This window comes from Phaethon aethereus (assembly GCF_964289735.1).
Source record: "Phaethon aethereus genome assembly, chromosome: 1".
Lineage (NCBI taxonomy): Eukaryota > Metazoa > Chordata > Aves > Phaethontiformes > Phaethontidae > Phaethon > Phaethon aethereus.
The window spans coordinates 188,335,622-188,623,979 of record NC_138575.1 but is presented as its reverse complement, the minus strand read 5'-3'; the positions used below and the strand labels follow the sequence as shown (position 1 = coordinate 188,623,979).

General features: G+C 41.3%; 1 protein-coding gene across 1 annotated transcript; it reads left to right on the top strand.

The window, feature by feature from the left end:
- Positions 1–121,526: 121,526 nt before the first annotated feature.
- Positions 121,527–265,362, top strand: ENOX1 (ecto-NOX disulfide-thiol exchanger 1). Its single transcript, XM_082013807.1, has 13 exons — positions 121,527–121,632; positions 155,563–155,736; positions 157,482–157,688; positions 165,385–165,618; positions 177,338–177,550; positions 193,514–193,620; positions 197,009–197,126; positions 220,216–220,400; positions 236,045–236,152; positions 240,901–240,957; positions 257,993–258,095; positions 261,406–261,491; positions 264,711–265,362. Exons 1-13 carry the CDS (start codon positions 121,542–121,544, stop codon positions 264,840–264,842), a joined length of 1,815 nt encoding a protein of 604 aa, XP_081869933.1. The 5' UTR covers positions 121,527–121,541; the 3' UTR covers positions 264,843–265,362.
- Positions 265,363–288,358: the final 22,996 nt, after the last annotated feature.

Genomic DNA, 288,358 nt, shown 5'->3' with positions numbered 1-288,358 from the left:
ACATATTTACAACTGCCTGGGAGCAATGTGTCAACCGTGTGTCCTAGGCCCCTCATATACCAACTCTTGACATTGCTTCTAAGAGAAACTGCACAAATCTGTGGTGGTCTGCTAGAGGTCTGCAAATGGTACTGGGTGCCCCAAAAGTGGCATCTGTTTGGGGACTGGTTTGCAAAGACTCCAAGAGGGTTTTCAAGTTTGGTCCCCAGGTGGGATCAAATCTGTCACCAGGCATCCTGTTGTGCCCTGTGGGAGAGACCCACAGCGTCCTCCGTCTGGCAGCAGCCCAGTGGGCCCTGGGTACGTGGCCAAGCTGCTAAGCCACAGAATTCATAAGCGTATTTCCTAAGCAATGCCCTATAGCTAAATTAAAGGTGAACTCTTCGTTTGGATGAGGCAACTGTGTGTTAGGTAGGATGAAGCTGTTGCAACAGAACATCTTCCTTCCAAGAAAATCCCTTCCTGTAGGCGAGTCTTTCATCTTCTTTGTAACCTTTGTCATCCTCTCCTCTCTGGGGAGTCTTCTCTGTGACCTTTGCTATTCTACCAAGGCGTCTCATAAATTATTATTCTTTTAAATGGCACTTAGGCTGTCGTAGTGGCTGCTAGCCTTGAAGATTTGCAGTCTACCCTGTAATTTTGAGAGGAAAAGAAAAAGGTTAAGTGACAGAAGAAATATTGTAGTTCACGATAAAACTACTTTTGTGTTTTGTTTTCTGCTCAAGTCATTCATATCCCTGTCACTAACCTCATTCAGGTCAAGGGCTTGAGGCAGAGAACGGGCATAATATTTTTGGTCAGACTGATGCATCTGAGTATTACAAACATCTGTAATTTTGAAATTGAAATGAGCCTTGTGTTAAATCCTCAGGCAAGTAATATTAAGGTGTAATAGATTACTGAAATTTACATTTCTTTTGGCAATGCAGACCAAGGCTCTTTTGGCTGGTTATTCCAGACATTAATGAACCTGCTCACACAAAGGGAGCTGCTCCTTATGGCTGCAGATTGGATCCTGGATTCTGAGAACTTCATAGGAAATTCTGCAGGCCAAGTAGTTGAAATAATAAAGAAAAAATTAATCAGGCACACATTAAATGTGGAGCATGGAAGAAAACATCTGCAGCACTCAGTGGACGTCTGGGTAACATACTTGCAGTGCTGTTTTGCCAGCTTACATCTGGAGTGGTTCATCAGAAGAGAACAGATGCTAGTGTGAAATAGGTCATCATAGCAGCAGGGCATCAGAACAGAGACATTTCTTTTTTTTTCTTGCAGTAACAGCTATTTCTTTTTATTCACACCAATTATGAAAATGTTAGCCAAGTCTGAAATGTGAATGCATGTATTGTGACAAGCCAATACTCTTAAAAGGCATCAAGGTGAAAACTAAACTAACGAGGAGGCTTCAGAGAAGCAGTCCTTTTGCAGTACATACACACCGAGTATCCTTTAACAGACACAGTGGCTGTTTTTTGTTAAGATTATGATTCCTTTTTCCCCTTGCCTTATTTTTGTGTTTTAGTAGAGATGTTACTGAATGCTTTCCTGGTGGCAAATGCCCAGAAGCGGAGATGCTAATTCATGGGAGTTTCATCAGTCATTTCAGAAGAGAGGTCACACAGATAAGAAAAATGAACAGTACGCAGTGTGTGAAGCAGTGACATTCAATGAGTCCTTGTCACCGCAGCCATTAGCATGCAAGCCTGCTGTTATGTTTCAGTGCTTTATGTGCTTTTCTTGACCAGGCAGGGAGCCTTCGGAGCACTGTAGCAGTTAATACAATGCAAGTTATTGTTTCTTTCTTGAATGCCTTATATTTCTAGTACCATTTAGATGCTTTTCTGGCCCCTTGTGCATCTAAAATTTTAAAGAGAATCAAAGAATGCATAATTTATATCTGCCCCAGAGGTAATGGAGTGACTCAATGATATCTGTGAAGGAGACGATTTTAAATTTCATGCCTTATACAAGAGGTGATTTTTATATGAAAACTGCAAAAATTTGCCTCGGGGATACCCAGATAATTATCCTTACAACAACAGGTGTGGATTCCAGGGGGATTATAGCAGAAAGCTATAGTGTGTGTATCATAGTTGTGAAAATCGAAAACATAGCAACTGATAGATCTCAGGGAACATCACTTGTATTTTGACTTGGAATAGCACATGCAGGAGGTGTGAAAAGACAGGTTTCCTTTGATTCTGTTGAAGACTTCGTGCAAGACGTGAGGCATTTGTTTACTGCAGAAATTCCTTCGGTTAGAGGAAAAAACCAATTGTTTACTGATGTTGGGCAGAACCCATCAGTACATGCTTTATCACACAACACAGTTCTGCTAGACTATTTCTGGTTTCATTTACCAAAAGCCTAGAAGTGCCATGGCTAGAAATAAATGTCTGTTTCTTTGATATGCTGTATGTTTGAAAATGCACTTTAAGGTCTGTATTACAGACAGTTCAAAGGGAATATAAATTGGTGCAGTATTCTCTCTTTTTTGATATTCTTTCCAATGCCGTCCCACATATTCATTGCATTTTTAGCAAGACTGTTTTCAATAACATGTCTTTAAAAACAACTTACCCTTTTGTATTTTATTTAACTTGGACTTAGTTATATTTAAATAATTGTTATGATCTTGCTGCTTCCACAGTTTAAAACGTTTAACATCCTCTAAACCAATTCTACACTGACTTTTAGCATTGTGTATCCAAGGAGACAGCTGTTCTTATTTGCTTTTCCTTTGGAAACTCTCTAGTTTTAACTATTCTTTCAGCTTCTTGTAGGATTGGCCATGAGAATTTGTAACGTTCCTTTGGAAATACCGTGATGGGGAAGCTGAGAAGTTACCTTCCTTTGTACAGGTCTGTAAACTTTATTGCAATCTCACTATTTCAGCATGTAGACTCCTGTGCTGATTTGTTACCTTTTTTATCTCCAATGCACGTGGACCAAATTATAATCAAATTTTCTTCTGGAACAAGTCTGAAAAATGATTTTTTTTTTTTTTCTTGCAAAGTGTTTAGGACATAACTCTGTTCTGTTACCATTGTGTAAACGTAGAGTAACCCATTCGTCTTTCCTTTGAAGTGAATTATTGCAGTTTATAGAGTTGAACTGCAGAAAGGAATTGGTCCTGTAAGTCATTTTCACCTCACCACTATGTCTTTCAGCATGTGTTGAAACTGCATTACCCTAAAAGGTCCTGCGATCGATTGCTCCCACCCAAGTTGCTAATATGTGAGTGGCTGTCCCACAGCTACAGCTGTAGATGTTTCAAGAAACACACTTAGCAAAGGGTCAGCAGAATTACTGGGGCTTTCAGGTCAGGATGAGCTCTGGTTCATGGAAAGTTTAGGAAAATAATTATAAAAAAAAAGTTGATATTTAAGAGAGACTGTAAAAAGAGCAGAATAATAGTAATGGCTTGACTCCTGTAGTGTCAGCATGGCAAGGAGTGGTGAGGAGCCTGTAGCTAATGCTATGTCCTTGTCTGCCAGAATGGTAGTGTTATAAGCACTGTGGCCCGTGAACACAATGATTTAGCGGGTAGAAAACACTCCCCTGCATTTCAATATGTTTTCCTATGTGCTATATAAGAGAGAAAAATTTGATTTCTTACTGCTTTCAAAGGTAGTACCGAACAGCACTTTTATAGAAATTTGGTTGGAGAAACCAATGGGAATCAACTTTTCCATCTAGGTGGTCATACCCCGCTATTACAGCACACTCAGGGTCTGTGGGAGTTGTATCTGGCCCTAAATAATAATTTTCAAAAACACTGATGTTTGGCATATGCTCTATTTCATTCACTTGGTTTTCCTGAGAGCACTTTGGGTATTATCGCTTTCCTTGTTGCCTGTGTAGTTACTTACTATGCCATTAGCCTGTATGAATTCTGTTGGGAAAATGGCTTGTAAACCTTAAACAAAAACAAAACCAGGTGGATTTAGGAGATGAGAGGTATCCAAAACAACTTTTAATTCATTCTTGGAAATTATTATGATTTGGTAATAATAAAGCCACTCCAGCTCCAAAATGCTATAGAAACTATTTGAACCTAGATGTAAACCTCACACATGGCTACAGCTTCCATAATGAGCAAAAAGCCCAAGATCGGACTGGTTGAGATACTGTGGATACAGATCTGATGGTGATGCCTCGGGCCTGTATTGAGTGAAAGCTCTGTGTTCAAAAATAAGTAGCTTCTCAGCGTAATTGCACAACTGTTGAATGATCTGTGTCATGCTAAAGCTTTCTGACTGCACTGTTTCTTTCTTTAATGATGACATCCCTTAGGGCAAAACTTGTGTTTTTCTCTGAGGGACGGGGAGTGGAGAAAGAAGTGCAAACACTGAAATGCGTTTAGGATAAAGGGAGAAAACTTGTTGCATGTGTTGGCATTTGGATTGTAAATACTTTACTAGCAGCAGCAGCTTTATAAAAGCTTCCTTTCCAGACCTGCCTATGAGTGTTGTTTGAATCACAGCTCACCAAAGACTTCCAAGATCTGCTGCTAAATTTGCCAAATCAAAGTGTAGTTGGGCCTGTGTGCTAATGAATTTGATACAAATGCAGTCAACAGCTGCTATGCAGAGAAAGCTGAGGCAAGTCATTTGTCTAAACCATGTTTTAAAAGTTTCCTTGTTCACAAATCTGATTCTGAAAAATAATGGCTTTGTGATGTACATACAAATTACTATTGCATCCTTTAAAAAGAGGACAAATATGATATTAATTTGATATATGTATATATTTTTTATATATATATACACACTAAGTGGCATAAAGTAGTTTGAGTATGGCTGTGCTGCACCTCCGTTATAATGCAGAAGAAAAGGAGAACCAATTAAATTGAAAGGCAAGATATTTCTACTGAAAAGGAGATACAAGGTGTAATTTCCCCTTGGAAAGTATTGCCCCAAGGTATTATCAAAAGGTATTGCATTGAACCTTTGCAAGAAATAGATATTTATGTCAATAAGGATGACATCACAGATATATTTTTCGTATTACACAGTTATAAAGCAATTACACAGCAGTTGCCTGACTGAAGGCTGAACTCACCGATCCTCAGCTTGGGGTTTGGGTGAAGCTTCTTCTGCAGCTGTGTAGGCATCTCTTTTGTACCAATTCTCTGTAGCATCTGCTATTGACATTGAAGGAAAACAGGATACTTGTCTAGCCAAATAATTCGTTTAATCCAGGTCAGCTTTTCCCACTTATTCCATTCCTTTTGCTGCAAATTTAATGTATTTTTTTCTCGTATCTCCTCCTCTTGTACAGTTGTTGTTTTCTTAATCTCTCTTTTATTTCCTGCCTGTGATCCCTCATCCATTCTCCAGAGAAGCCTCCTTTTCCCTGACATCTTTTTTACTTGTCCTTGCTTTGTTGGAGTTTTATTCATTTACTGCTGGAGTTTCTTAAATTTTTCTGTTGGGGTCACTAAATGATGCATCGCTCCAAACGCCTCTCAGGGTCTCCTCAAACCTTTGCCCTTGGCATCCCTACGGTGAAACAAGTGTCTTGGTTTTTGGGGGAGCAGAGGAAAACAAAGGCTGTGAAAACACTTCAGAGCACTGAAAGGAAATAGGCTGCCATGGGATGGGAAGACCCCGTCTCCCGGGACTGTGCTCCTCTGCCCTGTCCTCCTGTTAGAGCCTCCTGGGCACTCGGTTTGCCAGGGCTGGCTTCTGGGAGGGTTTCGGTGGAGGGACTGCTACTCCATTGTTTTCCTGCTCCTTGAGTAGGGAAGACACAATTGGGAAAATCCGGAGCTGTCAAAAGTCATGGAGGGGAGGAAGAAAGGGGGAGAAGAGCCGAGGGAGAACACTTTTCTACGTGAGCATGTAAGCATGGCAACCATACCTTTGATCTCCGTACCAGTGCTGCATGTGGACCTGGAGAGCCCTGCTGCCTCTGTGTTAGATTAGATACACTTGCCTGCCTTAAAGCCGTGCTGCCAGAGAGCCCAAACTCTCGATGTCATCGGGCTTTGCTCATGGCTCAGCTCTCCCACCAGCGGCTGCTCGCGTGCAACGCACGGAGGTCTGCAAAGAGGAACCGGGGGAAGCCGTCACACAAACCAAGACCGTGGAGGCAAACAGGAACATGTTATCTTTGCGCACCTTGTATGCAGATTACCTGGCTACGAGAAGGCAGAAAGGGAAAGGGATGTTACTGCCTGGAAATGTGTCATGTCTGCATTTGATGCGTATATTTGAATTATTGAACAGATGGAAGCCAAATAGCTTGGTAGCTGGAGAAAATCTATAAGCTAGATGCTCGAAGGAAATGTGGCAGAACAGAATGGGAGGGTGGGGGAAGTATATCTCACGAAGCTGCCATGGAGGGACAGTTGCATTTTATTAGAACAGAGAAAACAGTAAACCAAGACTGTGAGTTTGTAAAGACTACTGTGTCCAAATCATGGAGTGTATGTGCAAGCTGATATAAACACATATATGCTTTTTTCTACTTACTTGAATGATGGTTCAGAGGGTCTGTGACCATCTGACTCTGTTCTTTTATTGCCAACAGCAAGACAAAGAACAAGTGATTATTAGAAAAAATAAAATTACAATTTGCTCACCTGACTAAAAGGTGGTGGCCAGAGCTGGAGGTCTGCAAGAGACTGAAGTTAATATGGATACAGGGAAAACAAACCAACCAACCCAGACATCAGAACCACTTTCCACTGGGTTTTATGTTTTGAAGTGTATCCAAGGGATTCCTAGTAATGGTAGCGAGTGCTTTCTCTGCTGGAGGAACAGCCCAGAAGCATCCTGAAATACCTCCCTGTTTTTTAATCATAGCTACTTCCCAGAAGAATGCAAACTACACAAAGTGTCCATAGACTCAGATCAGGAGTAAGGCTCTTCACCGTTCTCACCGCAGTGCCCATCATCTTCTGTTTCAAAATGTCAGTTAAATTATGATCGTTGCTGATCTTAACTCCCGGGGTGTTACACAAAAAGAAGGGAGATCTTTAGTGTCAACAACCAAGAACACCTTAGGGACACCAAAGATCATTTGGCTCATTTGCCTGGGTTACCAATGAGAGTACAGATGTCTAGATAATCTGAGAAAGATGTTTATCTAATCTATTCATAAAAAAATCCTCGGTGAGGAAGATTTCAGTGCCACCCCGTGTAGTCTTTTCCACAGCTACACAACTCTTCAGGGGTATTTCTAAAATCCAAGCTATGCTCTATTTGCTCCATAGGAAGCAATTTGTTGTCTTATTTACAGTGAAGACAGAGAACAGTTGAACATAACTGTCTTTATAGTAATCTGTCAAATATTAGAAGGAAAAATGACCTTACATTGTACTTGATTTCATTTGTTTATCTATTTTTCAGAATAAGCATTTGCAGATCCTATAGGTCCCGTTCCAAAGCCTTTTTTTTCTGTCTTCCTTCCATGTAACTGCCTCCCTCCATCCAGTTAACATGCTTCAAGTACTAATGTTAAAAAGCTGAATATAGTCAATATGACTTTCAGATGGAAACAAATTATGTAAAATAAGCCCAGAATTTAGAAGTTCAACAATTAATTATGGAGGTTTACCCTCAATTAAAATGACTCCAATCCATATCTTACCTCAGCTTTGTCTAGGTGACATCACTGCTAGTGTCTTCTCTCTCTTCTATCCTTTAAACTCTTCTCAGTATGATACTAGATAATGAATGGCATTGTTGGAGAGACAGTAAGTGTGCAACTGATAGCTCTCAGCATATGGATAATGACATATCTTGCACCTTTTCATTGCCCACGTTCTGGCTGCACAGAGGTATCTGAACAACAGATAAGGTGAAATGGTGGCTGTAGCACATTTCTGAAACAATAATTGTCTATTCAGGTCCCTTTAAAAGAAAAACAGCAAAGAACTGCTAAGTTTTCTAGCACTAAGGCCCTCAGAAGAATCAATCACCTGTCATGAATAATAATAATAGGAGAGAGAGGACAGCTGCTCAGCTGAGCATCATCAGTATTGACACCTTCCAGGAGGAGTAATCAGTAATCCCCTTGACCAAAGCAGGTGTCACAACAAGATAAAAGTCATAAGCTACAGCTCCAGTAAGAGTCTGTTGCTACAGACAGAAATATGAATTGATTTCACTTCTGAAAAACAGTTAAAACACCTTCTCTAGTTGAGAGAAGAAATCCACTGTCACTGCTACTGTCCAAGTTTTAGAAACAGCAGTGAAACTTGTGGAGCTTGTTGCTTAAAAAAACAAGGAGTGTTCAGATGGCCAAGTGCCAGCTAAAATGAACAATTACCAAAAAATCCTTTCTTTTTTCCACCACAACCCAGCATAATGGTTTGGTTTATGTCCTTTCTCTCCTGTTTTCTAGCTAAAATATGCAGAAAGACTGCCAGTTCAAATAGTAAACATTAAAGGATTTTTTTTTGGATTTATGTACATGAAAGAGAATGATGGTGAGTTTGATCCTGCAATGAATGTATTTGCAATGCTATCACCATTAGAACCTGTCTGTGATGATTATTCAGATCCTTGTTGCCAGCCTCGAAAAAATCTTTGACACCAGCTTAATTCAGGAGCAACCTTTGTTCATCTTCAGAACTCAAAACCCAGCAAATTTCAGTCAACATCATAGTCATAGAATCACAAAATCATAGAATTGTTTAGGTTGGAAAAGACCTTCAAGATCATCAAGTCCAGCCATAAACCTAACACTGACAACGCTACCACTAAACCATGTCCCTAAGCACCACATCTACACATCTTTTAAATACCCCCAGGAATGGTGACTCAACCATCTCCTTGGGCAGTCTGTTCCAATGCTTGACAACCCTTTTGGTGAAGAAATTTTTCCTAATATCCAATCTAAACCTCCTCTGGCACAACTTGAGACCATTTCCACTTGTCCTATTGTTTCTTACTTGGGAGAAGAGACCGACACCCACCTCGCTACAACCCCGTTTCAGGTAATTGTAGAGAGCGATAAGGTCTCCCCTCAGCCTTCTTTTCTCCAGGCTAAACAACCCCAGTTCCCTTAACTGCTCCTCATTAGACTCGTGTTCTAGACCCTTCACCAGCTTTCTTGCTCTTCTTTGGACACGCAAAGTAATAGTAAGGCAAAACCTTGAATTTGATAAAGTTTCAGCTTGCTTTCTAGGCTGAAGTGTCACACACAGAGCACTTTAGGACTGAGAGTCCTAAGATACACTGCTGCAGATGGACTCAGATTTCTAGGGTCAATTATCACGTCAGAAAAAGGCAAATGTAGAGCAATTGATTTTTAGATGACACAGGTGAAAAAACAAAAAGCAAAACTTAAAGGAATCCACATCAACATTAATATGAGTTGGTTGACTCGATAGGAGAAATGATCCAATAATGACTGTAGGCAACTATTCAGGAAACAATGTGTTTCTACTTAATTTGGAAAAAAAGAGAAAACAGACCACTGAATATTGTGTTCAAGAGGCTTTATAAGAATCAGAGGAAAACAGGACAAGGCAAGTTTGCTCAAACAGCAAAAATTAAAGTAGAAAGATGAAAGAATGTCTTGGGTTAGGCCATTTTTTAACTATGAGCTTTCAGAACACTATTAAAAATTAACTAAGGAAAAGGTTAATACATACTATTGCCCAAAATATCCTAGAACTCAAAAAATTATTCTCCTGCTAACTAGCCACAACTGTTTTTTTCCTAGAATCATAAAAATTAGCAAGTAGCTTGAGGGCCCTGCAGCTACATCAGCTGTGCTGACACTCCCCATCAGAGCTGTGGCTGACCTGTTTCTGAGGGCCTCCACTGATGGAGATTCTCTGTGCAATTCATTCAAAGGCCTAATTTTCCTTGCCATTAGAAAATATTTTTTTTTCTTTTCCTAACCTGCAAGATACTTTTGTCCTACCTGCAGCAAAGAAGAATGGGTTATTCCCTTTTCCTTGCAACCATCTTTAATATTTTCAGGGTCTTCTGTCATGTTTCCCCTAAGTCTTGTCATCTTTGCATTAAACAACAACTTATTCCTTCAATTTTTTGTCAGGTTTTGTGGAGTATTCACTGTCAATCAGTTGTCATTTTCCTAAAATGTGCCATCCAACACTGGACCTAAGGTTATGATTGAAGTCTATCCAAAATGAAGTAATAAAGGAGAATTCCCTCATGTGTCTTGTAGATAACACTTTCCTTTATATTTCCAATCTGATGTTCATACATATGTAACAGTGACTCTGTTTAAACTCCACTGTGGATCTGTTTAAGATCCACTGGATAACTTCAGATCCTTCTCAGCAAGACTAAACCTATTTGGTTATTTCCCACTGAGTGTTTGCTGAGTTGACTCTTTCTGACCTCATCTCTCAAAGATAGGTGAGGTCTAAGATAAGCAGCTCTAAGATACCCTCAGTCAGTTATTTACATATTCTACGATGAAACTCATAAGGCTCAGCCAATGTGAAAAATTTTAACTTATCTTAGTTCTCTCTAATCTACTTTTTCGTACTATGACCTGATTTTCTACTCCTTTGTTTTCAGTGTTAACTGTTGTGGCTTTCTGATCAAGCTGATGAAGCTTCAAACAGCTTTTCCTCCCACTGAGTAGCAAACCAACTCTTTCTTCTTGCTATTGTTAATAGTGGTATTCTTACTATTGTGCTTAGTGGTTTTCTTAGGAAGGTTTTCTACTTTTACATCCCCCTACCAAAAGTACATTGCAATGCTACACAGACTAGAGGAAGGGCTTTGAAAGTGTACAATTTTCATAATATGGGATTCCACAGATGCACCAGACTTATAAGAGCAATTGAAGAAAGTTATAGCAGTACTTGAAAGGTAACACACAGATGTCCCTATTCTTACAGTCTCAGTGGAAACCTGACTTGATCTAATTAATAACAAGGAACCAGCACCAAAGAAAATAAAGAAAAATGTTTCAGAGGGACCAACGAACTTGAAAGCAAAGGTCATATGTTAAATCCAGGAGAGGGCTGAGTCTGAAGTATGGCAACTTGTTCACAAAATTGACTGATGTGTTTTGCTTAGAGGAGGCTTAATTTCTTCATAATGCTGTCCTTTTCATGTTTGAAGGCCACCAATTCACTTATGTAGTTAATCACTACAGCCTTTTTACTGTTTTAAGATGGCAGAGAAACAAGGACAGAAGGGAAAGGAGATGATTACAGAGTAACGGGTTAAAGACATAACATCTTCTGCAATGAGCCTCAAATATTCTTTCTTTTTTTTTTTTTTTTTTTGGTGTGTGTGAGCTATTCAGCAATGTCTCTGAAATCCTGGCCAAAGTTCTGCAGACCAGTTGCTGTCAGGTTCTTATGTCAGTAACACATGAGTGTGATCAATCAAATGCATTATCTGGTCCCAATGAGGTGTAGATCATAGAACCATAGAATAGTTTGGGTTGGAAGGGACCTTTAAAGGTCATCTAGTCTAAGCTCCCTCCAATGAGCAGGGACATCTTCAAAGAGGTCAGGTTGCTTAGAGCCCCATCCAACCTCACCTTGAACATTTCCAGCGATGGGGCATCTACCACCTCTCTGGGCAATCTGTGCCAGATACACAAAGTGAGCTGGTTGTCCTCTTGTTCTGAGCCTCTCGTCTTTCTATAATCCCTCCAGGAGCATTCCCCTTTAATACTGGAGACAGTATTTTATATTTATTGCCTCCAGATTTTATAATGGTCAGTCCTGTAATCCTTCCTCCATTAATGCATCTTTGATTTTTCCACCTCTGTAGCTCCTTCTGTAGGTTCAAGTGAGTTGAGATTTCTGTTAGGATGTTTGTTTCTGTCAAAAGCCATACAGCCAGCAGGCACCTTGCAGTGCCATATGGGACAGTCTTTCGGAAAAAAGACAGTGTTTGATAGCCAAATGCAACATGCTTTTTAAAGGTCTTTAAGTTATAATAAAAAACCCACAAAGCTACATGGGTGTCCAAGCATTTTTGTTTGCTTATTTGAAGAGATCTCACTGCACATGCTGAGCATTCACTGAACTGCTGACAGTCTCACCACTGAATTCATAAGGTGCTTAAGACTATGAAGCCTAGATCAAACCTAGACTCTGCTCTGCAATCCCAGGCCCTCCAGGCATATGCTCAGGCTACAGGCATTTTGCCTGACACTCCCAGTAGAGAGCTGTAACTCAGCAGCCTATGGCCTTGGTCCAGAGTCCATTCCTCACTCCCCTAGTTCTTCTGTACTCCCTCCTGCCATATTTCCCCAAAAGTTTGAAATGCTTGCCTTATGCTTCAGTTTACCAGGATTCAAGTGGTCAGTGAGAGTCCACAGACCTACAAGTAAGGGTTTACATCTACACAGCTCTCTACTGGTAGATAGGAGTTCCCTCTGACCATTTTCCAAGAAGCTGTGTAGCACAGTTAGCATGATGCTCAATATAAACTAATAAATTGCTGTGATTGGCAGTGTTTATTATCTCTGACTCAGTGCAGTTAACTTGGCTGCAGCACCGCTAGTAAGTTTATGTGGCTTCTAGTTGCCTCTGACCCTGAGCAGAACAATCCTGAATTTGCTCAGAATGTGGTTGGCCCAGCGAGCTGGTGTCAACACCCAGACCGTGCAGGCATGTGCTGCAGTAAGCTTTGCCCAACGCTTAAAACAGAACTGATCTCTGGAAACAAATTGCTCTGTGAGCAGCGGATAAGCCTGTCTTAACGGATTAATGTCCCCTGACCCCTACAATTCCCACCTCAGTTTCCCATCTCGCCCTCATATCCCTGCAGGCAACGGTCAACCCATGTTTTGGAGGCACATCCATGCCAGCCAGCAGCTCTGCTCATACCTGTCCGTTGGCTTTACCCAGGCAGAGTTCATGGTGGCCTCTTTGCCTGCCTTCCTCTCCGTAGGCACGAATTTGAGTGCTGCTTCACCATCCAGCTGCTGGTTTTCGTTAAACTTCTGGTAATGAAATTACCTTCTGTGACTTCTCTCCAACTTTTACGCTGGCTTGAAAGTGGGTTCAAATTTGCTACTGTCCCAGCTCTGCCAGTAAAGGTGTAATAGATGGACAGGCAGAGGTTCAGTTAAAAATAACCAGAGAGAATGGAAATCATACCTGCTCTTTGCTCTTAGGCTGCAGTTTTATATTATTTTGTTCCTATGTTATACAGATACAATCTCAGAGCATACTGCCTTCAAGGTTTCATTTCCACACTCATCACTGGAGGTTAACCATCACCCTTCGGCTGCACTTAGTGGCTCAGCAGATTCTTTCTAAATTGGGTCTGAGGAATGATTCATGTTAAAAGAACTATTTTTTTGAATTATTTTTTTAATGACCCCAGTATGATTTTGGGCATGGCCAGGCAAACAGTCAGGAAGCTGAAGGGATGTGGTGGAAGGGAGAATGGGTCAGGAACAAGCCCCTGGTCTACTCACCAACATCTAGGGCTTTATATCCCTCACTGCAGTGCTGTTATCACAGAGGCAAATCCCTGCTCCCTAGTCCTCTTATTTCTACATGTTTTATCTCTACAGTTTGCTAGTTTACAGGAGCCTGTCCCAGGAGAGAAACTGTTCTATCAGCCCAAAATTGAACAATAAAAAATGAATGTGTAAAATATAGGAAACATTTTATTAAAAAAATCAGGAATTTTGCATGTTCTCCTGGGTATCCAGTGACAGGACGCATGGGAATGGCTCAAAGCTGTGCCAGGGGAAGTTCAGACTGTATATTAGGAAGCATTTCTTTATGGAGAAGGTGGTTAAACACTGGAACAGGCTTCCTAGAGAGGTGGTCAATGACCCAAGCCTGTCAGTGTTTGAGAGGCTTTTGGACAATGACCTTAACATGCTTTAACTTTTGGTCAGCCCTGAGTTGGTCAGGCAGTTGGACTAGATGATCATTGTAAGTCCCTTCCAACTGAAATAGTCTATTCTAGGCTAGACTAGTCTAGTCTAGAAGTCATTCTGTATTTGTGGCAATGTGGTTTTCATGGTTGCATGATCTCCCTAGCACTTTGGTGTTCATATTCCTTAGGCAGTATGAGAAATGGCCAAAAGCTTACCTTTTAGGTCTTTCAAGAGGTGAAGTAAAGAACAAAACAATTTGATCTCACTAAGAAGTAACTGTGCTATGGTCTGTAGCTGAGTCAATTACTTTGATTATCAATAAAATATTCAAGGACATCTGGGTTTGGCTCTAGGAAATTATTAATATAACGAGGAACATAATCCCATTGCCTTCATGTTTGTTTTGTTTTCCTTGGTGGAAGGAGTTGACTGATGCAACTAGAGCACTTTGTACCTGGACTTATTACCAGCTTCTTAATCAAGGAAGTCTTGAGTACTTTGGCTACGTTGTCACACTCTAACTCTTCCCTGCTCCCCACTCCAACTGAGACAGATTATAGATTGGACAAGGTTTGAAATGACTCTCATTTCCAAAGCATGGTTTTGTGAAGAAGCAAAGAGCAGTTACTGCTTTAAGGGAATCTGTCACCTTGTCCTGTAGAAGAAAGGCAACAACAATCTTTTCCAATAATGGACCCATTATCTCCCTCCTGGAATATATCAGGCAAGAAACATATTGATCCAATTTGCAGGTTGCAGCCTGTACTTCCCTAAACATGTCCAAACTCTTAGCACATGATGATGGCCAGAACTTAGTCTGCATTTAGTTTGCAGACATGTACCTTCCTCTCCCTTCTCCCTTGTGGGCTGCTGTTCTCTTTCTAATCCAAGCAACCGAAAGTGGATGAAAAATTCCTCCATTTCAACTAATTCATTTTACCTCTGTTCTTTAAGAATTTCTCTTACAGTGTTTTTCCTTCTTGGTCTCTCACCAGCTGTGAATTTTGAGCAAAAACTAACTCATAGAAGTATTTATATCCAAGCAAAATATGCTTAAGTGGAGTTTTAAAAAAATCTAGAAACTTTTTTCTGTTTATTATTTATAAATTGTTGTAATTTTTTAATATTCCTTTTGGAGCCAGTGTTTTTGTTGGCGTGGAAGTGGCACTTTCTTTTTAATCTTTGTGTCTGCTTTTTAAGATTGCTTTTTAAGATAACTGACACCTTATCCTTCTCAGAAGACCCTGTTGTAGTGATTCATTGTGCTTTACCTGTCATAATGAAACAAAAATGAATGTGAAATAATTCATTTTCTGATCGATTTAGAGTGAGAAAGATAAATCTTCCTTGTTTGTTAGAAACCATTTATAGAGGCTACTATGGCAACAAAATTAACGACAAACAAGGAGGCTGTTAATTAATTGTTCAGGCTGACTAGAATAAGAAAATCTTGAGTGTTTACTAAATCCATTTACTACCATCCCAATAGCTCTTGGTTATTTGTTTGAAGAGCTAGTGCATCTTTTTACTGCACTGGAAAAAAGAGGTTTATGGTAATAGAATAGAAAGGACGCAGGTACTCCATTAGCCTTCCCCCTGTGATCCCGTTGGACATGATTGCTGAAGTTTGGGTCATGCTCACAATGAATCCCTTCTGCTGCTGATAATTTGACGAATAAAGCTGATAATGCCTTTAGGCCACTAAGGACATAAACAAATAGGAGTAGTCCCTGCCTTGAGTGGTATGCAGCCTACAAAGCTGATACCTGCCAAGCAAAAATCATACTTCGGGATACCGGCAAAAGGGTATTTCCAATTGCTTTTTAAAATAGTCCTGGGATGCTAGCAGAGATATCACGATGTGTGTTAGTGGGCATGAGATGAGGGGAAGAATACATAATCTCCCCGGGAAGAGAGGAAGAACCCTTGGGAGGCCTATAGACAGTTAAGTATATAAACTACAGCAGTTTCCTTACTACTAACGTTGGCATATTATGCTCTGTAAAGCAGGATTGATATGTTTTCTACAAAAGAAAGATCAGCCAACAAACTGATTCAAGGTGTAACTTATGGAGAAACTGATCCACTTTACTTTTTTGAATAAATTACAGTTTGAGAAAATAAACACATCTATATAGAGAGTCGAGAGCATGAAACATTTGGGCATTGTTCATTTTTATGTATGCATTTAACTCAAAGATCTGGACATTTCGTGGAAATGCATATGGCCAGCACCCTGTATGGTCAATTGTCTTATGGCCAAAACTCTACCTTTCCAGCAAATTTTGATAGATGGGTAACATCTCTGCCATCTTGGAATGGGGAGAGGAGCTATAGCAACAGGATGCTCCTTCTCCCCTCCTCTTCAGGCATTTTTTACTTTCTTGAGATGTCAGCTTTCTAGCCATATGGCAGTCGACCTTCTAAAGTGTTGGCTATATGGAATTAGAAGTGTTATAAAATACGAACTAGAGAACCAAAGAGTACCCACTTTGACTTCCACAATGCAATTCCTTCAACAACTGACTTCCCTTCACAAATTCAACAATTCTTGCCTCTGAATAAATTAGGAACAAGCTTCCAAGGCTGTGACAGGGATCAAAGGTAGTGACTGAACAACTGAGAAGCCTCTGCTTTTGCTTCAGTAAAGAGCTAAACCCAGACTATTCAAACAAAAGAATAAACCCAAATACTGGTGGGAACTCATGTGATTATTACTATAGTGACTCTTTCCCCACTCGGTTTCAGCATTTCTCTATTAGATTGAAAGGTAATACCATAAATCAAAAGTGCTATGAGTTGGTATTTCCAAAAAAAGTAGTGGTGGCTGCTCACAAGCTGTGCACTAGTGTGCTCCATAGCAACGTGTAGGTTTGCAACACCATATGAAGTGGTTTGGCATGCCTTATCTTCTTCTCACAGCCATATATGCATACTAGGAGGGTTACCTACTGTGCAGGATGTGTATGTGATCGTGGTCCCTCAATCCTTACTTGGACAGAACACCAGTTAGCTCTACTTAGTTTCCTTCTTAGTTTTGTGGCCAAGAGAGCTATATGGCTACGTGTGCTAATAGCTGCATTGGGTAAGCAGTGAGAAGAAGTTCCCTTACTTGAAAGCAGCCATTAGAATATTTCTTCCCTTCCCTTACTCTTAGTTTTCAAATCTTAGCTTTTTCTTAGCTAGCTAAGGAGGAGAGGAGGAAAAAGCCCCAGTGCAAATAACAGCAAAGGGCTTCTTTTCAGTACAATAGTAAAGATAGCAAAGGCAAATCCTGTTTTCCAGGTGCTCTTCTGGTTCTGCCACCTATGATATCTGTACCAAACAAGGTGTCATCAGTCAGCTACAGCGTGGTGGGTTCATGCATATTTACCAATTCGCAAATTATGCATGTGGAGCTCTTAGCATAGCTATTTCTTTGTCTTTCTGTTTTTCTTTCTTTGCTAATGATTCAAAATGCTTACATGTCTAGCATCAGAGGGCTGTGTTCTGTGCTCGCCGTTTGCCTTTGTACACCAATTAGGTCTTTGTAATTTAAATGATGTTTTATTTGCTGGTTTGGAAGCAGCCTCGTTGATAGAATGAGGTTTTCTTCATCCTGCAACTGTTCTTTGATATAATGATTTATTAAGGTACTAGCAGAAATATTGATCCTGCTAATAGCTTCTGCCTTGCCACAGAATGCCTTACATTTTACTCACTGGAAGAGCCATATTCCTTTTCTCATCATCTGATTGACCATAAATGCTTTGGCCTTTCCCCAGCAATTATCACACTTACCAAAGCAATGGGTAGAAGTCAAGTATTTATAGACTAATTAGAGAAGTCAACATGTCCAAATAGTGTACTTTACGTAGTACAAAGAGTCATTGGACAGCGCTTTGAAATTAGGGAGTTGTTCCATATTGTTCAAAACAAATTAGCAAATTCAGAGGACTTATGTATACATTATCGATTAGGACTGTCTTTTTTGGGAATTACTATGTGGAGTTATGTGCTGGGCCTGTGATTTATTAATGGCATTTATGCTTACATTTCATTGGTATTTTCCATTGTGTTCTATCCAAACCTCCTCTTTTTTGAGAAAGCTTTCTAATGTTAATGCCTGCAAGGTGGTGGTGAAGGCATCAATTTCAGAATCCATCTGGAGCTGATTCCTTTTGTAGTTTTTATTATCCACCTTGGAAGGTGCATTATTCCTATGGTAACCACAAATGCTGAAAGGGAATAAGGAACAGCTGCATGGAAAATATGGGACAGGGCTTGTAAGGGACACAGTATTGCTCAGCAAAATGAAACCAAATGGAGATGGAGATGACCTGATCACCTGCAGACCAGGTCACTGGTGTCTCCAATGGGCTGCTTAAGGTTGTGGACACAGCATTACAGAAAACAGTTTCCTCTATTTCATCCTGTCTTCTTTTCCCTTCCTGTAATTCAGACACAAAGACTCGGTCTGGGATATGGCAAACCTCAGTCATTTACTTAATGCTAATTTCAAGGAAATTCTTCATGAGAAGAAGGATGGACTCATTGCTTGGAAGTATTGTTTAGTCAATATCTCGACTGTCTAGATTCAGATAAGGTTGGGGTTTCCATGGATTTGTGTTCCAGAGTTATAACAGTTAGTGAAAAGACATTAGTAGAGGTACGTTAATTTTATGCTTCGCAGCTGGAGATAATTTCTGTCTGCTTAGGGGTCCAAAAGACTTTGCCTGTAGGGGGGAAGATTATCAGAAATTGTTTTTTTTGAAGTTCTCTGAAAAATTTCCTCCAGCAGAGACTGTTGAAGGCAGGACACAGAACAAGTTTTGATGCTGTTCAAAAATGTCCCTTGCTCCTGTGCAATCACATACCCCCAAAACTCTGTCCAGAAAGCACAGAGGAGGAGAGTATTAATGTTGCCTTGCATTGAGATCTGTATCTCTTATCATGCAAATATTGGTCTGTTCAAAATTTGGTTTTAGTTAACATTTGGCACTTGTGTTTTATATTGCTCAGTGTAAGCACTGTTGCTAATGAAGCTGTCACATACATAGGTGAGGTGACTTTCATGACCCACATGTGGGCTAGTCACTCTGCATAGTCAACGGAGACAAGCAGGCATTTCTAGGACAGAAATCATCTCAGCTTTAAATAGACATGCAAAATAAATCAGATTCATCGCACCCTAAAAGTGTTTCACACAGTTAAGAGTGAAGGGAGCTAGGAGCGACTAGCTCAGAGGGAGGTGTCCACCATTCAGCGAGATGAACCCATGATGATGTGGTACGTGGGATGAATTCCCCCCTCTAAGTCCCCAAAAGAGAAAAGATGCTGCTGAGAAAGCCTAGATAGCGTGCTCAAATTCAATCCCAATTGTTAGATTATCTAAGTCAGCTGAGCGTAGGTCTGCCCTACATGTCCAATGTAGGAGTTATTATGGGTTAGTGCTGGTCTGGATCTGGTTGGAGCGTAGGAGATGGGGCTTTCATGGATGTGAATCTGTGCGACTCCATTAATGCCAGCGGAGCTCTGCTGACTGCATCAGCGCAGGATCTGATCGTCGGAAAGGTAATTCTCTACCCGAATTATTGTAGCGGTCAGGGGATGAGATAGTATCTTCCTTTAAACAAGCCAACGTGACGCATGCGTTTGCTTTGCTCCAGCCACACTAACTTGCGGTAACAGTGATGGGGTGACAAGGGGAAAGGGGGTCCCCTTTGCAGTAACTGCAAATGACTAGGTCGTGCGCAGGGCATGGCGGTTCCTGGGGTGCTGTATGTATATCACAGCGGCCCATATGGAGCGAACAGAAAGGACCCCACCCCGTGGCCAGAGTTATCAATAAAGGCCCTTAAATAATTTCTTTACGGCAACATGTCTTCATCTCTGTTAATTAATAATTTATCTTGTTATGTATGTAGAGGACTCTCTATAATTCAGTTCTCTATATTTATGTCTCATAAATGACTCTGCCTTGTCAGATTTTATGGTGAAGTAGTAGATCCAAAATTAGCATAATGTAACAACCAAATCGCATATATAGCCTTGATCTGCAAACACTTTTGCCCATGAATAATTTTAGTTATTATAACTCAACTCACTGGGACTCACATATGCTTTTGCGGGATGAGCGCCACAATGTTTATTGAATTAATTTCTTTCATACACTGCATGTGTTCAAATGAAACTAATTTATCTGTCACATATCTGGGCATTTCTCAGCATATATTATATAATTAATTTTTTTAAAGTGTCATTCTAGTGAATTAGAGGCCTAGCTAGTGTTTCCAGTAGATATTTAGGTATAACTAAATCTGAATTCATGTTATAAGATGAATTTTACTTTATATGTGTGTATGTGCTAATATATGTATGATAGTATTTAACATACCATTTATACAAATGGTATGTTTTTTATATATATATACATTTAACATAACTATGTATAAGCAGTTATAGATATCTATACATAGATAGGCATATACAGGTAGATATGTGTGTGTGTATATATATATATGTAAATGCGTGTAAGACTCACTCTCTCCATATAAATATATGTTGCATATATAACTATATACATGTTTATGCACTTGAAAATACAGAAAATTGCTCTATTACTAAATATATATGTAAGCCCAGGTATACCCACACTAGTCTAACTCAAACCCATCTATCTTCACTTTCAAATAAACAATCTGATTCTATTTCTGGAGTTTAAAATAGATCATTCCCCTCATGGGGACCAGCATGCTGTGTAGCTCTGTGAAGAAGAAAATTCATAAGTTTCAGTTTTAATGCTCATCCGATGTCTCAGTGCGGACAAATGTCATCTGCTTTGTGCCTGTGTGTTATGACACTGAAGAAATGTTGCACTTGGTAATGACACCGTGCTTATATATTGCTTTGCTGAGAAGAGAGAATGAAACAAAGGTAAGAACCTTGCTGGTATCCTGTAAATTTAAAAATATAAAATCAAAAGTTATCTGATATTTTTGGTTTTAAATGAAACAATAGGGAAATATACTGAGCTTGCTCTGAGGATGTTGCTTAATGATATACAAATAATCACTCCGATTGCAGTGTTCGAAATGAGTGTGGTTTATGATCTAATGTCTAAAGATCATTAACCAACATCTGTTATTTTCTGGAAACAGTGCTGAAAAAAGCCCCAAATATAAACTCCTTCGGTTAAATTGCCCTTTTTATACGCTGTAAGTAATGGGGAGAGAACTGTAGGGAAGTCTGGAGGTGCTGCTCGCATTCTGGTAAAATGAGGTTGTTCTCTGTCGTTCAGAACTGACGTGGAGAGATTACTTGGTTTCCCTTGTAAAGAAAAAGTGGTTGTTACATTTACTTCTTTTATTTGAAAGGGACTCAGGCAGCCATCTTCATGGCTGGACATAGGATATTTGGCCCGGGGGGCTGGCAGTGCTGGCTTTAATGCTCGCTGGCCCTAATCCCTGATCGTGTGGATCTCAGTTAGGGTGCTCAGTGCTCCCACGTGGGGCCGAGTTCCGAATAGCTGTGCTGACACGGTGGTGTGCCTCGAGTCACAATTCCTGTTTGCGTTGGTGCAAATACCGCTGGATGCAAATAAAGCTGTTCGGGGGTGACCCATGCGGGAGGAACTCTGGACTTGAGATGAGCTGGTGTGTGAGTGTCAATCCCCTCACTTACCCGGTTGTGTTATTTGGCTGGTATTAGTGCAGGAGTTAAGACAAATCAGATGGGTACTGGTGTGCCTCTAGACCGAGCTTGTAATATATAAACACCCTCTCCCAACTTCTGCTCATAAGGTATCTTTATATTCACGGGCCTGTCCCATGAGCTTGTCAGGCTGCTTGTAAGAGGAAGGCTTTTTAAGACTGGATCCCTTAAAAAGGATGACTGTAGATAAAAGTGCCTCAGTGCACATTAGGGATGAAATTTTCAAAGCAAGGACATCCCGTTGAGCTCTGTTTTGCCATTATTGGCTTACATGTTCCTTCCTTTGTGTGAAACGCAGTACAAACATCTCTGCCAGAGGCTTTTTATTTTGGGATTGATCTGAATTTAAGGTCAACTGCTTAAAAATTAGATTAAACAAAGGTGATGAAATTATACTCAGTTAGCTTTTTCTATTAAATTTATTTTTTTAAAAGGAAACAACCTAGAAGGTGGCACTTAGATTGTTACGGTGGCAAGCAGCTACTCTGCTGTTGTATTTCAACAAACACACATCTATAAGGCAACATAGGATCCCATTACTCCCCCAAAATGAAAGTGGATTGGGATAGTTGATTCCTCAGTGAAACAGCAAAATGCTTTGGGTTTTCTTTACTGTGGGGCAAGAGCATCCTTTGGGCTGGTACCACAGCATCTGATTCTCAACCTGACTTTCCCTAATGAGGTTTATTTATGTCCCCATTCTCTGCATGATCACCACTCGTTTAATACTATCATTCAGGAGTATGTGTGTTTAGGTTTTTTGCAGAGATACTGATAACTTGTAAAAAAGGCGTGAGTGGAGCTCAGCAGCATTTGGTTGTATTTTTCAGTTTGTTGTTTTGACATGTGTTCCCTTGCAAGTGCTTTAACCCCTGATGTACTCCTATTCTGTAAAACGAGGCAAAACAATTACTGTCCACCAAACAGACTTAACCCAGGCATGAATTTATTGGCGTTAGGGAGCTCCTTAAGAGCCAGGGACAATGACACCATAGATGCGGAAAACAGTCTAAATGTTACTAATACTTATTTAGAAGAGAAACTTTTTCCAAGCCTTTTATTTTGAGAAGAGTATAGGTAAAAGCAATGTTTTAGTTTTATTAAGCTAAACTTGTAATTTGTCATTCCTCAGAATAAAATACTTTCCTTTGGATATAATAGAAGATGTCCCTGCCTATATCAGGCTGCCCTCAGGTGTCATTTTCTTATAGGCAATTGAGAGATCTGCCTTCTTTCCCTGTGATTCAGGATCCTGCAATCTGAGGAGAAAAAGGGGTTTCAGAAAGACAAATGGCAGTTCCTTTAAGTTTATGTTAATATTATCACACCGACTGAAAAGGTCAGGGAATTCGAAATTGTCTGTAATGTTACAGGCTGTAATGTTGGCTCAGGTGAGTAAACCTATGGAAGGCGATGGACTTGTGCTGACTTAGCACGTACAGCCTTGGAGCTACGTATTTAACCATTCTCGGTTAGTTAATACACTAAAATTTTATTTTTATATATCTTTGGACATGTACTGCTGAACAAATGCCAACTTGCGCATAGAGGGAGACTGGATTCTTCCTAGTAACTTGAAAAGTCGGGTATGAGCTGAGCTGCTCTGCCTGCCCGCTTTAAGTGGACAGGCAGGGCCAATTAGACATGCCCAGACCACATACCTGGACCAACCTTTGTCTCCATAAATCTCTTGTCCTTCCCAAAGAGTTCCGTCTTTAATTGGCCATTGTCCTTCTAGCCGAGCAGGACTAGATGAATTTCTCCATTAGAGGACTACAGAGGTATGTGCTATGTGCTGTAATGTGAAAAATGTACTGTGTGGGAACAGAAAAAAAAAAAAAAAGTGCTAAATTAAAGATGCTTCCAACCCAACATAAATAACCTCTGTTGCCAGTCACCACACCATATTATGGATCAAAGTTGTTTTTTACTAACAAACATTTGGATAAGCAGTTTTGAATTTGTAGATGACATTGGAAACCACCCCTGTGTGGTTTGTTGTGGTTTTTTCTTTCTTTCTGAGGCTTTTATTTTGAATCCACTTAGAAGTCACGAATGTCATAAGCAAAATATTTCATTATTACATTAAAGGAAGAAAAATGCCCTTGGCCTGTGGTCACATTGACCAAGATTTTATGGTGGGATTTTAAATCCCCTAACTATAGGGATTTGTAAATTGAAGTATAGATGTAACCTTGAAATGTACAGTTTCAGCATTGTTGGCTGTGATAAATATGAGCCATAAAGTAAACCTATGCTCTGAACCAGATTGGATCAAGCATCGTTGCTGAAGTTCCTTTGCCATTTTCCTGTGTTTCTCTTCTCAGCATCTGGTTCTACAGATCACTTTTCTCCATTTCAAGGTTGTATTTTTTTCTGAGGCTGGGTTTAAGGAATTGTCACATCCCAAGGGGAATCTTTGTTTTATTTTTTAATCTATCTTGCTGTAGCTTTATTTCTGCAGCAAGTGGTTTCAGTAATCCATACTGATGAGTTGTCCGCTCTCCAGGTAGGGTTGACAGGTAGATTTATGAACCAGGAGAAGATAATCTGCTTCCACAAGGGGTCATTGGTACCAGTGCACATAGCAACTAGTTTCTGCCATGCTTCTGTAAAGGGCAGGTTTAGACAATCCTCTCATCAAAGGGAGTGAAAAAGGAAAAGGAGCTCTTACTCTTTAGAAGATACCTACAAAGAAAAGGGGCAAAACAGATAAATGAGAACACTTTTGAGAACTTGTTTCCTTTCAGTAGTCAGGTAGCCAGATATCAGAAGTCCTTTGTGCCATTCCTGTCTGAGTTGCGACTTCACCGTCCTCTGCTGATGTGGGATGCTTGGCTGCCGTCGCTTCAGAGTCTGCATTTTAGCGGCCATGGGGATTGCTAGAGCTACAGATAGCATAACAGGAAGCCGTTAATTCATCTGTAAAATAGAATCTGTACAGGTAATTAAGATAATTACTCCTGAAATCCATATGCCTGCCTGCCTATTGTTAAAGGAGGTTGCCATAGGGTGTAATTTTAGGACAATACTCTCCTGGTTTCTGTGTGTGCAGGCAGCAAAGGTTCCTGGTGTCAGGGGACAAGTCTCCCTTTTAATTTTTCAGTCTGCCTGAAAATCACCTTTAGAGAGAGGCAGCACCATTAACAGGAATTAATGGAGCCCTTTCTGTAGGCAGGGGTCTGCCCAGAGTGCTGGTGTTTGTAATAATCAGGACATTTCACGAGCGTGTTGTTTCTGTGTTCCTAGAACTGTATTTCGAAGCTGATCATCTCAGGGTGCATGTAGCTCCCCAGCACACTAAAAGATACCACAAGGTTTTTGTCTTGCTTTGGCATCCTGTCTGTGTGCAGCTCCTAATCCCCCAAGGATAAACAGGGGAAAGCTTTTCTCTGCTATCTGGTGATAATTTTCTAAAGGTCAATGTTGTCATCCCTTTTACAGGAAATTTTACCTGTCAACTGCTGCCCAAAATGGCTAGAAGACATGTCTTTGCATTTCACTTGCCAGTGGGGCTTTTCATGTGCAGCACCAGCTAAGCCTTTTTGCATTCAGATGTACTTTGTGCTAATTTATTTTTTTTTAAATAGTGTTCTGCCTTTAAAATCATCACCTCTCTCATTCCTTCCCTGCCACTCACACCAGTTCCAAAATCCCTGGAATGTATGGCACGGATTCCCAAGGTAATGCTTTAATTGCCGATACAGATTTTTTCCCCTCTCTTTTCTTTCTCCTGGAAGAAGAACAAATTTAAAATTCATGCAAGGTGACGAGACTGTGACTCTCAACGGCATTGTTTTATCTCAACATTTAGAGGTGAGTTTTAGAGCTGGCCAGTGTGAGGAATGAGTTTCTAGTCAGAGAAAATATTTGGTGCCACCAGTTCTGACATACGTTTACCAGGTATTTACCATATATTTACCTTCCAGAAGGGCTTTGTCTCCTCCTGCATCCCCATTCAGCACCGGCCGGTGAGGGGAAGGTCTCGTACCGCCTGACATAATCACAGCTGCCCAGTCCCCTTGGCCAGATGGGAGCTGCATTCACCTCTCGATGTGTTAGAAACAGATGTTTTCCTCAGAGGAAAGGAAAAGGAGCCGGAAAAACATAGCAGCTGCCATGAAATTTCCATTGTGGGAAGATCTCTCTAATCCAGGGTGGAATTTCTGGTCACAGCCTGTCTGGCCTGGGAACTCCAGCTAATGTGTACTTAGGTGCTCACCATTCACCTCAGATGTGTGATGGCAAGTGGCAGGTTGCAGACGTCAACTAAAAGCTTCTTCACACAAATCTTCAACAAATGAAATCAGTAATTTCACCCCACTGCACATTCCTTTGGTTCTCTTCTAATTAGCAGGCTTTTGTGGGATACGAATACTGCCTCTTGCCCAGCTGTAATCATATGCCAGTGTTTGGGCTAGAAGAAGGAACAAAATAAAAAAGGAACATTTTAATTTGGATTAAATAAACATTTATACCCTTGAACCGGGCAGAGAGAAATTAATTGCTTTATTCTTCTGATCTACTAATTACATGTGCAGGCAAGCCCATGTAAGCTTTTCCTGCATGCTCCATCATTAAAGAATGGATTACATCTGAATTAAATTACTGTATTTCCATCAAAGGTCTCAGTGGTCAGGGTAGTTGGCAAGATTTATAGGCTAAAAAGAAGGAGGTCAATGGGTGTCAGTGGTTAAGAAATATATTGTTCCACTGGGGGAGTTATCCTCTCCTGAGAGTCTGAATTGCTCTTTTTCTCATTCTTAGCATCTCTTCACACCCTTGCACTGCATGGACATTAATTCTAAACTCCTGTAGTTCCTTGTCAGTTCTTACCCTTTCAACCACCAAGAAACATCGTGTCAAGTGCATGCTTTCCAAGTCCCTGCCTCAGACAGGGAAGCGTAAGAGATCATGATGGCAATGCTTAATTTTCCAGCATGAGATCTATTCTTAGTCCTGTTTTGTCTACAGAGGTGGGGCTTTGTGTTTACTGGCGGTGACTACAGACACAAGTGCTTTCTCACTGCTATAACTATAATAACTGTCTTCTGCCTCTTCCTCTGGCTTCGTAGAAAAGCAGACGAGAGTGGAAAAGTGAGAAAAAACTTGACAAAAAAATTGTTTCTTGAAGGTGAGATCTGCGGGCAGAAAAGGCAGTAGATGTTACCTTCGGGTCAGCAGCACAGACGAGGGATTTAAGAAAGAGGGAACAACAACTCTATTATTGTTTTAAAAGTGACAGACAACTTTGGATGTTCGGTTGTTTTTCTACCCTATCATAAGAGTTTTTTTCCCAAATTTTGATTTCATAGTTAGGAGATATATGTAATTATGACATGGTCTGAAAAGCTTCAGTAAACACAGAAAGTTGCAGCTGTCAGGTTACCTTATCCCCTTTTCCAGTTCAAGAAAGCGGATTTGTGCAAGCAAGAAAAAATTGCAGACACGTGAAACGTAGATGGCCGCTTAACAAAAATTAAATACATAAATACCTAAATTTCTGCTGATTTCTAATCAACCGCCTGTTTAGGCAGCATACAAAGGAAAAGCAGGAAATCATAAGCACCGTTTGAGACTCGCTTCTGTAAGCCATATTAGTTGTGTTATTACCGTAATTAACACATACTCTGATACAAACGAATACACCAGGGATTGCCTCAGGTTCTGGGCTTTAGGAAAAATGACTCCTCTGTATGAAAGCCAGGAAAAAGGCAGAGGTTTCTCTTGCAGTCTCGGGGGCATCAGCATTCCCGGCGATTGGGCAAAGAGCTCTTGCAGGTCTGGAGCAGAGCCAAGGTTTTACAAGAGGAGCCACACATCCCTCCCTTGGTGCAGTCCTGACCTGTTCTTCTACTGCACAGTGGTCCAGGAGATGCAGAGCTGGTTTCTATGTCAGCAACGCAGATGCACTAGTCACCTAAAGGAACATAATAATAATAATAATAATAATAATAATAATAATAATAATAATCATCATCATCATCATCATCATCATCATCATCATCATCATAACAACAACAACAACAACTACAAAGCACATGCACCAAACAAATAAACAAATTTTACTTGACCAAAACTCAGCAGACCTTTAGGAGGACCCACCAGCTGCTCCCATCCTGTGCGCAGTTCGCCCTTGAGACTCACCGATTTTCCAGCCTGGCAGCTGTGTGCAGAAAATCCCAGTGAGACTTTGGTGACTTGCGGAGTTCCATCAGATTTTACTGAATAGTTATTTACAGAGAGGGTGAATGAGTGAATAGCTGCCAGACAATTTGTAGTGTGTGTTGCTGTAAAGCAGAAGATAAGACGGCATTTCCTATCATAATCTACTAACTCAGGCATGTGCAATCTTGCCATGTTTTTTCCCGCTGCATGAAGCACTTCGTGGGAGAGGACAGAGCGATGGCTGAGAACACTGTTCTGACCTTGAATTTGCAGCTATATGTTTATTTGAACTTACGTTCTTCTCTGAATGCTGTTTTTCTGTGGGAACAGTTGCTGTGGCAAGGATGGGAGAGGCAGAAAGCTGCATCACTCTGAACAGATGATGAAAGGTTCTCCGTTATTTTGTTGTCCACATCTTTGGGAATCCTGCTCGTGGGAAATCTCTCTGGATCCCAGATGTCTGCCTGCCCAGACTGAAGCTCATACAACTATCTGGAGAGGGGAAAGGGAAAGGATTTTTGTAGAATCAGGAACTGACACGTAATTTGAGTGTCCTTGAGTTCCGTCCTGACTGTAAAAGTGGCTGAGAAAAAGGGTGAAGCAAGTCAGAAAGGAACTAAGAAATTTCCCGTTAGATATCATCACAAACCCTGGAAGCATGAGGTTTTTCATATTCCCATTTCAAAATTTGTTGTAATCATATAATCTTCACAGTGTCATTCTCTAATATATGCAAAAACATGAAATCACAGAATCACAGAAGAGTGGAAGCTGGAAGCACCTCTGGAGATCATTTAATCCAACCCCCTCTACTCAAAGCAAGGGCTGCGTCCAGTCAGGTTTTTAAGTGTCTCCAAGGATGGAGACTCCATAACTTCTCTGGGCAACTTGTACCAGTGTTCCACCACCCACATAGTAAAAAAGGGTTTTTTGTTCAGGTGGCATTTTGTGTACTTCAGCCACTGAGAAGAGCCTGGCTCCATTTTCTTTGCCTGCCTCAGATATTTGTCCACATGGATAAGATCCCCCTGAGCTTTCTCTTCTCCAGGCTGAAAAGTCCCAGCTCTCTCAGCCTCTCCTCACAAGCTAGATGGTCTAGTCCCTTCATCATCTTTGTGGCCCTTCTCTGGACTCACTACAGTAAGTCCATGCCTCTTTTCCATGAGGAAGCACAGAACCGGACATAGAATCACAGAATCATTAAGGTTGGAGAAGACCTTTGAGATCATCAAGTCCAACTGTCAACCCAACACCACCATGTCCACTAAACCGTGTCCTGAAGTGCCACATCTACACATTCTCTGAACACTTCCAGTGATGGTGACTCCACCACCTCCCTGGGCAGCCTGTTCCAATGTTTGACCACTCTCTCAGTAAAGAAATTTTTCCTAACATCTAGTCTAAACCTCCCCTGGTGCAACTTGAAGCCATTTCCTCTCATTCTATCACTAGTTACTTGGGAGAAGAGACCAACACCCACCTCCCCACAACCCCCTTTCAGGTAGTTGTAGAGAGCAATAAAGTCTCCCCTTAACCTCCTCTTCTCAAGGCTGAACAACCCCAGTTCCCTCAGCCGCTCCTCATAAGACTTGTGCTCCAAATCCCTCACCAGCTTCGTTGCCCTTCTTTGGACATGCTCCAGCACCTCAGCATCCTTCTTGTAGTGAGGGGCCCAAAACTGAACACAGGATTCAAGGTGTGGCCTCACCAGTGCCGAGTACAGGGGCACAATCACTTCCCTACTCCTGCTGGCCATACTATTTCTGATACAAGCCAGGACGCTGTTGGCCTTCTTGGCAACTGCTGGCTCTTGTTCAGCCGGCTGTCAACCAGCACCCCCAGGTCCTTTTCTGCTGTGCAGCTCTCCAGCCACTCCTCCCCAAGCCTGTAGCGTTGCATGGGGTTGTTGTGACCGAAGTGCAGGACCTGGCACTTGGCCTTGTTAAACGTCATACAGTTGACCTCAGCACATCTATCCAGTCTGTCCAGATCCTTATGCAGAGCCTTCCTGCCCTTGAGCAGATCAACACTCCTGCCCAACTTGGTGTCACCTTCAAACTTACTGAGGGAGCACTCGATCTCCTCATCCAGGTCATGGATAAAGATATTAAACAAGACCGGCCCCAAAACTGAGCCCTAGGGAACACCGCTTGTAACTGGCTGCCAACTGGATTTAACGCCATTCACCACAACTGTCTGAGCACAGCTGTCCAGCCAGTTCTTTACACAGCAAAGAGTCCACCTGTCTAAGCCACGAGCCACCAGTTTCTCCAGGAGAATGCTGTGGGAGACGCCATCAAAGGCTTTATTAAAGTCCAGGTAGACAACATCCACAGACTTTCCCTCATCCACTAGGTGGGTCACGTGGTCGTAGAAGGAGATCAGGTTGGTCAAGCAGGACCTGCCATTCATGAACCCGTGCTGGCTGGGCCTGATGCCTTTGTTGTCCTGCACATGCCCTGTAACTGCCCTCAAGATGAACCTCTCCATGATCTTCCTTGGTACCGAGGTCAGGCTGACAGGTCTGTAGTTCCCGAAATCCTCCTTCCTGCCCTTCTTGTAGATGGGTGTCACATTGACAAGCCTCCAGTCATCTGGGACCTCCTCTGTTAACTGATAAATGGTGGAGAGTGGCTTGGCAAGCTCCTCTGCTAGCTCTCTCAGTACTCTTGGGTGGATCCCATCCAGCCCCATAGACATGCGAGTGTCCGGGTGGCGTAGCAGGTTGTTAACTGCTGCCTCCTGGATTATGGGGAGTTTATTCTGCTCTCCATCCCTGTCTTCCAGCTCAGGGAGCTGAATACCCTGAGGATACCTGGTTTGGCTACTAAAGACCGGGGCAAAGAAGGCATTAAGTACCTCAGCCTTTTCCTCATCCTTGGTGACAGTGTTCCCCCCAGCATCCAACAAAGGACAGGGTTTGTCCTTGGCTCTCTTCTTGTTGTTAATGGTCAGATACACTAGACACATTTGGATGCTTCAGACTTATCTATCTAAAGGATTTTTTAAACTTTTCATCTTAATTCTATATAATGGAGGTTTACATTGACCTGTCCAGACTGGTACGGAGAGCTCAAAGATTAATAATAATTGTTGTGGTAGAGGACCTCTTGAGGAGCTACTCCAATGCCTCAATCAAAGGAAGGCCAGCCTCTCAGTTCAGGTCCCTCAGGGCAATGTCCCATTCAATTCTGAAACTCTTCAAGGATCATGATGCCACAGCCCTCTGGGCCCTTGCGCCAGTGCTGCATCACTCTCATCAGAGAGAAAATTTTTTGTATGTCCAGCTGGAATTTCCCTTGGTACAACTTGTGACTGATGGCTTTTGTCCTTTTACTGTGGACCCCAACAAGGGTCTGGCTTCACCCTTGCTCTAATCCAGCTCATTCAACCTCTCCTCATGTGCCATGTGCTCCACCTCTTTCTGTCATAGTTGCTTTCCACTGGAGTCACTCCAGTTTACCAATATCTTTCTTGTGCTGGGAGGCTCAAAGCTGGACACATCATCCCACATGTGGCCTCATGAGAGCTGAGTAGAGGAGAACAACCACTTTCCTTTATCTGGGAGCCGACCCACTTAGTGCTGAGCCACGTGTTGGCAGTTCCACTATGTCCTCCAGTACGTATAGCTTGGAATTTACTAGCATTGATATTTCTTTTTTATTACATTGCCTTAGTTTAGGTCTCTCTAATGTTTCTCACAAACCTCTCAGATGTTAAATATATCTGCAACATTTATTATCTTGCAGCCCTCACCATACATATGCTTTCCTGTTCTGTCATATATTTATGGAATGTCATAAGGCAGGAGAAAAAACTCAAAAAAACTTACCTTTTTTTTTCTAAGATGGAAGCTAGCAATTAAACATTATTCTTTTTTCTGTCTCCTGCCGATTTTTCATCTATGACATTATGCTTCACTCATCCATGGCTGATTAGTTTTTCTATTAGCTTCTTGTATGACAACTCATCAGAGACCTGTTGGAGGTTGTCTGCCATGTTATTATAGGATCTCAGGCAAAGTCAAGGAAAAGATGCTGATAGATACTGCATAAACAGAGAATGAAATGTTGGTAACCTCCTGAAAGACCTCCCAGAGAGCTTCATTTTGAGACTAAACGTTGTGGGTCAGCATACCTTCTTGGTTGCTTTGGGAACAGACTTCACATGGTGTTTCTGGAGGTTTCTGATGTTATGGCATCTTTTTTCTTGTAAAATTAGCCTTAACAGTAGGATGTCACAGACAGCTACTTGAGCCCACCTGCAGCATAACTGTTCGCAAGACTTTTTTTGGCCAGAAGGTACTTCTGAAGAGAGGTTGAGGGGCTGCAAGAAAGTAGTATTACAGTTTTACAGAGACTTTCTCACAAACGCGGCAAAGAGCCTCAAGAGACACTACAAAGACACCTAACTGCAAAGCTGGCAAGTGATGTGTGGAAGCAGGGACTATGGACTGTTCGGGTGTGCAAGTTGACCTTTTGATGCTGAATAAAATGAGCAAGAAGGTGGAAGAGTCCTTGAAAATGAAGGCAAGTTGATTGCTTGATATGACAGGAAAAAGGAGCTAGGAAGATGAGCAAAAAGAAAGCCAAGCGTGAGGCCAGGGAATGATCTCTGCAGCAGCACTGTGGATCAATACACCATCAGGGCATGACTGAGCTTGTCAGTGACCAGGAAAAGGTTGTTGCAGTAATTGAGACATGAGGTGATGAGAGCCTAGATAAGAATTTAACAGCATGGCTAGGAGTGAGAGGTGCACCTGAGAGATGTTAATTGGAAGGAATCTGCAAAGTCCTGGGTACGACCACAGAGCAGGCAGGGCTCTGAGTGCAGCTTGCGGGGACCAGCCTGCAGAAGGCTCACTCCAGACAGGTCAGCAACCAGAAGCAGTGAAGATGTGGTGATGTGGGATTTGATGTGGACTAGCTGTACTCAGATGAGTTCAGATGCTGCCGCCACTGGATTTCACTACTCCTTTGCTACTGTGCTCCACATTTCTTTGGGGAAAAAAAATTGCTTCTAAAAGTCTAAGAAATTGTCCCTTTCTATTTTTTTTTTTTTCCTTCGGGCTATTTGTCCCATGTGCACATGAATAGATGGGTTTCCAATTTCTAGGATTTGGCAGCTTCTCAGATCTCATTGTTTCCGGCAGATTCCCTTTCTTTTGATACTGAAGTCACTAGCATGGCACTGGTAGATAGTGAAGAAAACTGAAAAATTAGGGATGTTTTCCAATTCTGGAAGAAAACACGATTTGGCCAGTTGAATAATTGTGTGCAGGAAATTAAAAAACAAAACCCAAACAACGTAATCTCCCCAAGGCAAACAACGGAATCAGCCAAAAATACTGCCAAAGGTGGAAAAATTGATCACAGTCCTGTAGGATGTTAGACTGGGAGGTGGGGGGGGAAGCAGCACAGTCTAACGTAGTCACTATTTCCCAGTAGCTTCAAGTCTTGTTTGCTAGTCACTTATCTCATTAAAATTTGTCACATGCCCTTTCCTGAGGCCCAGTCGTTGCATTTTCGTATGTGCTTTGCAGGGAGGCACAAGCCTACTCGTGTTGGAAGCAGGAGTTCTGCAAATGACTTTAAGTCATTTGGCTTCAAGGTGCATAAGGGCTGAGCTCTACCCACCGTGCCAGCTGAAATCATGATCCTCCTCTAGCAGGGAAAAGCACGTCTGTTAGGGAACAAGTGCTGCCTTACAACAGATCATAAATATGGCCATAGGGTTAGTATTTGTTTTTAATTACAGTGGCATAGGAATGCGTTGGTTTTACATTTGTGACACGCATATGTAAACAAAGGTAGAAACTTTAGAAATGTGAGTAAGACAGTGGATTGCTCATAGGGAAAAATCACCATTTAGAAATTCTTTGTTACATCTGCCGTGGATTATTTTTCAAAGAAGTCTGAAAACTTTGAATTAACCTTGGTACTTTAAGTACAGTTTCTAGGGAGCTGTAATAAAGCTTGTGCTCTTAATAACTTTCAAAGTGAGCAAGTAGAAAAAAATCAGTGGGAGCAGAGGGATGCAGCAGTGTGTGAAATGTCGCCCGTGACATTTAAACTCAAATCAATCTGCTGTGACACTAGTAACATTTGTTGGTGACTTAGGGAGAGGGTGTTTGCAGTGACTTAGGGAGAGGGTGTTTGCAGTGGTGAGTGGGATCACAGATATCATCTGGTTATAAGGCCTTGTATTAACCAGTTTCCCTGTTTTCATGATGCTGACAGGGAGCTTTTTACTGTAGCAGAGAAATCCTGGTAATAGATAGTTTGTCAGGCTGTATGCTTTAGTCCACTGTGGGTGACGTGGTTCATATTTTGCATTACTGCTCAGCAAAGTGTTAAAATATTGTGCAGGGAAATTGCCGCTAATAGGAGATGATAACCGGATCCCTTGGCTGTTCAGTTCTTCAGCCATGATCTGTTTCTGTGGTGCAAATACATGTGAGTGAAAACCAGACGGAGACCACCAAATAACCATCAAATAATTTTCCTCATTAATACTTGCCAGAGTGTTTGTCTTATAAAAATCACACAATTAAAGCCATTTCTAATCCCTGAGCTATGCATTCCTCAGGGGTGATGCAATTTCAGCTGATAACATAAGTGGATTATAATGAGCTTTGCATGTAGTCAATGCAGGGCTTTCTGCTTTAAAAGCAAAGAGACTCCAGCTCTTTTTGGGGGTAGTGTTTTAGGGGCAAAGTGTTTGGTGTGTCTGCTTCAGGATATTGTTTCTACATTTGTTTTTTACATTTCTTTTTTTTGCCCTGCAGTTGTGAAAATTTGGCAGTAGGTGTGGACTTCACTCCCATCCTTGACATTTTCATTTTTTCCAGCTAGGACTCAGCAGCATTTGGTTTTGCCCTAAGTCTTAAAGAAAAAAAAAAGAAAACAAGGAAACCCAACCCAAATATAGGATGAAGTCTGATAAATTCTTTGCAGTGTATCATTCTGAATATGTCAGATGTCACCAAGTGCGATTATTTGTCTTAAACTCTGGCAGCTTTACATATCAGGGAAAAATTAAATTTCATGCTGTTAGACTTGTCCTATGCTGTTTCATTTAGCAAGCTAGCAAGGACAAGCGTACATGGTTGGCCTACACACGCACACATTTCGAAGACTGGATTATGTAATTTATTTGCTATGTTACTCTTGGTAAAATGTGTATTTTTTGTACTGCTTTTGATATTTTGATTGGATTTGATACTTTGTTAGCAGGACAGAATGGAAAGAGTGGGTAAAGCCCTTAGGTAAAGCACAGCATCATCAGCCCATTTGGGAAGTGATAGGCCGTCTCAGTTTTGAGTTGCTCTGGTGGAATTAATTGGCATCTGCTAGAACCGAACCTGAAAGTATCTTTTAAATTACACCAGTGCATTGCCTGTCCTCTGCTAGCTGGAATCCCAGCAGGACTCGGCATGGTAGGTCCATCCTGCTGTACCTCAAACACCAGCGCTGTGGGAATCTTCCCCAATGCCTCGGGGCAGGGCAGTCCCTCCTAAAGATATCTCGACCCTCCTGCCTTTAGTTAGTGTAAAGAAGCCAGAAACGGAGTAGGAATCTGATGTAGGTCTCTACTGAGAAACACAAATAGCTTTTTGCACCTCTTCCCCCTCTGTCCACCTCTCTCTTGCGATCCGCCATAAGGATAGAAAGCTGACTTCTCAGAGGAGTTGAACTCTCTTTAAAAAAGTTAACCCAGTGCAGATATTGTGTATAAAGGTGCTAGTATGTCCCTAGCTGAGGGCCATCTTCCAAGCTGAAGGAAATATGTATAAACATTAAAAGCCAAGCATGACTTAAAACAAAACAAAACAAAGAACACCTGCAAAATGCGGAGGACTGCCAGATTCCAGAGTCCTTATCTTACGAGTCCATGCTCGAGACCCAGCAAAATATGATAAACTATATTGAAGAGTATAGAGCCCAGAAACGTCTCATTAATAATAACCCTGGGCTTGTATGTATTTACTTAAAATCTACTGGAATAGGTAGAAGCATCACAGATTTCCTAAATATCCAGATCTTCAAGTGGTTTAATGCTTTGGTAAGCAAAGGCTGAGCCTGTACTCTATACTTACTTACAAAACAGAGTTGAAATTAATGGGCACAACTGTAACTAGGTTAACAAGGGCTCTAAATTGTGTTAACAAGGGCCATCTAGTCCCAGGCAGACGCATTAAAACCCTGCAGTTCAAGGGAATGGGGCTGGCAGAGTGGGACCCTTCCTGTGTGTTTAGAAACCTGTTGTATTTTGATGAGATTTTTTTGAATGAATGAAAAGGTCAAGGATAATTGCTGCAGAAAAAGCCATTTATCGTCATACCTGGGCAATACAGGCGGTACCCTAAGGGGCCAGGTTTGCAGAATTGCAGCTCCTACGTGCCAGACCCCTCCAGGGTCTGGTCGCTGCGTGCTTGGAGCCAGGACCATGCTGCTGTGCTCTAGTTCTTGTAGTGGCTTTAAAAATTGCATTCAGCAAGTTCTGCTCCCCGCTGCCGTCTCCTCTCCCAACAAAGTCTTGTCGGCTTGGTCCCAGATAATAGATCAATCAGTGAGACTTTCAAAGCAGGAATTGGCCATTATACAACTGATTGCTTAGAGCCTGAACGTGAAGGCAGACACGGATCCTGCTGACAAGCTTGAATAACACAAGATAAGCCTTAGCAAAGCCTGGATCCTTGTTGTGTTACTGCCCGGTTTCCCCCAAAATGCTGAGAGCAGGTGTGTGTGATTGAAGGTACACGACCTCGTGTAGCCAGTACAGCGGTCCTGCTCTCCCGAAATGACTGGCGGCTGGGGAGGAAAACCAACGAAGAGCTGCATTTACCTCCTTGGTCACGCGGCAGAGCGTAGACGGGAGAGGAGGTGAGCGTGACAGGACTGCGAGGAGCGACCCGCCATCCCTGCCCGAAAGTGCCCCAGCCTGCGTCAACGGTTGCGCTTCCCTCTCCAGCACGTCCCCGGGCAGAGGCGTCACCGCTGCTGGTGCAAGGCAGGTGACAGCAGGGATTGAGCTCATCCGAACTTCTCTCCCGCCTCTGCTCTTCCTCCTCAGTCAGGTTTCATCTGTGCTTCCCCACATGCCCGAGCAGAGCCGAGGAGCTGCCCACAAACCCCCAGCTCTGCTTGTGGTCTTGCATCTTCTAGGAATCTAACCACAATCCAAAATGTCGCCGAGACGTGGTTGGAGAAGGTGGTACAGTTTTGTTCCCTTCGCAGGCGGTTTGTATTTTTGGTAAGAATCCTTTTCTTTTAGGGTTTTGGTTTGGTTTGGGTTTTTTTTCTTTTTTTTCCTCTCTCTTCTGTCTCCCTCATTCCTGCCTAAGCTGAAAGAAGCCCAATTATATCTGAGTTCTACTCTGCAAAGCACGGATTTGAAATTAGCAGAATGAGTTAGTCCATTCCCAGTTTATTAAAAACTGTTTTTCTGGGACTGATAAGGAAACCAATTAAAAGCCATGAAGTCTATTTTAATAATAATGCTAAATGGGGCACTTCATAAATTGAAGATTCACCATGCAAAGAAAAAATGATTTATTGTAGTTTATTAAAATGAGTACAGACTTCTTTAAGAGGGGAGTACTTACTTTTTTTCCTCTTGTTTTGAAATTTGTCCCTAATTCTTGTTCCTCATTCAAGCAAACTTCTTGCAAACAGCCAGAAGGCAGTTCAACATCTGTTCCATGGACTGAAAGCGGTGGGATATTTGCTTGAGGACACGGCAGAAGCAGTTGAATTATATGCAATGAACAAATAATTTATTAGGTTGGCCCCGTTTCTTCTTTGTCATTTATCTGGGAACAGACTGCAATTGCAGCAGTGCTGTTTGTTTTTCAGAATTTGACACAGGAAAGCATAAATAAACAAATGTGACTGTTGAATTTCTCAGGAACTTTAATCACTTACACAACCAGATATTCAAAGTGTATTGGTTTTGCTCTTTTAATTGGATATGTGGTACTGGTTTCAATCTCCTAGCTGAATAGGATTTAGTGACCTCTGGTATAAATTAACGTGCAAATATCAAAATGTATTTTCTATAAGACTTACGAAGAATCATTTTAGAATTCCAGCCACAGAATTATTTTTTGAAGACTTGGGGAATGGGAAGCAGACTGGAAAGGAATTAGCAAAACGGTCAAAATAAATTCATTTCTCAGACAAATGTGTAGAGAAGGTTGGTAATTGTGACAATTTCTATTAGGGATTTAGCCATCTTAGCAGACATGATCGTGAGTGTAATGATCGTGCTTTACAGCAGTTTTAAAGTTAAAACCAAGAGGGTTTTATTGATATCGACTGTAAACAGTGTTATACTTTTCACTCATGCCTAAATGCCATGTGCATATTAAAAGCCTGTTCTCCTTGCAATAAACATAGTTTAGTAAAATTTATATTTTGATGTGCATGGAAGTAAATCAGCAGAAGATTGGGTGAACTGAAATGTGTAAACTTTTCTAGCTGAAGGAGCCATATTACTGAAATGCAAAACTAGTTACCTGCTTCATTAAGAAGCATGAGTATGGACGATTTTTATGAAAAAAATGATGGGAAGCAATTGGATAGAGAGTGATTGCAGGAGATAGTCTCTGTACTAATTGACTTGTTCAGGTTGTACACAAAATCCGGTTCCCCAATCATTTGTAGTTTTTGTAAATGATAATATTATGGCAATTAAAGGATGAATCGTTTTTCCATGATGTTGCTATATTAACTTAAAGTGATCATCTTGGTTTAATTCGGATCTAACAAGAAACAATTTATTTTAAAATGTTACTTTTCAGGTCTCATTTCTTCGTCTGCGCTCCGAGTGCCTACCCTTTTGTCTGCTCTGTGTTGTGGGTTCTCATGCTCAGGCTGCGGATCCTAAGGGTGTTCATATAAACAGATGTTCCTCATATCCTGTCTGGGTTATTTTTTTTCCTTTCTTTATAGAGGTCATAATTCCACTGTAGGTAGTGCTGTGGACATTTTCATGGTAGAAAGCCACAGTGTCTTTCATAAATGCCATTTCCCATGATGGACCAAAGAGCGTGTGGATCCCACGGTGATAGATGTTCATTTGAGACAGCCTGGGCAGCAACAGGAGGAAGTGAATATGTGAGATGCTGAGGTATTGCCTCATGTGGGAAGGACATAGTTAACCTTGGGGGGAAACAGGCTAAAATATAAAACCAAACTTTTATTAAGAGATATTTCACCCAGTAGGTTGGAGAGAAAAGTGGAATTCTCTTCTGTAAAGGTCTTTTTTTCCCCCCTGTGCTTCATCTATTTCACTTTCAATTTGGTGAGATTTCCTCTGCACACAGAGCAATTATTTCTCTCACGTCTACATGACTGACCGGGTGGGGCTTAGCTAAAAAGGAGTCTTCTCCTTGGCTTCAGACCCCGAGGGTCTGCCGTGCATTGAAAAGCTCTGTTTGTTAGCTGGGGGAAGAAGGGGTCTGCAAGCTCCAAATCAAGAGATCACTCATACTGAAGAGGTATCACAGAACTCTCTCCTTGGAAATGGGCTGAGGATTGATGGATTTTTGGAGGTTTTTTTTTCCTTTACTCTTGCAGCAGGTGGAGGAATGATGGATTTTGTTTTAATCCAGCCCTGTAGGATGAGAGAAAACGAAGCGATGTTGAACTGGCTACAGAAAAAAAGCCTCTGAGTTTGCTACAAATAGATAAAATGTTTCTCACAGTTTGTAAAAATTGCAGTAAAAAATGAACTGAGACATGGAGACAGCATGACTTTTGTTTACAAATATTTGTATTTCATGCTGAGAATTCCTTCAGCTGTGTACGTGCTTTTAAAAATATTGGAAGATTAGAAATTCTTACTCCTACAAAGTAAATTCCATGAATTAAATGTTACCAGAATTTAATTCTTCTTGACGCAGGACAGGGTGGAAGTACCCACTGGGCAGCTGTTCACAGACGGTGTCCGTGTTGTTCTTGAGCCTGATTCCCTCTGACCCTGTGCTCACAAGTCGACGCTGCGTTTTGCAAACCGCTCGTTAACACTTGCCGTTGTGGCCCTGGATGGGTGAGCCATACGATGATCTAAACTGGCTGCAGTCTGAACAAGTGGTTTTACACACCTATTTATTTTAGTAATTCAAGGTTCTCGAAAATAGCAGGGGAAAAAAAAAAAAGGGCTTTAGCACTATATAATTTTTCTGAACTATTGACCAAAACCCATGTTCTGATCTTCAGTCATGTGTCTTCTGCCACTTTCATGCATCCTCTCTCTTTCCGTCGTCCTTCTCCCCTTTCCCTGCCAAGCCACCCCCAAGCACAGAGGGTCTTCTTCCTCCCCCATTCTCCTCCGAGCTGGTGTCCATTTTGCATATTGTCCTTCCAGTGTTCTCTTCCTAAAGCTTAATTAAATGCTCAAGTTCTATATATGTTTCTAGGACACTACAGATACTAAGCAGTATAGACTATAATATATCCAGTGCTTTTACACTGTAGGTCAGAAGGGTTGCAGGTAGCCGTTAAAATTCTACAATTATCTGCTAACACCAAACTCTCTGGAAAGTAGAATTATTTTTTTTCCCATCCCAAACCCTCATTGCTTTCCGCATCTTACCTCCACTGAAATAGATGGCAGTGCTTTCACTGGCTTGGGTGGGGAGATGTCTGATTCCTTGTCTGTTTTCAAATGTGCCCGGAGGTCACAGCAGGAGCCATTTTTCAGGAAGATTCGGATTCCAGCCTGAACCCTGAGCGCACACCCGGGGGTTTCAGAAGGATGCGGCGGCGAAGGTTAAGCTATCCGGAAATCTCCTCTATAAATATTGATGAGGGAGCTGTGGGGAGCTCCGCTGTGTTGAAAGATGCTACTTTCATTTGGAAAACACAACGAGGAAGGAACTGAGCTCTTTTGAAAACCCACGTTTGTGGGTGCTGAGCACCTGAGAACATGATGCTGAGTAGTGAAACGCTTTATCAATATTGGGATGGGGATGAAGCCGCCGTGGAAGGGGATGACTATACAGGGGAGGTACATTTTTACCTATGTGGTTTATTTTGGAGGATTTCCAGTCGTTCTAGCAAGCTGACCACGTCCCGGCATCTCTCGGTGCGCACTGATCATGTCCGTGCTTCAGCAGGATGAAGCCACGGGGGCCGTGGCTGATCAGTAGCATGGGCAGCGCTCCGGCCAAAGGGAACCTGGTGAGGATCCTCTCCAGCTCTCTCAAGGCAGAGTGAGTTCAGGACCCACCAGGAGCATTCCCTACAGTTGAATATTAAAATATTTGTGTCCGTGCGAAAGTGTATCTTAACACTGTTGAATTATTTCTTCAGCCTGAACTAGAAACATCTACTGCACTGAATATAAGGCCCTTGACTGTCTCGAGTAGCTTATCCGTGTTTGTTCTTTTTGAAAATGCTTTGTTAGTGGAGTCACTTACTTCTCAGAGCTGAGCAATACCAGACAAACAAACTGGTGTGCACATTTCTGGAGGAACACTTCTTATACCTAATGGATTTGATGGCCACTAACAAATTTCAGCAGCAGCCTTCTGGAACGGGCAGCTGCGGTTATCCCTGTTCCTTGAGTAATGAACCAGGAAAAGTTTGAATTGCAAGGGACTTTCCAAGGCACAGACTTTCCAGGGCACTCTTTTGTGTGCCCTGTAATGTCTGGCTCACCCTTTGAACTAAGGTGTTCAGGCTGGCATGCCAAAGCTGCAGGAACAACTGGGGCCTTCCAGAGCCGAGAAAATTACATAGGTTCATAATATATTTCATTTACAATTAACACATGAAAACAATGTATATACTCCTAATACTTGACACAGATGTGATGTCATGTGGAGGAAATAAAACTCTCAGAAGATTACACTTTTTTTTTTTTTTTAATTTGGGATTTTCATTTCAGAAGACGCTTTTCCTTTAAGGTTACAATACAAATTTTATTTTCAGGTGTATCTTTGGGTTCAATCACTATTTTCCTTTTTAACACACTTTCCCCGTTGCCCTCTCTCAATGATACCACGGAATTTGTCTTACGAAGCGTGTCCGCAATGCATGATTTTTTTTTTTATGTCTTTATGTATATAATGGATTTTAAACTCTCTCTCTTTGAAACTGTGCTGCTCCTGACAGGTAGAGCAGCACTGCAGAGGAGGTGGAGATGGAAAACGCAGTGCTAATGGTCTCCCTCCTCACTAAGCACCATGTCTGTAAGTGACCCTCTCCATCCCTACCCTGCCTGGGAGCAGATGGTGCCAGCACAGGGGCTGGACCTGTCCAGGAAAAGGACAACAGTCCAGCACAGCTCTGGTGAGGAAGAGGAGGTCAGGGACACATTCCCACAGGTTTTAGTAAGGAGAAAAAATTATTGTTATGTATGGCCTTCTCCACTTCTGGCTACCATGCTGTTGCAGCAGTTTCATCTCAAATGTATTGGGTGTTCTTCTGGGTTTTTTTGACATCTCCAAAGTGTAAACTGTCTTTTCTCTTTTCTCCATTTTAGAGAAAAATTCAGAAAATACCCCACAGAAATAAATGTCAAAGATTAGACTCTTTTGAATAATCTGTGTGAATAATTTTCAGTAATCTGCAGATTTGTGTCACTCAGTGCATGTTAAACATTTATACAGAGAACACTCTCAGGTTGTGATACAGTTAAATACTAACTACAAATTAAGACCATTTTGAATATCTGCTTCAGAAATTTAATTACGACATGATTCAAAATTCATAAGCTTCACTATCTGTAAGAAAGCGACTTAATTTCCTGCAAATGCTATTGGACTTATGGTCCAATCAGCTGGACTATTTTATGCATAATCATGTGGTGCTCAGTGCCCATAATTAACAATTGTGTGTCAATTTGTCAGGCACCATAAAAGACAAATGGGAACGCAAACTGTACTCTCATTTTTGTATGGGTCAGCAAATATTTTTCATTTTAAATCCCATTTTCCAGAGGACTTCCTGAGATTACTTGGGTATTTTAGTAATTTAAAACCAAACAGTAGCCAGTTTGCAATTACTGACTGGAAACTCTTCTGGATACAGTATTGCAGTTTAATTTATGGTTTGTAAATAAGGGAGAGCAATGTTCCTTCTGTAGGCTGTCAGAAATATCTGGCAGGTGGCTAAATTGTCCTTTTTTGGGTAGATGCTGATCTGGTGAGCTGCCTCTGCTCCCAGTTTGCCATGCGGGGAGTTGCAAGGAGCATCAGGACCTGCTCCGTTTCTCTCATTGCAGCTGCTCTTTCTTTTCCCCTTTTCTCTTTCATTTCTCAATTCATTCCCACTGCGGGTAACTATGTAAGTGAGGGTAGGACATGATCATCATATTCATTTCTGAGTACCTTGACATTAACTCACAATCAGGCATCCGAAGGAGGATAATTAAAACAAACAAACACACACGATCAATCGGTGGTTCCAGCAATCAGTCGCGCATCCTCTGCTACTGGCATAGAGCCGTTGTCATCACATCAGTTTTCTTCACAAGGTGAAAAACCCTTCCTAACCCCATTCTGTGTAGGAAGAAATCAGACTTCAACAGAGGCAAGTATTGAAAGGGATAAGACATTTAGTCTAATACACTTCGCTAGACGGTCGTATGTAGGTACGATTGATACGAAGGCTCCACAGGCGGCTGGATTTCCATCCTGCCTGCTGCATCTGCCCATCTCAATACACAGCTGTGGTTTCTGTGGGGAACAGGTTCGTAAGCAGAGTTTAGCAACTTGCTGCATGCATTTTTGTATACCCATCACCTTTTTGGGTCAGAAAATCCAGTACAGAAATGCTGGTTTAGAAGCAGCGGTTAGTTTTTCCTTATTTATAGTGGGTAAAACTCCTATAGGACCTATACACAGAAAAAAGTAACCCCCCCAAAACCTTGAAAAATATGAAACTGGAATAGTTTGTGCTTTTTCTCCCATTGTGGGTTTTTGGTTTTCTTTTTTTCAATTCTTTTTTCTTACCTAGTGTTCATTGGTTATCCCATAAAACTTCCAGTTACAGCTGTTGAAATCGCTGGACTCCAGGCACAGTAGCAGAAGATGGAGAGACTGATAGTTCAGCTCCCACAGACAAGACTAATATCTTGCTAATCCAGGCTGGTGACCCTGTATAACTACTTTTATATGCCTGTAGAGTAAAGAAAATAGGGAAGAACCTATGTAATGGGAAAAAATGTGGAAAGTCTTTTGGCTACTCAACTGCCTTGAAAGTAGGATGCCTGAACTGAATTTAAGTCATAACAACTGGGAAGCTGGGGTTTGTTTGTGGAGTTTCTGTAGTATATTTAAATTTTAGGTACGATTTGTAGTCACTTGATGAAAGAGAAAGCAAATACAAACGAAGGGGAGGGAGGATGTGAACAAATTATTCTTGACTGCAGAATGGTGCACCTCAACCCTGTTTTGAAAGAACCACTTGCTGGGGTTGGAGTAGCTGCAATTGCAAGTCGCTCTCTGAGTATATGAGCCTTTTGATAATGCTGTCACATAAATGCCACATATTGGCTCATTCTGTGGATTCTTTTCGCACTGTGAACTGTACTAAAACTTCTGAGAGGTTTATGAAACTGCTATTAGACAGAAATATTTTTTTCTAAATGGGATTAAGTCCAAGATTCTGTCTTTAAGGTTTCCCTATGCTCCTTAAGCTATCACAGGCCACTTCCCAATTGTCTATACGCACATTTATTTTCTTAACACTCTTCTTTAAATTTATTGGTGAAAACTTGACTTTTCTTTTTCATCTCTTTTTTATCTTTCTGGTGTACTTCCCCCTTCTATTCCGAATGGCTTTGACTTCTCTACTCTCTCTTACTTCTCACACAGAAATTAAATACTATTTCAACAGAGCACATCAGAAGTAAAAACTGTATATTTTGATGTTATTATATACCCATTGCATTTGACCCAACATTCAGAATAAATCCTTACTTCATGCTGGATGACTTGTATCAGGAAACAACTTTTTGTAATGTATATGTTTTTGTGTAAGTATTAAATGTCACCTCTGTATTATAGATCTCAACTGCGTGTTTATGACAGAGCACGGACCACAATATCATTCAATAGGCAAAGTTGTCAGTGTAGTACTACAGTTGAGAATGAAACAATTTCTTCTTGAAAGCTTCAACTGGAGCATCGCCCACTGCCATTTTAATCACATCTCTCTCTTTATGCATCTGGTGATGGATCCATATATTTGAGGTGGATCTTAGGAGAACTGTGCAGTTGCAGAGATTGAAAATAAGCTTCAGAGTTTACTAGTTCGAAGTCAGGCCAGCGTGGTAGCTGTGAAGCGCCACAAACATCTGACAGATGACCACGTAGATGTCTCGTTCCAGCTCATACTGAAAGTGGACTTCGTTGTATAAAGCACAAATAGCAGTTGTCAAAATCCTCGGAGACTATGTTTTTTTCTCCCTGTATTTAGAAAAGGAAATGCTCTGACTTTGTCTTTACCCATGATTTAGGAAAGGACATTAGAACTAGGGCTTAGCATTTTCCCTTAGCAGGGAGGTGAAAGAACAGATTTGGGATATAAGGCTTGAACCACCTCTTGGTGCATGGAGTTCAGGGACATACAATCTCTTCATACAGGCTTCATTTTAGAAGTGTTTCACAGAATCACAGAATCACTAGGTTGGAAAGGACCTTCAAGATCATCAAGTCCAACCATTAATCCAGCGCCACCATGTTCCCTAAACCATGTCCTGAAGCGCCACATCCAAACGTTTTTTGAACACTTCCAGAGATGGCGACTCCACCACCTCCCTGGGCAGCCTGTTCCAATGCCTGACCACCCTCTCAGTAAAGAAATTTTTCCTAATATCCAATCTAAACCTTCCCTGGCGCAACTTGAGGCCATTTCCTCTTGTCCTATCGCTAGTTACTTGAGTTCTTTTCCTTCCACTTTTCCGATTAGAAGGCTGATTGCAAACCAAGTTAATGGCTAGGAACTTTATTTGCGTTCCTAGCCTAAATATATTCATGAACCACCTTTATCCATTTGTTTTGTGACACCATTACCTTTTATCTTGAATAGTTCTTTATTAATAATTAATAGAGTATTAATCAATATTTAATAGAGAGCAAACATCTGCTCCCTTACCTTTCCCCTTATCTGTTCCTCTTCATTTTGCTAGGCAAAACAATCTAAGCTCCTCTAATCTTCCTTCAAGAAATAAAAGCTCTCTCCTAACTGATTTTTGCAGCCTTTTTCTATACCCGGTCCATTTTCATCTTACGATGATGATGGCCAAACTCCAGCTTGCAAAATGCATGTGGCTCATAAGCTCTTGCCATGTGTCTCTTTTGCTGATTATCCAGTGTTAGTGCTGCTGCCCAAAATGCAAGAGAAGTGTCTTGCCAGCACTACAAGGTGAGAAAGTAGAATAAATAGGCACAGGATCAATGTACTCCGATATGTGTGATGCTTCTGGTATGAAGCAGCAGCTTCCAGCTCTGCTGTGTACTCCACTATACCGGCAGGAGTTCTGGACTGAGGATGCAGGAACGAGGTAGGACATGATATTTCAGCAGGAAGACGTGCAATAGGAGGGAAAGGGTGGAGGTTGATAAGGTTGAAGTAATATTTTGGAGAGGTGCAGGGCACAAAATGTGAAGGCAAGGGGGACGCATCCTTTGGGCTGTGAACATTTTGCAATGGGCTTATAAGACCGTTGCTCAGATGAAATGTTAATATAGATAGTCTGGAGGACAGCTTGCTTTAGCACCCTAGGATATGTCTATATGGCAGACTGCAGTAACCCCTGAGCTGTGTGAACACACTAGCCGTGGCGCTGGGAGGCTGTTGTAGCGTGATATTCCACCTGGGCTGGTTAGCCCTTCGCATGTAGCCAGGCTGCTCCCAGTGCCAAGGCTGGCTGCTGTGGTCAGCCTGGGCTTGGATATCACGACCAAGCGTTGTAGGCTTAGACCATGGGCATATAAAGAGCAGAAAAATCTCCCGGAGTCTTGAATGTTTGTCAGGTACGTAAATATCTCAGATTATTTTCCTTAAATTATCCCTGTGGGGATCATTTTATGCAGCAGTTTTGGAACTAGTTTCTGCATAAAATATAGTCCTGGTACTCAGGTTATCTTTTATGTAGTCAAACATTTTCTTGTTTGCATGCTAATCTAGCAGGCCTAGTGTGGTTTTCTTATGGTGCTTTGCGTTGGAAAAGAAAATGAATGTGTCTGCTTTTCTTAATCATAAATTCAGTCTCCTGTTTCTTTGTTATAATTCTTTTGATGTGAACAAAACTCCAAATCCGTTTTTTGTGAAATTTAAGTACCAAGTATATTTAAGAACTGCGTATGTGTTAACAATGAATCCTCTGCAACGGGTTGCTTAGTAAAAGCTGGGGCAACATCTGTGTTTGAAGAGTTCTTTCATTTTTCATACTTTACATTTGATTGTGCTTGAGGTATCTTTTCCAGCTTCAAAATAAGTGCAGGATTTGCTGTTCCATAGTGGTAAAGTGATCAATTCAGACTCCACGTTTACTTTCTTCCGAGACCTCTTTTTTAATGCCTCATGGAAAAGTATAACGCTGGCGAAGGAGCCTGGATGACATGGGGAGCCTGGATGACACAGTTTGCTGGAGTATGTCGGGTTGTGCCAAAGCGTAGGATTTAAGTCTGTCTCGCTGAAGAGCACATCAGGTCATGGCAACGAAGAGTAACGCTTCTTGTATAAGGTGCTCCCATCGTATACCGTGAGGGCTGCAGCACATCTCTAACCACTTAGCACGCAGCAACCATTGTATCTGCATCTATATATGTGCTATATATACAGCACTGCACATTCCTGAGGCTTTGTCAGCCCAGATTTCCAAACTCTCGATCGCAACCTGCTAGCATGTGATTACAGCTTCTAAACTAACCTGTGTTTAATTTACCACCGTTTAAACCTTTTATGCTATGATGGCTGCCCTCAGAGTTACGAGTGGCCAGCTGCTTCTCGGCCAGAGAGCAGGGAGACATTTGCAGCTATAGGATGAGTATAGAAGCGTTACTATGCCTCAGCTCTCATTTTGGGGTGCAAAGCAATTAGGTCACTGACACAGTATCATTGCGAGCATTTGTTTGGACCCAAACCATTCCTTTTCACCTAGTCAGTGGCAGGAGGGATGCTGAAGGAAAAATAATGGTAATTTTCTTACGCAGGCTACAACGAGCAGGGCAGGTGCCTTCCCCTGCAGAGGCTGTGCCCAAGGAATGTCCTGGGGAGTAAGAAGGAGACTCCACGAGACATCTTTGGGGTCCAAACCTGCTGCCACAGGAGCGTTTATAACCCAGTAGTAGTCCAAGACCCAGGTCAGGACAGGGTATCGACTGAGTGAGGGATTTGGGTATCCCAGAGGTGCATATAAAACCTGTCCTTAGGAACTGGCAAGGCTGAGTCTCATGCAGGGCATGACTTGGTCTTTTCTGTGCTTGTGGTTGAGCAGGATCTAAGCTCTAGTTGTTAATGTCTCTTGTTTGATGGTAATGCATGTCTTAGCTGAAAAAGCCTCTGAGACAGAGTATTTTGTGGCACCCTTAATGTCACTTCAGAGTTACTTTCTATAATCTAACTGCAACTCTGGTTTGTTTTTTTCCATCTCTTCCTCTTTTTTTTTTTTTCCTTCCTTCTAAAGCTTTGAATTCCAGGTTGAAAAAAAATTTAAAGTCTCTCCTGTAGCAATACCTGGAATGATAATTGGATCAAATGAATAATGCACATTTATACTCATAGTCTGAAGTGTCCTAGTTTATGTGATGGATTAATCACCTTTTCCTTATGAGTTATGTCATCGCTTCCAAAATAATAGCTTAGTTTACATAGAACGGTGAAGCCATAGACAGCTGCCTTATTAACTGCTTCTTCATAGTAACTCTACGAAACCAGAATTTTACTTAGTGATAATGGTAAAAGAAGGTAGAAAAAAAACCCCAGGAAGCCCCAGTTCATTCGAAATAACTGCTTTCATCAAGACACAGTCTTCATTTTTTAATTATGTTTTGCTGGTTTGTGTATAGGACTTGTTGAATAAAGTAATCATGTTCAGAGTTAATCAGAACATACATGATTCGCTCTCAAAAGAAGGGAAGCCAAATGGTGGCAGATGCAGATCTTATTTCAGCTGTGTCCTGTATTTAAAGAAAAAACAGCTGGGAGCAATAGTTATTCTCATTAGTGACACCCAGCCAACATATGCAGTCTTTTGTAGTCCATAATAAATATGAAAAAATCACAGTTCACAAAATACACGGACCAAATGTTTTTTTGTAATAACTCATCCCTGGCACCAAATATCAATATTTTATTTGAAGCTGTAAATGAGCACATTACAAAACTGGGTAATTTTAGATTAGGGTAATTACCTTGTGGGTTTCAAGGGGTGGGGGAAAAACAGGACTTCTGCAAACTGTTCCCAAATTCACCTTTGATAGGAGAAGGGAGTAGGGGAAGACCCAAAACAGGGAAACGTTTGTAAAGGGGAAAAAAAAAAAAAAGGAAAAAAGAAAAGAAATAACTACTATTAAATGATTGTTTTTGTAAAATTATTTGGTTTTGCTCTCTGAGGTATAATAAATATTGTCCAAAAGGCAAAATGTGCAATTCTGTAAGACAGACTCAAAACACTGCAATCAAATCCTCCAGTCTGCTGTGAATGTTCAGCCTACCATAATTTAGAGTTTGTCATTAATAAGTGACATGCTTTACTGACATATTTCTTTTTCCATCATGTATATGAAATTTTAATCAGATTGATCTTGGCATACTAAAAGCACGATCATTTGCTAGGAAATTTCATTGGGAAGGAATAAATACATTGAAAAATTACAATTCTGAATGCTGAAAGACAACTTTAGACTTCCAGAAATGTATTTTCTGTGACATTTACAGTTTTCCATCATCTTCATGCAGAACTGTGATGTGTAAACTCTTTTCCCAGCACAAATTTGGGTTATAAATCTAAGTCTCCGATATCATGTTCCAGAGTAAATAAAAAGAAATCAAATTTCTCTTAAGTCAACCTCTTTTTTTCTGTTCAGAGCCAACTTCTGATTTTTTATTTAGTGGACTAGTCCCATTGACTAGTGACTGAAAGGCTAATACAAATGTAGGAACAGCCACACTGGGTCAGATCAAAAGTTGGTCTAACCCGATACTTGGTCTTCAGCTCTGAAATTAATGCCTGGGAAAGAGTACAAGAAGAGGGCAGGCACGTATGGTTATTTCCAAAAAATACTTTGTATTGAGGGACTTTGTTGCTCAAAGACTAGCTGAGCCAGAGGTGATAGCCCTTGACAGGTTATCATTCCTATGAATTGGTCCAGTCAGGTTTCAGCACAAGTAAACCTCCAGCAGTTACAGCTTCCCGTGGCAAGGACTTGCACACAATTTAACAATGTGCTATATGAAGAACCACATCTTTTTGCTAGCTCTGAATCCATCATATGCTAGTTTCATGTGATATGCCCCAGTTCTTCTCTGTATCTTCAGGTAGACTGAACAGTTAGTTGTTCCTTTCCACCCTCTTTATTCCTGTAATGATTCTGTGAATGTCTGTCACATCCCATCCTCAGCCATCTCTTTCCCAGGCTGAAAAACCCCTCTCTGTGTAGTTATTTTTTGCCTGGAAGCTGGTCCATGCCATTGAGTGTACTTGCCACTCTCCTCTCAGTTTATTCAATTTTACCATGTCTTTTTTTGGGTGGAGAGAGGAGGAGATAAGGCTGAGTTTATTTTCATGAGCACTGAGCTGAGCTGTTTGTAGGGCTGACCGTTGTGACTCTGAGATCTCATTTGTGCTTGATAATAGGCTACTCAGACTTCATCACCCTGTGTACAAAGCCATGATTGTTGGCTTTCTCCACATGTCCAGCACTCTAAATTTAACTGTCTTCATTTTTACCTGCTATTTTATTGCTTGGTCCCTGAGCCTCACAGAGTGCACCTGTATCAGTGGTGTAGGAGCAAGAGAGTACTTTTGAAGGAAATCTCCTGGTCATCTCCACTTACTGTGCATTTGTACACCCTGAAGATAATCTGGGAGCCCATGGGCTGGCCTCCTTTCAGATGTAATTAAACCAAAAGATAAGCTCCAGAAGTGCAACTTGAGGGCCCTGTCTGCAGAAGTTCAATTGATAAGAATAGACTGGAACTAGTGCAAATTAAATAACAAAAAAACCCACAAAACCCACAAAACAATCCTGAAAAGTATATCATATGTGGTCTTCAGCAGCAACTGTTTCACTGTACAGATGTGCTCCTGTTGATCCTAATTTCTTCCTAGTTTTGACATGGCTTCAAGTCCTGTTGCAGTACTTCTCCGGTTGCCCTCATCTTTACTATCCAGAGCAAATTAATGTCATGTACTGGTTACTGCTCTTCAACTGCATTAATAAGTATGTTCAACACCTGGGGTCACCACAATACTTCCCTTCAAACATCATTGGTGACCTTTCTTCATTGTGAAAATTGATATGTACCTTCTATCTCCTTCCTTTAAATCCAACTTGCATCCTTTTGAGGACTTAACTCTTATCCTATATGTGTTTGGATTTTTGAGACCCTTTGGATGTTAAATTTTGCTGAATTCCTGAGTATGTTAGCCAAAATTGCACAATTGTTCCTTCAAGGGCTGCCAGTGTGATAGTGAGGTATGACTTAATCTTTACAGAAACTGTATTGACTCTCTTAATTTTTGTCCACGTGCCCACTAGGTCAATACTTTGTAATAGTCTTTACCAATTTGTCTCTTTTAGACATTAGGCTCTCTGGTCCATAGTTCCCAAGATCCCTTTCTCAAGTCCTTGAAAAAAAAAATTTGCCTTACTTTTTGCACAGTTCAGTTCTCTGGTACCGGAGTGGTCTTTAGCAAAGATGTATATGCTGCAATTAATAGTTGTGCTACTTTATCTTTCATTTCCTTTTGAACTCACTGTTGAGTACCACCTTCCAGTTACTGATCTGTCTATTTGCTCCATAATGTCTTTTACTGGCATGTCATTTGGAGACAGATCCTTTGAGTGTGGCCTTTCAAAATTTCCATGATGAGAGCTTCTTGAAATTCCTCTACAGTGAGTGTAGATGAATAAAATTATGTTAGTTTTCTGCTTTTCTGAACATTTCTTTTACACCCTATTTGCCTGTTGGCCTGTCACCTGGGAATTATTTTATTTTCACAGGTTTCCAGTTCTCTGGCAATTAGACCAAGCCATTTTAATTGTTATCAAAGCAAATGGTGGAACACCATTTCAGTTGCTAATTTCTGGGAGATGTGTTCAGCAGGCTGGATGTGTTCCTCAGCTTCAGCCATGGTGCACAGTGCAGCAGAAAATACCTGATAGAAAAGTGTGACTTTGTTCCCCATATCCCGTTGTGTGGCAGCATTCACCTTCTGGCTCACATTAGAACATCATGAAGGTTGTTACCGTTTGTGCTAGGCATCAGTGGTCCCCATGAGCCTTTGAAGCAGCTGAGACTACAACGAAGACAGGGAAATGGGTCTCCCTCTTCCTTGAAGCATGTTAGTAACGTGCAGTAGGAAAGAGGGTTTTAAAAAAAATATCTACTGCTTTTTAATAGCAAATATTTTCTAGTTTTGGGGTCAAAATATTAGACTCAACATCACTGAATAGAGGTGTATTTTCACTGTAGATCTTCATATGTGTATCATTCTTACCAGCTCTCTTCTATTGCTGTGATTGATTCTTTCAGTCTTTCTTAAAAAAAACAACAAAAAAATAACAATAAAGAAAAAACTTGGCTGTTTCCTGTAGTTGTTCTGTGAATTTGAATACATGTGAAAAAGTATATTCAGGGTGAATGTTTCAGTGTCTACTTTCTATTATTCTTTTTCAATGAAAGAGAAGTTGCCAAAAGTAAGGAAGGGAAGTACATGAGTTTAAGGAAACGGTATATCCTTGAAAATTGGCATAATCGATGACTGATCTTCGACATTTGATTTAGTGGGAAAGAAAAACATGGACTAGTCTTGAATGAATGAAATGTTGAGGAGTGATGAACAAGGTGGTGTAGTTAATATAAATTGTCTCACTAACCTTGTGGTGACTGCAGTGCTTATGATATAAAACCTTTTAACTTGCAGGATTATCACATTTCTCAGTACTTTGTTTTTCCGTTTCAATAGGCAAAATTTCACTTATTGGCGCATTTGATTGGGGATCTGAAGAAACCAATTTTCTGCTCTTTTTGAGATGGAAACTAATATTGCTGGACTTCTATTTAAGAACTCTTGACAATGCTTGTATTTTATTTTAGGAAATTGTTTTCATTACTTCAGTCTGCTGAACCAAAAACCTTCAGGAATTTTATTCAACTTTAGATACGTGGAGTAGGATAAATACATAAATCATTGGTGTGCAATGATTTATGATTAATTTAACCTTTTGTTGTTTTGATGTCTTGTTTTTCCTGTCTGTCATACTTAGGATAGAAGTAGCCACAGTGAAGGAGTTAAAAAAATAGTTAAAACAGTAAAAGTTAAAAATAAAGTTCCTTAGTCATCCTTCTATCAAACAGGGGTCCCAGAACTCCTCCTTCTTCCATGAAACATCTGATTACTGCGAAGCCATAACTGGCCTCATAAATATAACAGGGCCTGTGATGCAGTGCTCCTTGGTGTCTGATCGGTTAAAATCTTTTAACTAACGATGTGAAATCCACCTCGAGATTAGAGACAAGCATTCTAATCTGGAGAATCTTTCAGGCAGATATTTTCAGAACACTTAAAAGAAAATAAACCTAGTATTGTTACTATATTGAGTAACAGCCTCTCCTTTGTCAAATGACAAACGTGCTTCACAACCGCAATTTTCTTTGCAGTTGTTCTGCCAAAACTGCTAATAAATTAAATCCTTATTGTTAGGCGTATTTATGACACATTTTGCTTCATTACTGAGCTACGTGCCTTTGTTTTTTAGTACAGTTATGGAATTAACGTACTTCTGTTACATATTTACAAATCTTAAATATTATTAACTTCCAATCACAGAATTAAGTGCTAACTCTGATTATTCTTTTATTATGAGAAGGGAATAAGCATTTGTGCGTTTAGTTTACGAGATGACATCTGGTGCGGAGGGTGCCAACCAACCAGCTATTCTGCTGATGGAGTGCCAGAAGATGACTTTTAAACCGAAGCCTGTGCTGCAAAGGCAACGCTGCAATGCTTGGGCAGAGTTCAGAAAATGTGCGGGGGACGGCAGCCGTGCCGTCCGCAGGCGGGAGGCTCGCTCCCCCCGCCTCGCTCTTGCCCTACAAACAGGGTTAGCAGGTTCTCTCTGCTCTTCTTGCAGATGTCCATCGAGTGGTTGAGACAGGACTCCACTGAGTCTTTGACCCCTTCAAGGAACCACCATGCTAGCGATGCCGACGGGAGAGACCTTGCCTGCTTACTCCCCGCTTGCGTGAGGGGTAGCTCTAGCTCAGTGTAGGTCGGGGAAATGGACTCTTTGTGTCTGATGTTCTCCCCTCTCAGTTCACCAGGAGGTGTTCAAGCACAGCCTTCAAGGCACACTGGTCCCATCCGCTGCGAGCATGGGGCAGGATCTGTCCATTGCTTTAGTGGTTCCTGGCACAGATGCCCCGGAGCAGTCTGGAGACATCTGCACTTCAAAATCCATTTGCAGACTGGTGGTTACTTTTCTCTGTTAGCATTCAGGAGACCACAGTGCCTTCTGAGACAGCAGTTGTTAAAACACAAGTACTATTCGCTAGACGCTGTCCTGAGATTAAATATCCATGTTTTTCCTGTTCTTTTAAGAAGGCAAGACTCTGGGAGTGTTGCTTAACCTGAATGCAGCTGATGCTGTTTTTCTGTGGAAACGAGCCTGGAATGACAGAGACTCTCGGTCTGCCACTGCCCAAAGCTATACAGCAGAGAAAGGTTAAGAACCAGCAAACTGGTAAAACTCCAGATGTGAAATCAAGATTTTGGAGGTACAAAAGTCTCTAAATGAGTTCATATGTTTTTTTAGACATTAGCAACTTTCCATTCTTTCCAAGAAAGCTTTATCCTCAGCCTGTGGATTCCCTTGGCACAGCAGCTGATGTTTTCTGTGATCAGACTGAATCTAAAGTTACTCTTTTTAGCAGCTTGCAAGGATCTGAGCGTGTCCTATCTGAACAGTTCTACTGCCATAGAGCAGCGTACATCATTTAAATGTTCTTCTGTTATTATTGAAAAAGAACATATGTGGTCAAATAACAAATTCACATGATCTGCCGATGAGGAGTTTGCTTATAGTTGTGAGTACTATGTACTGAAAAGCTTGTAAGAATTGAAGCAACAGTAAATCAAAGAGCGTTTACATGCAATCAGGCAAGGGGCCAGTTAAAAGCTTACAGACATGGGGACTTTGTAATCCCAGACCCTCCAGACAGGACAGTGCAGACCTGCTTTTAGCCATATCACAGCCCCACAAATACTAATATAAAATTTGTTTTATTCTTTCTTTTTTTTTTCCTAAATCGTTTGAAGATTTTTTTTCTTTCCCCAAATATTTCCCACTCTCCTGCTGTCTCATTTCTCTCTACCTAGTGAAGCTATTCAGAAAAAAACTCCCACAACCAGCTTTTTGTTTTTATTTCTTTTAATGATCTGGAGCAGAATTCTTCAGTTCATACTGCTCATTCTTCAAGCACTCTGTTCTGGCCCAGGGAGGGTTAGTGTAATTCATGTTACCACAGTTTTGGAAAACATTATTGGGAAGGGAAAGAGAAGTTTCATTTCTATTAGAGTATTATAACATTGCCTTCACACTGCATCTTTGGAAAAATAATATGTCTCTAACAATGCTGCATGGAATCTCAGCTGGAGTTGACTATATAGCAGTATGTACCTCATGTTAGATCTAAATTTAATCTCACTGTAGTCAACCAAAAGCAGATGCAGCATTAGCCAGGTAAGTGGGATATAAATAATAAAGGCAGCCACTTTCCTGGGACAGTTCTTTAAGAAACACTTCTTTCCTATTCAGTTTTCAGAATGTTATGTTGTTCTAAGGGACTGATGGCAAATGATCAGGCCATTTTGATGAGGATTTCTGATTGACATCAGATTTCATTAGAGTTATTAGTATTGAAGGGAAAGGTAACAGGTTGGTCATGGTTCATTCTACCTGCCTATCTCACTCAGCAACAACCAGGAAATGTCCAGTAATTTTCTGGTTTTATGCTCCTTTTAACATTTTAATATTTCAGATGGGTAAAGTGCAAGTTAATCATGTTTATGCATTAATAAAAGATACATAAAGTGTTTCAGTTATTCAGCTGAATGAAATTATTTCAGAGATGTGGTAATAACCTTAAGTGATGTTTTGAATACACTTCATATAAATTAGATCCATTAAGCAGGACAAAAGTGATGTTTTGTAGGCATCTACTACTAATTGGCATGTTCACTAGTTCCTGCAGCCACTCTGAGTGCATGCTGGTAGCTATCCGTCATTTTCCAAATTTTTCCATATTGTATACCTTGTATTGCGAATAGCACACCTATCCCAATTTTCCCTTTCCAGGCAAAGCCTCCATAGATTGGAAAAATGTATTTTCAAAGCCTCAAGGATCGTTCCGTTTCTTTCTGAGGTTTTATTGCCTGTATGGATTTCCGACTGGAGTCCATCAGGTGCCCAGAGATGAGAGGAATCTCCTCCCATTGCAGTTCCTACTTGCTCCATCTCTATGCAGAGTGGTTTTCAGGCTTTTAGGTGGTAGGGGCAATGAATCTGAATATAGTGATTCTTCCTGCCCTTTTGGCATGCCTCTGCTGGTACAGTAGAGGAAATAATACATTAACCTGTCTTTTGTCATTTGGATCAGAATGACACGTTGAACAGTGGACCATTCACTCAAGCGTTGTATCCAGAAATAAAACAAGCAGAAGAAGAACAAAAAGGAAAGGGCACGCTCAGAGGAAGAGCTGTCTAATTCTATGATGTATTTTGAAATGTACATTTGTGGGAAATTAAAGGCATGATCAGTTCGAATTATGTAAACTGATCTTTATCTGACATAACATTCTTCCCCTAAATTAATGCTAAACCGCATCTACTATAGTAAATAATACTATAATCTGTAGTAAATATTTGAACTCTTATTCTTCATCTTCTTCTTCCTCAATAAATGATGATTGCATTAAGTAAATATTTAGCAATTAGATACCATATCTATTTTGGTTTTTTCCCCACTTGTGGCTTTGAGCACACTACAAAAAGACTCAAAGCTTGTGTTTGGCTCTCCCATGCTTTCCACTTTTTCCTATGTAAATATGCAGTTGAAATTTCCTGTTGTATATTTCTGAACTTGGCAGTGAAAAGGTAGTTTAAAAGCTGCAGCTTACCAGAGGATAAAGGAAATGAGGAACAAGAACAGTCTATAGCTCCAGTATAGATGTGGTTACACAGCAGAACAGGATATTGCACTTTGAAAGTCAGATTTTCTGCACTTCTATAAGCAAACCTAGGGGGAAAAAATAATATTCTAGTGACCAGAGATCTTAATATGCTGGAATTTTAGATGTCCGTTAAAGACTCCAGCATCTGTTTTGAGAGGTGAAAAATGGTTTGGCTGTCATTGATTAAGTTCTTTGGTGCAGAACTCCTTGCAGATTTGAACAAACAAATAAAAACATTCTGTTTGGCATGTACATCCTTAGTGTGCTCATTCTTGTAGGCAGAAAAAAAGGCCCACCTTCCTGCATTTTATAAGCTTCAGGCATAGGGGGAATAAGTATGTCCTTGAAAGCACAGTACAAAAGATCAGAAATTTGGTTTTAAATAAAAAAAAGATATTCCCCTTTGTCAGCTGAAGGTAACAAAGCTTACATACATAGTCATTGTTTTCTCTAATTCTAGACTAGCTGCAGCAACGTACTATTTTAGCCTCCACCCTCAACAATATATCTTGTTCTCTAAAAGGTGTTTTCTCTCTCTAGTGAGAACTCTTTTTGTTCCTAAACAAAACCCTGAAAAGGTCACATTGGAAATTTGAGTTCCAGGTAATTCAAACATAAGCCTAAGTTAAAAAATGATGTGTCTGCAGCTTGCCAAGTGCTATTAGAATCTACAGTGTTAGTTTAGATTCTAGTCGAGTCGAGCGGTATCCATTGGGAAATTATGCTTTCCTGAGAAACACATATGGATTTTTTTCTTCCTGTATATCTTTCCAATAAATATTATGATAGCAAGATTCTGTTTCCCATAAATTCTTTATTTAGGTTAAGCATTAGGTCTGAACTCTGATTTCATGGTTTAATCTTGATCAGAGTAGTTGATTTTTTAGTTTATCTGGTAGACAATTGTATTAAAACACACAGCAGATTCACATGACAGCCCTAATAAACATGGTTTGTAATAAAACAGGTCTGGTTATATGGTAAGGAATAAAAAATGAAAATATTTGAAACTTCAATGTAGGAAGAATTTTGATTTTACTATTTAGATCCATGATGGTCTCTGCCACTATGTGTGTAGACCAGCCTCTGAACACAGGAGAAGGCTTTCTTTTCTTCTACTTCTCTGATTCCTTTCCATTATACTTCTAATATCTGATACAAACATAAATATTCAGTACCTACATTTAAATCAGGAGAGTTGTAGGTAAAAATAGAGAGGGATAAGAATTTTGGCCACTCATGTTCCATAGACGAGATCCAGAATAAGAACAATGACTCTCTCTTTGCTATGTTACTTACTAATGGCCCAAATCTACTTTATTCTAAGCTACCTTTTGAGGTACAGAGCTCCTTCCATTTCTAGGTACAAGTGCATTAGCTGAAAGTGTTTATCTTTTGCAAGATTAAGCCTCATGTTCTTTGTTGGGCTTCTGAAGTCCAAAGAGTACAAATTCAGTCCTAAGAGGCTTTGATCGGCACAGCGTGCTCTTATTTCTGTGGGATACGTGGATGCCTGACATCTCATAGGCTGTGGTTCATTCTGGTCTTTGGAAGCCGGTTCTCCATCCTGCAGTCCTACAGCCACCTCTTTCTGGACAAAGTGTAAGCTAACTAATAGCACTGAACAGCACGTCCATATGTGATGACTGACACCAGTTGTGGGGTTGTGAGGCTTTGAGTTTTGGTGCGGACAGACTTTGAACGCAATGTCACAATTGCAGAAGGGCTTCCTGTGCTTACTGCCGTACACCTGATCATGCTGGCATTCAGAGTATGAATGAAATTCTTCTCCTGTGTATTTTGCACTCCAAACGAAAGGTAAACGTGAAAAGTGTTAAAACTAATAGAGTGGAATAGAGGATGCGTGTTGCTAAGCATCAGTTAAAAGGCCATTCTCCTCTGAAAAGTGTTGGTAAATACAGTGCTGTTTGACTCAGGAGATCTAATCCCAGCGCGTATTCAGTATGCTATCTTCAAATACTAACAGTAAAAATAAAGGGTTTTTTCCCCCCTTGTATTTTATTTGTGTTAGCACATCACTAAACGTGAGCTCTCTCTTCCTTTTCACCTGTCACTGGGGTAGTTCTGCATGTTCTGTTTGCAAAGTCAAAATCACCCTCAGCAGTGTGTGCCAGTGCCCTGGCTGTTGCACAACTGAGGCAAGGTGAGGACAAGAGGCTGGAAAGTCCAAGAGCAGACAAATCAGACTCACGGCGTTACCGTTTACTAACAGAACTAGGCAGAAGCTTTTCAACCAATCTAGAAAATGCCGGTTTGATTGAACTGGAAGTATTTCACCTGGAACATCATCTTTAGGAGAAACAATCCTCAGTCCAACTGAGAACATCACGGTTCGTGGCTGTGGTGCCATAAGCTATAGGAGGATTTCCACGTTTCCTGGCCAAGAAGCGCAGAATCAAGGAACTCAGAAATGTGTCATGGTTTCTAACTTCATTACAGAGACATGAGGGCCAAGCAAACCCCACCCTGTTCCAAAGCTTTTAAGCTCAGCCTTGGCCATGCGTGTGACCTGGAGTCAGGAGTATGTTTAATGGCGTGTTACACAATGAATATGTCTGAAAGCAATACACAGAAATAATCCACTAAATTAAGCATCGTTCTAGAAATTTTACTAGTCTGTCCTGGTTTCAGCCAGGAGAGTTGGTTTTCTTCACAGAAGCTGGTGTGAGGCTGTGTTTTGGATTTGGGATGAGAAAATGTTGATAATATGCTGATGCTTTGAGCTGTTGCTAAGTAGTCAAGGACAGTCCAGCTTTTCGTGCTGGCCTGCTGGCAAGAAGGCTGGGGGTGCACGGGGAGCTGGGAGGGGACACAGCCGGGACAGCTGACCCAGGCTGGCCAAAGAGATATTCCCTACCATATGACGTCATGGTCAGTATATATGGTACAGTAGAGGTATATAAAGTATATAAAGCTGGGACAAAGAAGAAGGAAGGGCTGGAGGGACGTTCGGAGTTATGGCATCTGTCTCCCCAAAAAAAAGGTTACACGTGATGGAGCCCGGCTTCCCTGGAGATGGCTGAACTCCTGCCTGCCCATGGGAAGCAGTGAATGAATTCCTTGTTTTGCTTTGCTTGCGTGCGCGGCTTTTGCTTTACCTATTGAACTGTCTTTATCTCAAACTATGAATTTCCTCACTTTTACTCTTCCGATTCTTTCCCCTGGGGGAGTGAGTGAGCGGCTGCGTGGGGCTTAGTTACCGGCTGCGGCTAAACCACGACATAGTCCCATTGCCTTGGACTTATCTGGGAGTTGAACAACAAAGATGCAGAACTTGGCATGAAGCATCCTATCCCTGTGAAATGGGAAAATGAGGAAGGTTTTTGTGGTATTTCCTAAGCTGCTGAACTGACACGTTCAGTTGAAGTCCACACAAGGTAATCATATCGATAGTATTTAAAGAATGTTTTTGTACTATCGCATAAGGAAACGAAGGTGTCCAGCAACATGTTCATGCTGCTTCTTCCTCTCCTGATAAGGCTCCCAGGCAACTGAAGAAGATTTCTAGGGGCAGGCAAAGAGAGAGGAAATCCATTTTCAAGATGCAGCTACACAAAATCCTGGTTTGTCCTGGGATGTTGTCCTAACAAAAACATGCTACCACTAGTACCAGAAGCATAAAAGATTTTGAACCCAGCCTGCATTAATGAGGGTGAATAAAGGCATTCTTCAAGAGGAAGAAAGATCAATAGAAAAAATAAAGAGACGTCTGAACTGAAGCCCATTGGCAGGAAGAAACAATTCCACTGGAATCTGCAAATAAAGATATTGAACCAGCCTTAATGGTGAAATATGATTTTATTAATTGGGACTCCCTGTCAAAACCCACTGAAAAATTGCCAGACTACTCGAGAGAAGAGTTCATGTCCATTGTCGCCAAGGTCGCTCTGTAGCTTGAACATCCCTGCAGGCATCCTGGAATGCAGCAGCACAGCCCCAGGCATAAGCGAGATCCATTGCACCCCACAGATCATCTTGGCTTTACTTCTCTGAAACCCCTAAAGAAATACAACTGGCAATTTTTGGCTTTCTGGATTTTTCAGCGGTAATCCGAGTGACTGAAATGCATCTCGCTCCTCTCAGTGCAGCCTTCAGGGTTTTGGGGGTGTGTATATACCTGCTCTCTTACGGAGACGATATACGCCAGAACCTCATCAAGGGCAAAAACCTCAGTCATTTTTACAGGGCAGCAGACCTCATGTTGTCATCTGTCTGCTATGGCTTCAAGGCGTCAGATTTGACTGCTCATCTAAATGCAAAGATGAGCTGTGCCATTTTATATTTATCCCTTTCCCAACCTGTGCTGCTCTTTTACTCCATATGTCAAGTCATTAATGAAAATACATCTGTCATCATGTGTTGGTGCTTCTTGTTCTTAGGCTTTCCAGGCAGCTAGATGTTTTGCAATATGTCCCAAACATTTTTTTAAAGGGTGGGTAAAGATTGCAACTGAAAAACATAACACAAAGTATGCTGTGAGCTGGCTGGTCAGATCCCAACGTCGAGGAGAAAGTTTGATAAGGATTCAGACTGCTTAAGTAGCTTCCCCCAGAAATGTGCCGCTCGCTAAAAAATTTATTGAAGTCATGAAGTTCTTCCACTTACCTGGGTTACTGCATCAAGGACAGAAGTGAAGTGAGGCCCAGCTGCAGTGCCAACACCATCTAAGTAGTGTTTTTAGCCAGGATTTACTGCTGGGAAGCTACACGCTCTAGTGTGTGTATGCGTATATGCACGTGTATACACGCACAGACGCACAGAAGACTGGCTTGTTTGCAGAGCAGGCGCAGTTCTTTGACCCATGCTGGACACATAGGTCTTCTGCGGCCTCTTAGTCCGATCCTGCACTACGCCAAAGCTGGATGACATTAGGATTTTGCCTCGATGGCTAGGTTAGACCAGCCTTGTGCACCACCGGTTTAGAAACACAAGAGCACAAAGGACACCACCGCAGTGGTGAGTGCTCGTCCCAGGCTTTGTGCTGAGAGGTCCAGCGCGGTGACCGAGGCGTTACTCACACTATATTTCTTTAGAAACTGCAGCGGCTGCACAAGGAAGTGACTACCTTTTACTGTCAGCTGTGTTACGGAAATTCATTTTAAGTCTTGCCTCCGTGCTTTTCCATTACTGCTTCGAAGAACTGCCATCCTCTTCAATCGTTGTAGCCTGACCAGGTATTTATTAGCAAAAGGGCAAATACTGAACACAATGCTGTGATTAATTTTATGTTTCAGCTGTTTTTCAGAAGGAACCTGTAAACCAGATAAATTCAGTCTGCAAAGAAACTATAAAGCAGTCACAGATGCTGTTTCTTTTTAAGCACAGTGTAAATAAGAGTATTCGTAAAACTTTTGTGGATTGTGTCTGTACCTTTTTTCTGCAGTGTTATAGAAAAAAATTAATAACCCCCTTCCACCATCAAATAAAATACAGATTTTGCCCTGCTTTCATGACGAAAGAAATAAATTCTGAGTGTATCTCTTACGTTCCTTGTATGTGCATCAGTATAGGACTCCTGGTAGCCTGTAAAAATAAATGTTGACTTTTGCATCACCTGTGATTAGTTAGACTAGTCCCACAGAAAATATTAAAATCTTGACCAGTCACATCACATGCGTAGTGACTGCAGTCACATGTGTTCAGGGATAACAGAAGATCCTCCCTTTTCTGTTTTAAGCTTCTTTTATGTAGGTGCATCATGTTTGCATAGCCATAAATTAGCATAATGAAGCCTTATGGTACTCGGTAAGATTTATCTTTCACCCCAGGGACTAACATTTTCGAGTTTTTGAAGGATTTCAGCTTCTATTACAAAAGATTTTACATATTCTCATTGAGTATCTTGCAGTTACGACACTGACAGTGGTTAGATTAGAAATTTGACATTGCAAATTTGTAACAATAATTTATATCCATGCAACAGCGCATCAATTACTTGAAGTTACTGCTTCAAATGCTGCATGTCTTGCACAGAAGTGAGAGCAGTTTCTAAGAGAATACAAGTTAAATACTTCTACCAGAATTAATAAATAAAACCAAACTGGATAAAGTTATTTTCTGCAGTCTGACGAGGGTACCTTTAGAAAATAAAAATCCTCAGTGTTCACAAGCAGTTTCTGGGCATGTAGTTGTGTTTAGTACCTGATTCTTCTTCTTCAGGTGAGCAGCAGATCTGCTGTGGACTAAAATGAAAGATAGTACTTCAGAAAATTTAGAGTAGCTCCAGTTTGCTAGACTTCTTTCACTTCTTGTCTGAGCAAGGACTTCTACCATAAAGAGAACTTAAAAAAATGCAAAGAATACACTGAAATAAAGTTTCAGTCAGTCATGCAAGCACTCTCCAAACATATTCATGTTGTGGGTGGGTAAGTCATGCATGTTTCCCAGGCTGGCCTTTATGGCAGATGTTTGCAGAGGTTATGCAGCAGGACAAGCCACGAGGGTCCTGTTCAGCAGAAACGAAGGAACGTCTCTTTTCAGCTTTGCGTCGTACAGTGTTCCCCGTTCGAAATGATAAGGCTCAGTAAAAAGGAAAGAAATGAAAAAGTAAAACGCACTAAAAGAGTAAAAAGCACTAGATGCTGTATGAAAAACTGCTTCATGAGTCTGGCCCTCAGCGGCCCACCCGTTAGCTCTCTCAGAAGGTAACAGTGACCGAGTAGAGGGTGAGACACCTTCTCCATGCAGAGGGTAAAGGGAAATGATGAGAATATTTAGAGTTTGTGTGTCCTTGGAAGTTTAATAAAATTCAGATGTTGCAAAATCAGAACAGCGTAGTCCTTACAAAAAGAAATAGTATTTGTCTACAAAGCTCTACCTCACTTTTAGGCTTTTTTTTTTTTTTTTTTTTTGTGTAATATGCAGTCCTGGCTGGGTTTTCTGGAGAGAAGAAGGTTAAGGGTTTTTTTGTGTGTGGACAGCTTAATTGCCACTGAGTACTGAAAACGTATTGTTTCTTTAAAGTTGTTTCTGAAAAACATCTCAAGATCCCAAATCTTTTCTAATATAGCAGTTGTGATAACCTGATCACTCAATTAGGATGCTGGGGCAAAAAAATGAACTATTTCTCAACATTTCATTCTCTAGGTTACACAAACCTCTTCACGGTATACAGAAAATAAGAGAAAGTTCAAGGGATTATGTTTAAGAAGGAACATAAGAAAATATATTGTAATAGAAAAAATTATGATTATAGAAATTATAGATGCCTATTAATAATAATTACACTGGAAATTTTCTGGGCATACTCCCATGCTTCTTTTCTCATTTTTGGCATGAGTTTTTATATTTATGTCCCCTTTCATTCTTCCTTTCTTCCTTCCTTTCTTCTCCACCCCAGGCCCCCATTAAGAAGCAGAAAAAACTATAAATGCTTTAATGATGCCTTTGTGGTACTAAACCACTTTCAAAGCACCTTTAAAGCTGTTCCTAAATACCTCAACCTTGCTAAATCACTTTAACAGTACATTCTTATCTGTGTATCTGTCAAAGTAGGTAGTCATGGAGGCTTATCTGTGCATGTTCAATATCCTAAATCTGTCTAAGATAAGGACAACAAGGAAAGAGGAGTAGAAAATTGTAAGGTGTATGAAAATGTTAAAAATACTGAGACAAATTTACTTCTGTCTAAAACCATTTAATTTGAATTTAGGCTCTCTGTTTGAAAGGGTAAGTGACAGGTGGGTTTCATTTTGCCCAGATTTGTACTTGCCTGAAGCACCTTGCCTCTAGCGTAGCTAGAGAGAAATGGGCACATCTGAAATAGGTCAGATGAATTGACTGCCAAAACTCACTTACTTCTCTCTTGCATCTGCAAAAAGAGCCTCAGACAAGTACCTCAGATATAAATATCTGCTTTGCAAATGTCCAGTATTCAGCAAGATGAACCACACTCATACTGTCTCACAGATATTGATCAGCAAGGCATATTAAGCAATAGGAGCGTTGTTAAGTTCTGCTCAGATAAAAAGTTCCTGCTTTAAAAAAAATCACTGTCAGATCAGACATGGCAGAAAAAGAGTGGAACAAAGGCAAGATTTTATCTGCCTTTTGCAGATGGGAAATAGAGGCGTGGTTAAGAGAGGTTAAATCGGTTTCAGTCATCTGGAAATGAACCATCTCTGAGGCTAATGGGAGGGCTGAAAGACTGAAATTCCCAGCGCATGTCTGTCCCAGCTGAGCTTTACCAAATACGTTGACCTATTTTTGGTGTCCAGGCTGGGATATTGATTTTTCAGGGTATTTTTGATGTTTTAGAGTACAGCACGTTTTCATAGCATTTTATATGTTCCAAGCACAATGATTTCAATCTACAATTGTGCTCCTGCCATGTCGCCCTCAACTCAAAATGAAATCGTCTGATTTGTGTAGCTCATCCAACACCCCAGAGAGAACTTATAACTGCCACATGAAGAAACTGGTTCTCCCTGCTGAAATCTTGCTGCCTTTAAACACGGTCTTTATGTTGTAGTTCCACCTCCTATCCCCAAAATACCTTTGGTCTTCTGCAGCTAACTAGCTGTGAGTCCTGCAGGAAATAAAGTCGTCTTCACTTTGCAGCCTAAACCTAGTCAATAAAAAAACCCCTATACTGAACTGCTGAATGCAGCAGGTATTGACATACAGTCCCATACATTAATCCATATAAAAATTATGGGGGATCTAATGAAAAAATGCCTACGTTGGGGTATTGCTTACCTCCTGGGAGCTTGGATTAAGACTCCTTTCATGTATCTTCTTTTAAAATACAAACTCAGAAAAGGTATTATACGTACTACCGCTCGTAGGTTGAAATGTCTGGATTCACAGTTCGTACCTCTCCCGTTTAAGTTAGTGGAGCAACTGATGGTAATAATAAGCTGTCTGCCCTCCATGGACACCAGACATTAAAGGAGGACGAAGACAGTAATTTTCTGTGTGAATTTCAGAGGTGTTTTGTAAAAACAGAGGAATGTGAGAACTCAGACTCTCTAGGATCAATTCCAGGCTCCAAAGAGAGACATGTAACCATTACTTTCAGACTCACTTGTTTTTATACCTTCCAAGCTGATGGTTATTCTGCCACTCAAACATTTCCTCTCTCCCTGCCCCCCCCCCCTTTTTTTTTGTCCTTTCTGCACCTGGCCTCTTCTTAAAACTTATGTTCACCTTAGTCCCTCTTCCACCTGCTATTTACTTTTTTTGCATACAGTCAGGATGAGTAGGTTTAGTCTACCCCATTTGAGTCATCTGAAACGAGGACACTGACATTTGAGCTAGCCTCTCAGACCTTTCTCTGTATTATCTGAAGAGAAATAAGCCTTTCCAGGGTCAACTCATACCATCAGCAAATAGACAGCTAAGATCAGATAGATCTAAAATATGTATTTAAGATCAGATAGCCCTCAAGAAGAACTGCTTTTTTCCATTGACTGTAAAGAGTCTATTCCAGATCTGAGTATCTCCTTTTTCCAGGAAGCAAAAGGTAGGGCACGAGAATCTAGAGCTTCCTTTTCTCCTACAGGAACTGGTCATTCGTGCAGGACACAAAGAAAAAGATTCTTTGTGATCTCAGAGTTAGTGCCCATGATCAATGGGAACGGTCCTGGAATAAGGTTAGTTTAATACATGAAGACACAGTTGGAGGACTGGACCTTCATGGGCTGGGGCACACTCAAGTGCATAGATCATCTATGGAGAATTTAGTGCTACCAAAAGCCTTTATGAATATGTATTCATTCTCTGCCAAGAACAGGCAAAGAACATTTCTCAGACCTCAGCTCTATGCAGACAAATTTGAATAGACTCTCACAAACATAGCAAACACAGCCTGGCTTGACCCTGCTCAATTTGCATTTTTTTCTGGAGACAGTGGAACACATTAATAAAATAAAATATATGTAAAAAAATATCTCTGTCAGCCTTGTTCTTAGAAACAACCCAATTGTTTAGATGAACTAGCACAAGTTGATTTTAATTTTTGATCTGCTGGGAGCAGGGTGACAGGAGAGCATAGGTGAGGAAGAACAGCCCAAGGCAGACACCTCACATGGCAACCTTCAGCCTTCATAGCTGGTGAAGTTCTAAACTACAATTACAGTTCTACAGCATTATTCAGTCTTAAATACACATGTCACTAGAGTGGTTTACGTAGAATATTTAATGTATAGTTTTCTTTCACTGCAATTCAAGATGTGAGAATAGAATCCATATTTCCAAATGGGATTGTTTTTATCTGTTTCACCAGCCCACTGTCATAAGTCCCTTTCCCCGTGTTTTTCGTATCTCGATGTATTGGAAGTTGTTTCTAAGGGGAGGCAAGCAGAAATGTCAGACATTTCAACCTGCTTCCATTTTCAATCCAGACTGCTTTGCTCCTACAATATCAAACCTTCTGGGAGTCTCTCTACATGACATGGACTATAAAAGGTATCAATAACAACAGGAGTTCCTGCTGTGGAAGGGTACTGTAATTGCAATTGCCTAGGATCTGGAGATTCATTATGGAGAAGGCGAATGTTCTGTGCTTTGGTTCTCTTGGGTATATTCTGTCTCTCTCTAACAAATCACCACTTCTAGAGTGAGCTTTCTTTTTATTTATTTGCTTATTTGTTTATTTTAAAAGAATAACTGAGCACAAACCAGTGCAGCTTCACAAGTGGCAGAATATCAGAAGCGAAAAAAAAAATGCTACTGGCAAATAATTTAAGAAATAATAATAATAGAAGAGTAAATGTTTTACATACATCCTCTGTTAGTCTCTGATTTAAAGCCTGATGACCGCACACTTGGACTGCATTCCCAGCAAGTATCAATAAGACATATTTCTCCTTGTGTACGTGAAATAAGATGTGTTTGTATAGCTGTTAGTCCTGGTTTTGCAGTGTAGCTTGCTACTCATAATAGAGGAATAAATATTAGTTTTATGCTAGTTAATTTTAACAGCATTTGAAAAATAGGACATAATAAAATATAAACATAATATTTAAAAATATAGGCATGTATTTTTTTCACTTGCAGGTATATATTTCACCTCTGTACACAGTGGCAGCTTGCTAAGGAAAAGCATATTTGCAACATAACTTGCCTGCAATCATTAATTCTTTTCTACTTTTTAAACTGTTGCTTTTAAATGACTGTAAAGTAATCTCACCAGAAAAATGTTTCTGTCTCATTGTTTTTGGCACTGTGCCGTATTAAGGTATTTTTAGTTGTCTATTCTCATTTTGCAGTTCATATGGATATATGAACACCAAAACTAACTGCCCAAAGCACTATTCCCTGCCTTCTGCGGGTGTTTAACTTCCACATCTCAACTCTGAAGTTTATGACAGTTGCAAGTAATGGGCATCCATTTGAAGATCATGCTACAAACCTATTATTCTAAAAATTTAGATCAATTATTCCCACTAATTAATGCATCTGTAGATATCCTGCACCAATTCACGCACCAATGGTATAAGCATTATGTTAGTATGAAATAATTTTTTGAAAAAACAGAGTAACTGTAAAAATAGTTGTAGTCTCAGAAGACTGTGAAGAGTCCCTGTATGACTCTTCAGGTGTAGATCTCTGTAATTCCATGAACTGCATGTGATTCCTTGTATGTTTGTAGCACTTATCGTAATGAAATAACACATCCCTAAATGAGCCCTTTTTGTTGCAATACAAGTATTAAATAAAGCTCAATACAGCCTAGAGATAAAATGTAACATTTAAATGCTGTTATTTTACATACATTAAGAAAGATCCATTCTCAAAGCTGTTTCTCTTAATGCTTGGAAAAATTGTTACTGAAGTAATTTTTGTGATAACACAGACCCCAAAAGGCTGTGCAAGCTCCTGAATATCTGGGCATTTTAATTCATTTCAGTATAGCTGCTCTCAAATTTATTCCAGCCTTGACATTGGTTTGAAAACACTCCTGCCAACCCTGAACAAACCACCTAATCCAGTCCAACCTCACCAGAAAGATTAATCCTTCACATGACACTGAAAAGCAGTCAGCCACAGCCACCCCCTCAGAAGCTTGGGTTTTTCAAAGGGCATGACCACCAGCTCGTCAGAAATACTCCGAGACCCCTTTTCCAGTAGTCTTAAAAATTCTTTCTTCTTACAGGCATCAACTAAATATTCTACTACCAGCCACCAGAGAATCCATGCAGAGCTGCTAACACCTTTTTGTGCAACCTCCTTTAACCACATGCATCTGTCCTTCTAGCCATCAGAGCTGTCCCAGAATCCCAGAGCGGTCCCAGGATCTCACAAAACTCTTCTGTCCATCTGTCTGTCTGTCCATCCATTCATCCATCCATCCATTCAACAACTGCGCTATGAAATCAAACAAATAGACAGATCTTTAGGACTGCAGGTGTCTAGTGGTGGTTGTGGGTCCTCCAAGCTTCTAGAACCCTCTCCGGTATCACATTTTCCTCTTGATGACAACCAGTTTGGCACATGCCCATCCATCTACTTAAATGCAAACACAGCTGCTCCTGGATACTCTTTCCATAGCTGCAGGCTCTCTCCATCACAGCAGAATTACTATACTTTCTTAAAAGGTGTCCTTACAAAAGACTCCAGAGTTCAGGCCTTGCAGACAGATGAGCTCTGGTGGTCTAATTTGCAGCAGTTTAAGACCTTGCAATATTGAATTATTGCTTGGTAATTCAATAACCATTCTCTGAGGTCACTGCCCTTGAAGTGAAGAGTAGCAGAAGAGGGATCATGTGCTTATACCTGATTAGCCCCAGCACAGAGGTTGCCATTTTAGCTTATACCAGTAGAAGAGGTGCTTATGTGATACTGTGGGTAGGAGGGATATTGAGTAAATGGGTTATAGGCACATGTCCCCTTCTGCTACCTCTGCTACAGAGCCAGGCAGGAAAAAAGGACACTTAACAGCAGTAATATATGGAATTGACCTACCTTTCGCATGCAGGAGCTGGAGGTCTGGATATCTGTGTTTTATATGCCAACCAGTAAAATGGCATAGCTTCTGAGAGGTCCTTTCCCTGTTTCTGTAGAGTCACATCCACTCCACTTCAGTGTCTACACTAAATTCAGGCTTTGCATTCGTACTGAGGCCGTAGGAGGAGTGCAACAACGGGAGCGGAATTCTTCTTCCTTTTCTGCAATAGCAACAAAGCCATTTATTGCATTTAAATCATTGTCACCCGTGCAAATGTGCTGAAGGCAGAAAGCCTGCACAGCTGCTGGAGAGACTACAGGTTTTGAAATCAGCAGGGTAGCAGAAGTATAAATAGTGGCCTGATTTTATTTGCCAGTCCTTTCGATACTAGTAAAGATGCAGGTAGAGAAATGTCCCGTCTCCTTTTCAGATCCCAGTCTGATTACTCAGAGCTGGGAATTAATCCTGTCACCATTTTTTTGCATTTAACATGAGACAATTCATGTGAAGCCACTGGTGGACAGCAGAGGTGGGCCTAAACACAGACAATAAAGTGTGCATTTCTTAATACTAAAAATGTGTTGGAACTGGGTCTGTCGATGCAGATTAGCAAAGCAATGGACTGAGATGTTGACAGTCATTTTTCTCTGGTGTCATCATTCCAATGCACCTTTACAACCTCTGCATTGCTAACGGACTATATGCTAAACAGTGTGCTAAAGCATGCTTTAAAGCTCTTTTGGAGAACGGGGATAACTTTGGAAAGCCTCGCATATAAAATAAACTGTAAATATTGCTTAAAAACAAAAGCAGCTAAGTCAAACTCCTTGTTTATTTTGAACTGAATTTGCCTTCAGAATACCCCAGATGATTTGGCTGCACAGTCCTATGGATTTATCACTTACCAATTTTCATATTTTTTAAATCAAAGCCCTTTTTTGAAGATTACTAAGAAGCATAGGAAATGTCCTTTGCACTGTTAACCACATAAAAATGACCCAGATTTACTTTGTTTTGAAAATTTATTTGTGGCAAGAAAATACTCCCAGGCTGAAGTGTTCTTTACCAAATGTAGACTACAGTGAGAGTCTGTGAGACAAATCCTGAAACCGGTGAAAAACAGGGCTTGTTAGGGGAAATCTTGGCATTACATTTGCCTACCTATATGTTCATGGGCATTGTAGTGATGTTCACTGTTTCACTGCATTCAAAATCAATGTATTTGCTTAGTAGATCAGTTACTTTATGAGAATTTTAAAAATTCTTCATTAAACTCACTTTATGCCTCCCCAAATCCATATTTTTTATTGATAGTGAAAATAAGACAGAGTCATTGGAAGCAGACAATAAAACCTGTATGCATACAGCAGTTTACTTACTGTTTATGCTAAGAGAATGTATGATAGTTATAGTTTTGATGAACTGTCCAGGCCCTGTTTATATAGTGGATTTTTTATCCTGCAGTGTTCATACAGTATTTCACTGAATGCTTCTTATCTGAACCCTGGGGTACTCTATAATTCTTGAATCTAAGGGTAGAGGCATGTCAGACATAAATAGGAAATGTGGAATGTGAGGTTTTGAGGAGTATTTCAGGTGATTTTGAAAAATATATCATAGTTAATAACAAGAAATGCTCCTCTAGGGTAAAGAAAAAATTTAAGGAGTGAGAAGTGAAGATATTCTTTAAAAGAGGTTTTAGCTAGGATAGGAGAAACAGAACATGTGCAAAATGAAGTCAGGGATATGCTTGTGAATAATGAGGGAGTTACATTTGGGGAATAGATGTTAAGAAATTTACGTTTCAGTGAGGATGGATGGAGAGAGGTGACAGGAATCAAACTATTTCAGATGGAAATCAGACTATTGCATTTGCAATGTCTGTGTGAGAGAAGAATGTCTTCCTGTAAGTCTTGTCCTGTGACTAAGGATGGGAAGAGAGCAGTGGGAGTGCAGCAAAATAATGGAAAATGAGGATATCAAGTGCATATTCAGAGCTTTTTAATCTATTACTTGTTATTCAACTCTGAGTAGGACATTAGAGCTGTAGAGATGATGGGATGTGAGCTTCATGATGAATTTTGGGGGATGAGGTTTTCCTTTTCTATGGTGAAGTTTTTATTCATATGCTACTTAATAAAAACCACATAGCAATTATGGCTGGGAGGTTGTGTCTGTGTACTTGTGAAAGTGCCCTTTTTTACAGAGCTTTAAAAAATGAACAACCTATGGTTTAAACTTTGTATATCATGATTTTGAGAATCTCGAACATTTGATAGACCTTATGAAATTGCAGGTCAGAATACCTAACTCTTTGGAATGTGAATGTTCTAGAAAAGAGTGTGATAAAAGCCAACCAGCCTTTCCTTAATTTATGTTTTCCTTGAAGCGTAAGAGATGCCAGAATGCATATTTTACCTTTGAGTGCGCTTTTTTCATATTGTTCCATCCACTCCTACCTTCCCTGTGTCCTTCTTTTTGAGTTTTACTCCTCTTCTGTCACATAGTTTTCTCCTTTCCCCAGCTGACTCAATCTTGGTTTTTGCTTTTTGCATCTATATTATGTATATATATTACATTTGTAAATGTCTGCACAAAATGGATGAGGGAGATCTCTGCTCACTGCTCTCTGCTCACTGCTTTCACTTTCTGTACTGTGCAGAGGGGAAAGCCTTGTGGCTTCTCTTTTGTATTCCCAGTCAGAAGAGATTCACAACTTAAACCAGTTAAGCAATAAAAATCACTAGTTTCCTTGCTCCCAAGTCATCAGGGCAAAGGAGGAAGCTAGGGTTTTTTCCTGTCATGTAAAGAAAAAAAGTGTTATGGTACCTCTCCAACTACCCCAAGACTGCAAGGGAAACAAGAGGGGACATCTTGTGGACCAGAAGACCAATATCTCCCAAAAGATGGGACATCCTCTGCCGTTTTTAGTTCTCTGCAAAGAAAAGTTGTAAACCAAGGTAAAGACAGCAATGAAGGGTGGGGAGAGAATGTATGTAAGTACAAACTGTGTCATCTCTTGTGGCCTCGTGGGAACAGTCAAGTTTGCTAAGTTAGGGTACATCCATTTTCAGTACTTCAAACTGGAATCACTTAGACCTCTTTTCCAGAAATGATGGCCTCACAGAAAAGGTGAGGTTGGCAAGCATCTCTGGAGACCATCTAGTACCAATCCCTTGCTCAGAGTAGGGTCAGCTACAGCAGGTTGCCCAGGACCATGTCCCCTTGAATGTTAAATATCTCCAAGGATGGAGATGCCACAACCTCTCAGAGCAACTTGTGCCAGTGTTTGACCATGCTACCATTCTCACAATAAAAATAAGTTTTTCTTACATTTAAGAGGAATTTTCTGTATTTCACTTTGTGCCTTCTCTGTCTTGTACTGTCACTGGGCACCACTGAAAAGAGTCTTCTTTACTCCCCCCATCAGGTATTTACATACATTGGCAAGATCACACCAAGCCTTCTCTTCTCCAGACTGAACAGTCACAGCTCCCTTGGCCCATACCTTCATCATCTTCATGGCATTTTGCTAGACTCACTCCAGTATGTCCATGTCTGTTTTGTGCAGGGGAGCCCAATACTGCACCTAGTACTCCAGATGTGCCTCATCAGTGCTAAACAGAGGGGAAGGATCACCTCCATTGACCTGCTGGTGACTCCCTGGCTAATGCAGCCCAAGAGGCTGTTGGCCTTTGCTACAAGGGGGCATTGCTGCCTCACAGTCAACCTGTCCCCCAGATCCCCCGGGTCCTTTTCTGCAAAGCTGCTTTTCAGCCATGTGCCACTCAGCATGTACTGGTGCCTGGGGTCATTCCTCCTCAGGGGCAGGATTTGTCATCTTCCTTTGTTGAGCTCCACAAGGTTCCTGTCGGCCCAATTCTCCAGCCTGTCCAGGTCCCTCTGGATGGCAGACCAGCCCTCTGGTGTACCAGCCACTCCCCTCAGTTTTGCGTCCTGTGTAAACTCGCTGAGAGTGCAGCCTGCACCATCACCCAGGGCACTAATGAAGATGCCGAACAGTACTGGCCCCAGTATTGACCCCGGGGGTACACCACAAGTGACCAGCCTCCAGCTGGACTTTGTGCCACTGATCCCACACCCCTGGGCCCAGCTGTTCGGCCAGCTTTCAGTCCACCAAATCTTTTGGTTCTGATTGCCTAGAGCTTAATGATGGTGACGATAGGATTGAATGTTTATAGATAAGAATCAGGGGGAAGGCCAACAAGACAGATATCATGATGAGAGTCTGTTATAGACCACCCAACTGTGATGAAGAGGCAGATGAAACATTCTACAAGTAGCTGGCAGAAGTCTCACAATCGCCAGCCCTTGTTCTCATGGGGAAATTCAACTTGCCAGGGGTCTACTGGAAATACAATACAGTGGAGAGGAAACAGTCTAGGAGGCTCCTGGAGTGTGTGTAAGATAACTTCCTGACACAGCTGGTGAGTATGTAGGGAAGGTGCCCACTGGACCTGTTGTTTGTGAACAGAGAAGGACTTGAGGCTGATGTGATGGCCAGAGGCCATCTTAGGCATAGTAATCATGAAACGAGACAGTTTCTGATTCTTGGATAAGTAAGGAGCGGGGTCAGCAGAACTGAAATCTTGGATGTCTGGAGGGCAGACTTCAGCCTGTTTAGGAGACTGGTTGACAGAGTCCCTTGGAGGGCAGTCCTGAAGGGCAAAGGAGTCCAGGAAGGCTGGACATTGTTTGAGAAGGAAGTATTAAAGGTGCAGGAGCAGGCCATCCCTATCTGCCAAAACATGGGCCGGTGCGGAAAAAGACTGGCCTGGCTGAACTGAAAGGTTTTGCTAGAACTCGGGGAAAAAAAGCAGTTTATGGCCTTTGGAAGAAGGGGCAGGCAACTCGGGAGGACTACAAAGATGTTGTGAAGTTACACACAGTGAAAATTAGAAGGGCCAAACCCCAACTAGAGCTGAATCTGGTTACTGCTGTAAAAGACAATAAAAATGTTTCTATAAATACATTAGCAACAAAAGCAGGGCTGAGAAGAATGTCCATCCTTTGTTGGATGCAGGGGGAACCATAGTGACAAAGGATGAGGACAGGCTGAGGACTGAGGACTTAATGCCTTCTTTGCCTCAGCCTTTAATAGTAAGACCAGTTGTTCTCTGGGTTCCTGGGCTGGAAGGCAGGGACAGGGAGCAGAATGAATCCCCCATAATCTAAAGGGAAAGGGCTAGCAACCGGCCACACCACTTAAACACACAGAAATCTATGGGGCCAGATGGGATCCACCCAAGGGTACTGAGGGAGCTGGCAGAAGTGCGCACCAAGCCACTTTCCATCATTTATCAGCAGTTCCGGCTAATTGGAGAGATCCCAGTTGACGAAGTTAGCAAATGTGATGCCCATCTACAAGAAGGCTGGAGGAGGATCTGGGGAACTACAGGCCTTTCGGTCTGACCTCAGTGCCACAGAAGTTTATGGAGTAGATCATCTTGAGAGCCATAATGCTGCACATACAGGACAATCGGGTGATCAGGCCCAGTCAGCATGGATTTATGAACGGCAAGTCCTGCTTGACCGACCTGATCTCTTTCTATGACAAGGTGACCAGCCGAGTGGATGAGGGAAAGTCTGTGGATGTTGTCTACCTAGACGTTAGTAAAACCTTTGACACCATTCCCCAAAGCATTTTCCTGGAGGAACTGGCTGGCTGTGGCTTGGATGCGCGTACTCTTTGCTGGGTCAAAAACTGGCTGGATGGTCAGGCCCAAAAAGTTGTGATGAATGGAGTTAAATCCAGTTGGCAGCTGGTCACAAGTGCTGTTCCCCAGGGCTCAGTACTGGGGCCAGTTCAATCTGGATGAGGGGATCGAGTACACCCTCAGTGAGTTTACAGATGACACCAAGTTGGGTGGGAGTGCTGATCTGCTGGAGGATAAGAAGGTTCGACAGAGGGGTCTGGAAAGGCTGAATCGATGGGCCAAGGACAATTTTATGGGGTTCAACAAGGACAAGTACCAGGTCCTGCACTTGGGTCACAACAACCACATGCAATGCTTGGGGCTACAGGCTTGGGGAAGAGTAGCTGGAAAGCTGCCTGGTGGAAAAGAATCTAGAGGTGGAGGTTGGCAGCTGGCTGAACATGAGCCAGCAGTATGCCCAGGTGGCCAAGGTGGCTGACAGCATCCTGGCCTGTATCAGAAATAGTGTGGCCAGCAGGAGTAGGGAGGTGATCGTGCCCCTGTACTCGGCACTGGTGAGGCCACACCTTGAATCCTGTGTTCAGTTTTGGGCCCCTCACTACAAGAAGGATGTTGAGTTGCTGGAGTGTGTCCAGAGAAGGGCAACGAAGCTGGTGAGGGGTCTGGAGCACAAGTCTTATGAGGAGCGGCTGAGGGAACTGGGATTGTTCAGTCTGGAGAAGAGGAGGCTGAGGGGAGACCTTATCGCTCTCTACAACTACCTGAAAGGGGGTTGTGGTGAGGTGGGTGTTGGTCTCTTCTCCCAAGTAACCAGTGATAGGACAAGAGGAAATGGCCTCAAGTTGTGCCAGAGGAGGTTTAGATTGGATATTAGGAAAAATTTCTTCACTGAAAGGGTTGTAAAGCATTGGAACAGGCTGCCCAGGGAAGTGGTTGAGTGACAATTGCTGGAGGTATTTAAAAGACGTGTAGATGTGGTGCTTAGGGATGTGGTTTAGTGGTGGACTTGACAATGCTAGATTAATAGTTGGACCTGATGATCTCAAACATCTTTTCCAACATAAATGATTCCATAACTCCTAAGCTCTATTCTCAGCATCCTTGGAAATCCTGTGCAAAGTTTTTCACAGTGTCTCAAGCTATGCCCCCATATGTGATAACACTGAAAATCACAAGGGAGGTTTGTCTGATTTACCTCAGAGATTGTCCAAGGTCATGTGAGAAATTCCTGTACAGCTACAGAATAAAACCAGATTTCCTGTATTTTAGATGTTAAATTAAACTTCCCATCTCTGTCTCCTTTACTGGCCAGAATTATAATGTAGACCTGTATCTTCACAGAGACATTTCTTTGTCATAGTCTCTTTTTCCCAACCGTGTTTCAAATATGTGTACGATTTTTTAATAATCCTTTGTATTTTTGCATTGTGGGTAACTGAAAAGGACAGAAAATGTAATGTGTGAGAACATCCTGCTTTCAGACAGCTGCATCATCACAAGTGTGTTTTCATCCAAAATACCACTTCTAATGGAAATAGCAATAGAAATAGAAATAAACAAACGTGAGAAAATTCTGCTTCTCTGCTGCAAACCATTCTTACTGGTTTTGTTAAAAGCCTCACCTGAGGGGGCCTTGGCTGAAACAGATTGAGCACAACCTTGCTCAGAAAAGGCAGTGGGAAGTGTGTGGGGAGAGAGTATAGATGCGGACACAGCTCCATGGGTTGTACAACTGCACACGTTCGTGCCCAATAAAGGCACAGTGATTATTTGCATTTCCTAGTTTTTGAATATAGGTATAATTGCATAATCATAACGTACTTTGAATACAGGACCAGTCATTTGTATTTTAGGTTGCCTTTCTTCTTCTCCAAACCCAACTGATACTCCTTGCCTGTAGCACTAATTTTCTTTCCAATGTGACTGCCAAGCATGTGACGTGCTTTGACCTAAGAGATGCTGTGAAAATCCTGCTTGACTTGGGAGTCAGGATTCTCTCAATAAGATTCAATAAGTTCCCTTTAAAAAGAGATACTGTTTGATCTTTTCTGCTTGGGACTCAATTCTGATGTCCCAGAGGACTCGAAGAATTTCTTTTTATCAGTACTTTAAAGGAGGGAGGGGAAACCCTGAAAAATTTATGTTGTTTTTTTTTGTTACAGATATATGTGTGTATTTGTATAGACACACCATTTACTCTTTAAGGGAGTTTATTTAATCCCGCTCCATCCCTCGCACCCAAGAAGTGGAGCCCCCCCATCTCGTGTGGTTCAGGGCCGCTGCAGTAGCTGCAGTAGCCCCGTCCATGATGGTGCACGTTAGGACAGCCTGCTCAAGTGAACTGACCTCGTCACTGATGGATGCGGTGGGAGCACTAGAGAAGAAAGATATGTTTTTAAACAATATTGCCACGAATTACTTAAAAGAGGTCCGTTGAGCGTTGCCGTCACATATTAGTTGAGTCACTTTGCTTTTACAGGTCACCTTAGCATTTTCAGGTGAAGGGCCTGATGTTGAATGCCTCTGTCGTGACTGATGTCCTCCAGCTGGCACAGGCGATGGCTACTGTGGGTGCAGCAAAAAACCTATCTGTTCCACATCCCTGAATTAAAGGAGCTTCTAGCTGAAACTCTTTTTAACCAGTGAGTGCTTACAGGTTTCCTAACAGGAGATCCTTGGAAGGGATGAGTGTTAGAGGAAAATAAATGAGAACTACAGTGTTATTCTTTTAGTCTGCAGCTGTCTGAAGTTGTTGTCAATAGAAATAGTTGCATACATTTGTCTTCATTAATCATTTCAACGTGTTGCTTTTTGATGCAGCCAGCCCTAGCAGTTCACGGGCACTTTAATTTTCCAATTATTGTACCTGTGGCTCAGAACAGATACCGATTAGTTTCACATTTTGCTCTGTGGGCAGCTTAATGTTCTTGTCACCTTACGTTGAGTTTTAAATGTGCAGAGTGCAAAAAAAATGTCAGATGTGCTCCCAAGACTTCTGGGTCAGGCTCAGCAAGTGATGATGTTTCCCAGTACTGTACTGACAGGTTTCTGAAAGATGGATGAAAGAACAAGTTATGGTTTTAGGATCCTATCACGAAACTAATGATTCCTCTTGTAAAGCGCGTGTGAGTGATTTTGTGTTGTAGTCTTTTTCACACAGATTTTTAGCTGGAGATGAAGGTGATGCTGCTGGCTGCTATAACAGCAGTACAAAAGGAAGTTATGATAGCAGCAAGGCAAAAGCAATGCTTTTCAATATTTGCACACAATTACAAGACCTTTTCAAATTGTAGTAGGGGAAGTGAAGGAGAAAATAAATTTTGAAAAGCCCTAAACACAAAGATTAATTTTATAACAAATAGAAATGTTGCCTGTCTCCTCTTTATCAATTGCGTACCAGCTATGACTCATTTGTGCATGCTTTTTTCTTTCTGAAAATTGCCATGGAAGAAATCCCCTCCAAAACACAAAACCACGCTGAACATCTGCTGTCTAGGTATTCATTAGTTCTGTCTGCTCTGCTTTTGGCTAATTGCCTGGGAGTGAAGTTGAATCATTTATAGGGACTTAACCTGGTGCCAGTTATAGTAGTAAAGATCGTGTAACATTTTGATAAAACCCAGGAAATATGTCAAACGTGTAGCCTCCCAAACATAAAGTTTATTTACTGGTTTCTTGTGCAGTTTGTTTGCCTACAATATTGCCTGCACAACTGATAACAGAAAATGTATTTAATAACTACTCAGTGCTAATATGCTGTAGTATGCATGACTGACTAATTTAATTTATCTCTGATTAAGCCTATTATGTTTGAGATCACTTTACAGAAGAGACTTTTTTTTGCCAGCTGTAAGCTTATTTGAATTGTAATATAAGTTAATAATGTGTGAAATAACTACTGGTGCCTGCTTCTAAATGTTAATTTTACCAAACGACTTCCTGAGTTAGTGCGTACACAGCTCATCCATTGCAGCGTAGTTAGTATGGTGTTCGGACGTAAGGCTGCGTAGGTGAAAAGGCAGGTGCGTGGCACGGAGATAAATGGCTCTTGTTTCTGCTGAAAGGGAATACAATCATAGCCCAGTCAGGGGTGGCACACAGTCTATACATCGACAGCGTCAGCTGAGAAGAAGCCCTCGTCATGTTCTCGCATCTTGAAGTATCTGTTTCCTACACGGTGCAAAGGTGCAAATGGACTCCTTGGGAAAAACATAGAGAGGCATACATGAAACAAAAAGTTGTGTATGTTTAAACATACTCGGCAATCCCGAGTATGTTTAAACTGGAAGATAGACATTTGGGTAGAATTTGAATTTTTCTCAGGCTGAGGCTGGAGCTGGAAAAGAAGTGAGGGAAAAGAAAAAACACCACCACAAAAACAAACCCCAAACAATTGAAACCTGATGAATGTAGGGAAAAAGAAAAAAAAGAATTATTTAACTCTGCCAAGAAAAGCTAAACTTTTTTTCCCTGGGGAAAAGGAAGACTGTTTCTTGTTAACCTCCTCTGTTTTCTGTGATCTAATTGTTAGAGTAGGCAAGCCCCAAATGGAGAGGGGAGCAAAGCTTTTTCTGAGCTGTATCCCAGGGCTATTGATCACCGGCAAATGAGACTTTGCAATGTTTGTGCATTAGCCACTTTGTTTCTCTGAGAGGCTGCAAAGTGCTATCAATTATTGGTTTGGAAAAAGCTCGGTGTTTATCAATGGATGTTTTTATGAAAAAAAAGTAAATATACATGTTCTTGCTTTAATACATGTTTATTTTAATTCTGCTGGGAAAATTTAGGTGGAGGGAATGAAGACTTCTACCTTGTTTAAAGAAACGAGTGATAGTCTGGGGATTAGCCTAGGAGATTATTGATAAGCAAAGACACCTAAATTATGTGTACTTTGCATTTAAATATATGCAGCTCCAACTGAAATAAAGGGAAGTCAATATTTTTCTCCGTCAGATTGGTGTATCTCTTCAAATTAGAAAATACATAGGATACTGTACTTACTGTGTCAGGATGAGCTGCCAAAACAATGCCACTTGCCTAGCATGGAAAGAAAAGTATTCTCCACATAATTTCTTTTCATGTCATTCTGTTCCACCCTCTGAACATACCTGGCGTGCGATAACGTGTGGGATGTCAAGCACTGGTGTTCACAGTTTGTCATGCTATCTCACAGAGATCGCCATCAGCGAGCTGAGCCGCACAGCAGCCCTGATTTCGGGGTCTCTCTTCGCAGCGTGTCAAATGCTAGCTGGCAGGGCAGCGCGTTGGCAGGTCCACCACCGCCTGTCGGGATGCACGTACATCCGCAACTAAACGCGCGGTGGTTGTGCTGTTTCGAGTAAGTTGCCAGTGGCACATGATTGCCAAAACAGTGTATTTCTATAAAAACTTCGGGGATGGTGGCATCAGGATTTGTAACCTTGTCCTGGCATTACTAAGACTTTTCCTCTTGGTGTTTGCCTGGAATAGCTGATCAATAAGCGTTAGGAGGGAATGGCATGTCTCTTTTTCACGTCAGAGGTGGGACTGTTGTTCTCACAAACAGCTGGGAAAGCTGAGTGTTCGGGTAGTATCGCCTGGAGGGAATGCAGTGCCTCGGCTTCCCACGCTCTGTACGGTCCTCCAGGTGTAATTCAGGGCTGGATGTGACACAGAGAGATCTGAAAATGTGGTGCTGTAGCCGGCGTTCAGAGACGGCCGCTCTCGCCCCGCGTGCGAGCGCGGACCCCGGCGCCGCTAAGCGCGCTCGCGCTGGTCCTAGGTCTGCACGGCTGGAGCGCCTGGAGACAGGGAGTTACTGGGGAGGACTTTCTGCTTTCGGCGTCACGTCTTCGCCGGCCTGAGAGAGCCCAGGTTTGTCCCAGGCGTGAAGGTTCTTCTATATCCCCTACCTTTTGCTTGGGGGGCTACGAGTAGGGACGCCATTTATTTCATCTTATTTTCTTCCGTATGGAGCAGGATTTGTTCAAAAATGATAAACTAACCTTTTTTCTTTTTTTTTAATATCTTGCTAAGAGTAGCAGCCTGAGCTTCTTCACCTGACAGAGAGACTGACTGTAATTCAATTTACAGACCAGTCAATGCTGAAAATTTTTACTATTTCTACAAATCCTGTGTACTTAGTGACAGGCACGTCGAATTTGATGCTTCGTATTTCCTTTCTGTAAGGAGAGGAATTTTGAAGAATACTTAAAGAAAAAATATAAAATATTTTATTGTAAATAATTTAAATTTTCAGTGGCTTTCACAGTTATGGGGCAGTCTCCTAGATGGTTTGAAGTGTATAAATTATGAATGTATTATGCTATATCCCCAAGAGTAATTTTTCTGTCCAAGTTCTTCTCATGCAAGGCTCTTGAACTTTTCTGCAGCCCAGTTCCTCACAGAGACTGTCAGTAAGCGAGGAAGTTGTTGTGATTTACAGAGAATCGAGAGACGACTAGGGCTGCCTTCGCCCTGTCCTTTTTTGTCTTTCTTTTTCCCCCAATACCTAAATTGAGATTGATCATTTAGCAGAAAAAATACCACTATGAGCAGTGGAGCGTGACTCAATACAATACTGAAAGCTGCTTAGCTGTCGTATCAGACTCAACCTACTCTTAAGCAAAGATTAGCGAGGATAACTTATATACAAGGGTGTAAATCTGCTTAGCAGTCTGTGACTCTTATGGGCAAATACTGCTTCCTAAAGCATAGCCTTTGAACATGTCAAGAGACACCTTTTCAAATGACTGATAAATAGGAGCCAGATGGTTTTAACTGGGAAAGAAAATAATCTTCAGCATAGGTAACTCATCTTGTACATTAGTAAACCATGTTATGGTCTATCTTAACACAGATATATGTTGCAAAAGTTCATTATAATTATGAGTAAAACTCCATGAAGTATTTGTTGTTGTGAAGCTTCCTTTCTTGCAACAGTGATTGTTTTGCCCTTTGCTAAAAAAACTCACCGAACAAATGACACTGTAGACCCAAATATCCCCACAAAACATACTTTTTGAAAGTTTCCCATTTTTGTTTGCGTTCATTACTGTAGTTTCTTAGATAAATATGAAATACGTACAACAAATACATAAAAGCAATCCGTGAGAAAACATGCAACATGCCCTTTTTCTCCCCACACCTAAAAGCTCTGGACTTCATGAAAAACTAAGGTTGAATAAAAACCGTGATGTTTTCTTCCATTCAGTTTTTAAATTTTATTTGTTGATCCGAAAAAAAAAAAGGCAAACCAAAGGTGTACAGAGGATCCAGTGTATATAGAAATGTTTTAAACATAGTGTGCTAGAAGACATCCTAATACATCAAATGGATTTTTTTTGGTCATTTTTTGCCATAACGGGGATAATTATTCAGTTAAACCTCTTTATTGTTTTAGTCTGCTTAAATCTACATGAAAAGGGCACTGTAACGTTCGGGGAGGGGGGAAACAGAAAGCAATTGGTAAGGTCAAGACCACGGGGTGGGGGGTGGGGGGATTTAAATTATTTTTAAACATCTGATGGATGTTTTCTCCCTTTTTTCAAATTGGTCCAAGTTCCCCGATGTTTTTTGCTTCGACCAAATCTATTAGAATTTTTCTGTGGTCCTGCTCAGGTCCTGTCATCAGTGAAGCTTGTTTGGGCAAGACTAACAATAGCTTTACGGCACGAAATCTGAAACATGCACTCTGGTTTTTTATTTGGGATTGATGATGGGCTGATAGGCCTGTGCAGATCTCAGTCACTCTATTTACCTTTTACAAAAAGCTATCTTCCACTGCTCTAGAATTTCTCTGGTAGTCTAGGATTAATTGAAAATCAATGTTGGTGGTTCAAAACCTCCTAAGCCAGCTTTTTATACAAAAGTGCTGATATAGCTGCTCTTTAATATGCTTCCAAGCTACCGACAGCAAAGAAAGTATTTATCTGAGCTGAGCGTGAATTAAAACATCAAAGACACTAAGTAAACTGCACCTATGTATCATAGCAGGGTGGGTTGAGGACAACGATGGAGGGATTTTGGGCGTCTCCTAAGAATGCCACCAACATGGCCTCTCTACTGTAGAGTCATTTCAGGTTCACTTATCAAATGGTAACACAGAGAAGAAAAGCTCAGTCTAAGGAAGTACTGGACAATAAAGAAAGAAATGCTGACCATCAAAACAACGCTTGAAAATCCAAATGGACCAGCACAAAACTAGAATAAAGAAATACATTTGGTAGAGAGACATATTTGATGTGGAAGGTTAAACTTCAGAAGAGTTTCTTCTCACCCCCAAAGGCAGAACTGATCTATTTATTGAATATGTTTAGCTTTCCTGCATCTTTATTGGCATTTCTATCGTTTCTGTCCACAGAAGGACCAATGTCATTGCTGAGATTCCTCTTCAGCTTACCATGCTTAGAAAATTGTTACTGTCCTTTAGTCCTTTTCCCGTTTTTTTTCCTAATCATCTAATGTATATTAATTGCAGTCCATTTCCCTTTGTTCCTTGATGTAGATTATTTTTTATTGCTATTTTTACTTCAGTGAGCCAGTGTAATGATTCAGGCAAGTATTCCTTTTTTCTCATTGTTAATGTTTTTTTAAGTCTCCGGTAAAATGTTCTTAAGCAGGTCCCAGGTTTCATCTTTTTTCCAAACAAGCTGTTTCTCCCAGCTGAATTTGCTCCTAATTGTTCTCAGGATTGAAAATGAATCTTTTTGAAGCACCAGGTATATTTGTTTTCATGTTATCCTATTTGTGAATAAGAAACATAATGAGCAAATGGTGTCATTCATAAAGAAGCAACTGCTAATTTTTAGCTCTGTGGTAAATTTTATGTTATCTTTCAAGATTAGGTATAATATAAAATTCCTGCAAGCTAAGTGCAATTCTTACCGAGTTGAAAAAAATGTCTTTATGTAGATTTTTTTTTTAATATTTTATTTTATTTCAAGGCAGCACAAAGCCGCCAGCGTATGCTATTGCAATTGAAGTCCTCCATGGTAATTCAGATTTCTCTCCTGCACAGTATAAACAGATGCTTAAGGAATTTCTCATCAGCATTTTCCTCAGTGCGTTTGTGGTCTGGAACAGATATCACCCTGTTTATGGCGCACACCCTTACTTCCAAAATGACCCAGGCTCTGCCCTCCTCCTTCCGTCGCACCAGGACGGGCTGTAGGAAGACTCGGCCATTTCTGGCAAGGAAACGTTTCTCCATCCTGAGGGCCACGGCCGCAGCCTGGCTGTATTGCTCGGTCAGCCTGGGGTCTCGAACATTTCACCGGATCGTGGTCAGCGTGTAAAACCACTTAATCCAAGAGACAAATACATTTGGTATTTTTCAGCCCAGCCTTCCAGAAAGCGTTAGGCTGATAAAGTGCTGACCTTTACCGAGGGAAAAAAAGGGATGAGTGTAGAGCCTTTCTAAGACGTTACAGACATACGGGTTATTATGGGATGTCTCCACACACCCCCGTGCCAGGGCGGCTCCGCAGGGGAAGGGGAGCCGGGGGGCGGTGAGGCAGCCAGGGGCAGTGTCCTCCCCGCCAGGGCTGGCACCGGCCATGTCCCGGTCCAGGCGCAGGACGGCCGCGGTGCGTAATGCCGGCGGGGAGCTCCGTCTCACACCGCAGCTGATCTGCGCCAAGTTCAGCTGGCATTGATCAAGCAGGGCTGAAACGACTGCTGATCATTCTCAAAGGGCCATTGCTTCTCATTACCTCGATAAAATAAAAGCAAGGCTCCAGGTTACGCAGGCAGTGCTTGCTGATATGAAACGCGGCATCAACTTTCCCTGCCCATGGTAAGTTTAAAAAGACTATAATCTGAATTTAGTGTGCTTTTCACTTGGATTTCACACTAGGCCTAAACGCAGATTGTGTAAGAATGACTTTTAATGTAATTTCTAAGATGGTAAAAGACCCTCAGTACAGCCCTCCAGATCCCAAAGTAGAGAAAGCTATTAAGTATGTTATTATTTTAAATTTTAATCTGTTCTGATGTTCCTGAAATGCTCTCTCTGTAATGCCTTTTGTATTAATCATAATAAATATTTTATCCTTTCTGTAGAGGGAATGCTGACGTAATGTCTAAGAGAAAGAGGCGACTTGTCTCAGCTACTTTATGATACTTGCTAGACTTAAAATGAATATCAAGAAGTTCCAACAGAGATGCTGTGCAGATAATAAAGATAAAAAAATGGATAAAGATAGAAAATAATAACCACATGCAGCTATTTGCTTGCTTGATGCTTTCTAACTTACGGAAAACAGAGCTCACTTGTAGTGCATCCGTACAAATTCAGTAGGTGCAGCAGGACCTGTTACAAAAGTAGTGGGGTGGAGGCAAGAAAAAGCAAGAGCCAGAAAAGTGTGATGTTTCAAAAGCAGACACTTGTTGACTTCTTGTATTTTTATTTTTATTTTCTATGCTGCTCTGTAAAGAACGGTCAGCCTTAACAGGACTAAGTCAGTAGCTCCGTGCCTGTGCCTAGCCTCTGAAAAAAAGGCAAGCAGATGTGCTACAGAAGTTGAAGCACTGGCCTGAGGGATGTGAACATCTCCTGTCTCACCACTGCTCATCTGATGGCGGGTATGAGCTTGGGTGTATGGCTCATTCCTAGTTTCCACATGCAACCAAGTGTATTTCAACAGAGTCTGTCTCAGGGTTTGTCAAGATGCTCACATTGCAATGAGGAGAAATATCTTGGCTAAAATTGTGCGATGATGATGCATCTTGTCAATGGTAGGTGACCTGTGGGGCGATGCATCTCATTTATCTACTACCCTCCAAAATACCCAAATCAAGCTTTCACGCTATAGCACAGATCTGCCTGTGTTCAAAGTTTGACAAAGACTTTGGTGTAGCCTTCAATATTGATATTTAAGGCTTTTGCATGCATCATCCTTCTGTAAAATTACTGAGTGCTTCCCATTTAGAGCAGTGTCCAGAATACGTGCCCTGGCTCCCCTTTCAGAGCTGGGCAGACTGGGACTGGCATTCACGCCTAAATAATTAATGTCTGTTTATCCAGGTACTAACAATGCTGTGTGCTTTATTTTTTGATTGCAGCCTGCAAAGAGTGTTTCTTGGCTTCTTGGCTGAGAGTAGAGTGTGGTCAGAACAAGACAGCCAGAGAAGTGCATGTTTTAGAGTGCCAAATAGATGAAAACAAAGTGGTGCTCTTCCTTCTGACAGCTAAAAGCCACTCCTGTCCACAAACTGTGGGCTTGCTTGCTTCTTGTTATTAGTTGTCATTTGAAGGAGAGAATGAACAAGAGAACTAAACATTTGGGGAGAGGTTGCTGAATGCCCAACAGATAAACCCTACTAGAGTTCTTGGGTAGGAAAGTGTGGATTTAATGTGTGATGCTGGTTGTAGGAGGGTTTTGCATATCTGGTTCAGCTCATGGGCTTAATCCAATTCTGGAGGGGAGCCTTGGCTATTACTTTTTGGTCCCTCTGTCTTATTTTAGCTTCACATTACTCAATGTCTGATTATGTTGGACAAGATTCACTGTTGCTGTTAAGACCATTTTGGACAGCAGTGAAAAAATGCTGAGGATTATGTCCATATCTTTCTATCACCGCTTAGGAAACCTGTGAGGGTGAGCCAAGGCAGGCAACTGGATGCTTTGCAGAAGGAGCAGTGCAGAATAAATAAATAAATAAATAAATAAATAAATAAATAAATAAATAAAGAAAGAAAGAAAGAAAGAAAGAAAGAAAGAAAGAAAGAAAGAAAATTCATCTCTCCTCTCTTCTCCCACCCTGACTGCCTATATAACAAACAAATGAACTAGGAGTCCTCAAACCCCTTGAGTGATAGCCTAGAGTCTGAAACATTAGAAGAGGGGAAAAAAAACCCCTATTTTGTTGCTCTACTCAGATGGAGGCTATGGAGGTGTCAAATTTGCGGACAGCTTAATAAATGTACAGAAGATTACTCCCACTAGCAGAGTTCGGGTGTGACAAGAACTCCTCTGGCTGGTGGTGGTGGTGGTGATGGGGTGGGAATTTTGCAGAACCTGTGAATTTTGGCATCATATGTTAGAGCTGAGAGCGTTACTGGGCATGCTGTTCAGCAAAGCAGGATTTTTGGCCATGTTTTCTTTTCAAGTTTATCCAGCCTGTTTTACAGCCATGATAACTTGCGGCACAGCTCAGTCCAAAGCCTGGTGTGGCAATATCTATGTATGTATAACATCAGTTATTCATGCTCACTATCTGAAATTGTGAGGTGCTGTGAGAAGAATGGCTACTTGAATTTTGGGTTGTTATGTGAACCAAACAAAACCAGGCAGACTATTTGGCATGTGAGGAAGTATTCTATTTCATTTTATTGTAATGTTTTCAGTGGATCAAAAATTCTGTAACTGTCCCAAATTCATACAATGTCTTCATTTCTGCATATATCTTTTTATCTTATGTTTATCTGGAAAAAGTGTCGCCATTAAGCAAACTGGAGGTGATTCAGGAATACTGATTATTTCACCAAGGTTAATGTTACCGTATAATAAAACCTGTTCTTTATGGATTCACTTACTTAGGGCGATAGTGCTCACATATAGTAGATGATATTAGAATCTTTACAAATGTTTTTGTAAGTAACTAAAATTACTGTGACATTGATGGTATTCCCTTTCCTTAGATTAGGGAGTAAAGCAGTTACTCAAATTACCTTCAAAGCAAAACTACACAGATTGCCATTCAGGATTTACATTGAAAAAATGAAAACATGAAGTGCCATTTCGGGTGGTATGACTGTATTTTAATATCTCCCATGCCCAATGCCACATCACTGCACAGGTCTGCAAACCGAATGCGGAGAACACATCGCCTTTTCTCTGTCTCGTGCCTCTTCGCCCAGCTGAAAGAGGTGTGCTGACCACACCAGGACCACCTGTGCCATTCAGATGTCCAACGCTATGAGGGACCAGTGCGAGGTTTCCTGGTCTTGTAGACAGAGCTCAGGGCTCTGTGGTAGCAGCGTGGGCTCCAGATGCGGAGAAGGAGGGAGAGGAGTTTAAGGTGACAGTGGTGCTCCAGGAAATGCCTTAGACTGACAAGAGGTCACCTCTGGGTTGAGAAGGAATGGATGGGGAAAGGTGGGTAAGAGCAGCTGGGGAAAAGGAGAGAGGAGCTTTGCAGAACCAGTGGGACTGGGGGATAAGTGCAGGAGCCTGTAATGGGCTATTATGAGGGACTTGAGGCTTTTCCTCTCTTTTCCCCCTAGAAAATCCCCCTCCCTCCGCATCCTCCTCTCTTTGGGATATCAGTCTCTGAGCTTACATCTCCTGGGACTCACAGACCTGTCTTGTCACCATCCAGCATCTTATTTTCTCTCCAGCTCATAAAATGCAGCCCATCCTCCCCATTCACGTCCAGTGATGCCTCCTCACCTTCTTGGTCTTCCCAAAGAGGAGGAGAAAAAAACGTTTAGAAAAAAGGAAATACAGAGGGACCTCCTAGAGAAGGAACTGCAGTTGTTGCCAGAATTGGGTGTGAAGGTGGTAGCTACTGAAAGGCAAGGACATGCCCACCCTTCTCCACCAGCTTTGCAGCGCCAAGGCATAGGGTGAGATTACTCAGGTCAGAGTGTCCCATCCCCATCTTTTCAGGCATTGACAACACTTATCAGGCACTGATAAAGTAGGCAGGGGCCATTCTTGGGCAATGCCTACCTGCCTGTGTCTGGAGCTCTACCTTAATGATGCTACCTGGATCTCAGGAAAGAGTTTGGTTCATGGTAGTCCCATTGACTCTATTTTGGTTCTTTCAATCTTTTTTCTGTTAGCCTCATGGAGTTATGAGGAGTTTTAATAAAATGAAAGAAAGAAAACTTATCTCTGGTACTTAACACAGTAGCTGAACAAAAGTACTGCAAAATTACTGGAACAAGTGTTGAGTAAAAATGTCCACTGTGGTAACTGTTCTGAGTATAGCTGCTCTTTCGTGACAACTCCTTTGAATTATTTCCATGTGGAACAGAGCAGGTCTGACAGCAGCTCTTTTTTAGAGGGAGGTAATTTCCCTCATATATGACTTGCCAGCTGCTAACTGTGCGTCTGTAAATATAGCTGAAGTTTGGATAATGCCGATCTGGCAGAGCTTTGGGCAGTTGTTATTTATGGCTGAATGGATGAGATTTACCAAGCTCAGTTTGATGGTAAACGTTGCAGGGCAGGTACATTACCCAAGCTTGTGTTTGTGAAGCACCTCGACAGTTTTATATTGATTTCAATAATGCAGTTGTTCTTGAAACAGCTCTGTAAGCGGTGAATAAAGTATGTCATTTATATAATAACCATAACAACACTCAGAAGAACCTCACTTTAATTTTACTCCAGTCTCATTGACCCTTTCTCCTCCCTTTGCTTTTATGGCTGTGTCCTCCCTCTCTAATCATTCTTACAATCTCATTTGAGATTTCTCCTCCTCCCACACTATCTTTCAGCTGAAATCCCACAGGACATGGGATCCTCCCTCCGTATCCCTGGCATGGGTGACCTCATTTGTCTGGAGAGCCTCTGCTCTAATCTCTGCACTTTTCACTCACAAATTTATTTCTTCTTCCTGTTTTTGTCTTACATCATCCAGTGCCATGGTTCTGGTTGGGAAGTCATTTTTCGGCGCATGCTTCCTTCTCTGACTTACCTTGGCACGCTCGCTGTGTTAGCTTGCAATTTCCCACGTCAGCTTTTCCATAAAGCCAGTTGTTCAAAATAAAATTTAAGTTCGTGGAGCCATAACTAAGAAAGGTCTTAAGAGCTTTTAGAGGGCTAAGGATATGTCTGTCTTTGCAAGCCTACCAAAGATGCAACTACTATAACTGCATTTCTCAGCCTTCTGAGACTTTCCTCTTTGACTGGAAATCCTTTTCCTGAGAAATCACATGAAGATTTTTCTTCCTTACTTTCAAGGTTTTATCTCGCTTTTGATCTGGATGTTTATGAGATCTTCTCATCCACATAATCCAGAAAGAGTGCTAGAGAGCATAATGCAGCTTCTCCATCGTAATTTCCATGCCTCAAGTGCCAGAACGCCTATTTCCTAAAATTCAAATAAATTCACTTTTTATCCTTCATTTTGTCTAAATGTATCAAAATTACCTACAGAAGAGCCCCTTCCTTCTTACAGGAGACCTTCAAATCCTTTTATTAGTCAAATTTTCACTCCATCACAATATTGCAGAAGTTACAGCAAACTCAGGGAATAATCAGTAAAAGAAGTGGAGAAATCAGCAGAAGAGAATTTCCTACTTCAACCGTACCTTGTTTTAATTGTGTCTAATATGATCTCTAGGACTTGAGAGGATTGCCTTTATTTTTGCTGTGTCTTTGCTGCGTACAGCAGCAAGCTTATATTGAAACGTGAAGTTAGTAATTTAGCTTGAGTTGTCTGAAAGCTGGAATTTTGTATGTGTTCGCATTTCTTACAGATGTCTGTCACACAGCAAATGTTGCTGGCTGACTGCCCTCAAAATACTGGGGAAAAAAAAGGTCCTTGAAAAAGTGAAATACTAATGACACAGAGCCACTTCATATCTAATAGCTAGTGAGTGCACTTGCTTCAAGGGAATGGGAACAGTGAAACATGGAGTTTGCTTGATGGTGGAAGGATTTGTGTTGTTTTTTGAAGAAATACTTGCAAATTTCCTATTTGGTGGCTGACTTTTTAAAAAGCAGTCAAATCACTACATGATGATGGCAGAGGGGATCACATTATTCTGTTTGACTCAAAACATATATTGCGTTGGACAAAAAATAAAAAATTATTAGAAAATATGCTTCAATATGCTTTGCTGGGTTTCAGTGTCTCCAGGGAGCTTCGTTTTATGACTTTATCAGCTTGCCTTAAAGCCACAGTATATGTGATTCACAATTTCACCGTCCTATTAGTTCATGCTTCTGTTGGGAATGTGAATCAATTTCTGGATCTGATGTGTGTATAAACAGCTTCTTTTTCCTTACAGTCTCAAGGGAAATAATGAAATGTCCAAAGAATAAAGGTACACAGAGGTATAGATGAATTCCAGTGCTGAAAGCTGAAAGTTAAGACATATCTAAACATTAGAACTTTAATAAAGAATTCAGTGATCAGTGTTTTGCCAGCAACGTGGCAATGTGCTCTCTCCCACTTACAAGGTATTTGTACACAGTGTGCTTTGGTCACTGGGTGCAGTAACCAGGAAAGAACAAAAGACTTAGCAAATTAAATCTAAAGATTTCCACTCCTCCTGTAGAACAGATAGGCGTAATGTACCATTTCGGTTTAAACCAAATAAATTATGTATCAGCACATTCAGATACTTATTTCTAAAGCCATCAGTGTATAACCTCTGAAATAATAAGAACTTAGATGCTTAAGTTCCAATTGTGAATTTTGATGAAAAATCTTTCAACAGAAAACAGAAATACCCAAACTAAACAACCATGTGATATAATTAATCTTTCTCCTCCTCCTGCCTTTCTTATTGTTCATTCAAGTGTACATGTAAAATAAGGACTTGATCAAATGTCATTTGACATAAATGATAATCTGTCAGCTGGCTTGGCTAGTGTTTGGACCTGATCTGTTGTCGTGGTTTAGCCCCAGCTGGCAACTGAGCACCATGCAGCCGCTCACTCACTCCCTCCTCCCCCAGCTGGACAGGAGAGAGAACTGGGAAAAAACTCATAAGTTGAGATAAAAACAGTTTAATAGGACAGCAAGAGAGAAGGAAACAACAATGATAACAACAATAATAATACCAACAAAGGAATGTACAAGAACAAGTGATGCCCAATACAGCAATTGCTCACCACCCAGTGATTGATGGCCCGTCCCTGAGCAGCGATTTCCACCCCCCGGCCAACTCCAGTTATGTACTGGGCATGATGTCATATGGTAGGGAATATCCCTTTGGCCAGCCTGGGTCAGCTGTCCTGGCTGTGTCCCCTCTCAGCCTCCTGCGCACCCCCAGCCTTCTTGCTAGCAGGCCAGCAGGAGAAGCTGGACTGTCCTTGACTGCTCGGCAACAACTCAAAACATCAGCACGTTATCAACAATTTCTCATCCCAAGTCCAAAACACAGCCTCACACCAGCTTCTGTGAAGAAAACCAACTCTATCCTGGCTGAAACCAGGACACCTGTATGCTTTGTCTTTGTAAAAAACACTTAAGATGTTTCCTGAGTGTTGATGGAGCACGTGATATGCAAGATGAAACTAAGACAACTGAGTCTGTTTGGCCTTAGGAAAAGAATTTTGAGGAAACATCTGAATGTTATCTTCACCTGTGTAATGGGGATATAAGGAAGATGAAACCAGACATTTCTTGTAAGGGGAAAACGATGGGAGAGGGAATGGACACAAGTTGCAACATGGGAGATCCCAGCTGGATATTAGGACAATAAAAAAAATCAGAGTAATGTAGGGAAGCGTTGGAGCAGGTTGCACAGAGGGGCTGTGAACTCTCCATTCTTGGAGGTATTCAAACCTGACAGGCTTGAGCAATCAGATCTAAGTTGGCCATGCTTAGAGCAAGGGATTGTACCACACAACTGCCAAAGGTGCCTTCCAGCATGTGTTGTTATGTGGTTCTGTGCTTCTATAAATTCTGTTCTTTTTATGTAGTTTCATCTGTTTTCATCTAACTCCTAAAGAAAGTTGAAACGTTCCATGTGTTTTCAGAAACTGCTGGGTTTGTTCTCATTTGCTTACACAGATGAGAAATGGAAAGGTTTTTAAAGAAAGGATTCAGTGAACTGCAAAATCATGTACTTTTCTCTGGAACCATGCATTTTATACATTTGGTTTATAATACCAGGTAGAAAATATGTGCTGAGAGCTCACTGCTTTTATGAGCTGAGATACCTGTATCCATGAATAATATATATTTGCAATGTTTTCTTCTCTTTTTTTTTTTTTTTAATGAACAAAGCAAATAAAAGCATTCTGTGATTGTTTGGAATATTAAAACATGCCTGCATTCACGGTGAAGTAAGTCTAGTCTAATAAATATTATTGCCACAGATAGATCTGCTTTTCCATATAAATATAGACATTTCTTCTTGCTTGTTCTATTAATCTGCATCTTAGTGGAAGTCTGTCTTTTTCACAGCGTGCCTTTGCAATACCTTTTGCCACAGAGGTTTTTCTTCGACAATTTATTAAAGTCAGGACTTAAAAAAACTCTTCTGTCAAAACCAGACAATTAAAACTGATGCTGTTTGAAATATGACAGTTATAACAATTTTTTCCAATGAAATATCCCAGATGTGCTTTTGCACATTAAGAAGTTATACATTTCTGTTAGAAATATTTCTTTAAACTTTAAGCTAGAGAATTTACAAACTTTTTAAACAACTTCAACATGAAACGTCTTATGAACTGAAATTGTCTTTGCAGTTCAACAAAACGTTTAATGTTATGGTCAATAAATTTGGCCCTATTTAGGCTGATTAAACAAACTTTGCATGTCAGAAATCCTTATAGCATGGGAGAACAATCACTTATTGAACACACAATATGTTTTATAGCTGAATATGAATACGGAATATGTACACATGGAATATGGACACTAGGTTTTATATGGATGTTGTGTTTTACCTCCGGCTGTCAGCTGAGCCCCACACCGCTGCTCACGCACTCCCTCACTGGTAGGACAGGGGAGAGAATCAGAAGAGTAAAAGTGAGAAAACTCGTGGGTTGAGATAAAGACAGTTTAATAGGTAAAGCAAAAGCCGCGCACACAAGCAGAGCAAAACAAGGAATTAATCCACTGCTTCCCATGGGCAGGCAGGTGTTCAGCCATCTCCAGGGAAGCAGGGCTCCATCACACGTAATGACTTCTTGGGAAGACAAATGCCATCACTCCAAACGTCCCCCTCCTTCCTTTGTCTTCCCCCAGCCTTATATGCTGAGCATGACGTCATATGGTAGGGAATATCCCTTTGGTCAGTTGGGGTCAGCTGTCCCGGCTGTGTCCCCTCCCAGCTTCTTCTGCACACCCAACCTACTCACTGGTGGGGTGGGGTGAGAAACAGAAGAGGCCTTGACGCTGTGCAAGCACTGCTCAGCAATAACTAAAACACCCCTATGTTATCAACAGTGTTTGGATCACAAATCCAAAACACAGCACCATATGAGCTACTATGTAGAAAATCAACTCCATCCCAGCCAAAACCAGCACAGTGGACTTCGATAGATATATTCTATAGTAAAAGTCTGGAAATAGGACTAACATGTCTGATCAAGAAAAAAAAGAAGAAGCTGAAACTTCCTTAATTCTGTAGATGCAACTGGATTGCAGTCATGAGAGAGACTCCAGTAATACTGCTTTTAGATATAAAACAACCTGGGAAGCCAATGATGATCAAAAACATTAAACCACAAAGGAAGTCTACATTTTTTCTAAGCCTAGTTGCATCTGAATAAATGTTTGTGTCCTTCTCTGAAAACCTAGCAGAGAACCAGAATAGTTTAACAGAAATACTGTACAAAAAAATGTACATGGTTATTTCTGCCTACCGCATCATCCTGTGATTATTGTTGAAACATCTGTTTTTATAACTAGAATTTTTTTTTTTTTTCATTTGGGACAGGTCTTGCACAGTTCCGCCTTCCTGGGGAGAAGGAAAAAATCCTGTGAAAACTGATGTTTCTTGCAAGAAACTTGTACAGGAAAGGCCAAATGGATTTCATCAGTATTACTGACTTAGCTAGCAAGGGCTATTTATCAGTACCACGTACAGATCATTCTAAGCTTATAAAAGACAATGAAATAATTGTGAGCAGATTGGTTAAGTTTCAGTCTTACTTTCTGAACGTTGGCTTTCCTGGCTACTGAATAAAGCTTTTGAGGAATAAAGCACTGGCTTCACGAAACAAAATGTTTTGTATAGTTAAACTGTAAGCAGCCAAGATTGTAATTTTGGAGAGACTGGGACAATTTATCTTCTTCCATGAAGCCTTTCTGAAGCATTTTCATTACAATAATGTTGGATGTTTTACACACACAGTTTACTCTTGGACAAGAACTGCTTTAAATCGTATTTCATTTTCAACAGCTTTTCCTCTCAAGCAAAAATAAGCGCCATTAATTATTTTGTTTAGAAATGTCTAATACACTAAGTATCGATATGTTTTAATCTCTAAGTAACCATTGCACGGAATTACAATATTCTCAGGATCTTGCAGGTTATGACAGATGACTATTGGCACTTATTCCTCATTAGGATGTAAGGGATCTCCAAAAGCAGGGGGTTTAGATCCCCTTTGAAAGTTTTTTCCCCATATTATTGAATAGCAAACTGCAGAAGATGTGCACCCACGCATGCTTTTGCTTACATACAAGCATATACTGTGTTTGTTTAAATAATGCTTATATATATGTATGCCTTCCAAAGAGGCTAGGATTATCCAAAAGTCAGCGGAGAGAAAGTTTTGTGAAGTGCAAACACAAATCAATACCTTTCAAAAAAAGGCCTAATTTAAGACGCGGGACAGAGAACATAGGAGCACCTCAGCCAGCAGTAGAAGTCTTACTGTGTGTCTGGGAAGTTACTGCTGCCCGGAGTGTCGAGTAAGCTCGTAATGCAGAGCTAAGCCTTACAGTAATGTGTGAGGAGAACCCAGATACAAAATCAAGATAAATATCTCACTTCTATCCGTGGCTTCCTTGTCAGGCTGTCCTCCTTTCCCTTTTCTTTCCATTATTTTACCAGAAACGCCTGCTTTCTAGAGAAGGGGGGAGGTTCAGCTATAATGAGTGTGGGTTTTTTCGCCTTTTTTCTATTTGCTAATTCTGTGGATCCGATAATTATCTCTCTATTGTCTGGCCATTTCCTTTCTGTATAGTTAAATTGTTTCCACTGCTTGTTGGCCGGCTGCGTTGCAGGATGGCAGTGTGTCCTCAGCACACACCTCCTCAGCACGCGTGGGCTTTAGGAATACCCTTCCGAGACTGTATGTATATAATATATTAATATGACTTCCATCACATGCCATGGGATTCCTTCTGGGGTCCAACACCATGGCTTTCAGGAGGAAGACAGCTACTGATTCTTCATTCTAGGGCCACGGTTTTACCGAAGTGACTGGCCACTGTAGCGTTAGAAGCACTTGGCACACCTTGGCTTGTTAAAGATTAATGCTTTCTAATGAGAAATTACGCTGCCAGACAGCAAATTAGCGATTGATGTAAGATGGAGAGTTATAGATTGCAATTGTACTAGCAAGATACGAGATGATTCTTAAAGCACAATTTTAACAGTATTTAATTAAGCGGGACAGTAGATTAGCCACCACTATCCTAACTAAACACATACAGAAGAACTGCAAAATATAAATGCTCATTATTGCTAAACGTAGCCTCTGCTGTCAGTGACTGACTTGGAGATGGGGTGATTGACTTGGAGCTAATTTAAAATTGCTCGGTTTACGAACAGAATTTTAAATCTTTTCCAGTTTTCTCCTTTAATGCAGGCAGGGGAAGGTGACTCATCTGTTCAGTGCTGCATGGTTCACTGGGTGGGGAGAAGATGACGATATTTTATCTGGTCACTGAGATATCACTGTGTCATTTCACTTTGTGTGTAACAATTAAAGCAAAGTGAATCATTTAGTCAACAAATTCAGCCTCTTGTTCTTCCAATGGAAGTATTATTGTCTCTAGTTTATTTTTTGTTTGAATTGCCTGATGGCAGATTTCTCTCATCACCTCAGTTGCTGACAAACTGTAATTAGGTATCCTCGCGCACGGTACTAGCTAAAGAAGGTGCAGGGAGCCACTTCCTCCAGCGGTTTGTTTAATTACCTTTGTGTGCTGGCTCCAGAGGATTTTGGGAGCCCAGCCTCCCTTGCTTTGTCAAGCTATGTAAATCCCATATCAATTATACCTCCTGTTCTGGAAGCAAATCATGGAGTGTACAAGCTTCGAATTTGCTTTGCGTGACTATTTGTAGGAGGCAAACATGAAAGGAGCTTCAGCCACAATAAATTCGTTGTTAATTTGAAGTGAATATTTATAACTTTCTTTTTACTCTTTGCCTGACACTATGAGTAATTAATTTGGTATTCAGCTAATTCTGCCCAGCCTATGCCTGGTCAGAATTTTCTGTCCTTGCATTTCCAATACATTTCCTACACACTATTTTGTCCTTTAATGCTTTTATATCTTGTTTATTGGAAACAGGTTTTTAATGATTTTTCAACAGAATTGGAGACCTGATCTAATGAGCAATTGTTAGATATACTAGGGAGACACATTCACCTGATTAATGTGATAGTTAACTGAGCAACAAAATTGCCTCATGAAGAAGCAGCTGTACACGGAGTTGAAGCACTAAGAAAGTATGAGGGAATGTAAATAAAATATTTGAAGAAAGATAATTTAAAATAAGGTACTGAGCAAGCTGAAAGCTAAGTAGAAATGCACAGTGTTAGCTTGCTGGTTAGTTGGTTGGTTGGTCTGTTTGTTTTGTGCATATGCGCACGCACATGCCTGTATTTATTAGGAGACATTTTATATAGGCTTGACTGAAAGATACTGCATTGGAGTGACGGGATAGTCAAGGACTGTAGAAAAAGATTAGGAGGATGGGTCCTTCAGACGTGTGTTGGAGATGAAATTGTGCTGCAGCCAGTGCTTTAATTGCATGCAGTGTTGGTGTCCAGCTTCAGTGCTAATGTGTGCTTTTGGAAACAGATCCATCCCTTGGGAAATAGGTCTTTTCTCAGAGAGAGGAAGGGAGGAGAGAAGTTTGACACTCTGTAGTTGGCAGAGCTCAAATTGGGATATTTCTTGTGTCACTGACTTGCTCCTATAAGCAGCACTTACGTTCTCAGTTTGCAGGCTTGCGGTCAGCCTGAAGGATCAGACTTTAGCATGATCACCACAGAATTTTAGTAAAAGATACTTCCACTCATGCATTTGGATGGCATCTTCCCTCCTCTTTGCAAGCAGTGTTTGCAAAGGGAGATGTCGCAGTGGAGACCCAGCAGAAACTCATGACTAGATCACCAGGTTTCATTCCTGCAGGGGGTTGTGGCATCTATGAAGAACCACAAGGAGATTAGTGGAGACATGGTGCACTGAGGCCAAAAAGTGGCACGGCAGCAGACGCAGCTAGAAGAGGAGAGTTGAAGCACGTATGCTAGAGGAAACACAACTCAGATGGTTTGTCCCATGTCATTTCCAGTGGTGCTTATGTGATGGATATCTCCTCACAAGAATGAAAATACAGAATGTTTCAAAATCATGGCATGATGTAAACCATCCTACTCGCAAACTCACTGGACCACCTATAGCCCAACACAACCCTTCTGTTTTCAAGTCAGGGCTGGTGGCTTTGTGTTCCTGCTCACTCATACATCAGCGAGGACAGGAGCTTTTCTTTCCAAAAGGAAAGGTGAGCTGTCTTTTTGTATGGGATGTTGTATTCTTGTTCACATGCTTTTAACCAGATGAGAGCTTGTACAGATTACAAAGAACTCAGCCTGAGAAAATGAACTGGCTTTCCGTGCAACGCAATCATTTTGGGAACATAAAGTAGGGAGAAGACTGATAAGATACTTTGCCAAGGTCAAAACTAAGTGAAAACAGCCTGGAGACATTACTGGAATAAGAGACTGGAAAAAGAGACTTTGAAGAAAATAGAGAAAAATGAGAAGGCAATTAACTTACACCTATTTGGAAGAGGAAAATGCTCTTGTGAGTGACGAGCACCCTGCACCACCTTCACTTGTTCAGCTCGTCTCCATTGTGACAAGTAACTTGGACAAATCTTTGCAAAGTGTTTTTAATTCCTTGCCTGGCTAACATGATGGACATACAAATTACTTTAATTATGCTCTAAATGCTTATTTCAAAACCAGGAGGGATGCTGATCTGATGGTTTGAGAATCAGCAGATCTGGATTCATTTCAAATTCCTGTCATAGCTTTGCTTTAACAGGTCTTTAGCAGGTAACTTTTTTTTGTCTGTGCCTCATTTGATTGTCTGTAAAAAGGAAATAATGATCATTATGTTCCGCGCATGCTGTCCTGCCTTGCCAGTTTATTTGGTAGGTTTTTTGGGGCTGTGTATGATTGTACCTTGGGTCAGCAGTGCTCCAGCCCTCCTGGGCTGTATCAGCCCTCCGTTTCAAAAGCTTTTGCCTTGACTGCCTTGGAGGGAAAGTTCCCAGTGATGTTTGGATTTGGGCTGTACTTGCCTTTGTACTTGACTTATCTTTCATATAGAGCCTGCCTTAGACCTCTGTTGTGGAGCACCCAGGGTGCTGGAGCCAGCTCGGTGGCTGTGCAGGACAGCTCTGAGCGTTTCGGATCACCCTTGTGGAAGCCTAAGACAGTTCAACAGACCGACTGTGCACACGCTTAATCTCTGCCTATTCGACAAATACTTTAAACATAAACATGTTCCAAAGTGTTTTGCTATAGATGGGTGAGCTCCAAAATGTGCTGCTGTGCTTTGCTAGATAAGGATCGGTATTTCTCTCCAAAAGCACTCTTTATAGGACAGATGCATTAGTGCTGCCTGCATTTTTAGGGAAGAGACTTGACACTTTGCTATCTATGAGGCAGCCAAGGTAGACAAAACCAGAAATTTTTTTTTTTAATTGCTTCCTGACATGTAAATACAGATTATTTAGTGTGATAATATCACACGTATTATAGATTAATGCTATCAAGCTGAACTATGTGGTTTAGCAACCACTGATGCTAATCTTGTGTTCTTTATTCTTCAAAACCAACAAAACTCATCTGCTGAAGGATATACTGAATTGTTGAATCCAAGTTTTTTTATTTTCCTTACGCACAATTTAAAAAGCACATCAAGATAAGAGAGTTGAAGTGGTATAGGTTATGTGTTCCAATGCAGACAGTGCTCCTGTTTTTTAAGAAGAGCCTGAAATGATTTAAGAAATTGCTGATTTAAAATATAGCAAATAATATATTGCACTGTCACCTTTGAAAACTTTGGGAGTTTACTGCAATTTAACAGCTGGCCATTTATATGTGATTGCAACTTGTCATAAACCTAATGCTGTGCAGATGATAAACGGCGACAGAAAAAGTGGGTGTTCTGAAGTACACGCAGTCAAAGCATCCTGGCCTGCATGTATCAACTCCTGTATAAATCACATATGAAAAACTATCAAGCCTGGTCTTTTAAAATGCCTGAGACAGGATGGCGTATGAAGCAAATGCAGCAGCCAAAGTTTGTAAAAGCAGCTAATGCACATATATTTATGCATACCCGTGTATATACATATATGCATACTTACATATATCTATTTATACACTGTACAGTATGTATTCAGACCTCATACAGAAGCATGAGTGGCAAAAGTGCTGTACACTTGCCTTCTGAAAACTGTTGAGCCCTCTTCACTCACCCCTGTCCTCAGACTTACCAGTCACATTTGCAAAGCTCAGCCCTTTGCTTAGAATCGTGCTGAAAGGAAAATTTGGCATGATTTTCGTCTTTGTAGCTGGGGCCCTTTCTCTTATTTTCTTGAAAGAGATACGGACCCCAGCAGTCCTTGAAAGGGATTCATATCCCACCCCTACCATCTTCATCCCTTGTATTTTTTCCAGGTGAACACTCTGCAGCTCTCTCAACAAAGTGGAATTATTTTTTTTCTTTCCAGAACCCGCCTCTGAATGTCTGTGGGAGGAGGCACGCAGCAGAAACACGTTTCCCAAATGCTGCTGCCTCTTTCCATGGATGTGGGAAAGCATTTTGTTGAAATGGGAAAACCAAACGAAGAGAGGCCGCCAGTCCCACACGCCTCCCGTCTGCTTGCGTCCCCACCCTGGGGACGTGGGCTGTGTTACCCACTCGGGGGAATGGGTTTGGAGGAGCCCTTTGTTGAAACCTTGGCAGCACATCACTGGACTCCCTGCCGTTGCAGATGGAGCGCTTTGCGGAGCAGATGGATTCTCAGCTTTCTGAAAGAAAGGGAAGGTACTTGGTGTACCACGGTGGGAAAGGAGGGGGGGTATTTCCAGGCATATGGAAAGGCAGGAAAGAAGGCACGTTCTGTGCTTTTTGGTGCGCCTGGAGCCTGGCAACCTCGCTCTGGCAAACTTGGGGAAAGCGTAAGCACGGCGTTCTCGGAGAAGGCGAAGGGACTGTAACAGACGTGGCGGAAGTAATTTGCACAGAAGCAATAAAAATGAAGGCAGAGCCTAGAAAAGCCTGCTCCCCCGAGTAATAGGAGTATTACATGTAGCTAAGTTTTACATGCCGGGAATGGGGAAACGCTCCCGCCTGGGATCAGAGGTGCACTCTGTTAAGACACAGGACTAGTGCCAGAACAGCATAACTGGAACAGAGAACCGGTTAATATTTTAAGGTCCATTGTGCTGTGAAAGAGACTAGAGATGAATGTTCCCTGCCACTGTGAAGCCACTTTCCTGCCACTTCCAGCTGTGTATGCATCGGTTTCGAACCGTGGTGGTGCGACTGTACAGTGGCATCGTTCAGATACCGTATTGCCTCTTGTTGTGTGCTCTTCTTCCTCCCCTCCTCATCTCCCCGTCTTGTTCGTACCTCACTTCCATCTTAATTCCTAGGGCAGGATCAGTGCAGCAGCCAAAACCCTGCAATCCTGACTCAAAATTATGTTGTATCTGGTCCAATATTGAATGCTAAAACCTTCATGCAATTGCCAAGTTGAGTGTGGTAAGGAAGCAGCATGAATTGAAAGGAGGGATCATATTTTGGTGTTGTGTGTTAACTCTCTACAACTTTTCAATCGCTTCACACACACATACAGACTTAGCAGAAGTCTTACTTCATTGTGGTACAATTTAATATATGATGGCAATGGACTTTAATCTTTATTTTTACCTCTTAGCTTAATTAAACAATTTCAACACCTCTTGAATGCAGACATTAAAGCTGTTCAGTTATAGTAAGGATGTCAAAGGCCTTGGAGATCCAGATTTTCTCAGAAAAAATGAATGTGATAAAGGGCAAATAGGTCAAGGTTCTTTCAAAGTGTCATTTGCTACTGAAAGCAGCTATGCAAAAATATCACTTTCTTAAATAATGGCTCTGGCTTTTGTTCATACTCAGGGTTGCGTGTGCAGCAACAGAAATGTCTGAAGTCTTTTCCTGAAAATAAAGCGAATGGTGCATCAACTGTGCTCCATTTTGCAGGACTGAATTCTCTGGGAGGCTCTGAGATAAAATAAACAAGGGATCCCATCACTGAATTTTAGTATGAACATTTTTCAGATCGTTGTGTCTGGACCTCTGCCAAGTTTCAGCCCTATAATAAATTAATTCCAACCCACACAAAAGAAAAGGGAAAAAACCAAACCCCAACAACTTCTACAAGGCAAAAACAGTGGGCAATTTTTATGGGGAAACAAGTGGCCAAGAATAATTTATTGGAAAAATAATTATCTAAAGAGAGAGTGGGCTCTCCTCTCTGGTTGGAAACGGTAACATTTTCCAGCCTTACTAAACACTAGTATAGAAGGAGCTTCAGCATTTTGCTTCACCAACCTGGTTAAATCGAATATAAAGTTAAGATGTTGCTTTCCTCTTCTTTTATTTCTCCTTACACCCGATACTGCAATTGAGCCCAAAACCTAATCTGGCTGCCGCAGGACCTGTGAAATTCATGGAGGTGATGAGCCAGGGTCTGCTTTCTGCATTGTATGTCTGGCTTTATTGAATCTCTAGTCACCCTCAGATAATAAATATTTCATATGCTGGACAGGTGAAAGGTTTCATTCAGCTGCAGATCTGCTTCCAAGGCAACCGATTCCTGTCATCTGAACAGTTTAAACATGTTGAAAACAAAGCTTGCTTTCTGGTTTTCTCCTCTACGATCTTGTGTGTAAAGCATTATCTGCCTCCCTCCTGTCCCTCCTACAAGCAGATACAGAAAAGCCAATAGCATTAACAAGTAATTCTAAACAATCTATAGCCTAAACATATTCTCTCTTCCAGTCAAGACGGGATGAAAAATGACGTTTCATTTTACAAGCATAGAATAAATACCTAGAGATATGAAATTGCCCGAGTTAGCATCTATAAATACTCTGTACACAAAAAATGTATGCAACCACAGTACTACATTAACTTTACAGTATGTTTCTCCATTACAATGGGTGTTTCCTCAATACCATTGTCTAGTAATACTGTTGTAGAGTTGGGGATTTTTTTGGACAAGAGGCAATACCCCAGGTCTTCTTTTGAGAAAAGTTACCGGGAATATTGTTAGCAGAACGTCCTCAACTGCATCTGATTTCTGCCAATATCAGTGCTTGTGACAGATCTTCTAGAACATATCCGATGTATCCTTTACATCTGAACAAGTTCTTCTAAAGCATAGCTCTACTCGTTCTTCCTCTGCACATTGCCGAATGTAATGGGCAGCTGCCCTCCCTCCTCCTCTCAAGCCCTCCTCACATCTGGACTTCCTGACTCGTGCTGTACTCCGTGTCCAACTCCAGACCAATGCCTGCATCCACTGCTGATGACTTCAACAAGCGCTTCTCTTCCCTGCCTGCTGCGTCAGTTGTGACGAAAAGGAGAAATCTGTTGAAGCGGTGGTGAAATTTTGGTAGGCAGACTCCAAGTAAAGGGATTTTCTACTATCTCTTATCAGGCTCAGAGACACTTTTACTTGCATCTGACCTTCTGCATTGATGTTCCCTTAATGCAATTATGGCAGAACGGTAACATTTCTCCAGGCGGCACACAGCTGTTTTAGGAAACAAGATGGAGAATACATCTTGGGGTGAGACTGACAGATTTTAGGTATTCTGATGGAGATCCATGCATAGGTGGCTTATTTAATCTCTCTGTCCTCTCTTTCTTCTTACTGTACAGGTGCTTTGCAGTGATGCTCTATTTGGGGACTGGGCGGACATTCTAGATCTATTCAGAAAGACTGACGTGACATGTACAACTGCTGGTTTGGGTGTAGGGGGGAGGTGGAAAGCGGTCACAGTTTGTGCTAGGTGTCTTTGTGCTTGCTAGCTCGGTGGCTGATGCCCCTGTTAGAAGCAATTAAACTATATCTGACCTTGCAGCTCTCTTTCTCCTGTTTCCAGGCATATAGATTTTTAGCCAGCAGGTCTCTGGTTAACCCCTCCTCGCTGTTGTTTATTTCCTGCCACTCCGCAGACACACCACTGAGCGTTAAGTATGTGAACTCAAAGACGCTCCCTCTCTGCTGTACAGTCTTAATAGCGAACAGTCACGAGCCGGGCTTCTCCAGGCAGAATTATTTCTACCTAAGAAATATAGGCTTGGGGAGTATGCCCTTTCTCTCACCCTTTTCAGATTGCATTAAAAGCATCCACTTCAAGAAACTACAACTGTGTTTATTCGAGTGTTGAATTTGGAAGTAGTGCCGGGATCCCTGCCACGGCACCCTTGAACCGTGAAACCCAGGTCAGTTCCATTTTTTGGTTTTTTTGTACTGGCACAGCGCTGCAGCGGTTTGAGCTTCCAGGTCTCTGTGGGAGCAATACTTCTTTTAACATGCAGAAAACATCAGATTTGATTTTATAACCTTACCTCTTGTTTTTTTTCTTTGTACTACTAAACCAAAATGTCAGGGTGGCATGTCAGTAAACATAATGCGTTCAAAAAGGATCATGCTGACAGGCTCAAAACCGAAATGCTCTCTTTTAAACAGGCGGGAACAGCTCGGATTTTCCTTCCTGCCCACCAGGCTATCCCTGGACCTGAGGGGACAGCTGTGCTTAATCTGCCATTTGCTCTTGTCACTGGCTATTGCACTATATAACGCGCTCTCGGACTATGGGAGGATAACAAGATTCAATCACTGTTCACTGAGGTTAATCTTGTGGCTCAAAGGCTACTGACTCAATGGCCCCTTAGTTTTGTTACTGAATCAACCCCTTCTCTGTCTTCCTGCCTTCCATGGTATTAGGGATTTTGTGGGTTTGTCATATGGCTAGAGAAAATGGTGCTGGGGCAGCTATTGCACTATCTGCAACTGATGGGTGGTGTTACCAGAGTTGCCTGGGGTACTTTCTAAGGAGGGTGGTTTTGTTAATAAGTCTACTCTAGATATCAGACTGCAAATTTCACCCAAACTGAGTTTGTATTTCTGAAATTTCATGTGCGTGGTCTTTCTCTGCAAGGTGAATTTACACAGGGACAATCAAAAGCAGCAGGATTTGGTACCTGCAAGGTTTGTTCCACCCAAATATATGTTGGACTACTCTATTTGAAGGTACAGGACTGTTTGCTTCTTGGGAAAACATCTGGAGGCAGCAATGCTTTGTGCAAGGAAATTTGTTGGCGTTTTACTGTGGTGTGAATGGGGTTTCCCTTTAACTTCTGTCCCCTGATCCCCAGCGGTCGTACACTTTGATTAGAGTGCGCTGGGAGTAGATATTCCTCTCAGTGAAAGTTATGCTGCTGTCATTTTTTTGTTTCACACAATGGGTGAAGAATAATCTAGAATACACCCAAACATGGGCTTTTCATCACCAAGAAACCTGCAGTTAAAGCCATTGTCCCCTTCCATCACCAGATACAAGTCCAGAGAGCAAATGCTGTCTCCAGCCCCAAGTGTTCTGCAGCTCTTCTGTGGTACAATGAGTTACTCTGCTTCTAAGCGTGTTTCCCTTCTTTCCAACTTTTCTTTCTTTGTGCGTTTGTTCCTTGTCTAACTATTTTAGGTCAAGTCTGCAACAGCTGAACAGAATACAGTAAAGGTAATGCTCTGTGTTCTGCCCGCAGCACGAAAATTTGTATGAAAAGATAAATATCTTTTTTAGGTATTATATTTATCAAAGACAATGGGGAGATAAGTTTTGAGTGACTGAAAATTTTGTAACTGCACCATTAATGTTTAATTACTATTGGCAGCCAAGAAGTGCCTTTCTGGATTAACCAGACACTCTGCTTCAGGGATATGCATAGGTGGCAGAAAGTGATAAAGCTGGTGAAACCGCACCACTGGGAACATGTAATGGGATCTTTCCTGTGATATGCAAATTACACTGCCAAGTTGCTGTATAAACAATTCATGGGAGAAGTGGTGAGAAGTAGTTAAATAGCTGGATCACATATCAAAGATAAAATCCATCACTGGAAATGGAAAAATGCGTCAAAAGAGTGGTTTGACTTTTAAAAAGAAATAAATAATTAAATATCTTTGCCCAAAGCATGTAGCTGCTCTGAAGAGTAAATAGCAAATGATTTATCACAATTGTTGCAGTTCAGAGTAAATGAGCATTTAGGAAACCAGTGTGCATAGAGTTTGTGAAAAACAAGACTTTTTCTAGTACAAGTACTCTGGCCAGTAATGCTACTTTTTTTTTTTTTTTTTTTACTGAGAAAAAAGATGACTCCACAAATGTTAATTTGGTAACTTTTCAGGCAGAAGACATGCACTGCTTACTTTTCAATGATAGAACCAATCCTGCCACTTCTATTCTAAGCATAAGCAGTGATCTCAGGCAGCCCAGCAAAACATATTTCAGGGTTGTATAGAGTCATAGATCAACGAGTGTGCACAAACCTTATTGACACTAGCAGAAGCTGAACTCATGGCTTCGGTTTGGGTTTCCACTTTTTGTATTTTATACTGTATGAGGAAAGGATTCCAGCTAATCACACTCCTCTGATAAATCAAAGATTACTGTCTCACAAATGGCATCAAAGCCCTCATTGACATTGTGTCCAACTGGATTGTTTTTCCACAGAGGTCAATCCCTGTAAGCATTTGTTTTCCCTCAGCCCTTTCCTCTATCTGCTGTTCATTTAGGATCTGATGTGGCTCAGCTGAAGCCAACTGAGAAGCCCCTGATTAACTTCAGTGGGAGCTGGATCATGTGCTAGAGTCCTAAGGGGCCAGCAGTAGAAAATTTAAGAAGGCAGCAGGGAATACTAAAGCATCATGAGGCAAGGGAAATATTTTTGGCCTGTGACTTTCTTTTGTTTTGCTGTGTAATGGGAATGATACTCTAGATAGAGTTGTACAGTCATAATAAACAGATCCCCCATTCAACAAATGCATTGGATTCTGTTCCATGTTTAATCACCCACAAAAGCTGTGTCAGATGCTCTTCCACCAGGAACAATATCTCCTAATTAACCATAATTAAAGTATATTATAACAACCGGATGTGAAACTAGATGGATCTGTCTCTTGACATTTCACATTTGGAATTTTTTTTTCTGCCAAGTGTCTTAATATGCTTCAATTAATGATAACAGAGGCCAGGCCATTCTTAGTGATGGATCTGTATATGTGAATGTTAGTCCCACTGAGATGAGATGGAGAATTAATCTTTCCACCATTAAAGCCCCCTTAGGAACATGCATGGACCTCAATTAAACTGGATTTACTGGCCCAGTTGTTGATTACTAAGAAACCGAGGGTCTAAGCTTGATTTCCTTATCCTGGAAAGTACAAAAACTATGCCAGAGATGACAGGAAAATCTGTTACCTTATTTGAATGTTCTTCGGAGGGTCTTCAAACGTTCATAGCAGGCATGGCATCTCTTTTCATTCACTGAGAAACCATACTAAGCCATTTTATTCATGCACCATTTGAACAAGAAAATTTTTAATTTGAGTGTCTAACGAAGGGGTTTGATTATCATCTAGAAGATGCTTATCCTCTGAGCTGTGGCAGACATCAAGTCTTTACCAACTGGTAGCAACTGGAGAGCCAATCAATAGTAAAGCTTAGGTATAGTCTTTGTATGGATAGCTTAACAATTAAGACTTTTTAAACTACTGCTGAATGAAAGGAAATTGCCAACTTAAAAGAGAGAATTTCCTAGCTCAGCCATTTCTGGCCATGTAATTAAACTGAATATGCTGCTCCCTTGCCCCTAGCCACAGTTGTCCTAAAGAAGATTAACAACACGGAATTTCTACCAAGGCTGAAATAGTGTTTGTACCCTGAAATGTGGACTAACACAACAATGTGCTACAACTCCATCTGGCGACTCCTCCTGAACTTGGTGATGTTTCACTGTGTGCCAGTGATGCACTTCGCAGTGTCACCAACCCATGGGACTTGGGGAGGAGTTCACTGTTTCAAAGACGAGCATAGATGAGACTGGGTTTCTGCAATGTTTATTATAGTTTATAGAAATTTGCCTAAAGTAAGCTATTAGATGTTATAAAGCATATGCAATTAGAAGGTCTTGTGTAAAACACTGGGGAAAAAAAGATGAAAAGTATATCATCTCCCATGATATTCCACTGAGCAGCTCTATTATGATCAGGACTTAATTTAAGTGATCTACTATATCTGTGACTGCACAATATAATCGTGTTCCTGGGATTTTTTTTTTTGTCATTTATTTTTAGCTACCTCAGTTCCCTGTAACTTCCTAAAGAAAACATTTGATAGATTTATTTGAATTGTGTTCTTGGGAACAGTTATATTCCCAAGTAAATCAGTTATCTGATTGAGAAATGACATGATTACAAACTTGTAGTTTTCTTTTAATATACCAGTAAACAATTTTTTTAGTGTCTCATATTTTGTTTGCATCTTATGTGCCTATATTCACTTGATCACACGCAGGAAATATTTTTGTACACTGCTGCTATGCATGACTAAGAAAGGATCTGTAGGTAGAGCAAGATGAGATACAGGCTGTAATTTGCACCTGACAGAGTGTGAATTTCATTGTGACTCCTATTTTCTCCACATTCAGATAGACAGCAATTCCATAAGAAGTTATGTTCATTGTCTTTTTTTGTTTGTCCCATTCTGCTTTGGTTTTGATTTTTACTAGGAAAAAAAATACTCCTTGACCTAATGTGATCCTATGTTATCTGCAGGCTCAGATCATGGTCCTCTGATGCTGGACATACCCTCTAAGCAGAGAACAGCCTGACCAGGCAAGATTAATAAAATGTGGGATAAAGAAAGTATTATCACAGTATTTCATGGATGGGGGTTCAAGGCACAGACAGTTTAAATTACATGACTAAGGTCTATTGCAGAGCTACGTGAGGAACAGGAATCTCCTGGATCCCCATCCAGTTACTTTTCCATTTCTAGAGAACTGAAGACTCCTTATTTGTTTTGGCTGAACTGCAAATTTGGATAGTTTGGAAGACATTTGGAGATAGAAGGGGTCTATTAGTCTTTCCTACTGAAAGAAATATTAGTAGGCAATTAAAAGAATAATACATGGGACTCATTCAGACTGCTCCACTTGCTCTTGCTCTGAGCTTCAGGCAAGGTGGTAGATATAGGTCATTTAACCTGACCACTTATATATCACAGGCTGCTAGTGTCACCAGGGCACTCCTAAATTAAACCATATATTTTAGACATAAATACACCAGTCTCACAAAACATTTTCTATTCAGACTGTAAATTCAAAAGACAGGGCCTTGTTCTCCACATGTATCTGCTTTGCACCTCCTGTAGTATCACCTGGATAAACAAGGGCAGCTCATACTCCTGCCGGTTTAATCCCTTGCATCATCACAATTATTTTGATTCATTTGATACCTTGGAGCTTAAAAGAACAAACCAACCGTTAACAACATGAGCAGAGATGGTGCCCAAAGAGGTACAGATGTTGACCCTGGCACCCCATTCTCCCTCCTGCGTGCTAGAAGAGCTCTGTGCTGCTGTAGGGAGGGCATCGAGGGGTGGCCATCGAGCTACGCGGGAGGAAGATGAGGGAAACTGCCACACCCCAGTGCCCTCTACACAGGCTCTGTCCTCCGCACACTCAAGCGGTGAAGTCAAGATTTAGTCCTGGAAGACCATGGTACAGAAGTTTCCTGGATGACAATCTAAACAAACAAGTCAAAAGCCATCACTTACCGTATTCGTACCTGCAGGCCAAATGCTTTATTCATAACGTTGCAGTGAAAGTATTAACATTGCATTTGTTTAAAAAGTAACTAGAAGGCTATTTGTGGCTCTTATAATACACCCGTGAAGCAGTGCTCTGCTGGTTTACACTGGTTACATTCTGCTTTACATTTTCCAGAGGGTCAATTTGCAAGAATTTTTACTGCAGTAACAACTGCCATTTATGAATATAAGTAACTAATTTACCAAAGTTTCACACAGTGACTTCATGGCTTCCACTTCACAATTAAAGGTTCTGCAAATCTTTTGGTCTTCTTGTTGACTTTGGGTTGTTTCTGGTTGCGTCTTGAATCCTGGAAATACTGTATTACAGTAAAGTAAATACATTATTCTTGTTATTGTCCTTGTTATTAGAAAATATTTATATAGTGCAGTAAATTTACATTGTACTTTACCAACACAGATAAAGGCAAATTCTCTGCCCTGACAAGCTTATAATTCAAATATGACAAGACAAACAAACCTACAGCACTTCAGAAGAGGGTGGGTGAAAGGATGATTAACTACATGAACGGGGTGGAGGGCCTGTATGAGGAGAGAGGGGGATACTATCATCATCAGTGTTCCTAATTTTACATTACAGTAGCATCTGAAAAGTCTCAAAAGGGGCAAAAGCCTGGCTGCATGAGGTGCTATGCAGAAGCTTGGCGGAGGGTGGCCTTGCCCCTGGAGCTCAGCGCGTCGCTGGCTCCTTGGCATCCCTGCCCAGGAGACTCCTGGCTAATGCCAGCATCAGCCCAATTACAGCATGAGGAGCAACGGGTCTCTGGTAGGTTTTAGCCCTGCCTGAGCGAAAATCTGTATGATTTCCTGCCCTGAAGAGTCATAACTGAAATTGGAGAAAGCAAATGCGCATACAAGAAAGCCCTTCAGGGAAAGGGGAGTCGAAGGGTTGTTAGCTGGGTAACGGTACAGCAGGACCACCTGCAGGGAGGGCTTTTAGCATCATTATATTCACCATGATCTGCAACTCAAGCCTCCTCTGCCTGACCCCCTGACAGCTAGTTACAGGGGAGAAGACTCGAAATAATTTTTTGTTGCCCAATCACAGCTGATGCACAATAACTGCTACTGTCCTGATCTGACCTTGTGTAAAATATGGGATTGATTCTCCCTCAGTGGAAGAAAAAGAAGATGTCCAGGTGTCCCATAAAGAAGAGCACACCCGCAGAGTATGTGGTATTCCTAAGTCTGCAGCCCTACAGTAACGTGTTCATGATCCCGTGCACCGTTGTTCAGAAATCAGACTAAATTCCTGGCTCCACTTAGCAACTTAATTCAACCTCTGCTGAAAGCTAATGGATATGAGTGGGCACAAAGAGCCTGGAAGCCCTGCTCCATCCTGTGGGAGGTGGGAAATTTGCTTTGTTCCCCTCATTTACCCACAGCAACCAGCCTGGGAAATGGGAAAGGAAGGAGGGAAACTCCCTGTAGTTGTCCTCACTTCTTAATCAGAGTAAGGTGCTGCCCCCAAGCACGGCATGAAGGATAAAGAAAGCCAGTAGCGGTCTGTGCAAGGCTGGTGGGCAGAAATAGGGGACCATGGTAGCTAAGAGGGGGTGTTGTCTACACTGATCTTTAAAATGGGACCTGCAAGGGACAAGAGAGTTAAAAGCCTGGTAAAGAAATGGGGCTGAGGAGAGATGGGATTCATTTGCAAGGAGGAAGAAAAGGGCCAGGATGAGTTCTTTCTCTGGAGAAGAGGCAGATGTAGGGCATCACAGCTGTAGGAAATGTGTTTGAGTAGGCAGCTCCCATTGTCAAACATTAATAGTCATATGTTGGCATATTCACTGGGGATGGGCAGGAAAAAAATTAGAAAGCAAACCATCTCTCTCTAAATATCCGTATGTTTCTATATTTGGGGACATTCTCATGAGTTATTGCAATCTGACTCATGATTTCTGTTCTCCTGAGGCTTGCTGTGCTGGAGTTATCAGGCAGGCAAAGGACAGGAGTGAGAGCTGTGTCCCTCAGGACTGAGTGTCTTGTTGGGATTCATGTGGCATGCAGGTGGCTGAGCGGTGGTTGGGCTCCCACGTGCAATTCGCTCAGCCCAGCTCATCTTGTCCCACGGGTGTCTGACAAAGCACATGTTCATGTCCAAAACTGCAGCGTAGACTTCTAGCCAGAGAAGTGAGACATGCACCTCCAAGCCGCGTTTCATTGCCTAGCACGGTAGGTGTCTATGATGTATGTGGTTCTCTCCATCGGCAATGAGGGCATCAGGAAAGCTCAAGCACAGATGTCTGCATTGGCTGAAGTGAGGTGAGATGAAACCCTCCCCAACCCTAATAAAACAGCACAGTATAACAGACGACACTGTCTTGGCTGTGAAGAGATATTTGGATGGGGGAATGGCCCGTGGCAGACTTAAGGCAAGAAATGTGCCTCTGTTGTAAGGGGAAGTGCGAAGTCAATGGATGGAAACGAAAAAAAACCCCACACACCAAAGAAAAGCAAGAAAGAGTATTGTCAAGTAAATGGAGAAGAACAGGCGATATGAGGAATGGGAGGAATGCAAGATAAATGAGACCAGGGAGCACACTACCAATTCAGAGCTTGTAGTCGGAGAAAAGATCGTGAGTGTGATGTGCTAAGAGGGGAAGGCAGCTTTTGAAGCAAGGGCAGATGTAAGTTGATAGAAGAGATAGAGAGTTTTTCTCTTAAGCAGAATTTATCACCAGAAACCTTGAATTAAAACAAACAAAACAAGCTTAAACCTCTTTTCCAGAGTTTCACTTAGCAGCCATCACTGAGAGAATACTTGATGGTCTTGCATAAAATTTTGATCAATATGACTTCAGATCGCTTCAGTACTCTGCAAAAAAGTGCTCTGCAGATCACCCAGGCACTTAACCAAGGACAGTTAGATGTCACCTCTTGTCACAATTTGGTCCAACGATAAAAGTGTATTTTTAAAATATGAAAATAATTTGACAAGGATTTTTTTTCCCCGTGAATCTCTGTCTGAAAAGACAGGCTGCTTTAACTCCAGGAGTTCAATTATACAGGCTTCGAAGGAGAAAAAAAATGATAATGAATGCATTTTAGAAACTTCTAAAAAGTTACTTAAAATAGATTCTCCATACGTAATGCTGCCATGTGAAACTCAGCTGTCTCCTGGTCTTCTGGGGCTAGAAGAGAGCAGTCTGTGTTCGTTTGGAAATTCAGTAACGAGGCTCCCCTGCCTCTGACGGACTGTATGACACAGTCCCCGGGGCTCTGCCACAGACAGGGCTTACCTGTCAAGCTGTTCATTTTTTTCAGGAGGTGACATGGTAGTGATTTCACTTTAGCTAGGAAGCGAAAATGTTCTTTCTAGAAATGTGTCCCAGCTTGCTTTGTTCTATTTTTCTTTCTTTTTCTTTGTCTGTTTTTCTTAAAAAAAACCCGCAACCAAACAACCCTTTGTATTGCAGCTGCTTGAAGTAGCTCTAGGAAACGTGAGGTAAGGACATTGCACAGCAGAGTGGGAGAAGGTATGTGGTAAGTGCAGTGCATTTATATAGGTGTTCCCTCAAGCCCAGATACTTAAGAAATAGCTTGTATAGCCCACATATTATGACTGTCCCAGGTACCGTATGGCATCAAGGAGGCATTCCAGCACCTCCCATGGCAGTATTTCAGTGTTCAGCATTCCAGTGAAGCTGCTGAAGTGTGTTTGCCTAAAACCTGTTTTGGGTGCTTCCTCTGTTGTCTGAAACACAGTGGTGTGGGACGTCATGTTTCTAAAGCGGTCAGTGGCCTTTAATAGAAAACAGTGTGACACGAGGCCTGCTCTTAAAATAATGCTGTAAGTAATTAAAAAATTTCAGAATAAAATGTTTTGTTGTTAAATATAAATTCTTAAAACGCAGAAATTTAAAGGAAGGATGTGCCTAATTTAGTCAGTAAGCCACTGCCCTCTTAAATGGGAAGCAAGTGACTCACAATTGCAAGGCATCTTGGCAGAGTGAAAAAGGGAGATGCAATCATCAATTCACAACAGCGTTTTGTGTTCAAGGAATAATCAGACCTGTTTTTATCAAGGCTGCATTGGATTGCTAGCCTGCAAAGTTTCCTTTTTTTTTACCTTCCAGATGATTTTGGAACTGCATACGCTTTTTCAATCACTAAGCTGGACTTCTATAATGCGTCGCTTAATGTGCATCCAGATTCTGTTATTTATAGACTTCAAGCATATTCAGACTGCAGCTGCTAAAATACACACAAAAGAAAAAGCGCATTTGTAACCTGTTAAGACTTTTCTCTGCGATGCCAGTGAAATTCAGGATTTAGCATGAAATATTACTGGGTGACCTTTCATAGAGCATCGCAAGAGAACACCTGTTTATCTTGAAGACCTTTGTTGTTGGGTTTTTTTTTTTATTTCACTGTTGAAATCTTCCAGTGTTCTGCTTTCCGAGGGAAATCTGGCCTTTGTGTGTACCATGTGTTATCTTCAGGAAGAGCTGGGGCAGAGGATTTAGGTAATGCAGCATCTCAAATGAGCAGTTCTTCCAGAAAATGTGTTTTGTGCAAATTGGTTTTGTTAAATTTAACAGGAAACTGTAAATATATTGTGATTTTCTCTAAGTTGTGTTAGTCCTATCAGTATGGCTGTGATTTACTTGTTAACTGTTTTTCAGTGAAAATTGGTGGGAAGGGTCCTTTGTAACTACGTAAAAACCTACATATTGAGTGTACATAGTGGAAAGTGGAATCTCTTAATGCTGCAGCATATGTTTTATAAGTTTATAAGATGACAATGTACTTTTGTAATGGCACCATCTAGAATGAGCAAAGGTGCTATGATTCATTCATAAAACAAAAAGTCAGAAGAATTACGTAAGTGAACACATAACTAGAGCTCCCATTTAGGGTCTAAGGGTAGGGCCCTGCTTATCTTCACTGGCTTGTGCCTAATGAAGCTGTTTTCTTAAGGAAAGTGCCAGTTCCTGCAGAATCAGTCTTTGCTTTCAAAGGCCTCCTGTAAGAGGGAGAAATGACAGAAAAAAACAGGTAAACAGAGTGACCCTCTGGAGACCCTGGAAAGCAACTGGCTTCTCTTCAGTAGAGCTGCAAGGTGGTGAAGCATACGTTAGATACCTAAGTTAGGGTCCAATTCCAGAAAATAAGACACTTTTTCAAAAATGCTCTGGTACCTCATGTATTTTTTAAATTGAATTAGTAAACTATTTTTTGCAAGTTGTTGCAAGAAATGTGTTTTCCTTCAAATCCTTTTGAATTTCAGATATTAAGTGAGGTTTTCTAGGTGTTAGCATACCACTAACCGTGCAAAAATATGAGACACTGCCTTCTCGTGAAACATTGCACAGGCAATATTATTAATAAAAGCCATCTTTAGAGTCACATTGGAGATGTTCTTTTTTTCATGTGCTCCAGGTAGGATGGCAGTGGCACAAAAGTATCATGTTCATTGTTGCTGCTCCCAGCTTTCTTCTTCAGCCTAAGATGGTCAGGAAGAAATGGATAGTGACTGACAGCAAATCCTTGTCTATCTTTTCTTTCTTTTTCTTCCTTCTTTACTGGGAGTCCTGTCTGCAGCTGGAGAAATAAATACACTGGGAAGAACCAGTACAAAAGACTTGATGTATTTTAGAAGACAGACGGAGCTAGCCTGGTAAATGACCTGTATTTTAGCAGGTCGGGTGGAGTGTGACCAACCTAATGACCACTGTCCTATGAATCATAGTGAACTGTAACAAAAGCTTCACACATGCTGTTCTTGTAAGAACTGAAAAACTCACCTAGATGTAAAAGTTCACAAGATACCACATTGCTCCTGCCCATCTGCATTGCCTTGAGAACTGGTACCAATAACACTTAATGTATTCCCGACTTGTACTCCCGGGTTTCAAAAGGTTGATGGCATCAGTCTTTTCCTTGAAGGATTTAGTGGTCACTAAAATTAGACAAAGAGGTGAAATGACTGAAGGTCACCCAGCAGGTCAATGTCAGAGCTGGGCAGAGAACCTCCTTCTTGCATCCTGGGGCCGGCTGCTGACCCAGGCACTCCACAGAGCCTCGTTACGGTGGTATATTTAATCAGCTTCGCTCTGTGTCATAATTCATTGTCTGTGGTGTTATAGATATCTAAAGGGTAGGATTTTAACTTAACAATCTGCTGTGTTATTGAATTAGTTTTATGTTGTGTTAATTTCTTTGTCTCATGGCTTTCATTGCCTGTGATAATTGATGCACAATATATAACCGACTTCTGTATTCATTTGGGTAACTGCATTTAATTGCCTGGTATAAAATATGCACACTAAGTACAATCTGCTATGACTGCTATGACTGAGAAGTGCTCATTGGTATGGACTTGAGGGTGCTTTATCTTCCTAACAACCTGTCTGAGGAAAGTCTAAATGTCTCCCACAATCCACCATCCACTTGCTTTGTGTCTGCAAAAAGAGAGACCACAAAAAGTGTCCTGTGGAATTGCCTTACGGTGTTTGTCATTAAAACTTTGTTAGTTAGAAGCTCTCAAATAGGGAATTTTGTATTAACAACCCTACTCCCCGCCCCAAACCTCGAGGAACAGCGGTGCCCAGAAGACTACACATTTTCTCCCGTACATCAGGATTACGTCTTTATTTGCTTCTGTAGTTACACCCCCAGAGTAAAGCTACTCCCATGCACAAGTGTTTATAAACACAGATTTCTTTTACATATATCTTCAGGTCATTAATGCCCAGAGGAGTACTAATGAGTTATAAATCAGGAATGCTTTTGAAAGGTGCCACGTGAGTGAGATGGTGTTGATGAATGTCTTCTCAGGATACACAGGATCCCTGCATAAGCTTACACTTTTTTGCATGTTTAACCAATATCACAGTGTTTCCTTTCATTTTTAAGAAAGCAAGTATCCTTGCAAGTAGATGTACTTCTCATCGGACAAAGCAATTTGCTTTTTATATGACCTAGTGAGTGGGTTTATTTGTTTCCCTGGCTGTTTTTTTTTTTTTTTCCAGTGTCATGGAGGGTATAATAGTGCAGTGTCTGAGCTATACAAAGAAATGCTGAAATTTGCCCAAAGCTGATTTTACTTTAAACATTAATGAAACCTTCCCCCATCTGAATTTTCAAAAGTTTTTAAACAAAAGCTAACGGTTGAGTCTAAATCAGGTGTGAATTGCCTGTGACATTATTTTAGCCATATTATGTTGTTCTGTGTTAATGTAACCAGTGAATTGTCAGTAAAAGGGATGTTCACAATTAGCATTTTTCTTTTTAAGAGAGCTAGTTCCTACAGGCTGTGTCCTTGAGGATGTAGTGTTAGTTCTGCCCACAGCTTGCTGCAAATTATTCAGTGTTCATAGGTGCATTTATGCTTGTTATTCAACTCTCTTCCACTGACAAAATAGCCTGCAGCAGTTCTTGGTTAGATAGGACTGGTTCTACTTTAGGGTCCTCACGTGCTCTTTTGTGGTTTTTCCCCTGGTTCAGCCTGCACTGCATCCAGGTCCTGCTGATAAAACAGTAGACTTGATGGCCAGAGAGAAAGCAAAGCTGCCCAGAGCCAGCATGGGCTATGAGTATGTTTCAAGCAAAGGTTTCCATGGCACATTGGGCAGAGCTGGTGGCATAGTACGACAGGAGTTTCACCAATCAACCCACTGATTCTGCTTTATTGCATATTCATGGTGTTATGTTCTTCCTCCTCTGCAAGGAGGTTAACAAATACTTGTGGCTAATTCATGAAAATATACCAAAACCTGAAATATGTGGACAACCTGGTAGAAGGCAAACACCAAAAAAAGTCACCTATTGAATCCCACTGGGCTGAGGTGCATTTGTCTAGTCCAGTGTCTGATTCTTTATGGACTGGTTCTCATTTCTGGCAGAGTTGGTACAGCTGCAATGTGGGTTTGTAGGGATGAGAGTGTAGAGTTTGGCAGCAGACTTCTTAATATCATCCAGCACACACTTCACAAGGCAGTAAAAGAGTGGAAGAGGGGATGGCAGAGAGAGTCCGACACCCATTTTCTGCCCCTTATTCCAATAATCCATACCCTTGCAGGTCGTCTTCCAAAACCATGGGGCAGCACTTCCTTCCTCCCCATTGGTCGGGGTGATGCCTTATGGGGACAAGCCACTAGCACGCAGCAAGATATGAAGAGGCGTTTCATCGCTGTTGGTTTTCAGATGTGCCTTCCTACATCAAGGCAACAAGGCTGCTGGTCATTGGAAGAAGGGAACCACTCTCATCTGGGCTATTCAGCATACATTTGTAAATCAGGATTGATTTGGCATTGATTCATAAACAGTGAGGGGGCTGTACTGTGCGAGAAATAACTTATTGACAAGGAATAATTCAGCCTTTGCGGCTGTTTGTGGTCGGAAGTTTATAGCCTGAGTGGAAAGAGCTAAGTAGAAGCTTAAGGAGCTGAACAGCAGACACCCAGTTTTTAAAAACTTGACGTAAATCTCTGGTGGCTTGCCTTATGTTAGTCACATTCCCTGTGGAGGACTTTAGTTCCATGTTTGTTTGGTGTTTATAGATGTTATTTAAAAGCTAATTTTATCATAAAATTATTTTATGTTATGTATAATGAATAGTGGAGATCAAATAAGAATTGGAATTGCAAATTCAAATATTAAGAGTTGATAAATATTGACTTTTAAGTAGACCCACTGTAGATTTGAACAAAATGCTTTTTAGCCTAGTATACTTGTTCTTTGAAAATTACAACATACTAAAAAATGTACAGCATTGTCTGATCTTGACTCTTTCTTCACTTTTACAGCTACTGATGTGGTCATGTTCCTATGAATTGATCTGTACAGTGTTAGGGGAACTATAATATGAAACTTTCTAGCTTGTGCTTTATGCATATCACATGAAAAAAGAACAGTGTGGGAGGTACTAAGCTAAAATATAGTGTAATCACGTTAATTATGTCTTTTCTAAAGATGAATTCTTCGGGTTTGCATGTTGGAAACCTCTTAATTAAGGTCTCTCAAGTACTTTTTTAAAGACAGCACAAATATCTTAGGGCTGAACAAGTCACCATCACACACCTGCATAGCATTAATGATGCCCCCAAACACTTGGAAGCACTTGGTCAGTTGTTTGTCCACTAGTATCAAAGACTATGGGTCAGACTCCTTAGGCTGCTGGCCAGCCAAAAAAATAATGTAGCCCTGCCTTTGCCGATAGTCACGTGTAACTAATGGACAGAGACTAACATGGGCATGTATCTGTGATTATCTTCACCCCAACGTTTGCTCCCTTTGCTGTGATTACTGGGAGCTTACAGCCTTTGGTCACACCTCTCACCTCTTTGCTCATTCAGCCTTCTTTCTGACCAGCAATGCGCTGATGTGGTGAGCTTCACAAACAGCAGTAACAACAGCAAGAAGTTACCCTTGTGTAAAATTCATGATCTGACAGATACCTGATGAAAGAAATGTGGTTTAGCAAGAAGCAGATACTCCACCTTTGCTTCAAGCTGACCAACCTTTGTGAGCCAAAGATACAATGTTAGTTAAGGAGCAGGCATCATCCTCAGCTTTGTTAGGATTTCTTATTTTTCCATGTCTCTGTGGGCTCCATTCCGTCAGTCATTGAAGAGTAACTTTTTATTTTTCTTCCTTCATCTCGGAACAGGAGACTATTTCCTTGAAAGTTGCAACATCAGTTAATTGTTAAAAGTTTCAAAAAGAAAATCATATTCATCCCTTCATATGTTCTTTCAGCTGATGCCTTCATGCCGAGGAGGCTGTGTAGCTACTGATAAGACCTAATTTGTGACGGGCTTTTCAGCGGCCTGACAGGTTCATACGTGGCACTCTTTGTTCAGCAGGCAAGGATGAGCGTTCGCTGAAACGCCTCTACAGCGGCCGCTAAATGCGTGCAAGGAGGCTGGGGCTGGCGATCCAGCAGGAGCGGGCAGGAGCTTCGAGTGGATTCCCAAAGCGGTCTGTTGTTTTGCAGCTATGTTCTGACTGCGGCACTTGATAGCTGATTTCGTCTTTTCTGTTTCAGAGCCTAATGAGCCGTGTGTGGGCCCTGCATTCGGTGACATCCCATCTCAAGATGCTGCTAATACAGTAGTTAATTATTCCTAGCTGAAGAAGTCTAACAGGAGCAAAAGGAACTGGGGAAAAGCAATGGCTGCCGGTAAATATCTCAGGTCTGCAAAGGCTGTAAGAAAATAGCTGGAAAGAGCTGATTTCAGCTGTGACTGGAGAGGAGGGAAGCACAAACGTGTGATAACACCTTGTGTTTGGAGGTTCGGTATCAGAAAGGTACAACCCTTAGCTATCTGACCCACTCTTCCTTCCCCAATCCAGGAAAATCCATACCTGGGCTCAGCTTATTTTGACCATATTCATGATAATTCTTTTTTTGGTTTTAGAACAAAACTTTATATTTCTCATAGTGAATCAATTTGGTTTGACCTCTTTTTAGTTAGGGACTGATATATTCTTAAATCTTTTACCAAAAAAAATTGCAACTCATGGAAAACAGATCTTTCATTGGAGGGTGTTTGGTTCTCATAGCTTTCTGAGAAGTTGCCAGAGATTATAGAAAATTAAATTATATCAGAGGATTGCAGGACGATTCATTCAGGTTGGCAGGAGCCTCAGGAGGTCTCCAGTCCAACCTCCTGCTGAAAGCAAGGCCAGCCATAGGGTCAGACCGATTGCTGAGGGCTTTATCAAGTTGAGTCTTGAAAGCTGCCAAGGATGGCAACTGCACAGCCTGTTCCGCCGCTTGACTGTCCTCATGGTGAAAAAGTTTTCTGTATAACCAGCCTGAACCACTCTTGTTTCATTTTATGTCTGTTGAATGTTTCCAATGTCTTTATGTTTTGCTATACAATACCAAGCACTATTATCAATGGTCTAAAAGGTGAATCATAATTCTGAAACAAAACAAACCCAAAATATGCAGTGGTTGTGATATCTCATTTTCACTGAAGATTTTGATTAAAAATCCTGGCACGCTGACTTTTCTCCTTACAATGTGTTTCTTTTCTTGCAGCAGCTGATGGTTTGGGAAGTATAGCTATAGATACCACACAAATTAACATGTCAGTCACTGATCCAACGGCTTGGGCTACAGCTATGAATAACCTGGGGATGGTTCCAGTAGGACTAGCTGGACAACAGCTTGTGACAGGTAAGGTTTAAAAATTTAAGAGATCTCTCATACCATTCATGAATTCTTCGGGTCTTTAAAAATACATGGAATGACTTCTGAGGATATTATATTTTTATATTCTGAAAACATCACCTATGATTAATATCGCGTACTGTGTATTAGCCTCTTCTTGCAGTAGGTATATAATCCATATTATATTTTAACTTTTAATTTTTTTTATTTTGGAAAAGCCAAAACTCTTTGGGGAAATTAAACAACTAAACTGTCGATCCTTATGCTGGCTCAAGACCAGGAGGCAGGTCATGTATAAGAAACATTTGTTTCTGTCTCTGTTGAAGCAGGATGTCTTGAGGTTCTGCCAAGGAATAACCTAGGCTGGGAACTCTTGACCAGAGAAAGATTTTGAAGTTGTGTTAATTGGGCAGAAAATCATGAAGTCCGTTCAATTCTTATGCTCAGTTTATATTAGTGAAGTGAAGCTTTCCTATCAGGTTTGTACTTACTTACTTTCTGCCTGACTCCACAAATTGAATTTCAAGAGGTTATTCTTGTTTGATTTTGTTATTTCACTCATAGTTTGGGAGAGTGTTGCAGGGGATCGCTCATTCTAACAATAATAAAAATAATATTTTGAAACCAGCAATGTTCCACAGACAAGCCTGGACATATCAGACTTCATTGTCAACAGTAGAGGACTTAATAAAACTTCATTGCTCCTGTGAGGTAAAGAAAAATTATTTTTATGTGGATGGGTGCCCTATAGACACAAGCCACATGCCAAGCATATGACAGATCCCCTCCGGAAGCTGCATTGCCACTTCGGCTTAAGAAGAGCTGGGCAACATCTGGATCAGAGCAGCGTCCTGTCATGTCTGCGCCTGTCCATGTAGGCATGGCTGTGATGAGCCAGGTCATGATGTAAATCACTCTGCCTGCCTCACCGGGGATGCATGATTCTTAATTTTGGCCAAATATGTCCCCTTCTGAGACTGGGAACTGAGTGGAGCTGTGCCAGTTCACAGCTGATCGTCTGGCTCGGAATTACCTGGCTTACAGGCGGGTAAACTAAGCTGCAGGAAAGCTGGTTTATAATGAATCAGTCTCAAGCAGAGAGTTGAGCTGGTGGAGGCCATGAACTGATTCTCGGTCTTTGGCTTTAACCCCACGCTCCCAATTAAAAGAAACAAGCAAAGCCATCCGCTCCTGGAGAGTCAGTTCTCCTCGATGTTTTTATCAATGAACTGGACACAGGAGTTGAGTCCACATGAAGTTTGCTGATAATGCTAATTAGGAGGAGCTGTTGATTCCCGCGAGGGCAGGGAGGCCTAACACAGAGATCTGGGTAGATTGGAGCTCTAGGCAATCACCATCCGTATGACATTTAACCGGGACAAATGCAGGATTCTGCACCTTGGGACGATGTAATCCTGGATGTATGTGTGGATTGGAGGACAAGGGGCTGGAGTGCAGCCCTGCAGAAAGGGATCTGGGGTTTTGGGTTGATGGGAAGCTCTATGTGTCTCAACAATGTGCCCTGGCAGCCAAAAGGGCCAACCTGGGGTACATTAAGTGCAGTGCAGCTAACTGGTCAAAAAGAAGTGATTGTCCTGCTTTACTCAGCACTGGTGCAGCCCCACCTTGATTGCTGTGTGCAGTTTGGGGCTCCACAAGGTGAGAAGGATATAAAAATATTAGAGTGTGTCCAAAGGGAGGCAACACAGATGGTGAAAGGACTAGAGGGAAAGGCTGTAGAGGAGCAGCTGAGGATACTAGGTTTGTTCAGCTTAGAGAAAAGGCTGAGGGGAGACCTCATTGCTGTCTACAACTTCCTCATGAGGGGGAGCCAAGAGGGCGGTGCTGATCTCTTCTCTCTGGTGTCCGCTTTTAGGATGCAAGGAAATGCCTTAAGGCTGCATCAGGGGATGTTCAGATTGGTTATTAGGAAAAAGTTCTTCATCGTGAAGGTGATCAAGCACTGGAACAAGCTCCTCAGGGAAGTGGTCATGGCCCAAAGCCTGTTGGTGTTCAAGAAGTGTTTGGACAATGCTTTTCGGTATATGGTTTAACTTGTCCTGTGTGGAGTCAGGAGTTGGACTCGATGATTGTTGTGGATTCCTTCTAAATCAGGACATTTTATGTTTCTACGTGCTGGTGGGAAAACAGCTTATTCCATTTTCTGTTGAGGCTTTGCCTGCAGGTGCTGCACTCAACTTGAATGCAATTACCTCCAAACGTGAAAATACCCATATGTCAAAATCAGCTTCTGCTGCTTTCATTTATAAGCATCTCGGTTGCATATCCTGTGGAGGTTTGCCCACCTTTTTGTCTTCCCCTCTTCCTCTGTCTCTCCACTTTCGGTGTAAATTGTGTCCTCAGGTGTGCTATGCAATCCCTACATGGCAGCCTCACCTCATGTGCAATGCTTTTGCCCACAAGGGAGGATCTCCAGGACTTTATTTCATTGCCATCTCCCTACAGTAATTTCCAAAATTATGTGTATCACGTATTGTAGGAGTGTTGTACAGGTCAGTTGGTATTTGTTCAGCATTTTCAATGTGTGAAAGGTGCCATAAGTAATAAATATTAATTACTGAAGCGCTGCCTGATTTCTCTACGGGTGCAGAATAACTTCTTTGCTTTCCTTTTGCTTTCCTTTGTTTAAGACTCTCTTGTATTTTAAAGGTAAATAGGTGCTTTGACACTTCATTATATTTCCTTATGATTCATAAGTTTTTGACACATTTTCTTCATGGCAAATCCATAATGGCAAAACTACAATTTACCATGAAATGACTTATAGACTTATTTGCTATATTTACTGTGTCTGTATTCAATAAGAGTTTGCATCACCATGTTCTACTAAATATATAACTAGTCCTTAGCCCTTTCTGACTTTTTAATTTTTTTTGCTATTAATCCTAGTAACGAACTCATCTTTGTCAGCAGTCACATACTGCTTTTGCTACTGTCATCTGTGACATTTCTTGGAGATGAAAATGACACACCCATGTCCCAGTGTTAACTTTTTGTCTGTCTTTAAAAATTTATTTTGTTCTTTTTTTTTTTTTTTTTCCCCTGCCTTGATGACTGCTAGGAAAGCAGTAAGTAGTTTAGATTAATCTTGGAGAGAGCGTGATCTTTCCTGGATATCTTTACATAACCTGCCATAGTTTGAAATTTGGTGTATGGTACTCATCTATATCCTGACATCTCTCTTGGTTCTCTGATCTTTTAGTTTCCAAAGGACTTATCCGTTCACAGCCTTTCCTTCCCCAAACCAACCGGTTCCTAATTCCGAAATTGCACGGTGCTTTTGTTCCCTTAGGTATGGAGCCGGTATCATCTACTAAGTCTTTTTAAAGGTTTTTGATGTTTTTTTTCCCAACTGTTGTTAACTTCGCTGTTGTGTAACATGCTGGGATGCCTGCCTTGTAACAGTTATTCTCCCCACTTTGCAATCTGTGAAGCTCTTGCCTAGCCAGAGAGTTTGTTAAAATGACAACTAAAGCTTCTGCAACATCTGTCCAATACTCTTCTCACAGCCTGGGATGTAGGCTGTCTGGTCTTGGTAACTAATCAATTTTAAGCACTGCTAACCTTTTAATACCAGTTTAGATGATATCTGCACTCTATTTAATTCCTTATCTCCCAGTGCTGTAAAATTGGATTTTTGATCTGGGCAAATGTCAGAGTCTTTCATTTGTAAAGATGGATTCTTGTAAAATAGTTGTATAGTATCTCTTCTGTTTCTACATATGTTTTGCTTACACTTATTGTTATTCAGAAGCTTACCCTTTTCCATAATGTTTGGCTACTGCATTACATATACACTAACACATGCATTTATACATTATATATACATAATTCATACCATAAACTGTAGTTTAATAATGCATTCGTTAAAGTGTTAAAAATTGATGGGGAATAGTTATGGCTGAAAAATATTTTCATTCTAAACCTCCCCTTTCAGCAGGTTATAATTTTTTCCAAAAAATTGCCTTTTGGGCTGAAATTGCTCACAGCTGGTCTCAGCCCAGAGGAAAAAAGAATTCTGGAAAGGTTGGAGAAAATCTGCTAAACTGCTTTTGAATTATCCAAGCCTTAAAATTGCTGTTTTCTACACTTTGAGACTTTGAGAAAAATGGTCAGGTGAGAGGGGAAGGATAGTTTGTACTCCACCTTTTTGAGATCTGAATCCTCTTTGTGCACTCAGCAGCTCTGATTCAAGCACATCTTTCAAGTACATTCAAGTCTGCTGTTCTGTTACCTTTTAGGACCAGCAGAAAAATTCAGTGACCTTAGACCAGCTGAGAACGTTTTGTTATGCTTTTGCACTGGTACTTTTTAAAGGCAATTTTGGCATTGTTGAGTTCAGTGTTCTTATGCTTTCATTTGTTTGAGCAAATGGCATCAGATCACCTGTTTTCTAAAGGAAGACATCCTGCCAGGAGAATTATTTACTTCTCTGGTTTGGTTTGATTATTCTTTCACTAATGAACCATTGCCCTGAAAAACATGAAGCAATTTTGAGATGCTTTCCTCCAGAATGACTTAGATGACCTAAACATATGTTAGTCAAAAATGGTGTATGTCAAAAAGTTCCCTAATACAAATGAACATGAGGAGTGATACGTAAGTGGTAATTCTTTCAGACTTAGTCAAGCTCGTGCCCTGTGCCACATATTTGTGCTCTTACAGAGAAAAATAACAAAACACAGGGGCAGACATCCAAAATTAAAGTTATAGATCTGCCTAGAAGTCAATGATATGCCTGAAAACTGATGCCTTCTACTTATTCATGGGATAATTATCAAAGCCCACTTTTCCATGTAAGTCTGGCCAACATGCTTCAGCCTCAAGTTATTAAAATTTGCAATGGCCTCCAGTCCTATTTTTGCTAAAGTCAGACTTTGACCACTTGTACAAAATCGTAGTGAAATCAGAGACTAGGAAGCTTTGAAGCCTAACATCTTGCTTACCAAAAGGTATAGAAAAAATATACACCATTTTTGTGGCCTCGGGCATGTATTTTTTAGACACTGGAGGTTGTGAAATATTAGACACATCAACCTTTCTGTTTGTCCATTTGTCTTTGCTTTCCCCACACACATGTCTTTTGACCTGATTTCAGTGGAACATAGGATCTGCCAGTTCCAATCAGGTCGTCTCGCTCAGGATTGTGCTTTTGACAGTGTTGAGTATCAGATACTTCACAGGGAGAGATGTATGTGGCAAATCAGTGCTGAAGTGATTCTCCCTCTGATGGGCTCTCCTCTTGATGATTAATATATAGAATGGGGTTCCCCAAACTAGAGGTTATATTTCCAAATCAAGCCATAACTCCGCAAAACTTCACTTTCGGAAGCAGCACCTGTGACAATGAGGGGTTGCGAACCTGAAACTGCAACCCCAGAATTACTTTTTGCTAATAGAATAATTTGGGAAATTTCGATCTAGAGACTCCTAAATCCCAAGACACGAGGTTAAATATCACTCCTAGAATTTTATTAGCTCAAGACTTCCAAGTTTTTGGAGACATAATATTCAGACTCTTTCTTTTTTCAGAATGATGATTGTAACTAAAGGCAATCACTATATTCAGATTCCAGTTAGTGTCAAGCATTTTTCCATGTGATGGCCATATCAGGGGGACATCTAGCATGATGGCTTTTCCTTCTGCTACTACTCACTCAAGTATCTCAAGAGGTCACTGATTCCTATGCAAAGGAGAAGACCTAGGGATTATTCGAGAAAAATCAAGGGTGGGCTGAGACTTAAGAATTCTCTCACCAGTCTGCCTTGGCTATGGAAAAGTCCTTTAAGCTTCAGTGTCTTTCTACTGTGAAATAGAGGAGGTATGATTTATGAATTATTGTCAACTGCAGATCATCATATGCTGATTAAATTGTAGACATATCCCTCATTGTTCTGGTTGTGTACTATTTTTGTAACGTTAATGAAGAAAAATCAAATAAAGTAGGAAATCAAGGTATATTTGATTATATTCAGCAGTTCCCCAAAGAAAGACTGTACATTAAGCAGTGCTGAAGGCTCTAAGAAGTCAGCTGGCCAGAAGATTCCACCAACTCTTGTGTATATACTTGTTCTTCTGTGGCCTCTCCATTACTGAAGGCGTGGAGCCACTGATAATCATCTGGCAGTCTCATTTTGTTTTACCTGTGCTATCCCGTTACCTATTAAAGCTCTCTTTTTCTACGCTTCATTGCTTAGCCACTGAACCAATGTGCCAATGAGCACATAACTTGAATCATCCAAGACATGCCTAACAAAACACAGCTTCCTTTTATGTAATTAATACTTAGCTCCTATTAATAGATTACAGGTCCTATCCACAAAAGTTTTAAGGTGAGCCACTTGTATTATGACCTGAAGATAGTAACTTTTTTTTGGAAAAAATGCTTGAGCATCTGTAATTTGTGACTAAAGTTCAGCATGCTCCAGATGCAAGCTTTGAAGTGCACAGGCAGCTGGCGAAGGCGCTCCATGCACTCTTGTTCCCCTGCCCCTGTAAGCTGCAGACCAAAAGTAGCTGCTGGAAGAGTTCAGCAGCCTGGTGGCACGGCAGTGTGCAGCATACAGCATGTTTACCCTTGTTCTGAACGCTGCTCTGGCTTGACATCTGGCAGTAAAAGAAGATATAAAAAGACTTAATAAAATCTGCAGAGTTTTCCATAGATTTTGCAAAACCCTTGAGGTGACAAGGTATCTTCGGAAGGCATCTCTTCGGCTGTTATGGCTTCCCAACCTGTTTTATGCATTGTGTTTCATTAACAAGCCTGCCTATGGAGCAAGAGAAATCTAGTAAGGCATACTCTGAAGAAAATCTTACAATTCTCCAAATTTTATTCTAGTTCCTTCCTGCTTTTATTTTTATAGTCTTCACTACAGAAACATTGCATTTTTGTCAAGGGGAAAAGATTTACCATTTAAGTTATCTGAATGGCAAATCAGAATAATTAGAGAGGTGTGAAACATACTCTGAAGGATTAGAGTGAAGCTTGTACCCAGATAAAACTATGTATTTTTATTATCGAGACACAGGAGAGCAGCAAGAGTGAAAGAGAATAGGTACTGTGGGAATCCCAATATGCAGAGCCACTGGGAACATCTCTAAAGAAGTATTATATATTAGTGTAACAAGTAGTTTTTTTCATTGACCTGAAAAGTGCCTGCAGAGTTAATCACACTTTCTATCATGTGATTGTTACTCAAGGAGAATTCACACCAGGGGACATTAAAGTGCTAGGAACAAACACAGTCAGGTTACAACAGAAAAAAAAGAGAGAGATTTGACGGCCAGAGGAAATACGGCAGAAATTCTAAGTGTCTTTGACACTCTATTCAGGGTTAAGTGTGCCTCTTAGGTCATTCAAGTGCCTCCTCCATATTAGACCTTAATTGAGGCCAAAGATGAAGATAATGATTAAAATCTGTTCAACACTTGAAGATAAATAGTGCTTTTTAACATGGTATGAGGAGATGAATGTCCCAAATAAACACGACTCAGAGGTGAGCAGGGGTACATAAAGGGAATTACTAAGTGCAAAACTTGTGCTGTATGTGGAGTGGAAGGTTTTTCAGGAATATGGCATCTCTCTCTGTTGTTATACTTTTGTCCAGGCCAGTTAACCGTTTAGGAAAACAGACGGATTACTGTTTGGCATAACTCTTCTTAACTGTCTCAAAATACCAGAATAAATTCATGATGCAAGCCATATTGTTTGCATGTTTTGGCATTTTTTCTTTTTTTTTTTTTTAATTCCTGTTTGTTGGTAATTATAGCACCAGAAATCTGTTTGACATGTTTTTGTTTGAAGTTACAGTAAAGTAACATAAGGAAATATTTTTTTTTTGCAAAAGTTTTCCCCATCTTTTATCTCACTTTGGAAAGCCTCCATTCCCACTATTTTCCATGTGTTTGTTTATTCTAGACAAGAAAGGCCGTAAGTAATTATGAGCATCCCACTGCATAAAGTAAGAGAAGAGGCTGTTGGGAACCATTTGCTACTGGCTTTTCACTTCTGCTGGAGCACAGCTTTTCTTCAGCACTTTGCTTTCACACACCACTCCCCATGCAAGGATCCCAGGTTCCTGGGCTGACATGGGGAATCCAGTGTAACCCCTGTGTGTTATACAGTTTTCTGATGGGAAATTTGAGTTACTGTGGATAGAAATCAGCAGAAATAGCAAATTGACCACTTTAAATAATCAAAGTCAAGGTATGAATACCAGATCATGTATTTTCATGGGAAAAAAAGGCTTGTTTTATGGCAGAGTGTTTGAAGGCGACCTGCTGAGCGCAGTCATGGTCTGCAGGAGGCAAGGTGAAGACGATGCTACCTGAAGCCCTTAAGTCAAAGCTGTTTGCGGGTCGTGTAGATGGTCTGCAGATGGTCACAGCAGTCCTGAGAGGACTGTTAACTTGGTCCTTGTAGAGTGTTCTCAGGATGGCACAGACAGCAACACCTGGGGAAGTTGCAGAGCAAGACTTCCTTGGGAGGGGAAGACCTGAATATGAATGAATCCCCAAGCAGCCACCCCAAATCGAGGGCTATAAAATCTTTTGTTCTTCCCTAGACAGCCTCTCTCTTTGCCAGCATGGGCTAGGTTGACGCATAGAGCTTGGCTTCTGAAGAGCAAGCAAGAAAACTTGCTTTCTACATTTCACCTTGGGATGAAGGGCAAAAGCATGGGGTTTTTTCCTTTCTGCCACCTGTCCTTCAAATGCCCTTTGCTTATTACATGAGAATTAGGTCTCTCAAAGTGCATAAAGATGCACATCCCGTTCGCCGCAGGAGTCTGTGAAATATCAGCAGAGACAATCGGTGTGGAAAAATGTCTTTTGATGGTCGGCATTGAAGAAGAAAGTTGGGCTTCAGCGAGCCTAATCCCTGGGCGTGCGAGGGAGCTTGTAACATAGTACTTTGCTGATGTTGACTTTGGTCAGATAAACAGTGGATTTACCACACCTTCACATGCTCAGGTGGGGACAAATGATGTGCGTGACATCACCAGCTCTGAGTAATGTCTCTGTAATGGGAAGCAGCTGGTCGCTGGAGTAGTTCTGTTAGTGGACGTGGAGGTGAAAGATAATTAAACTTAATACCTACAATATGCTCTAATACTCTGCAGCATGTGTTTAGATTGTGTTCTTCCCAAATATTAAAGATATGCCATTACTGTGGCCTCATAAATTTAATAGGTCTGTTTGTATAACAAGGACAAATTTATCTGCATTTCCTGTATGTGCACATTTCTTATTCAGATTTTTTTTCTCCTAAAAAATGGTTCTCTTGACCCCAGCTGATTTTCCTTTATAAATAATCTTCTCCTCCTGACCACAATGCCTACATTATTTAGTAATTATTTGTTATTTCTGTTCAGGAAAGGCTTAGAGATAGAGAGCTCCAGTAAGTTAAACACTGCCTGAACACTTAAGAGTCAATCCCGGCCCAAATTGCACATGGTCTGTTTTCTTTCACTTAGATAAACGAGGTAGGTAAGGGACCACATGGAAACAGTGGGATAATACTGATTGGCATAAAAAGCAGCAGTGAATACGGAGCTGCCTGCCTATTGTGTAGATTTTTTTATAGGTATCTTGACACAGCAGTAATATGGTGGTAAGTGAAAAAGCGGTTTAACACTCTTTATCTGATATTCTGAGTCAGGCACTGAGAAACAGGCAAACTATTGTGCACATTAGAAACAGGCAGAGAATTCCTACCTGCTCTTCCTCTCTGACTGTGCTACTGTGATTTTTAGAGAAGGGTTGGGAAAAGGGACGTGAAAGAGCTTTGCTAGCATTTAGAGGAGACAGCACCGTGGGAGAAGGTGCAGATGTGCTTATTGACACTTTTTTGTAAAGATCTGGCAGCACGAGCTGTGTTTGAGAAGACACGTGTCCAGCCTGAAGTGGGTAGAGATGGCAAGTTATATGCTTCTCCAACTCTTTTTCTTCTTTCTGATATAACTGTGTTTCAAATTATTCATTTCACTAGAAATAAATGTTGAATATTATAACCAACCGCAGTGTTGAAGTTTTACCTTATTATTTTGAGCTGCATCTGTCAAATCTGTTTAACCCTTCTATTGGAAACCTCCTGTTTGGGACTTGATCTGTACTTGGACTTGCATGACTGAGCACTTTGCAGGAATAATCACTGAAACCTTCTTTTCTGGGGCCTTTTGATACCAATTTTGGCACCTCAAGCATACTTTGTAGAAGTATTTTTGAGACATCGCAGAATGCCCTACAACTTTACCTGCTGGAATAGCCGATATCATAAATAAATTAAATATTCTTTAAAATAAACTCACCAAAATTGAGAGGACAGGAAAGAGAGAAGTGACTGGGTATTATTTTCTTTTATTCCCTGATATTTAGTGTGTTTATACCCAAACACAATGCTGCTGTCCTTTAATGTAATAAACATCATAGTGTGCTTTTAATGCTTTTTGTAACCCCCTAGGGACTTAGAGAAGAGTCATGAGTTGTGAGAGGAGAGAGCTCGGATGCTGCACCTGGATTTTAGGACTGTGTGCAAATAGCAGGGAATGGGAATCTGCAGCTGAGCCACTCCAAGAGTAGCTGATCTAATAAATTGCCTATTGTAAATATTGCAGGGACCCTTTATGTTATTAGCCAGAATTCAGTATATGAAAATATCTCAAGTACCAGTACAAGTTCATTCTTGCTATTCACCATCCTCTGTAAAGTAAAATATCTTTTCCAGTTCTTCCTACATATGTTGCCTTTTAACTTTGTGTCCTTTTGTTCTGGTCTGTCTAATTACCTCAAGTAGATAATCACGCTTGATTTTATAATAAACCATGGCTGGTTCAGGCTTGTCATGACTGATTTATCGACTCCCAAGACTAAGGACTTTCAGCCTCAAGACTAAGATCATTTCTGGCTGCAATTCAAGGTGTTAATTCTGAACTTTAAAGTCTAAATGTGTTTTGGAAAGTGTCCTGTGTTTTCCCTTCAAAAAGAGCAAACATCCCGCATTTCTGTTGGTTTTTGTTGTTGTTGTCCGAGTGGAATTTAAGCTGGAAGTAAGAGAAAACAAATGCAAACCATCCAATTTGGCAGAAACAGTCTTGCATGCAATCATCATGACAATGATTGTCCTTTTGAAGGCAAGGGGGTTATTATGTATGAATGGAAGTTTCTGGCAGTGGGCCTTGAGAGGGAACATATAGCTCCTTGAAGGGTCCCAGCATATATTTCCCTATAACAAACTGCTTCAGCACTGCCTGATGGGGTGGCATGTGTCTCTACACACGTGCACGCCTTAGAAATGTAAAGGTGCAGCGCTAAGAAAACAAAATGATGATAGATAATGACTCAGATACACCATTTGGTGTCCCTTAAGGACTGCCTCTCTTCCAGTGTTTTACCTCAGCAGTTAAGCTCATAGGGGACATGAGAGCTAACCATCCTTCCAACTATTTATCCAGGGATTTGAGGACCCGAGTTCTCAGCGGAGGGATTTTTTTACCGCAGCTCTTTTAACAGACAGTTGTGTTCCTACCTCCCAGTTTCCTCTGTTCCCTGATCTCTAGTTTTCCATCAACAAAGTATTGGCATAGATTTGAATGCAATCTCTACAATGCAACAGACACCTACTAATGGGCATTGAAGTCTCTTAGCTACCTCAAGTCGTAACAGAGGGATCCCATTATTCTAAGGATCATGTAACAGAAACATTATCACACGTCTGCATATTCTAGCCACTCTTACTGTATACTGTAATTCTCCCTTCTTATTGCTAACAGGCATCAGGTTGTGGATCTAGTGGTATTTTCTTAGTGTTTTCTTGCTAGAATTCAAAGACAGTTTAGGTTTTCACTCATTTCCTAGGTTGTTCGCCTTATCCTAGCTCAATTACTTCACATTTTCCGATGCAGAATGGCATCTGGCCTCTGTGGGCCACGTTGCATGAGAGCCACCTCTCACTAGACCTGATTACATGACCTGTTATTTGTTGTGCTTCCAAGATTTGTTTCATCTGTTGCCTTGAGATACTGTATTTAATACCTCATCCACATATGTATATAGTAAGGATGAACTAAAAAAGTCCCCCAGAGGACTTTTTTTATCGCTCAACATGCTTTTATGACCGAAAGATGACAACCTGTCATAGTTTTCTTTTACGGTTCTGTTATAGATTGAAAATATCAGGAAAGTCCATGTTACTTGGCGGCTGCATATAAATAGAGTTTACAGGTTTGCAAGTACTGGCCGCTGTGCAAACTCGTTTGGGGATTTAAAGGGTAACAAACCTGTTTTCACTCTGGCATCAGTAAAATCCAGTAGTAAAAATGTTGCTGGCCAAATATTGTGTTTGGAGCCTTGATTGTCTCTCCTGGAGTTCCGGAGATGAACATAAGAGGAGAGAGTGATCTCAGGGTTAGACAGAGAGAGCCCCTCCATCAATAACACAGACCAGAATAGGACCCAGTTTCCCTCTTCCACTTGTAACAAGTCTGCAGAGCCAGCAGGAATAAAAAGTTATAATTTTTTTTGCTTGTGTTAGTAAAATAAAGAAAAATGAATCTGATCATAAAAGGCCAGGCTTCATCTGTCTTTTAGATTAGAAAACCCAGAAAACAAGCAAAAAAACCCATTATTTTCCATCACATATAATTAACCCCCTCATTTAATGCCCAGGCCCACTTGCAGCCAGTGCTGCCCTGACCTCGGAGACTGCGTGCCGATAGCAAATCAAGCCTTGCGAGTGCGAAGGGGAGGAGAAGCAGCAGGGTCACAGCGGGCTCCGCCAACGTACCTTTGCTCACGGAGCAAGGAAGCGAGTGCCGCACGTTTCCAGGAGCAGGCTGGACCCCTGCGAGCCTTCTGCAGGAGGGAAGATTCCTGGGTAAAAGTTACATTGCTTCTTGGATCAACTCATGTAGCTGGAAAAATACGCACCAGCCCTCTGGTGGTCTGAGGCAACCAGGAGACTAAAACTTTGTAGCAGACTGTAAAAAAGGTGAATTCAAACTTTTGCAGCACATTATAATTTCCCTGCCTTTATTATTCTTTTAATCTGCTCTAGGCATACTTATCTATTCCTTTACAGAATAACCACCGTGTCACCACTTCCTTTTTAATATTCCCTTCTCTTTTACAGGTGCCAACCAGCTTTTTTGTCTACCTGACTTAACATACCGAATTAAACTCAAAAGATATGCTCCCTACTTATATTTAGCTTGGAAGTTCACTGCTGCTGTCTCAGACCTGAACATGGGTTTTTCTTTTTTTTTCTGACTATACGGGCCTGTAAACATTGTCTTTCTTGTGACTTTCGACCATCACAGCTACAGCAATACTATTACAAATGTGTGACATTATTCTTAAAGTAGCCCAAATCCAGACCCACAGGATAATGTTCGATTTATGGCTGTAAGGAAAAGACCTCTTGTGTAAGATGAGTAGTCTTCTTCTACGGGAAAGACAACAATTTGAGCTAGTTTTTATATACAGAAGACTTTTTTATTTCTTTATTCTTTTTCTGTGCCTCTTAGTCATTAATCTCTCCTATGGAAACTTGTCAAATACTTTTGGAAATGGAAACAAATATGCTGCTTCCATACTTATTTTTCTTATCATTTATAACCACAATGTCTTAAAAAAAAGCTCCAGCTTCTCTTCCTGTGCTCCCTATCGCCTAAATCCCTTTTGCCTCATTCAAAATGGACTACCATTCCACTTCGGTCTGACACATTTTTCATCTTGTCCCTTTTGCAAGAGTTTTCTAGTCAATGGCTTTGGTGAAGTTTTCATGTGGTAAAACTCTTCAACGTTTTAAGCATGTCTAAACATCCCATCCTTGTCGGTAAATGTATTTGCTGTTGCTTGTATGCGTAGCCACTCGAGAACAGTTTATTTCTAATGTGATGACTTAACCAAAACAAGACTGTTAAGTTGCTTCTACAGTTCACAGTAAGTTTTCCACTAAGGCTGAGTTCAAAATTTAATTCCTTTTTATTGTTGATTTAATGAGGTACACCAGTAACTTCCCAGTAGTTGCTTTATAGCAAGGAAGTATGTTCAAGGTTACTGGGTGTGCAACAGCAGTGCCAAAGAAAAGAGTGTGATGACAGTAGGTTTCTGTCATAGCTTCTGGAAAGAAATAGGAATCTTCTTTGGGGGATGCAGAGATTACTGTGGGTGGGCTGAATCACTCTATACAATCTTCCTCCTTTTCCATGGGCCGTACGAGGAGGTAAAACAGCTCCTGTGTGAGGTGCTATGGTTAGATGTTTTGGGGCAGGTGATATGAACCTCTCTGAATCTATAGTGAGGTCCCGGGTTGGCATTATCTGCATTTCAGCTGAAAGTGAATTTCTACAATAAAGCTGCTGCTTTGTTTCTCAGTGAACAAAGAAATTCCTCACAAAAAGCTTCCTTATTCCCCGATATTAAATTAGACCCGGGATGAAAGTAGATTTCTGCTTCAGAACTAGAATTAAATTACAGAAAGCGTTCCTGGATTGTGTCATCTCAGAGTTGTCATGTTGTTGCAAAACAGGGGAAGAAGGAGAGAAAATTTCCATTTTCCTGAGCTCAGCCTTGCTTTGTAGATTTTAGATAATATCAGCCTTTGAATTAGGAATGTTGCTGTGGCATTTAGGCCCTTGCAAGATGTTGTGCTCATGGGAAGCTGCAGAAACTGTGCTCAGAAACAGATGGAGGTGGGCAGAGGACAGGTGAGGTTCTTCTCTCCCAGGAGCTACTGCTGGACCTATGTGACAAAGCTAGAGGGAACAGCTATGGGGGTGTGGGCGAAAGCTGGGCTACCAAATCCAGGCCACAGTGGTTGCTGAGAAGTTGTCAGGGAGGTGCATGAGCTGTTGAAGGGCTGTGAGAGACAGCCTTGTGCTTGCCGGCACAGCTTGTAGGGAAACCAACTTTCAGGTTCCAAACCCAGTATTTTGTGTATTTTGTTAATTAAGAAGTTGCGAATGATTACACATTACACGTTAGCAGTGCTGTAAAATGAATGTTTTGTGTGCATGGATAAGCTGAACGTGACTTTAGACATACACTCCGATGCCATTTCTCCACTAATTACATTTACAGTTTATAGCTGTCTGTAAGTAGAAGAGCTTACTATGCTGATATTTACTGATAGAAAAACTTTTCAAATCACCTTCCCAGCCAGATGTTCATAAACCAGCGTTTGACAGTTGCTCCATAAATCAAGTCAAGCATTTCATCATTGTTCTCTTAGGTGGCTCTTGCGTTTAAGCCTGTTTAGCTAAACACATACATTTACTTAAGATGAAGTGCAAAAATAACATCTGGAGATCTTCTTGCTGAAAGAAAATGCCAAAGGGTCTTACACAAGGATCAAGTAAATTTTATAAACTGTGGCTCAGGTTTTGGAATTTGAGCTGAATAAACGTGCTCTCAGCTTTTGAGAGGATCAAGGGCCAGTACTATTTAAATGTTCTTTTCACTTGCGTTGCACTCTGCAGGGAATGCGCTCTCACCAAAGCGTTCTTACATTTCTCATTCCATAATGAGTTTCTGTTTTCATCCTTGCCACCTGGGACCCTGGCACAGTCCTGCTAGTAGCAGTGGAGTCACACTGGTGGAACTGGATGCAAAGCTCAGTCCAAAATATTTATTTTAGAATATTCTGCTCTGCAGTAGACTGCGTTCAAAGGGGAATGTCAAAGAAGGAGTTGCTAGGTGTTTTACATTTTAATCTTTGCTTGTATCAGTCATCTCTCTTTTATCTCTCTTCTTCCTTTTCAAGGTAGATGAGATTCTTTCTCTCTCTCCTGGAGAGACTTTTTCTTTTTTTCCCCTACTCTTTTTCTTAGAATATCATGCTAATAAGCTGTGGTTTGCTCACCTTTCAAATCAGTGTTACTATGCATTTTAGCTTTGCTGAATATCAGTTTGGTTGCTTTGCTTTTTCATATTCAGTTCACAACGTGAAGGAGAATTCTGCTGAAATTTAACAAGCCTTAGGGAAAAAGATTCAGACAAGTGCAGTCAGATTTATAAAGTGGCAGATAAAGTGGGAAAGGCTTTGCATTACTTCTGCCACGTTGGGTGTTTTTTTGATGGATGGGCTATATCTCATCTGTGATTCAGAATGACGTCGATTCATGTTTTGAGGGGTACCATGACCATGGCTGTTCATGATAACATAAAACCTATAATCTGGAAATGCTGGTAAAGGTGGGTACAAAATAATAGACATGAATTCCTGGCCTAGGACCATACTTATTTTGTGATTTAATTCTCAGGAACACATCCTGCTTCATAATGTGAGACTGGCATTTAATCTGAGAAACCTGACTGTTTTGAGAATTATAGAAGGCAGCATGGAGCTGTTTAATGCTTAAATGACAACACAACACAGAGATGCTGGCCATAATTCTATCCGAAGTAGTATACTTTACTGTGAAGCTTGGACGAGTATGTTCTTGATTTAAATATCTGGAACTACAGTACCTGGTGAGAAAAATGAATCCTCTCAGTGCTGGAAGTCAGAGACCAAAGGAGCCAGTCGGAAACCTCTCCGAACTGCGTATTTATCGTTTGGATTTAAAGTGCGTGTGCTAGACTTAGAAAGGACCTTTCCTAACCCGGTCCTTCTGTCCCATTTCAGCAGTGCAAAGAAGTTATAAAGCTGCCTAAAGTGTGAAAGGCTGAAAATTCACCGGCGTGGCGAGGGTGATTGAGAGCCGGCATTATGCAGACCTGGGCAGCAGGGCACGTGGCCCATTAGCAGCCTTCGTTAAGTGCTGCAGCCCCACAAAACTCAAAACTGTCCTGAGGCCACTTCAGCACAAATGGAAGGACAAAGCAGTCACTGGCAGTCCCAGGTGCTAAAAGCCTCTTCTCTAAGCTCCCCTGAATACAGCTGTAGTACAGCTGAGAACATGACCCGCCGAGCTAAACAGTTCAGCTGGTGTGAAAAAAAAAACCCAAAAAAGCACTAATCTACTGACTCTAGTGAATCCAGCCAGCCCAGCTGCATGGGCTACATCCAGATTTTATGCCATCCACCCCATGCCAACTGATGCCAGCTGATGGCACTGCCAGTCACAGTCCCTTCTCTCCCACAAGCAGCCCCTCAAAGGCCCTTTCCTGTGCCCATCACCGAAGAACACGGTGAGCTGAGCTGCTCCTGATGGAGAGGAGGGCAAGGGAGGGTACGGGTAATATGATCATCTCGGACCTGCTCTCTCTTTGGCCCTGGGGTACCTGCAAGAATCTTCCATCAGTTGCCTGGTCCTCACATACTGGTTGCAAAAGCTGGTTTCTGCCTCCCTGGTTAAACCGGTGTTGTAGGTGAGCCAGCAGCTGGTTCAGAGTGGTTTGATACATTCCTGGTCATAAAATCATAGGATCATAGAGTCTTTGGTTTGGAAGGGACCTTTAAAGGCCATCTAGTCCAACCCGCCTGCAAGGAGCAGGGACAGCTTCAACTAGACTGTGTTGCTCAGAGCCCCGTCCAACCTGGCCTTGAATGTTGCCAGGGATGGGGCATCTACCACCTCTCTGGGCAATCTGTGCCAGGGTTTCACCACCCTCATTGGGAAAAATTTCTTCCTTATTGCTAATCTAATTCCACACTCTTTTAGTTTAAAACCATTATCCCTTGTCCTTTTGCAACAGGCTCTGCTAAAAAGTCTGTCCCCATCTTTCTTAGAAGCCCCCTTTAACTACTGGAAGACTGCAATTAAGGTCTCCCTGGAGCTGCCTCTTCTCCAGGCTGAACAAGCCCAACTCTCTCAGCCTCAGGAGAGGTGTTCCATCCCTCTGACCTTTGTGGCCCTCTTCTGGACTCTATCCAACAGGTCCATGTCTTTCATGTGCTGAGAGCTCCAGAGCTGGATTGAGGACTCCAAGTGGGGTCTCACCAGAGGGGAGTAGAGGGGCAGCATCACCTCCCTCAACCTGCTGGCCACGCTGCTTTGGATGCAGCCCAGGAGACAGTTGGCCTTCTGGGCTGTGAGCACACACTGCTGGCTCATGTCCAGCTTTTCATCCACCAGTATCCCCAAGTCCTTCTCAGCAGGACTGCTCTCAATCCCTTCATCCCCCAGCCTGTACTGGTACTGGGGGTTGCCCTGACCCAAGGGCAGGACCCTGCACTTGGCTTTGTTGAACCTCATGAGGTTCACACAGGCCCATTCCTCGAGCTTGTCCAGGTGCCTCTGGATGGCATCCCACGCCTCAGGAATGTCAACCACACCACTCAGCTTGGTGTCACGATGTATCTTCCTGCAGATTAGTCTGAAAAGTTTATTTCCCTTCAAAACTCCAGCAGAGTGGAGATGTTTCAAATGAAATGTCCAATGATCAAAAAAAGCTAAAATTTCAGAACTTTGCAAACCTCTCCTAGGATTGGCATAAAAAATATTTTTCTCCATAAATGAGAGGAGAGACAAGAATAGCAAAACTTGGGAAAAATCTTCTTGCTGTCTCTGTTACTCTCCATGTTCAGTTGCTGGAAAAATCACAGGCAGAACACACGGGCAAGACCCAATTAGCTGCTGCAGACCTGACAGGCTTTTAGGAGAATCAAGCCGCTCAGACAATGTTCTGATTTAACCACTCTGATCTCAGCAAGTGTCACAAGGTTAGATTCGTCCTCGCTGGCTAAGCTGGAAACTTCGCATACTGAAGGCAAAAAGAGCATAGAAGTAGAAGGCAACTTTAGGTTTCAAGTTTTAAAAAGCTGGAACAAATAAATTCAAACATTGACAATAGCTCAGCTCTTTCTGCTTTAACTCTTTCCTTCGTTGCAGAGCGGAGGCTTGAACTTAGTCTGGCACATTCATGGAAGATGTAATCCTTTGTGATTTCAGCTGGTAAAGCCAAAAATAGATCAATTTTTCAGAGTATCAGTGAATATAATTTTATTCAAAGACATAATTTGCCTGAATTTTTGTGTAGAGTTTAAAGAGAATGGCAAATATTAATGCTACAGCATGAAGGCTTTTCACCTCTGAAATATTACATCCTTGATCCAAAGTTTGGAGGGGCTACAACTGCCAAGAGAAAACACCAAATTTTTTAACAGGAAATAAAAAAAACGAGTATTTTTCTCCGGCTCTGTGTGTGCAGCAGTTGAATTGTGCAGACTAAAATTTTCCAGAGTATTTCAGCCTCAGGCAGATATTCGACGTGTAAAATTTCAGCCCAAACTGTTAATGATTGGCAAAGCTAAAAGCAACTGACAACAGACTGTTGTAATAGGAAGTGTCAGATAATTTTAATAATAGATGACCTTAGCAGCCCTGCCTCCTTTTTTATCATTTTGAACACTTTTGTTGTCTAAGGCCTATGGTGTGTTTCTCTTTGTGGTTTTGTCTGTATTTCTTTCTTTCTTTCTTTCTATTTTAATTCTGATAAGGTCTTCCTTCAGTTAAGTTTTACATAACATGGAGTTCCATGGGAGTAATTGCTTGTTGCAATTAAGAAGTGTTTCTGCCTACCTGTTCTTCATTTACAACATCTTTATTTATTTCACTGAAAGCTTCCCGGTTTTGTATGATGGAGCAGAGACCACAGAACCTGCCCACCTACCTCCTTTGTAAAATTCATGAGCTTTGTAATGCTCCTACACAACTGCCTTTTCTCCCCAGTGAGCAATCCAAGGCTTTTTCAGCGATGGCTCCTATGAGCTGCTTTATAATGTTCCTGATGATACTCATTGTCCTATTTTTGCTGTGCTTTTGTATCGCTTGGGGAGAATGGGGTGAATAATTCAGAACATGGTATGCCAGGTGAGAGTCTGGCTTTTCTAAGAGGCTTTCGGTATTTTTCCCATACTTTTTTCTCTTGTCCCTTATCCAGGCTCACCTTTAATTGGCTTCCACGGCCCCTTTGATGCAGTGCCACACTGCCAGATCCTTACCGCGTGAGCCGTTCAGTCCATTCTCTGCAAAGACCCTCATTTGGGATTTGTTAGCACTGACAACCGTGTGCCCAGCTGCCTTCCTTGTGTTTCGTTCCTCTAAAATGTGTCTTGATGTATATATTTTTTCAGGCAAATAATTGCACGTCATTTGCGGGGTTTGCTGTATCATTACTCACTCTCTTTTCACTGCCATTATCAACACGTTACCTCCAATAACACTGCTCATCTGAGATGGAAGGTGCTTGTTTGCTCCTGTTCTTGGTTTTCATGTCTCTTTGGCCAGCTTCTGATCTGTATCAGTCAGGACAAGACTTTGCCTCTCACTTTATGCCTGCACAGTTTATTTGACAGCCTCTTGTGAAGTACCTTATCAAAGACTTTTTGCAAGCTTAAGTAATTACAGACTATTTATTGAGCATTCCTCAATTTTGTTGCATTTATTGTACATTGAATGCCCAATACGACTACACCTTTTTCCCCCAATACATTTGCATGCTGCAAGTTTTGTATGTTATTTTATATTGCCCCACTACTAGAGAATGTAGTTTAACATCTTTTCGAAAAATGCTTGACAAAGCCTCTGAAGGAAGTTTGGGTTATTTTGGTTTTTTTTTCCATATTTGTAAAAGATGTTAAAAATATATTAAGAACAATACTATCATGTACCCTTAAATTGAGAATCGTCATTCTGCCAATTTTCATCCTGGAACATATTTTTATGGTTGATGTACAAACCTCTGAAAAAAATGGTTGATAACAACACTATTGACAGAACCCTAGCTGTGTAAGTGAACATGGTGAGGCAAAAGAAGCATCTTAATGTGGATAATGTTTTCCAGCCCATAAAAGTTACTAAGAAATGTATTTCCCCTAAAAATGGGATAAAGAATCATTATAATTTGAAGCAAAGTCTGTCTGACATAATTTGGTTTCATCTTTAATTAAAAAAAAAAAGATACTTCTTAAAATAATGAATGTTTCTTTTGTTCTTGGTGTTTATAAACTTGCATCTTTTTTGAAAGAATTGTCAAGAGTCACATGTAGAGGGTTCTGATAATAAATTTCAAATACCAGAAAGACTAATTTAATTTCTGAATGGTGGGCTTGGTTCTCTGTGTGAGCGTGTGTGAAATTGCTATGCCTTTAGTTCACTGCAGATTAACCCTTGGTGCAGGCTGCCAGAAATTACAGATGAAATTTTCTAGCAGCAAGAATTTTAAGTTTCAAGTTTTTCACACAACCACTGATTTAATTTAAATTACAATGTATTATGCACAAGAGATGCAAAGCCTGGTTTCTTCCTTAATCGGGATACAAGTTGAACTAATTTTGTGCACAGTGTCTTATTCTTCTTCGTGAAGTATGCTGTCCATTTATAAAGACTCCTGATTTCTTTTCAAACAAGATCTTTTCCCTGTTAAACTGGATAATGAAATATGATGCTGTAAGAATATTGTCAAGATTGCTACTTTTTAAGGCAAAATATAACCCTTTTTTTTTTGACGATGAAAGACAGCCAGGAGCAATGCCTGTATTTTAAGCTATTTTGGAGGTAAGAGATGCAAGTGTTCTTGGAGAGATTCCTACCTCCTCCTGTAAGCATTTCTCATCTTGTTAGTCCCTTTTTTGGTGAAGAACATGATGAGACACTTGTGTTTGTTAGGAAATAAAAGCTATGTCATAATAAACTCCTTGACAAGACACAAGAGCTTTCTAAGATTTTGTGATAATGTTCTAAGATTTTTTTTTTCCCCCTCAGTTGATTTGGAAGTTTCTTTTTTACCCATCTTATTTTCACTTCTTTTCTTGAAGACTTCAGGCGATGCTGTGATTAGGCTACCTAATGACTGGCCAGAGAGCCCCAGCTGTTTGATATTTGGCACGGTGTTCTCCACATGCTCAGCGCTGGTTTATTATTAGTTGAGACGTGCATTTTCCCTTGCTGTGAGAGACAGGAGAGATGGAAGGAGTCACTGGGGGCCAAAAGCATTAACCCAGTTCTGCTCACTGCCCTGCACAGCTCCCAGAGTAACTTAAAAGAACCTCAGGATGATTTAACCCATCCCAGCTGGCTGTCCCTAGGCTATTTGCCAAAATCAAGGATTATTAGTCCGCACCGTTCCATTGATAATGGCTCTGGTACTGAGGCCCTGGGGATGGAGGCCTGCAGAGCAGCTGGCTACTCCGGCATCTCTAGCTGCTGATGACCTTCCTTGTACTAGAGATAAGCCCAGATGGTGAGAGAAGGGTTTTCGGCTCTGTGGGAGATGCAAAAGGAATGGAGATGAGCTGAAAAAGCTAGTCATAATGTTATAATTATTGTACTTGTGCTAGAAAACTTTACGGTTGTGATCCAGATGTCAAAGGACACAGAAATATCTGTCTAAGTCTGCTGAAAGGCTGAAATAACAGTTTTCAGACATACGGACTACCCTTATTTACCTTAGCGTGACGCATGCTCTCCTGACACTGTTTTAATGTCAAGCCTCTTCTAAATTGGTGAATGGAATAATTACTGTACTTAAACAGCATGTTGAAGAAGGGGAATTGTTTTATTATGAAGTTAGGGGTATCCCGTTTGGGATTTCTCTACCAGTCATGAAGAGTACTTCAGTTACCACCATTGCCGGCCATTTGACCACTGAGTTTGGCTGCTTAAAATAGGCACTTCAGAAAGCTGAGAGGGCCCTTGTGCTTATATCATCAAGATCTAAAACCAATCAGCCAGATTCATAGATGGAAAGGGAAGTTGAAGCATTATCCTGAATTGCAGTGAATGCATCACAAAATATTCAAACCCTGAAAAATTTGAGAAGAGAAGGTCAAAGGAAGCCTTAGCTAATGAAGAGTTATTTCAAAAACTATCATTCTAAATACTTTTAGCTCAAGCACAGTATTACATTCATGAACTTACCAGCTGCAGATCAAGACAATACTAACATGTGGAAGCTTATAGCTTATATTTATTTTATCTTGTCTATTTCTTTGTTTGTGTTTGAGAACACAGGTCAAAACACAGGTCTAACGCTGGAAAGGATAAAAAAAATCTCCTGTTTCATAAGCAACATACACCATTTTTGCCTAGCACATTTTTTTACCGTTTCTTCTGGCAGTTGTCTAGCTACAAACTGACGGCGTTGCAGATAGTCAAAAGCTGAAGGTGTTCTGGGTTATCCAAAGCTGGAGGAGAGATGGTTGCCTGGGCACTGTGGCTCAATTCCATGGTTGTCTTTGCCATTTTTCTTCTTTTGAATGTAGAAGGAGTCATACTTTGGATGGTACTTTCTGTTCTCTTGGTTTGTATGACTTTCATCCCATACTCCTCAACGCAAAATGCTTGACTCGTTGCATCTGATTTTACATCCTTTGTCATCTATGTCTATGCGCAAGCCCTCTTGTCACCGCAGCTCACTCTTTTCCTCCCCTCATGGCTGCCCAGTCCTCAAGCAATACCTGGCTGTGACACCTGTGAACTAACCCTTCTGCTGTGGATGGAGATACGCTGCCCGTGGCCTGAGCCTGGCGTTAGCTAAGATACCTCCTTCTGTAAACCAGCTTCATGGTTTCTCATGGTCCTGAAGAGCTGTAGCAACGCTCTGTATTTGCAGCGAGAGCGAAGCAGAGGAATGTTTTCAGTTTGCTGAGGTGCTAGACGGCTTTTAAAGCCAAAATGTAACAAAATAACTTTGTCATAGTGCATTGGAGTTTAATTAAGACAGCTCTTTTTCTAGACACTCAGGAGCGTTACTTGCCACTATCAACTCTGGCTTCTTTTCAGATCATGTTTTATGTAGCATGGTATTTCTCAAGATAGCTTTCTTGGTTAATTCTTAACCAATAAACAGATTATTAATTCACCAAGTACCATTTTATTACTTACTCAACAGTTAGTTAACCAAATTCAAATCCAACATGTATTCTGCCCATGCACAGAGCATTCAAATATTGTCCTACAAGTTACTGCCATAAACTGTATGGAGGTCAAACAGCTCTAGTAGAGGGTAATACAAAACACCAAGATTTCTTGCTGCATTCATTTATAGACAGCAAATCTTTACTACACCTAGTATACTTACCCTCCTTCCAGTAGTCTGTGGGTTAAATATATGATGGTTTTAGGAATTTGGACCCTACCATTTAAATGTTTTAACATGAAAGAAACTCAGAAAATAGTACCAGGAACATTACAGTTTAAGTCTCTCTTACTCCTGTTTACTTAGGTGTTTAAAGGAGAAGCATGCACATAGAATAACTTGGTTAAAAATTTGAAATATCGTCACTAAAGATTTTCCAGCTGGTTTCACAGGACAACTTTCTGTCATCTCCAGTAATGACACCAAGAGAAATACATCGCCTGCAATGAAGGTCATCAGTATTTTCATCCAAAAATAAAGCTGAAGGAGACACAAAACTTCCTCTGTCTTAGGAAGCCCATGAGCTGCAGAGTGTTGGAGATTGGGAGATCATCATATGGACTGTCCTCTTCTGCTACTAAGCACAGTTCTGGATTTGCTGTTAGAGGCAGGTTTCTGGGCTAGAGGGCTAGGAAGGATCCTTTAGTCTGACAGAGCCCAGTTTTTCTTGTGTTTCTGTGAGAACTTACCCATGCAGGTGATACACCTTTCTAGACTGTACAGCTTCTTTCCAGTTTCAGCAAGGCTGTTGTTACTCCTGTGACCCTGGAAAGGCAAGGAGAGTGTTTGTATGCATTCCATGGATTCAAGGATCCACACAGTAATGCCAGTTTAATAGCCAGATCTTCTTTCACGATTTGTGAGAAAAATGAGTCCCTTTTGTTTTCATTTGGGAAAAGTCCACTGGAGTGTCTGAATTTCATTTTTTCCCCCCATTTTCTCTGAGGTCACATTAATATCCAGAAGATGGTATTTTACCATCTTTTACACATTGGAGGCTTTTTATGTTTCATTTATTACAAGGGTTATATTTGAGTATTAGCCTAGCTTGGGAATTAAAGTTTTTCCTATTTCTACAACTTCTTTTCAGTGTTCATTTACATTTACTTAAGTGCTTATAACTTCCAATAACCTTTTTTCTTTTTGTGCCGTACAAGTGCCTCTCAGATTTCTGGAATTCAGCACTTTCCTAGACAGCAAGCAAAGAAAAATCCATTAACAGTTCCTAGGCTGTATAATCATGTTTTATTTATTTCTTTTCTCATCTTCTAGAGCTTTGAGGTGAAAGGTGATGTCATTTTCAAGGAACATAGCAAAGTTTTACTTTATGAATAGGTTCATCAGGCAGATTAACTGAACAGCTTCCAATGGAGGGAGCTTAAAGAGGCTACTCTGTTGGGCTAAAGTTAGCCTTACTGAATAGCCCATTGTGATGAGGCCAAAACTGGAGCAATGGAATGAAGAGGTGCAAAACTGGAGAGTGTTATCCCAAGCAGCATATAATGAGCGCACAAAGATATTTGAAAGTCAGGAAATAACAGCTGCCCACATTTTACATTGTATAAGCAATGTATTACATTATGCCTTTCATATTGCCCAGTCCCATATTTTTACAAACGGGCTTTGGAGCTATTCACCGGGGGTCAGGTGGCAGTGTGCAGAATTTGCCGTTCTGTTATTTTCTTCACAACGAACTTGTGACTGACCTCATATGAGGAAGTGATTTATTGATGAGGAGACGGAAGAAGCCCATTGCTCCTACTGCATGGAGTGGTTCTTAAGCAATGGGGACTTTGGGAAGGTCAGCACTCTGGAAATGGTGAGGTGCCATAAACTCATGTATCCTTCAAAATCCTGGCCTGTGGATGGACCATGGACCCATGCCACAAAGGTTCCAGATGATACTGTTGTCTGTTCATCTTTCCGTCTCCTTCACCTCCTTCCCTGCATGTCTTTTGATTTTTCTCTTTACCTATTTCCTTCTTCTCTATTTTTCTGCTTCTCTTTTTTCCCTTTTCTGTTTTCACCTCCACAAGTTTCCACTGCGGTGGCAATGGGGTTTTACACATGGAAGAGCAGCTGATTGTGGATGAAGACTAGGATTAGTCAGTTTTTCCTGACTCTACCTTCTTACACATGCAGCTGTCAGTCGTGAAAAACTGACAAACTGTCATCCGACCCCCTCAACGTCAAGTCCTCAGTTTTCTAGCTCATTTTCAGGCTTGCCTGTCAGGTACGTCTTTGCAGAGCTCTTCAAAGGGGAAACTAAATAGATTGACCATGGGCAGGTAGTGTCCGAGACTTCTTTGAGGTCAAAAGGGCACGGATGGCTATCCATGAGCAGAAGGAGTAATAGGAATAACGTTACAGTGACACTGTAGATTTCTTTACACACCAGCGTTCAGGTTGCATCTTAGGAGTAGAGTGGCATCTATTGTGGTAACACTTTGTTGTATTGTTATTATTTGCTGTTCCTTCCTATATTTGCATTGCGTTAGAAGCTCTAAACAAGATTGGGGTCTGGTTGTGCCAAGCACTGCAGGAATAGACGATGAACCAGGAGTGACTGACCCCATGATTTGCTTGTAAAAAGAGAAGGTGGTTTTCTTTAATTTAGTCTTTTTCGTGTATATCGCTCTAAATACAGTGTTTGTCGTGTGATTTTGTAGGCAGGGATCAAGAGGAGACCAGATTTGCTTTTAGTGTTTTCAGCTACAGCGTAGCCAGCTCTGAGGAACAGTATCTAAAGTTTTGGGATTGTCTGCTGTAAACTGTTCCTCTGTGCAGACACAGAGCTTTCTTCAAAAAAACAAAAATGCAATAATACAGCCCTAAAGCTTTGTTGTTGTTATATGTCTCATAGAAGTAATTTTCAAGTGACGAGTGTTTTGATGATGCTATGAGGGCTTTGTTTATGCACTGGGTTTGGCAGACACTGTAGAGTTCATATAAATTATTACTTGGTTGATTATTAATGAGAAACATTCATCTGGATTCCCCCTCACCACCACCCCGTCCCCGTTTTTGCCCAAATTCCCTTAGAGGTTTGTTTTAGCTACAGTCCAGGCTCTTTTTCACGGAATATAACTTTGCTGAGTGGTGTGAAGATGGATGCCCTGGCCAACTGAGAAAGCTGGAGGTCAAGGAGGTGATTTTCTGCCCCTCCTTCATTCACTCCTTTCCACTCCTCCGAATATACACATGCGCATGCACGCACACACACACACAAACACGTTGCCGATACGTGCCTTACTCCTGCTCCTATGCCCACATGGTGCTTCATCGATTGGCTTCGTGCAGTGCATTTAAGGGCATCTGCCCATGTCTTTCATATTTAGTTTTTAAAAAATTCAGAGCTCGATAAGCACCTACAAAGACATCTCTGCCTATGCAGTTACCTTCTCAGGATTTTAAAAGGGGACACAGTCAGGAGGTTCCATATCCGTATTCCTTTGTAGCAGGTCTACAGAGACAAAAATCACATGCCAAACAGATGGCAAAATATAAAAGCGGAAATAAATTCAGTAATCTTGTGGATAAGGTGAATAAGGAACAGCTATTCACGATTTCACAGGATGAAAGAACTAGAAGGTGCACCTGGAACTGCCAGATGATACCCTGTTTTAGTGAAGCAAAGGAGGCATGTTTCCCTACTTGTTTACTACCCTAATACCAGGATACTGTGAAAGCCAGAGATATCAACAGGTTCCAACAGATTCAAAATATAAATAGGTGCACAGCAGGATTTAGTGAAAAGGTATAAATCAAGTCATGTGGAATAGGTGCCTTCTGGAAAGGATTGTTCAGCTGTGATCTCAACCACTGGCAATATGTAAGTGCTTAATGTATATGAGCTTAAAATAATTTGTTTGCTACCTGCCTATGTCTTATTCTGGTTCCCTGGGCATCTGCTACTGGCCACAGTCAGATGGTCCTTGCTCTGAGGCAGGATGATGCCAGTTGATTTATGCTGGTCAAGTGGAAGAGCTGTCAGACTTCCCCCCTTTTTGTTTATTGGAATATCTCTGGATGTTTACCCACCAATCCAACATCTATTTTAGAAAGAGAGATCTCTGGAAGTTTAATGACATCTAAACTGGACAAGGAGAGGTACTGGAAGATGCTGGTGGCTGCTGCGTTGCTGCATTCTAAGGTCTGGCTCTTCGGGGCTAAAAGCAGTGCTCAACAACGGGGCCCCTCCAGCTGGATCGACACCAAATTAAACTGGCACATCTCCTTGGACATCAATGATCTGGTGCCCCACTGCCACTCCCACTTTTGTCTTTTTTTTGTGCAGTGCAGAAGGCTTGTTACATTGAGAAAAGCCCTGTAACACTGACCAAATGAGTTACTTCCACCAAAAGCTTCCTGAAGCCCAGAAGATAGTAAGATTTGAATGATCAGGGAAAACAGTGATCCAACCTTGATCTCTAGCTTGCAGCTGAATATTCGTTCTTAATTGCTGATACAGAAAAAAGGATACTGACATGAGGATAAAGACACTGGCAGACCAGAGAGTTTTAAGGGAGAATTTTAGATAAAAATACAAGAATTTTTTTAAATAACAACCTTTTTCTTATTCTAATAAGTTTCTTTATTTCAGAGAGAGAGAAAAAAGCTAGTTATTCTCTGCTACTGCCAAGTAATACATATACAGATGTATATGTATATGTGTATGTGTATGTATATGTATATTTAAGGGAGGCAGACACTGTATTAGATTTGCCCTTTTTCAAGAAAACTTAAATCTCAGCTTTTAGAAATCTGCTCTATGGTCAGTCTCAAAATACTCAGCAGTGGTGTTTCTGGAGTACATGATCAAATCTCTAGTCTCCAGAAGCTTTTCTTTTTTTCTCCACAGAAACCAAAGTTTAACAAGCATCTTACTACATTTATTACCAGCTGCTGCCTGGACTGTCCTAATCCTTGCAGTGCATCTTGGCAGGCAACTCCATTCCTGGAACGAGATCTTTTTTCATCTTTCAACTCTAGCAAAAAATAGACTGTTTTTCTTAAGCGTAAAATTATCACTCCAAAGCCATGGGGACCCTTTCGATGTTTTTTATTTTGGTTAGCTGTTTCGTGCTCAGATCATTGTTTTCACCACTCACTGTCTCTCTGTGTGTTGAGCACCGCAGCCATCGGCAGGCTGCTGGTTGTCCGAGGTGGAAGCCTTCCACGCGTGCGAGTAGGGGCACACAAACAAATCCATGTTTGCGCACATGGGTGTTTTCATGCATCCAACAGAAATACAGCTTGGCAGCTGTCATAAAACACCACAGAAACAATTGGCAGTTGGAGGCAAAACAAATAACACATCCAAGGGCTAGTACCGAAATTCATATAGGGGATTTTACCCTTAAAAAGTAATATTAAGCAGATATACAACTTGTGGTAAGGGCTGGGGGAAATGGGGTGGTAACTTAGTATTGGTGATGGAGTGCAATCCCCAAAAGCACAGTTGGCAGGAGTATGCATCCATGTTATTTGGGCAGAGCAAAACCAGAAGGTGATTCAAACAGCAACCGTTGCCAAAGAAGGAAAGGAGGATGCTTGTCCAAGATTGTGCGGCTATTTTTATGGATGACAAAGTCGCTCCTGCACTCCCAAAATGCAGACTAATAAAAACAATTGTTTTACACTACGTACTATGTTAGAATATAGCTACCCTTAAAGGGATTTTACTGTTCTTCTATTTTTTTCCAGAGCCAAAGATTTACTGTGAAATGTTTTGCTCTTCCTATATACTACAAGAAAGAAAAAGGAGTTTTAAAAAATACTCCAGTGTTCGGGAAGATTTTTCTTCTTGCCTCTCTGACTGCCAATTCCAGATATTTGTTCTTCAGTGGTTTTCATTGTTTTCCATCATGCCAATTTCTTATTAGATGAAACAGGAATTAACTTGTTTTGCCAAAATTAGGCAGAACGTGTACGTGAAAATATTGATGTTCAATGTTTTTACTTTCTTGTACAAATATGTGAATATTCAAGCCTTATGTACAGTATCCACAGGGACTGTAACTTGAGCAACATGTGCTCTTCCATTCTTAAAGTTCCTTATCATCTCTGATCAATTTCCATTTTAATGATTTCATTTAGTAATTATTTAACAACATTTTTCAAATGTAAACTTTCTCTCTTCTGCAAAGTTGTTTTTTATCATTCCAAGAGATCATAATTGCTTACCTTATACATAAATAAATGTATCGATCCCTTTAAAAATAATGCTGTGATCATTGAAAGCATAAAATATTCCTTGTTTGACTGTTCAGGTGTGTAGTATATAAATGCGATGTATCTGTGTTTAACGTAGCATATTCATGTCTACAGTATCTTAATAATCATATGTCCAAATGGATCTCTCAAAACAGTGTACATGAGCAGGATTGATTCCCATTTTTTGTAATCCTGCATAACTTTATCAGTATCTTTGAATCTGAAGACCAACAAACTTACCAGTAACTGCAACAGGGTTCATCACCAGCTCTGACTCTGGTGTCCTGGTCCTGCTCCAAATAGGCATTACGCCAGGATGTGGAGCAGACTGCAGTGGTGGTGCTGACGGATGACCATCTCCTGTCCCTAGACAAGAGCTATATATCCAACTTCTATTATTGTACCACTCGGTAGCATTAATATAGTTAAACTGGGGATTTTTCTGGATCCTATCATAGATGTGGCAAATTTATTGACTTTCCCTACCAGTGACTTTATCAGTTCCTTTTTCTCTGCACCTCAGAGTCCAGACCAGTATTTCCTATAATCCCATCTGTAGACTGTCTTCATGGTTTGTCAGCAATATGCAGGTGACATGCATCAGATTCTCTGTAGGTGCAAGCACCACCAACCTCTTTGGGGGTCTGAACAAGATCTTCGCTGTTCAGAAATCCAGCTGGATTTTCCATCACTGCAATGCATAGTAATACATTTTAGTATTTAGAGAATTAGTTTCATTTCCAGGATGCTCTACAAATGGTACTCATGCATCCTCCCAGTTCCCATGGGATGTACGCAAGCATTTCATTCTCAATTTAACACATTAGGAAACTGAAACAACTTATTCAAGAGGACAGAGAAAGCAAACCTTGTCCTGTTTAAAAGTTGTCCGTGCCATCAGTAGTCTTGCTATTGACCTTAGCAGGGTTTGGATTAGTCCCTGCAATATATGGAATTAGATTTCAAAAATTATTGACTCAGTCCTCTTCAATATATCTCAGCACAGTCACCTTCTGGAGGTACAGAGTCCCAAAGCACCTGGAAGGATGTTTCGGGAGTGTTGGCCCCCAGCATTCTGCTAGTGAGATTGTAGATTGATTCCAGTTGTAAAAGAAACTGATGACAAAGCCATGTACCCATTTAACACAGGAAAAGTTACGTACGAAGTCACATGTCCTTGAACGTGGCAGGAATCAGTGGCAAATAATTTTCTTCCACTTAAATCACAAACCTGCTTTGATTGGCACGCAACCTAAAAGCTCTTCCTCTCAGCTCCGTTTTGAGGCCTTGTTAGCAGCATTTGTGGACATGAGTTTCCTTGTTGCCATCTCCCTTGGATTGGTTTTTCTCTGTATCTTCACCACTACCAAAGGAATATTCAGAAAACCACACCGTATTGAAACCTGTCATCTTTTCTTTGAGTGCGAGCATGTGTCTGTGGTTTGGGCAGAGTTTGCTGTTGTCGCAGTTCGCTACTCTTACAAGAGAGAAACTGAAGCATATCTACTAGTTGTCTTAAGGAGAGAACAACAACAGTGAAATTTACCTTGTGGTAGCAGTCAGCAGATGACAATGTTTTTCCTCGGCTGTCACATAGGACCTGAAAGATGCATACAGGACAGGGAGAACTTGCCTTCAGTCTATCTTCTTGTACGTTTCCACCTGCTCCATCCTTGCCTCAGAATGCTGTGTGTGTCTACTATGGATATTGGAGTTAATATGGAATTTCATATCTGGCTAGGGCTGTAACTGATCCTACATTTGTCCAGAGCAGTGGATGAGATGCTTTCCTCGGCATCTTTCCAGTCCCAGTTTTCCCTGATCCTAGGAGAAGATCGGTGTGACACCATGCATGGAGCGATACTGTGGTGCTCCGCTTTGTGTGCCGTGCTCCGCGGGCCACTGCAGCAGTGAGCAGCAACGATGGATTTCCACCCGGAACAGGAGAGTGCTGCACGGGATGGACTGCTGTGACTGTCAGAAGTCTGACTTTTAAAAATGAGATCAAGCAAATTAGCATAGCCTAAGGGCTTTTGTTGCCCTTTTACCTCTGACTTTATCTCCCAGCATTCAGTAGCCATGAATATTTAATACGGCCACCACTGCATCCCCTGGAATAAATGACAGGCTCCGAGTTTCAAAGCTTAATCTGAAAAGCAGTGCATATACATCGATATTGAAAAAAAGCATCACACCCAGAGCAAATCCTTTTTCATAAGCCCACTTATTAAAAAAAAAGTAATGTAATATCATGAGTTTTCATTAATACTAGTCTTCAATAAGCCTAAAGCAAATCCATGCTCGCTGTGTGCTTGCTACGCTTGTTCTACAGAACTGCCTGGAAGAGATGAAGTCTCACAGTCAGTGCATGGAGAGCAGGCAACGTGCGGCCAAGACAGATACGAGCTCTATTGGAGTAGAGGTTCTCAATCCTCAGTTGTCTTTCTCAGCGAAGATGATTATGGATGTTCCACAGGAATCATAATGCTAATTTTCAGCCCCCGCAGAGTGCTTTACACCTGCAAAGTGATATAAAAATGTGAGCAGTTACCTCACCAGTAAGTGAATATTATTGTACCTGTTCTGCAGATGCAGAAATTAAGATACGGAAAGGTCAGCAGGCTGACCCAGGGTCACATAGTTTCTCAGCAGCAGATTTAGAATGAAGAAACGGGCCTCTCTGGTCACATTCCATTGATCATGCTGCCTTGTAGTAAATGTAGCTCAAATTTCCTAAATATGTATATATAAAAATCCTAGAGAATGAGTTGTTTCCCTCTTTCCTCCTTCTTCAAAACAAACAAGCTCCTGAGCTACCAAACCCTGGTTTACATGTATCATTAAATATGTTCCAGTTGCTAACCAGAAAACTCAGTAGAAAAGCTGTACGACACCAAAGTAACTCTCTTCTGTTAAATAATTGATGACGCCAAATAGCAGCAGTGTTACACCAACAAAGACATCGGTGTCTCAAAATATTTTATTCAGTACACCTCAAGAAACCCAAAACCTTGTTTTTAACGCAAACGAATTTCAGAAGTTGGCTCTCGGTTCATCTGAAACATCTGCTTATTACAATTCTTGGTGTTACAGCGCTGGTGTTCCCCAGTAAATCTTTCAGCTTTAAATAGTACGTATGGAAGTCTTGGCAAAGAGATCAGGAAGGAGAAAGAGTAACATTTGCCAAATATGCATTTTACTTTATGGGGCTTTAGTGGTATATTTTAATAATACATGTGTTGAAGAGAATCTACTAATCTGATTAAATAACAGGACAGGAAAGAATTAGTTCCAAGGTTCAAAAAGACCCCATTCTACGCAGCTGAAACTTTATATTCCAGGGTAAAATGGTCAGAAGTCTTGGCTAACTACACCTCTATAAAACAGCCAGAAATGGATCTTTCTCTGTAGTGTCCATAAATCAAGGTCACTTGTGTGAGAAGGCTTTGTTGTGATAAATCTGTCTGACAATTAGATGGAGAGAGCATATCGATGTTAAATTATATTCTTTGTACACTCTGGTCAGAAGGCAATGTAAACACCACAGTAGCGTTATGAAACAGAAAATTGCATTCCAGATGATAACAGATATTCATGGTGCATGGTTTTATACTTTAATGTGCTGTGTTTTACTGTCAGATTAATATTTTAAATTATGTAACATTCCATTCTTTATGCATAGTTTATTTTTTTCACTTTTATTTTTTCACCTCTCTCTCCCTCTCTCCTCCCTGTTCCTCTGCCTTTTCCCTTTTCCATTTTTCCTTTTCCCTTCTCTTTTTTTCAACAGTGATGCTTGAAAAAAAAAAAGCCTAAAGAGAAACTGTCTGTGCAAGGAAATAGTAACAAGTGGGTTCAAGATTTATAAGCCAGGATTTTATGTTATATATTTACAGATTCAATCTGTGTACCAGGCTTTGATCCAAGCCTTAGCATGATGACTGGAATCACTCCGATTAACCCAATGATACCAGGTATGGGGTTAGTGCCGCCACCACCACCAACAGATGTGCCTGTAGTCAAAGAAATAATTCACTGCAAAAGCTGCACGCTCTTCCCTCCAAACCCGAGTAAGTGAATCTGATGAAAGAATGTTATTTTCCTAAATATATGGCAAGAAATATTTTTTATCTAATAACAGTTATGTTTTTTAAATAAAGTATAGGCAAGTATGATGTTTCCTTCTGAGTTCTGCTCTGTGTGTAAAATGTGGTATCAGGGCATGCTTGTTTGTCTCTGCAAGGTCATGTAAAAAGAATTACACAGTTTGTACAAAAATGAAAAAGAATTACTTAAACAGAGCTAACAGAGCCTGCATATCTGCACTGCTCGTAGTAAAAATCTGTCTTTCCTTTAGAATGTCACAAAATATAACAACTATACGGTGCTGACCATGCCCCCCTTTAGCTGCCTACAGTTTAGATGGGACCAATCTGGATTAGCGTCCCTGAACACAGCACCTGGCACCCAAATGCTGACTAGCTCTGGTCCCTACCTTGGGGAGATGGAGGAAAAAGGCGATTACGGCTCCTCTCTTGCCATTTTTTGCGGGGCAGCATGCGGATGAGCTGTTTCTCCTCTTTGAGAGCTGGGACCAGACTTCCTTCTGCCCTTCCTAGGACTTCGTGCAAATGGAAAACTCTTCCCACTGAGCTACCAGCTCAGGCACAAAGCCTGGTTTTGTGTTAGCCCCAGGAGTTTAGTTTCAGAGCCGTCAGACCAGTAGCTTTCACTATCACTGTGAAGACAAAAGAGAAAATGAAGCAAATAATCTGGTGCTCTGGATTTACAATGTACCCAGATCATGCTTTAATTAAACTGTCTGTGTGTGTGAATATGTGTATATATATGTATATTTTAAAGTTGTAACCCAATTTACTGTGTTAAAAGGCCAAAAAACTAAGTCATATGAATCAGATTCCTTCTTAGAGAGTTACTTTTAGAGGAATGCTCTAGTAATCTACATAGAAACAAGGTGAAGTTTTATGTCAGAGTATATTTTTTTATACAGCCTTCAAAAATTTAATAGTTTTCATGATTTAAGTGTGTATATATTCTATATATATATACACACATAAAAATAACATTTCTAGCCACTTCACTTCATGAGCACTTGTAAACAGCGAGGTTATCCTTCCCGCGTGCTGGCGTCTGCTCCATTATCTGGCAACAAGACAAAACAGATAACCGGCAGAGCATTTTCATCATGCTGTCACTTCGTGGTGTTTTCCATTTTCTTTCTCTGTTTGTTGTGCTCTTGTACTTCGAGACAGAAATGAAACTATGCTAAGACCAGGGAAAGGTGTCCATCCAGCCCAAGTGCCCGGGGTGTACGCAGCACGGGCTGGCTTGCAGAGGGCTCACACCCTTGGCAAGTGTGGCGAGTGATGGGTATGAGCCAAAGATGGTGAAATTCGGGTTGTGAACGTACTGCACCAGTGCTTGAGATCTGTGCTAGGGGTCAAATCAAAGCTCTTGCAAAAGCTCCCCTGCTTTGAAATAGAATATTTTCTATTTTCTGTCTGACTGCACAGGGGAAAAAAAGATCCTTTTAGACCTTACCGTCTGTCCTGGAGAACAACCTGCAGTGGCAGGAATTAATCTCTGAAATGACACCTAAAACTTGAAAAGGTTTAGATTCAAGTAATCAATTTTGACAATCTCTGCAATATTCAATTATTTTGCTTCTCCCTCTCTCCCACCTCCGTGCTATGTCAAATAACTGTTGCGGCCCAGAACTGATTAGGGGGATGAATAGAGCCAATGGATCAAAAGACAAATTTTGTATTCCAATGTGATTTCTGTTTTGACTTAGATCTTCCACCACCTTCAACAAGAGAGAGACCTCCTGGGTGTAAAACAGTGTTTGTTGGAGGATTACCAGAAAATGCAACGGAGGAAATTATTCAGGAAGTCTTTGAGCAGTGTGGAGATATAACAGCAATTCGGAAAAGCAAGAAGAATTTTTGTCACATTCGTTTTGCAGAGGAGTTCATGGTTGATAAAGCCATTTACCTTTCTGGTACTTCACATTCTTTAATGGATTTTCCTTGCTTCTCATTTGTATTTTGTGATGCTAATTTTTGCTTATTTTCTTAGCTTTTATCTCAGCAAGCCTTTCTTGAGCTCAGTGGCTGTAGGTTGGAGTGGCAAGGGGCAATTCTGTATTTCTCTGTGTCTGCCAAGACTTGTGCATGGTTTTGTATGTTGCTTGCCCGGGAGCAATTTCCTGCTATCCCATAACAATGCAACAGATCCTGAAATTCACCACAGAACAATCTTATTTACCATTTACACAGGTTTATATAGATTTGCTCACAGGTTGTGGAAAGAGGAGGGCAGTAGGCCAGGAACACTGCTGTTTTCCAGTGCCAGTTTCTCTGATAGGCTGGCAATTTCATTGGCATATTTTTATAGATTTGAAGTTCAGTCTGAATAAAGTCTGCCTTTACGCATGCATTCAGCTACCACATGGGTTAGATTCTGAGCCCCATTTGAGGGCTACGTCTATTGCCTCCCAGGACAAGTGCCACAGAAACTCAGGTGTAGAATTTCAGAATCTCTTTTATTTCCCAACAAAGGAACAGGAAGGGGGGAAAAAAAAAGCAAACCCTTAACTCACAGGGAAAAAAAAAAAAAAAAGGAAAGAAGAAAAAAGATTAAAATCAGTTCTGCTTTTTTTTATAAGGCTTCAGTGAGTGTCAATGCTCTCTTAAGGTTACAGGCTCCTTCATATGAGGATTGGCTTCCTACCTGACCCCTCCTTCAGCTTCCTGAGCTGTATCCCATCCCCTGTATGTATTTGTCACCACAGGCTGGTACATCTCTCTTTCTAGGTCCTGGGGAGACCCATACGCTTTGTTTTGCCCCACTAGTGTCATGTAACACTTTCACCCCACATGCAAGGTATTCTTAAACAAACAAGGGCCAGGGACTGCTCCTTGGCCAAGACCACCTGACACAGATTGGCTTACAGCCACCCACCCTACATAGCATGACCTCGAGGGGACCCACTGGGACCACCCAAAATGGAGCCAGGGAGGCAGCTAACAATTAGGTGGACCTTCTTTGAACTCTCATCCTGACCACCTTTTATTTAGTAGTAAGGACAAAACGTCAATGTCCCATAGGTGTCCGTAGGAAGCTCAAACAGCTAGAAACAAGTGGTCTTTCAAATCACCATCAACTGCATCTTAAAACTGAAGAAAAAAAGAAAGAAAAGAAAAGAACATCTGAACTTTTGAAATCTGTGGTCAGGAAAAACCTAGATCCTTTTTTTCACAAAGATTTTTGTGGTTGGGTTTTGTTTGGGTTTTTTTTTCTGATTTGGCTGCTTGCTGTAATTCTCTCTTTGAAGAGCTACGGAAAATTGTGATGTTTATGAGGTCTATATAAAGATTTCTTTGAAATATTGCTGTATTTTCAGGTTTCTTCCAAATCTTCATTCCAGCCTGGTTTTTTCTTCCCTTTTTATTTAACTTTCACTTCAGTTCTTCCTCCTTCCTCATCCTCTGTTCCCATTTTCCATCTTTCCTGTTTATTTGATTATTCACTTACTAGTTTCATAATACTGTAGTTCATTGACATAGAATACAGACATTGCAGTAGTAAGAAGAAGTTGCACATTTCCTAGCTTCCAACTTCTGTCTAGGGGACCTCATCTTCACAAGTAACAGAGCAGAGGAGGGGCACACCAGATTCAGTAGGAGCTGTGATTACTGTATATGATGAACAAAACAGTGGCAAGAAATAGAGCAAAGAAAAGCTCAGAAACGTGCAGGCTGCCAACCTGGGCTAGAGCCAGTGTCCCTCTAGCTCAGTTTCCTGCTTCTCAGCAGTTGACTGCACCCTTTGCTTCACTCCAAGTCAAGTATTATTTTAATTTTCTATGCCTTCCATCCTGGAGGACCAGATTTGATGATTAGTAGGAAATTCCCTGTGCTGCCATGTGTCCTCATTCATAACACACCAGAGTTCAGAATAAGGGAAACAAGCAGAGAGGGAGGTGGCAGGTTGCCTTCCTCATCCTTCATCATCCTCATTTTTTTGCCAGTTTATTTCCTAGTCCTTGATCCATCCTTCCTTCTGTCCTTCGGTCACAGTCGTACTGCTGTCTACCCTTCCTCTTACTGCCTCTTACTACCCTCCCTCCCCATCTGTCTTTTCCTCCATACCTTTTCTTTCTTCTAAAGTATTGTACTTAGTGTCTCTGACCAGATCAGGGAAAGAACCAGTGGAGCTGATAGGGAGAAGGAGGAAAAGCAGGGGCACGCGGCAGACAAGTTTCACTCCTTTTTAACCACCAGATCTGAAATCTGTACATGAAACAGGGAGCGCTGACTGCATCCCAGCACCGCAGACCAGGGAGATCTGGCAATGGACAGGGGCATGTTCTATTTGTACTGAAGTATTGGGGGTTTTTAACCAATCTTTATTCCATTCTCAAACATAATGTGTTGTGAAATGGTGGGGATAAAGCATATTATTAAGGCGTTTTCTTTTCTCTGTAAAAGACAAAAGAGATGTACCAATGGAATTTGTGGTTAACATAGTATGCATGTTATATTGGGGGAGAGTCATGCCTTGGATATCTGTAATATAATGATAATTTTGTCTACCTAATCAGTTTTATCTGTCTACCCCGTCTAATCTCATCAAACTTTGTATTTATCCTGTGCTTAACATCAGAATAGTGCAAGTGATTACAAAATCCATCAAGTGGCTTAATCACTGATTTTTTTCCTTTCTATTCCCAAGTAAACATGTATGAAAAGGAGACTGGGAGATGGGTAGAAGACTATGATAAAAATTGACTTGAGGAAGGTCAGTTTTCATTTAGCCCTGAAAGTTACATTTTGGTCTCCTGAGGAAAAGACTTTATAAAATCGACATAGCCCATGAGAAAGCTCTTTCTTCAAACTGTATGTACTTTACACTTGTGGCTGACAATTCAGTAACTCCTGCAAATATTGATGGCCCTGGACTTGAAAATATGGGACCAACGGGTGGCTTGAGACAGACCTGTTTATACCCCAAAAGCCTGTGTGTGCAATTTTTCTGTGCTGATATTTTCCCCTGTGGGTACGCATTTAGTACCATGTACCGGTTTTATTTTATGTTCTCACTGATCGTCATCAACACTCTGATCTAGATCCCCAGTTAGAGAGCAGCTATTGGCCAATCTCCAATATAGCAACACTCAAAGGTAAGTCAAGCCACAGAGTTTTGACTAGACCTGTGATATGGAAATACTGTGTTTGATTTTTATTTAGCACCCTCATGAATTTTTCCTGTTGCTGCTCCTTTAAAGTGAGGATCTTGGCAAGTTCCCAAAGTCTTTTCCTCTGCCATTGTGTGGGAAACTGAAATTAAAAATGACAAGCCAGGCACGCAGTTAGCGCTAGCTGCAGTCCTGAGCAAAGAGATGGGGGAAAGGTTCCGTGAGGGCAATGCATTGCCCGTGCTTGAAGGGGAGGCAATGGCAGGTGGTCCTCTCATACATGTAAATACCCCCAAACATCAGTAAGGAGACACGGTATTGGAAAAGAGAGAGCCTCCCAGCTGCCGCGTAACTCAGAGCTGCCATCCCAAATGGGTGCCTGAGGATCCCATATACAAAATAGGACCTGCCAGTTGTGCATCCCTTGCTGCACAGCATCTTGCTGGCTATCAAGTATCAAGCCATCGAGGAATCTGTTCTTCACTGGCCAGGCCATTGGCCCTGTAGTGTGTCCCCAAAGCCTGATTTAGGACGGTGCAAAAAGCCATGCCAAAGGCTTTTTTTGTTTTCTTAAGGTAAAGATGCCAACCCCTGAGCAACCTGATCTGACTTTGAATTTGACCTTGCTCTGAGAAGGGGATTGGACTGGGTGACATTCAAGGTCCTCTCCAACCCAGGTTATTCTAAGTTTCTGTGCTGGTGGAAACCACCTGGCTGGCTGGCCAGCCACCCTCAGTAGTAAAGGGTTAGACAAGCAGTGAGATTTTTTCAGTGTGATTCATGGGAAGTTTCAAAAATCTGTTAATTTGGAGGCACTTAAACTGGTTACCTAAAGAGAACCATTTGTCCAGCGCTACAGAGGGTACTGGGATTTGGGACTGCAATTTACACCGTTCAGTTTTTCCATTATCTCCATTTACTTCAAAAACGAGGGCCACTTTAGCAAAACTCAGCTTTTCCGGAGCGCACACAACCTGTAGATGCACAGTTCTTTTCACTAGCTCTTCATTCAGGCTCAGTGGGGCTTTGAGGTACGCAAGAGTCTTGGGTCCTGCAGTGCCGTGTTTCTCTGTTGGTCCATGCCCAGCCTGCTCCTGCCAGCAGCAGTGAAAGATGGGGGAGAGGAAGAGACTGTGTCTTCCTGGAAAGTGCAGCCCAGCTGGGAGATCTAATTTTAGGTTCACAAGACCTGGCGCCTTGGCAGTGTCCTTTCACATTGCTGATAATGCCGTTTCGGCACAGAGCAATCGCTATTTGAGGAATGCGGCTGGCGAGTCAAACTTGGGTGGGGGTAAGGTTTGCGACGGTTATCAGGATGGCTGCACCACTGACCCGTTTTGGCTGGCCCCTTCGCGCCTACACCTCTGTGGATAAAAACACGCAATTGCCCCCTTGTTAGTTCAGGGCCCAGCTCTTGAAAGGTCACCCACACTCTTCTTCTATAATGTGTCACTGAATATGGTGTATCTGTAATTCTTCCGTTCAACACCTTGTGACTAGAGCTACGTATATGACCACAAACAGCCTTCTGGGGGGAAAAGTAGTGTTTACTCCTCTGAGCAAGAGAAGGCAGAGCAAAATAAAGGGGACTTTAACAAACAATCCCCTCATTTGCCTCTCTTGCAGTATCCAGTTCTACTCCACCTCAAGCTCGTGAACCTTGGAGACCAGATTTGGTAGGTTCCCTGGAACGTTTTTATGCCTTTTGGCTTTGAGGGGCCTCTGAAACACTTACCTCAAGTTTTTCATCTGGGTTTGGGCTCCGTGCTGGAAAATGAATACCCCTTCCTCACTGATAGCCTACTTAGCTGAACTCCACAAGATGTTTGAAAGGAAAATGTCAAATCAAAAGGCACCTGTATTGTTTGGGATTTTTTTTGAAGGATCACTACATACATGGATATTTAATGTCCTTGAAGCTATTGTCTCATATGTGCTGTACTACAGACAGTCCCTTTTATTCGTACAGTGGGATGTTTCTCCAGCAGTAAGACAGAGTATGCCTAGATATTCATTTTTGCAAAAGTGCTTCTAATCTACTACACAAGTCTCAGCTTTGCTGTCCCTGGAGACAGTTCAAAACTGAGTTTTAACTGTGGTGGTGAGGTGCTGAAGCTCTTCAAACCACAGGCAAACCACTACTGCTTAATACCTTCATCAATGACATAGACAGTGGGTTTGAGTGCACCCTCAGCAAGTTTGCGGACGACACCAAGCTGAGTGGTGTCGTTGACATGCCTGAGAGACAGGATGCCCTCCAGAGGGACCCAGAAAAGCTCGAGGAATGGGCCTGTGTGAACCTCATGAGGTTCAACCAGGCCAAGTGCAGGGTCCTACACCTGAGTCCAGACCAAGCCACAATATCAGTACAGGCTGGGGTGTGTACTACACACCCACTCGAGGATGGAGAGCAGCCCTGGCGAGAATGACTTGGGGGTACTGGTGGATGAAAAGCTGGACATGAGCCAGCAATGTGCGCTCACATCCCAGAAGGCCAACTGTCTCCTGGGCTGCATCCAAAGCAGCGTGGCCAGCAGGTTGAGGGAGGTGATGCTGCCCTTCTACTCCCCTCTGGTGAGACCCCACCTGGAGTCCTGCATCCAGCTCTGGAACCCTCAGCACAGGACAGACATGGACCTGTTGGAGTGGGTCCAGAGGAGGGCCACAAAAATGATCAGAGGGATGGAACATCTCTCCTCTGACAACAGGCTGAGACAGTTGGGCTTGTTCAGCCTGGAGAAGAGAAGGCTCTGGGGAGACCTTACTGCAGCCTTCCAGTACTTCCAGGGGGCTTATAAGGAAGATGAGGACAGACTTTTAGCAGGGCCTGTTGCAATAGGACAAGGGCTAATGGTTTTAAACTAAAAGAGGGCAGATTTAGTCTAGATATAAGGAAGAAATTTTTCCCAATGAGGGTGGTGAAACCCTGGCACAGGTTGCCCAGAGAAGTGGTGGATGCCCCATCCCTGGAAACATTCCAGATCAGGTTGGACAGGGCTCTGAGCAACCTGATCTAGTTGAAGATGTCCCTGCTTGTTACAGGGGGGTTGGACTAGATGACCTTTAAAGGTCCCTTCCAACCCAAACTATTCTAAGTTTCTATGAGACTTAAAGGTCAGTTCTCTTGGATTGCTTTTCCAAAGCAGAAAACACCGTTTTTCCTGCCATTTTGAATGGAAGCTTCCTGCCCCTGGAGTTATTATGCAGTGGTTGTAGCAGCGTGTGTTTCTGCAGAGCCTCATATATGCCAGCTCAGCACAACGTTCATCTCCACAGCATCCCATGATTTGAGACGTTCTCTGCTGGGTTGCTCTGCTTCTGAGGTTACTGCAGAGGGTTGGCATGGAGAAATCAGACCTGGCCCTGTGCAGACTGATTAATTTTACCTGCATCTGAAGTCTCTGTTTGCAGCTTTCTGCATAGTGTTTTCTCACACTTTCTCTGAATCAACATTTCAAAAGTTAAACTGCTCTGTGAGTTTCTTTCAGCCTTGGAAATAAAACTTGAAAAAAGAAAGGTGCTCAGCATATGTTCTTCCACAGTATAGTCATGAAAAGCTTCTTTTATAGCTTTGGCATGATTTGTTTGTCCTCTGATGGCAGTCAAGGGTTTTACTTCAGAGCAGGGCCCTGTTGTACCACTGCATAGCCCCTGACTTAAAGTCTTTGCAGTCTGTTAGCTTTAGCATATGATACATCGTCCAAATTATGAATATGTAGAACATCACTAAAGATGAGGCACAACTGGTTACATTATTTGTTCTGAAAGGGGTCTTGCAAATGTCTAATAAATCCATCCACACTTTTAAAATTACTTTAAAGAATGCTGAACTCAATTCATCTGTAGGTGGTATTTATATTTTGCCAGATTATTGCCAATGGAGAATTGGAAAGTAGTGTTTGCAATTGTAAAGCCTCAAAATTTGATATCTAGCATCAACACAGGTATGACACCACCCTCTTTGTGGCCCAGGACTTTATGTACCACAATTTTCTCATTCATCTATAGTCATGATTTTTATAAAATTCAGTCTTTCCCCGCACTTCCAATTCCTTTGACAGGCTGGAGAAAAGCACTAAACTGCACATGATCCCAACAGGATCAGGGGAAGAAGGATTCCACATTCAAACCAAAACAGATCGTTTTCCGTAGTTGTTTTTTGTTTAGCTGACTTTTGCACTTACAAAGGTTGGGAGTATCAAGTAGAAAAATGACGTCTTTTGAGAGTCTCATAAACAGGAATGTAGTTTCTGTGCCTTGGGGTCGACTTTTTCAGCTCATCTGCTGTGCTGGTAGGTGATGCAGAAAATTGCGAGGAAAAATGAGTGGACGAATGTTTATCTTCCTGTGAAAGCACAATGATCAATAGATCCTGTGTAGATATGTGGGGATCTGTTAATGTACATTTTTACTTAATTGCACTTGAGGGGAAAAATAAAAAAGGAAAAAAAATAAGCAAAGAAGTCCTGCAACAGTTAGTTCTGCTTGTTGGTTTCAGGTTACCGCATGAGATTAGGATCTAGCACAGACAAAAAGGATTCAGGTCGCCTTCATGTTGATTTTGCTCAGGCAAGAGATGACTTTTATGAATGGGAATGCAAACAAAGAATGCTGGCCCGAGAAGAACGCCACAGACGCAAAATGGAAGAAGACAGACTGCGTCCTCCTTCTCCTCCGGCAATAATGCATTATTCCGAACACGAAGCTGCTTTGCTGGCTGAAAAATTGAAAGGTAAGCGGCATTTGATACTTTTCAGCGTATTATTTCTTAAAAGCAGGAGCCATCCAGAAGTCAGAGGAGGGTATTGGACTTCTCTCCGATTTATTTCATTACTTGCCCTGTGAGCTTCCTCCCATTCCTCGGCCATTTCTATGCCAATGGTAATGATACTCACCCACCTGCTAGAAATTAATAATGCCTGTCCATCTACCTGTGTTTTAACAGCTAAAACACAACCTTCAGAATGCTACAGTGGGGCTTTTTCTGTTGGAACCTTGGAAATGCTCTCATAATAAGACAACCTGTTACAAACATCCTTCATATTAAAGGCCTGATTCTTAAAATCTCTTTATTCCTTGACTGATATGTTACTACATTACGTGCACGCAACTCTCCCAATTCCTAGCATTTAAATTGCCCTCATGAGCTGCATTTTAACTTGCCCCTCAGAGGTAGTGGTACAACTTATCTCTGACACACATCATCCATTCTTTCATTCCCTCTTTAGGGTTAGAATTACTTGTGCAAGATAGTCTATTGTTTTGGTATGCGTTTGCTTGCTTGCTTGTTTGTTCCAGAGTTAATATTTTTCAAGGGTGCAGCTTGAGGATTCTCATCTTCAGTAGTTAACATAGAAAGTAAGAAGCAAAGAAATAAAATTATTCATGGTAAAGAAATTAAAAAAAAGATCAAGCGAACAACTCCTCGTACCCCTTAGAGCTGTATTTGTTTTCAATAAGTGTTTAGCAATTGTGTTTGGCATTCTTTCCCCACGTGGTAGCCAAGCACGTTACTTTACTCTGTGCCAGGTCACAAGAAACTGCGATTCTTGCCACTGTTTCAGAATTATCCGGATTGGATTTAGGCTATCTAGCTGTCAACACACTGGCCTCTGTTCTAACTATGAAACATGTTTGGGAAGCCAGAGAAGGACAGTGCGAAGTGTTGCATCCTTGGAACATGGAGCAGAGATGCACCCTACTGTCTCTTTGAGTACTGCACTGGTGGCTGTTGTCACTGTTACCTCGGTCTGTTATTAGTTTGGCTGACTGCTATACTCACCACATACACTCCCCTATTAAATAACTCATTAAGTAACTGGAGGTTGGTAAAATAACCCAGATGGATTGATAGACCAGGAAAAAAGGAGGAAAGAGGCCCAAATATAAGAACTTTTAATTCTTACCTAGCTTCAAGTCCAGCTCCTCTAGAGGTTACACAATACAATACAGAGTTTTAGATCCATCTGTTCCTAGATTCTGTTTGCAGTTGAATATTTTAAGAGTGAATCTTTTATAGGGAAGTTTTTCTTTGTGTAGTAATGCCTGGAGGTTTCATGAACTAAGACAGAAAATGAAAGAAGTCTGGACAATTTCTTCCGTATGGCTAGCCATTGCCTGGGACAACTGAATGTGGTTTTTTGCAAGATGTTTAAGATGTCTATATTTAGAAGGGTTTTTCTTTTCATTCTGGGAAGTTTCCATACTTAATTAAAACCTATTCCAAGTACTTAGATCTTTGGTTCTCCCGAGGGACATTTGTCCCAAGCTTGGCATATACGCATGAGTTTAATATAGAAATATTTTGAGCACGATATGGACTAACACCATGTACATGACTATTTCTCTGGAAATAAAGGTAAACTTTCAGAATACAGAATTAAATATTAGAAATATCATAATTTCAGAATACAGAATTAAATATCATAAATTAAGAAACCAAAATAGTAAGTTTATTTTTTAATGGTTAAAAAATCATTAAAATCCAGCAAAAGAACATGTTGCAATTTTTAAAACTTCACTAGTTAGCAGTTGCCTTGTAGAGAGATTAACAGCACCTACTCTGGATCTGTATAGATTGTTGGGGATGGAGAATGTAAAGGACCCCCCTCTCTTCTCGCTGGTCATGAGTTGTCTCCTGTATTAGCTACTCTAGAAAGCAGAGGTGGGGTTCAATCATTAAACTGGTCTGTTTTACCTTTCCTATGGCATCATAGCCAGTATCTATAAGGCAGTGGGGTAGAACATTATGGTCTCCCTTGGGCAACATGGATTCACCACATGAGCCCTCTGTGACATCCTAAAAACAGAAGTAAAGCAACACTAAAAAAACTTCTTTAACTCTGGCAAAGGGCAGTTCATGTCATCATACATTCACATTTTAATTGTGAGCTTCAGTGAAGCTAGCAGAAGATATGTATGTACGTACACACATACACATCCACACACATGCATGTATATAAAACTTGGGATTCAAAATCTCAGGTCTTTGGATACCACCAGATTTGCATTGCTGGAGAATTCATCCAAAAAAAATGAAGGATCGAAATATATCTGCTCTTGGCAGGATTTACCTTGAAAGACTGGGTTTTGAGCAGATGCTTTGCAGTTGCTTTCTTAAAGTCATGACCTCCCCATGGTACCCACTTCAAAAGACTCCTGACCTCTGTTGCCAGCTCATGAGGTAGAGCTGCAGGTGCCCAGTGCGCAGGTTTCAGCTCCTGCAGTGCCTCCAGAACTTCACTGAGCAACACTAGCTGAAAAGCAAGTCAAAATAGCTAAACAATGTCATCCCAAGGTACTGCTTTGCTATCACAGATGTAGACAACTTGGTCTGAATCCAAGCAACTTTTGTTGTCAAAATAACCTTGGAAATTCCTGACAGCAAGGAAATCTGATGGTGAGCAGAGATGAACTAGGCTCATCAGCCAGTCCCCTGTCGTGGTCTAGATATTTATTGAGTCTGTAACAGAGGTGACAATATCTTTTTTCACCTTCTGCAAACTGTCGCATAAAACTTAAAGAAATCATTGGTTTTGTGCACCAGACTTGTCTGGAAACTCTTGCCCCAGTATTGTCAGCATATTCCTATTCCTCTCATGTCCTGAAGTCACCTGGTACAGCAGTAACTGAGGGGGTGACAGAGCATAGAGGATCTTTTACGCTGGTTGGAAACAGAAGTTCATTATAAAATTTCAGCCAGGTAATCTTTACTGGTATGGAGCTTCACTGAAAAAAAGAACTGATTTCTTAAATGGACTGCCTGGTGAAGTGGGGATGGGAACTAAGACACCTCCACTGCATGTGAGACCTTGCATACCTGCAAAAGTATGAGGGGTTATGACTTCTCCATTCCCTGATCTCTGTGAACTATTCCATATCCCTTCATATCTGTAAAGAACTTGGTTTGAACACTTGATTAATGCAGAAATAAGGAAAACCCACCAAACTGTGGACCAGTGCAATTCTCCACCACTTCCCATTTTAGACTGTGGCAGACAATGCTATTTAATGAGTATCTTTTTCTTTTACTTTTTTTTTCTTTCTCTTTTTTTCTTTGTCTTTTTCTTTTTTTTTTCCTTCTTTTTTTTTTCTTTTTTTTTCCTCTACTAAGGTCTTTGGGGTCATGTAAATGAAATCCTTCAGAATTTTTTCCTTGTTGGCAGTGTGGACATTTTTTTTTACCTTTCATGTTGTTGACCAAGAGTGTACTCACTTTTCTCTAAGTGCCTGTGATGTTGTTCCTCTCCCTGTCCACCTATCGTGTTTTGCTGTTGCCACTTTTCACGATGCAACAGTGACATACTGCCAGTATCATAAGTGTAGGCTCATGGATTTGAGCCTGTAGCTCTAAAAATATAGGCCTATGCTACTAGCTCTCATTGATTAAACATTTTTAGAGCTGGTCTGCATTGATAATTTGCTAGAGATGTTCCTTGCTTGTCACAGCCAGAGCCAAAAGAGGGAGAAGCCAAGTAGATGATAGTTCATAAAAGAGATTTACCGCATTGGAAAGACGACTTGTCACAAAATATTTGATTCAAATTTGTTTCATTCACTCCCATATCATATTCGCAAGCCTTCTTCATGACTCCAGGACACAGAAGGCAGAAGAGAACTGAGCCTGGACTATCAGAATGAAATGAGGTTCATCATTCAAACTAGATGGATAGCATGGGGAAGAACATGAGCTCCTCATACCAGGGCTATGCTGATCAGTTTTAGGTTTGTACCACACATTTTAGGTTTGCGAGCTGGTTGGGAAAATAAAAATGCTATTTAATTTTTCATGACAAGGTATTTTTGTTTGTGGGTTTTTGAACTTCCAAACCACTAAAGTAGATTTGAAGGGAAAAAGCAAAATAATAAGTGGGCACCATTTGTATAAATGGTAAAGTAACATTTCACTTTTTCAATAGGTACTCTTCAAACCTACTTTTTGATCCAAATATTCCAAAATTTGTCACTACATTGCAAATAGTTTCATCAAATAATTCTCTGATATCCACAGAATAAGATAACAGCTAAACCTAACTCAGGTTAATGAAATTTCTAGCCTCCTTTCTGCCATCCTCCTGCCTTATGTAAAAATCTGTGTTTCCTTGAGGAAATATCTCAAGAAATTCATAGACATGAATTCTGGGAAACCAAGGCCTTCTATAGTGAAGTGTAAATATGAACTGCTTCCTTAAAAAGCCTTTGACAATAAACCCCGAGTACTTGTTCTGAAAAAACAGCAGAATATTGTCTCTTCTGCTATTACATTATAAAAATGTGACCTTGCCGTCTCCTGGTTCACTGCAGCATTTTGTTTGGTGTGTGCCTTTGAGATTTTAATTCCTCAGTATTAGATCAGATGCATTATTACTGCACAGTGAGATGTGTTGGTAGATATTTAGGATCAAATTTGCATACTCTGACATCTGTTTTCCTGGGTGCTTTATAAACAGTTGAGTAATGCGGTGCCCAGAACATCACACAACTGGAGATAGGCTGAACCTTTTATCCTTAGGTGGAATACTGCTCCGTCAGGTGCATTGGAACAAAACATTTTAATCTGTGTGCTTATGACATTTGCGTTTTTAAGCAGAATTTCAAACATTATGGTATTCTTAATTCAAGCATATCTGCACCTAATGGTATCATCTTCAGAAATCACTTCTTGCAAATAAGCTCCTTTAAAATACTACATCTGTCTTATTTGCTGCAGGTAGTTAAATGGTTCCACCATCTAACAAAGACATCTCTTTATATCTGATCATCTGTTTTTTAAATGTTTTGAGCAAAGGAGACATAAATATCTTCAAGTTATATACAATACCCTGGAATTTACCTCCCTTTTAAATACAGTGTTTCTTTATGAGCACAGGAAAGTTATTCATGCGGTTTTCCATTTAAAAAAATATAATTTGAAAAATTGAGAAGCTGCTTCTTTGCCAGGCACTGTATTATCCCCTGAAGAGAGAACAGATTGGAAATTTAAATAAATAGACGGCAGTTGCAGCAGAATGAACTAACCAGGGATGCATCTTGTGCAAGATTCAGGTAACATCAAGCCTGACAATCTCAACCCTTGCACATCATTTGAAATATAAACAACATTTAATTGCTTGGGAAATAGGATATTTCACTGAGAAGAAAACCACGCTGCTTTCATTATCAGTCTACACTTGAAAGGCAGACTTGTGGAGTGCTGCAGATGCGCTGCGGTTATCCGGAGAGACAAGTCTCACGCAAAAATTATCAAATTCAGTGCAGGGCTACATCGGAAGGGGAGGCAAAGCCAAGATGCTCCCAACAAATCCAATGAATGCCAGGTTTAATTGCTGCTGAAAGACTCCAGACCCTTTTTTAGCACAACGTTTTTTTATTAGTAGTATATCAGGACAGAGTCCTACCACAAGACATGTTTCGACGCTTTAGCGTCAAATCTGTTCACTCACCCTTCCCGTTTTAGATCATCGTTTTCTCCTTCCTTCTTCCATATGCTGCTGACATCTGCTGTGACACAATACATCTGGCTCTGCGAGCCTCGCGCAGGGGCTGCGAGCAGGCACGGTGCGCCGGCACTTTTGTCTGCTGGCAGAGGAGCATAAGATGGGTTCAGCTATCAGCATCCTAGTAACCCAATTCCCTGGGTACCTTCCTCCGAAAGCCTGCAAGAAATACGTTCCCTGTTAAGCATATTACTAAAAGTGTCCTCCTTCACCTAATCTGTATTGTACCCATGTGAATTTTAAGGTTTTAATATAAACCCACTTGATTAAATGTACCGCACTGCAAAACGACTCAAGTTAATTACTATGAACCGGGAAATTGCAGCTCACCGATCTGAAAGTTTGTGGTGTGATTTTGAGGAACAGGGAGGAAACTCAATACCCTCATAATTACTTTTTATTGGAAATAATGGCAGCAGCAGGATAAGATAATGGATTTCTGTGTCTCACGTGAAACACCCACCTCTGGAAGAACCTTGTGTGATTTAATTTGGAAGAAAGAGTTTGATGATAGAGGGTGGAGAGAGTACCTTTAAAGATATCTTTTAGTAAATGTATATGCATATTTTTATCGAAACTAGTTTCAACTAGTCATTTATTACATAACTTGAAAAGTTTCTTGGTTATACCATGCAGTTAAGGCTATTTAAGAAATAGTAAGGCAGATATTAATCATTCTTTAAAATAACCCTTTGGCAGTAAGAATTCGTATTCCCCGATTCTCACTTATTATGCAGTGCCATTGGGTTAAAAATGTTGTTAATCCCAAAAGTACCAGACTGATGTGCGTGTCGCATGGCACAATTATATAAGGTATTTGAGCAGGAGAAAAAAGAAGGTGAGGGTAGTAGCTGAAGAGTTGTGTTTCTAGGTCAGTGGCAGGCACTCTGTGCGGGAGAAGCTCTTAAGCCAGGAGAAAAATAGGTCGTCATTGTGGTACCAGAAGTGGCGTGTGCTGGGCGGCAAATTGTTCCTGATGCACAGGGGAGCTGGGCTGAACCTGCTGATGAGAGAGGTTGGTAAACCCTTTCCCTGACCCGATTCTTCCACAGCAGTCACCCGCTGTGGGTTATTAGTTTTTGTATCGAATTCACTGTTCGTAGTTTAGAAATCTTAGTTATTGTCTAATAGATTATTAAATCGGAAGTCAGATTAACAGCAACCTTGGCCATACATCCTCCCCTGGTTGTAGTTACATGGAGTGAAGAACTCTGCATCCTGAACTAGCCTCTTCCACTTGCCTGTAATAGCTGGACTGGGCCCAGTTTGACAAACTGGAACTGGAGTGTGAGCAGCTGAGCAGCTCCAGGCAGACCTAAGGACAGTGTAATCGTGAGCCAAGGGGTAGTGCTGAGCATGTGGGGACGAAGCCGGGGGCACAACACCATCCTGTGGCACAGCTACAGCTACGCAGACAGGATGGGAGCTTTCTAGGTGTAATCGTTAGGATAAAGAACAACAACTCTGTCTTTCCAGCATCTCCTTGGCAAGCCTAGGAGATTGCATTAGGGAAGCAAGATTACAGACAAGAGATAGGGAGGCTCTAGATAGAGACTCTGGACAACACCATGGCCTGCAGGACTATATAGAAGGATAGCTGTGATGTGGACGGGCTCCAAGTATTTGTGTGAATTATCTCAGATACTTTTCAAACATGTGAGAACAGCCAGGGTTGGAAAGATACTAACAAGGCTAAAAGCAACTGTAGCTTAGTGTTTGATGCTTGTCTAGCATGCAGCGTCACTCTCAAAATACAGAAATATAGAGTTAGCTATATTTGAAATATGTCTCTAAATTTAAGAATGATAGTAATAAGCATTTGAATGCCTGACTTCAGAGTGATGGATTAGTCTATCTCCTTTCTAATGATTAAGGCCTTAGGAACTGTCGTCAAAGTTGTGAAAGCACCTTATGGATGTGCTTAGCATTGAGAGACAAATAGTCACAACATTTCAGATTGAGCTGAATTCTGCCCTGTGTTACACCAGAGAAACTCCATAAACTGCAAGTAAAATTTCTGTTTCCAACACTTTTTCCCAGTATTCCATTTTTTGGCAATTATTGTCTTAGCTTTTTCTATTAAAAAGTTTATGCCAGTTGAGGTTGCTTAGAGGAGGTCAAATTACAAGCAGAAAAATGCAAAATATTTTTCAACAATTATTCCTTTTTTTTTTTTTATAGAAATATCCGTGTTGACAATTTCTCAGACAGCTCTAGGGATGCATTTTCTTTTCTTTATATTTCATTTCATCTAAGTTGTGAACTAGGATTTAAGTGCCAAATATCTTCAGTTGATATAAGAGGAGTTTGAAATGTCTTATCTCTAGAGGCCTGTGATTGAGTCTAGCAGCACCTGGAAATCTCTACTGACAGACACCCGTCAAGCCATCCTCAATAGATGGGTAATATTAAAGCAACATAGCGTGCGTCACAGCGTACAGTGTAACTGAAAACCCAACTTAGGTACACAAATGCTGGGTAGCTGTAGTGTTCTGTAACGGGTGCACTTGCGTCATGGTTGGGATCGCTCTGATGATCGCTCTACCCAAATGTAGATGCCTGTTGCAGAGGTGCCTGTATATGAACCGGGCACCTTTAGAGCCAGCTGAGTGAAGCAGGCACTTCTGAGGCAAGGTTCACCTCATCTTCAAATAGACAGCTAAAACAAGACTGATAAAGCCTGTCCGAGAAGTGCCCATCTCCTTCCATTGACTGTACCGGGACCCCGGGGTTACTAAATGAGATGTTGACGTAAAGGAGATGAATCTTACCTTATTTGCTTAAAACATGCTGTAACTTGGAGGAGAAAAAAGGTTTAAGTGCAAGAAATAATTTGCCACATACTCTTTTTAAAGGAACAATTACACATGGGAGCATGTCTTATATAAATGAATTTATTTTAAGAGTATGTTTTTAAACAGTGTATATTTATGTGCATCCTACTGCAAGAGAATAATTTTGAACAGAATTAGGCATTTTATTTTATTTTTTTAATGAATGGCTGCAATCATAATACGCTTCATGCTCTGCTTAAATTAGATTCCACTGCTGCATTTCTTTTACTATTTATCTACTAAATAAAAAATAAATGAACAATCTGGTATAAAAATCTGGTTTTCTAAATGAATCTCTGATTGCTCAGAAAGAGTCACTGCATTCTGGATGAAGAAAATTAATTCATGGGGAGTTACCTTATGCCAGTCACCGAGCAGTCAGCTCAAGAATATAGAAGTTAGAAATGAAGGTGAAATAAGGAAATTTTAAAACTGTAGAGAAGAGATTTCATTAACTAATATGCTCCTGTTGTGCATATATTACCCTCTAGCATTTTTTAATGTATCTTCTAATTATGTAATCAATGAAGATGCTGATGTTTACCAATGAAAGGATTTTTCCTGCTACTACAGAGCCATGAATTAACTATAGCAGGCCCACAGACCTCCGCAGCTCCCTGGCAGTATAGTATGTTGAAAACAGTTTTTCAGCGTGTCCTTTTAAATGGGTTGAATCTTTGTGGCAGAAGGATGGCATGTTCATGAACATCCTTTACAAACACCAACTGTGCCCGATAAAAACAAAGCAAGGGGAAGGGTGTTTTAATTTCCTATAGACTCTATAGCAAAACAACACACAGACGTGTACTGGGGAGAGATTAAACCAAGAAAAAGGGAAAATGTTTCTCTGCAACTGATTTCCTTCATGCATCTCCGTGAAACATTTTTGCTCAGTTCCACACACTGTTTCTTCACAGGTCACAGTGTACCTCTTCAGAGGTGCTTCGGTGTATCATTTCTCCCAACTTTGCTGTTCATGTCTTGACCTAGATTGAATGCGATAATTTACTCTAAATGGTACTTCAGTGTTGTGCGATGATACAGATAATGATGTCTACGAGGGAAAAAGAGGAACATTCAGCTGTAGTTACTCTCTACTCACAATCAGCCGCATCTTTGGTGTTAACAGGCTAGTGCCATCCGCAGGGTGACCTGACTGTACAGACTGTTGGAAATTGCATGCTAACATTGCCAGAAGCCATTACAGGTTACTTTTGTTGACCACTGTAATTATAACAAACGTTATGTTCCAGGGACGAGTTCTTGGCTGTATTGGATCTGTGACATCCAGCTCCCATGCATTTCAGCAGGCTGAAGATTTTACCCAAGCCTTTTGGAGAGCCTTATCCTAGTGTTTCCCTGCAATGAAGAGGCTTTGCGTGAGCCTTGTTTACACTTAGCTTTTCTGAAGCCCATATTCAGCCAACCTCACTCATCAGAGCTGCTTAATACCTCCCTGCCGCATATGTATCCAGCAAAGCTAGGAAGTGGAGTCTAATCCGAGGGGACAATATGGAGAGAAAAGATGCCCGTCGGATGACTCCTCCCCAGAGACAACTACTTAATGAATGGTGATGGTGAATCACATGTTAATATAAAGTCGCAACAGATACATCATCGTACAAAGAGAGAGTGTTATGATGCTCTTATTTTGCAAATTTTTTCAGGGATCTTGGGTGAACATGCCCATCCAACTGAGGAGAGCAAATCCTATTGCTGTAGCTGAAAGCACATTTCAGTTAATAAAGATGGTAAAGATCAGGCAATGTAAAATCTATTCTTCAGAGGCTGTGGGCACAGAGCGTGTCACTTGTCCTCTCTGTACTTTCGGCTTCTTGCCTTTTAGGGAAGGGATTACTGATTCAGCATAAAAGCCCAAATCACCACTTAAGAATTAGTATTTCGTTATTCTTTGCACATGGAAAGCAGAGTCTGAGAAACTATGTCCCACATTTCTGTATCTGGGAACACAGTTCGTTGGGTTTAATATTTTCCAATTTTCATTTTAAGTGTCTTTTGGTTGTAACTGTACTACTTCTCTCCACCAAAACTGTATACCTTTTCCTGTAGAAAGGCATACCTACCATCTAAAATATGTATAAAAAAATATAACCAACAAGGACTGGATGAGATGTTTAAAACAATTTGTTGGGAAATGGAAGTTTTATAGAATAAAATCCTGGGGAAAAAATTAGATCAAATTGCACAAAAATGGTTCCACAGGAAGACGGTCTGTTGTAATAACATTTTCTTGCAGCTCAGCCTAAATGGGACTTAAAAAGTAATGTGTCCTCTTAATCCTGATGAAACCAGAAGTGTAATAGATGCTGCACTAAGAGTCTTCCGAGGAAGCTGAAAGCACTGTCAGAGGAAAGAAGATTACTTGGGCAAGGAGTGCACAAAATCTAGCCACCAGTTTTGGCAATCTTTCTGCAGAGAAATAAAACTTTAGTTATCTGAACGCTAAACATAAATCTGTAATCCAGGTGTTTGCCTGGATTCATCTGGACTCCTTTAAAAAAATATGTAAAACAAAGCACAGAAAAATGCAAGATACAAAACAAATACAGACATATCAGCTGTTCAAAGCAGTTCCTTGTAATTAATCAGTGCTTTGAGGAGGAATTTTCAGCCTCGTCATTGTTCATTAATTAAGAATGTGATATTAGTTAAATCTGTTAACAAAAGTATGACTGAGCCCAAGCTCCAAGACTGCGCTTTTGGCCGAGCAGATTAACGTGGACACATTTCATTTCCTCAGTGGGTCCAGAGGTCTCCTCACTCCTGCTGTAAGGTCATTTCATATCACTGAATGGCTTAAGGGACACTTTGTGAAAGCAAGGAGTCAGGACACAGGGAAGCGGGGGGGGGAGTGCGTGTGCCTTTTGGTGTGAGAAAGCTATTAAAATAAACAGAAGACAAGTCTTCAAGGAAGATTTATGTATCTTCAGGTGGCAGCATTGGCTTCCTACATCCGATAGAACAAAGGACTCAAAAGTTGCCCAAAATGATATACTGCAAGCAGGATTTATGGTGATTTTAATGTGACACAGAGCAGAAAATGTGTTCTCCGCAGAGTATTTATGCCTGCAATTTAAAACCTGTGCTTTGATTGTTCTAGATGATAGCAAGTTCTCAGAGGCCATCACAGTGCTGCTTACCTGGATTGAGCGAGGCGAAGTGAATCGTCGCTCTGCAAACCAGTTTTATTCGATGGTGCAGTCGGCCAACAGCCACGTCCGCCGACTCATGAACGAAAAGGCCGCTCATGAGCAAGAAATGGAGCAAGCCAAGGAGAGTTTCAAAAATGCCTTAACGGGGATCCTCACTCAATGTAAGTAATCTTTTTTGTCCAGTGTTGCTGTAGTGATGGTGGTGGTGGTGGTAGTGGTTTTTTTATCATTTTGTTTGTTTGGGGGTAAGTAGTTGCAATGCAGTCATATTCTACTTCATATCTTATTCCATACTCTATGGCATTTTGGAGGAACAAGGACCATTCCTAAGAGCTTATTTCTCAAGGTGAGCAAAGTTTCAGTAGTTTTTTTATTAATAGATGAAGACCTGCTCTATGGATAATGTCTACTGTTGTGTAGACACAACGCTTCAGGAACGGACCAGACAGAAGCTTCCTTGCTCTGAGCAAAGATCATGCTTTTGAGGAGAGAAGTGACATGTAGCCAGTGCATTGCAGCTAGTTAACTAGGCCAATTCCAGAATAGAGCACAATTAGGTTATATTTTTAGCCTGGGTTTAGGTAAAAGGAAGTAGAATTCAGCAGCTTTTGGGCATATATTCACAGCGTACAGGCCACCCCCACAGTAGAAGAATATACTGTACTGCTGCTGGCATCAGGACTGCTTGGCTGATACAATGCCAGTATTAATTTGGCAGATAAATTGCCTTAAATATTTAGTGCTGGCAGCTATTTCCTTAGTACAGAAATATAATCAATGAAGTTACCTTAATGAGGTTCCCTCATAAAACAATAATTGGGATACTTGCCTAGAAGTGTTCTACAAGGAGGAGTGAGAAGAGAAGAGAAGAGAAGAGAAGAGAAGAGAAGAGAAGAGAAGAGAAGAGAAGAGAAGAGAAGAGAAGAGAAGAGAAGAGAAGAGAAGAGAAGAGAAGAGAAGAGAAGAGAAGAGAAGAGAAGAGAAGAGAAGAGAAGAGAAGAGAAAAAAGGAAAGACCAGAAGAAATGAGAATTAAAACTAATTTCATTGTTGGTGGTTTTTAACATGTCTACTCATGGCTGCTCAAGCAAGAGGCTTTATGATACTCAGAAGGATGGAGCCTCGAGCCAGCTCTCATATGCAAGTTAAAAACAAAAACCAAGACAATTTACCAGATGGAGAACAATACAATTGTTGCACTGTAATTTCTGAATCACAGCCCTAGTCATTACATAAAAAAAATACACCCTTAAGGGCCTTCAGAAGCTAGGGCTGAAGGCAGAAGCTTGGATGGACTTGCCTGAGTTAGGAGAGCAACCCCCTGGAAGCTTCCTGCATATGTGATGGAGAGCTCAGCACCTCAGAAGACCAATTCACTCCTAAGGTACATGTCCTTCTAATCTAAGAGTTGAGATGCCTGAATTTAGGAATAAAGAATCTGGGCCAAAGGCATTTGATTTCTGAGTAAATTTTAAACACCAACAAATTCCCCGGTGGTTTGCTAGGCAATCTCATCCTCCATCTCAGCAACTAAAAGGCAGTGTGAGGAGCAGAAGCGCAGGCACCACGCATGGCCGTGCTGTTCAATTCACACCAGGGCCTCTGTAGTTTTGTGTGCAACAGCCGTCCCCAGCATTCGGAAATGCCTTCTTTAACTGCATTTTAAAAAATCCTGCATTGTCAGCGGGCTGAACTTTAGTTAAATCAGTCTAAATTAGCCCATTTGTCACCAACTGTTGTAGAACATCTGTCACTTGGAAATAGAGATCCCGGTAGTTTCAGGTGGAAACTTGCAGTTTTGGCTATCTGGTTTGTTTCTATAATGTGCTGAATGTTGAGCTTACTTACAAAAGCAGAAATAGGTCTGGCTTCAAAACATGCGTTTCAGAGTGCCACAGTCACAGCAATGCCTGGAAGAAGAGAGTTTCTGACAGATCTGGCCTAGGAGGACAAGGTCAGCAAAAACACAGGCTCAGGGAAAGGTGTTACACTCCGTGGTTTTTAGAAGAACAAATTTTATGAGCTTTCCAGATGCTTCACATTGGTTATTTTAAAAACATCATAAACACTGGCCATTATTAGCATTAATGTATCTTATTAAAATTCTCTGCAAACTTGCTATGAACAGATGGATGATGGTTTTACTTTACACGTGTATGTGCCTAAGATTGCTAAACGTGGAGACTGTGAAATGAGCTTCCCTTCTTCAAGAATTTTCCTGTGTTTGATTTGATCTGAGGAACGTTTTTCATGCGTTCCGTTGTTTTCCCACAGCCCTATGTAATCAGATATGATATGTCACTTGCTTTATGAAGAAGAATTTGAAAATACTAGGTGTCCAAAATAGGTGTGTGTGGTCTATTAAATTCTGCAGAGTGGCAAGAAAAAACACTTCTGCTGTTCTGCAGCAAGGATCCAAAAGTCTAGTGTGATGCTGCAGCTGTGTGACCATTTGACATAAATATTACAGTATTGTTAAAATACCATGTGGCATTCCTCTGTCAGGAACTAGGTCAGATGTCCAACTCCGAGCTGACCATTCTGGGCTTGCTTTGCAGTCAGCAGAGAAAAATAAGCATCTCCAGGGGATGAGTCATCAGACCGACCTCATGGTGCGCTTCCAGTGAGATGAGTCATCCCTTGGAGATGCCATTTTTTCTCTGCTGTCTATAAAGGACTTGCAGGGGGCTCAGAACCAGATGTCCAACTTTCACATGCCTTGTTCAGAGCAGATTGATTCCACTTACTGTGTTTGGTCTCGATACAGAAGGACATAGCACAAGGGAAGAACTTGGAGTTAGATAAAAATACCAGCATTGTAGCAGTGAATATTATGGGGAGAGAAGAAGAAATACATTCAGAAAATGGGCTTCAAGTGCACTCACCTGGAACACACACGCTGTCTATGTGGGTCTCAGTATTAAATGCTTTCTTATTAATGAGGATTAGTGTGGCCAGAACATTTCAGCTTACGGCCCAACTACTAAAGAAGTACAGGTATTGAAATCCCTGCTACAAATTTCTGCCTGCGGGTATTTAGAAGATTACCAAGCGGATTACCCCTAAAAATTTGGGTCAAGCGTTCAGCATGTGAATTAATTACCTGACCAAAAAACTTGTGCCAGGATAATCAGCGAAATAAAGTGTATTGCTGCTGTCACACCACAAATTTACAGCCACTGATTTAAGTTCTACAGGGCATCTTAGCCTTGTTTTGGTGATTCTTCGGTTATTTGAAGGATAAAGAGAGAAAAATGTCCATTTCCTTTTTTTTTTTTTTAATTAAATTACTTTTTCTTTCTAGGTTTTAATCTGTGCTTAAAATATGGATAATTTTCCAGGATTTTGGATAGTTCTCCCTTTGCCCTTTGCAGTTTGATTTCTGAATTCTTCCACTTTGCTTCCCCAGCACAGTTACATGTGACACTGCTCCCTGACTTTCCATGCATGTCCGTTTCATTTCCTCCCAAACCAACTTTTCAGCCTAAGGCTTATAGATGTTGATCCTCATGTTTAAGAAAAATGAAAGCCCTGGAGACCTCTGTGTTGGGCTGTTTTTTAGACTACACCACAGCTGCAATTCTCTCCTCTGACATTCTCCTCCCTGCACTGTAAACTTTGTCTATTTCTTATTGAGGTTTCAGTCTATTTAGTGCACTGTTCCTTGAAAACATTTTCAGAAGTACCTATGGGTGAGTGAAGATCCAAAATCCCATATTCAAAAATTAATTTGGTATCTCTGGAGTTAGATATACGAGGGAGTGGAAGTGTCACAGTATGCAGGTAAAAAGACACATGATGTAATGAACAGAAATGCCCCATGGCTGCGTACTGAGCAGCTAATGACACTCACTTATTTGGTCATTTTTGTCAACTTAATAATGGGTGAATCTTCAAGGGACTTGAAGGCACCAGGTCTATGAATCAGTCTTCTGTGTGCCTGTGGGGGAACGGTGGGAGGGTGGTTTTTATCATGGAGCACCCTGGCCAGCTTAATTCCTTATCACGTGGTGAACTTCACTTTGCTCTCTCCTTGGCCTTGAGGGATTTCAGTGCCTAGTGGTCAGGACTATCTTTTGGAAAGATGTTTAAATACCCTGAACGCCAGTGAAGGAACCGAACCTAAGGCTCACTCATTCCAAGAGCGCCCTAAATGGGGAGGTTTGGTGTTCTGAAAGGTGGTATTGACCTCCCTTAGGGTGTTTGACAATAGCTTTTAGGTACCTGACCCAGAACAATGCCGGCCGGAGGGAGATGTCTCCCTGCCTCCCATAACATGGCACCGAACAGAGAGGACAGCTACATCTCTGTCATGTCCCCATCCAGGGGATGTGTATGCATAGTCTCTCAGACAGTTAAGGCAGCGGCCGCCTATGCATTCCCAAACGTGAAACCCTTCCCCTGCACTTTGTAGGACATGTGAGCTTTAACCCACCGCAGATGATTACACATAATCACCAGAGTCTTAGAACTTGTGTAAAAGGCCCGAGTGTCAAAATGTGAGTCTGAAGGTGTGGATGGACACAGAGTTCATCCTGAATTTTATTCACAAAGGCTAAATGACAACCCTACCGTTGGCATTAGGCAAGCCAATGGCAATCCAGTGGCAATCCAATGTAGCAATCCCCAGGACTCGGTATTCAGGGCCAGTATACAGCAGTAGGCAATCCTAGTATTTCCAGGGGACATCATGGACAAGCTATGTACTGATATCTTTTTTTTTTTTCCTTTTCAGCTAATAAATATCAGTAAAATATCAGTAAAAGCAAAACTGTTACAAACTTTAATGCCATTTATAAGTGACAAGATGCAATCTTCAGTAGTACTGCTGGAGTATTTGTAAATTGTAAAATAAATTTTTCCACTAACTAGCAGGAAAATGTTGGTACCTTTCTCTTGGTATAGTTATAATTGTAATCAGAGGCCAAAACCTACAAGGTTTATAAAGTCTTAAAACACAAACACACTTATAAAGTCTTAAAACACAAGGATTTATATCTGTGCATAAAAGTGGCATTATTAATTCTTTTAAAGAAGGAAAGAGACAGCATCTGAGTGAGTGTCTACTTTGCCTGGACAACAAGTTGACTTCTGAGAGGGTCAGAAAAAGCACTGCAATTATCATTACGTCACTGGTGTACCTTTACCACAAAAGCCATGGTGGTGGCAGAGTAGTATGTGAGTAGTATCGCAGTAGTATGTAGCAGTATCCCAGCTTTGCAAAGAGCTGTGATCAGGGTGATATGCTATGGTGCTCTGAATTTAACAGCTCCCGTGTAGGCACACTACGGCACTACGCTAATATGGGTGATGATGGAAGTGGGGAGGTACCCAGAGCAGAGGGAGTATTAGGCACCATCTCGAGCAAGTGCACAGCACCATCAACCAGAATTTTATGATAACTCTACTTGCCGTTGCCCACTTTAATTTTTTGAAAACTATCTCAAGGGCTGAACTGCGTAGTCCAGTTCCAGTCGTCGTGTAGACATTTTTCCCATCTTGCTATTGAGAGAAAGTAATTTTCACTCCACAGCTCAATATACAGTGTGCCTGACACTTCCTTCTGCTGCCAGAAAGCTTGTTTGCTTCCCTGTGCACTGGCATTGTATGTAAAGGTGTACATGGAAGTGAAAACAGAGAGGTGCTCATCTTTCAAGAAGTCCTGAAGCCAAAGAAACCTGGAATTATAAGATGATGCCGTTTACCCACTTAGCTTGTTGCTAAGCATCCTTAGCCCTTTCATTTGTGACACAGGATATGAGGCTAGATACACCTTTGAGCTGATTCAGTAGGCCTGTTCATTAAGAAGAATCAAAGGTTTGGGGAGAAGACTGTGTGTCGTGTCCCCCTCCTTGGGAAGGTCAGGATTGTCACCTCGAGTTTTCTCTCCCTTCCTACTGAAGGACTTTAGTGGTGTATTAGTGTACTCTGACATTTTTTCATAGTTGTTAGGTTTCTGATATAAATTTCCCTCCTCCCTCACTCTTACTCCCCCATATAAATTGAAGTTAAATAATTGTGAAGGGAAATGCATTCTCAACAGACTGAATAAAATCCTCCTCTCTTCAGGTTTGTTGATTTTCATTCTCTGATCTCTCTGCATATGATTTAATCTCTTTTACCATTATCAGCGTCTTCACAGATAGAATCTGAATTTTTAATATTAAAAAAAGGAAGAAAAATGTTAAAAACCCTTTTTGAGCTTTCTTAAAAAAAGAATTGGGATCAGTTTTGTTTTTCTCATTACAGGTTCACTTCAAAAGTTGCTCTCTTACTTTAGAAAAGGTAGAATTTACATTGATATGATGGTGATTACCAATCTTATCTGATTTGCTTTAAATTCCATACTGCAGTCCTTTCTCCCAATAATCCTTCCACTTTTTAGTATATTCTCTTAGTACTAAAAATGAAGCCAGCTTCATTACAGATATTGAAAGCATGCTAGTTAAAATTCTCTTAGCAGTCAGACTTTTTATATACATTCATGCTTTCTGAGTATTCTTTCAATTACTCTGCATTAATAGCACCTTTTAAAAGGATTTTAGTGCTCTTTAATTGTCCAGTCTTACAGTTTTTCTTTCATTTGCCAGTGACTAATTCAAAAATATGAGCTTACTTTATGTGCAATTTTTAGGTCATCATTAGCTCTTTGTGAAAAAGATTGAGTCATATAAAGTGTTTTTACAGTGCAGCCCAGATCTCAGTTGGTGGCATAGAATGCCACTATCGTACAAATAAAAACATTAATCATTCATGTCATTAGTTGCCACTGTTACTTTCTACCTTGATGTGTTTTGAAAAAAATTTAAATACAAAATAACCTCCACAATCTATCCATCCCTTTTGATTATCTCGTTTAGTCGGTGTGCTCTTTGCTTGCTTCTGTACTGATGGTTTGTCCAGTAAAGGTCATCTGGATATCGCTATTCTGTTTTACTTGTCCTCTCATTTTCCTACATGTTCTCAAAAGCATTTCTACCCAGGATGCTGCAGCAATGGCAGAGAATAGAGATGAAAGACTCCATTTCTATTTTACCTTGCATTCTTATAATTCCTCCCCACTTTCTGGCAGTATAACCCTTTGTGGTTGCAGTCTGTAATGTTTCATATAGCTTATTCCTTTGTGTTTCATTTTCTTTAAATTTCTTCATTCATTCCATTGTCTGTAGCCTTCACTCCACTTAAAGTCTGTAGGAGTCTTGGTATCGATTTAAATGTGGTCAGAATTTCAACAGAAGCTCTTCTCCTGTTATTTTTAAGACTTCTATTTTTTTTTAAATGTAGGCCATTAAATATGCATGATGTTTTATAGCAAAATAAAAGTACTGCCTCCCAAGAAATTCCAGCCAAAGGCCCCATTTTGACAACCCATGCCACTTGCCTGGATCCTGCAGGATCTCCTAGATGATGAAGCAAGGTACAAAGCAAAGAAACATGTGAAATCTGTGCTTGGTTTTGAGCTGCCTTAATGAGTAGGGATGGAGGTAAGGGCCCGATTGCTCACAGAACTGAACGGTAAATGTTGTATGGAAATGAACAATAAGGGATGAGAGTAAGGCTTTGGAGCAAGGAAGGAAAGATGGAGGTTTCACTCAAAAGGTTTTCCGAGTTGGCCGTGCACACATACCATGTGGTTTGCACATCTAAAACTGTTCAGGCTGCTTATAAGTGAACTAAAACCTTGTAAATATGAATATGGATAACCCTACGCAACTATGACTGGTTGAAATTCTTACTCCCTTCAGTAGGCACTAGTCTTGCTTCATGTCAAATCACTGGATTTGTCCCAAATGGTGTAGTCTGTGATGATGACAGATATGTTATGGGATGTCACGGTTTAACCAGCTGGTTTAACCCCAGCTGGCAACTAAGCCCCACGCAGCCGCTCGCTCACTCCCCCACGATGGGATGGAGGAGAGAATCGGAACAGTAAAAGTGAGAAAACTCGTGGGTTCAGATAAGGACAAAAGCAAAAGCCGCGCACACGAACAAAATGAAACAAGGAATTCCTTCACCACTCCCCATGGGCAGGCAGGTGTGCAGCCACCTCCAGGGAAGCAGGGCTCCATCACGCATAACGGTTACTTTGGAAGACAAACACCATAACTCTCAACTCCCTCCCTTCCTTATTCTTCCCCCGGCTTTATATGCTGAGCATGACGTCATATGGTATGGAATATCCCTTTGGCCAGTTGGGGTCAACTGTCCTGGCTGTGTCCCCTCCCAGCTTCTTGGGCACCCCCAGCCTTCTTGCTGATGGGGTGGGGTGAGAAGCAGCAAAGGCCTTGGCTCTGTGTAAGTACTGCTCAACCGTAACAGAAACATCCCTGCATTATCAATCAACACTGTTTTCAGCACAAGTGCAAAACATAGCCCCATACAAGCTACTATGTAGAAAATTAACTCTATCCCAGCAAAAACTAGCACATTGAGGCAGGAAAAGAGTTTTGGAAAGGGATAGACTATGTGGGAGGGAAAGATGGACACACAGAGAAAGAAGAAACAAAAATACAGAAGTAAGATGAGAGTGGAGGCAGTAAATAAAAGAGAAGGGGACAAGTCATGGCAGGCAGGGCAACATAAGGTATGGCAACAAATGGAGAAGTAAATGTTGCCACATAAGATGTATGAGATGATTTTTTTGTTTGATTGCCAGAAGAGGCTATGGCTGTTGAAGCCCCCTCATCCACCTCTCTCTTTTTTTTTCCTCCAGCAAAAGAAACCATATTACGTCCAAAACAAATATAGCCTTCTATATCTATTCTAATCTGCAAGAGATTAGAATGACTGGAATGAGTCACTTCACTTAATGGGACATGAACCAGAGTTCAGTCACATTTATGATGTTCCTTCATCTCAGAGTGCTCTTGGAGTTCTTTTTTTGGACAGGATTACAAAAATAGTTGTTCCTACTTTTGCTATTTTTAAATCTGAGAACTGAAAAAAAAAGGTCCACCTAACCATAAATAATGAGAACAACTAATTAAATGCAGTGCGTTGGGGATGGCTTACAGTCTTGTCAAGCTGATGAAGAAAGTAGCATTCACTCATCTTCCTTTCAGCTGGGGGGAAGGTGGGGGAATTTTTAAGGTTTTTTTCTGGATGTCAGCACAAGGTCCATGAAGTCTGTTCTGTAATATAAAATGGTGGCATTAAGAGAGCAGGTACTGTACATTTGTACATGCCCTACTATGTTGTGCTGGCCTGATATCAGGTTCCTGCTTGTTGAGAAATGACATGAAGGTGGTCTTGTTGAGTCCAAGTGATTTATCACATGGCACAGCGCCAGCACTTGCTGTTACACCAAGCTGTCAGTTTCTTTGTTGTAAATTAAACCACGTTTCACAACCTAAAAGATTTTCAAAGCTTATTTTGTAGAAAGATTTTCTAGAAACACCTTGCAGTGCAAACTGGGCTCTCTTTAATCGAAGTGTATTTTTTACTTCAAAGTTTAACAAGGAGTGTTCTTCCATTTCTAGAACTATTAATTGTTGATATACATACCTCAGGTAAGTCACTAAGCAGGTTTTGACATAAATCCTGAAAATGGGGTGTCTTCAGTATCCCCATAAAGCTCCTTCTTTCACCCTTCCTCACTGGTTGTCTTAGCTGAAAGAAGAAGAAAGGAAAACATCAGCTGCTGACACTGAGGTTCTATGTTTTTATAAGACCAGGGTTTATGATTTGTGCTCTGGGATAAACATTTTTTATTGTGTCCTTCATCTGTGTGGAAGAATCTGCTTATTGTATTAAGGAAAAATATTTCACAGAATCACAGTGTCACAGAATCGTTAAGGTTAGAAAAGACCTTTAAGATCATCAAGTCCAACCATCAACCCAACACCACCATGCCCACTAAACCATGTCCTGAAGTGCCATGTCTACACATTTTTTGAACACTTCCAGTGATAGTGACTCCACCACCTCCCTGGGCAGCCTGTTCCAATGCTTGACCACTCTCTCCGTAAACAATTTTTTCCTAATATCCAATCTAAACCTCCCCTGGCACAACTATTTCCTCTGGTTCTATCACTAGTTACTTGGGAGAAGAGACTAACACCCACCTCACCACAACCCCCTTTCAGGTAATTGTAGAGAGCAATAATGTCTCCCCTCAGCCTCCTCTTCTCCAGACTGAACAATTCCAGTTCCCTCAGCCGCTCCTCATAAGACTTGTGCTCCAGACTCCTCACCAGCTTTGTTGCCTTTCCCACATCACTCAGGTGTAGACCACTGACAATCACCAAGCCTCTGAATAACCCACGCAAGCAAGCGTTGACTACAACCAGTCTGAGTCAGATGGAAGAGCACTGGTGTCAAACACTGTAGGCTTAGTCAGAGGGAAATGTGGAAATAATACAGCATGATTTAGGGAGAGGACACTTAGAGTTATTTCTCATTCTTTCTGGTATTCAGGTAGGTTAGACAGGGTAGACAGAAGAAGAAAGCATCCTTCTTCCTCTGGTAAGCCTTATAATAGCCCCGTGCAATGCCAAAACCCCTGCATCAGAAGAGCAGAAAAGGCAAGACTGTTAGTAAAAGATGACCCCCACTGACTCTGTCTCTAGGAGTAAATTAAGCTGAGTTAGGGCAGGCTTGTCCATACTGTTCAACCATAAGAATGTTGTTGCTCTGGGCCAGCTGGTATTTTCCCATGCAATGTGGGTAGAGTTTAGGGTTTGGTGCAGGCCAAGTAGTTTCTCCAAAAGCATCTTTTTGGCAAGAGAGAAGGGTTGCTGCTGTGGGGACACTCAGCATGTTGTGCCAGCTGGTTTCAGGGAACGAGAATGGTCCCTGGCTGGTTTTGATCACTAGTACAGATGTAGTTGTTGGCAGTAGGGCGAGTTGAAGGATGGCAGCCTTGCAAGCTGACTCCCCATACGGCAAAATGATTTGGGACATAAATCACTGGAGGCATTGTTCTCTTGGTCTGTCCAAAAAGGTGGAATTTGGGGATATAATAGAGAAGTCCTGTGGTTTTCTCTTTTATCATGCCATGTCTTAAGACTATGTCTTAAGGAACCTACAGCCACCCAAGTGGCAAGCAGACCAAAAAGTAGCCTACTCTTCTCTGACGGAGTTGCAGCTATGATCCACCTTCCTTTTCACTCCCATGGATTTTTTCTGGGTTTTTTTGTTTTGATTAAAAAAAAAAAAATCCACAACACAAGACCCTCACAAAACCAAAAGCAAAACAAAACAAGGATGCCACTTATTCAAGGCAGATGAGTTATTTTGCACAGCTGTCAAAATCTATGTCTTCATTATACAAATCTATAATGGCATTTGCTTACATATTCAGCTGATGATCAGCGGTATGCTTTCCTTTAGGAACCATTCCTTGCATTATCTGCAGTCTTCTCCAGGCTGATATTTTCAACTTTTATGTTTTCCTCCTCTGCCAGTCAATGGCAATCACATTATGGCTCTCTCTGTGTGGCACATGCATTGGGAAACAGGGAGGGGCTGCACATTTTCAGCTGTAAATGTGTGAAAGGCAAATTCTTTTCTGAAAGTAAACAGTATCATAACCAAAAGACTGATGGTTTGACGTAGATTAATTTTAAAAATGTATGTTTATTTTATTACTCTGCAATCTGCCTACTGTTTCTCTTATTGATGTCACATGTCATTTACCTACGCGCAGTTTTAGCCTTGGACTTCATGCTAAGTTCTATTCAGTACATCGCCAAATGCCTTTCAGGACTGTTGCCAAAAATATTCTCTTTTCTATCCAAAACTGACCTGCAGACTCTAATTCATTCACTTACAGCATCTAGCCTTGACTACTGTAATTCCTTGGTTTGGTGGGCTTGGAGCCAAATCAATTGGCAGACTCCAGCTTACTCAGAATTCAGCAACAAGGCTTCTGACCCAAACCACGCCAACTCTATATCCTCCCTATGCTGCGAATCTGTATTTGAAAAGCATGTTATACATTTAATGTAACAGTTTCCTTTACACTGTAATTTTAGGGGTGGAATTTTTCTTTTACCCGCATGTCAACTGTCGCACTCTTACAGAATTTTTCTGAGCTAAATTGCCACATATTCTACTCTTGCACTTACAGTAACTTGGTGCAAAGCCCTTTTCATCCTGTATCCCTAATTGGTGGAATTTGGAGTTAAATTCTACATGAAATCTGATTATTTTATCTGCCAGAGAAAGTTTTTGGGTTTATTTTAACACATTGTGTTTCACTTTCTATTTTGTTTATTATTTGTCATAAGGTGTTGTAAAACATTTAGTTGCTGGTGTTCTTTATTATTGCACACACGAAATTAAAAATAATCATGTATGCATGGCAGCTGATAAAATAATAAGCAAAAGAAAAATTGAGTACTTCTTGTCTCCTGAATCCAAGGAGAAATTTCAGCCTTCTCTCAACCATGTATTTAAAATAGCCTACTTGATAAATGTAATGGAGGATAAAAGTGTGCTTTCTACCTCTTAATCTACAGATCAGGCTATACTTTGGTTCTCATTTATTTACGTTCTTCTCTGGTAATACCATTTTCAAATATCCTGTATCAAATATTCTCTTGCCCTGGAGATATTCTAATTTTCCCTTTAATCCAATCTTGTATACAGCTTCTGCAGGCATCGTTTAAGGGATTCTGTTGTTATTGTTCTTAGTTTTTCTAGTTATTTTTACATTTATACTTGATAACAATACCCTATTCTGGTAGCATGATTTATGGCAAGAGAAACTAAGGTTTAAACTTTCATTTAATATGCTTACTATGAGCACCTCTAATAAAGTGTATTGTAGTTACACTGCATTTGTTAAACATTGACACTTGCATATCACTCTAGGCTTAGTTGTTTGGGTCTTTTTAGTTATTTATAACCCATCAGAAAAACAATAAGATAATAATCCTTTGTTTGAAACATGCCACATAAATTACCAGCTGCAGAATAAGTTGTTAGGAAAGATGCAATTATTTGCATCCTGTAAGTTATATTGATAGGAAAAACAATGACATGGTGTGGACCCTTCCAGAACAATGTGGTTTTTTAAAACCTGATTTAAGTAAGGAAACAGCTTTGCATATGGTCAATGAAAATTTGATATAGCATAGAACTTACCAACAGATGTTTGATGATGAATATTTCATGTTACTTAATAATTCTACTTACCAGTCACAGTTGACAGTACAGCGCATCCTAGAGTTCAAGGTGCCTTAGAGAGATAGACATGACCTGTTATTTCATTTTGGATATTTCTTTCTGGAGATCAGGAAATAGTCTCAAAACCATGGTCAGCAGTGAGACCGGGAACTGTTTCACTCAGATTCTGCAGATATCAGCCCAAAATCTGGGGCTTCTCTTTGGAGAAATGTTACCCAGACATGGAGGAAAAATGACTTAACTGGAGACGTTCTCAGATAATACATACTCTCCTGGATTCCTCTTAGGGATGAATTTACCATCCTTATGGGCTGTGTGCTGCTGGATCACTTACCCATACAAGTATGACCCTGATCATGTTGGGGTACATTATCTCTCACCTACCAACTACTCAGAGTACAGGACTTATGCCAGCTTCAGGCTTCCAGGATGTCTGTGGGAGAACGAATGAATCTTGATGCAACGTGAATTAACTTACGACCAAATGTGAACTGGCAGAAGAGGTTTATATTGAATTGCCATCTCATAACACATGAATGCAGGATTTTGATGCAGTACAGATGTGAAACCGCTTTCCTGTACTGTCAAACCATGGCCTTGGCTGCTCTTTAGCTCTAATGTAATGCTTGAAGACCTTTAGATTGGGTGTTACCTATGGGTGTTTGTAGCACTTCATAGCCTAGATTGCTGTGTATATTGAAATTCCTGTACATATATTGACACTTTCTTTGAATATAGAGTAGTGGGATGTTGGTCTTTGATATAGATAATTTAATTTTCTCCTCTACGTGTCTCTTTTTTATTAACGTTTGCTGTCTGTTGCATAATATTTCTTTAAATGCCTTGATTTTTAGCATCTAGTACTCACAGTATCCTACTCCCTTTAGTTTTTTTAATATCTGAAAGTTAGGTAAGTGAAGGAGATCCTTTTTCTGTGCACTTTGTCTCCTGTAGTTATGCAAGAAAAACTCTTTGACATCTTCCTAGCTTGTGTTTGCAATGAGGAGAGTTTCTGAAATGATCAGATAATGACTTTTCATAAATCTTAGCACCTGTTCACAGAGTGGAAATTAAACACTTTAAAGTTCAAAGGTTTTTCAAAATTCAGATGATCTTATTAATACCTATTAGTGGAAAATGGAAAACAGCTCTTCTTCATATCTTTGTGAATCTTTTCTGCTTGAATTTCAACTTGCAAACTAAAAACACATTGTTAATTAAGCACAATTTTCTGAGTGCCTGGGTCGCCAACACAACAATAGTAATTGAATTCTAGCCTCAGTTTCTGTACAAATAATAATAGAGTGCCTTAGCATTTTCATTCTTTTCACATTAATTGAATAAATATACACAGCGTAACTTCCCTGATACATCTAACCTTTGCTCCAAACAAGTTCTAATAAGCTGAAATTATCACATCTGCTATTAAAACTTGAATGGATCACTAATCGATCAGATCATCCCAACAGTTTTGAGGTGCATTCTTTAGTATAAACTACATATAAGTATTAATTTTAAAATATGACAAATATTTTCTATGGCTTTAAAAGTTAATTAACCAGTGCTAATGATTGCAAAGAAAAAATCCTATATGTGATTCAAAATGTTGTAGTCCTCCTGAATCTGAAAGCAACCTGCAACAGTGGTAAAAAAGAGAATAAAAGAAATGTGCCTCTATTCCAGTGAGCGAGTAACTTTCAGATCTAGAGGTGAAGTATATATAGCTGACTTACTAGGTGAACTCACTGTTTTAGGAAAGGTAGGTTGTTATGTACAATAAGATCCTCTACATGTGTGGCTTGAGGGGAGAAGGAGGGCAGCCATCGAGAAAATCGGTGAGAGACCAGACAGAGCAGAGGGCATTACAGCACTCCTGCCACCATTTCTCAGTGAAAGAGAGGGAAGGGAGGTGATGCAAGCTGCATCTTTACAAAACATGAGGCATTGTTTCTGCCCAGGAATCTAAAGAGATAAATAGCCAAGAACCTTGTCAAAGAGTTGAAGCGTTTTTCAGTTTGATTTTATAGGTTGGCACAGCTGCTCACTCAGGATCACAGCCTATGTAATTTGTAGAAAATCTGGATTCCTTGGTGGTCCTTCAGTTAACTGTGATGGGATCAAGGCAACTTACATCTTGGCACAATCATTTTTAGGCAGATCGCTGTTGCGGAAGAGCAATGTTGCTTGTAACTGATGCGAAAAGAAAAGAGTGTTGGGATGAAAGGTTCTGATTTAGGATGAACAAGTAGCTAAAAACTTAAGGATCTTAATTGTCCTAGATAATTGCCCTAAATATTGATGACTGGCTTCAGAACAAATTCATTAAAGTTGAATGAGGGAAGCCCATTTCACATCTCTTCTTCATCTTATATACACAAAAATGTGACTGTTCATGTACATAAACATACATAGGCCATGGGCACAGGACAGAATGATCTACCACAGGTGAGCCTGTCTATATGAAATAGCAGAGAAACAGGAGCGGCAGCTACAGAATGCAGCATTAATGTACGGTTTAGCCCTTTCCGTCTGCTGGTAAATTCCCTCTATCACATAGCCACCCTTCAAAGCAGAGCCTGCTTGTCTTTCACGCTTTCGTTTGTACAGCCTTCTCATCTGTACGCAGCTGCCACAGGGGAACATGCGTCAGGTTTATGCCTCGAGTGCCATTTCTGTAGTCACACGCCTATAGGCACAAACGCAAAGGCACGTGGCTGCGCAGCGTTGCAGCAGAGGTCACTGGGAAGCAGCTGCATGCATGTTCTTTGGTACATAGTTTTAAGTTGTGTAGACTAAAGTTATGGAGGCAGACTTGAAGGGAGACATCTCCAACATTGATAAAATGTAAGTACGAAAGACACATCATTGGATGGATATTGATGATGTTGTTTCAGTAATGACATCATCCATAGACTCCTCGTGTCTTTGCTTTGCTTCTCTATAGTGATCACAACATAAATTGCTTGTCTTGTTTGACTTCCTTGTTCACCAAAGTTGAGCAGATTGTCGCCGTTTTCAACGCTTCTACCAGACAAAAAGCTTGGGACCATTTCTCGAAAGCCCAGCGAAAGAACATAGACATTTGGCGAAAGCATTCTGAGGTTGGTGATTTTATTATTACTTTCTATCCATCATCTCACAGCTGGATTGACACAGAACGAGTGTGATTGTAGCTGGACATAGTGTATTCAGCAATATTTACAGCTACCGTTTTAGCTGTTAATCAGCTGGCCACTATACAGTCTCATCTACAGTATGAATTGCTCCCATTGCTCTCATCATGATAATAGTCATTAAATAACACTAAGACAGAGAGCATGTGTTTTTATTTTTCATGCAGATTTGGGAAATCATTGGAGGATTATGTTTACTATCTAAAATAATGAACTGAAGTAGTGAAATTAGGAAAAATATTTTCAACTAAGGATAAAAATAAGAATTATTTCTAGAAAGTATCTTTTTAGGAGTCATCGTGATCTGTTTTTAAAAGTGTTCTGCAGCACAGATTTTTTTTTTCTTGTTGTGCCATCATCTGGTCATTATAAGATGACTTTGCCTGAAAATAAAATAGAGAATTTCTTTCCTAAGTAATGACTTAAGCATATTAAGCCCAGAATTACGAGATACTCCTTCCCATTTGTTTTATGTTTATCTTTAAAAAAGTAGAAACATCACTTGTATTGATTCTAAGTATTATGCTTGCAAAGAAACCAGTATGAATGTAATCATAGTACCACACAGAGTTAGCAATGTGGGACCATGCATGTGTGACTGTCATAAGCATGAGCAGAGGAAATGGGATTCTAACTCCCCTTGCTGCGAGTGGCAGCAAAGGAAGCGATAGACCTCATCCTGTGTTTTGGTCATCCAGCTTTCGTTTTTAATTCAGTATAAACGCTATGAGCCTGTATTTTAAAAAGTAAGTACCGCTGTCTTTGTTTTCTTTCTTCTTCCATTTTGGTTTTTTTTTAATGTGAGCAACTTACATACAGTTGGTTCACCTTCATGTAGTAGAGCATGTTGATTTTTAGTATCACAGTCCTCTAAATGATTTTTCTCTGTCTCAGAATAAAAACTTTAGAAGGTAAGGTGCACTTATTTAATTATTTTGTAGTACACTTGTAAAATAAGTGTTGTACACTTAGTTTGAGAAACACTAAAGTGCTGTGATATAAATCATTTGGATAACATTTTAAGTGCCCATTAACTAATGCTAAATTACAGTTGAATACCAATGGCACTAAATGTAACATCCACATGAATACCAAATGAATTCTTTATTATCAGTGCTATTATGGTGAATACCAAATGACTTCACAATAATGGGACACTTAAAATAAAATGTTGGCATAATTTATTGGTACAAACTGTGTTTTGCATTTTGTTCACAAATATTTCATATAAATAGTGGATAAAGCCTTTGTTCAATTGAAAATTGGGAAGTTGGGGATCAATGTTTGTCTTATCTTTTAGAGATGTATGAAAATATGATTTGCTAGTAGCTTATTTCAATCATATTAAGACCATCCCTTCTTAAAAAAACTTTCTGTAAAGGGATGTGGTATGTCATTTATTTGCTGGCTTCTAAATCTTTAATAAACTGAAATGTGTAAGGGTTGCACTTTCCAGAAATGTTGATTCGCTACTCACTTCTTCAAACACTTTCCTTCTGTTTTTCTAAGAAGAGGACAACAAAAACAGTTCAGAAACATGCGAAGGCTCTCCCTGAACCAATATATTTTAGGAATGACAGTTTTTCAGATGTGAAATATGATGGAAATGTGCCAAATGGCATCTTTGATTTAAATCATATTTTCTAACCACGACATTATCTGCTTATTTGTTTAATCACCTGATCACTTTCCCTTTTTTTCTGAATTTAAGAAAGCTTTGCTAGAAACCCAAACACAGAACAAACACTCATACACATGGACATTCTCCATGGAAGATTATTGGCTCTGCTGATAATGTAGACATTGATGCATCAAGGACATTTATCCCCTAAAGAGGGAGTAAATGTGAGGGGATTTCTGCTCATGTGTGCAGTATACTTCCCCAGGAAAAAGTGCAGGTGGCTTTTTCCAATACGGAATTAAGAAACGGTTTCCTAATTTATTATGCCAGAGGTGCCTCTGACTGCATGAGACGCTGGTTGACAATTTACCTTTTTAATAATTTCTTTCCAATTTGAAACTATGCGAATGTAGAATGCCCACTAATTAGCTTCCTTGCCTTTGCTGGGATTAATGGACACATACACATTTATCAGGATATTTGAGATCTGCCCATGAACCAAGGGTACAGCTCCAGGGAAACGCCTTCCCTTTTTTCACCCAGTCCCTCTCCGACAGCTTATTGTTAATTGCACGGAGCAGCGGTCAGGCTCCTCAATGCCGTCTCCTCCTTCCATGCAACTCTTCCTTGTTTCAAAGACTTCAAACCACCTCTTTGGGAATTAAGCTCTTTGTCGGCAGAAAAATTAGCTGTCTGTGGGCTGAAAAGGCCTACACTAATCACGGTGCAGCATCCCCGTGTTACACCTGACAGGATTATTAGGACAAAATAGAGTCCTCTCAATCTTCTCAGCGCTGCCATTAAAAAGCCAGCCGCTACACCCGCGCCGGCTTTTCTACCCAGAACAAAGACCGTCTAGACTCCCACAAAGCCCGCTGATCATTTACCTAGCGACATGTGCACGGGCTCCCTGGCCGCCGGCCTGCCCTTGCGCTGGCCGCCCGGGGACCGGGATGTCCGTGCTGGCACTTGTTTTGGACCAAGATGCAGAGATTTTTCAGGACGGCATTATTGGGCTGGGTTTTTTATATCCGAGGCGATCCGGGCATAGGGAGAGAGGGCGGGATTCCTTCGCCCAGCATCAGGCACCTAGAATATAGAGAGCTCCATCTGCCGTGGCTGCTCTCGGCTGCCTTTACCATCAGCAGAGACAGCCAGGCACTTTTATGGTATAGTTAATATGACTTTGTTTGGTTAGTTGCTTTGTGGATGTGAATCACCTTAAAGTGCCTGTTTCTCCGCATTTCTGTGAAAGGTGCCTGAGCAGGAACTAGTTTTACTGGAGACACCTGCACTTGGCCGGATGAATCCTAGCCCAAGTGGCAGAGAGAAGCAAGAATCATCTACACCTTCAGCAGGCTGACCATCTCTTTACCAATCTGCTTTATACACAATTTTAAGCATTACCTCTGCTGTTAAAGCATTCTCATACATTTAGCAGAACTAAAGATCACTCACCATTGAGACTCACTTTCTCTCTTTTTTTCCCCTGAGTGTTACCTTTCATAAACTCCGTTCTTTCACAGGAAGAATTCCCTGTGCTACTGTTGTTATAAATATTCATGTACAAATAAATACGATTACAATGATAAATGATGTATAATTAAAATCAGAGCAGTATTAAAAAGAGATACTAAATAATACATAATGGCTTCATGGAAGTTAATACTGACAAAAGGTCATTTTGGGTTTTAGGAGCTCCGAAATGCTCACAGTGAACAGCTCATGGGAATCCGCCGGGAAGAGGAGATGGAAATGTCCGATGATGACAGTGGTGACAATCCCAGTAAAAAGCTGAGAGTAGATGATTCAGGTAAAGCCAAATACCTCTATATAAAACTGTTGGGTTTTTTAAAAACAAACAAAACCTTACATATGAGAAGTGACATATGAATAATTGAATATATAAGACAGAATCTTGTTTTAAACCCTCATAAATTAGTTATTTGAATGATGCAAGCTGCCTCTAAGAGGTGTTTGTCACCTGCTGTGATATAAAACAATGAAAATTCTCCGGTTCTGCCCTTGGCTTGAAGTATTGTGTTTCTTTAGCATGCTCTCTGCAGGCTTGTGTAACACTACTTCATTCCATGGTTGTAACAATGTCTTATTATGAGACCAGCTGAAGTTATGTTTTGGTCAGTATTCTCTAAGCCTTACTTTCTTTTCAACAAATACGTAATACTGTATGAGCTCTCTAACAAATACACCATACCATTTTAACTGTGTGTTTTCTGGAATTAACATTTAAGGGCGCATGTTTCAAAATATGATTCTGCACACTCCATCAATTTGACACTCATTAGATGTCTATCATGAAGAATCATAGAATCATAGAGTCATAGAATCATAGAATAGTTTGGTTTGGAAGGGACCTTTAAAGACCATCTAGTCCAACCCCCTGCAATGAGCAGGGACATCTTTAACTAGACCAGGTTGCTCAGAGCCCCCTCCAAACAGACCTTGGAGAGGTGTTCCATTCCTCTGAGCATTTCTATGGCCCTCATCTGGACCTGTTCCAACAGGTCCGTGACTTGCCTGTGCTGGAGGCTCCAGAACTGGACACAGGACTCCAGGTAGGGTCTCACCAGAGCAGAGTAGAAGGGCAGAATCACCTGCTTCGACCTGCTGGCCACGCTGCTTTGGATGCAGCCCAGGAGAAGGTTGGCCTTCTGGGAAGTGAGTGCACATTGCTGGCTCATGTCCAGCTTTTCATCCACCAGTACCCCCAAGTCCTTCTCAGCAGGACTTCTCTCAACCCCTTCATCCCCCAGCCTGTATTGATACTGGGGGTTGCCCTGACCCAGGTGCAGGACCCTGCACGTGGCCTTGGTGAACCCCATGAGATTCACATGGGCCCATTCCTTGAGCTTGCCCAGGTCCCTCTGGATGGCATTCCATTCCTCAGGTGTGTCAAGTGCACCACTTAGCTTGGTGTCATCTGCAAACTTGCTGAGGGTGCACTTGATCCCACTTGTCTGTGTAATTGATGAAGATATGAAACAGTACTGGTCCCAGTACAGACCCCTGGGGAACACCACTCCTCACCGATCTCCATTTTGGCATTAAGCCATTAACCACTACCATCTGGATGCAACCACCTAACCAGTTCCTCATCCACCCAACAGTCCACCTATCAAATCCATCTCTTTCCAATTTAGAGAGAAAGATATTGTGGGAGACCATGTCAAAGGCCTTACAGAAGTCCAGATAGACAACATCGGTAGCTCTTCCCTTGTTCACTGATGTGGTCACTCCATCCTAGAAGGCCACTAGGTTGTCAGGCAGGACTTGACTTGCCCTTGGTGAAGACATGCTGACTGTCTCAAATCACCTCCCTGCCCTCCTTGTGCCTTAGTATGGCTTCTAGGAGGATCTGCTCCATGATCTTCCCAGGCACAGAGGTGAGGCTGACGCGTTGGTAGTTCCCAGAGTCCTCTTTTAAACCCTTTTTAAAAATGGTGCCATGTTTCCCTTTTTCCAGTCACCATGGACTTCATCTGACTGCCAGGACTTTTCAATTATCATGGAGAGTGGCTCGGCAACTACATCAGCCAATTCCCTCAGGACTCTGGGATACATCTTGTCAGGTCCCATAGACTTGTACATGTTCAGGTTCCTCAGGTGTTCTCGAACCTGCTCTTCTCTTACAGTGGGAGGGACTTTGCTCTCAAGAGGTGTGGGGAAAGAGACTGACAGTGAAGACTGAAGCAAAGAAGTTGTTGAGTACCTCAGCCTTCTCCTCATCTGTTGTTATCTGCCAGCTCTGTTCTGCTCCCTTGTCCCCAAAGGCAGTTTCCCAGGGGGTCCTATTGATGAACTCCTTCAAGAGCTGGACGTTTGCTTTCCGAAACTTCAGGGTCCTGACTTTACTCTTTCCTCCTCCATATTCCTCAGGACTGCAAACACCACCAGTGCATGATCACTGCAGCTCAGACTGCCTCCAATCTTGACATCACTGGTTAGCTCGCTTGCGTTGGTGACCAACAGGTCCAGTATCACATCCCCTCTGGTAGGGCTGTCTATTACCTGGCTTAAGAAGTTATCCTCGATGCATTCCAGGAGTCTCCTGGATTGCCTACAGCTTGCCGTGCTAGTTTTCCAGCAGATGTTGGGGTGGCTGAAGTCCCCCAGCAGGACGAGAGCCTGCGAGCAAGATGCCTCCTGTAGCTGGAGCAAGAAGACTTCGTCAATAGACTGCCCTTGATCAGATTGCCTGTAGTAAACACAAACCGCAACGTTCCCTTTGTTGCTTTGGTCTCTGATTCTTACCCATAAGCTTTCAACCTCTTCGTGGCTATTCTTCAGAGACAGCTCTTCAAACTTCATCCATTTCTTGATGTAAAGGGCAATGCCTCTGCCTCTCCTTCCTCACCTGTTCCTTCTGAACAGCCTGTAGCCATCAATAGCTGCACCAAGTTTCAGTAATGGCAACTAGGTGGTAGCTTTCTAGCAGCAAAAGAACAAGGGTGCATTTAATATGAGTAAAGAAAAGCAAGTTTTTCAGCCTTCTACAAATACTCTGCTATCCAGGGCGGACACCAAGAGGTAGCTCAGAAGCTGCCTGAATTATTGACTGGTAACATGATTTGGATGGATTCTTTGCTTGGCTTCTTGACATTGGCTAATGAAGTTATGAGTAGCTAACAAGGGTTTGCTTGTTTAGACACTCATCTTCGGAAGGAAAATGTACAGAAGCTGAAGCCAAAGCATGACTGGGAGCTGCCAGCCAGCAGTGAGGTTTAAGGAAAGTAAAGGAGGGAGTAATATGGAAAGAAATTGAGAGTCTTATGATGAGGGTAATTTTGATCTAGTCCTTTGAATACAGGCACCGTATTAAGAAAGGAAAGAATTTCATCCATTCAATGGTTTCAAGTCCTTGTATGCCAGCACAAAAGTGCAGACTCAAGCTTACATAGAGAAGAACTCTTTAGCTCCTCCTGTGACAAGATGCTGTGTGAGGTCAAATGACTCTGGAAGTATAGACTGAAGGAAGGAGTGTCATTCTAACAAAGGAATTTTTACTACAGCATCTCTCTTGAGGGGAGATTTAATGTTTTTCCTGGAAGAAAAATGAAACAATAAAACCTGTAAAGGGCAGCCTTAATTTTTGCTTGGCTAATTGTGTGGGTTTGAATTTTCTAGACACCATTAGCAAATGTTTGGAGCTGAGACAGTGGGTCTCTGCAGATAAAGCACTTCTAGCAATCAGAGATTTTTATGAATGTCTAATCATTTTACTTTGACTGTGTCCACTCTTACAGAGGGAAGTCATTAGAATTAACAACAGGAAGGTAGAGACAGAAATACCCACAGCCTGCACGCTGGAAGAGTAGTAATGATGTTTTGAACTGTCATACTTATCAGTTCAGCTAGGTTTAACATATGCATGCTTAGGGCAGAGATATGCTGGTCATTCTTTTTGTAGCATCATAAATAGGAAAGTGTCTTTGGCTTTCTTCCATGAAAAAGGACATTTCTGTCAAATGTTTTGATATCTTAACTTTGTCCAGCCATCCCAAAAAACTTCAGTTTATTTGTATTGTTATAATGTGGTCGCTTGAGTCCCCCCCAGCGATAACAGTAGCAAAACCAGTACTGGTTGCATGCTAAATCAAAATTTAGTGATATGAATCCACTTGGGTACTTGTCCATCATCATTCATTGTACCATTCATCATCCTCTTGATCTCAGTGGAGTTGATCCGGCCTGCTGGATACATAGAGTCATCTAGTTCTAAAATCAATTGTATAGCTTTATTTTTCCAACATTACATTCTCAACTAAAGCAAATGGATTTGATTCCTCTACTATTGACAATAGAGGGAACTTGGAGTTAAACCAAAAAAGTTATTTGGTATAAAACACAGGTAAATGAAAAGAAAGTGAGAGAAGTATATTTATTTTTTCATTTTTATGTACAGAGAAGTGATTCTTTCTTTATTCTTTCAGCATTTTTTTTAAATTACTGTTTGTGTTAGCCGCCTTCTCTGTTTTTTTCTTTCCTTTTGAGTATGCCATTCCAAAACCACCTCTTTATCTCACTGGAGTGGCTATTTGTATTCACAGTAACCTCTGTTCTACAAAGAATGTCTTTTAAAGAATCTTTTATCACAAAGAAACAATTCTGTACAGTAAGAAAACATTGGCACTTTCTTCATTTTTAACCCCTTTTCTTAAAATGTTTGTCAAAACGTGTAACGATGGGAAGGGCCAGGCTTGAATAACACAAAGAAGATATTGTGCCTCTTCAGTTCAAGGGCAGCATGCACACATAAAGCCTTAAATGTCTAAATCCGAAAGTGGCTGAAGCAACAAGACATGATGAATTGGTTTGGATTGTTCCAGAGTTCTGAACTGCCTGTCCTGCTCTCCCCACGATTTTCTTGAGAACATTATTTCTCAGCCTACCCTACTTGACAGTGGGAGTAACGCTCCTGGGAAGTTACCATCCCCAAAGCTACAAGTGACAGAAATTCCCCCAGGTTCCAACACCTGTGTCAGGTCTTCTTTTCACTAGTTCACCTAGTTAATCACCCCTAGTACAAGAAGGCTCAATTAATTCAAAAATTTAGAATGGGTCCCCACATTCTGTCTTGGTAAAGTGTAGTTTCAGCAGTCTCCCAATGTAATTTCTTCTGTTAACTCAAGCCTTTGTCATTCAGAATTAACTCCACTTCTGTGAGCATCTAGATAGTATGGTGCTGAGTGTGTCACATTTCCTCACAGCTAGACTGGTTAGAATGAAAACTCTCCTCTAGGATTTCTGAAGAGAAACCTATTCATCACTCTGAAAAAAAAAGGGTGGATTCCAGTCCCAACATTTGAAAACACAATGCAACACATCTAGGCCCTGAGGCTGTGCAAAAGGACTTCAGTGCCTAAATGCTTACACAGACTTGCTGGACTTTAGGTTTCAGAGGTACTTTACATTGAGCTGAGGCCTTTGTACACAATAAGTTCTGGGGATTTGGGGTAGATGATGAAAAAGCTGTTAGTAAGAATGGTTTGCCTATTTTCTTCAAGTTGTGCAAGATACTAAATCATGCAAGAGATCAAGTCATGGTAGGTATTAGAAATCTGCCAATAGCTGTTTGTTTGTGAAGATTTGGGCTTGCTACAGGTGACAACGCAGAACAGCTCCAGGAGGACTTGTTCCAAAGCGTGTCACTTTGTTCTAGACTCAAATCCTCTTCTTTCTTCTGACAATTGCTCTTCTCCTAGTTGTTTATGAACTTGATTTATTGATATCAGTGACTCAGTGGCAGAGCTGGAATGAGAATGGGGACTGTCAGTCTCTTGGACCTGTCTTCTGCCCTCTAGTCCACGCTGCAGGACTGGGGTACTGCCTCCTGTGCAAAGACCTTCTGCTCTTCCAGGTATTTTACAGGTCATTCTCCCCAGGCTTAGTTAGTAGCCTATTCTATCATGTGCAAGCTGAATCTTCAAAGAAAAGGCATCACTACCTGTTTGTTCTTTTGAACAGCATCTCAAACTGCTGCCAGGACCCCCTGAAGACCCCCCCCCAGGGAAACCAGTAAGTTGGCTGAACTAGCATACATGCCTAGTTTATAGGAAATCCTCTTGGTTTCACAGACTGAAGTTCATTTGCATTACAGGGAGAGCTGGCAAAAGGCTGACCTGAGACTGAGTGAATCTCACCTGTGGGATCAGGTATTCCTTTAGAATGATGGGGGGGGGGTTCAAAATCCAGCCTTTAAATTGTGATTTTTCTGCAGTGTGGATTTTGGAGTCTGAAAGGGACAAGAGGATTGCTGAAGTAAAGCTGGGAGATTGCTAAGAAAAAAATAATAATGATGATTGGCAACTCAGTTAATACATTTGAAAGTCAAGGTGCAACTACTGAAGCATTAGCCCAGGGGAAAAAAAAAAAAAGAGATTCAGTGCTGGAGTCTAGAGGATATACAGAAATCTTCAGAACAATCAGGATTTATGGATGCTTCGTCTCCCACCTGCTGGCACCGGGAGTAAGGATCCACATGTAAAAGCCTCCAAAGTAATTTTAAGAATTAGTGAAGTGAAGCTGCATGTTGTAGAAAAGCGCTGCACTTTGGTTTATGCCTAGAAGGCACCTGTAATTTTCCTTTAAGGGGAAGGTGGGTTAATCTCTTCCTTTTGCAGTTCTCGGCAACATGCCATTAATTCTAGCAACTCCAACTTCAGAGAGAGACTGCGGCTGCCGCTGCAGAAAAGAAAGATGCACAGTGCTTGCAGAGGGATGTGGGAAGGACAGTTGCGTGATTAAGGCTGTTGACTGGGATCCCAGAGCTCTGGGCCAAACCCCAGCTCTGCTACATACCCCCTGCCCGGACTAATCCATGAATTTGTGTTAGCTCCGTTCCCTACTATCAAATGGAGGCAACGATGCTTCCTTTCACTCATCTGCCCTGTCCATGTGGATGATAGGCACCTTGGTATAGGGCTCTCTCGGGCTGAAGGGGCTTGCAATAGCCCACTCATTGGGCCCCCGGAGCATTTCACCACCGTTTTATTACCTGTGGTGAAGTAACTCAATAAAGTCTCGCGGACTCCATGCAAAAAGTCAATTTCAAGTTATATAGCGTAAGCCCAGTTTGAACACGTAAGATTGGTGCTACCTTCCAAGTCAGGACAGACATCCTCTATGGCAAGATTTTCAAACACGCTCAAAGTAGGCACCAAATTCAAACACTGAGGCTCTTTCTGTCTTGAACAGTAGCCTGGATCTTTAAGTGCTCTCCTGACCCGCTCTGTCCTGTTGACAGCATCAGCTAAGTCACTTGGGTAGGAGACAGGCTGCACAGCGGGCAGCCCGTCTCACAGAAGAGTGTAGTCCTTGTGAAAGTTGGTATTTGAAAATCGCACCCTGGCGCACACGGCATAAAACAGGCTTTGGGATATTGTTCGTAAGCCTATCCTGAAAGTTGCAAGCCTGGCAAGTCTTCAAGGAAAGCTGGAAACACCAAAGTGATCTGTGTGATGCTTATTCATCTCTTTTCTCTGCAATTCAATCCTCTTTTTCTTTCTCTAAGGCTTGTGTGAATGCAGAGATGCACACGTGGAATGGAAACTGTGTTTTATAGCTGGATTAAACTGGTAGGAAAGCTTTATATGGCTTGTTACAACTCTGAATAGAAATTGCTGAGCCCCAGCTGTGTGGAGCTGAGCTTTGCTCTTTTTTTTCTTCCAACTGGCCCAGTGTCACGTCAGATCTCGTGTCAGGTCTTCCTCTTCCTCCTGAGCCCAGGGATCATATATTTCTTCCTTCCTTTCTTGTAAGTCTAATCCTTTGGGGTTTATGGGAGATTTTTTTTAAACAAAAGTCTAATTTATTTTTCTGTCATTACCTCTCCATCCCATAGCTTTTTGGCATCAGATTTTGGGAAAGTGATACTGATATTTAACAGTCCCATAATTTCCCCTTTTTCCTTTTAAACACTTGTTGATAAAGGTAATGTAAAATAACAAAATATATTTACTCTAGAAATTAATGGGCTAGCATTGCTTTTTTCCTCAAATAAATCAATACCATTTCAAAGGCATCGGCAGCTGGTATCATAACCAGGCCCGTGTTAATAAACATATGAAGGCGTATGAAGAGGAAAATAAACCCTGTTAACAGAAGCTACTAACCAGGCTTTACAAGCAATCTCAAAGAAAAGAACATATTTAAAATCTGAAGCTCTGAATTGTCACAGTTCTGACAGGGTCCTCTCTCTGGCCAGAGAAGACACCTGAGCAATCCTTTTGAGCACTCCGAGTGGAGTAACTTCCCTTTGAATGGAAATGCTCTGGACACAGCAGACAATCAGTTTTGCTCCCAGGGACCATCAGGGATGATCACTAGAAAGCAGCACAAGATGATAACTCCCTCTACGCCGGGAAAAGTCTGTTCTAGTGTCTTTCACAGCATGCCAGTTCAGAGCTGTTGTCATCAGGCAGACTCCAATTTTGTGCCTTAAAATGCATTCCATTTTTCCCCACGGCTTTCACAAAAATAGGCTGAAATTCAGGAAGCGTGTAGGCAGGGGCCTAATTTTACGCCCCTGGTTTTAAGTCCATTTGGTTCTATCAATGCTTCTTGTGTAGCTGAATTTAGGAGAATTGCCTTGATGAATCAGGGCTGAAGGTAGCTGCCAACCTTGTCTTCCCTGGGCAATAAAGACAGCCTTGTCCTGTCCCAAGTACTGGGCCACTTGCTCTGGACCACACAACACATCAGCTTTGGGATGAAGGTCTGTGCCGGTCCTGTGGACACAGCAGTGAAGGTGTTAACCTAACTTTCAATTTTTAGAGGAAACAGACACTTCAAAGGCATTTTCCTAATATGGGTTTTAGGAGGATGTCCCGTTTACTACACAACAAGTCTGTTGCGCTTTGATGCTCTCCAACTGCCAGAAATACTATTATCTAGACTACATTTTATCATGTTTTCTGGGTATTTCATACTGATAAGGTTTTATGAAAGATCATTACATATGAGAATAGATCTAATCCTGTTTTTAGTAAGCTTTAAGGACGCTGAGGGATTATTTATGTAATAAGATGCAAAGTTGCTATGGAAAATGCTATAGCAACCTAACATCTTCACAAAACCAAGCAGCCACTTGTGACAGCAATCTAAATTTACATTTATTTTAGTGTCATTTTATTGACATTCTTAGTATCTCATCTTGACAGCATGTTAAAATATGTTTTGCATTCATGCTAGAACAAAATTAACAGCATGTTGTTGGAATGAAGATGATGCTTATAATTTTTGGAGATAATTTTAGCATATTTCATTTTGTGTAAATAGCTTTAAACTAGTAGTGAAAAGAAGTTTGGGTGCATCCCCCCCTACTTGTAATAGAGCAAACAATGTATACTGAAAGTCATATTTTACAAGTCAGTGAAAGCTAAATAGTTTTTATTTGCTTTATATCTGAATTAAAGCATTTTTTAAAAAGAAATTATTTTGTTATTAGAATTTATTTCAAATCCTGTATCTTTTATCATAACTCTCCCAGTTCAGGATACAGGCTATAATTTTTCATTAGGGTTCATAAAGCAGGGCATCATTTTTGAATGTCTAGACTTGCAGTTTGATAGGGAATTGCCCTATTTAAATGGGACTTTTCTAAAGCACAGGATAACGGTACACATTGCTCCTTAGGAGGTTAAATAAAAAGGGAAAGAAAAAACAAACACAAAGCAACAAAACAATCTGAACTCTGTCCTGTGCCCATTGCAGTTAATAATGAAACTTGCATTGACTTCAATGGGAGCAGAAGCAAGCTCTGTATATTGATTTTCTCCATCCCCTCCATTAAGAATCCTGAAGTGTGGCTGTAACATTGTTGAAGTGGGATGTTGGCAGCAAAATCAATAAAAGACAATATTAGAACATATGCTGTTTTCAGCTTCCTCACAATCTGATATAGCTGGTATTAGCATTCTTCTCCAAATTACACTTCATGCTTTCTATAAAGTGACCTTCCTTATAGTGCCCTCTCCAATATAAAGCTTTTGTGCTCTTACTCTCATATATAGCCTTCCAGAGAATGAGCCCTATTTGTAACAGTGAAGGTGGTTGATTCTAAACAGAGCATAAAGAACAAATGCCTTCAGGAGTGGCTTCAGCCTAAGCCCTATTTCCGACCTCCTATGAAAGATAATTTCTGTTATTTCTTAAACTACACTCTCGGTTTTAGGTTTTCTTAATTGTGCTGCCCTTCATGCCCTGTTATTTTTAGGAACCCGTTTCACCCCAGCACATTAGAGAAGCTTGCAGGTATTGCTTGAGGTGGAGCTTTACGTACCTTATCCACCCTTAAATCCAAGAAGCATCAGCCATTGCTAGGGTGTCAGAGGAGATAATGATCAGAAAGCAGACTCTTTTCCGAAGTCAGTACAAGGTTCTAAACTCATAATTGCAGGTTTGGGGAGCATCCTTGTGTCGTGCAAGGATGGCTGAAATTTCCAAAGCATTAAAAGCTTCCTTGGTAATGCATGCAGCTTCTCATTCCTTGTGTGACTGGCTGTCTGTAATGTGGTTGCATGCCGGGAGTTAAAAACGCACCCAGCAGAGCTCCTGCTTGAAGCTGGATGGCCACAGAAACTCCCAAAACTACTACTAGTTAGTGATGCTGGTTTACTTTAGTGAATGAATCTTCAATTCAGAGGAGTTTCATGATGTCTTGCGCTTTGGTTTTCCTCAAAGACCGTCTCAAGAAAATAAGTTTCTTACTGATGACACATATCGATAGTATAGCATTTTTGTGACCAATATATCAAAGGATTTGCTTCATAAAGTTGAAAGCCACATAGATTCAAAGCTGCTTGTAGGTGATTTTCTTTTAATCTTATTTGGATTTAGATTTATGGCAGAAAGAAGAGAAAACAAAGAACAGTCCTCTAGGATCATAGAATCATAGAATCTTTGGTTTGGAAGGGACCTTCAAAGGTCATCTAGTCCAACCCCCCTGCAGTGAGCAGGGACATCTTCAACTAGATCAGGTTGCTCAGAGCCCCGTCCAACCTGACCTTCAATGTTTCCAGGGATGGGGCATCTACCACATCTGTGGGCAACCTGTGCCAGGGTTTCATCACACTCATTGGGAAAAATTTCTTCCTTATGTCTAGTCTCAATCTACCCTCTTTCAGTTTAAAACCATTACCCCATTTCCTGTTGCAACAGGCCCTGCTAAAAAGTCTGTCCCCATCTTTCTTAAAAGCCCACTTGAAGTATTGGAAGGCTGCAATAAGGTCTCCCTGGAGCCTTCTCTTCTCCAGGCTGAACAACCCCAACTCTCTCAGCCTGTCCTCACAGCAGAGCTGTTCTATCCCTCCGATCATTTTGGTGGCCCTCCTCTGGACCCGCTCAAGCAGGTCCATGTCTTTCCTGTGCTGAGGGCTCCAGAGCTGGATGCAGGACTCCAAGTGGGGTCTCACCAGAGCAGAGGGGCAGAATCACCTCCCTCGACCTGCTGGCCATGCTGCTTTGGATGCAGCCCAGGAGACGGTTGGCTTTCTGGGCTGTGAGCACACACTGCTGGCTCATGTCCAGCTTTTCATCCACCAGGACCCCCAAGTCTTTCTCGGCAGGACTGCTCTCGATCCCTTCATCCCCCAGCCTGTATTGATACTGGGGGTTGCCCCAATCCAGGGCCAGGACCCTGCACTTCGCCTTGTTGAACCTCATGAGGTTCACAGAGGCCCATTCGTCGAGCTTGTCCAGGTCCCTCTGGATGGCATCCCAACGTGAAATGAAAGATCGAAGAACTAGATACCATATCAAAACCATACCATATTATTCCACTTCTCACTAATTCCAGCATGTGGCTCCTTGAACACTGGTGTACAGAACTCTAAAGGAGGAAAATGTGTTTCTTCTGTGTTAAAAGAAAGGTGGTTTGTTTTGTTGTGTTTTTTTTTTAATTAATTGGGGTGTTTTTCCTTTCAATTGGCAAAATAGTTTCCAACCTAACCTTTTTGTTTATTTATTCAGCCCTCCACATATCTGATGCAAAGCAACTTTTTCAGGTGCAAGAATTGTGCCAAGCATATCTTTATAGCACTTGTATCCAGTGACTGCTGAGCTGCTTCTACAACTGTCAAGTGCCCACCTCAAATGTCCACCCGGGATCTCTCTGAAGATATTTGGGTGGTTGCTGGTCCACAACACCAGTTTCTTAATTGTTTCTTTGTCACGTGTCAGATATAGACTGTCTTCCCTCTTAAAATTGTCTGAGCTCTGGAGACAAGTGAGCGCTTTTAATACTCAAGGAAGAACATGATAAAAAGTAATAGCTCTCTCCGTGATGTTTTATTATCAGATAGTCATCTGTCTCATCATGTTTTGTCGATCGGTTTTGAGATGCCTGTGCTGTTAGACCTTTACCCCACAAGCTACTGCCTGCTGCTTTGAGTGTTTTCACTCATCTTCTGCTCAACACCCACAGATACAAAGTCCTAAGCAGTAGCTTACCCAGAAAGTCTGATACAAGGAGTATTTCACAATTACCCCTTCAAAGTTACATGCTTTTTGCAAATTTCAATAAATTGCCTGTTTCTGAAAGGACTGGAAGTACCACTAAGCCCTGCAGAGCCCTGTCATCTGCAAGTTTGCAACACATTTTATTTTTCAATAGCTGAGAAAATACCTACTTAACATGTTACATTGTGGAGAAGCACAGTGACCTCTCTTTGCAGATACTGCATATGCTGAAGGCAGGATGGAGGGGAGAAAAGGAGGTTTTGGCTTGCAGATACAGCTGTTCTGGGTACCCTTCCATTCACATAAGGGATAAATGGCTCAAGAAATGCTGCCTCTGAATGTAAGGGACAAGAAATTACAAACTTCATGTGATCATTTGCTTATGCCTTCTAAAAGGGTAAAAACATATTTCCTTATTTAAGATCCATTTTTATCTAAGGCCAAAGTAACCGAGCAAGTATTTCAGTATTATGTGCAATTTTAAAAGAAAAATTCGCTCAGTCCTCCAATCCAGTACAAGGTCAGAGAGAGCTGGATAAATGCTCTCCTGCAATTTAAGGTGCGATAGAATTTTGTACAAACGTGGTTTATCCTCACGTTCATAGAAAGCACTTTATGTTTACGAACAAAATTTGCCTATTATAAATCAGAACAATCCAAACCACTCGGATTAGCCCTTTCTTCCCTAATGAATGTGACAAACTGAGGGATCCATGTGCACACTGACAAATTTGTTTCCAAGGAGCAATGACAGTTTCTTCATGCTTATAACTGCAACAGATTATTTTTTGCAAGCTGTTGTGGTGCTGGGCCGAGTTCAAATGCCAACAGTAGCAATGCAGCCATGCATCTTGTGAATGCCAGTGTTTATTGTTTAAGTGTGAATAAAAACATAGCAATTACTTTGACTCCTAAGAAGTAACCATCAGTAACCCACCTGTACAGAGATTTACCTATGTACAATAATGTTTGAATATCCTAAGCAATTTATATACCATATGTACACACATACATACAATCCATTTATGCTATATACATAAGATTAACATAACATATATGAAACACTGAGCGTTCACCAGCATCTTTTGTGCTATGCAGAGTTCAAATGTCTGTACCTTCAAGTGGCAAAGCACCATTAATACAAGCAGTTTTTTTCCAATACTGATGCGGGAGAGGGTCATTAATGCCATCTGGCATCTCCCCAGTAACCAGCGCTTTTCTTACTTGAGTGAACATACTCCTTCCCCCTTGAGACTAAAATCTCCTCTGTTCATTTTTAGTGTTATGGGAATAGTAATTTTTTTCATATCATTGCTTAGGGGAAAAAAGTCACTTCTTTGCTGGCATCTTTAAAGCACAGTCTTTGTTGCAAGTGTTGTAACAGTCCTATCTCTCATTAGGAAAAAAAGCACAACCTCTAAAAGAAACTGATTAGTTGATCAATTATATTTAACTGAGGCAGCAGTTATTAGTAAATATAAAGCGTAAATACCTGAAAAATTCAGCTCATCACAAACCAAATTAATAAGCAGTGACAAGGAATGATTCTTACTGAATGTTGAAAATATCTGAGAACTGCTACTATTTTTGAGCAAAGTTATACCCCTATGTTTTCTTGTGATGTCTTGCTTCCTACACGCCTAGTTCAAGAGGAGAACCAAGCACGAAAGGTGACGCAACAACCAACACAACAGTCCACCCATCACAGTTGCCTGTGTGGAGGCTACTCTTCCCTCTCCTGTCTCCCCTTATGCATAAGCCACGTCAGTTTGACTTAATGCATCTCATAGGTGATGTTGGAAGAAATGCATCCCAAAAAGGAGAGGAAACAAGGGCCCTTTGCTTTAAAGAGATGACCTGGAGAAACTGATCTCAACAGGGCAGATTAACTAGCAACTGTCAAAATACCGTTTATAAGCCAAGTAGATTCCTGTTCTCCGAAGAGATGCTGTCAAGTAAAATAGACCTAAAATGTGACAGGCTTTGATATTATTGTAACAAGGTGGTGTCTTCCAAATTCTAAATACGGATTTCAGTAATGTGATGCGACATCTTTGTAGGAAAAGTTCAAAACACTTAATGCTGCAATTTACCTGGGACAGAACTGGGTAAGAGGGGACTGGAGAACGTACTGCAAAATACAGGAAGAGAGAAACATCTGGAAATGTCAGGCAAGTGGGAATTACAAATGAAAAAAGAGATGGAGTCGTGCGTTTGGAGCTGAAGGAGGAAGTGAACTGAACAGAACCAGTGCAGAGGTAAAAGAGAGGAAAGTACAGAGAGAGGGGTAGAAAGATTGGCTTGAAGTGGGAGATTACCCTTCTGTCTTTTGCACCCTTTAGAGAAAGCTGGTTCACTGTTCAAGTGGGTTTTCTGCAGCCATGAGGTCTAGATCAATGATCCCAAACTGAGCTCCTGAGCCAATGATCACTTGTAAGACGGTAGAAAGTAATCTGCGTCTTATTCCTAGGATTGGCTCGAACAGTGAGATTAAATTACCTTGTTAGTGTTTTTAATTAAAAGTCAGAGTCTGTGAGAGCATGGTGAAATACAGAGAGCCAGTACTGATCCACAGTCTAGAAAGTTTGGAAGCCACTAGTCCCGTAGATTATAGTGGAGATTTTCAGTTAATGATCTCTCTAGGGCTTTAAATAAAATGTCAGCTATCGTGAGGCTCATCATAACACCGCAGGAGCTGGCAGCACTGCTCCCTGGGGCATTCTTAGTCCACTGCAGAGCCAGCATTTGCGTGCTACTTTTTGTTATTAGGCCCAGCTGGACTGTAATCTGCCCTCCCTTTCCCTACACCTTCTTTGCTATTTGCAAAGAGATATGCTTCGTTACACAAGAAATAATAAGCCTTCATAAATTACTGGTGAGCCACATGTGTGGTAAACCTAGGAAAGAACGGTGCTAATGCTGAAGTCTGCCAAGCAAGAAGTTTTGTAAACTGAGAAAAATCTCTCTTCAGAGAAGTACTTTTGCTTCTCAAATGTTACATCTGTCTGTACTGGGTGGGATGGATAAAATTGCAGTTAAATGATAATGCAACTTTTCTTTTTTCTTTCTTTCTTTTGTTTCTTCTTTTTTTTTGGGGGGGGGGGGTGGGCAGTATCCTTCCATTTACTAATTGTTCGCCAGCAAGTTTTATATGAATAGGAAGCCCAAAAATAAATCTCAAGAGTATTCAATCTGAACATCTGGTATCATCATGAATGTAACTGCTATAATGAGCTTCTCTGCACTGAACATAGGCTGCATGGTGAGGAAAGGACTTTAAAGCAACTGCACCTGAATAAAGCAGATTTTGTAGAAGAGTAAATCTCCCTCCCAGTGTGCAGGCCCTAACTCCCGCTAATATTAATGACAAAAACCCCTCCACAGATGAGATAATTAGTGCCCTTAGAGTTTAAATTTGCAGGTACTGAGACATTCAAATGAAGTGTGCCTAACATTAGAAAAAAAATGTGGAAATCGCTTCGTTGTTTGGTTACGTTATGTCTGAAGAGGGAAAGAAAAAACTGTTCATGGCTGGGTTAGCTTGTAATTGCCCCAAATTATTTATTTTTATACCATTCTAATTCTGTTTTCAGAGTTTATTTGGGCTAGTTATATAGCTGCTTTCAAGTTTTAGCCAAAGTTTTTTTTTTTTAAAAACGCCAAGTGACATAGTCTTTTTTTGTGGAAATATGAGAGAGGAATGGAAAAGGCATTTATTAAAGAATGCAGTCTAGGAATAATGTTGCTTTTATCTGCTAATATCAGACATATTTCTATGCACCTGTCATTGACATCCAAGCACTATTTATGCTGGTGATCAGGTATTTAGTAACTGTCCACAAAGAAAAGAAAGTGACCTCTAGAAACTCAAGGCAATGGGTCAAAACCACTTTAAGATATTGGAGGTCTCAGGAGCCTGACATTGTTGTAAAGTGAGCTGAGAAAATGCCTCAAAGCAACGAAGGTGTAGCTCAGTCTTACTCTTCCAGCAAGCTTCTTGGAGATACCACCAAAGAGTTGCTTTCCCAAATGCCTTTGAACTAGGCACAGAGCATGTGTAACTAAAACTTGTTCTCAGAGCTCAGTTTTTGTGGTAGGGTTTACGAAAGTCAGATGTGAGACAAGTGGATCTATACCTGGCCTCAACTTTCATTCCTTCAGGAGTTGACAACTAGTGGGGAACACAGAAAGAGGGTCAGCTTTGGCAGTTCACAGTGGAGACATAGGTTCATGCTTCTCTAGTTGCTCAGTGTGTGTCCCCACCTCGGAGGCCATCCAGATTTCCATCTGCAGCGATGGCCGTGCCTTGCTGCCCACCACCTCGCAGACATCCTGCAAACCCGGCCTTCCCACCCCCGTCAAGATATGGATCACTCACTGGCATACCCTCACACACATCCTGCTTCTGAGTGACCACGATGGGATCCTCAGACTGTAGCACAAAGTTTAATTTCCTGCAGGCTGGAGCACTAAACAGAGCCTTACAGGGTAAAAATGAATGAAGGTCCAGTGGTCCCACCTAGTCTATGAAACTGAAAGTTTTTTCCTTCAAGGCAGCCCCAGTCTCAGTGTCACCCTTTCCTGACACATGCCAGCATGCTCACACCAGTGTATCCTCTCACAGTTTCACATTCAACGTGAAACTGGGCCCACTACTCACTTTTGAACTCTTCCTCCTTACACCCAGTAACTGTTAAAAATGCCACCACCTTTCTTGTGCCACCACCAGGAGTCCTACCACACTTCCTTTTCTCTTCCTTCACAGATTGAACTCCGGTCGAAAATTTTCTTTTGTTCCACCTAGCTCTTCCTAGAATCTGAACTCTGCCTTTATTCTGTCAAAATTCATACCCAAACCTTGTGACCTCGTGTTTGAATTTCAGGAGTTCCTTTTCTTTGGCCCTCACTTGAGCCCTTTCTCAAGATAACACATACAAACATAGAATGGTTTAGGTTACAAGGGACCTTCAAAGGTCATCTAGTCCAACCCCCCTGCAATGAGCAGGGACATCTTCAACTAGATCAGGTTGCTCAGAGCCTTGTCCAACCTGACCTTGAATGTTTCTAGGGATGGGGCATCTACCACCTTTCTGGGCAACCTGGGCCAGTGTGTCTCCACCCTCCTTGTAAAAAATGTCTTCCTTATGTCTAGTTGAAATCTACCCTCTTTTAGTTTAGGACCATTACCCCTTGTCCTATTGCAACAGGCCCTGATAAAAATTTTGTTCCCAAACACACATATCTCCTAAGACCATCCATGCTATACTTCTGCTAAGACCATTTTCCTTACAAATGACAAATGCCATTATCACATAACTTGCCCTGTTTTCTACAGCATTAAGAGATAGCTCATGCCCTTCCAGAACCTCCAGAAACATTCTTCCTTGCTGATTTTTCCCTGGTTGTGCTGCTTCACAGTTCACCTATTTGAAAAACAACCAAGCTAGGTAGAGGCCAAGGATAACTTTTATTGTTTGTATTTACAGTTGTGAACTTTGTGTCCTTACTTCTCTGCTCTCACGTTCGTTCAGTTCCTCAAGCTGAAAACTCTTCAAAGAAGTAGCTGTGTCTTGCAAGACGGCTTTTTTTTTGACATTCTAAATGCTCTGCAATGGGAGGGATGCAAAAAAATTACCATAATAACAACAATAATTTTGACAGTTTTTGATGCTTTTCTTGCTGCTGTTATCAAAAGGAACATTATATAATTTAAAACTTAATAATTTTCAAGTCAGGAAGTTACAATAATGGCATTAGTTGAACTCGGGTGGTAGGAAGCTTTGGGAATATGCTCTTCATCTGTTTTCATCCATGTCACTGTATCAATACATTGGCTAAAGTTCCAAACCCCTGCTATGTTCTGCTGAAGAGGTTAGACCAAAAGTCTGAAGATAAACAAGTAAGCATAGAAGTTTTCAGTTTTATGATCTATTTCTATACAAGTATAGCAGAATCTATAGAAAAAAAAAATCTATAGAAAAAGTTCTGCTTGGAGCACCTAAGGGAAGTCTCTGAATTTACCAGAGATTTTCTGTTATTGTTGTCAGTGTTTGGTTGTTTTTCAGATACTACTTCCAGGTTGTCTCAGACTCTTGAGATAAGCTACTGCCTGTGCATTTCAACTCAAAGTGTGCCCAATATGCAAATTAGTAGTCTGTCATTAATGTTAACTGTAGTGTTATTAGGGCATCATCTAATGAGAAATGCACAGCACAGGTGCGCATTAGTAGAATTGGCAGAAAACTTTCAATTCTCCCTAATTTCTTCAATAAATAGATACATTCAGAGATGTGGGATGTTCACTTTATTTCCTGGCCACTATGACATGACGTGAGTCATAACATGCTACAATTACCCTATATCACCTGTGAAGACTTAGTCTACATTGACTCCAGTGGGCATTGTTAAGTGTTAGGTGAAGCATAACCACAGAGTACCAGCTAAAAGTAAAAGGTACAGATCAGTACTACTCATAAAGAAAACACAGTCCTAACTATCTGATATAGACGTTCTAGAAAAATAGAGTTAATTGTTTATTCTGACACATCAGTCAATGAGTATACCCTTAGACTGCAGTAGATTTCTGATCAGCCAGTCACTTGTTTTAAAAAAAGTGACTTTTTTCTTTGGGTCTAGCCTGGGTCCACTCCATGGAGTCTATTTTGCCACTGAGGCTGTTGCCAAATTGTATATAGCTCTTCTGCCTCAGCACAAGGAAATCACACTAATCTCTTGGATGTCCTCAAAGTATCAATGTGACGGTTTCTCCCACTTACATACGTTTAATCTTCCTCCTGCCCTTTCCCTGAGACTGGCAGGTACCATTTTGCAGCCCTCGGTGAAAATGCTGTAAAACGTATATTGAGCTGGTTTCCAGCTGTGTTTGTTTAGGTAGGCATATTTTCTTCCATTTGCAGCACAGGCAGCTATTTGAGATTCTTGTTGGAGCTTTCTTTTGATCTAGCTTCCATGTACATAGTGCTTCTGTAAATGCTTTCAGAATTCTTTGTCTTTTTATCCCAAGATGCTTTTTAGCATGTCACAGAAAGAGATTCTGTAGATAAGTATCTATCTGAACTACCAAACCTAAAATGTCATGAGAAGTTGCATTGAGATGATCTGAGTAAATTTTTTTCAGCAAAAAATATATTCATTAGCTTTGTCAATTAAGCCACAGCAAAAATTTCTGTAAAAATTTGAAAAATGTTTATGTTTTAAAAGGCAGATTCCCCTTTACCCCCAAATTCTCCTCTAATTTTAATTTAGCATTCAGCAAAGTGCCTTTCTTTATATAATATGTTAATATATAATCACATATTAATATATATAGTTGTTATAAATAAAATATATTTAAAATAAATTATAATTGGTTTTCTATATAATAGAAAATTATATAGAAATTGTTTGGAATCAAAAGAGACACTGGTCCGAACCCAGTATTATTTTAAATTTAGTGCACTAAAACATAAATATCTTAAAATTATAGTTATGTTAAGTCAACACAAAGAATGTTTCTGATTTTGTTTAAAACAGTTACCCAGTGCTGAATGAGCTGGAACCCCTGGGGTCCACCACATGCCTGTCTTTGACTTATTCTCCTTTTGTGCTATCATTCCGTCAGCACATGCTATTAACCGACTATTTGTAGCTTTAAATTAAATAGCAAAATAACTACATGTATTTAACATCATATCATTTGTGGGCTCTTATCTATAATTAATTCATTTAAAAGCTTGTGACAATTTAGTATTCTGTTCAACTGCTGCTATATGTGTTGCATCCTCCTTATTTAAGGATATATTTCTACTTTGGACTCCATTTTGAATTGATTACTATGAATGGCTGGGAAGATCACCAGAGTGTATAATAATGTTGATAAGAAATTGTGCAATGCTGGGAATCCTGCCTAATATCACAAACTAATCTTTGCTGTACTCTTATTCTGTCAGTTTAGGTTGTTTGGGATATTTCCATTTTGTCTTAAAATTATAATCTCTTCTAAATACAGCCTTTGTCTTCTGGTGTCTGGAATCTAGAATAATGGGGCACCCATGTTTGGATGGATGGATTCTTGGTAGAACTGCAATGTAATTATTGTAATATAGTTTTTAATATGATATACTAAAACTAATTTTTAAGTAATAAAATAAAATAATGGCACTCCTAAGTCCAACTCTGAACTTTTTAGCAGTAAAAAAGCTGTATTGTATTTCTAAAGGAAAAAATGGGTGGCTACCTTCACTGCTTATACAGAATGTGACTTGTTCCATTTGGATGAGTTGTTTTTTAAACCCTAGTAGGTTCATCACCTATAAGTTACTTACTTTTGCAATACGTTGTAGCCCTTTCCATTTCCCCTAACTTGCTGCCCCTTCAGAGAAGACAGACTTCTCGTGCTCTGCCTGGCCCCACTCAATAGCCTGAGCTCACCCAGGAGGACGAAAGGAGAAGGAGTTCTCTGCTTGGGCTGTAGTGTGTCACAAAAAATACATGACAGCAGCTTTTCCAGGTACGGCAGCCTGAACCTCAGCTGAATCTGGGTCCTAACCCACATGTCAAGGGGGATGGTGGTTAACAAGTATGTAAACCTTAGACCCTCCACTTATACAGTAGCTCTCAGAAGTTTTTTAAGAGCTAGATTAGGTGATAGCAGAAGAATTACTGCTCCTAAGCCACCATGAAAACTTGAGTATGCCCATGAGGTCTCCTTTTGTGCTCTCAGAGAGCAGAAGGATAGGCAGTTTCTGGCTGGAATTCAGTACTGCATGTAGTTTTTATTCTTTTTTTTTTTTTTTAATTTGGGGGGAGAGTCTGATTTACAGGAGTAAAAGAATATAAATGACAGAGAGACTTTTCACCAAGGCCTGTAGTGACAGGATAAGGGGCAACAGTTTTAAATTGAAAGACAATAGACTTAGACTGGACAAAAGGAAGACATTTTTTATGACAAGGATAGTGAGACACTGGAACAGGTGGTCCAGAGAAGTTGTGGATAATCCATCATTGGAAGTGATGGATGGATGGATGGATGGATGGATGGATGGATAGGTGAAAGTGAGGTTGGACAGGGATTTGAGCAACCTGATCTGGTGAAAGATGTCCCTGCCCATGGCAAGTGTGTTCAACTAGATGATCTTTAGAGATTCCTTCCAACCCAAACCATTGAGTTTTTGTTAGACTGAGGTTTTTATTTGCTTGGTCTCTTTTTTCTTTTTTTTTTTTCTTTCTTTTATTATAGCTTGTTGGCTCTTACGAAAAAAAAGAAATCATTCTCTCATTTGCCCATTGGACTCATCATTGCAATTTCTTGAGGGTAAATTTTTTCATGGAAGGATGATTATATGCTTTTCAGAACAATTTAATTTGATGTAACAATAGTGTAACTGTTGCTAAATCTTCCAGAGAGATTCTGTAGAATATCCAAATTAAGCGCAATAACCAGTCCATGTCTGTATTTGAATAGTAGCTAACTTTATTTTGGATAATGCATTTGTACTATTTTAAAGTTAGTAAAAATTACCTGAGGAAAAGGTAGATTTGTCCTACCAAAGACAAAACGTTTTTATTGGTAATGAAATATTGTGACATTCTATCTAAGTGCTGATATAACGTCACAAATGTGTTGAATCATGTTATCATGGGGAACAGGGGACTCTTTATCTGTGGAAGGTCTAGTCAAGAGAGGTCTAACATTAAATGGAGTTAATATACAATTTTCTATAATTTGGAGTTTAACCATATTGCTGTTGTAGGTGGGCAAGAAAGAATTCTGTGATACCAAGCCTGAAATCATTTAATCAGGAATGTAAATCAGTTATGCGCTTCAGTTACCAAATGTTGATAGAATTGGCTATGGTAGATCGTTGTTTTTTAATTACAGCTGCTCTGTGATGTTGTTGTGTTACCAGGTTCCAGCAAGGAAAAGAGTATAGTATGGCAGTTTGCTTTGCCAAATGACCACTGCTACTGCCAAGTATAAATACTAGCAAGAGTGGGTTCTTCTATAGGATGATAACCACATCCCTGAAGTAATGAATGCCACACTTCCCCATATGTATTTATGTTCGGATAATTTATTTAAATAATGTTCCTAGTACATGTTTTATAGCCTTCTGCCTTTTGCTACACAAGTTTTAGCTTATATTGCAGACTGTGCAAGTCATTTGGCAAATGTAATTTCCATCCCTGCATACTAATCGATTTCTTCACAAACACCTGCTATCAGTTATGATAATAAAAATGCCATTCTAAATTGAAAAGGGGCCAAATGGAGCTTCCTAAGGAAATGACTTAAGTGTCTTTCAATGCCTTTAATGTAGTAATGTTCTTGTAGTGCCAACACTTTTTTTGAGCATTTGCATTTTTTATAATTTTACTCCATTACATCATTTTTCTGTCTAAATGGTTCCTCATAAGCATTGCTACAAAGTAGTTCATAGCGAGATTGGAGAGGAATTTCTGTGTTTCCTCTCTCATGGGATTAAATCCAGTAACTTCACGTAGTCAAAGTTCCTTAGCACAGATCTGAGTGGAACATCTGGCCGCTACGCTAGTATAATTATTAAACAGTTGTATCAGTTCCTATAACATCACTGGGAAAATGTTGTAAAGTTGGTAGGTGCTTTGCCCTTGGACTGCATGCCAGTTTCTTCCTAAAATATAAGCCTAAATGTAGCAGCCAGATTGCAAGTAACGTTTGAGTTATCCAGGGTCGCTTTATGGCTCCTTCCATCCCAGGAAATAACTTCCCAGCAACAGTCTTTGCCAGAACCTAATCATTTTCAGCTCTGCTGGGTCTTGTCTCAGCTGTGAAATGTCTCACTGGCTTTCAGCTGTATTGTCATCTCCCCTGACAATGTTGCCTGCATTATTTGTAAGGAAACAATCCATTTTACTGATTTCTTCACATTTTCATTTTCTCTTAGCTCTAGCCGCCCAAGCATATGCTCTAAAGGAAGAGAACGATAGTCTTCGATGGCAGCTGGATGCTTATAGGAATGAAGTGGAGCTCCTGAAACAGGAGAAAGGACAGCTTTTTCGGACGGAAGAAAGCCTTACGAAGGACCAGCAGCTGCAGTTCCTGCAGCAGACAATGCAAGGCATGCAGCAGGTATTGCTACGGAAGAAAAGCACAGGTCGTCTTTTTTAGGAAAGTGGTACCAGAGGGGTGTGCTCTACTCAAGACTGTTAGCTGTGAAGATCCTGATTTCTTTTTGGAGTCAAAATCTTACATATTTTAGATGGGGAAAAGGAGAGGAGGAATTTGGGACATGTTTAGGGATAGTCATTTTAGGAATTCATAAACTATAAACCAATCGGACAATCAAAGAACTTCCTTATGCATGTTCTATTTAGGAGCAAATTACTTCTGTAGATTCCCTATTGTTCTCCTCAATCCAGTTGGCCTTAATTCTGCACAAAAGTTCAAGAAAGTTTGCCCAGTGTAGCATAGCCAGTGCTCTGCGGTGCCTTTGTTTGCATTCATCTGCATCTTTAGATGCATCTCCATTCCTCAGCTTTGTCTTTTTTCTGCTGACCCTTGCTTGAGGATGACTGAGAAATCTCCAGCTTGTCCAGACTACCTTCCTGCTAACTTTCAAGTAGATAGCAACATCAATGCTGTCTCCTGGGCTTTTATCATTTATGCTGAACCATGGATGTAACCATAAATTCAGGCAATTTTTAAAGTGGTTTAGTGCAGCAACAAAGCTTTTTCCCTGACACGAGTCAGCGAGAAGCTGCAGTGTGTCCCTGCAGGGGAGGGGCAGTTTATCATAAGAATTCTCCCTTATTTGTTAGTGTGCTCCTGACATTGAGCAGGGCAAGTCTTGGCAAGCACATCCAGACTGCTGCCACTGCTTCATCTGACACGTCCATTAAAACATAGGCAGCTGTCATTCAACATACATGTGTATAACTTCATTTCTGTCCAGGCTCGTGTATTCAGCTGCTACATGACGGAGCGCAAGGGCAGTGGCTCACCACAACACTGAGTGGGCTCCTACCTAGAATAGAGCTTCTCAAGAAATCACTGCAGAGGTTAATTTTGCCTCCTTCATCTGTGCCCTGAAGCAACATGTGCGTTCCTCTATCAGTCCCAGCTACTAGATTCTAGAAGGGGACAAGTTGTACCCACTTGTACTAAACTGTTTTTTAATGACAAAAAAACAGGACACATTTATTTACATATGAGCTGCCTGGTTGCATTAGGAATTGCATTGCTATCGTGGTACCTGTTGAATCCAAAAAGTCTGAAAATTCCACCTAAGACCAAATAACAGAGCAGAAGACAAGCCTACAGACGTGTTTATACAAACATAAGCACCATCTAAGTCTGCAGAGTTTTACCAAATCAGGGTGATTTATGGTACCGTGGAGTAATTCTGAACAAAATATCTGAAAAACAGGAAATAAGTCATTGATCATTCAAGAATAAAATCTTTCCTGAACTTGGAATAAGTCATTAATCAAGAAATACTTGAGGTTTCAGTATACTTTAGATATGCTTGAAGTCTGTTCACCATCTTATCCTTATATAAATGGATATTTAAATATCACTGGCTTCATTAAATTTGACTATATACATAAATATTGTGCTAAATTTCAGCCTGGTGCTAATTCTCCATTAAAATTAGTGAAAAGTGGGCACAAAATACTACTAAACCAAAATGCTAGAGCCCTAACGCTTATTTTGCATTATTATAATTTCCTACCTGGGGTCTGGATGAAGGACAATCAAGTCTGTAGAACATAAATAGGTTTCTGTTGTAACTTCAAGCAAATGTTAATAATGCAAGTCAACAACAAAGACCAACTTACCTCTTTGTTCAGCTAGCAATGGACACTGTAGTCCCTATTCCTCTGAGAGTTTCTATGTTCGTGACAATTTTGCTGTGAGGTGCTGAATTTTTCTAGTTTGCCATCTTGGTGTCACACCTACTAACTCCCAATGGGATATAATTAAGGATGGCCCAAGGAGCTGGAGAAGACATTGCAGATAATCTAGTCTGACAATATACTGAGAAGGAGCAGCAACACAGAAGCACAGGATGTGGAGTTTAGAATATTTGGTGGGAAATTATCATTCAATTAAGCAGCTGGATGATGGTTTTGGATTTCAATGATTAGCCATAGTCATGACAGCCCATAACCTTAATGGTTTTCATGCAGTTCATGCATGAATATTTAGAAATAAACCTTTGATTTTGGTAGACTGTTTTATCTCAGCTTGGGTTTGTAAATGTTGAGAGATGACAACCTTAGCTGAAATCCCTCAGTACAGCAGGTCCTCAGCATCTATGGAAATCAGCCTCGCTATGCAATATTAAACATATAGCCAGGACTTGACTAGTAATAATTTAACAAGAAGACCTGTATTCCTTTTTATCCTTTTGTATATATTAAAATTAATTTCTGACAAGGTAAACTGAATGCCGTTGAATTCCAGAACCCTACATATCTGTCAGCATTAAAAAAATATATTCCTTCTCTTTCTTCACTCTTAATTCTCCCCTGCTTTTTCATACACCTCTTCTTCTTCTAACTTTGAAAACTAGAGAGCAAGTGGTTTGAGCTGCAGCCTGAAAAGCAGATTTATCTGAGAAAAAGTGGATGCATTTTCAGAATCAAGAAATTTTTTTGTAAACATATTTGGTGCCAAACAATAGCAAGTAACGCAACATCAGTGTATTTTTAATATCTGGGCATTTTTCAGGATTCTTTCCCACATTTGCGGGACTGATGAAATGAATGTTTATTTTGTCTTCCATCACTCCTACTGATCCAAAGTAGCATCAGCAAAATCACATAGATGTTTGCTTATGAAGTGTACCTTATGGGTAGTATAGAATCACCGAATCATAGAGCAGCAACCTGCTTATTTAGTGTGTCTAAAAAAAGAAAATCCTTTGGAGTAATGACATTGAACTTATGGGGTTTTTAGTCAACTTCCTCCATAAAACTGTGTCACAGTTTAATTTCATACCCACTGTGAGATCTCAAACAAATGGAAATAATGTCTTGTATCCATGGTAACAAATGAGATACACTTTACCTGATTTTGAGATGGAAATGGAATTAACTTGTCACTGCTACATAGGTGGTATTGCCTTCAATTTATTTCTATATGAGAACAGACATGCCAAGCAGATCACTTTTCGCATGGTTCTGTTTTCCCAGCAGTGTTTGGTATTCTCTAACAAAGCCTATGATCACAAGGAAGGGTGTTTTAGTTGTAACTATTTTTACAATACTTCACAGCACAGCTGTAAGAATTTTTAAAATCTTGTCTATCTCTCTGAAATGTTTTAGCAGATACATGACTATAGGTAATGCAGAAAATATCACCCAGTAGTGTTGCTTAATGCTTGCCATTATAAGACTAATTGTTAAGTGGGTACATAATTTCTCCAAATTTTAACCATTTGGGTTAACGTATTGCACGTGGAGTTGCAAGCAAAATTCTTTTGAAAAAATTCTCATCAAAATGTTTCAGCCATTCCAAGAACAAAGTGTGAAATCTATGCTTTTCTTGTTTGTTGTCCACCAATGAAAATTCTCGAGGAAATGCACTTTTCACCTTCATGCTTTGCAACAAGGACTCAGAATTTGACAGTGAGTCATTATTGAATTAATGATGTGTTTTCCATATCCGTTGTAAAATCTGCCTGAAATTGATAATATTACAAGCCTTTGAAAAATGTTAGTTTGCCACATAGGAGATGGCACTCATTAGCACATATCCAAGTAAATTTCAGATTTTTGCTGGTCATCTGGGATTGTTCATGAGCCACCTCCAGATCACAGCCATCAGTGCAATGTTTTATTCCTCAAGTTAGTCCTAAGTCTACAGAGCATACCTCCTTTGGCATGGCTCTCTGATTGAACAAGTTAGTTCCACCTTTTCATCAGGCTTAATTGGCCAAGGTACAGGGCCATGCTTGCATAGCTGTACTGATTCCTGAACTGGTTCGTTTGCCAATAGACTGGTAATTCTGCAGGGTCCTTCATTGCATCATGTAAATGTGTGACAATGTTCTTTCCCCTCACAACTCCCTGAGCATGATGGGCTGAATTTAAGCTCCTGTAGGCAACGGTGTCATCCAGAAATCCCCATTTAAACCATGCTTCCACCTATGTTTTCTCTAGGAAATGTACACAAGTGCCTAAAGTTCTGCTATTGCAAATGCTGGGGTGTATCTATCTGGGACATTCAAGAAGCATCTCATTGCCCTGGTCCCCTAAAGAGACCAATTCATTAGCTGCGCTTGGGTTCATACTCGTAACACACAGCGACAGCACAAGCTCCCCTTCATTGGCTGTGATGCATTAAAGCCTAGCCATGGGGTTATTGCATGAGCAGGGGATGCATGGGCGTGCCTCTCCTAAAATCAGCGCTCAGGGTAGAAAGCAAGAACAATGGGAACGGCCGTGGGTTGTTGACATAAAGGCTGATACACAGCTGCTGGTGCCACCAACCCTGTAAGCTTGGGTTGTCTCAGTAGGAGACTGAGGCAACTGTCCCTGTTGATGATCCACATGGGTGTCATTCCGACGCAGCTTGATGAAAGTCCTTTTGTCTTGTCTTCTTTTTTTTTTTCCCCAAAACAGTATTAATTTCACTTGAATAGCAATGCAGATTGCAAACCCGAGCATTCAGAAGCCGGGAGTTGCCAGATCTACCGCCTGTATTTTGCTTCATACACCTCAGAGACTCTTCCCTGTTCGGTGCCACAGACAGAGAGTGCACAGTTAATCACCACCTATTCAGTACCTTCCTGTCCTTGCTGTTCAGTATGCAACAGGAGGTCTTACTACAAAGGCCACATTGCTCCTGACATTTCCTACCCACTGAGGACTAGCTTTTGCAGTTTACTTATCACTTAGCATGTAAAATAAATAGCACACGCACCTGAGACTTATACACCTTATTTCAAAGGGCTCTGATAAATGCCAGATGACTAGCAACCATTTCAGGTTTTCAGTGTTCATCCAGGGAAGAACAGTTTGGTCTGTGATATGCCTTACCTTGTGATTGGGAGGGTGAGAAGAACTGCTGGAGTGCATTGCAGCTCCTCCTTACACTCACTGCACCCTCAAAGGAGAATGGCCACGGTACATATCTGGTAACAAGGACTGTGTAGTGCACACAGCTTCCACAGTACGGGCAGGATTTAGATTAGGAACCTTTTGTCTAAGTGAGATGGCGCAAGGGTCGGCAGGAGTAGGGAAGTGATTATCCACCTGTACTCGGCACTGGTGAGGCCACACCTTGAATCCTGTGTTCAGTTTTGGGCCCCTCACTACAAGAAGGATGTTGACATGCTGGAGCGTGTCCAGAGAAGGGCAACAAAGCTGGTGAGGGGTCTGGAGCACAAGTCTTATGAGGAGCAGCTGAGGGAACTGAGGTTGTTCAGTCTGGAGAAGAGGAGGCTGAGGGGAGACTTCATCACTCTCTACAACTACCTGAAAGAGGGTTGTGCCGACGTGGGTGTTGGTCTCTTCTCCCAACTAACTAGTGATAGAACGAGAGGAAATGGCCTCAAGTTGCACCAGGGGAGGTTCAGATTGGATATTAGGAAAAATTTCTTCACTGAGAGAGTTGTCAAGCATTGGAACAGGCTGCCCAAGGAGGTGGTGGAGTCACCATCACTGGAAGTGTTCAAAAAATGTGTGGATGTGGCACTTTGGGACATGGTTTAGGAGGCATGGTGGTGTTGGGTTAATGGTTGGACTTGATGATCTTGAAGGTCCTTTCCAACCTTAGACGTTCTGTGATTCTGTGATTCTGTGATCTTTTGTCACCCTATGGTTCATATTTGGAAACTGGTTAAAAAATATATCTGCTCCCAGTTCAGAGAGAAATGTTTCCATAAGTATTATCTTTGTTCCCTTGTGCTTTTCAGAGCTCTTCAGTACTGTCCACATTCAAACTTCCAGAAAATACTTACTCTTTTTGATTATATTAAAAAAAAAGAGCAGCTGGCAATTAAGTGCTAATTATTTACCAGATCTCAGACAAGCCAAATGGGTTCTCCTCTGTGTTTAACAACCTTTCCTTATTGAAAGTAGTGTTTAATTTCCCACTTCTGCCATCACCACTTCAATAACATTAGAGGAAGTGCAAATAAGGGCCTATAGATGCTTTAAGCACCATATTCACAATAGTTGTTCTGGTGGTAAGATAGTGGATGGTAGCATCTTTGTGCCTGCTACCACCCTTGTGCCTGCTACCACTGGTAAAGCTAAACTCAGACAGGCAGCAAGAATAAACACTTCAGAAAGAAATAATTGAGTGCACACATTTTATTTAAAAGACTAAAGAAATCAACTAATGTCTTCATTAACATGCTTGTGTAGTATATTGGTGGTGAAGGACAGATCTCATAAGTTTTACCTTCCAGTGATCTTATGTGAATTCTTTAAAGGATCCTAAATACTGGTGTTGGCTTGCTGATTCTTGCTGATACATAGTTCTCAAACATGCTTGATGCTATCATAACTAGGAACTCTGCTTCCACTCTAGGTATTGCGTTTCTATGGGAATTACACTGGGTAAATTGATTTTCTTCCCTAATGTCATTCTTCAAATTAAAATGTGTCAGATCTTTTTATTCTCCTTCAAAATAAATAAAATATTTCTTTTTGAATAGGAAAGAAAAAATTTTAAACATCTAATTTGGGTTAATCTGACTCATTTGCAGTCCCAAGAAAAAAAGACATGGGGTCATACAGTTCAAGTGCCATTGCCTGGTGAGGAGGTATCGAAAATGGACAGGTACAAGTAGAAGGTTAGAGAAGACGAGGTTGCTATGAATGGATGATCATGTCTTCTTTTGACTGTACATGGCACCAGGTACAGACTGGTTGCCTTGTAGGACAAGTATGAGGGCAGGGGGAACATGATGCTCATCTGGGATGAACCGTCTTCCTTTGATAAGGATCAGAGCAAACTGTAAGCCCATCTGTCCACTCACCTGTTGCCAGTAAAGTCAAGAGCTATGTAATAAGCCAGTCACCTCATTTAGCAAAGGTAGGAGTGAGCTTTATTGATGAGGTGCTGTGGGCTTTGGTCAGACTTCCCCCCTCCACAGGCCACCATGAAAACCAAAGACATTGTATAATCTGCTGTGAAAGTCAGATCTTGGAGAGGGATCCCTGATGCTAGCAGTAAGTGACTATTAGTAAATTGGGAGATTTTCACTTCTGAGAAGAAGGATTGATTCTGTAAGGCTCGTAAAGACTTGGGTCTTTTCCTCATTTGCTGCAAAAGTCCATAGTTGACTGAAGAGAACTTGAGGAGTGAGAGATATACTTAAAAGTTACTTGGTGAAGGAAAGCTGTAGACTGGCTCTTAAGCCATTCATTGCACCATCCACGTTCTCCTTTCATCTGCTGTCCAACCTCTAACACTGCCTCTTGTAGTTGGTGTGGCTGAATTACTGTGCCTTACAGAAACAAAAGAAATTGAGAGCTAATTATCTGATATTTATTAGGTATTCTTTAGAATCATAGAAGAACATCTGGAGGTCACATACACCATCCCTCTGCTCAAAGCTGGGGCAGCTCTGGAGTTCTCAGTTTTGCTCAGGACCTTGTCCATCTATGTTCTCAGTACCTCAAAGGATGGCTCAGCTTCTCTGAGACCTTGCTCAAGTAGTTGGCCACCCTCACTGTGGAATATATTCTTTATATGTAATAGAAATGTTCCTATGTGTCTATTGACCCTCAGCCCTTATCCAAGAAAAGCCTGATTACATCTTCTCTGTAACCTCTTTAGGTAGTCTCAGTGTGTCTGTGTCCATCTGCCTGTTTTCTCATTTGGCATATTTTTCGGGTTCAGTCCTGCCTGCTCCTACTGTGAGTGTTGTAAAGCTGTAAGACGTCTGCAGTCAATCTAATAGCAGGGGGAGGGGAGCATGGCAAACATCTCCCTAAGGAAGCAGCTGGACAGAGTTCTTCAGTAGTGCCACCATACTCGCTCACCCATCAGGTCTGTGTCCCGCTCCCTGGTCCCCTCTGAGATGGTTATCCCGTGGAGCTAACATGTTCAGCACAGTCTTTGCCTCTGGCTAGAGAGCCATGAAAACTCACTTTGGAGGTGGATGGCCAACAAGCAGGAGCTGGACTGTTGGTCCACGTGCAGCTTTTCACCAGCCCAGGGCAGGGGGGTCAGGGCTTGGATTATTTCATCATGGCAAGCCCCGTGATCCATACAAATAATGCCATCTGCGTAGTTCCTATGACACAGGTGGTCACTACGAGGTGAGAGGGATGAGAAACATTGCATTATTACACTGTGTTTCTTTTTACTCCTTTAAAAAAATCCACAATCATACTCTTGATTTTAATAATGCCTTGTCATACATTAGGGTGGCATGTACATTACCCTTACGGCTGCAACATGGCTAACTTCCTTGAGGGTTCATTTCTAAAGCTTCTTTGACTTGTCTTTCACATTCTCCTGTTTCCTTGGTGATTTGTCTGGTCTCATCAGCGTCTTGTTACTAATGCATATTTGCTCAGCTGGGAAGTCACTTTCTCATTATTCAAGCCTGCCATGTGCTGGCCATTTGTGATATGAAATCTTGTCTGTCTTACAAAAAGAGAAAAACACTATTCCAGACGGTCTGTGGAAGTACTGGGCAAAGGATTTGTATTTTTTTTTTTTGCAATTGGTTGTGTACCTGAGATTTCATTTTGATTTATTATTTCTTTTCCTTCTACCTAAGGAAGATTCTGAAAAGAAATATTTACCATCCTTCCCCTCTGTATTTGTGAACAGGTTCCAAGAATTTCAAAACACTTATTTTTCTTGCTGATTTTCATCCTCTTCCATTTGGCAAACTCTAACTTACTTTTATTTCTATAAAGTTAAAAAAGACACAGCAAGGTTTTACTTGAGAAAAAAAGGAATAAAACCTCAGAAATTGCTAGCATTAATGAGTGTTTTAATTTTTAGGTAAATTCTGGAGTTCTTTCAATGCCTGTGATTTCATACTTTTAAAATCTCTGATTCTAGAGTAGTTAAGGGAAAAAACGCTGCACTTTGCACAAGTGAAAACTGCTTCCTAGGGTTACTGTTTAGTCTTCCAGCCTTGGTTTCATTGGGACTGAAAAAGGCGGCCTTGGTTGGGATACATCCTGCCTATTTAAGGCACATAAGTATTGCCTTCTGTTTAGGCACCTAGTGAACCAGACCTCTCCATTTTTCCTGTACATGGATATATTCCCTATAGGTAGTAAGTGGAGGGTAATATGCTGCCCCCAAACATTATACAGACAGGAGAATTCAGTTTGCCTGAGTTCACTAAGTGTCTAAGAGTTGTCTCAGTCAGGCTGTGTAAGACCATCACCCCTCTTTCGCATACTCATTTCAGAAGAGTTTGCAACAGATCTTTTCTGGACACTCTGCAGCTACTCCAGAAATGGGAAAGAGTCTGGGCCTCCTTCCCATGGCTGAACAGGCTGGGTTTGCTGAAACTGCCTGCACAACCTGTGATCAAAGTCAGCGCTCCCACCTCAGAGCTGTTCTTTCGTTTGCTCTTCTTTACTTCCCTTCCTTTAAGGTCTGTGTAACTTTTTCATACTTCAAGCAGCTGTAGAGAAAACCATAACCAAAGAGCAGGGGCAAGACCATTCAGCAGTATAACTGCTAAACTTGTGGCAAATGCTCGTTTTCCTTTTTCATTATTCTGTGAGCTTTACAGTATCTTAAGTACAGCCCCAGGCCCTGTGGTCTCTTCTGATCTGTCTCCCTTTTCTTAGCATGCTAAGTTGATGGCTTCATGCTGGAAACCATGCTTTCCTTCTGAGACCCTTCTCTGTCCTGCTAGGCTCAGTGTGTGACCACACTTCTAGATACGTCCGTAATTTATATTTAAATTTACACATGTAACACTGCCTTTTGGGGAGCAATGAAGAACTGTGGGCAGGGAGGAGGAGAAGAAAGAGGAGGAGTATTTCATGGCTGCACAGTGGTACACAACAGCAAGCTATTACTTTCCCTTTAGGGCTTCTCATATATTTTGGGGCACTCTGTGTTGTTCGGTTGTTAGCATTCTTGGCCATGCTGGCACTGCATTGTACACAGTCTGAGTAATTCAGCTGGCTTCAATAATGCCATCTATATTTAAAGTTTCAGAAGCTGCAAAGACTGATTTAAGATGGTAATTTTCTGTCTGCATTTTTGAGATCTACGCAATGTAGGCAGTACTGAGCTGTCTCTGACAGGGATGCAGCACTGGAGGTGGGATGTGTGAAAAAAACAAAATAAAACATACATACCCTTCCCCCAATATAAAGAAATTAGCTACCCACTTATGTACAGGGAAGATTTTGTCCTCATGAATGAAGGAAGCTTAACACTGGAGAGAGATATTTACCATTTCTATACATAGCATCTCCAGAGCTGCCACTGGAAACAAGCAAGCTGTATTGCATTTTTTTGTCTGAAATGCATTGATTGATCTCTGGAGAGACAACCTGTAAGTTATTTTTTATTTCTTTCCTGTCTCCTCTCTGGAAATGCCATTAAAAGGATATCAGTGGCGTCTAGCAGTCTGATCTGGACCTACTACACTGCTTTATCCCTTAGGGTCAACCTGGAAGCCATGGTGACAAATGGTTTTGGTTGCGTGTAGTCCAGCTGAGCTTCCAGACTGATGCTGGTGGAGCTCTACGCTGTGCAGACGCTTCTCCCTAGGATCCTCAGAGCTGCTGCGAGCACCATGAGATGCTTTTCTGCTTCCTGACACTGGGATTTTGGGTCAGGGAAAAGACTCTTGCATACCTTGTAGGGGACCCTCAGAGACCTAAAGAATTGCACACTGGGGACCACTGGGAAGGCAACAGAAGAATGAGCCAGGTATTTCCTGGCTGTGTGACCAACAAGTCACTACTTTGCCTGAGGAAACTGGGGAACTGCTGTCTGAATGCCATGCCTGTGCCACACAGTTGGGGACATCAGGGCTTAAAGGGAATGGCCAGAGAGGTGAGACAAGATTAAAGGAAGGGACACTTTGATAGCTGTGCTGGCAGTAGCTCTGGGACAAGCCAGCAGGATATAACAGGTGGGAAGCCAGGTAGCAAATGCTGTGTGGGTGGGTGGCCGGCCATGGGGGGAAGCTCTGGCAGAAACGCTGGATGAGATAGCAAAGTAGGTGGAACAGTATCAGACAGCACAGACATTAAAATCAAGAACAATTTAATTGATTGAGGTGTACACTTGCAAACAATCTGAAGGGCAGAAGAAATATCTGTAGGATCAATTTTTAATAAGAACATTTATGTGAAAAACAAAATAATTTTAAATAATTAAATACCATCGTCTTGGCATCATTCATTACAATCTTTACAGAGAGGCTGTCTGTTAATAAGCAGGCATGACAGCAGTCCGTGTTATGAAACTTGCCTCATTCCTGCCAGTATAAAATCCTCTTCCCATTTGCTTCTAATTTTGCCAAACATCACGTGTTTGTGCTGAAATTTTTCAGGCTGTTCATCTGTCTCAGACTGATATTTTTTTTTACTCAAAGCTATTTCTTCATTTTCAAAAATGAAACCAGAAGGGAAAAATATGCTGTTTGGCAGGTATAACTCCTTGTTACAACTTCCTGGTGGTGGCATCAACCACTCAGGAAAAAGAAATCTCAGAACCTGACCCATGTAAAATGAGCAGGTTCTGCAGCTTTTGGAGATAAATATGAGGGAGAGAAAAAGAAAGAAGGTTAAACACCTGGGGGATGGCTACAAGGTTTAAAAAAATTCTAATGTCTTTGGGGGTTGGATGGGAAGGTCCCAGTTCTGTGAATGAAAAACCTTACGTGTGAGTGGGAACATGGTGCCTTTGTTACAGATACTCTGTTTTCCACTCCCATTAAAATAAGACCCTTTTGCTGTCTTTGAAAACATAAGCCTATGCACACACAGTAAGCCTGCAGTAGTTGACAGCAGTTGGGCCCATGTGAACCTCATGAGGTTCAACAAAGCCAAGTGCAGGGTCCCGCACCTGGGTCAGGGCAACCCCAAGTACCAATACAGGCTTGGGGGACAAAGGGATCAACAGCAGCTCTGCCGAGAAGGGCTTGGGGGTACTGGTGGATGAAAAGCTGGACATGAGCCAGCAATGTGCGCTCACAGCCCAGAAGGCCAACCATCTTCTGGGCTGCATCCGAAGAAGCGTGGCCAGCAGGCCGAGGGAGGTGATTCTGCCCCTTTACTCCCCTCTGGTGAGACCCCACCTGGAGTCCTGCATCCAGCTCTGGCACCCTCAGCACAGGAAAGACATGGACCTGCTGGAGAGGGTCCAGAGGAGGGACACAAAAATGATCCGAGAGATGGAACACCTCTGTTGTGAGAACAGGCTGAGAGAGTTGGGGTTGTTCAGCCTGGAGGAGAGGAGGCTCTGGGGAGACCTTATTGCAGCCTTCTAGTATTTCAAGGGGACTTATAAGGAAGATGGGGACAGACTTTTTTGGAGGGCCTGTTGCTATAGGAAATGGTGTAATGGTTTTAAACTAAAAGAGGGTAGATTTAGATTAGATATAAGTCTATGAGTGTTTCACCATGAGATTGGTGAAACCCTGGCACAGGTTGCCCAGAGAGGTGGTAGATGCCCCATAGGTCCCTGGAAACATTCAAAGTGAGGTTGAATGGGGCTCTGAGCAATCTGATCTAGCTGAAGATGTCTCTGCTCATTGCAGCAGGGTTGGATAGATGACCTTAAAAGTCCCTTCCAACCCAAACTATTCTATGACTCTATGACAGTTTAAACATTAATACTGCTGGAAGGTTTTATCTCATATCAAGTGCAGCTCATACTGCAACCAGAATGCACACGCTCTTACCATGGGGAGACTGAGCATCTTGGATGTTTTCCTGGGATTCCTGCTCATGGCTGGTCCAGAGCCAAATACAAAGATGCAGAGCAGGGAGCATCTCTCTCTCTTGTGCTCTCAGAGAGTGTCTTCCACACCACTTCCTCCCATACTCAGACAGTTTTGGAAAAAATGCCTCAATCACAAAACAGAAAAAGCTGGGATTAAAGGAAGAGGGATATAATTAGATTAAATCACAGTGGGAGATTGCAGTGGGAGATGTGAAAATAAAACAGCGGACGTTTGTAAGCCTGTCTGCAGTATGTAGAACTTGGTCATGGCAGAACCATTTGGAGGGTGCGGGTAGGATGGGGAAGGAGATTTCAGGTCTGGTGGGAGAGTAACAAGTTCAACCCATAAGTGAAACTTGATGTCCCATTGTAACAGTCATTCAGTAGTGAAAAGGCTTTCCAGGGGCAGAGACGGACTGAAAACTCACTTGGGATCTTCCAGATGGGAGTTTATACTGTTCAGAAGCATGGGCTCTAGGGTTTCTCCCAGAAGCTGGAGTAAAATCCCTGAATCGGGATGAAGGTGCAGTCTGGACGGTGGTGATGTTCTCTTTGTATATGCATGGCTATTCACTTCCTTCAGAGGCTGTGGAGCAAACGACATCTCTTGTAAGATCCTCCTCAGACTCCCTAAGTACTTGTAGCACTGCGCTGAGACAATGATAGTAATCAATTCCCATGCTTCAAGGTTTCATCTGATTGCCTGGAAACACAAAGAAGGGCTTCCCTCCCCCAGTACATAACTGGCTAGATGCATTCCTGGTTTTGTGTGAGGATCATTTCATTCATTGTGGTTCATCCCTTTGAATCATCAGAGGCTGGCCACACGGTTGAGACAAAACTTCTCAAAGACTCCGAGGTGGGGAGCAAAGACTCCTTTCTCTCAACAACCCTTGCCATGTTCAGGTGTGTAAGGTCAAACAGGTTGCACTGGGAAGGAGAGAACATTTCCCAGCCCGTATCAGGTGACACATCTGTTTACCAAACCTCAGGTGTCTCAACTTGGCCCTTCAAGGGTGTCAATGACCCTCAGAAGGGCTTATGCTATCTTTCTGGTGTCTTGTAGCTCTGCTTCTCTTCTGAGGATTGGAGTCCCTTTTTTCTAAACTGCAGATATCAGCTAGAGCTATCCTGGGTGAAGCTTAGTGGTCTGTAATAACAGGAGGTTACATGAGGTGACCAAATGGTCCCCTCAGGGCTGAAAGGTTATGAAATGTCTGGAAAGCTATAATTGTGCTAAGAACTTGCATGGGTATCAGTGTGTGACAGGTGACAGTATACACAAATTCAGTGTATCTTCTGCAAATGTAGGGAGTAGTACACAACAGGCAAAATGAACAGAGACGTGAGGTGGCAATCCATCCCTGGTGAGGAAATGCCAGAAGTAGAGCTTCCCATGCAAAAGTTGGTTGGGCAAGAGTCTCAGTGGAACAGATCTTGTTATTTCATGTAAAATCTTGTAATTTGAAATGCTCTTGTGCTGTGGTAGAGTGAATACACATAACTGAATGTCTCTTGGAGGCTCCCAGGGAGCAGTTCAGGTGGCAAGATCCATCAAAAAACCAAACCCAGCTGGACTGTAGAGTGTGTGAGATATAATCAGACATATACCCACATGTATTTTTACTTCAGTGGCTGAATTAATCCATCATATTGGTGTTCACTTACAACAGAAATACACTACCAGTAACTCCATCAGTCCCTGAAATGTCATCTGTTTCCAAGCAGCTCTGAAAACGATACTGCTGCCAAGTCCTTTGATGCCTGGGTCTCCCAGTGCAGTAGAACGAGGCCAGGGACTATTTCTAGGTTTGCTATCTGTAACTTAGCAAGATGCTGAACACCTGCAACATCAGTTTGAGTCAGAGTTACCAGTTCTAAGCACAAGCATAAACTAGGCTTTAGATACTTAGATACATGGTTAGATCAGTAACGCAAGTTAGTACAGGAATTCCTCATCCAACTACTCATTAAAAAGGAGTATGCTTACAAGCAATATGTTGCCCCAGCAAATCAGAGTTTCCTTTCTTGATCACTAAGGGAAAGCGCCATAAACTCCTTTTTAATCTCATGTTTATCTCCCTTGCTCTTCAGCAGTGTCTAACATTCATCACATCAATACAAAAATACATAATTGTTTCAGAATTAATTAAATCTACTGACCTGCTCTTGACAGTCACAATAAATCTAGGCAGAACCTAAAGCTAGCCAAGACCAGGGGACGTGGGCTTTTAAAGATGTCCCTACATCCCAGAATAGGGTTTGGACATAGCTTTTCTGTTTTGACAATTCAGATCAGCAGTCTTCCTGGCTGATATATTGATTATAGGACATCAGTCTTCCTGAACTAATAAAATATCACAGCACAAGGGGAAAAAAAGAAAGCTTTTGTCCTCTTGGCAACTCAGTGTGAAAGCTTTCCAGAATATTGCTTTGCACAGAATGAAAATGGCTGTGGGCCAATGACTAATTATATTAAAGGGCTGTGCTTTTAAATTTTTTATGTACCATAGTGTTTACCCTAGCATTATTAAAACCACCGCATATGCTTCTACAAATAAGATTTTGGTTCAGATGAATGTGACAGTCGCTCTGTGGGTGATATACTGTACCTGGAGTTTCTACTTTAGTGTAACAAATAGCTTAACACACATTAACAGATGCACTACTCGTGGACCACTGCTGCAGAAGGAGATGCAGATGAAAATAATTTACCTCTGGTCCATTTAGACACAGCAGATTATGCAACAATAATAAATGTAGGAGCAGGCTGCAAAGCGTTGTTTGAAATGAGGATTTATCAAACAGGATTTAAAACTGCTTTGGATCCAGATGGTGCTAACCAGAAACTTCTTTTGTTTGTGCAGCAATTGCTGAGCATACAGGAAGAATTAAATAACAAAAAATCTGAACTGGAGCAAGCCAAGGAAGAGCAAACACATACACAAGCGATGCTTAAAGTCCTGCAGGAACAGGTAAGTGCTGCTGGTGGGATTAAAATGCTAGTTTAGGCTTGCTGAGGAGATGGAGGACTCATGGCTTCACCTTCAAAATCCATAGTAGTCTGACCGCTGACTGTGCTGTGAGCAAGACATAACCTTATGTGGCCTGTTTGGCTGTTCCGATTAGCATTTGTGAAGGCAGCTGAGGATAACACAGAGTTTGAGAAACAGTGAAAAGGGACCCTTATTTTATACTATCCAATATTGAATTTCATGTCTTGAGTAACATTTCCTCTTACGTTATTCTACATAGATATCAGTGATGCATGTTTTCACTCTGAATTTAAAAAAAAAAAAGTTGTGAAAGTTAAATATACCTGAAAAGCAAACATATTTAAAAGAACACAGCTCTTTAAGATATTGAAGAAAAAGAGCTTGGCATCTCCTGTGTTATTCAGACAGATGAGAGTATACAAAAACCTTTCTCATAATGACATTAAAAAAAAAGTAGTTATCAAAGCAATTATTTAAGCAGTGAGCAGCAAAACCCTGTAAATCTGATTATACCTTCTTTGATATTAAGGTGTTCTATGACACTGAGATGCGTATTTGATAGTATTGCATGGTAGCATGGTAAGATGGATAGTTACACAACAAAAAGAAAATCTGGTGCTAAATCTGTAAATCTGGAGATGAAACAGTGCATTTTGTGCAAGCACAGTCTGCACAAATACACGTTGTCTGTACAGACCACATGGCTTGGACACACTGAAATCACAAGCCCGCACCCGTGTTGCGCAGGCACAGTCTCTGCTTTGAGACCTTATTTTAATCCTTTCTATATAAACTTTGAGCTGAAATTTTTAGTGAATTGGTTGAGTATTTGCAGTCTAAAGACTGTGGGATCTCAATTGCTTAGATGGCAGAGATTCAAAATGCTGGTAATTCTTACGTTCAAGATTTTTCATCATGTATGTCTGAATATGTCTGCAGACAGATTTGTACATTTAATGTACGTATTGGGAAAAGAAAATTATGCTTATTTCAGAATTTTTTAATGCTCATTATGAAAACTGTGACATTGTTCCACATCTAACATTTGTCTTTGAACATATCTAGTGACAACTATATTCTAGAAACTAATAATTCAGATTCTGTGAAAAATAAAGCTTCTATGTTCAGATACATGTTCTTAGCACTTACAGTTGCAAAGATAACCTTCTAAATGAGAGCTGGTGCAAGACAGCTTGAAGACTTACAAAAAAAATGAGGAAGAATGGATTTGGTAATGACAGAATATAAACAGAGAATCCACCAGATCTCTTGAGTTAATTGCATCTCATTTACATTTTTACAGGGTATTCAAGGTATAGCATTATAAAATATTTTAAAAAAAAAGAAATAATGACATTTCATTAAGTTATTCTATATCTTGGTAGCAATTAAATGCTGCAAAAACCTGTAGGAAGATCTTACAATGCTAGGCCCCAGTAGGGACCACCAGGGCAGACTTTTGAATCTCTGCAGACTCCTACTAATTGCAAATCAAACGTGCGCTCATGCTAGGCAGACAGATGAAACTGTAGCTGGAAGAAAGGCAGGATGGATCTGCATTTCTTTTGAGAATTAGCTCTGAAACACACCTAAGGCCAAGACCGTAAGTAGCCAGAATTCCTAAGGAGCGCTACGCAGCCAGTGGGCTTCTCCAACGACCCTGAAGCGGTTCCAAAATTTCCCAGGATGGCAGAAGCCGTGGCAATAATGTCCCCCACTTGCCAAGGCTCACAGCTTTCTTTTGCAAGCAGCACAGCACCTCTGTGTGTTTTGTCTACAACGGGTATCGAGAATCATCTAGCGGAGTCAGGTAAATATGAACATTTCTTTCAAAAACAAATAGCGCCGGGCTCTCGCCTCGATTGTATGGTTTGGTTTTGTGACTAGTTTGCTAAAATCCGCCTTTTCATCTCAAGCTGGCAGCGGGATCCCACCCTGCACGCTCGCGTGGGGAGGTGCAGCTGTGTCTGCGCGCGTCTGCTGGCTCAGCACGTCTCGCACGCATCCAGTCGCACCAACCCAGCTGTGTCCAGGCTGGGACATCCCGCTGGGAGAAGTCCCAGTTGCTTGTGCACCATATTGCATTACTGTAGCCAAAAGGCTTCTGGATCAGATCTGGCCCGTGGCCGCCAGCTCTGGTTGCCAGAGGGATCCACGCCCACTGGTTTGAGTCAGACCTATCCCACCGTGGCATGAGACATATCCGAGACTTCTAACTCCTCGACCCTTCTCCTTTGCTTCCAGGCAGGCCCTTGGTTTTTACCGGCACTAGGTCAGTGTGTTGCCTCAGCATGCTCTCTGCTGGTAACATCACACTCACCACCGACCCGCGATGGAGCCTGCCTAGGGTGTAAGGCAAGTCCTGTTTTTCCAATATTGTATGTTTTTCTGAGGTTCCTATTCCAAGATTTCACTTTTTAGGATATGAGAGAAGAACATAGTTTAAATTTGAATTTAGAAAAAAAACAATATTGGAAAAAAAGGGACTTTACCCCTTTAGTCTGGGGGAATGCAGCTGCACATTTTCTACCCCCGAGTTTTCCACCATTATCTCCACCAGTTCACCTCCACCTCCTGCTGCAGCGATCCTAGTGTAGAGGTGGATTCTAGCACCTTCTTGCCTGAGCTCTGGCATCCTTTTCAAAGCCTGGCACACAAAAAAAAAAGATTGAAATGCTCAAGCAACCTGTCTGCATTAAGGTTAGATTAACCGGTGGAGCAGTGCCGGGGCAGTGATGGTGGGAAACCATGGTGGGGTAAAAGCCTGCCAGACCAACGTAGGCCAGAGGCTGAGCCCACTCTCCCGTCAAACACGCGTGCGGCTGACGGGGAGGTGGTATGTCACCAGCAGGATGCACGCCGAGCGTTGCCCAAGGAGCCGGCAGCCACCGAGGGGTGGCGGCACTCTGTCAGCCTGGGAAAGGAAAGGCGAAAGGTAGGTCATGAGCAGCACTCCTCGAGGGCTCAGGACGTGACGTGAGTGTGAAGAGCAGTTTTACAGACCCGAGCACGCTCTCCTGACCTCATATTCAGACGAGTGATTCAGCTGTACTCAAAAGCACTGCTCACATAAGGTGAATTTCTATAATGAAGAATTGGCAGAATCGGGTAAATGCTCTTTTAGTCTCACCACGATGCAGAAATATCTAACTCTGGTGCTTGGCTGGAAGTAGCCATCTTGGCTTGTTCCTGCCAGCCACTCTCACAGTGAGGTGGTTTCACAGGATGGTTATTTTTTCCAGTGCAGGGAAAACATGTAGCATTCATTGGAAATTCATCACCCTGCTGTCAGTATAAATTCCAGACTTTTTGAGGGTATTGAAAGATGAGCATCAGTGAATTGAACCAGGACACCTGATGAGTCTGCAGTCCCCAGCTGTTCTTTGCACTGCTTTATCAGGGATTATCACCTTCCCTCTCCTTCAGGACCCGTTTAGTGGCTCGAGCAGCGGTTCCTGAACTGGTGCAGTTTACAGCCCTGCGTAATGAGGTACGCAGAGACCGTGGCCTGCTTACCTTAATTGTCACATGGGAAACTGTGAGAAGCCGGGAACTCAATCACACACAGTTTACCTGTTGCTGCCACACGGCAAAAAGATGATGGAGGTAACCTAGCCACCCTAGGGTGGTAGTCCTCCAACGCTTCTGAGTCAGACACCTAATGGAAACATGACACTGTTCCATGTCCTGGATTTTAGGACTATTGCCATTCAGGATCACAGCTGTATCATTAGCAGTTACGTCAACCCCAGCTTCTTTGACAAAACACAAGGAATGCAGAGGAAAGTTCTGTTTATTGTTCCCCATCTTCCCTCCACCCCAGATATCTATTCTGAATTAAGTTAGAACAAAAGCATGACTCTTCAGAGATTTACCAAAAGAGTAAATGGTTCTGAGCACTTCATTTAAGTGTACAAACCTCCACGGCTTATAGGCTCAGGAGAGCTGCAGTGTCTCCTCCTTTCTGTGTTTGCTCAATCACGGGATGAATAACTGCATATTTTACTGTGGCTTAAGATGGGAGCTAGGACATTGCTTAAATCTCTTGGGAATGATTTTTACAATCCCCAGTGTAACCCTGGATTTTCCCCAAAAAGCTAATCCAAGAGGAAAAAAAAAGTTTTGGATCAGATCATACATCTGGAATTGGCAGTGTCTCCTCACCTCTTCCTGCCACTGGTTAAATAAGAGAGCTGATCTTCCCTTCACCTCTGTTTCTGTCATACCCGGGAGCCATGTCAGTTATTTAGGTGCTTCCTTCCTAGGAAGGAAACGTACAGTAGGACTTTGGCATCTTGAACAGGTCAAAATATATCATACAAAAGTAATCATTAGCAAAACACTATTTAGCTAGTGGCAACTTGCAAATATTGTAAAGTTTAAATTAATAGCAACAAGAATGGGAAATGAAATAGTTTATTATTCTTGAGAGTCAATTCTGTACACTTTTTATGCCTTGAAACTACTTTCTAATCTTATTATTTAAAAAATAATGACCCAGTCTTATTATTTTCCTTTTTTTTTTTCTTTTTGCCAACCTATCAAGCCTTAAGTGTGTTAGTTTCAAAATGGTTTGAGCAAAAACCCATTAGAATTATATGCTCCATCTGTTTTTCTTATTGGAAGCTTTATAAAATGCTCCTTCAAATAAATCAAAGATAACTGTGTGAAATACTCAAGTAATGTGCTTGTTTTGTTCTGTTTTGTTTTTTGTTTACTTTTTGCAGTTAAAAAGCGCCAAGGAATTAGCAGAAATCAATGGGCACGATGAATCTCAGGCAAATGTAGGTACAGCTATCCATGTATGGGTTTAGATATATATATGCATGCATATGGCCTCAAATTTACTATTTATGTCTTAAAGCTGATAGAACGGATGAATGATTTGCACATCAGGTTTGAAGTGTCTGTTTCTTTTCCTGAAGCCACAGGTTCAAATCCCAGCAAACTTAATTTCGAGGTAGATAAATTGGGTTCCGTGCAATTTACTTTGTAGGATTTATTTGGATGAGACTTTAACAACCAATGTCCTACTTGCTGTATGTGGGTGTTAAAGATACCATGGAAACGACTGCAAGAGAAATGCTTTGCCTTAGTGTCCTGTCCAGGATTACTCAAGCTACAAAGTTATACCGTTTGCCTTTGTGGCTGCCACCTTGCAGCTGAGCAAGCCTGGCCGTTTTTCAGTTCTGAGTGAAGTGATTCACATACACATGTATAATTTGAAAACAGCTAATTTGCACAAGAGGACGAAATTAATTCATTAAGTCATTATTTTCTCCAAAATCGTTACAGGACTTGTTAAGGTCATGTGTTTTAAAACCTGCTGCCAAAAATTGCTTCTGTTATTCCCTTAATGATTGCAGTCAAAACAGCGATTTGGGTAAGGGGAGAGAGAAAAAAAGGAAAACTTTCCTGCTATGTTTGTCATCCAAACCGTGCAGCTTTGTGCTTTGTCATAAACCTATGAAAATTAAAATTGATGATATATGATATCTTCCTCCTAGCCAAGAGAACTAGCAACAGTCTGAACACTAATGTATTTTACCATCTATTTTAGTCAATGTGCTGTCTAATGGCACAGCCAGGAAAGCAGTTTTATTTTAAACCTGCATGGAAGGCTCAGATTTTTGTGAACTGCTTTGTGATAAGGAAATGTTGTCCTCTCTTTTTTAATCCTTTCCTGAATCGCATTCATTGTGGTCTGTTTCTGCAGTGAAGTCGATAGAGCCTCATAGCTCTCAGCATTTGGACAGGAGACATCTGATATTGTCTGATAGCTCCAGCAAATCTGCAATTGCAGTCTGTCTGCACAGGATCTCATGGCCCCTTTGAAAGATTCTCTTTGCAAACCAAAATAAAGACATTAATCCACTCATGATCTTGAAATGCTCACATTTGCTACCTAAAAACTTGTCTTTGTACAACAGCTGGTTGCAGGTTTCCTAAAGGAATTTAGAATTATAAGACTTAAACTTTCTAAAGGAACTTGCTTCCTCTCCAAAAATGTGGATGAAACGATGTTTGGCAAGATTGAAATGTTTTAAAGGAAAATTACCTAAATGCTTCAATTTTTACATTCTGGCTTATATGTAACTGGATAAAACTGAAGAGCCCGAAAGTCTTATTTTTGTATAATACAAAGATTGAAATAGCATTAAAATGAAACATTTCAATTGCCTAAATAGAGTGTTTCAGTACATCATTCCCAGATACCTAAAACAAAATATTTGAGAATCATTGTTTAATGGTAAATTTTTCAAAATGTAATATCTTGTTCCAGTTTGTAATTGCAGGAATTGTTTAAATGCCTGAATTTTCCATAGAATAGAAACTCTATTTTCTGCTCCTCTGTGCCTTGAGCTCTTTGCATGATGATCTCATAGCTGTATTAGACTCCTAAGAAAAGAAGTCAATACCTAACTTAATGGTGAAGACGGAAACCAGAAAGCTACAATTATTAAGTCACAGTTGCACCATGAAATCAGACAAGACATAGCACCATAAATGGAAATAGAGAAATACAGGGAAAGAATGGATGATAAAGTAATTGCTACAGTAATGAACTTTGTAAAATGGAAGTTGAGGTACCTTTTAAACAATTATCACATATCAAATATGTAGTGCTTAGGTGTTGTGCCTTGAAGGTTGTCTCTCCACATCTATTCTCAGCAGACTTCATGGTTCTTGCCCTTGGCTAGTGTGTAGGTCTGGGATGATCAAAGAGAGAAAGGCTTGGTGGCTCCTACATGGTTGTTAGTGAACTGTGATGCATATAATGGGATTAGGACATATTTGTTACAGTTGACAGGTTGAATTCAGCAAATGAAATACCTTTTCATGCAGAGCAATAGTGGGAGGTGTTGGTAAGGAAAAATGGCAATGTATGTCTATACATTGAACACACAATCTAATCTTCACACTATGGCATATTTAGATTACTTTGCAGAAAATCAGGATCCCAGAAAGGACGGTAGAAACTTTAGGCACACTGCATACACATCATGAAAGCCCATACCATAATCTTAAAAAGATCATTTTCTGAAGTCCTGAGGCTTTCTGCTGATGGCACTCATCTGCATCATATCTTACACTAGAAAATATTGTTTCTTAAAATAAAACCTGGAAATATCTTTCTTTGCAAAAGCAGATACAGATGAAAATATATACTTAGACTTATCCTGGTGTGTCTTCTACATTTCCATTATGTGAGACCATCCTGAAAGGGAAACAAGGATCTGAGCACCTTTGGAAAAATAAGAATATCCCCCCTGAAATGTGCCCAACCTATAAATGGACCAATCTTCATTTTTTTCTGTCTTGTTTTTGCAGGAGAATTGATCACAGTTAACTAAGAGGCTGGAGAACTGCCATGTTATCCTCCCTGCCATGGCAGTTCACGCACAAATCTGGGGGGAAAAAAAACGAAATTTTAGTGTATTACCAGTACATCTGTTATTTCCAGAAAGGAAAATCATCTTACAAGGCTCTGTAAACAGTCATAAGGGTGTTTCATGAGTGACTTGCCAGGTACATGCACTAATATTTGTTATGGCTGTTGACATTTCCCAGCTATACTCTGTGGCAGGAAAGGCCAAATGTCAGGCTGAAGCGGTACATAGAGCCAGGGATCCTGGCCTGGCGTTAACAGAGACTTCGACGTCCAGGATTGCCAGAGGTGCTGTCACTGAGCATTCATTTCCTTCAGCCTTGCTGTTAGGAAAAGATTGCTTCTTGCTTCTAATCAGCCCTCCTTTTAATTTCCTCTTCATTGCTGCATATAATGATATTTAATTCATGTCTCTGTCTTAACTGAAGAGAAAATAATGGACAATGGACAATTATTATTTCCGATATGATCCTCTTCTGGGATGTTCCCAGACTCTTGGGACCTGATTAGTCCCAACATGAAAAAAAATCTTGCTTGGGAGGTGTGCTTGAGTAGAGACATTCTGCAAACTGAAAATGCTAATCACATGTTTTGTGGCTAACTATAAAAGCAATTTATTCTTCCACTGTTTCTGTAAGTTCAGTGGCTTTCTGTGAAGCCCCTTGTATATAGGTTAATTCTATGTTTTGATCCGAGATCTCCTTTTGCTCACTGCTGAGTTCAGTATACATAGGCCACTGCATGCAGATGCAGTTATATAACCTGGGTGACTATATCCCTATTTTGGTGGTGGAAAGGTTAACATCCATGGTATCCCTCTATTGTTAATGGAGAAAGGGTGATTTCTTTTTTTTTTTTTTACACAAGCCTCATTTTAGAAGTACTCGGTGATCTTCTTCTAGGAGTTTGGTGCTCTCCCTTGACAGCTATCTGCCCTCCTTAAATGGAGGACAGGTCCCTTGAATAACTCCTACCCTTTGTAAAAGTACCATAAAATGGTAGTCAAGAGTATCAGTCCTCCAAAGTCAGACCAAAGCAAGAGATACATCATGGTTGCAGAAGCATTTTGAATGCCCAGGTTGCAATTGCATGGTAAAGTCCTGACTCTGCTGAAGTCAGTAATTAAATTCCCATCAGGTTAAAAAGCCAGGATTTCACCAAAAGACTTACAGGGTTACTTCATTATCACCAAGGCATAATAAAATGAATATATTTCAGAGAGTGAAACTGATTTCACGACAAGTCTTTTTGCCAGCTTTTTTTTCTGTTTGAGTTTCATTGTTTGAACAAAGTAATGACTTTGACCTCATTCATCTGTCTGCCTCCCGTTAGCATCTCCAGCAGCTTGGACACAATATTCTGTGGGTTTTTCTCCAGACATGAAATCAATAATATTAAGTAGGGCTGTATTTTTCCATTTGAATGCTTGAAGCTGTTGTCAGAGCATTTCTCAAGTTCAACCAAGCGTCTTACATCTGATGTTGATTCTTCCTTTAATTTTTCCTTTCTGTATCTGCTTTTCAAGCAGTTACCAGATGATCCCTGACTCTGAGGAGGAGTATACTCTGGGTGAAATATTTCAACAATTTTAATAAATTGCTCACTTTATGCTACACTGAAAGTTATTCCTAACTACACTCTAGTCTTCTCATTTCACATAGTATGGTTAATCATTGATGATCTTTACCAAAGACAAGTAAAGACAGTTCCTAAATGACGCTCATTTTTGCAACAAGCTGGGCGAAGGTTTAAAATGTTAACCCCCTTCAATTTTTGGAGAAGTCTATAATTCCATCAAACTCATCAGAGTTCAGTTCTTGTACTTCACTATGCAAATCTTTAATAGAAGCACCCAAGGGTACCTGCTGTGAACATCCCATGCCAGTGTATGTGTTAGTACACACCTGCCATAGGATGGGGCACCTCTGTGCTGTGTGACTGCCTCACGACAAGCCAGGTGAGATGAAAAGGGCCATTGAACACAAGGAGAGGAGAAGGAGCCAGAAGAGTGCAAGGCCTCTTTAAATCATCCCAGTAGTTCCGGACTACGGGCAAAAGTTGGTCGCCTTTACTGATGGAGATCCCAAGTGATTGCTGATGCTTTTGCTTCACTTCCTTGTAAGTGCAACAGCCATTTCCTGGCCAGCCCACTCTTCAAAAGCCTTCCTGTCCGCAGGACAACACAGGCTTGTGGTAAGAAATGTGCTCTACATGGCCAATATAAAAGCAATTTGGGCCTAAAGTTATAGGCCAGAAAACCCCAGTGCAGGGCTTGCACACATCAGGATACGTGTGTGTCTCTTCTGTCTGAGCTTCCTGGGTTCCTGGCGTTTGGAAGCTGTGAACCTCAGCCTCAGCAAGCTGACGTGAGCCAGGGAGTAGCTGCCTCAGCTTGGCTGGGGTCCTCTGGCCTTGCAGCAGGCATTTCTGGAGCACATGGGAGCAGGTGGGTGCTGCAAAAAGTGAGGTGACAGCAGCTGGGTGTGTTTGAGGGCAGGGAGAGGTGCTGGCAGCATTTCTGTACCTGAGAGCTCAAGGTTTATGTCCCTTGCAGGGGATACCAGAAGTTGGGGTTTGCTTCTCTCCTCCACCTGAGAAGGTTCAAAGCTGCATTTCTCAAGAAGAGCATGAACTACGTGCGCTCACCAGCCCCTCTGTTGTAACTGCTCCCCTTCGCAAGATTGTATTTGGTCAACTAATTCATTTAACAAATGCAGTTAATTGTCTGAAGAGAACAAGCAAGAGTAATGGTGCAGTGCAAGGATGAGGATAGTGCCTTGAGGAGAGAGAGACGTGGGGTTTGGTTTCTCATCATGGGTGTGTTATGTTGTTAGAAGGTGCAAGAACCCTGCGCCCTGACTGGAGTGAGGCATAAAGCCCCCGGGGATTAGAGAGACCCCTTTACTGTCTGTATTCAGGTTCTTCTGTTGTGGTGGGGCCAGGACTGGGGGGTGAGGAGTGGCCGTGCCTCTTTCTACTCCCTGACTTTTCCCTTCCAGACATTTATTTGTAGCCCTTCCATCACTCATTTCTTCTCATTTCCTTCAATTTAAGGCATGTGGAGTATGATAAATCCTAGCAGCTATGACTGTTTGCCCATCAGCAGCTTTCCTGCTTACCACGGCAGGCATGAGGAATGACCACCTCATGAATTCAGTACCGCGAGTCCTGAAAAATAACAGGAGTTGAGCTGTCTCTTTAGGACCATGTTATCAAAGAGCCTGCTCAGCCTTCAGAAGTTCTTACACACTGATAGATCAAGTCCCCCTGAGTTCCCCTCTTCACTGCCCCAGCCCTCATTCGGCACATTAGAGGACAGCAACAGAGTTTCATTAGCACGGTGCTGGCTGAATCACAGTCTCTGCAGTGTCAGCCACGATCTAACCCTACGGGGGGCAAATGGCTACAGCAGACCGAGATGTATTCTGACATGGACTGTGCTACTTGAAGCAGATCTGGGCTGTAGCAGTAACCCCTTTGTTAATGTGCAGTAAGAAATCACACCACTTCCCTTGTCCTTAATTAAAAGTGTCAGAGTAACATCGTAACTTAACTTTTGATTGGAGTGAATTCTCATCATCTGACAGAGGAGAAGAGAGAACTCTGAGACATAATGATAAAACCTATTCAGCCACCCACTCAGCAAATCACGAAAGTTTTTTGACTTTAAATTTCATATGAGCTCCACAGGGAGACAGTTCTTCAATGCCCAGAGCTACCTGATATTTTAATAATATCTGATCATTATGTCTTTCATCCCAAAGCATTTTCCCCACGTATTTATACTGCACACGTACACAGGAGTCATCCCATCATTTCTAGTGAGGAATAACAGCCTTATACAGATGCAGCTGTGTGCTTAACCCACACAGTGTACAAGGCAGATTGGCTTGTCAGAGCACTTGGGCTCCCCCGCAACACCCTGAAGGATGATGGGCCGCCTCTGCTTCAGCCACAACCTACTACTGCAGTCCTGGGTGTTGTACACCACATTCATGTTCCCTCCAACCTGCTAGAGTCCTTCAAGGAATAGACAGCAAAAAGTGACAGAAGCGAGAAAGGAACTTCAATATCCCCAAGATACACTCTTCTTGGAATAAGGGTCCATCATCCTAATCAAGATCCAATCCAAAGGAATGAGAACTCCAAAATGTTTGTTTCATGTACTTTTCATATATTCAGATGTGGAGATTCCTGTGAATATGGGAGTTGCCCTGGGTTTTCAGTTACATAAAATTAATACCTTTCAAATACAAATCCTTGCTGAAAACCATTCACCCTCATAAAACATTTAAGGTTGTGGCTTTTTTCCCCCAATAACTTCCTTTTATTTCAACAAAGACATTTTCAAAACAATTCTACAAATCCCAGAAGGGAAACAAATTGCCGTTTTTTCCCTCTTTAATTTTTTTTAGAAGTGCATCATTCTCGAGAAGATTGCTAGAGCAATGTTTTTGTTAAAGACCATTTGAAAGGGCTTTCACAGGTTCTCACTCTCAAGTAAACATGAAGTATCCCCTCCTACGACAACTTCAGCAGAGTTGGCGGGCAGGTGATGCTTTCATTCAGCCAACCATTGGTTTGCTGCAATTCCCTAACACAAAGTGTGCAAAATGACAATTACCTTTTCCCTTGCAAAACCACCACCTTCACATCACATAAAACATCTGTGTTAAGTCATCAGGAACCTACAAATTCAGCTTTAGAAAATGAAGCCACCTGATCATACTTTTAAAAATAAGCATGAAGTAACTTTCATATTAGTCATCCATGTTTTGCATACGTACATTCCCATAAAATAGATGTGCTCAAATACAATGAGAACAATATAAAGAGATAGTTTCAATGAGAAAAGCATTTTCAGATTATTGCTAGTTGCCTAAGCTCAGCAGGTGAAAGTTATAATAGTAAAAGCTTTGTAATGAAAAAGTTAAAAGCATCTCTCTGGCAAATGGATCGGAAAAATAGGATGTCAAGAGCACCATAATACAATTAATCTTCACTGCTGAAAACAATTCTATCATGTAGGATAAATCAGACAAACTAATCTTAGATGCATAGAGGTGCATTTGAAGTGCTTCGTTTGCAAGGTCTTATATTTGCTGTTCTAATTTTTCTTCATTGTTGTTCCTATAATTTCAAGGATAGATGATTTTTCAGCCCAGTTGTCATCTGTTTATTTGTTAAAACCAGTGCACTTTTAAATTTACAGTTCTGGTAAATTCTGTATTAGTGTACTTTAAAAGTAATTACTATGTGCTGTGGCTGAGAAAACCAACACTGGTTTCTTGCATAGCACAAAATAAGTTATCAAGTGTAAGCTTCATCTGAATGAAAAGGTGACACCTGGTCTGTATCAGTTCTCATGATAGACCAGTCACAAGCAAAAACTGTTAACAACATTCACCAGCAATGTAGTATATGGCAAACACGTACTTCTGCACCACTAGGTAAATAGTAGAAGAAAAGTCCTCTGAGACCCTAGGAAAAAAACACCAAAACCCAAGGGTTTTTTACTGTATTGGTGACCTGGTTCTAACTCTAAAAGTAGTGCAGACTGCTTGTTAGAACTCTGGTTTTGGGCAGATGGCTGGATGCCTCGTTCATTGCCTTATTCTTTTTATATGTGATGCAAAACTGTAATTTGTTACTGTAAACTGAGTTATCCCAGTGCACATAGAAAAGACGAAGAAACCTCTCTACATATGGATAGTGTGTCAGCAAGACCACCTAAATTAATGTCAGCCACTTTACTGAAATCAACTCTTAGGATGTGAGGAACCAGGACCATGTAAAGTATAATATTCCTATTAAGTAGTTAATTTGCTAGCACAAGATCAATTCATTTTCAGTAACAAAAGAATTATATTAATCAAAGATTATAAGCAATTTTCTAGTCATTAAAGTATTTTTAGACAAGGACTCAGGAGAGTCAGAAACAGTCACTGTAAGAGGACATGCTGAAAGAAGAGCCATGTAACACATGTGATGTTCCTGGAGAATTTTGAGTTACTTTCAGAGTTCAGACCCTCAATCAAATTTCCACACGTCACATCACAGCACAATGCTGTAGCAGCCCGTGAAGGGGAACGAGCTCCAGTAAAGGAAGAATTAGAGCCATTTGGCCCAAACCAAGCATTGCTGATGTCAGGAGTTGCTGAATCCTGCAGCCCAACAGAGGCAAGGTGCTCGTAGCTCCATGCCACCAACCTGCAGCGAGGCCGAGCAAGTATTCCCCACAGGCACGTGCACAAACACATGTATACAACACATGAATCACGTGCATACATATACACATGGCCAGCCACACAGATCAACACAAACTTAGCATTCATAAACAACATAAACAGCACTGATGGCCTCATATTGCTCCCCTTTCTGACTGACCAGGATAAAGACCCATTAGTGGGAAATACATATGCAGACTTACATATATATACAATGTATGCAATCCCTCCAGTAGCTGGCCCTTGACTCTTAGTAGCTGCCTCACACATATACACACACAAACAAGTCTCTTAGTCAACCCCCAGACCCCACAACATCCCCAGGTGCTGGCTTGGACCCTCTGGTCCTTCCAGTAGGTCACACACAGTCTCTCTGGTCTCTCCCGGATCCATTTGAGACCTATGGCCACTTCAATACATGGCTCCCAAGCTTATTATACTGCTCAGTGGCTAGTCTGGCTTGATGGCCACCAGTGATCGCAGAGCAGCATATGCACACGCTCTGGTCTAACTGCAGCACCCCAGACTGTCTGACCCCTGGTCCAGCTGCTGCGCTCAGATCCCCTTTCACACCTCCATGCACACAGAATAGAGAGTCCCTAACCCAGGAAAAGAGTTAGGAATTTAGTTTAATGAGTGGAACACACTGATCAGAGCATGGCATGGCCACAAGTGTGTTGACCAGTAACCTGTTTATATGTGACCAGGCCCTTTTATCCCCTTCCCAAACCATGATCCTTCCCTTTTCCTGCCTTTTGTTTCCCCACTAAGGACCCTCAACTAAGTCTTGTACAATCCCAAGATTCTCTTCCCCTCATCCCATAACAAGTCCCATACCCTATAGGCAGTGTCCCCCTCAGTCTGTAAGGTGATCCAGAGAGCATTTCCATTGACTGGTCTTGGTAGGTGTCACACTTGACCCCTGGGGTTGATGCTCTCCTGTGACAGCCCTGGGAGTAGGTGGGTCAGGGGACTCTCTTTTCTCTGATTAGGTTTTAGGGCTTTCCCCATCTGTGATGATACCTCTGTCCTTCTTTGTGCTCGTGGAGATAAGACTTTAATCACAAGTATAAGCAGCAAGTGATGGTCGTTGGAAAATTCCTTCTGAAGGGGACAGAGGCACCTATCTGTTGATGACACATTTCCATGTTGTTTGATGAGGGTGCAGAACTGGGATGTTGCAGAGCAACTGCTGAGGCATAACCAGCCATTGGACTATTACTCCTTGTTGTGCATCCATGAGCTCAGACCCCGCAGCTGATCCTGCTTTGAGCAGGAGGTTGGACTAGAGACCTCCCAAGGTCGCCTGAGTGATTTTGCAATTCTGTGATCATCTGAATCACAATCACTGTCTGTGAGTGTACTCATACATTGCCACATTTGCAAGGAAATTTGATTTAAGCTAAATTTAATTAAGTTCTTTCATTGTAGTTTAGCTCAACTTGGATTGAATAATTTTGTATTCACCATAGATAAGAACATAGACAAGGACAGTAGCCCATTCTCAACTGACAACCATGTTAAACTGTCAGAAGTTGTCCTGTACCTCAACCTTGCATGTCCCCATAAATTTAAGATGCCTGAGTTGATGTGCATTGAAACTATTGCAAGGCTTTCATTCACTTGATTGGAAATTGAATTAGGCTCCATTCAGGTTAAAACAGCAAGATTAAATTTTCAGATGTGGGTCCAAAGTACATTTAAAGAAAGACCAGCAAAGCAAACACAACTATACCAGACTTCAAGACATCCCCAGGTAAATGAAAATAAATGAAAAATGTGCAGTCTTCATGTCGCAGGCCAGTTTCTACCCATGTTTGCAGTAGAATCATCAAACCTGTCTAGCCATCAATAAGCAGTTTGGGCAAGCACATCAAAGGTCTAAGTCCAGTTCTGTGGACTCAGAGCAGGTACACGTATGCCTTTCAAGAGCCTGAGGACTGCAGATTTGGTATCACATGTGCATGGTTCTTTCTTCTATCAAAATCATAAAATTACCTTTTCTTTTCAAGCTTACAGTATCTCTCTGGTCTGCTGTTAATAGCCTGTAAGATTTTTGCTTATGTTTAAGTTATATAGTTTTTTCTCATCCTACTCGTTTTCTCTCATAAATCCCCTGGCTGTTGAGAAAGTGTGGTGTATCCGTTACATCTAACAACATTCAGCAGTTGCTGTGTCATATGAGTGCTCTGTCACTGGTGTCCAACATCTAGTCTTTCCTTCTTCTGCTACAGTTTTAATGCCTCAGACAATTGGCTTTGTACATAGAGTACAAACACCAATATATCCTGCAAACTCTTCCAGGGTCTGATTGATAGGATATTTTTTTTCTGGGTCTTTCAGAAAGTATAATATTAATTATAACCCCTCACCACACAATTCTTCAGAATCCTGTATACTACAATAAAAGGAAAGAGGTCTTTGAAGACAATATGAAAGCAGTCATCATTCCCCCTAGCCTTAAAGGTAATTATCAAATATTTGGATTACCCAGATAGTGGAGGGAGTATTTCAGCTCTTTGGATATTTGTCATTTGCATCCTGGTCACATGCCAGATGTCTTCAATGTCACATTCATTAAACCCCACATTCTGCCTTTCAAGCAAAGTCCCTGAGCAACGGGTGATGTGGAACTGCACTAGTTTCCAGGTACAGCAGCTACTATTCAAGCCCCACTGAGCTCTTGTTCAGCATTTATGGGGAATAGCAAGTCATCACTCCCCTCATTTTTAAGGATGCTGGCTGGTGTATGTTTTCAGGATCACCGAACTTTTCAGGCTAACGGGAACCATTTTTGCTAAAGAGAGAAGCCCCAGGCAAGAGCAGACACTTTATATTCTGTCTGCCTTTTTTGCACTGGTGCAAGACTAGCCTGTAAAGTATGAGTGATGTCTGGATTGAGAACTTTTTATTTAATATCATACTTTCCCATGGGAGGGGGGAAGAAATCAATGGACTGAAAGATCCTGGCCATCCAGCCTAAATATCTGGGGCTTTCTGATCTGCTCATCCCCTGGAGTACAGAGCTAGCCTTTTGCTCTTATAGTACCTGTGACTGTCCTCTGAAAGTCACCACATCTCTGCTACTCTTCAGGACTTCTGTGTCTCTCTCTGGCAATGCAGCTCTCTCAGGAGTCATGCTCTTACTTGCTGTGGGACCCCGCTGCTCTGTGATGGGCCATGGTGGACAGTGAGACCAGGTACCTTTTGGAGCACTCCACTTGCCCATGCCTCTGCATTTGCTTCCAGAAGCAGCTGGGGTACATGAGAGAATGACACAAACACAGCTTCTGTCCCACCTTATGGCCAGGACATGGTTACATCCATGTGCGTGATCTGCCATGTACAACTCTCCACAGCCATCAGCTCTTGTGTCAGTGGTGGTGTCAGAGGTCTGCTTGTGGAAATGAATAGACTGTGTGGGAAAATTGTTATTATGCCATCTTCTGTTTTATCCAGCAAGTTCTCCTGAAAGTTTTCCAGAAAGGTTGTCTCTCTGTCTATCCCTCCCTGGTTCAAAAGCCCTGAATCAAAATGCTGGTCCCAAGAAGTGTCTGCAGAATCGTAGGGTTTGTCAAGTCCACAAGGGAAATTCATGTCTTTTCATCATCTGCTGAAGGATGAAAGCGTCATTTGCAGGGAAAAGCTCCAAGCTGGCAATGGTGAGAGCATCACACAGAATGGTTGTGTTCACGCTGAGCAGCTCTGGAGCTGTCATCATCGAATCGGGCCTCCATGTTCTCCGATACCTGACATTATTTGCAAATAATGAATAGGGCCAGGTCCCTAATGATCTCCAGGTGAGTTTTAACCTGGATTAAGCCTTCCACATACTGTATTTAGTTCTTGCAAGGTCATTTCACTTCTAATAAGTACTGGTTTGCACTTGCTCAGCTGTGTTCTTGTCCTTTAATGCAGTAACTGACAGATGGTAGAAAAATATCCCTTTATAGTGAAACCTGCTGAAGAAGACTGCTTAGGGCCTCAGAAAATATAATTTGCCAAGTAAAGGAAGGTCTCCAGGAAAGAAAGGAGATATTGTAATGCAGTATATATTAAATAATTTTCCTCAGGCATCTGGTGATCAGTAGATTTTTCTAATGTCAGAGAGGTGATCTAACTGCTTCCAGTTACTTATTGCCTCATTCACCTTTGTATTCTTAAAAGTCTTGTTTTTGTTGGTTGGCATAAACAGTGCTACTAAAAATGTGCAGATTAACTATGTGAGGATTTGTTGTAGAGGCTTCATAGGTACCAGATTTGTATCTGCACTGTGTGGTCAGATATTTAAGGTTTTCACTTATACTATAATTAGTCTGGTTTCTGGATGAATTTCAGAGTCATTTTTTAGACCCAGTTGTGCCTATTTCTCTCCAATCACTGTTAATGTCTAGCAGCCTTGCTACTGAATCCTGTATGTGACCATGCACACCCTGGATTTTCTCATGGCCTGTGCAGGCTTATCTTGGCAGCTGAAGACATCAGAGTTGTCTAATTTATCATCTTCTGTGAGGCAGGCAGTTTTGGATGGCAGAAACCTCTCCTTTTCAAACCTTCAAGAACCTGCAACCTTCTTCTAAAGCCAGTCGTTTGCTTAATAGCTATCTTTGCCACTCTTAGTTTCCTCAGGCTCTCCCATAACCATTTTTTTACTCTTTTATCCTCTGTACCAACACACAGTTAAGGAAGACTTGATGCGACTTCCTTTAGCATCCATTTACACTGTCCTATAAATCATAGAAAATGTTCTGCACAGGCTCAAATCTAGGCATTAAATGAGAATCCATCTGTTCGTTGCTCCCAATGGGAATATAGTTTCTTTCTCTGCATCACTGCTTGACAAAACTTCTAATCCCATCTGAAACTGTTCGTGTGTTATGTTTGGGGACTGTTATATCAAATATGCATCTCTCTGCTCTCTCCTTGTCCTCTCAGGAATTGTTATTTTTAGACTGCTTTTCTGTCTCTGATGGAGGCAAAAGTTACATTTTAACCTGTACAAGCTCTGGTGGCATATGCTGCTTTGCTCTTCTGCTGCAGTATCATGAAATCTGTCATCGAGCTCTGTTCTGATCTGTAACCCCTTGTCATTACTGCCCTTATGGAGAAATTCATGTGAACACTTCTATTATTTCTGTTTCTTGCCTGGGTTTTCTTTCACTGTTTTTGGATGTCATGGCCAGCAGTAGATGAGTATTTGCATTAGCCTTTGGCCGTATCAGGAGGGGAACCAACAGTACTGGACAACTTAGAGCATACTCCTGCTGCTATAATGTGCCCTGTGCATTACAACGCTACAGCAGTGTTAGCATCAAGGTGATGTAGCTGCCAGAGCGCTCAGGCACACCATGAGGAGGGGATCACTACAACTCTTGAACTGCAGAATCTCTCCTACCTGTAGGTGTCTAAATCTGTGCTATAAGTTTCCCTTTGCAGCCAATGAGGAAAATAAAAGACACCTCCAAGGTACAATTTATTTCAACCTAAAGTAAATAACTAAAATACATAACGAAAAAGTTCACAGAATCACAGAATCATTAAAGTTGGAAAAGACCTTTAAGATCATCAAGTCCAACCGTCAACCCAACAACACCAAGCCCACTGAACCATGTCCCCAAGTGCCACACCTGCATGTTTTTTGAACACTTCCAGAGATGGTGACTCCACCACCTCCCTGGGCAGCCTGCTCCAATGCTTGACCACTCTTTCAATAAATAAATTTTTCCTAATATCCAACCTAAACCTCCCCTGGCACAACTTGAGGCCATTTCCTCTGGTTCTATCGCTAGTTACTTGGGAGAAGAAACCAACACCCACCCCACTGCAAGCCCCTTTCAGGTAGTTGTAGAGAGCGATAAGGTCTCCCCTCAGCCTCCTCTTCTCCAGACTGAACAACCCCAGTTCCCTCAGCCGCTCCTCATCAGACTTGTGCTCCAGACCCCTCACCAGCTTCGTTGCCCTTCTCTGGACACGCTCCAGCACCTCAACATCCTTCTTGTAGTGAGGGGCCCAAAACTGAACACAAGATTCAAGGTGCAGCCTCACCAGGGCCGAGTACAGGGGCACAATCACTGCCCTACTCCTGCTGGCCACACTATTCCTGATACAGGCCAGGACGCTGTTGGCCTTCTTGGCCACCTGGGCACACTGCCGGCTCATGTTCAGCCGGCTGTCAACCAGCACCCCCAGGTCCCTTTCTGCTGGGCAGCTCTCCAGTCACAACAGCCTGTAGCGTTGCATGGGGTTGTTGTGATCGAAGTGCAGGACCCAGCAATTGGCCTTATTAAACCTCATACAGCTGATGAGGCCCATCAATCCAGCCTGTCCAGATCCCTCTGCAGAGCCCTCCTACCTTCCAGCAGATCAACACTCCCACCCAACTTGGTGTCATCTGCAAACTTACTGAGGAAGCACTCAATCCCTACATCCAGATCATCAATAAAGATATTAAACAAGTTATTTCATTTCTACTGATTAAAAAGGCAGCATAGGCTGTCTAGCTTACATGTACACAACTTCACATAGACCTCTGGCCAGGAGATATGCCTCTGTTGGCTACTACAACTGCAGCAAACCACAGGTGACTCAATGCATCTCACTCCGGATTCACTGTGGGCTTAGGTCTGTTGTACCCTTTGTTGCTGGGGGCTAAGGATACACATATGTGTATATGTCACTCAAATGCACACACAGTTTCTTAGCTGACACATGGCAGCTTGTTCCTCTTCAGAACACGAGGGAACATTTGAACCCATGACGCATCTGAGCCACCAGGCACTGCGTAATGGGCAGCTGCTCCTTGGAGCCAACCTATAAGCACAGAGTAAATCACTGGGGGATTTTTGTTGTGGGCTTGTTTTTTTTTTTAATTGAGAATGAGGAAGTGCCTGACTCTTTTTACCAGTCTCACAGGTTGCAAAGTCTTTACTCATCTATAAAGAGGCACATTTGACATATTTTGGAGTTTTTGCCTTTTTTTAGCATGGTTTATTCACATCTCCAGAAATGCCCTAGGGCGACCCAAGCCCAATGTCTCTCTTTTACTGTCAAAAATGCTTGCCAAGAATTTTGGAGCAAGGCATCACCCCAAGCGCATGTTCTAGGTGGGCCACATCATTACACCGAATAGTGCAAATTTGCCTGCATTTAAGGCTGCCCAGTCCCATGCAACCTCCAGCTGCTTACCTTGACTCCCCCAACCAGAACAAGAACACCATTCCTGCACAGTCCCACCTCACACCGCCCCATGCTCTCTGCTGCCGAGGTTATGCATGGAACTGCTGAGCATTTGACAGAGCAGATGCAGCAGTGTGAGTCACTGCATCACCAAGGAATGAGTTACTGCATATCAGTTGCTCCATGGAAACAGCCCATGTATAAGCTTGAATATTGTGCAATGCACTTTGTGGCCACTTACGTGCCTCTGAAATAGAGATAATTTGTTTACTTCACATATACGCACGAGAAGAGCAATCTGTGTCACACAACTGCCAGGATACTTCTGGTGGAGCATCTAACGTGTGATAGCTTGGCTGAGATTTGGATGGTTCAGGCCACCTGGTTGCAGAAAAAGGAGCTCAAAGCAGGAGCCTGGACTTGTTTGCCCTTAAGGCTGGCTCTCTTTCAGCCCTCAAAACAAGGTAGCCGTATGCAAACCACCTATTAGGAATGGTCCCTGAAATGTGCCGACCCCTAAAACGTGCCTGGGAATTGTTTTGGGCAGGGGCCAACACCACGCCAGGCACTGGCTGGAGAGGATAACAGGGCAGATGATTGTGCTCTAGTAGCTAGAATCATTGCTAGTGATTGGTGAATTTGCCCTTATAGCTGTAGCTAAATGTTTCCATCCATGTTCCCTAGAGGCAGTCTTTGTTTACAGCTTTAATAGCTAGAAAAAGTGAGTTGTCTGACCATCCCCACACTTTATGGCACATCATTCAAGCTGTTATAATGAAGAAGCACTAGCAACAAAGTTATTACTTACTCCACAAGCAAAATTTCTCTTCTTGGCAGCTCTTGGCATAAAGGTACTTCAAAAAGTGTCTTAATATTCTGCAAAAAAATCAATTATTTATAATTGTCTTGTCTTTAGATATGAATTAAAGTAATTATATTTTTTACAGGGTTGAAAGGAAGCAGACAGGTTTAATTGAAGTAAATGAAATCTACATGACCACTTTTTTTGTTTTTTAAACTTTACAGGAAATCAATGTATTGACAGTAGCATTGGTCAACCAAGACAGAGAAAAAAATTCAGAGAAACGAAGCCCGGGTCTAAAATCAGAGAAAGAGGCACTATTAATAGGTAAGACAACCCCAAAGAAGATTTCTGAGACCAAAATACCTTTTAGCAAGTTTTTGTTTTGCATATGTGTTTACATGCATCTTTGTTCTAATAAAAGTACTTCCGGTACTTCCAGAGGACTTATAAGAAAGATGGGGACAGGCTTCTTAGCAGAGCCTGTAGTGATAGGGCAAGGGGTAATGGTTTTAAACTAAAAGGGGGTAGATTGAGACTAGATCTAAGGAAGAAATTTTTCCCAGTGAGGGTGGTGAGCCACTGGCACAGGTTGCCCAGAGAGGTGGTAGATGCCCCATCCCTGGAAACATTCAAGGTCAGGCTGGACGGGGCTCTGAGCAACCTGATCTAGTTGAAGATGTCCCTGCTCATTGCAGGGGGGTTGGACTAGATGGCCTTTAAAGGTCCCTTCCAACCCCAGCTATTGTATGACTCCATGAAAAGTTAAAAAAAAAAAAAAAAATTCTTCATCTGTATTCATAATAGCTTTTAGTAAGAGAAATCCTAAAATATAAGTGAGCTTTTCCTTTCTGAAAAAATCTGCAAAGTTTAATGAAAGGATTTCAGGTATGAAGAAAATTGCAAGATCTTGCAGCATGAATGTATGAAGACTTTATTTACATCAAGATTTAGCAGACCAGAACTGCATAACTTGTTATCTGATTATTACACAAAATGGTGAAGGAGTAGGGGATGGAAATATTATTAGCAAACTACCAAGCAAAAAATATGTAAACTGGATGTATTAAGCAAGCCATATTTATGCTTTTGTCATTAGGTGGGGGAATTAGCAGCATGAATATTTATAAAGAATACCACAAGGACTGTCATACCCTTTACCTGGAATAAAATCTTTAAAATAAACTCTTTAAGAGTGCCTGAATGCCAAAGATTATAGCCAGTGGGCCAGCTAACTGGCATCTAGAATTCAGCCACACAGGAATGCTGGCTGTACCCATGCTACCCTTGTAGGGAACATGCCCCATTTATACTCGTGCATGTTTTGCATTGGGTTTCAGTGGGGCGGGTTTTCATGTAACCTAAAGGCTCATGGTCCAAAGTGCTCCCTACGGCATGGTTGCCTTTCACAGGAATGCTGAGCTGAAAGACCAGGTTTCATTTCTTTGGTTTGGTCTTTTCACAAAATCAGCAGTATCCTGGTAGGTGATAGTTCCAAAACTACTTTAATGTGTTTAAATGCAACTCATTTGCATCTGCTAAGCACCAAGAAAGTTGGTGGTTTATTGCTAGGGCATGGAAACAGACAGTTCAGAGCAAAAAGTTCATTTAAAAGTGAAGAATGTATTTAAAAGTTTAAAGGGTTTAGTACACAAACTTCCTGTGATTGGTGAGATGCAGAACAGTGGGCTGTGCAGAAATGTATGAATTGATTTGATTTTGCGTGTCATAATAAATTTTGGAACTTTTAATTGTAATGGACAGTATTTGATCTGTTCAGAGATACCTTCTGTGAGAAGGGTAGCAACAACGGGACTTAAGAAACGATAAAGAACTTTTTTGTCTAGGTCACTCATTATTTGACTGTAACAAGTGGTAGCAGCATTTCCAAGTGGGTCCCATCCACTAGCTGTCTAGTGGCATGCTCAGACAAACAGTGAAATCTCAGTCCAGATATTACTGGTCATAAAACCCCCACAGCTGGCTCCTTGTTAATGTTCAAAGGCAAAAGATTGCACAAGATGGATTTCATGTTATCTTTTCCTCTGAGTCATGTTCAGGCATGGCAAGGGAAGAATGGGCCCTGCCTCTATCCATTCACTAACTTTGTCTATATGTTACAAAAGTCAATATTGTCTTAGAGGAAAAAAGCATAAAATTAAAAAAAATACTAAAAAGTTATCATGGAACTCCAGTCCATAACTACAAAATATTTTCAAGTCACTCTTTATTTACATTACATGAAGGAGCTAGCTTTGAACATCCTGAACTGAAAAGCCTTGGGAACACATATAACAAACACAGTGTCGCTGGTAAAATGTGATTTGAATAAAAATTGGATTTCCAGTCAACCCATCCAAGTGTGATGGTTTTGGCTTTTGCTTCAAGAGCTCTTGTGCCTGTGCTTATGGTCACGGACAGCACAAAGGCAGCAACTACTGCTAGGACTCAAAATACTATAAAATTAAATACATGTCCCTCCCTTTGCAGGATCAGAAGTTTGTAAATGCTATTGGAAAAATGAGGGAGGCAAAAAGGTGTTCTTTGCAAAGCCAGTCTAAGATGAGTTAAATTTTACTTACCATTTGCAACCATGGCCAGTATTTGGGGAAAAATGAAATCCAAGATTATCCTAATTCATTTGGCATCAGGAAAGCAATATGGCCTGCAGTACACAAGATACAGTGACCCATTTTTGTCATTTGTAAGCATTTTTAATCCTGGTGTTTATGCTTTAAATATAAGGAACTTCCCCTAGGGTGGTTCAGCTAAGAAACCAGAGTTGAAAATATTTGCTCTGATTCTTACAGTTCAACTCTCCCCAAACAGTAAGTAACACACATGCCGTTTTGTATTTTCACTGTTTGTTTAGAAGAGGAGAAATTTGATAGTGCTTTTAATAGCAATTCCAATGCCCCAAATCTTGTTTTCTCTGGTCAACATTACTATGCCATCACTTGATTTTCACTGCAGAAAAATGTCTAGACTTAGATCCTGACTCCTCCTAAGCCATTTTTATTCCCACACCTTTTACAACGATCCTGTAAATAACAATGAAGACAGACAGAACTGTCTTTCTTTTAAGAAAATGTAAATAAGTAAATATGTCAAACAGGATTTGTGCTTTCTTCAGCAGCAGTTAGGGCTAATATGGATTAAACACTTTTCATAACCAGCATCAGTGTAATTACCAGAAAAAATTGAGGAAGTTAGGTTTCTGACACAATTATATGAAACGTTTTCACAACAGAGGATCCAGTGAAGGGGAAAAAAGCAATAATTTTACCATTACAATGTCAACAATTTTATATTGGTAAATCAAGCATAAAATTGGTAGTTGAAATGCTTCCAGCAAGTCTTTGTTTAGAAATTCTTTTATTCATCAGTATATTATCTCGGTCACTTACTTGCTAACTGCTGTCATTCCTGAAGATGAGCTATTGTGTTTACTATGTTATTATGACTGTATTAAAAATGTGCCATTTTGTTATGTTTATTGGGTTGTGTAAGAAAAATAAGATCATAATTCATACCGAAAACCCTGCAAGAACAGACTATTCAGAATTATTTTCCTTATTTTAATGATATATTGCCTGAGGTAATTTCTATACTTTGTGTGCAATTGTTTTTAATACAGGTATCATATCCACATTTCTTCACGTCCACCCTTTTGGAGCCAATATAGAATATCTTTGGTCTTATATGCAGCAGTTGGACTCCAGGGTAAAAAAATTTAATCAAAATCTGTTTTCTCTATAGAAATATTGTATTATTCTTTACTGCAGGTTAAACTTTCCATGCATTTCCATTAGAAAGATAATAGGATATGGGGCTTGGGGGTTTGCAGTCTTTATTCATTTGCAAATTACAGTGCATGTGCTTGTGTTGAGGTCTTTGCCTTGCACTATTTAGCTATTCTTTGTGTCAAAGAAGAGCAGAGTTTTAAATGGCAGAGCCTAGCCACTGATTTCATGATATGTGATCCTGAAATAACAGCTGAGGAGAAAGAAGGCAGAACAAGAGGCAGGTGTAGCCATGGCCATTAAAATGTTCAGAGTTTTAGGAGATGATTCCTTATTCTTCTAAAAGTTATTAGTCATGGGTCACACTGAACATGAGCTTTCATGAACACATGAATGGACCATGAAGCATACCCTTTGTCTCTACACGGAAGCAGAGAGGGCCAAAAAGAATTGGCTGACCCTGTTGCTAAATTCAGAGAAGGCCTGGCCAACACAAAACTGAGGCCAACACACTACAGTGTGCAAAGTGTTTTTTAATGCATCAGTTTGTACAATACATACCTGTAGGATAAGATTGTTTGACTTTTAAATATTAACTGCAGAATGAGATGAAATCAAGACCCAAAAGTGCCTATTCCTTTCCACTGAATATTAAGCAAGTCAAGGGTGAGAAGCTCGGCTGTGAAATAGCCACCTTCAATCAGGTGAACACTACTCTAAGTGCTAAACAACTGCTCTGCAGGGTGCTAGACTGCATGAGATACTTAGCAGATGCAGGGGTCACCTTGTGGTTAGCCAGAGCTCTGATCCACATCTGCCAATACTTCCACTGGACATGAAGATGATGGTATTTGCTCAGATCTTCTGGCAACGTGGAGCCAGGATGCAGCTATGGTGGGCACCTGGACTCCGAACATGAGTGGCATTCCTTGTGTGGTGCATATTGATCTGGGTAACATTTTGTTCCTGAGCACTTCCTCCAGCCATGCCACTCATAGTGAAGGTCACCTTCCAGCTCCTGTAATGGGCTACTTTGATGGGCTACTTTGATGGGCAGCTTCATGCCCCTGGAGGATCCTTCCTCTGTTTTATGAAAAAATGTATAGCTAAAAGCAGAGGAGATTCCGAGATAGAAGCCCACTGGAAATAAGATAGGTTGCATGGAGGAGTGAAGAAGGGTGATGAAGTTCTTAGTCACTATCTTCAGGCCATGACAGCTTAATTTGCTGGTGGTTTACAGTCCACTCTTACCCACAACAAAAAGGGAGAAAGGGATGAGGACAGTAGAAAGAGGTGAGAAACTGGTGAATTTCAATTGAAAAAAAAATCTGATTTTAAAACTGATACATCCAGAGCTTCACACCTGCAACCATTCCTCTACTTCTCTGTTCCCTGATCTGCCACATGTACACCTTCCTTCATCTTATTCCCAGTGCCTGCAGCACCCAGTCTGCTCAATCTCCTCAGTCATCTTTCAAGTCCTTCCCTAACCCACAGCATTTGGCTAAATTTCACCTGCTCTCCACCTCACCGGCCCCACCAGCTCTGTATCTCTTGAGTGACAACAGCAATCATTTAAAATACCGGCTCCTTGGGCTCCAGCCCTGGTGCTCATTGCTTCTGCCCACTGAGCTCTTCAACTTTTTCCCCCTTCACTGCTGTGGTCCCTCCTTGTGCATGACCGTGGGCTCTGTCCTTAAATTTCTAAGCATGAGAGTAACCTGTTGGCATCTGCCAGGCTGACAGGATCAAACCCTTAACTTGCAAACCAGCTTTCATGGAAGGAGCATTGTCTCCATCTCTGAGATTCCAAGATACCAGCCCCTGCAGCTATCACTCGACCTACCTGCTGCATAATAAACGCAAGCTGCAAAATTTGACCCCGCTAGTTTACTTTGGAAGTAACTGCTTGTAGCAACAAATTACTTTTTAATAGCGCAATCCAGAGATGCAATCTCAGAGATTAATTTCAATTACTTTCCATGGTTAGCCTGTCATCCTCACCTGAATAGGAATGATAAGGTCAGCATACCCATGCAGGCTGAGGGCTCGGTGTAGAGCTCAGATACATTACCCAAAGGTAACCAGCTATCTGTTACTGCCATGAGAGTATGTCGAAGATGGACCTGATTACTTTGGGGCTTTAGACTGCCTCCAACACTGATTTTCGGTGCCACCTTTAACAAATCATTTAATCTTTCTGCTTCACTAACCTGTTCAGGAAAATAGGAGGTGATTGATAGATATTTTCTCACCTCCCCTGTGTGGAATGAGGTACAATTAGCATATTTTATGTTTATATACTGCTTTAAAAAAAAACTTTTCACCATGGAAAGTTCCTACTAATATGAATAGGCAGAAATATGATCATTGCCACAGAAGCCTATCAAGCTATGGGGATACCTGTGGATGACAGTCAGCACCCATAGACTTCCTTACTGTTCATTTCATGACCATCACTTCAGAAGAAGTAGCGGTAGGATAAAATGGTTCATTTTCCATGCCTGTTCATTTCTTGACTTCCCTACTGATGATACCAGAAAGGTTGCCTTTGTGAAAGTGTTTTCTGCAATGACAGCATCTTTCCCATTAGGAAGGTGACCAGTTATTAAGGATTCAAGACCATAAAAACATCCTGAGCAATGCTGAGTCAGGAACTTCACTGCCTAGTTATCTGAGGCTGCTGAACTGGGCCAAACTGGGAGAAGATGGCTCCACAGACAGTCAACCCTAAGTAACAAAAGTCAAGCTAATTAAAAAAATGAAGTCCCTGTATTTGTTAGTTTTTTTGCAAAAGGAAAACTGATGGAGCTGGAAGGAGAAAGATTCAAGAGCTCACAGGATGAGAAGGAAGAATAAGGTCCCATTTGCTTCCTCCTCCTCACAAGTATACCTGCAACCCTAGTTCTTAGATGGATTTCGTACAACACTGTAGCAGCAGCCACAACATAGCAGTTGTCATTCTTTTACAGTGGGATGCCACTTAGAAAAGCAGAATCATTCTTGCAAGGAATCTGCACTTGCTTCAGAGTCTGGAATTCATGTCAGACTAAAGTTAAAGGAAAAATAGTAACGGTTGGTTGTTTTCATCTGCCCTGGATTCCCGGCCCCCCACACCTTAGCTCTGCTTGCCATGTCTCCTCTTTCCAATCTACAGGGCAGCTTTCTCACTTTAATTTTGCCTTTCTCTTGTCCTCAGATCTCTGCAAATGAGATAGAAATGCTTTTGATGAGACTGCCACGCATGTTTAAACAAGAATTCACTGGTGTGGGAGCAACACTGGAAAAGAGGTGGAAGTTTTGTGCCTTTGAAGGAATTAAAACTATCTGACTGTGACTAGTAATGAAGCTATGCAGAAGAATAATTCCTAGAGCATGGCAGGGTTATAAAGTATTAAAGTAAGAAATTTGGGTTTGGGCACGTAGTAGTATGTTTTCAAAGTTATCCAAGCCTAATTTTAGTTACATTTGTGACGTTCTCTTGTGAGTGGAAATGTAGTTGTGCAGCAGTTCTTAAAATAAAATTAAAAAAAAAAAAGTTTCAAAATGTGACAGATCTGTTTCCTATGAAAACTGAAGAAAGATACCACAGTCATAATGATTTCAAAATACTACATGTCCTACATCTAAGAAAAGCTCATTGAGCAAACAGTTAAGGAGAAAGATTGCCTGGTTATGGTCGCTAAGCTACAGCGACGTATATGTAGTGTATAGTAGAACTCATTAAGTTTCGTTATTGAAAGTTCTTTCTGTTTAGTAAGAAAACTAAGTAATTTTACAGTGAGGAAAAGCATACCAAAAGAAAACTTGAAGATGTGTCTGAGGTTATTGTATTTTGTAAATTAAGTTATATGCTGTACCAGGGATTTTTGCCTTATTGAAAGAGGCCTGAAAATGTGCTTGGAGTCCTCAAGAATGCTTTATCAAGAATATTATTTTTCTAATGTAACTATTCTCCATTACAAGTTCTTTTAACATGGATTGCATATCAATTTTCATAAACATGTAAATAAGGAGGAAACCAGTGTTACTGTATTGTATTTGGTATGTAACATTCAGGTTTATGCATCAAAATAAATATTCAGTTGCATTACTGTTACAAATTTTATAGCAGATATATTAATTTTTATCAATAAATATGACTTCTACCATATTGTTTGTACAAGTTTTTCTTCTGATGTTTCTGAATTCTTATCAGTCCAGCAAGAGTCCCCTGGCACTTACCTTTCTCCTACCTAAACTATTAATTGTAGGTAACTCGGTGAAATTAAGTAGAGTTAAAAAAAAAGCTTGAAATATTAGCTAAAATTAAAATAATTAAAAATATTGCTAGAGGAAGTACCAGCATGGACCTTTGTTCCGCTGAATAGATTTCATTGGTTTTTCAGACAAGCAGCCTGGTTAAAAATGAAGACCTTCAAATTCCTCATTTTCAGTGTTGTGTTGGGTAGTTGCGACGCATCCAATTAGTTCCTCCTTCTAACTCCCAGCTAATGCTTCTGGCCTTTGGCCAGGCATGGAATGGAGTAACTCGCTTTTGGCGGTATCCCTTAAGTAGGGACATCGACGTAAATTGTCATTGAAGATTTACTGTCAAACGCCCAGTACTCCAGCGCTCCTGTGAGAGCCAGCGAAAGCTGAAGAAGCATGTGTATCAACCAAGCCAGAAGAGTACGGAAGGAATCGCTCCTCCCAGAGCCCTCCGTTGAAGAACTGCATCAGTGCAGCAGTTACCACGGTGCTGGATAAGGAACAGCAGCCCCCTCCAAGTCACACCTCTGACAACTCCTCCGGCAGAGGACCCGGCCCCATAAAGTGGGGCACCAGCAGGAAGAAATACAGCAAACTACAACAGATGCAGGGACTACCCAGATACATGTCAGAGCGATGCTTCACTCAGGTTCTTCAATAAACAGCAATTAGTGTCAAACGCAATTAGTCATGAAGGAACTCTCCTACGTGGCAGTTCGTGATTACTGCTTTAGGACCTATTTCTCTTCTTGCAGCTACCTGGATTTATAGAAATATTAAATGAAATGTTAATTGTGTACAAAAGGGAAAAAGAAAGAGGCATAGCAGGTCTATTATGGGAGAAAATTATGCTTTCAGCCAGTACACACAAAAATTTTTTTAAAGAACATACATCTCTATTATGGTTGCTACAGAACCTGTGTTAAGTTACTCAGGTGAAACCGGTAATTATATGCCAGTTACATTAATGAAAATTAACTAGTGTAATCCAAATAACAACTCTTTCTTCTCTTGTTATTATACAGATTTATGAATAATTCAGGCAAAAATGTGTTAGGTCTGACAGCTTTTATTTAAGTACTGTAACACAAATGTGAATGGATGGCACTTAGGCTGGGGAAAAGAAATGTGAGAAAACTTTCACCCCAGCTTTCTTCATGACATATTTATTCATTATATTCTGTCCTCTCTTTTCTCTTGTGTCCTCATTTTTTTCCAGTTAGCTTGTCTCGTCTCCCAAAAAACAACTCCAATCCCAGATAGCCACAAAACATTTTGAAACAGACAGGACCTTGTAACCTAATCACAATAGTTGCTCTGCGTGTGTTTTCTCTTCCTTTTTACTTACTGGGTTTTCTCACCTGTCTAGGCCATAAGTGCTTTAGGAGAGTGACTTTTTAGTCCTTGTGTAGTACCAGCTAAAAGGGAACCTCCTTCACTGGCCTTTAGATACCACCATAGAAGATCGAAACTTTTAAGTATCAATAGCATGTAGGCATCCTGCAATCTTGTAACGTATCAGCTGAGACCTTGAAACTCGGGGGGATCCTCATGAGGATCAAGTTGGGCCCCAGAACTGCCTTTAACATTGTGTGTTCATTGGCTTTGGGGGAAAATGGATTAAAATGCTCAGCTCCGTCACTTAGCTGCTGAAATGTCCTTGTGATGACCCCTTGGGGGAGCAAGCTGGGGGTCCTGAAGTGATACAATGGGATGAATATCAAGGAAGCCACCTTTGAAAGGCAACTCTTGCAGATATGTTACTGATACATGGAGAAGACTGTGATGTTCTGCAAGCCCATGTTAAATTCTGGCAATGTACCCTTTAGCCAGCTTTTCTGAGCAGTAGTGTCAGTCAATCTGATGCCATCATAGCGCAGAAAGACATACTCCGTATGAAGCATATCACTGGAGGACGGCTGTAAACCCCTGCTGCCATGGCTGTGGGTGATGGTGTTCTTCTTAGCACTGTCAGGCATTGTAGCAAAGCAACTTGTGAAAATGGCATGAGGTGATTCCACTTCCTTATAATAAAAGAAGAAGACAGTATGGTGGAAGAGACGACTAGCTTTTCTCTATGTCAGTTTATCCTGATGACTGGAACAGAGGCTTGGTCAGCTGCAGCAGAAGTCAGCGTGCTCTCCTTCAGATCTTTCTGGAGGTGTTGGAGATTTGGAGATGTTGAGGTGGCCAAGTGGTACTTAGTGACATGAGGCAGTGCAAGACCTAAAGCAAGTTTCTCTGAGTCAGGTTGAAGGATGCACGTTTGGCAGAGACTCAAAACCATATACAGTTAGCAGGAGCCTGACAACAGTAGTGGGAAAGAAGAAAAGGAAAGAATAGGCCAAAGAACCACCACACCACCAGACTAACCACAAGCTCAAGAGGTGAGACTATGCAATAGCCTGGCATGCAACTGCAAATTACAGCAGAAAGATATAGCAGTGTTCCCTCTTCCCAAACAGGAACTAGTGGAACAGGAGAAGATTTGGTTTCCAACCGACCGAACATGACGAGGGTATTTTTGCAGGGATATGTGAGCTCAGTTGGCCTGAACTCCTGTTATTCCAGGAAAGCTTTTTAAGTCATCCTTGGCTTTGAATTGTCTTGGAGTGGTGATAGGGTTGACTTTCATCAGTTTAGGGGGCCAGCCTCTAACTGCACTGTATTTGATACCCACTTGAAGGCTTAAGACATACACTGTGCAAAACCTCTTGGACACATGTGCGTTTCACCCTGCACATTCAAGGGAGATGAGTGTAACCTCGCTGTTAAACTGCATTTTATGCCCACAAGAGATAGCAATGTTTGATGAAGACTGCATTATCTCCATTACTAAACAGGAAATTTCTAATATTGCCTCATGCTATCACATATAGTGGAGCGTAATTGTTTATTGAAATGCTTTGCCCAAAACATGCATGTTTGTGACTGCCAGAGCATCGTACTCACATAAGTAACAGCTACACCGAGATTTAGAGAAAATCCTGCAACAAGCTATGCTACATTTAACTACACATCATGTACAGTAAATGCAGTGGAATCTAAAGCCAGAAAATTTATTGTAAGAGCATTCTGGGTGGTTTAAGTCAAAATCCTGCTCTTGCAAGCATTGTTTTATTTAAAATCAGAATGTCTTTGACAGTCAGTGTTAGTATGACAAAAATGTTCTGCGCTGATGTGAACTGATTTAGGGAACGAGTTTCGGGGAGAGGAAGATGGAAAGGACTTGCTTGGTCTGGGAGATATATTCTTTTTGTGCCTCCAGTACCAGACTGATGTCCACTTTGCATCATATTCTGTCCACCTACCCAAAGCAGGAGCTTAACAAATGTCTCAGAGTTCAGTATTTGAAGTGTGAGGCTTTTATAAACTTTTTACTGTACAAAGGTACAACTTTTCCTGTCCCTTGACTTGCCACTCTGGTTACCCTGATAAGATCTGCAGCTCTTTTACCCAATTTTTTCCTGCAAATAAATAGAAAGTGGAAACAGCAGCAAATTCCTTCTGGTTCTGTAGTCAGTCTCTTCTGGAACCAACTGCTGAGATGGTTAGGAAAAAAGAAACCTTCCTACATTTGTTGGCACTAAGTGTCCGTAAAGCAGGACACAATCTGGAGGAAGCCATTCCTTTTCCCAGACTCTCTGAGAGAGAGCATGACTGCTCAGGCTGCAAAGGGTGATTATTTACTTACTGAGTTAAAACTGCATGTTTCAAAAACAAGTATGTCAACTGAAAAAGCAAATGAAGCAGGAAATTATGCTTACAAGGTGCAGACCCTCTGACTACATAAACTTATTACATTGAATATGTGGAAATCCTAATTTGTAAACAAAATCAAATGGATACGTTCAGGAGTACCTTTGATTAAGTGTTTTGCCTCACACTGGGTAATAAACATTGAGCCTGTTCAGATTTAATGGGATGACTTCACTGTCATACTCCCTCTCAATAGGGATATTTGGGGAGCAGCAAGAGGAAAAAATATGCATTCCTTTAAACCTAGCAGAGAGCACTCCTGCAATCCTACCAGCCATATTGTAGCCATTTGCTCAAACTTCTGGATGGTAAGTACTTCTTGCTGATTTATATGCTTTTATATACATAACATTGAAGCCTAAAAAAAATCATCCACTTGGACTGCTCGTACCTCAGCCATGCCACAGTTAATCCTGTAGTGATCTCAGTAGCATCTGGTGGATTAAAATACATCTCCCATAAAAGCATCCAGCCATAATCAAAGTTATCAAGTCATGGAAAAGGCACTTTATTGCTTGATAACTTGTTAGAAGAGATTAGTATTGTCAAATTTGTGTCCTTACTTCCTAACTTGATTTTTTCTGGCTTTTTCTACTTAGTTTTGCTTTTCTCTGCAAGGTTAAATAATCCTTTAGTACTGCATATTTTTGCCCCATAAAGATCTTTATATATTGTAGTCTATTTACTTTTCAGGATTCTTTCTCATAAACTAATCAGATTGATCTCTTAAGTGTTTTGCCATAAAGCATTTCTCTCCTTTTCCTCAAATCATTGCATCCTTTTTTTTAATATCCTTTCCAGTTTTTCAACATTTGTTTTAAAACATCCAGAGAAAAGACGTTACGTGTATTAGTCTGATCAATGCTGTATACAGACATGAAGTCACATCTCTGCTCCTATTCAGCTCTCCACCTTCTATTCCTACCAGACTATCAGCTAATCACAAATGTCAAAGCAGTAGTCTAAGCATATCGCTGTTAGGTCATCTTCTTCATCCTTCTGGTGTTACGGATTCCTCTGCGTAGATGCATTTCTGTATGCCAAAGACCAGCTTTTCCATCCCCACCGGTAGGCTTGTTTGTGCAAGGGCAAAGGTCCCACCCCATGAGGGTATTTTGGGGCTTAGATCCCTGGCACGCCCTTCTGGGTTTGTTCTATGCTAGAAGGAAAGTCTGGATAATTCTATGATGTTTATAGCCTTACGTGATTAAAATGGGGTAATCGGATCTGCTGTCAGGATGTTAGCTGATCGCATCAAGCATTCAGAGGGCAATCGCACAGGCTTTGTCTAGACTAGGGTTTAAATGCGTGTCATTAGCACATATTAGCTGATCCCTTTTAAAAGTCTGATGCAGACAAGGCATAATGCCTTTAATGTGAAAAGCTGGCTGAGTTGGGCCCTTGGGCATTGGCTTCAACACTGGTTTGTCTGTTTTAGAGTTTTAGAATAAGTTAGCCAAGGACTTGTCTGGAAAGACCAGTTAATTTGGGAGAAGATACGAATTTAAAGGGCTACAGTTACTCCAGGTCTCTAAGACCAGAAAGATTCATTCTCAAGTAGTTAATCTGAAATAACTCTGTATAATAGTGTTATACACTTAACTAGGTAAGTTTTCTCTTTTTTTTTTAAACCTCTCCCAAAAAAAACCCCAATTCCTGTGTGAGAGGTGTTATATTTAAAAATTAACCCTCTGGTGCATTTCTGTTTTCGTCACTGCTCCTTACTGAATACAGCTGATTAGCCTGTTGGTGGCTGGGGAGGAGGCTGGAAAACTTGCACACTCTGCAGATCTGTTTGCTGACGTTAAAAGCTGACTTGCATTTCACAGGGGGAACATGGTACACTTTTGAGAGGAATGGGAGTAGAGCAACAGAAGATGATAAAACAGGATTAAAAATAGAGCCTGGAGGGATTTTGTTAGACCCTGATGTTCCATCAAAAAAAACCCCCAACAAATCCCAGGGCATCCCAGAAACCTGTTATAAACTAAGAAGGGGAACAAGGAAGAAAAAGAGATAGGATTTTACAGTAAAAGTCATTGTAAAGTATGGTGGCATTGAATAAATGAGGTTTTGTGAGTTTCCTTAGCTGATTCTGCCCATGGAGTCAGCTTGGGCGGGTGTTATGTCCAAGACTCTCTGAAGAGGAACCTTGCAAAATCACTCTGCAGTTGGTTCTATCCCAGAAATAAGCTACTCAAATAATACTAACTTCCAATGGCAGAGGAGCTCCCCCAGCAAGAAAAACGTGCAGCTCTAGCTCTACAGTTCACTGGTTGATAAAGAATCATGATGTTAGCAAAAAAAAACTTTTCTTGTGCTTGATTTTACTCATGGAAAGCAAATATTTGCCAGGCAGTCAGAACTCATTTCAGCCTATCATTTCTACCCCTGCACCCTGACTGGCTGTCACCTTGGTGGAACTTGTCACTTGGTTAGATGGAGAGAAAAAAAAGCTAAAGTCTCATCAGGGCAAAATCTAAACTTTTGTCTTCAGAAGATAACAGCCATTGGATAAACATCATGCCACCAGTTCAAGGCTGATTTGTCTAATAAAGAATTGCAAGGCAGGAACTGCTTTGCAGGATGATATTGGAAGCCCATTTTGCACAATAAAACATTGACAGAAAAGGAAACCAGATGGTGGCTCAACAGCAGAAGTTTTCTAAAACACATTTCCCACCCTGAGAGGTTCTTGATTGACAGCTCTGGAAACAGATGTTTTATTTGTCCTCGGGGCAGGACAGGGAGGGCATCTAATATTGTCCCAGCAGAGATGTACAGAAATCACCTGCTGTTTCATTTCCATCCCTATAATATCCTTGCCTCATCTGCGCAAACTGCAGAGGAAGGAGACATCTGCAGAACGCACATTTGACCCTGATTTGAGGCCAAAGAACTTCTGCTCGTTAAAAGTTTAGTTTCAGGGCTGGATTTGAATCTCTGATCTAGAAAATGGATATCCTACTGTCCTAGTAGGAAGTTATCCAATGACTGAGGAGGGACAGGCAGCCTTTCTTGAAGTACAAATGAGAAGCATGCCCTGATGACCTCATTCTTCTCCCTCAACCTTCACAATGAGCAAGAAGATTTGTAAGTACATAGGTGGCGAAGGGGTTCATCCTATTAAAAAGCCAAAAAGAGCTCATGTTATGTTCACACAGAATGTTTTGAGATGATTTTTTAGGTCTAAAGCAAACCCTCTGTAGTTTGTAGCTGTGAGATGCTCTTAAGACAGAGGTTAGTATGGGGAAATAGAGCAGCAATGAAAAAAAAGTATTCTCTCTTATGAGTACTTCACTGCTCTTCCTCTTCGAAGACATTTCAGTGTGGAGGCTGAAATCCCTATTGTTTCAAAAGTTTACAGTCAAAAGGAGGAATAACGTGGACTTTACAGCCTTTCTTTGATTTTTGTGATCTGTGCAGTTCAAACGTCCAAAGAAAAACATGGTGGTGTGTGCCCAGGTGAAATGGAACCGGGCGGTCATTTATGCAACACAGAACTGTTGCTTTTCTGCAGTGCAGAGCTTTTTATTTACAGCAATAAAATACAGCCATATGGTCAGAAGTTCAAAGACATATATTGGTTATACAACCAGCAAGAAATCTGTACATGTTCAGGATTCAGGCTTCAAATTTTTGTTTGTCTTTCAAGAATTATGAGATTTCTGTTATACACAGATTTGAGGAAGACACTGGAGGTAAACTGGATGGATCTGGGCAAACAGCCCTAATCAAAGGCTAACTAGTGATATGAATGTCACACAGTACTGTGCAGAGATACCCATGCTAGCACTGAACAGGCTGGTTAGGCCACAGGAGACATCATAGCTGTGTTTGCTCCCAGACCAAGTAATATGGTACTGGCTGAGCTGTCTTCTTCTGGACTTCTTCTTTCTCCATGGTTTCTTCTTCTGAAAAGGTTTTTTGTTTGGTTTTTTTTAAGTAGTTCAAGCCTTGTTTCAGTCAGTCAACAAGCTGTATTGTCAACGGAAGATTGTGAATTATCTGCAGCCTGAGTGGGTAGATCCTAACCAGAAAAAAGAACCTGGGCACCTTCTTCCTAAATTTGCTACAAGCCTTGAAATTATTTTATTTGCCAATTTCCAAAGGAGATGGAGCAGCAAAACGTTTTCCAGAAATAACCAGAAAAAGGTTTCAGCTCGAGACCTATTTGGCTCATACCTGTCCCAACTTCCCCAATCCAAACATGCAACAATGTTCAGAGGAAAGCAAAAGCTGTTCCAGAGTTTAAGTCATGTGAGTAATTCAAAGCTTTGGGAAGGTTACAGAAAGGTCCCTTATGGGCAATCCCAAGATCAATGCTACTCTTCTTCTGTGTAATTAATCTCAAATAAGGTTTTCATTAACTCTCTTTATTTGATGCATTGTGAAACAAACTGAATGAGGCTGGTAAAAAAAGCAACACAAAATCCCACAAGAGCCCAGCTAAACATCAAGAGCTGAGTAACAAAGAAAATAGCTCTTGATACACAAAGTCTCAGTTCTGCAGCTAAGCAGGAGATGGACAAGTTTAAAGTTGTACATGAGTACCAAGGCTCTTCTCCCAAGAGAGATGTTGGGAAATTACCACTTTGTGCCATGTCATAGAAGTATAACTCACTACTTAAGAAGTTTTTGTAAATCACAGATGTATTACACGACAACACACAGACTTGGGCTAAGCCACAGCATCCTCACTGTCTGAACCACTAAGTGTCTGAGAGCTGTCACCAAATACATGAGCAAAGGAATCTGTGATGGAAAGTTGACATTAAAGCTACTGAGCAACACTCCAAGACCCAGCCAGACAGTACATGTTTCCTACCAAGAATTTGCTTTTAAAAGCCATCAGGACCAGGATTTTAACTGGAATGTGGACACAGAGCTAAAGATGTGAAAGATTTTAGCCACTCAACTAACTTTACAGAATATCCTGTGATTTGAGATGCTCACCTCTTCACGCTTTAGTCCAGAGAGCAGAGCCTAATTTTATGTTGTCCAGGTGAGCACTTTATCTGCTGAACTGTTGGATAAGCAAGATGGTGCAGTGCCCCATCTTCCATCACTTTGTGCAAGGTTTTATCCATCAAGCATGTTCTGAAGATACCTGCTAGACAGATCCCCTAGCTGCAGCTGTAAGTGCACACCTCACTGCTCAGCACTCTTAAGGCGTCTGATGGGTTTTCAGATACATCTCAAATGTCTTCGTGGCATGCCTTCATGTAGGCGTGATTAGAACATGGTCCTCTGAATTCAAAGGCTGAAAGTCACTCATTTGCATTTTGCATAACATAAGGAAACTCAAGAAATCCAGGCCTTGAAGTATAGCACATGGATGAATAGGACATTCTCCCTGGGCTTCTAAGGAGACCTTTCTTCAGGTCTTAATCCAGACCTTTATCCCCTCTTATCTTGTATACAGATTGGTGTGGGTCTGTGCACGTGTCTGTGTGAGGTCTCAAGACCACTCATGAGGGCTACAGCTTCTTAGCTATAGAACAGGGAGCTGGCGGAGGAGCTTGCCAAGCCACTCTCCATCATTTATCAGCAGTCTTGGTTAACAGGGGAGGTCCCAGATGACTGGAGACTTGCCAATGTGACGCCCATCTATAAGAAGGGCCGGAAGGAGGATCTAGGGAACTACAAGCCTGTCAGCCCAACCTCGGTATCAGGGAAGATTATGGAGAGGTTCATCCTGAGGGTGCTCACAGGGCATGTGCAGGACAACCAAAGGATCAGGCCCAGCCAGCACAGGTTCATGAAAGGCAGATGATGCTTGACCAACCTGATCTCCTTCTATGACCAGGTGACCCACCTAGTGGATGAGGGAAAGGCTGTGGATGTTGTCTACATGGACTTTAGTAAAGCCTTTGACAGCGTCTCCCACAGCATTCTCCTGGAGAAACTGGCGGCTTGTGGCTTAGACAAGTTTACTCTTCACTGGGTAAAAAACTGGCTGGATGGCCGAGCCCAGAGAGTTGTGGTGAATGGCGTTAAATCCAGTTGGTGGCTGGTCACAAGCGGTGTTCCCCAGGGCTCAGTTTTGGGCCTGGTCTTGTTTAATATCTTTATTGATGATCCAGATGAGGGCATGGAGTGCTTCCTCAGTAAGTTTGCAGATGACACCAAGTTGGGTGGGAGTGTTGATCTGCTGGAGGGCAGGAGGGCTCTGCAGAGGGATCGGGACAGGCTGGATCGATGGGCTGAGGTCAACTGTATGAGGTTTAATAAGGCCAAGTGCCGGGTCCTGCACTTGGGTCACAACAACCCCATGCAACGCTGCAGGCTTGGGCAGGAGTGGCTGGAGAGCTGCCCAGCAGAAAGGGACCTGGGGGTGCTGGTTGACAGCCGGCTGAACATGAGCCGGCAGTGTGCCCAGGTGGTCAAGGCGGCCAACAGAATCCTGGCCTGTATCAGATATAGTGAGGCCAGCAGGAGTAGGGAAGTGATCGTGCCCCTGTACTCGGCACTGATGAGGCCGCACCTCGAATCCTGTGTTCAGTTTTGGGCCCCTCACTACAAGAAGGATGTTGAGGTGCTGGAGCGTGTCCAAAGAAGGACAACGAAGCTGGTGGGGGGTCTGGAGAACAAGTCTTATGAGGAGTGGCTGAGGGAACTGCGGTTGTTTAGTCTGGAGAAGAGGAGGCTGAGGGGAGACCTTATTGCTCTCTACAACTACCTGAAAGGGGGTTGTGGCGAGGTGGATGTTGGTCCCTTCTCCCAAGTAAATAGTGATAGAACCAGAGGAAATGACCTCAAGTTGTGCCAGGGGAGGCTTAGACTAGATGTTAGGAAAAATTTAGAGAGTGGCCAAACACTGGAACAGGCTGCCCAAGGAGGTGGTGGAGTCACCATCACTGGAAGTGTTCAAAAAACGTGTAGACGTGGCACTTCAGGACATGGTTTAGTGGGCATGGTGGTGTTGGGTTGGTGGTTGGACTTGATCTTAAAGGTCTTTTCCAACCTTAATAATTCTGTGATTCTGTGATAATTTCTGTTTATTTTACTGGAAGTCATATGGATAAAGGGGAATTGCAAAGGAAAAATGTCTACCAAGCCACATGATAAAATACATACAATAACAACGTCATACGTAGGGCAAATCTACATGTAAATGGAAATGTGTTCAATTTACACGAAGTAAGAAACCAGCGATTGCAACTGCGAACCCATCAAGATTTGCATAAATGCATAATATGAATTAGTCTTGAAAGATGAAAGGCTACCTACTCAGAGTCATTTTGTCCTGACAGACCAAAAGCTACCAGTTATTTACATTTTAGTTCAAATATGAGAAATGAGAAACACAGAATTACAGAATTATTGTACCTGACTAAGACCATGGATCACCAGTACCTAGCTTCAGGCACTGACACTACTACTGCACCTAAATTCAAGAGAGCAAGTGTGACTCAAGGCGCCTGCCATATGACTGGGGAAGCAGCAACAAAGCTTCAGCCTGACATTTGGCAGGTAGGGGCAGAATCCAGCCTTGGCTAATAAGTCCTGTGTAAACTGGGCTGGACTTTGCCTTCACAGTCCATCCATGCCGGAAAAGGAGAAATAGCTCCCACCTTTCACTCAGGATACTCTGCTTTTCAGGCATCATGACAAGGTGTGTGATACTGCAGTTAGCTGAAGGGTAACAAGCATAGGAAAGTGCACTTGGTCTTCACCACAGGTAGCTGCTAGAAAATCAAGGGCTACAATATCCAGCCAATGATTACTTTATTCAAAACACAGAGGGCTGGAGCACGTCTGTGGCAATGACTTTATCTCATCCCAGCTTAGGCTCTCAAGCGGACACATCTAGTGCTCAGACCAGTCCAGAATGCTGCAGTGCCACCTCATTAAGGGGGTGCTAAATTTATGGACCCACCTTCAGCTGTGGCTCACTGGAAATGCTACACCACAGCTCATCAGCCTCCCTAGAGCCTTCTGATTTTAGTGAAACAAGGGAACAGCTGGTAAATGTTGTCACTTGAAGCAGGGTTGTCAGTGGTGGGGACCGTGATTGCTGTTGCCCAAGGTGCTCCTAAATCTGCAGAGCACCACTCTGCTGCTGCTTCCCCATGAACGCAATGCTGCTCCAGGAAGGTATCAGTCAGCAGAGAACGCTGCCACAGCCAACACACGCAGGCAGTGATTTATTCACAACACCTCCAAAAGAGGCAAGTCACACAAAGGTCGTGGTGCTGCAGACAAAGTAAATTGCTTGCTATAATGTATGTGGTGCATAATAATGCCAGACATTATAGAAGAGAGGAGAGGAGGGAAAAATGTGTATTTCCTCTTGCTTAAAATTTATTGAATGATCAGAATGAGGGGAAAATGTAGTTGAGAGGATGTGGGTAGAAGAGGAGTTTTCTGATTAAACTTTTTTCTTCTTCTCTATCCCAGCCTTAAATACAGAATGCAACATACGTAATAGACGTATAAACGAGCAAAACACATAGAGTGCATACCAAATCTGCAATCCAACAATTTGCATTTGAATGTTTTAGCAAAAACTGACTGCGATTACAAACACTTCACAGACTAATTTTCAGATTAATGAGTTTTTGCTTGGTTTGCCTACATGTTCTCTGAGCTCTGTGCCAAAAAAATATTTCCTTTCTTGCACTGAAATGTAACGTTGACACGTGTCAAACTACTTCTTTTGTATGGGCTCAAGCATACTTCCTCTTTCTGCATTTTGTAGATTCATACATATTAGACACACATCTTTGGGTTTTAATTATAAAATTAATGTAGACAGCAACCAGAAATAAAGCTGACAAATCTAATTTCCCAAGTAACTCAATATCATCTTGGGATCTCTGAGGAGGAAAAGAAAAAATTATGTCCAAGGGGTTACAAGAATGTTTCTAAAGGGACAAATAAACCAAACAAAAAAAAACCTGATCAGATTAATAGAGGCGTATTTCCCTAGTGTCATATTCCGTATTTATCACCAGTCAGGAGAATGTGGTGCTACTTTAAACATTAAATGACTTTTCATACTGCTTCCAATCCCAGACACTTAAGGAAAAAAGCTATACAGATATACATCATAAATGCATCTTAAAAGAAAATAGTTTCTAAAAATAGTTGTTTAATGACCCTATACAGTGCTGTGCTAGCTTCAAATCATGTAAATTCTCTCCCACTCCTTAGATTTAATCTAAAACTTTTTTCAAAGTGATTGACCTGTCCCTAGTATTGACAGAAAACGAGGATTGCTGTAAGGTAAGCAGAGAAAGCTGACAAATGACCAGTCACAGCCAGGCTGAGCGCTGCACTGGTATGGAAGGAGTATAGATAGCTTTCATGTCCCACGACAAAATGTCACAGATACATAAAGATGATCCTGGACATGCAAAAAAATAAACAAACTTACACATGAAAATACAATGCCAGCCAGCAGTTGCTTTTTCTGCCAGGAGGAGGTCAGGAAATATAAACAAACCCTGAGACAACACTGTAGTTTGCTAAACAAGACTCTGAACCCAAACTTAGATCTAGTGAGACTTTTTTTAAATCCAGTTGTTGCAGTTTTCTATTCCTGTGTCCTCTCAGAAAAGAGTGTAGGACTAGGATCCACACACACACATCCACAACTCTAAATCCCAGGCTGCGAAGGTGACGCATCAGGCACAGCAGTAATTCCGAGTTTGGCATCTGCTTTGTGCCTGTGGCATCTGCCCATGCCCTGCCGCGATGGGTTTGTGGTGCTGGAGCCGGGCAAACACTGCTCTTCACTGTTCCATTATTTCCATTTTCTCTACACTGAAAACTGCAAAAAGTATATCTTGTAAAATCTTGCAAGGCCAAAATGTAGCTTTGTTTATGGACAATATTGTTCTCAAGATGGGAAAGAGGGTAAATTGTAAAAACAGACATAATGGGTTAGACCAAGTCCTAGCCATCCCAGGACCCATACCAAGTAGTGGCTTCCAGAGCTGATGCCCATGTGTTTATTACCGCTTAATGAGTTATTCTTCCATTAATTTATTCTATTTCTTTTGGGAACTAATGCAAACTTTTGGCATCTGCTGTGCCATACAGCAAGGAGTCACACAACTAGACTGTTCACCGTGAAGAAGTTTGGTTTTGAACTAGACAGTTTAATTTGATATTACCTACTCGTATCGAAAGAGGAAAAGACTTCAAAATTGTTTGATCTACCCAAATCTGCTATAATGACTGGTCACTGAACTGGTGTCAAAATTCACGCTCTAAGTCAGTCTTACAGCTTGGTAGAGTGCAACTCTTCTTGGCAAAAGCAGAATTCCCAAGCAGTGCCTTCTTGCCTTGAAGGGTGATGATCTCTTATGACAATCTCTTACAGCAGTGATATTGTTGCATCCATTGAAGACAGACTTACTGATGATGTGCTGCTGGAAGGAGTGTTTGGTGATCACACCTTCATTAGGCAGTCTGAGCATCAATAGTTTAATAAACATGCTCTGGAGGTGAATCTTACCACTCATATATAAGCTGCAGAGAGGCTTCCGTCACCTGCAACAGCTTCTGCTCCACTCAGTCATCATGGCCAAAGGTTGTTATGCTTTTTACATCAGGACATGTGCACCAGCAGTGATGCATGTGCACTCATCCCTCCGAGGATAAGAAGGTCTTCCACCCAACATCAGCAGTGTCATCCCAGGTAACGATAGTCTGATCAATGAATGTGATTTTAATGATGAGTCTGGATGTAACTAGACATGATAGATCAATGTAAAAAATTGTTACAGAGCTGGTTGCACTAACTCCAGTGTCAAGTTACTGCCTCCTAAGTAGGCTGATCACAACCTAACCATTATCAATATAATTGTTTGAACTAGTCCCCACATGCAAGATGGACTGAATGTTTCCTTTCTCAGACTACCAATATACAATCAATTGTAAAACAAACAACTCTGTAAGGATTCAATACATCCACATATGAAGGTCAGACCTTAGCCTCCAGGGAAGTTGGTACCCTTCTCCACTGCCCTCAATAGAGAAGCCAGTATCTCAGTTCAGCAGGGAAAATTGAAAGAGTGGGCTGAGAGAACTGCAGAAGAAACTTATGAAGCTCTTCCCAGGGCCACAGAGAAACTCGAAATATCTTCATGACACAGTGTTCTCTGAAGGCCTCAGTTCTCTCCTGAAGGACTGAGCTGGAGCTAGTCTATGGATTGTCCAGCAGCCTAGCTCAGCAACGTGCACTAAGCAGCTTGTCCTGCCTAAACCAACGTGGAAAATAAACACAGAGTGGCTCAGCAGTCTTGAGACAAAGACTAGATGCTTTCAGGTCTGTGTCTTCCATCTTTCTTGTAAAGGGACCTTGGGACCTGAACCTTAACGGCCAGTGCTCCTTTGTGCAGGAGCAGTGAGGCCACGGGGACTGCAAGGCACAGCATTCAGTTCCTCTTGCACTTCGGTGGCTTTTAGGTGATCTCCCAACCCATTTATGTCTACAAGGAGCTGATCACAGAGACACAAAAGAAGTCTTTGCTTACCTGGCTCAAAGAGGTGTGGGCTCTGAGAAGGATGAGGCCCTAGTTTATACTCCCAAAGGTACAGGCTGGTGTGTGAGCAGAGTGCCTGTGTTCCCATTACAGACAGCGGAAAAATGAGTCACTAACCTGGGCTGGGAGAGTCTGCAGGGCTATTCAGCTACTCAGATGTAGATGCCTAATTTAGAGAGAGGTATGCACTCCTGTATCCAGCCAGCTGAGTAGCTCCCCAGATTCCAACTCACCAGGAGTATGATAGCAGCTCAGTCATCTTCACTGCAGACACCTATGAGTTCATTTATGTGGGATTTAGCTCAGACTTAACGTGGACCATATCTGCCTGCCAGAGCCAAGGTGGAAATTGAGACCCAGAATTCCCACTTAATTCTCCAGTCTATAAAAATACAAATTTAATCCATAGCCAAGAAGTGCTTTGACGTTCTTGTAGCTTTTGACCTCTAAGCCTTGATGACTTCTCAATCACTTTTTTACCTTATACAGTATCACTCTGAGTTATGCATGAACATACTTGGGCTCCAACACGCAAAACTTTTCAGAATCTTGTAAAATCTTTCATTTGGAAGTGAAATTTATGCAAGTGTGTGTTAGTGATTTAGCATCTTAAAGGGGTTATTTTGCATGCTATCTTTAACTTCAGTACCACTAAATTATTCCAAAGAGATGCTGGCAGCTTGTGGCCTGAACCAATTTGAAAATTCATATGTAGAGTTTGTGATAGTCCAGTCAAGAGGACATTTCAACAATGGGAACCAATTAAGAAGCTTTCGGGAGATTAAGAGGTGTTTATCTCAGTTACACAATGTTGATCCTTTCCTGTATTTTTTCTGCATGGAGTGAATTGGCAATCAAAACTTGAACAGGTGGAAATTCATCACAAATATCTAAATCATTTGGTAAAACACAATCCACACAGCCTTTAGTTTCAAGTAATTATTGCCACATGCACATAGTAAAACTGTAAAGCTTCTAGAAATTTAGTACCATTTGAACAGTCAATCCCAGATGGTTTCCACTCCTGAAGAAGACCATAATAGAAAACAGTGTCTTGAGAGAAACACTCATCTCCAATAATTTGGTTGTGCCCTGTAAGGTCAGCATGCAGCTAGCCCAAATCTCAGGACTGTATTCCATTTCCCTTATAGAAGTAATACAAAAGGACAAAATCAGGTAATGATGGGCTTTCCTAATCCTTTACGTGATCCTAACACTGGCTGTAGGGACTACTGGTGCTCGGAGTTTCTAACGGTACAAAATTTGGGCTACATAGCTATTCCACAAAAACTACCTTAATAAATGTTGTTCATCCTTAGGCAATGCTGCACTGAATCACTGCAAGGGAAAAGGAAATACAACTTGATGTACATCCATAGGTTAATGCAGTCAGAATAAAGTCTTTTAGATACTGACCAAGAGATCAATGACTTATTATGATCAATGACCACTGGGAATACATTTGCTTCACTCTACGATGCTTCCAGAAATGGCGGTAAAGGAAATATCTTTAAAGGTGAAATCCTTGCCTTGTGAGGTGTTTTCTTAATTAGAAGAAACCTTGGTTTTGTAAACAAGATTTTGGGGTGTAAAGGGAAATGAAAAGGGCAATTCTGATACTTACATGAACACTTTATTTTCCTGTCATACATTCCCAGACCTCCCGAGGTTGTGCTAAGCACTTTAAAGTTATTGTGGGATAGGGGACAATTGGTATTGCTGCTATAAAACTTCCCCTCAGTCCTCCACAACATGAATCAGAAGTATAAATTGCTGTGCCTAAGTGGGAGAAATAAGAAAGAGAGTGTTCCCACTGGAAAGATAAGTGACTGGAAATGAGCCCAAAAATTTGTGTTTAGGACTCTCAAAGCCGGAATACTGCTAGAGTGGATTACCAGGGAAACCAGCAACGAGTAGGAACCAGAGCCTAAACATCTGACGCTGTTTGCCTGGCATATATTTTGGAGAGATGCAGTGTGCATAAAGATCTTGGATTTATTTCACTGCACATCTCAATAAAGAGATATATTGTACTAAATTGCTGTAGATCATCATTTCTCTCTGGTTCAACCTTTGGTTTCTTAGAAGTGGTGTGCTCCTGTGTATATGCAATGACCCTGAGTTATAGCAAACAGCATCTTCTTGGTGGCTACCTGAATGCACTGGTATGGTGAAAGAGGGAGGAAGGAGGAATCTGTGCCAGTTTAACTCCTACTTCTTATTCTCAGTGACACAGGACCCTCTGCATGTCTTCCTCTGCCGAGTGATGGAGGTGGAATGCCCGACCACCCTATATTTCCTCTTTTAAAGAATATTGCCTATGCACCAGCCTCTTTCCAGCAGGCAATTATAGCAACAGTCCCCCCCTTGCCATCCCCCCCGTTCATCTTTCCACTCTGAAAAAAGAAAGAATCTTGCTACTTTTATATATATTTTCTACATCCCTGCTACATCTTCTGAGTCTTGTGTCTTCATCTGGCCTTCAATCCCACCTTCAAGGTGTTTTTTTCCCCACACTTACAAGAACTGGAAATATATTCCAGAGAAGTGTCTTAAAAACACCAAGGACCCCGAGATGACCAAGCCCGAACCTGTGTGCGTATGTATACATATGCACACATGCAGCTTCTCTGCAAGGTCTAGGATGAATGCAGAATTTGCCCTAATTCCGAGAAACCCACTTCTAACCCTCCTCCACACTCACACATACTCTAATGCACTCCCTCTTGTATGAATTCACCCTCTCCCACGCTAACATATATATACTCTCTCTCCTTCACCACTCGCTTTGCCTCTGAGCTAAATTACTCTACTGTGGAAATTGCCATCAGCAATTTTCACCCTTTGCTGCTCTTTCAAGGAGTTTATGCAGTGATGCAGTCATAATGTTCAATTAGCTACTTGATATCTTTGGAGATATTTTCCAACTTTTCCATGTGTTACCGGACAGCAATGTTTCTCATGACACCTCCATGGACTTAGGGCATGGACTGAACTAGATGAGCTTCAACTTTTCTGTTGATTACTTAGGCTCAAATGGATGTTTTGGAGATGACATAGCTCCCATTATAAGGTCTCTGCCCAGCTACCAGGCACCCACATGTTAACTCATGTGTAGTTCATGCTTGCATTTTATGGGAAGAAGGTTAGTTTAGAGGCTGAAGCAGCATCCTAGGGATTGGAGGTAGTCTCAGATCCTGGTGCTATCACTAAGGGAGCAGATGACATTCCGGGTTTTTTGATAAAGTGTGTAGCACCACCCAGCTGCTTGTTCCCTTCCTCACAGCTCGTGGCAAAGAGTGTGATGAATGGGGTGAACACTCTGAGGCTGTTTCATTGTACAGTCAGGTTGTCTTAGATCCCGACATACCCCATGAGGACACTGCACTATTCCCAGGTCAGAGATGTGAGATGCTGTGACCCATTTTCCTTAAAAGCAAGCCTGAAAGAAAGTGAGAAGGTCCCAGGCTTGAGCTCTTGACCCCTTATGACTTTCCCAGGTGGCCATGAGAAAAGTCTACTAACTTTTCTGCACTTCAGTTTCTAAGATATAACAAATCAGTACTTTCTCCCACATGGGGAAATTTTGAGGATAAACACATTAGTGTGGGCACTATCACACTAGAGTAATGCAGGACACAAGTGCCCAAGGAGTTTTTTGGGTTTCATATGTGAGAAGAAAAAAGCGACTAAAACAGGTTAAAATGCTTACATTTGGGGTGGATGGGGGAGTGTTATAAGGCTTGCTTATTACTTGTCTGTGGAGCTCCAAGATGCTGTAAAACCAGCTGGTGTTAGAACTACACTATGATCTACAGAATTTGATGAGCTGAACAAGCCCTGGCAGATGATTTTTATTTTTTTTTTTACTTTAAAGTCAGTCCTTGAGATTTAGTCTTTGTGAATCACAAAATATAAACAAATGCATGTATATGAGCGGGCTTAGGGGAGAAGAAGTGCTATGGTTTGGCAAAATAGATGAATCTTTATTTCACATTAAAATGGTGGGTCCTTCATATTGATTATTCCCAGGCAATAACCTTGGTGATTATATCTCAGAAGCTGTGTCTAAGCACTCAGTTGCTGAAGGAAGAATAGTAGGGATAATTCATTTCTCACCTAAGGGGATGTCAAAGAAGTGGGAATTTAGGGAAACTATAGCTTCTTGAAAATCTAGATTAATATCTAGTGATCTTCTTGAAAAAGGTTTCCACTGACAATACCTGTTCCTCCCCACCCCCCATGAAAATCTAGTGCTGCCAAGAACAGCTTTTTGCTCATGAGAAATGCTGATTTTGTGGGAAGTGAAGGGAACCTTTACTCAGCTGTTCCGATCTTTTAAGTAAATATTTATTTATTTTCTGTATGAAGTTATAAAGTTTCTTGGGAATACAGATAATGTAGCAGGAGGAAAAGTAATTACTGTAATTTTGCCTGTGCTTTTGGAAAACAATCCATCTGATAAGCACCCCATTTACATTTTGTGAATTGCACAGCTCAGCATATGTGCATCTTAACTAGATGCACGCAGTTCCTATTTATCAAATACTATCATTCTCCTGCTAACAGAACTACTTGTCTTGGCCTTTTTGCTTTTCAAAGACCACGTGGTCAAGCTGTCATTGACATTAAGTGTGCCCTGCATCCATTTCTTGAGGAACGGCATGGCCCATGGCCGCTGCTCAGAGGTGCACCCTGAGGGTTAGCAGTGCTCTGAAACAGGAAAGAAGAACGCAGCCCTTAGGGGCAGTCAGACACAAAATAGTTGCCCCTTCTTTTCAGCATAGCTCACAGACACCCAAAGCAGGTCCAAACTCCTTCCCACTCTGAGAAAGGGATGGTACAAGCATCTAACCACCTCTTTTCCTTCATCTTCCTAGAGGTTTATTTTCTAGCAGAGGGAAATATCTATCCTTCTGATTTTCTGGGAAGACTTTGAAAGAAAACCTCATTAGTTCCCTGTGCTACAGATGACATCAAATAAGACATTCTTTAGGAAGTGAAGCGACAAACTGCAGGGGAGAGGGGAATGAGAACTGACCTAGCAACCACAGGTAGCCTGAGGACAGTCAATTCCCATCAATGTGAACGAGGACTGAAGGCACTCAGCACCCTGCCTGGTGAAGCCCAAAATGAAAGCAGCCTTTCTCATCAAAATTGCACTGCCTTCCTCCTTTCCAAAAGGCACGTTAATTTATAAGAATTTGCTATCTGTGGCAGTTGTTTCCAACTGAGCTCTTTTGACCTCCCTTCTTGTCATTTGATGGGAGTGCGAGACATGCAAGCACACCAGCTAAGAGCTTCAGGACACTTCAAAGGCAGTCCGTGGCTACTTCCATTGCTCACATCACCTTTTTTTCCTGAGGAAAGTGCTATTTGGGCAGGTATGGTGCAGAGAAAGGTGGGTACCTTGTCACAGCGAGAGGGGAGGTAGGAGACGGGCCTCCTTCCCCACCCCAGGTGGCCACGGTGGCACCCCCATCAGGAAGGCCATGCAGTGGGTGGAAGGAATGCAAGAAAAATATCATTCTGCCTTGGCTCAGCGTCAGCTGTGTCTGCTTTTTCCAAGCAAAGCCTGGGAAAGGGCCAAGCAGGAGCATCTCCATCGCAGCTTGCTGCTTCATTCAAGCGTGGGTTCAGGGCTTGCAGGGATATCTGTGTCACACACTGTCCGAGCGTGTGAATGAGAAAGGCAGGATGCCATTTGCTTGGAAGGGTCTGAAGTCTCCTTTCTTTCTCCCTCTCTCCTCCCTGTCCCTTTACTCCAGAGCCTCAACCCTCATGGCAGCTGAGCTGTGGCTTCTCATGCAGGTTGCTAGCAGGAGAGTTGTTTGTTATGTTCTATTATGTTTTGTGCAGGAATCTGTAACTCTCAAACAGCGTTCATGTGACATACAGCAATACATTTTTTTCCACTGAATACTTTCCCCTTAAGAAACTTTCTATCCTCTGCAGAGGAACACACGAAATATTTCTAAGGCATCAGGCTTGTTACACAGATTTTTCCTCACTGCCTATATGCCAAAGCATTTCACAGTGGTAAAAATTATGAGGCTGCGTACAGCAAAATGTAAGGAAAGCTGTTGCAAAATGACACCACACAGTGTGAGTGGGAGAGGGAAGGAGGAGTCGGTCATGAGACCAACAACGGAAGGAGAAATAAATTAAAAGTCATAAAACAAACTGCCATTCAAAACACCCTTTCCACGGCAAGGCCATTACTGTTGTTTCTGACAGCTTCACAAAATGAGAGAACGGTCCTGAGAATATACTTCTGCTCCTGTCCTCTGTGCCACAGGACACCTCTTCCACAGCCACGCTCTGAAATCCAGCAGAGCACTGGAATGGGGCATTCATAAAGGTAACGAGAACAGCTGTAGGCAGAGCAAATGGATGAAAAAGGGATATAAAGTTTGGCTTCCAAAGCAAAGCCCTTTGCTTACTGGGACCCCACTGGAAGCCCACTGCCTGGTTCCTCCTTGCCTAGCGTGTAGTTGTGGGATGCACGTGTACCATTATCGGAGACTGGGTAGGCTCAGTTTGGTGGGACACCTGCCCTATGAGCTTTCTGTGTTTCTGAATTCAGGAGCCTCTAAGTGGATGCGCAAGTCTGCGAGGGTTCTCACCTACCCAGGATGGGGTGTAAAAAGATGAAGCTACAACTGGATGAGGTGCGTGGCACGGCACTGAGACAGCATGGACCATTCTTGCATATATGGTGAGCCCTAAAGGAAGAATGTAAACTTGCCAGTAAAAACGCTAACGTGTGGTGGGAAACACATATACCCCAGCCCACACTTTTTATTGTCTACTTGCAGATATAGAGGAAAGTGTAGTTGGCTCAGGGAACCCACCTTTGAACAACATCGAGCTGCTTCAAAGTGTATGAAGAAAATAGTGGTCAGAAAAGAGTATCATGTTAACACCTATCAGTGCTTTCCTCCCAAAGAGCTCCCACTTGGCTACTGCCAGTGATGCAGCACAATATAACTCTGTAAAAACACTTTTTGTGATTTTGGTTTTGTGTCTTGATTGCACCTGCATGTAAAGAAATGCACACTCAAAGTACTGGTTGCTTTGTACGAAGAAACCATCAGAGCAAAATACAAAACAGAAGAAACTGTCAGTGCAAAATATAAAATATATGTGACATTAAATGTTTTCAAAACAAAAGGAGCCTGCATTTGTTTAATGACCTCTAACTTTAGTCTTAGAACAGCTCTTGAGACACTGAGCAAACAAAATACTACATTTATCTGTCATCTAAGCTTGCTTCTTTTGCTAAATTTCACAACGAAGCTCTACTCTGCCATGCTCAGCAAAAAGAAAAACACCAAAA

Excerpts from the sequence above, each read along its gene's own strand:
- ENOX1 (XM_082013807.1), top strand. The coding sequence starts at position 121,542 with ATGTCAGTCACTGATCCAACGGCTTGGGCTACAGCTATGAATAACCTG. Across the intron at positions 157,689-165,384 it reads TAAAGCCATTTACCTTTCTG|GTTACCGCATGAGATTAGGA; the intron begins GTACTTCACATT and ends TGTTGGTTTCAG. Across the intron at positions 240,958-257,992 it reads ACGATGAATCTCAGGCAAAT|GAAATCAATGTATTGACAGT; the intron begins GTAGGTACAGCT and ends TAAACTTTACAG.